The following is a 288,358-nucleotide window of genomic DNA, read 5'->3' on the forward strand; positions in this document are numbered from 1 at the left end:
GATTTTAAAAATTGCGGCTGTACTCACTTGAGGAAAGAAGAGAACGGGGAGATATGATTGAAACATATAAGTACATCACGGGACGCATCGAGTCAGAAGATGATATCTTCTGGCTCATGGGACCCTCGACCACCAGAGGGCATCCGCTGAAAATCAGGGGAGGGAAGTTTCATGGCGACTCCAGGAAGTACTTCTTCACCGAAAGAGTAGTGGATCATTGGAACAGACTCCCACTCCAGGTGATAAAGGCCAGCAGCGTGACGGATTTTAAGAGAAAATGGGATACTCACGTGGGATCTTTAAGGGAGTAAATTCAGGGGAGGGGATACTTGGAATGGGCAGACTTGGTGGGCTATAGCCCTTTTCTGCTGCTTTTTTCTATGTTTCTATGTTTCTAACTTGAAAATCCATGTTTCTGATTGATCATTGACCTGTGTATTGTCACACCTGCCCAGCTTCTGTTCACGGCAGCAAGCTGGAACACTGTGACTGTTCCTGTCCATACGTGTACCCTTTAACCAGGGTACCCTTCAGGCCTTCTTAGGCGTCTGCCTAAGGTATAATATCAGATTCCTTGACATTACCAAAAGAAAAAACAGGCAAGGGAAAAGAAACTCACACACCTCAAAATCCAGGATAGTAGAATAATCAAACAAAGGTTTTATTATGTTCACTGGTTGCATTGAACAAAAGAAAAGATGCTTCAGCTTAGCAGACCTCAAAACAAGCACTCAAAACTATGAGGCAAAACACAAGCTGTTCAAACAGAGCAAAACTTTCAAAGAAATCCAGTGTCCAGGTTTTTGGGTGTGTCTCATTTTAACCTATAGTTCCACAGCCTCTGGACTTTGTTAGCACATCTATAAACAGTCCTGTTCACCAGAGCAGTTTGGATTTAGTAACTTTCCCTGAGCTGCTTCAGCTCCAGCAGCTGTGTCATTTCACAGGCATGAAAAATTCAGAACAGAAACAAACTTTAACCAAAACTGTGCAACAAGAAACCTGGCCAGCTTGTCACCTGGTTTTCACAGCCTAACGTGGCTTATCACATACTGTAGCTCTGTAAAACATATTCTCTTCTTTAGCACAGAATTCACAGCTCAGCTTGGCTGCTAGCAGAGAGAACAAAAAAAATGCACAAACATTTGCTAGCTTTACAACTAAAGCTTTCAAGCAGTAATTAACAGTTCCTTATCAGCAGGGAGAGAACTACAACTCCCCTTTAAACTATCACTGGCATAACGGGTAGCTTCACTACTGTGGACACAGGCAATACACATCCCCTTACTGCTTATCAATGTCCATGGACACCTCCTCCGGTCCTACCAGACTCTCCTGGATTTCCATGGGTTCCCCTGGGGTTCCTTCCTCACTCCCTGGGTCAGCAGTAAGCTCTTCTGTGTCCAACATTTGTCAGTCTTGGTTCAGCTCCTCAGCATTCCGTTGAGGAGGAGAGGGTTCTCCACCGAGCACACCCTGAAGCCTCCTCGGCTCCTCCTCCCCCCTTTGACTCTCTCTCAGCTGCTCTGTTTTAACCCCCTCTAATTCGCCCCTCCCTGCTGCAGAGTGAGAAGGGAGAGAAAACTCTCTGCAGCTGTGCCTGTCTCAGTCACAGCTTTCTGTGCTGAGACTGGCCTTCTGGGAGCTGTAGTTTCTTAGCTCCTGGGATAGTCCAAGTGAAGTCAACTTTTCATATTCTGCAGGGCCAACCTGACCAGCTCTCCTGCCTCGGGGACTACCTACCTTCTTCACCACTGTGTCAAAGCTAGGGATAGCGCTATATTTGTCACAGTATCCTCTCATCCCGCTTACCTACTCAGCCCTCAGAGCATTACAATAGTTCTTCACCTGTACTGTACTATGCGCTAGCTATGTTCAGCCTTTAGATAACTCTGTAAACTGCATCGAACTTTCAGGTGTATAGCGGTATACAAATAAAATTTTATGTTATGTTTTATGTTATCAGCGTAAAGCTGATAGTGAAAACCATAGGAGGAAGTCAAAGCACCAAGGAAATAAGTATATATAGAGAAGAGGTACTAGATAGAGCTTTGAGGTACAGCAGCTGATAGAGAGGAAGCAGTGGAGAAGGATCCAACAGAGCACACATTAAAGGTATAGTGGGAGAGATAGGAAAAAAAACCTTCCCCCTCCCCCCTTTTATGAATTCTTATGAGCATCAGAGCTAATACCGCAGCGGCCAGCGATAAAAAAGCCTAACGTGGTTTCATAAAAGGAGACGTAAGAAATAACAGAATCCAAGTGAGGACAACGTGTCAAGGAGAGATAGTACAAATAAACAGATAGAGGAACCAGTTCAAAAAATACTTTCCACTTTCAACGGTGCTCAGAATCCAAGATGGAATGTAAGAACTCAGAGTGGGGGATTAACCCCTACCAGAACTCTTGTGGTATCTATCATTGCACCATGACTGCTGTGAAAAGTTGTTTTGAAACATTGAATACAACAAGTGATACTTTGTAACTTGCACACTTTCAATTTTCTTATAATGTATGAATGATTCAAAGGTTAAGTAACTTAGCTGAAGATTGCTGCTAGCGTTAGTTTGGTTAGGACCCAGCCAAACTAACGCTAGCAGCAATCTTCAGCTAAGTTACTTAACCTTTGAATCATTCATACATTATAAGAAAATTGAAAGTGTGCAAGTTACAAAGTATCACTTATTGTATTCAATGTTTCAAAACAACTTTTCACAGCAGTCATGGTGCAATGATAGATACCACAAGAGTTCTGGTAGGGGTTAATCCCCCACTCTGAGTTCTTACATTCCATCTTGGATTCTGAGCACCGTTGAAAGTGGAAAGTATTTTTTGAACTGGTTCCTCTATCTGTTTATTTGTGATTCCGTTTTTTGGAACTAGGCTTTTTTGACCTAACCCAGTCGTTTATATAAGGAGAGATAGTAATCAGAAGGGTTAAAAGGAGCAGATAGATCAAGAAGAATAAGGATTAAGCAAAGGCCCTTAGATCCTGTCTGTCTGTCCAAATTTAGATTGTAAGCTCTTCTGAGCAGGAACCGTCGGTTGCACGTTGAATGTATAGCGCTGCGTATGCTTTTCAGCATTATAGAAATGGCAAATAGTAGTAGTAGTAGCAGTAGATCTAGCCAAAAACAGATTGCTGGAGACTTTAGCAAGGGCTGTTTTGGTTTTTTTTTTTAAGAATGTAGAATCCAGATTGCAGTGGATCAAGAATATCTTGATATGAAAGATGAAATAATAACACTGAACAACATACTCAGTCATCTTGATTTTGTATTGCCTGCATACATCATGGCTAAAAATAGAATTCTTCTAGAAATAAACCCTTGAAATTCTGTGAGTGACAAAATGGGTATCTATGGGCTTGAATAGATTAGCTACTTGCTACAGGAGATGTATGATATATGGGCAAGCTATGGGAATTGGCACAAGACCTATGACTCTACTATTGATGGTGTTATGCAAATGTATCTTATTTTTTTTTCCACTCTTGCTGTAGTTCTGTGATGTGTGGCAGTCTGTTTCACCCTTCCATGTAATTGGAAAAGAAGGTTATTAAAAAACAACTAAATCCCTTTTCCCCTTTACTCTTTAGAAAACGACTGAATTTGTAAACACTACTAAGCCATTTTGTAACCCTGCAATTTCTAGACTGATCTGTTCATCACTGGAGTTTGTTAATTGAAGACAGATGTCACTTCTTTTCATTCAAGGTACGGTACTTATCAACAGTCAGTCCTTCATTTCAGCACTAACCTACATTGTTAGACTTTGCTTCCCACAAGCGCCATTCTTTCAGCATCACTTATTAAAATTGCTTCCCTGCTTTCTTCTTTGGAAGGAAAGGTCAAGAGCATTTGCTTTCTCTACCAAACAGAATATTGAAATTAAAGCAAGAGACATTAGAACGATCCCTGTATTAACATGTTACCTATTATGCTATCTTGTCTCATTTCTTATGACTTATTTTCTAGAGATATTCATTTCCTTTCATTCAGATTTGTTTTATATAGCACACTAGGTATATATTTCATTTATTATGCAAAGATAGCATGCATTCACATGCTGTAATTTTACTAACATAAAATAATCGACCACTTTTATAAAACTGTTGTAGCGATTCTCCTGCAGCAAATGCAGCAAAGTCCATAGGAATTAAATGGGCTTCGGAACATTTGCCGCAGGAGAATCACTACTGTGGGGTTGTAAAAAGTGGGAGAGATAAGCTACCAATGTGCTTTAATTTTTTTTTTAACTCATAAGTTTTTGTGTTTTTTTTTTAAATTAAAGATCACAACAAACAAAAACAACCAACATCATTTACAACATACATTACTGCAACCACGTGACATAAGAACATAAGAATTGCCACTGGTCCATAATTCCCTGCAGTTCGCTCACATGGTGGCCCTCAGGTCAAAGACCAGTGCCCTGAGACTAACCCTACCTGCGTACGTTCCGGTTCAGCAGGAACTTGTCTAACTTTGTTTTGAATCCCTGGAGGGTGTTTTCCCCTATAACAGCCTCCGGAAGAGCGTACCAGTTTTCTGCCACTCTCTGGGTGAAGACGAACTTCCTTACGTTTGTACGGAATCTACTCTTTTAACTACTCTTTTAACTACTCTTTAGGTTTTGGCCAGGTACTAGTGACCTGTATTGGCCACCAAGAGAATGGGCTACTGGGCTTGATGGACCATTGCTCTGACCCAATAAGGCTATTCTTATGTTCTTATGGTCAGTCACTCCTACCTGCATCATTCTCTCCCACTGCCAACTCCCTCCAGACTCTGTTCCTTTAATCTTGTTTTGCCAAATGCCTGGGATAGGCTCCCTGAATAGCTTCATCAAGCTTCGTCTCTGGCATTTTTCAAATCTAGGCTTTTTAGGCTGCTTTTAACTTTTAACCCTTTATTCACCTGTTCAATTTGTTTTAATCATTCTCCATTAAATAGCTTTCTAATCCCTTATTTGTCCTATCTGTATGTCTTGAATAGATTGTATGCTTGTACATGTTTTGTGTTGAGTGTTGCATACATCTAGTAGCAACCTGTCTTAAAATTGTCATTCAATCAATCAAATCCACGCACAAATATTGAAATTATTATCAAGGTGCCAAAACATTCAATTATAAATATAGCCAAAATATAAACTTATTTAAGGCTATGAAGCCACCTTGTGTATGATTTTCAAAAATATTTTTTAGAATTTTTTACCAATTTTTTCATAGAGCTTTCCGCTATTTATATTTCTATTTATGCTTTTCTTATAAAGATACTTTCTTATAAAGATAAATACTTAACTTAAAATATGGCTAAGTCTTCTTGGTTAGAGATGTCAGCACTAATAAGGGATGTCAAAGCCGACATGTTTCGCCTCGCTTGCTTTTTCAAGGCTCAATCCCTGTAAATCACCAACAAATTTTTTACCCGACCCTCAGTGGCACCACTCAGGACTCAAACTTCTCATTGATTTACAGGGATTGAGCCTTGAAAAAGCAAGCGAGGCGAAACATGTCGGCTTTGACATCCCTTATTAGTGCTGACATAAATAGAAATATAAATAGCGGAAAGCTCTATGAAAAAATGTCCCGATGACGAGCAGACACATAAAGCTCAGGACAATGAGAAGTTTGAGTCCTGAGTGGTGCCACTGAGGGTCGGGTAAAAAATTGGTAAAAAATTCTAAAAAATATTTTTGAAAATCATACACAAGGTGGCTTCATAGCCTTAAATAAGTTTATATTTTGGCTATATTTATAATTAAAATTGTCATTTGCATGTTTGGGGGGTCTCATGTTAATCCTCAAAGAGATATGTTATTTTGTGTTAAAAATAATATAAAACTTTTTTATTATTACTTATTTATAGATTTTCAATTTACATAATCAAGATTATACTTGTACAGAAAGCAAATTCAAGACATACAAAGTAATACAGTATAATTATAATTAAAGGAAAAAATATTAGCTTAAATCCAGCTCAAGTCCTCAAATGAGATCCATAATGTAAATAAGAGCAAGAATAAAGAAAATCCTATTTTAAATAAATTATGGTAGGTTAGCAGAGATATTTTTCACTGAGCACTCTCCAGTTGAGACATCGACAAAAATGTTGTCAGTTGGGGAGGGTCAAAGAAAACAAATTTATGTGATTTATAATATATTATACATTTACAAAGAAAAAAGGTAGCTCACAAAGCTAAAACACCAAGTTTCATTAACAAAAATTCTTTCCTATGTCTTTGTGTATCACATGCTAAGTCAGGAAACATATTACCTTTAAATCTCAAAAATTTATTTTTATTTTTGAAAATCATTTGTAGCAACCAAGTCTTATCTAAAGTAAGGGCAACTGTCAAAAGAAAAGTAGCAGGAACAGCTACTTCCTTATCAGAAACTTCTAATAAAGCTGAAACATTCAATGAGTCCTGGTTCACATTTTGTTGGTTATTTTGCACCTTACTTGGAAGGTAGTAAACTTGTGTGAAGGGAGGTAATGAAGCCTCAGGGACCTCCAATATTTCAATGAAGTACCGTTTCAACATTTCCCTAGGAGTTATTGAAGTAATCCTAGGGAAATTTTTCAATCTAAGATTATTATTTCTAGAAGCATTTTCAAGTGATTCAAGTTTTCGTCTAAGATTTGTATTATCTTTGATTAGCTTCTCTTGTATTTGTTTTGAAGATTATGGACTTCTTTTACGAAGGTGCGCTAGAGGTTTTAGCATGCACGCTCATGCTAATGCCTCCATAGAGCTTGCATTAGTACTTTTCATATAGCACGGTGTTAGCACGCTCTAATCTTCAGTGTGCGCTAAAACCGCTAGCACACTTTCGTAAAAGGAGCCCTATATCTCTTGCTGCAGATTTTCTACTACAATTTTAGAGTCGCCAGTCATTTGCTTTAAATTAGTAATGTCTTTATCATGTTGTTTTAATCTCCCTTCAATCTGTTGAAATTGGGGATTAATAGTCTTAGCTAAATTAGCCACGAGATCCCATAATGTAATGTAATGTAATGTAATTTATTTCTTATATACCGCTACATCCGTTAGGTTCTAAGCGGTTTGAAGAAAAAAAACATAAGATATCTAATGTTACTTTGCGGGGTTTTTGAAATTGAGAAAACTGTAAATGTAAATTACTTTGCTCACCCATTGGCAAGTCATCTTGTTGATGTTCCGGCCGGGTTAATCCAGTCCCTGATGTTGTCAATTCTTCCGAATCCATATTCGGACTCCCTTATAAGGATTGAGAGGCCGATCTCCAGCCTCCATTATGATCTCTCTAGCCTCTGAGGGAGGTTGTGTTCTGACTCCTGGAAGCTCCTCCACCCGCGGGGAGCTGGTAGTTTGCGGATGCGGGGGTGGTGCTCTCATGTTAGGACTGAGAGTTGTTTCCAGACCCTGGGAGTTCAGCTGCATCTCGCTTCTCTGCGGTGTCTCCAGCGGGGAAGTCGCTGACATTGCTGGTATGCCTTGTATGAACCGCATGAGTTCCTCTATATTCCCAAAAACGGTGGTCCCGGAGCGTCGTGATGCACTAGCGGCACTTCTCCCCCTCCTCTTCAGCATTATTCAACTGAAAATATCAGGTACGACAAAGAAAAGCAGATTTCTAGAGCAAACCCATAGGAGCATGTAACTCAGCACTCCTATCCAGCAGCCATCTTGAATCCTACCAGATCCAAAAAAATAATATAAAACTTTATTTATGAATCGCAGATACCTCACAGTTCTATGCAATTTAAAAAAGATAAAACTAGCACATTAATTGTTGAATTTACAATGAATTAAAACCAAACAATTTTTAAAACCATTTTTTTGTCTTATGTTCCTAATGAAACAAAGTTTATAGGATCATTTGTCTGTGTATGTGTGTATTTATATTCCCCTTCCAATAATATTTTAGCTTACTTTCATAGTAAAAGAAGGTTTATGAGTTTAAGTATGTCTCTATATAGGTGTGTGTATATATGTGTCATTCCTTTGACTGTAGCCAGCTATAATCACCCCCCCCTCCCCCGAATCCTTAGTTATCCCACTTTTAAAAGGAAAAGATTATTATTTTTAGCGTATCTATGTGTTTCCCTTTTCCTCAATAACTTTTTTTTTTCTTAAATTCCTATCCACATTAGGGCTCCCTTTTATCAAGCCATATTAGGGTCTTTTATCACTGGTCGCTGCAATAAAATCTCCGATGCTCATAGGAATTCTATGAACATCGAAACTTTTACCACAGCGGCCGGCGATTAAAAAAAAAATCATAATGCAGCTTGAAAAAATGGGCCTAGATTTTTAGGATTCTAAGATGATAGTGGTTTTCAAATGCATATATATATATAGACTGTATATAGGCCTGACTTCTAGAAATAACGCAGTAAGTTAGATGGCCCTAACTTAATTGCTTTAATTGGTTTTAATCAGTATGGTAATTGACCACACCATTCAAAACCAATTAAAACATCATTTTAAAAAACTAGGCGCCAGAATCGCATCTAAGCATTGTGCCTAATGGTCCCTTAGGTCAAAGTAGGTGTGGTTAGGGGTGTAGATGACCTTAGGCACCATTAGCTGCGATTCTCAGTCAAACTTAGGCACCAGTAATATGGGCCTTTAAAACCCTGGCCTATATTACCAGCACTTAACTTTTTCTGTAGCCGCGATTCTAATGGCACCTACATATAATTGATATGCAAACGGTGCTGTTTTTATAGCGGCTATCCAATGTAGGTGCCGTTTCCTGAATCTGGACCACAGTGGATATAAGTATGCATATACCTGCATCCTAGAAAACAAACTTGTTTAGTACCAGGTAAAAATTTGTGTTGTTTGTTGCACATTATCTGAATTACACGTCTGCATAAAATGAATATCAGCTAGCAAACCATTGAACAGCTCTCAGGTTTTCCTAGATCACCCTCTGTGTTGTCTGCTCTGCCGGCTGTGCACTAATAACTTTTCTGCTCTGTTCCTCTGGAGCTCCACTAACTGTACTTTAATCTTGCTTTTCCATATGGAGGAGAAAAAAAGAAAAAGGAGGTATTGATGTCCTTATATAAGACTCTGATGAGAACTCATTTCGAATATTGTATGCAGTTCTGGAGACAGCACTTTCAAAAAGATATAAAAAGGATGGAGTCAGTCCAGAGGAAGGCAAATAAAATGGTGTGTGGTCTTCATCATAAGGTGTATGGGGACAGACTTAAAAATCTCAATCTGTATACTTTGGAGGAAAGGCAAGAGAGAGGAGATATGATAGAGACATTTAAATGCCCACGTGGCATAAATGTGCATGAGTTTCTTTCATTTGAAAGGAATCTCTGGAATGAGAGGGCATAGGATGAAGTTAAGAGTTGATAGACTCAGGCGTAATCTAAGGAAATACTTTTTTACAGAAAGGGTGGCAGATGCGTGGAACAGACTCCCGGAATATGTGGTGGAGACAAAGACTGTGTCTGAATTCAAGAAAGCGTGGAATAGGCACATGGGATCTCTTAGAGGGAGGAAGAGATAATAGTTACTGCAGATGGGCAGACTGGATGGGCCATTTGGCCTTTATCTGCCATCATGTTTCTATGTTTCTATGCCCTCTTTCCTTCTATTCACTTAGCTAGTTTCTAATCCAGAGAACCATTGTTGACTCTACCCTAAAACTGCTAATGCTACTTATATACCAAGTCTTTGAAAACGTCAAACATTTTGCTAAAACCCAAGCATACTGAATCCAGAATTCATGTTTGTCACCCACCTAAACCAAAGAAAAATTATTTAACATGACCTCCAGCTCAATTAAATCACACTGGGTGGCTCAGAAGAAGATATTTAGTGGAACTTATCCAAGCAGTGTCACTGAATATTTCCTCTTACAGCTGTGGAGAAAAAGGGAGATGTCTGTATAGGTACACAGATTTCATGTAGAGGTAATAGGCAGACGTTCAAGTTCAATTTATTTAATATAACGCAAATATAAAACCAAGGGTAAATCTAAGCGGTTTACAATAAAAGTTTAAAAAAAGTAAATATAAAAATTAAAAGGGTAGGGAACATAACATACAATTAAACAATCAAGCCACTAGGAAAGAAGAGGAAAGAATGGCGTCAGTAGGTTACAATAAACAAAAAAGGTTGGGGAAAGCTAAGGAATGAACAATATCATAAATACTAAGGGCTCCTGTTCCAAAGGTACGCTAGCGTTTTTAGTGCACGCACCGGATTAGCGCACGCTATAGCATGCGCTAGCTGAAAAACTACCGCCCGCTCAAGAGGAGGCGGTAGCGGCTAGCGCGCGTGGCATTTTAGCGTGCACTATTCTGCGCGTTAAGGCCCTAACACACCTTTGTAAAAGGAGCTCTAAGTTTGTTCTGCCCACATTAGTTGAGGCAAAGCCAAAGATGGAACTTTAGGGAAAGGTTACCAGGAAAATTAAGAACAGAAAGCCAAAGAGAAGTAGTGTATCTTTAGCTGTGTCTTGAAATTCTCAAATCAAGTTTCAAGTTTATTCATATTGGTTGATTAAACACTTAACCAGAAGTACAAAGCGTTATACAAATAATAAAAATAAAATTTTAAGAAATCAAATGTACATAATTCATCACAGGACATACTTGGGTAACTGCTTTTTAAAGCCACAGGAAACAATAGGGAAGAGGGGGAGAACTACAATTTTAAAGAAAAAGTACATAGAAGGGAAGTACATAAGGGGGGTAAGAAGAAAAGGAGATAAAAAGGCAGAGAATTCAGAGAGTGGGAGTCATAACAGAAAATGAAGAATGGGGAGTGTGTGGCACAGTGGTTAGAGCTACAGCCTCAGCACCCTGAGGTTGTGGGTTCAAATCCCATGCTGCTTTTTGTGACCCTGGGCAAGTCACTTAATCCCCCATTGCCCCAGGTACATTAGGTAGAGTGTAAGCCTGCCAGTACAGAGAGGGAAAATGCTTGAGTACCTGAATGTAAACCACATAGAGGGGCATAATAAAAAAAAACCAAAAACGACTAAGTCACCTTTTGGCCTAGGCCCTAAACACTGAAAGTAGAAGCAGGGAAAATGTCCATTCTCAAAAAAAAAGTCCAAAATGAGGGAGGTTTTTTTGAGAATGGCCTACCTCTACATTCAACTGTTTAAACGCCCAGACCACCACTACATCTACACTTACAACACATTATCAACCAAAAAACAGCCTAAGTCCCAAACGCCAAAAACCAGACCTTTTAGGCAAAGGAGGGGCTAGTCCTTCACTTAGAAACTGGATTCTTTAACTGTTGTCTGACAAAATGAACACCAGTTACATAATCCACCCCCCCCCCCACCAGCAACAATTGCGGCAGGAGAGATGGCTCATCTCTCCTGCCGCGATGGCAATCACCCGAACTGCCGCGAACTGCAGCACTTCAGGGTGAGGATCGTGGCAAGAGAGATGAGGCATCTCCCCAGCTGCGATCCTCATCCCGAAGTGCCGCCAATCTCTCCTGCTAAGATGTGACCCCCCACCCCCACTAAAATAGAGGCAGGAGGGAGCCTAACATCTCCTGCCCCCGACACACCCCACCCCACCCCCGATTGGATATGGGCAGGAGGGAGCCCAACCCCTCCTGCCCCGGTGTCCCCCACCCCCCAATTGGATAAGGGCAGGAGGGAGCCCAACCGCTCCTGCCTCTGTGACTTCCCCACCCCACGAGCCAGGCAGGAGGGAGCCCAACCCGTCCTGCCCATGATGAAACCCTATGACAGTCCCCCGAGCCCCCTATCGGCCCCCTGAACCCTGCAACACCCCCCCAACCTGCGACCCCATGAAACCCCACCCACCACCCCCGATACCCCCTTACCTAAAATCAGTTGGACGGATGGACGGGTCCCAAGCCCATCCGCCCGGCAGACCCGCCATCTGCTGAATGGCAGGCCTTAGGGCCTTATTGGGTCAGACACCTAAGGCCCCACCCACAGGAGGGGCCTTAGGTGCCTGAGTCAAATGGAATTGGCCCAGTTGCCTTATGCCCCTCCTGTGGGCGGAGCCTTAGGTGCCTAAGGCCAACCCAGCCCATGTGCCTAAGGCCCCACCCATAGGAGGGGCCTAAGGCAACTGGTCAAATTCTGGTTGGCCCAGGCGCCTAAGGCCCCTCCTGTGGGTGGGGCCTTAGGTGCCTAAGGCCATTTTGATCATCCAAGTACCGATTTAGGCCACTTTTTAGACATAAGCACATAAGCATTGCCTCTTCTGGGTCAGACCAGGGGTCCATCGCGCCCAGCAGTCCGCTCCCACAGCGGCCCCCCAGGTCCGTGACCTGTAATTGGTCCTTACCTAAATTATTCATCCCCTATTCATTTAGTACCTGTATCTATACCCTTCAATCCCCTTCTCCTTCAGGAAGTCATCCAATCCTTTTTTGAAGCCCAATATTGTACTCTGCCCTATCACCTCCTCTGGGAGCGCATTCCAGGTGTCCACCACCCTCTGAGTGAAGAAGAACTTCCTAGCGTTCGTTTTGAATCTGTCTCCTTTCAATTTTTCTGAATGCCTTCTTGTTTTTGTTGGCCCGGTTAGCCTGAAGAATCTGTTCTTCTCCACCTTCTCTATGCCTTTCATGATTTTATAAGTCTCTATCATGTCTCTATCCCTCTAAGTCTCCGCTTCTCCAGGGTAAAGAGCCCCAGCTTCTCCAACCTTTCAGCATACGAAAGGTTTTCCATGCCCTTTATCATCCTTGTCACTCTTCTCTGGACCCTCTCGAGTATCGCCATATCCTTCTTAAGGTACGGCGACCAGTACTGGATGTGGGCGAACCATTGCTCGATACAATGGTAGAATAACCTCCTTCGTTCTGGGAGTGATACCCTTTTTGATTATGCCCAACATTCTGTTCGCTTTCTTTGAGGCTGCTGCACATTGCGCCGCTGGCTTCATTGTTCTATCCACCAATACCCCCTAGTCTTTTTCTAGGCTGCCTTCCCCCTGTACCCTCCCTCCCATCGTATAGCTGTACAATGGATTCCCCTTCCCCACATGCAAGACCTTACATGTTTCTACATTGAAGCTCATCTGCCATCTCTTTGCCCACTCACTCAGTCTGTTCAGGTCTCCTTGTTGTTTTGGGGTTTTTTTTTATGAGCCCCTTAGACTATAAATGGTATATAAGTATTATAAATAAAAAAAAATCAAGGAAGTGTTGGAGGAATGAGGGAGCGCTAATAACTAAGATCTCATGGAGTCTGGGTAACAGAAGATGGTAAATTGTGTTTGTTATGGAAGGGGATTTATAACATTTTTGCATCCATCTTGTTTTTGAAAGCTTTCTTTGCTTCATGTTCTTTGCTTAGTGCCTTTATTTAATAGCTGCATTCTTGTCCCTGAAGCTAAACCAGCAATTGGAAAGAATTTGAACACCATCAACCATGAGCAGGATGGAAAATAAGACTGTAATGACAAGTAAAAGGGATACGATGTGAAAACAAGATATCTTCTAAGGATCCCCACTGATACCATGCTTATTTTTATTCATTTAGTAACTTTAGTAATTGTTAAACACTTTAGCAGAAATGTTCACTGGAAAGACAGCTTTCAAAAATCTCATGATATTGATGCAATTTAGAGCAGGAAGTAATTATTTCAAGCATTTTGCATGTTTTTGTCTTCCCTGGAGATAGTATGGAATTTAATGAAGACTGAGCTTCCCAGTGCCTCAGGACACAGCAAGAGTTCTTATGCTAGGGTTTGTGACACTGCAAAATTGTTAATGACAATGTCTGCATAAACTCTACAAAGCTGAGAAATGAAATGAATTTTAATGAATAATTGTATATTTCTCTCTTTGATTATGAATATAGTCCCTCAGATTATTTGATAAGTATAATCTTATTGCAGACATCAGGAACTGAAAGTCACCTGTATAATATATTTTCCTTTTTAATGTTTCAGGGTCAATTCATCTGACTCTAAAATTAAGGAAGATTTCTTGCAGAAAATACTTGCTAAGTTTGTTGAATAAATATAATTATATTCTGTCTGTATCTCAGGGAAACAGAACCCTAGTCTTTTAGATTGGCCTCAGATCTGCATCAAGTGCTGAAATGAGACTTTTTTTTTACGTCAGATATCTGAGTGCCAGGAGGAGGTGCAAAAGTAGCATTATCAAACTGAATGGCGAAGAGAAGGGACATGTAGAAATTGATGAGGCTAAAGCAGAACTATTTAACAAATATTTCACAGATGAAGAACAGGAGAGGGACCAGAGAACCTCAAACAATTTTCAGAAGAGGTTCTTCCACTAAGGGCTCCTTTTATGAAGCCGCGCTAGCGGCTTTAGTGCACCGTGACTTTTTATCATGCGCTAACCCCCGTGCTAGCCGAAAAATTACCGACTGCTCAAGAGGAAGCCGTCAGTTTAACGCATGTTATTACGCACGTTAAACCACTAACGCAGCTTCGTAAAAGGAGCCCTAAATGTACGTTGTCCAAAAGGATTATTTGATTCTTTACCCTTCCTTTGGAAGGAGGAGGGTATAAAATATTTAGGTATTTGGATACAGAAAACGTTGGAAGAGACGATGAAAGTAAATGAAAAATCTATACTGCTGAAGGTTACAGAAATGTGAGAACAATGGAACCCTTTACATCTTTCATGGTGGGGGAGATTCCACACAGTTAAGATGATGATTTTGCCTGTGGTTTGCTACCAAATGGGTATGTTGCCAGTGTTTTTTCAGGTGTCCTTTTACAAGAAATTAAATAGTATTCTTACTAAATTTATTTGGCTGGGTAAAACTGCGAGAATTGCTTTAGTATCTTTACAAAAACCAATTGCGGAGGGGGGGGGTAAATTTTCCCAATTTTTATAGGTAACATCAAGCCTATATAATGTGTCAGGGTATGCTGAAAGGTTAGAAGGAAAAGTGTGCCTTTTTGCAGATGATACCAAGATTTGTAACAGAGTAGACACCAAAGAGGGAGTGGAAAATATGAAAAAGGATTTGTAAAAGTTAAAGGAATGGTCTAATGCCTGGCAACTAAAATTCAGTGCAAAGAAATGCAGAGTAATGCATTTGGGGATTAATAATCAGAAGGAACCGTATATGCTGGGAGGTGAGAAGCTGATATGCACGGATGGGGAGAGGGACCTTGGGGTGATAGTGTCCGAAGATTTAAAGGTGAAAAAACAGTGTGACAAGGTGGTGGCTGCTGCCAGAAGGAGCTGGGCTGTATAAAGAGAGGCGTAGCCAGTAGAAGGAAGAAGGTGTTGATGCCCCTGTACAGGTCATTGGTGAGGCCCCACTTAGAGTATTATGTTCAGTTTTGGAGACCGTATCTGGCAAAGGACATAAGAAGACTTGAAGCAGTCCAGAGAAGGGCGACAAAAATGATAGGTGGCTTGCGCCAGAAGACGTATGAAGAGAGACTTGAAGCCCTGAATATGTATACCCTAGAGGAAAGGAGGGACAGGGGAGATATGATTCAGACGTTCAAATACTTGAAGGGTATTAACGTAGAACAAAATCTTTTCCAGAGAAAGAAAAATGGTAAAATCAGAGGACATAATTTGAGGTTGAGGGGTGGCAAATTCAAGAGCAATGTTAGGAAATTCTACTTTACAGAGAGGGTGGTGGATGCCTGGAATGTGCTCCTGAGAGGGAAACAGTGACTGAGTTCAAAGAAGTGTGGGATGAACACAGAGGATCTAGAATCAGAAAATAATATTAAATATTGAACTAAGGCCAGTACTGGGCAGACTTGCACGGTCTGTGTCTGTATATGGCCGTTTGGGGGAGGATGGGCTGGAGAGGGCTTCAGTGGCTGGGAGGGTTTAGATGGGCCGGACTAGGTTTTAACAGAGATTTCGACAGTTAGAACCCAAGCACAGTACCGGGTAGAGCTTTGGATTCTTTCCCAGAAATAGCTAAGAAGAAAAAAATTTAAATTGAATCAGGTTGGGCAGACTGGATGGACCATTCGGGTCTTTATCTGCCGTCATCTGCAATGTTACTATTTTTATTGGATCCTCTCCAAGCTCATGGAAAATCTTCCAGACTGGTTATGTTTGGAATGGCAACTCCTGTCTCCACTGAGATTGTGTAATGTTTTGAGTTTCTAGATACCTAGATTGTATAAGGACAATAGAATTTTATTAGACACTTGGCAAACATTGAAAATTATTAATAATTTAACACCTATTTCTATTCATAAATCCACGTCAGTTCCTTTGGCTGAACTCCAAGATTCAAATTGGCGGATTTAAGGTCATCTGGAAGCATTGGATGAAGGTGGGCATACGAACTCTGGATGAAGTAGTATCAGAGGGAAAGCTGCTTGACTTTTCACAACTGCAACAAACATTTGGTATTGCTAAATCTCAAAATTATAAGTGGTTGCAGTTGAAGCATGCCATTCAGAAGGGGTTCCCTGATTGGCAAAATCTTAAAAATCAATATAGTTTGCCAGTCCTATGCTTCCAGACAGATTTCCTGGGACATCAGGTGCTCAGTGGTACAAATTAATATCTGAATTTTTGAATAAGAAACCAAAAACTGGTCTTCGTGACATTTGGAGCATTGAGATAAAACATCAAATTTCTGCGTCTCAATGGTCACGAATTTGGACTTGGAGGATGAGATGTACGGCGTCTGCATCTATGAGACAAACATAGTTTTTCTTGTTACATAGATCTTTTTGGACCCCTGTTCGTTTACAGAAATTGGATATTTCTAAGTCTAATAGATTTTGGCACTGTCATCTTGATGTAGGGACATTGGATCATCTACTGTTCTATTGCCCCTTGATACTTAGATTTTGGAGATCCAATTGGGGGTCAAGTGAATGAAATATTGGAAAATCCTGTGGCATTGATGTACGATACTGTGCTCTTTGGTAAGTTAATGAGGGCTAAAAGTCAAATATCTTCCCATAATAATAAACTTCTCTTTATTATGACAGGGTTTGCCATACAACTTATTTTGAGGAATTGGAAAAACTGGGATCGGTTAAATTATAATTTCTGGTGGGAATCTCTATGCCACACTTTTAAAATGGAACGTATGATGGCCACACAACAGGGACATTATAGGAAATTTATGGATGTTTGGGAGCCATTGACAAAATTCTATAAGGAGTGATTGTTTTCAACTGCCTATTTATCACTAATTTTCTGCTTGCAGCAGTACCATGGGATTTCTTGACATTTATCGCAGGCTATGGCAATCTATCGGCCACTTAGACCTCTGTGATCGGAGGGTGCAATACAATAGTCGTTGATGGATTTTTCAAAAGTGCACTATGAGAACACAAGATCTTCTGCTATTTCCATCATAGGAGTAAATCAGTGAAACAAATTAACTGGACCACAAAGAACTCTTCCTGATATTCAGAACTTCAAGAAAATGCTCAAGACTACACTTTTTGTAGAAGCATTCCAATGAATGATGATGCTGAGTTATTCCGTCTTTTGGATTGACATATAATTGAGCGCTGTGAATTAATTGTTCTCATTGAATGATCTGAAATGTTTGTTATTTGTATAAATTTTGGTTTTTTGTATGTTTTTATTTTATGTATGTTGCTATTTGTAAAACTGCCTAGAAATAGGCGGTTGAGAAATCTTTTAAATAAATACTAATACTAAGCTGTTAGAAACATAGAAATGTAGAAACATGATGGCAGATAAAGGCCAAATGGCCCATCCAGTCTGCCCATCTTCAGTAACCATTATCTCATCCTCTCTCAAAGAGATTCTACGTGCCTAACCCATACTTTCTTGAATTCAGATACAGTCTCTGTCTCCACTACCTCTTCCGGGAGACTGTTCCATGCATCTACCACTCTTTCTGTAAAAAAGTATTTCCATAGATTACGCCTGAGCCTCTCATCTCTTAACTTCATCCTAGGCCCTCTCATTCCAAAGCTTCCTATCAAATGAGACTCGACTCATGCACATTTATGCCACATATGTATTTAAACATCTCTATCATATCTCTCGTCTCTTGCCCTTCCTCCAAAGTTTACATATTGAGATCTTGAAGTCTGTCCTCATATGCCTTATGATGAAGACCACGCACCATTTTAGTAGCCTTCCTCTGGACCGACTCCATCCTTTTTATATCTTTTTGAAGGTGCGACCTCCAGAATTGTACACAATATTCTAAATGAGGTCTCACCAGAGTCTTATACAGGGACATCAATACCTCCCTTTTCTACTGGCTATACCTCATTTTTCCTACTGGCCATACCATTATTATTCTGTTGTTGTCAATAACAACAGCTTCAAAAAATAACTATTTAGTATCCAACTAATATTAAGTAACAGTTTCTAATCACATTACCACATTGTAATGAATAGCCAGCTGCATTATAATGATATTGTAGGATTATGAGCAGCCTCTAAATTTGTCCCAAACTACTTCAGATATTAACCATATGTTATCTTCATGAAGTAGAACATATTCAGACTTCTGGAGGCATGTTCTGATAAGGTTGAATTTTTACCATAGTCTTTTGGACCACCTTACTGGCCACACAGACATCCTAGCAATTCAGTGGGGCATCCTAGAAGGCACTTCAGTGAACTTCACATCCAAGGTCCTGAATAAACATTTTCACCATAGCCCCCTTCCCGCGGTCTACTATACCTAACTGTATATCTCCTCGATAGCCCTTATGCCTACAGATGTCACTTACTTTATATGTCTGCACAGTAAGATTTGGAGGGCTCACTCTTTCCACCACAAATGTATTAGGTAGAGTGGAATATGGGCCTAGGTCCCTTTTGCTGTCCACTGCACTGACTTCTAGGCTACTCCAGAGATCTGCTTGCTGCTCTGAGAGGAATGGCTATTACTTCTGAATCTGTCAGGTAGGCTAGTATGTACTCTTTCATTTACATCTTTGGGGGTTGGGAGGGGATCATTGACCACTGGGGGGGAATAAGGGGGGGCATGTCTTCATGCCTTCAGTAGTCATCTGATTAGTTTGGCCAGTTTTTGGCACTTATTCATTATTGAAACAGGTCTAGCTTCAAATGTCCAAGTTTTGACCTGGATGTTTTCTAACCCCTTGAGATTTAGACCCACTTCAGACAAACAGCATAGTAAACCATCTATAAAATGGGTTTCAAAAACGACAATTTGAACATTTAAGCAAATAAAACATCCAAATGTCACTTTATGCCTTTTTGGGGGGATGATTTTCTCTTTTGAAAATGAGTCCCAAAGTGTAGTGAAATGCCTTTCCCCGTGTTATTCTAGACCTTTCAACAAACCTTTTAAATGAACCTGTCATAAGATATCCTTATTTTCTACAGCGGCAGAGCTCTACAATTGCTGATTGCTCCTTTTGTTTTGCTACCAGCTCCTCTCTCATGCACTGCAAAAAATCTGGCCTGGTTTCACCACAGGAGCATGCACTTTGTCTTGAGAACCCCAATGTCATTGCATTTGCACAATCATCTGAATACAACAAGATGCAATGTGAGACAATAGGGAGTTACGCATGGTTCATATTGCACTGCCCCCATTCCTCTAACCATAGTTCTATAGCAACAAGTAGATTCCCTAGACAAGTTGCACTTACATTGTGGTTTGTCCTTGTAAATTGGTGTATGGGAGATGCATCAAATAATCTTTGACAATCCACCTATCTGAACATAAATCATAAATTAATAGAAGACAGGAATAAGCTCTATGGTAGCTCATTGCAACACTTTAACCAATATTTTGATGATTTACACTGGAGAATAGACAGCCATAAACCAGCATTGACAAGGGTTGATGATCGCTTGGCATGTTTGACATTCTAAGAGACATTCTGGATTTATTCAAACAAAGCAGCCTATAGAGTTTCAATGTAGCAATTGAATGGTTTGCTTTGCTGTGACTAGCTGTTTCTTTTCAATGTTTTGATGCACTGTTGATCGAATGATTGTATTTAAAAAAGACTGTGATCATGCCAAACTGAAAATAGCTTTCTTTACCCCTGACGCACTTCAAAATACAGTTCTTTGTCAGATGGTAGATATAAAATGAACTGAATAAGTACCTTGGCACAGAATTTGAGAAGTTGGACATGATTATGCTACACTTAAGTATGAAAAATTACATAGAATTTTGGAAAGTAATAGATTTAGGTTTCTAAAAATTGAAACAGGATGGCAAGACCAATGATTACATCACTTTGAGTCTGGTATTCACATATTTGGATCCTGTTCTAAAAGGGGAAAGTAGTGACTTACTTTACTTTATAAAATATCCTACCTGCCCTTCCAATTATCATCCTGTCTCCTTCTTTCCCTTCTTATCCTTCTCTCTCCTTCCCTTCTTATTTGAACATGCTGTTCGCCATCATTGTCTTGACTTTTTCTTCTCAAGCTATCCTTGACCCACTTCAATTGAATTTTTTGCCCTCTTCATTCTACAGAAACTGTCCTAATGAAAGTCTCCAATTACCTACTTCTGGCTAAATCCAAAGGTTTCTACTCCATCCTAATCCTTCTTGAACTATCTGCAACTTCTGACATGGTAAATCACCTTGTACTCATCGATACACTGTCCTCACTTTGATATCAGGGTTCTGTAATCTCATGGTTTTTGTGCTATCTTTCCCATCTATCTTTAATGCATGCTGTGATGGATCCTCCTCCACCATCTACCCACTGTCAGTCAGTGGTACCTCAAGGTTCAGTCCTATGATCATTTCTTTTTTCCATCTACATTTCTTCACTTGGTGCTCTAATCTCTTCCCATGGCTTTTATTATCATCTCTATTCTGACAACTCACAGATCTATCTCTTTACACCTGAAATCTCGATAGACATTCAGTTCTAGGTTTCAACCTGCTTGTCTGACATCATTACCTAGATGTCTCACCGCCATCTAAAATTAAATATGGCTAATACTGATCTCCTTATCTTTACACCTAAACCTGTCTCTCCTCTTCCTCTATTCTCTATTTCTGTGAGCAACACCCTCATCCTCCCTGTCTCATCAGCTCGCAACCTCGGGGTAATCTTTGACTCATCTCTCTCCTTCTCTTCACATATCCAACAGACTGCCAAACCTACTACTACTTGGGATCTAGCTAGGTACTTGGAACCTGGGATGGCCACAGTTGGAATCAGGATACTGGGCTTGATGGACCTTCGGTCTGTCCCAGTATGGCAATTCTTATGTTCTTATGTACTATTTATTATTTCTCTAGTGCTACCACATGCACGCAGTGCTGTACATTAAATATGCAAGAGATAGTCCCTGATCGAAAGAGCTTATAATCTAATTATGAAAGACAAACAACACAAAAAGTGGTGGCTCAACATAAGGTGTTCATGTAGGGAAGTAAAGAGGGATGAAGAGATATAGAAGATAGAGGACTATTGAGGGAATGATAAACAATATGGTACTGTACAGTTGGTAAGATTGATAAGGTGGACTTTCAGCCTGGATTTGAATACCCCCAAAGACGGAGCTTGACACACCAAGTCAGGCAGGTTGTTCCAGGCATACAGTGCTGCAAGGCTGAAGGGACATAGTCAGAAGTTGGCAGTGGAAGAGAGAGACTTGCTTGATGGGTGGAGTTTACAGGGTGGAATATAGAGAGAGATAAGAGAGGAGATATATTGAGGAGCCACAGAGTAAATGCAGTTGTAAATCAGTAAGAGGAGCTTGATCTATATGCAGAAGTGAACAGGGAACCAGTGAAGTGACTTGAGGAAGGGGGTAACATGAGCATAACGACCCTGGTGGAAAATGAGGTGTGCAGCAGAATTCTGAACAGACTGAAGAGGAGAAATATAATTTAGCAAACCTGTGAGAAGCACGTTGCAGTAATCCAGGCGAGAAGTGATGAGGGTATGGATGAGAGGAGACATAGGTCAAAATGGAATCAATTACAAAATTGTAGGAGTAAAATAGATGATAGAAGGAATAGTCTACTCTAAAATACATAAGGTAGGAAGGTAGTGAAGTAGCAGTGATGGACTAGAGTGTAACTTCTGCTACAGAATACATGAGAGCAATAAACTACTGTATGTCAATGTTTTTCAGAAGGAAATGATTTGGAGAAAAGGTAGGTTTTAAGAAGAACCTCAAACTTTTGAAAAGAAAGTTAAGCCACAAGGATAGTATATAAGAACATAAGAATAGCCTTACTAGGTCAGGCTAACAGGTCCAAGTAGCTTGATCTCACGGTGGGCAATCCAGGTCCTTAGTATCTAGTCAAAACCCAAGGAGTAGCAACATTCCATGCTACCAATCCAAGGCAATCAGTGGCTTCCCCCATGTCTTTCTCAAAAACAGACTATGGACTTTTCCTCCAGGAAATTGTCCAAACCCTTCTTAAAGCCAGCTACGCTATCCACTCTTACCACAACCTCTGGCAATGCATTCCAGAGCTTAACTATTCTCTGAGTGAAAAAAAATTTCCTCCTATTAGTTTTAAAAGTATTTCCTTGTAACTTCATCGAGTATCCCTTAGTCTTTGTAATTTTTGACCACTTGTACTCTACTCAGGATTTTGTAGACTTCAATCATATCTCCCCTCAGCCATCTCTTTCCAGTATTCCAGAATGAGGAAGCAACCACAGCAAAACAAAATGTCTAAGCAAAGTGTGATCAGATTTGAAGATGTGAATGCGCAATAAGTATATTTGTTGGGAATATCTGTTCCTGGTTCAAGACAGTGATTAACTTCTCTCCTTAATGCAATGCAGTTTAACAGTCTTTCTACACAAAGCATTCATTTTCAAGGCTTTCGGTATGTACTTCAGTTAAAGATCTGGATACTTATAAGATAATACAAGGCCATACCCCTCATAGACGTCAACTTATTTAACACAAAACTCCAATCTTTTCCACAGGAGACCTGCTTCACAAAAGATTGTTGGTATTCAACCAAAACACCTAAATAAGGGATGATGTCCACCACCATTAGTAAAGAAATCAATAAAATTGGGGCTCATATGCATATTAATTAATTAAAAGGATTGGATGGATTCCTGAAGGATATGAGGATTGAGGGATATAGAAAGGGGTAGATATCAGCATGAAAAGAGTATAGATAAAAGCAAGGGGGCTATAGGGCTAAATCATGATAACCTGACAGGTCATGGACCTGATGGGCCGTCGCGGGTGCGGACTGCTGGGCGCGATGGACCTTTGGTCTGACCCAGCGGAGGCAAATTCTTATGTTCTTATGTGATGTAAAGGTTTTTCAATAAATAGCCTACCTCAGTATTAGTTATATAAAGCAACTTAATACATCTGCTTTCATCCAGTAATTTCATATTCACAGTGTTTAGTTTTATTATATGTACATTTGAATAAGCGTTTTGCATCCTTCAGGTTTTCATTAATTGGCAACCCTGGTCTTCTCCAGGAAGGACAATATAGCTTTTCTGGTTCTTTCCCAGACTCCTGTGCTGCTCCTGTCAGCTGAAGATTGATGGGGAAGCTATCATCATGGGCTACTGTTATTTTACCACTAACCCTAATTATTAATAACTACAGTAGGTCATCGCACATGGCAAAAGACTGGTGAAGATTCATCAACTCCAGTGTTATAGATCACTTTTTTTGAAACATGCTGTGAGTGAATGTACTCAGGGAAAGGGGAAGACATCTTGATTGGTAATACTATCAGCAATACTTGGGGGTTGAGATATGGTTATAACCAAGACTCCAACATGTTTAATTGCCTATATGTGGTTGGTTTGGTGGAGACTTGCCAACCAATATTTAAGCAAGGGTTAGGCAGATTGGTTGGACCATGTGGATCTTTATCTGCTATCATTTACTATATGCTTTATTGCATAAAACGGGACCTATACTAAAATAGCTTGCTTTAGTGGTAAAATAATGTCTTTAACATAGTCCAAGTTGATAACTTTACCCCTTATCCAACAACAGTTTCCCTGCAAAGTTAGACAAATCTCCCCTAACAGCTTGCTAATGGCCTGTTAAATTGCCTTAAAAATCAATATATTTTAATTTGTTGCAACTACAAGAGGCTCTGGTCATATTCTTTCTGTTCTAGAGTCTTGATCCTAGGACCTAAGAATTACTCTAGGTGGTTTCTGTTAACAGGAAGTCAGTGCTTTTCTGTGATAGCCATTCTCCTGCCCAAACTCAATATTTTTGAGTCGCTTTGAATATCATTTGTATTATGCCAGATATTGGCTAGAATATCTGATGACTGTAGGCATTTGTGACAGAAGCTATTTGGCACAGTCCAAATAACTGAAGCATAAAGTATTTTGGATGACTCAGTTCCTGCATGTTTTCACTCTTCTGCCTTTCAACGACTGGCATCTATAATTCAGAAAACTGAAATGCAGTTTGCGCTCTGTAGATTCTGACAAGAGCCCCAGCTAGATGCAATGCTAAAGATAGACAGGACCACAGAAATAATCAATAGAAGATTTAAAAGCAGCCTTTTAAGGAAATGCTGTACATGATGAATACAAGATGTGATAATTTTGCTTACTTTGAATTCTTTCTGCTATGCTTTACTTCTTTACTACAGAAACATTTATTAACATGTGGTCTGATGTTCATGGAGGGTCATCTTACCTCACCCCAGCAAATATCCCCTTGACATCAATTAATTAATTAATTTAAAGAGTTTAGAGCCTCCATTATCTGTCATTCTAGGTGGGTAACAATAGAACAAATATATAAAAGATACATTAAGATAAAACATATAGCATAAAAAAAGAAAACCAAGATATGACACATACATTTTAAAGAGACAGAACAAAATAAAAGTAATAAACTGACTAATAGTAGCAGGACCGTTAATTAATAAAGAAAAAAACAAGGATAGATGTGCTTATTACTGTATAACTTCTGAAGAAAAAGCCTTTCAAAACAAGTAACCCACTGCATTCTGAAAAGGACCAAATTGCCAATCTTATGCAAGTCAACAGGAAGCGTATTCCAGAGCATTACATCTATTCTGATGTAATTAGGGAACATTTGGAATATCTGAACTATCTGAAAGCAAAACAAAAAATACAACTGTGGAAAAGATGTTCCCGATGTATGTGCTTATTCAGTTTAGCATATAAACAACATAATCCTCATAAATCCACATGAGAAATCAATCCAGTGGACCCTACATGGCCCGTGTTTCAGCTCTAAAAGCCACCTTCGGGGGTCTGGAGACAAATTGTTGCACAAATATGAAGCGTGAATGTGGCAGCGACCTTGCAGGAAAAATCACACAGGCAATCGTTGTTACCCTCATTTTTTGTGGTTAATTTTAAACCTTATTTACCATGGACCCCTGACGAAGGTGTGTTGTCCGAAACACGGCCCGTGTTGGGTCCCTTGGTTGGTAAAAAGGTTTTATATAACTGTATTTTAATTTTGGTCTAATAAATATTTGCCTGCATCTTTGTACATTATCTGCAGTTTTTGCTTGGTTTTCTTGGTTTGGTGGATTCACTGTAGTTTGTTGTATTTTTTTGTTCTTGTTACTCTTTGGTCATGCACCACAGCTCCAAGAGACAAGCCTGCTCCTTATATGCCAGAACACCATTTTCTTTTGGGATATCACTCAGCTTTCCATGTTCCTTCGCTTCCCCCGTCAATTTTTGAGAAGTTCAGTGCCGTTGCTCTTGAGGAAGGAGGTTTGCTGCCTCCGAAACAGAGCTCTGTTGAGCCTTACTATCTTTGCACGAACCATGGATTGTTCATCTACTATTATTTGCCGTTACTCTGCGAGATAAGTACACAGCTTTTCGATTTTAAAGTTTGTTCTCAATTTTTGAAAAAAGTGTATGCGGAGGGGGAGAACATTGTGGGAAGTTGACTCCCAAATTAAGAAAATAGTGTAGCAATTTTTATTGCACTAATAATATATTAGAGAGATCACAGTAACTTTTATTATTGCGTTTATTTTTGCACTTTTAACTTAAGAGCACGTTGTCACAAACGTCCGGGGATATAACACGCTTGTTGGGTTACACAGCTTACAACTCATTCTACAGGGCTTGTCCCGATAAACTGAGTTGTGTTTAACTGAGGACCTTGCACAAAATTAAATTTAATTAAGTTGTTTAAAGTTCATAATTGTCCCTTTTGATTTGGGTTTTGGTGCAGATCTCCCAATATATTTAGCGGTTCATGTAGAATTTTGTATTGAATCCAGACTAGTCTATTCTTCAACAAGTTTTTGGTTTTTATCCCTTTCCTTATATGCCACAGACAGATGCCAGCAAGGATGGAAAATTACCAGGGACAAGAGCTCGCAGGAATCAATTCTGAGGTTTGGAGACTTTGCCATCACACCCTCTCTCTTGACTTAGTGATTTTAACATGCCAGCTTTGGGAATCTGAATAGGCATTATTTCTCATGTCCTTGCATTTTGCACAGTGCAGGAAGAAATGCATTTCTGTTTCTCAAATCTTCATTCAGAGCCCGGCTTATTGAGGTTTCTAGTTCAGTTTTTGTCTGCTCGTTTCTTTTCGGATTTGGGGGTCATTTATTATACCTTTGGTGAAGTTCTTTTCCTGTTCTGCCTATGTGATCTAGGAAAAATTGGCACCGCAAAAAAATGTGCACTAAGGCCCAGATTCTCTATAGGATGCTGATATCGGTGGCTGCCTAAAAAGCGGTCACCAATCACGTGTCAGTCACATTATGGCACTCTATAGAGAATAGCACCTCCATAAAAGGTGCCAGAAATGTAGGCCAGGGTTTTCTGGGCCCACATTTCTGGTGCCTATCGTTGTTGAGAATTGCACCTATCTAGTCACCTTATGGTGCCACTTATGGCATTAGCCACTCCAATAGTGGCATTATGTGCTTTGAAGCACCTACATAAGCACGATTCTGGTACCTTTTATTTAGGTGCTGGTAGGTGCTTTAATTTTACCATTTCTTACCGTTTTAAACAATGTCTCTTGATTAAATTAGGAGCCAGTAGAGCGCCTAAATTTCGGCACTGTTTATATAATATCTCCCACAGCATTATGCTATACATGGTGCTTTAATTATTTATAGAATATGTTTAGCACCAGGATCTGTGGCAAAGTTTTAGGCATGGGCATTTACACCAACTGAAAGCTGGTATAATTCCCCATTTCTAACTTAGATAATGATGCTTGGTGGTCTAGTTGTGACTCGTGATTTGATCTCATTTGATTGCTTAAATCTATTTTGTTTGATGGAGTCCATCTCTATGACATAATGTTGGATATTTTTTAAGTTAATGTCAGAATATTTTGGAGTTGGGTGGCAGAATATTAAGCATGCAGCTGGTGTTGGGGGGGGGAGAAGAAAATCATGTGAATTTCTGTCTTTACTAATAAGAACATAAGAATTGCCATACCAGGACAGACTGAAGGTCCATCAAGTCCAGTATCCTATTTCGAACAGTGGCCAACTCAGATCCCAAGTAGTAAAACAGATTTTATGCTACCTATCCTAGGAATAAGTGGTGGATTTTCCCCAAGCCATCTCAATAATGGCCTATGGACTTCTTTTTTAGCAAATTATCCAAATCTTTTTTAAACCCCGCTAAGCTAACTGATTTCACCACAATCTCCAGCAATGAATTCCAGAGTTTAATTATAAGAACATAAGAATGGCAGAGATGAATTTGAACCTTCCAGGTGAATGAGAATAATTTGAATATAGATGGCATGAGATCGCTGATGATACCTTTGGGGACTGGTAGGAGTCATAATGATTGACTGAGGACCTGGGACCTGGTGGCATTACCACCAGAGTTTGGGAGGGCCTATATTTATGATTAGATTTTCTTTGGGGATGAAACCCCTACATAGCACTATAATACATAGCACTATGGGTATATTACTAGCTGAAACTCTCCTGCAAGAGTTTCTTGTACCACATGCTACAAATTTGATTTATTAAAAGTCAGCATGACCTGTGACTTGAGTTTGCAAAGGTCTGCAATGCCAGTAGGAACTTCTCCTTCCTGCTTGGCTGATGTAATAGGTGGGCAATCGTGGCAACATGTGCTTATTGTTTTTGATACAATAGTTCCTGGTCAATCGGACCCAGAGAAAACCCTCCAAAATGGAGTAAAAAGAACAGAGTTGTGGTTCTTCAAGTCATAACATGTGAAATAAACAGGACTGTTGTGATAATCTTTGGGCTCACTTTCTCATTGAAGAACTGTATATAAGGAGCCTTTTGGGGAGTGATATCTGGTAACAACTGGATTCATGCTATCTTAGGCTTCTACGGCTGGCATAGGTTTGACTGGTTGTCCAGGTCTTGCTTCATCTGGGTAGTTAGAACGGATGTTTCAGCCATCATACTGTGGCTTTCTTCAGGGTACACCCTGAAGAAAGCCACAGCATGATGGCTGAATCATCGGTTATATCTACCCAAATGCAGCAAGACCCAGTCAATTACAACAATAACAACTAGATGCAAGCTATCAGTGCCTCAGAGATCAGTTCGTATACCCTCTTAGCATCATGCAGGTCATTGCTAATATCCTGCATTCCCAGAGACAGAATCCTCAGCATGCCAGCCAGCCTGCACCTGCTGCTTGTTCATGTCCTGAAAGAAAGCTCAGTTTTTCTGCCAGGACCTCTACCAGCTCTCCTACTCTCCACTGGCCAGGTTGTAACTGTTTCAGTTCTTGTAGTACTGGGGATATATAGGTGGCCAGCAGTTGCGGGCATAGGGTACTAAGGGTGCATTTTCTCTAACTTGCCTGATAAGAATCCATTGCTTTTCGCTAGGTATTCTAGTAGCTGAAGATTTTTTTTTTTTTAAGTTCTTTATTCATTTTAAAACTGAAAAAAGTGGCAACAAGTATACATATAATAACAACACAGCACTTATGTTTGTACATAAATATATTACAAAATCACTTAATCCCACCCCACCCCTGCCTGGATGTGTGTAGGAATCAGAAACCATAAATAAAGAACAATCTATTGTCTAACATAAAACTCTAATGGACTCCAAATGGATTTAAATCTTTTACTAGTCCCCAATTGCTCTGATAACATCCTTTCATACCTGTAACCCACCAAAACACAAGGTTTAGTCTGTCCCAATTCTTCCAGTTTTTCAATATTAGCTGCATAGCCACTCCCATCATGACAAGAAAAAGTCTATTTTTATTTATATCGACTGGACTTGTGGAGGGGCATAATCAATAGGTCGTATAAAAGATCTGTGCATCAGCGGCGTAAGACGTCCAAGTAAATGTACCGATAATGGAAAGATGTCTAAGTCATTCGATTATCGGCACAAAAGACATCCAACATAAACACGTCCACATGCGGTATACAGAAGCACCTAAAATTACCGACTAAAATGTCAATCGTCCAAACAAGACGTACAACTATTTTTGCCTCTATCTGCTGGACGATTTGCTAGTAGTATAGTGCTCTTTATCTATTAGTTGTCCTGGCACATGTCCTACTGATGTCACACTGTCCCCAATAACGTCCTGCATGCCCATATATAAACCTCCACGTGGAAGTGCGACCTTGTGGGTGCAGTAGGCGTTGTGTGAGGAGTTAGGAGGGTTGTAGGAGTTAGTTGGTGGAGAGTTTAGTTATTTTGATTTCTGAGTGGGATTGAGTAATTGGAGAGTGATTCTGTGAGTGTGTGTGAGAGCAAATGAGAGAGAGTGTAAGGGTGACAGACAGGCGAGATAGTGTGAGTGATTGTGGGAGTGAGAGATCATGTAGTGAGGAAGGGTGTGCTAGGAAGAGTATGTGGCCACCAGGGTGAGTGTGTGAGAGGGTGTGTGAGTGTGTGTGTGTGAGCTTGTGTGAGTGGGTGGGGTGTGATGGTGGAAAGAAGGGAACCAAACTACTCCCTAGGGGAGACGGAGTCCCTGGTGGAGCTGTGCCTCCAGTATGAGGCCAGGGTGTTTGGCCACAATGGCAGAAGACCACCCCACAACGTTACGATGAGGGCCTGGTCAAGAATACGTGACATCCTGCATAGGTGAGAATCACCCAGTACCTATCACTATGTAGCCAGTGTGTCCTAGTCTCTAAACCTGTCACCTATTGCCCCCACCCCATCAAGGAATGTCTTGCTTATTGTGTATTCTATAAATACGTATATATATATATATATATATATATATATATATATATATATATCACAGATATAAAGGAAACATAGATATATAGATAAAGAAGGATAACAATATCTTGGCAGTCAGATGTTTCATCTCTGGATATGTCCCTACCTCATCAGAATATACATGACAGATGTGATGTGCTCAGTGCCCTCATAACCCTGCATATGTTTGAAAGGGGGATGCAAAGGACTGTCACCTGACCCCATTCTCCACCATATTCTTCTTGCAGACGTTATGATGTGTACCGTGACCTCGAGTCCCTGAGGCGCAGGTGGCACAGTGTCAACCGAGACAATCCAGGCCTCATCTGGCGCACCAGACACCGCCTCAGAGCTGGACATAAGTGGCAGCACCCCCTCCCCCCAACACAGTCAGTAGCACAGGTATGGCAGCTGCCTTGTAAGACATACCAGAAACCCTGAAACGTGTAGGTGATTATCAGATGCTAAAAAGCTATAATGGAAGAACGGGAGGTAATCTTCAGATCAATGACTATCTCTCCAGTTGACATCGGCGTTGGTAGCATACTGAGTGCTCATTCTCTGAACCCCTTATCTGCAATCAACTGCATTTTCAAGGAGGCATACCTGAACAAGGGAAATACGCCTCAGAAGCTGCCGGCCAGATGTTGGTCTGGAGCTCACCTTCACGCCTGCTGTTTCTGAGGCATCTATCCCTTGTTCAGGTATGCCTCCTTGAAAATGCAGTTGATTGCAGATAAGGGGTTCAGAGAGACACTATCCAATTCAAAGCATAATTTGTGATTCATAGTTGCACCTGTCACATTCTATCCTATATCATGTCATGTCTGGTACCTCTCTAAGCTCACCTCCTTGTGAATGTGGTCTTCCTTGGCAGCTGTTCTAGTATGAAACCTATTGCCACCCAAAATGTGGGTGATGAGACACTGGTCAGTCCACTGTGTCAACAAATACATCAAGCCCATTCAGTGTCACCTGCATATGCCTGCCACCTTTTGTTTAGATGTATACCAGTGTAACTGTACATAGAAAGTAGTTTACATATTTGTTCACACACTGGCCTGATCTGTGTCCCTACACCCACTTAGTCTCAATGGGTTGGGTGGGGGGTTGATACATAATTGTGTATGTAGTATGCAACCAATGCATGCTATGGTAACCATAACTTCATATTCTTACTGCACACAGGTAACGCACAGCTTGCTGCTGAGGGCCTAGCCCAGGAGGTGGTCCATGAAATGTGCCTACAGGCAGCCAGGGAAGCAGTGGCAGAGGCAGAGGTTGAACAGGAGGAGGAAGGGTACTCTGCATTGGAGGAAAGTCTGCCACCTGAGGATGTTGTGGAGGTGTCTAATGTGGAGGACGAGGCCCAGGTGGTAGAGGTGGAGGATGCAGCACAGGTGGTGGTAGAGGTGGAGGCACAGGTGGTGGCGGAGGTGGACCAGCAGCATGTGGTTGTGGAGCAGGGAGCATGGGAGGTCCCTGATCTATATGCGGACATAACCCCTCTTGAAGGGGATGAGGAGATGGTTATGGAGGCAGCAGCCCCGGCCCCCAAGCCATGATGTGCAGCCAGCGGCCCCAATAGTTTCCCCCCTCCTCCCCTTGAGGCATATGGAGAGCTGCTAAACATTGTAGGCCAAATGCGCAGTGAACTGCAGGAGGGGAGGCGCAAAACAATGCAGACCCTGCAGGAGATTGTCAGCCTTCTGCAGCAGCTGGTTGTCATATTTAAGGAGCCAGTATAGGGGGTGAAGGAGCTAAACTAAATGCCAAGCTGCTAATGGGCCATTGAGGCCCCAATGGTGTTACCAACAGTGTCCCTGACATCTCACAAGTAGCTGCCAGAAACCCAGTGACTGAAAGGACATCACATGGCCTCTCCTTCACATATTCAGGAGACTTTACCTACTGTATCTCATTGGGACATACTTGGATGTTAACCTACTTGATGTTACTGGCTGTCGTGTACAATGCTGTCACCATATTCTCTGCCAATGATTGCAAGTGTTGAGATGTGATGTACAGATGCAAACTGTACAGTGATGGTTAAGGTGTGCAATAGTTGCACTAAAGGTGTGTTCCAATCCCATGACTAGGGTAGGATGACATGCATATGGTGGGACAGTGTTAAATGCAATAAAGGGTACCCTCTCCATATCAGTGGAAAAGAGGTATCCTGTGAAATGAAAAGACCCTACCATCAGATGGAATGTGGTGAGGAGGCCATAAAGATTGACACTGTGAGAAAGTGGGAATGCTATAAGGTCACAAATAGCTTCTATAACCTATGGGCCAATGGATGATGATGTAACCAGGCCAGGGGTACGGGAGCACCATTGAGATTAGAAGCCACAACCTCTGGAGACAGAGGCAGCTGCAGCAGGACATTTGCTGACCCTTAGAAATGAACAAGTATGTGAGGCTCAGAACTGCTCGCTTACTTTGCACAGGTTGGAGCAGTTTTAGGCATGTTAGGGCAATTGGACAGGCATGTGCCATGTTGTTACCATAAGTATGATATAGTATTTTCTCATAATGAGTACATATTTGTATGGCTATTGTTCTATGACAGTCTTTTGTGACCAGGTGTTCTACCATTCATGTCTACCTCAGCAAAGGTGTATGCATTTATATTTGATTCTTGACTACAAAATAAATACCAGATATCTACCTCTAAACTGGATGTCATGTTTGATCCCTTGATGTCATGTCACTGACCTGCACCTAACAAAAGGGCAGGCAGGCAGGCAGGCAGCCAACTGAAAGTGGTAACGTGGCCATCTTGTAAGTAAGATCTGGTTGAGAACAGGTCCATGACACATGCAGGACCTGAGACAGAGGTTGTGTTAGTCACAGTGCAAGAAAAAGGGGAGAGATGTAGACATGTGGGCTTGTGAGTTCCATGATTTGCAATGGATGTAGCACCTGACTGTCTGAATAGGTCCTCCTCTTTCTAGAGGCCTCTGCTAACCCTAGACTGAAGGGACATATTATGATTGAGGACTCATGTAAAGGAGAGCTGGTGACTGCTGTGCAATGCTGCCTATCATATGCAATCAGTTAGATCCCATAAGAGCTACACATGTGCAAGGTGAGGCACTAGGAAGCAGACCAGTGTCAACTGAGAGGGTATTCCCCCCCCCCCCCCAATGAAACAAAAAAGCTGTAACAGCCGAGCCAACAACAAGGCCACACATACACATGATCAAGGGTGTGTAAGGAAAGAATCCCAGGGGAGGGGGAGGGGGGTAAGGTGAGGCAATCGTTGGAGGGAGGAGGTGGCATTGTGGGATAAGGAGTCACCCCCCCCCCATAGGCAGGGATGGAGGAAGGGGAGAGTGAAGAGGTGTGTTCCCCAGGAATGATGTGCAGGTGTTCCTCTGTAGCAAGTGTCTGTAGTATCTGCAATGCAATAGCCAGGTCCTGAAAAAGAGGAAGGAGGTTTTCAGTTGCTGGGACATCTTACAGCTGCATGTGCAATATTACAGGGTGTGTGTGTGTGAGAGAGAGGGATCTACACAGTACAAGAGCCCCATAACAACAGTGGATCACAGCAATTGGCCATGTACCCCTGTATGCTATTATCACAGAAGTTAATAGATGTGATAGGTACCAGGCAAAAAAAACGCAATGGTAGCATCATTCCATGCTGCCTATCCAGGAAACACAGTGATTTACCCTCATGACTGTGAACTGCCGACACAGTACTTTTCTTCCAGGAACCTCTCACAGTCTTTGCCCTTACCCTGTTATGGCCCCTATACAGAATGCTTCCCCCCGCCCTGTTCTTCTAAACGCTGTTTCAAAAAGGCTTTTCAGAGGGTAACCAGCAACCTAAGCCCCAGACATTTCTATAACCATTTTAAACATCACAGATGAAGCAGTAATAGTTGCTTACCTGAATACAGTAACAGGCTTGAAAAGGCAGACCATGTAATCTGTAAGAGCCAGCAAACAAGTTAGGAATGCATCAGTAGATAGGAAGGTGTCTAAGAACAGATAGGAGACTGAAGTTAGTGCTGATGTAGACATATCCAGCCCCCCTGGATTTAAACGTACCAATAAACCAACCCAAAATGTGGCTTAGACGGGAGAAAGTGGCCTAGACCTCTTTCTGATTTGTCCATAATCGACCAGATGGACGTATTACGTAAAGTCGTCCAGCGGACCACTTGTTGGATGTGCTTAATTGTCAATAAAAACATCTAACCTTATATTATCAAATGTGTGGGTACTTTGACACCATGGCTCCCAAACCAGTCAAACCTTTGTCCCGAAAGCCAAACTTCTCCCAGGCTGAGGCAGAAATGCTGGTGCAGGAGGTGCACACACACCACCTGCAGCTCTTCTCACCCCAAGGAGAAAGACTTGGGGCATACTCCAAGAGCAAAGTCTGGACGGGAATAGCTCAGCGCCTAAATGCAGTCCACCGTCATAACCGAGATGTGGAGGACTGCAAGAAAAAATGGAGAGCCATTAAAAGGGAGGTCCGAGCTAAGGTGGACAACCGGCCTCCAGATGCTGACATGGCAGACCTCAGCCCCATGGAGCAGCTGGTGCTCACCTTTGTGTCAGCTACCTCCACCTATGGTGGGGGCACACAGGACATATCAGCTGCCGCACTTGCACAGCCTTCTGGTATGTACTTTGTCTCTGCAACACACATGTAGCTTTCTTTCTTTCTTTCTCTCTCTCTCTCTGGCCGATCTCTGGAACCCGCAACTTAGACCATCACCCCATCCTCCTTTCTTTCTCTCTCTCTCTATCTCTCTGTGTTCTCTCACATTCACAAGAACACAGAAGCAGTCTCTGTAATTGTAATTGTAACTTTTATTAATCCTACTTTTCTGTAAGCCTATTTCTATAATATATTCTTTATGCAATTACCTCTGGCTGTGTTTCTTATTTGATTCTACTCCTGGTGAATCTTCTGTGAGGGAACTGAACCTGGGACCGGGCGTGTGTAAGGGCGCCTCTCACGTAACCCCTACCACCTCACCTTGTGGGGGACCTGACACTTCAAACTTTACATACTTGTCTTAATCCCCAGTCTCACAGCTATGTCCCATATTCTGAGAGACCTCTCTTTCATCCTCCTTCTCCTACTCCTCTAATGGGGCAGTGAGTACACCTGCTCTTCAAACCTTTACATAACACCTGTTTGGTACTGCTCCATGTGCTGGTGCCAGAGCATGGAATTAGATTTGTACACCCTTATACTGACAGTTTGGAACATTTGCTATGATCAGCAGGTGTGCTCACACAAGCTTTCATCCCCTTCATAATGTCACCAATACACCGCCCTATGGTAGCTGGGTATGTAGTCACACACCTTTGGGATGCATGTTACTGCCAACTCATCTCACCTAGACACAGGTAGCGCACCTGTGGTATGCTGTGACATCCATATGTGCTTTTCCCCTATGCAGATGCCAGATCTGAAGAGGATCAGCCCGGATGTAGTGCCATCGACACACAAACTGTCCAGGGACAGCAGGATGAGGCACATGTGCAGGCAGCTGTAACACTCAGCCAGCAGGAGCCTAACGAGTCCCAGGACACCCAAACACAAGAGCCTGCCAATGGAGATGAGGACCTGCTAATTCTCCCACCGTCTGAGCAGTTTGCCGATGTGGCTGCAGATACTGAGGAGGGCAGTGAGGGAGCACAGCTTGGCCGCTGGAGGGCACCCAGTCGCCAGCGTCGCCACCTACTTAGACTGGCCCAGAAGCTACTGGGGCACAATCTGAGCCTGGAGGAATATCGGCAGCAGAAACTCCAGCTGCTGAGACAGGGTGTGGAGGCAAAACAGCAGTCACTGGAGGCCCAACGGGAGTCCAATGAACTTCTGAGGCAGCTTTTGCATGCCAACACTGGCATCATTGCAAAGCTGGAAGGCCTCCACAGTGAGCTCAGAGCTAGAAACCGTACTCCCTTCACAAGCCAGCACACTAATCAGGTGCCTGCACCACCCTCCAGCACTGGCTCAGAGGCAACAGGACGCACAGCCACGGAGAAAAGAAACCACCCCCATATGTTGGGGCCTGTTCCACGCCTGTCTTCCTCCACTCAAGAAACATGGCCAACTTTTGTACAGCAGAACACTAACTCCAGCAGTGATAGTGTCAGCTCAGACACTGATGTGGCCCCAGTTGGTCCAGAAGCTTCATCTCTACCTAGAGGGGGAGCTGGGAGGGCTGTCAGAGGCTGTGGGAGACCACGTGGGGGAGCGAAGGGGAAGGGGAAGGGGAGGTAGGTAAGGGGCTTGTGTTGTTCATGTATTTGAGTGGGGGTGGGTTTGGTGAGGATGTGTGTATATAGGAATGGTGTTTTGCACAAAATGTGGGAAAATAAGGGTGTTTCTTTAAAAGAACCTATTGTCCGTGCTGTTTACCAGCTTCAGCTTATCTACACTGAAACTGACTATTGTCCGTGCTATTTACCAGCTTCAGTTTATCTACACTGAGGCTGACATTAGCCTGGGCTGTTTTTGCAGTACAGTTAAGTGGCACTGAACTGCTATACTGTCAGGTGGCTAGGGTACAGTGTCCATTTCACAGGAAGTGGGTCTGTATTAAACGGTGCCTGGTGTTGACCCCTTCCTGGAAGGCACTCTGCTCGGCTCTGTGCTGTGGGGGTGGGGGAAGCTCCTCATCATCGGCATCAGGTGGCTGCTGAAGTTGTTGCTGTAGGGGATCTGGCAGTGGCTGGCATTTGCGTACTGCAGGGTTATGCAACATGCAGCATGCCACGAAGATCTGAGCCACCTTCTCAGGCTTGTACAGCGGCTGGCCCCCCGATCGATCCAGGCATCGAAATTGGTTTTTTAACTGGCAAAATGTTTGCTCGATGATGCTCCTGGTGGCTCTGTGACGGTGATTGTATTCCTTCTCAGCTGCAGTGTGAGGGTGGACAATTGGGGTCATGAGCCACACTCGCTGAGGATACCCCCTGTCACCAATGATGAGTGGCGGTGATTTGCAAGTGCAGGAAGAAAGTGTTGGGATGGGGGGAACTGGGTAGCTGTGTCCCTGAGATGCTTACCAAGAAGCCAACCACCATTGAATTCCCCCTAGGTTGCTCTCCTGTGGAGGCCAGAATGCTGGAGGATGTAGGCGTCGTGTGTCAAGCCAGGGTATCTGGCACACACATCCAGGATCTCTCCCTGTGCTTTGCACACCACCTGCATGTTCATTGAGTGGAACGCCTTTCTATTTCTGTAACTGGTCTCATCTGTCCAAGGGGGTCTGAGGGCAATATGGGTGCAGTCTACCACCCCGATGACGGAGGGGAATTGTGCCACATTGTAGAATTGCCTCATACTGCTCTGTAGGGCCTGGGGAGTGGTGGGGAGGGAGATGTAGTCATGGGTGTGGGTTAGGAAGGCATGAAGAAATTGGATGAGGCAGTTTGAAATGGGCCCAGTGTTGGCTGCCAGAACAGACTGGAAGTTCCCAGTTGCCGGGAAAGTGAGGGCTGCTGTTATTTTTAAATGCACTGGGATTGGGTAATTACGCCGAGTGCAGGGGGTGCAATTGGAGGCAGAGATCCTGTATGGTGGCCTTGTCGAAGCAGGTTCGCTCCAGGCACTGCTGGTCTGTCAGCTCAAGGAAGCAGGAGCGAGGTCTAAAGATCCTCCTGCGGTGGGCTCGGTGATGGCGCCTCTCATTCTCTCGCTCCTCTTCCTGCAGAAGGATTTCCTCTGCAACCAACATATTGAGCCCTTCCATTGCCCACAGAGGTACAGGCCACTACCACCTGCCAAAGAAAGCAGAGCTCATTAGAGTCTAAAAAGGCCCCAGCCAGACAGTCACCCGACAACCCCCCTCCCCCAAGGAATTAAGCCAGGTGGTGAAAGAGACCACTCACTCCTGTGTAGCTCCTGCCACACGATAGAGACCACAGTGAATGAGTACATTGAAATAGATGGAAGAGAAAGAGCTGGTGATGCTGATAGGAGGTAAGTGGGATGAGAGAGGGGTTTTTGCAGAGGTCAATGAAACGTGGGGTGACAAACGGCAATGAGAAAATAAGTAGGGAGGTTCAGATAGAGATGGTCAGAGTGAGGGGGTACACACATGAAATTACACACCCTTCCATTACCTGTACAGAGGACAGCACATACTCAGGAACAGCTTAGACGTTGTGGAAGTAGGTCTAACTGGAAACGCTACTTAGAACGCACAGAGCAAACTGATTTAGCTTTGGTTATCATATTTGTATGTTTGGGGCCTAAACCCGCCCTCAGAACTCCCCCGGAATGCCCCCATGTTGTACGACTTATGTTAGACGTTTTACGGCGTAGGACGTGCAGCTGGCCGACTTTTGATTTTGGTCGCTTGTACGTTTTGCTGGGTAAAACGTCCAAACTCCGACTTATGCAACTTTTTTAGACGTCTTTGATTTTTGATTATGAACCCCTTCGGTTTTAACAATGTCCCATAAAGGACCACGTCGTATGATAGTGGTATGGGAACGCCTAGTACCATAGTAATTTTCCCCTTATAGATTTCCAAAAATTGAGTATTAAGGGACAATAGAACAACAGATGATCCAGTGTCCCTATTTCAAGATGACAGTGCCAGCATCTATTAGACTTTGAACTATCTAACTTTTGCAAACGAACAGGGGTACAAAAAATTATATACAACAGAAAAAAAACAAGTTTCTCTTATAGATGCTTACTGTGTACATCTCATCCTCGAAGTCCAAATCGGTGGCCATTGAGTAGCAGCAATCTATTGCTTTGTCTCAATGCTCCAAATGTCCCTTAGGCTTGTTTTTGGTTTCTTATTCAAATATTCCGATATTAATTTATACCACTTGGCGGCCTGATGCCCTAGGAAATCTGTCTGGAAACATAGACCCGGCAAGCTATACTGATTGTTTAAGTTAAGCCAATCAGGGAACCCTGTCTCCTACTCTCCACTGGCCAGGTTGTAACTGTTTCAGTTCTTGTGGTGCTGGGGATATATAGGTGGTCCAGCAGTTGTGGGCATAGAGTGCTAAGGTTGCATTTTCTCTAACTTGCCTGATAAGAATCCATTGCTTTTTGCTAGGTATTCTAGTAGCTGAAGATTTTTGCATTGTTCTCACCTGAATGACATTGGTGACATCATGAATCATAAGACATTTCTTATTGTATTCTTATTCTGGCATTCACCAGGCATGTGTTTCAAAACAATAGTCTATCAATGATGGATAGTATAGATAGATCACCATGAGAGTATAATTAGACAATTGTTTGGCCCCGTGAGCTTATGTCAACTTGGTAGTCAAAGGAAGTTATACAGTAGAATCCACTTACCACAACTGCTAGAATCCTTAAGAAATCTTGGTTTACCGGACTGATGTGCCTTTGTTTTTAGATATATGAGAGCTCTCTGGTTGTGTAAGTATGTCAAAGGACACTGTTCTCGGCAGCCATTATTAGTTAAGGGTGATTTATACAAGTAGGCTGTGTCAGGACGTTCCTATTCTGACTTCACAAATGGCAGCTTCCCAGAATGCTGAAATTCTCTAGTGTTCAATTAGTCGTAAAGCTTCTTTTCTTCCTCACTTGAGGAATATTTGTGAATCTGTATGGCAATGGTGGTGCTATCTTTTGGGTTTTTTTTTTTAACTTGAGAAATTTGTTGGTACAAAATCTTCTCTTCCCTAGTGTTATAATGTCTTTCTGACACATTGGGATTACTGACTAGAATATTAAGCTCCTCTCTTGAAGCAGCACAGTTTCATTTCAGGTTGATTTGTTTATTCCAAGGAAAAACTAAAAGAGTGATAGCTATTATCCCAATATGTGGAAACTCTGAGTCCATATCATATCCATGGCTTTAGCCCCAGTCATTAAAGTTGTGTATCTAAAAAAGTATTTTCATTTCCTATCATGCCTATCCTCTGCTGCTGCAGGGATGTTCGCATGATGGGATCTGTTCACAATCCTTAATTCAGAAGCAAGTCAGTTTTCTATAATAATTAAAAACTTCCAATAGTTTTTATCTCATTGCAGAGGATGGAAGCTAATTCCAAACTGGATTTTAAAAAGACTTTAAACTTACTTCGGACCAAGTAGGCTGGCCTCTCTCCTCTGTTTGGAGTTCTACTTAGCAGTCTAGTTACAGGAAATATTGGAGCTACAGGAAATATTGCTGGCTAGGACTAGCCTCACCAGTACTTTACTCCTCCTGGTTGAAGTTTTGTAGGTGTAAGGAGCTGTCCAGTAGAATGTTTTACCTACTGAGAGCAAGCACTACTGTATAACTCACAGTGCTGGTGATGTTCATTTAATAGGCTAAGGGGCTCATAATAAAAAAAAAAAAAAAAAATGTCTAAAAAGTGGCCTAAATGGCTACTTGGACGATCAAAAAGCCTGATCGTCCAAGTATCCATAATCAAAGCTGGTTTAGACGTATCTAAAACCAGCTTAGGCCTTTCCCCTACCTCTAAACGCACAGAGAGAAAGGAGACGTTTTTAGAGGAGGGGAAAGGGCGGGAGGTGGACCGACCTACACCTAGGCGTACAACACGTATAACCAAAACATTTGACTGGTTGCCTAGTCGGCACTTATACGTTTTGACTTAGACCAAGTCGAAACAGGTATAAGTGCCGAAAAAGGGGTCACTGAGCTGATGGCAGCTGGCGCGATCAGCTCAGCAGCCTAGCAACCTACCCACCCCCCACCGCAACCATCGGGGCAGGAGAGATGGGTCATCTCCCCTGCCGCAATAGCGATAAGTGCCACCAAACGCGGCACATGGGATCGCTAAAGCAGCAGGAGAGATGACCCATCTTTCCAGCAGCGATCCACCCCTCCAATTGGGCCAGGAGAGAGCCCAAGTCCTCCTGGCCCCGACGAGTATGATCGGGGCAAGAGGGAGCCCAAGCCCTCTTGCCCCTCAGCACCCCGACCTTCCCCGACTCGATGGGGCAGGAGGGAACCCAAGCCCACCTGCTCCGTGATCCCCAACCCCCCCCCCCCCCACCGGGCTGAATCCGTTGGGGCAAGGAGGGAGCCCAAGCCCTCCTGGCCCGGCGATCTCTCCCCTCCCCCTCACCACACAATCCGGCCAGGAGGAAGCCCAAGCCCTCCTGGCCTGTGACCCCCTCTAACCCCCACCCCCCACTAAAATATGGGCAGGAGGGATCCCAGGCCCATCTGCCCTCGATGCAACCCCCCCAACAACCGCCCCCCCCGAACCCTTGACTGTCCACTCCCCGCCAATCTCACGACCCCCACACCCCACTCCCCTTCCCCGTACCTCAAAAAATGTTGGCTGGATGGACGGGTGCCAAGCCCGCCCATCCGGCAGGCCAGCCAGCGCAGGAATGGGGCCGGATTGGCCCAGGCGGCTCAAACCCCAACCACAGGTGGGGCCTGAGGCGCCTGGGCCAACAAGAATAGGCCTGGGAGCCTTAGGCTCCCTATAAACTGGCATAAGGTTAACAGAGGGGCCATAAAAATGGTGGGCAGGTAATGGGAGGTAGGTCATTTGCCTAGTCACCACCTACCTATTTGTTTGATGTTATTATTCTTTTGCCTACTACAACTAAGGGCTCATTTTACTAAGGTGTGCTAGCGTTTTTAGCGCACGCTGGAAATTACCACACGCTACACCGCGCACTACGCTTCTAGAACTAACGCCAGCTCAATGCTGGCGTTAAGGTCTAGCGTGACTGGCAATGTAGCAGGCACTATTCCGCACGTTAAAGCCCTAATGCGGCTTAGTAAAAGGAGCCCCAAGTTCTTTTGGTTTTTTTTCTTCAGAATGTTGTCTTTTCAGTTGTGCTGCTTTTGTGCAGCATACCTACACATTAAAAACTTGCATTCATTCTGATTCAGCTGTCAGAGTCCCAGTCATGGCCTGGAAAACTACTTGTTCTGCACAGTCATGCTGATCGCTCAAACAAATAACTAGGATGAGCAACTCTTTCATTACAGAAACAACCTCTTTCATTACAGAAACAATCTATGTCAACGAAGGAGCATCTCCATCTCTAAATAGGTTGGACAGCCAACTTAGGTGCAGAGACCAAGAGGAATATTGTATGGAGTCCAATCTTTCTTGGTCTATTTAATTAGAGGTTCTAAATTATAATAAGGATTCTTTTAAACCAGAACCTCTTTTCCAGTTGTTTATTTTTTAAGTGATTTGATATACTGCTTGACCTGTCAAGATAACAATGGTGTACAAGAAAAAAAAAGTAATGAGTAAAAAAACAAAAGAAAAGAATGTCATTAAGTGACAGGAAACAACATATCAATCACACCAAAACACACAAGGTCAAATAATAATAATATTTTTTTAAAAACAACCCATAGTACATCTTCCTCGTTTTTCAAGTCTTCATTGTAGGTTCTGGTCTGGTTGTACTCTTTGAAGTGTATATTTATATCATTTTCATCACCTTTCAAGGTGCTCAGTTAAACTTGTAGAGGACCATAATCAAAAGAAACGTCTAAGTCTGATTTGGACATAGGTTGCTAGTCGCCCAAAATCAGCACCGGTAAAATGTGCACTCTCGAAAAGTATGTCTAAACTATTCTGGTTTTCAAAAATCGTCTATCTGTACAATCAGGTGTTTGATCATTGAGACCACCACTATGACTTTCTTTATACCACATTCTCGACCAAAAATTCGTCCAAGTCCCAAACGCACAAAACAAGAACTTTTGGAGTGGGAAGAGCCAGCGTTATGATGGACTGGCCACCAAGACATGGCAACAGGGCAGTAGAGCACATAAGCACTTCCTCAAACACAATCCTCTCACATAGCAGACCCTCCCATACATAATGTTTATTGAATTTGGATTACTCACAAAATTTTGGGCATGCTGAGTCTAAGCGATGTATGAATGAACTGGAGATAACATTCCAAAATATAAGCATCCTCAATCTCCAGTTCTCATACATAAATCGTCCCTTGCTCATGATCCTCTCTCTACAACAGTCCCCTGATCTCCAGTTCCCTTCTTATGATCCTCACCTTCCCCCCAAAAAATTTTCTCCCCACCTCAGGGGCTCATGGGGCACTACCCGGTAGTCTAATGGGTCCCATGAGTAAAAACAATCCCCAGTCATTCCTGTCCCTGCCATTGTCTTCCTTCAAAAGACACCCCTACAAAATCCTGAGTGGAGTAGAACGGGTACAAGTGGATCGATTTTTCACTCCATCAAAAATTACAAAGCTTCGAGTCACTCAATGAAGTTACAGGGAAATACTTTTAAAACCAATAGGAGGATATTTTTTTTCACTCAGAGAATAGTTAAGCTCTGGAATGCATTGCCAGAAGTTGTGGTAAGAGCAGATAGCATAGCTGGTTTTAAGAAAGGTTTGGACAAGTTCCTGGAGGAAAAGTCCATAGTCTGTTATTGAGAGAGACATGAGAGAAGCCACTGCTTGTCCTGAATCGATAGCATGGAATGTTGCTCCTCCTTGGGTTTTGGCCAGGTACTGGTGATCTGGATTGGCCACCATGAGAATGGGCTACTGGGCTTGATGGACCGTTGGTCTGACCCAGTGGGGCTATTCTTATGTTCTTATGTTCAATCTCACAGGATTACTGTTAGAGGTCAATTTTCCTTATAAGGCAATATGACCCCCCTAGTGGTAGTCAGTGAGATTACCAAGATGGTGTCATTGTAGGCTGTTTTGCAATTTGCAATATGCACCCATTTTTCACTGCAAGTCATGTTACAGCATTTATATAGTAATGAACTTCTTTGCATCCATCTGCATCTCATTGCTATGTACTATGGGATTATGTATTTAGTGCTGTATTAGGGCAACACACTCAAGTTCAAGTTTATTTGATAAATCGCCTATATAAAATATTCTAAGCGATGTACAATTTAAAAACAGCTTATGGGGGAACCAACAGTCTTAGGACATTTTTAAAAACAACAGTTTAAAACAACACAAGTAAAACAAAGAACTCTAGAAATTTAAAGATTTCTCTATACATGTGGTTGAGTGACAAACAAGAAGTAAAAGGGAAGAGGGGAATAAAGTTACAAATATCTCAGAGTAGAAAAAAAAAACATATAAGGGAAAAAACACAAGGGAGGGGGGAAGGAAAAAAAGGAAGAGGGGGAAAATGGAAAAAAAGGGGCCTTGGCATGAAGAATTAGTCAGTAAAAGCGTCATTAAATAAAAATGTTTTTAAAAGTTTTTTAAAAGAGATAAGATCTTTGTCTTTTCTAATAAAAAGTGGCAGCGCGTTCCAAGTTTGGGGAGCTAAAACAGAGAACATTTCATTCCTCCTTGTTCCCACTATTTTTAAAGATGGGACCGATAGTAGATCTTGATTAGAAGAGCGGAGAGATCGAGATGAATGATATGGGATAATCATTCTAGATATGAATTGTGGCTCGTTAAATAATAATACTTTGAAAACTAAAAATGCAATTTTGAAGGTAATTCAGTGATTAATGGGCAGCCAACGGGACTTGATTAATAATGGTGTTACGTGATCATATTTTTTTGCTTTATGAATGAGTTTTATGGCAGTATTTTGGATTATATGGAGTCTCTTCTTTTCTTTTTGGGGTACATTAAATAGCAAAGAATTACAGTAATCTAATTTTGAAATGATCATAGAATGAATAAGAATATTAACAGATTTAGGTTCTAAAAAAGATGAAATAGATCGTATCAAACGGAGTTTATAGAAACAGGATTTGACAATTTGGCTTATGTGATTATGAAAGGATAAGTTTGTATCAATGATTACGCCTAAGATTTTCAAAGTTGATACTAATTCAATTGGAGTGTTATCAAGTACAAATGAAGAAATTGGTGTGATGTCTTTTCTCCAAGTAAAAAACATAGTTTGTGTTTTCTGTATATTTAATGAAAGTTTATTGTGGCAAAGCCAGTTTTTTACTGTGTCCAGTTTGTTATTAATAGTTTTAATTTCTTCATCTTTTTCGGGGTCAAACGGGTGAAGAAGTTGGATGTCATCAGCATAGGAAAAATAAGTAAAGCCCAGCGATTGACAAATTGTAAGTGAAGGAGAGAGAAAGATATTGAATAGAAGAGGTGACAGAATAGAGCCCTGAGCTACAGCCCTTGAATTCACATTATTATGGTGCTAATAATGGGGGTTATGCAGCTTGATAACTTCCCCCCTAAGTGACTTGTCCAAGGTTACTAGGAGCCACAGTGGGATTTGAACTGGGCTCCTCTGCTTCTCAGCCTATTGCTATAACTATTAGGTTATTCCTGCACTCTGCAGAACAAATGCAACCAAATTCCACAGAGGAGACTAGGCACTTTGAATTTCTACTTGCTGAATGTTTTCCTATAAATAACAGTTTTTCTTCCAGTAGTTTATTGATTAATTCATAAATCATAAAACAAACACATCAATTCTTTGCAGATGGAAGCTCATAACTCAACTTTGTTCTCCTGCATTAGGCCATGTATATACCTCCTTGGGTGAATCTATATATATAAAATCGGAGGTATGTATGTGTGTATGTATGTATGTATGTATGTGTGTGTGTGTGTGTGTGTGTGCCGCGATCACGCAAAAACGGCTTGACCGATTTGAACGAAACTTGGTATGCAGATCCCTCACTACCTGGGATGATATGTTCTGGGGGTCTCGCGGCCCACCTGCACACGTGGGCGGAGCTACAAACAGAAAATCAGATTTCACCCATTCATGTCAATGGAGAAAATGTAAAAAGCTGCCATTCTCACAGTACTTCAAAAACGGCTTGACCGATTTGAACGAAACTTGGTATGCATATCCCTCACTACCTGGGGTGATATGTTCTGGGGGTCTCGCAGCCCACCTGCACACGTGGGCGGAGCTACAAACAGAAAATCACATTTCACCCATTCATGTCAATGGAAAAAATGTAAAAAGCTGCCATTCTCACAGTAATTCTAAAACGGCTTGACCGATTTGAACGAAACTTGGTATGCAGATCCCTCACTACCTGGGGTGATATGTTCTGAGGGGTCTCGTGGCCCACCTGCACACGTGGGCGGAGCTACAAACAGAAAATCAGATTTCACCCATTCATGTCAATGGAAAAAATGTAAAAAGCTGCCATTCTCACAGTAATTCAAAAACGGCTTGACCGATTTGAACGAAACTTGGTATGCAGATCCCTCACTACCTGGGGTGATATGTTCTGGGGGTCTCGCGGCCCACCTGCACACGTGGGCGGAGCTACAAACAGATAATCAGATTTCACCAATTCATGTCAATGGAAAAAATGTAAAAAGCTGCCATTCTCACAGTAATTCAAAAACGGCTTGACCGATTTGAACGATACTTGGTATGCAGATCCCTCACTACCTGGTGTGATAAGTTCTGGGGGTCTCGCGGCCCACCTGCACACGTGGGCCGAGCTACAAACAGAAAACCAGATTTCACCCATTCATGTCAATGGAAAAAATGTAAAAAGCTGCCATTCTCACAGTTATTCCAACTACCTGGGGTGATATGGTCTGGGGGTCTCGCGGCTCACCTGCACACGTGGGCGGAGCTACAAACAGAACATCTGATTTCACCCATTCATGTCAATGGAAAAAATGTAAAAAGCTGCCATTCTCACAGTATTTAAAAAACTGCTTGACCGATTTGAACGAAACTTGGTATGCAGATCCCTCACTACCTGGGGTGATATGTTCTGGGGGTCTCGCGGCCCACCTGCACACGTGGGCAGAGCTACAAACATAAAATCGGATTTCACCCATTCATGTCAATGGAAAAAATGTAAAAAGCTGCCATTCTCACAGTAATTCAAAAACGGCTTGACCGATTTGAACGATACTTGGTATGCAGATCCCTCACTACCTGGTGTGATAAGTTCTGGGGGTCTTGCGGCCCACCTGCACACGTGGGCCGAGCTACAAACAGAAAATCAGATTTCACCCATTCATGTCAATGGAAAAAATGTAAAAAGCTGCCATTCTCACAGTAATTCCAACTACCTGGGGTGATATGTTCTGGGGGTCTCGCGGCCCACCTCCACACATGGGCGGAGCTACAAACAGAACATCTGATTTCACCCATTCATGTCAATGGAAAAAATGTAAAAAGCTGTCATTCTCATAGTATTCAAAAAACTGCTTGACCGATTTGAACGAAACTTGGTATGCAGATCCCTCACTACCTGGGGTGATATGTTCTGGGGGTCTCGCGGCCCACCTGCACATGTGGGCAGAGCTACAAACATAAAATCGGATTTCACCCATTCATGTCAATGGAAAAAATGTAAAAAGCTGCAATTCTCACAGTAATTCAAAACCGACTTGACCGATTTGAACGTAACTTGGTATCCAGATCCCTCACTACCTGGGGTGATATGTTCTGGGGGTCTCGCGGCCCACCTGCACACGTGGGCGGAGCTACAAACAGAAAATCAGATTTCACCCATTCATGTCAATGGAAAAAATGTAAACAGCTACCATTCTCACAGTAATTCCAACTATAAAACACTTTCTATGACACTATAACCACTAGGGACATCGTTTCTATTCTACCACGGACACCATACATATAGAGTTTGTATGTTCTAACTGTGTTTGTAACTGTTGCCTTCATGCACCCCAGTTCATAATGTTATTACATTACATGAGTACTCACATTTCCTGAACTAAGAACACAGGTTCCATTCTGAACCGGGAACAAACTGCATGGAGTTTCTTTTCAACCTGAGTTTCCACATATTGAGTTGTTTAAATCAATACTGAAACTTTTGGATGCCACTTATTCCAACAGATCTTCCTTTTCAGTTTAAGATATTGCAAATTCCAGTGAGACTTGCATTCTCTATCACAATCAACAAATCACAGGGACAGACTATTACATACTGTGGAGTGGTTTTAAGATCCCCCTGTTTTTCCCATGGACAACTCTATGTTGCTTGATCAAGGGTGGGTTCACCCAAGAATTTATATGTTCTTGGCTCCTGGAGGTGAAACTAAAATTGTTGTTTATAATCAAGTTTTGTGTTAGTTGTATTGTATTCATTTTGTCAAATATTTCACATTATAATTTGATTATTGTACTTTTTATAAAGCTGTAAAAAAATAATTTCATTCACCACTATAAAGTATCTTTATTTCAATCCATTTACTGTGTTATTGCTATAATTAAATACCCGTGCAACGCCGGGGCATCAGCTAGTATCCTCATAAAGGTGATGAAATAGCACGATAAATAAATGCATCCAAAGAAAGCCTCATACTTATTTGTTAAAAAATTTTCTGTGCTTCATTCCAATGTTCTCCTACCTTACTGCACTGGATATTTTATTACACTACCTTCTGGACTCCCAACTTAGGCTCTTCCAGTGGGAGGACCTAAACCGTATTAGAACTCTGGATCTGTTGGGCATAATTGGGGGTCTTTTACTAAGACGTACTAGCCAGTTTAGTGCATGCTAAAAATTAGCGTGAGCTAAATGCTAATGCGTCCATAGAATATAATGAATGTGTTAGCATTTAGCGTATGCTAATTTGTAGCACATGCTAAATCGGCTACCGCACCTTAGTAAAAGGACCCCAATGTTAGTTGACCCATTTTCCCAATAGCCAACCTTCTTCCTTGCTATCATTTTGGACAATTATAGTACAGAATAACTAGGGTCTGTTATGAAAGATTTTTTTTTTTAACTAAATAAGGTGCAAGTTTAAATATTTATATCCTCTATGTTATCTGCTTCTATACAAAATCAATATGAAACACTATCTTTTTTTCTAAACAGGAAATTTATATTCAGTGAGAGACACCCATAACTATGGGTGATCAGATCTTAGGACCTCCTATCATCTTTATATTATTTCAGGTCTGCATCCTGATTCCAAATTTTTAATCACCTACACCTGTCCCACCCTACCTACCTCACCAATTTTGTATAATTCTTTTTTTTTTTTTCCTTACCTTGTATAATTCTATACAGAACTACAGCTGCAGTCTCTGGTTGCATATCCTTCTGTCTGTGCTCTTAACTATGTATCCAGGGCCACCTTATCCATTTGCTGTTTTTCTCTCCTTCACTTTCTGCCATACATCCGTCTTTAGCATTAACTTTTAACATTCAACTTTCTTCCATTTTTCTGCTTTCTTCTCAAAATCTACTTTTCCATGCCTTCCCTTCCCATCTATTCATGTGTACCATCTCTTCCCTCTTTCTTCTCCCCTACTCCCATCTATCCATAAGAAGCATTTCTTCTTATCTCTTCCCTGTCACACCCATCGCTGTGCACTATCTCCTCCTTCAGTCTCCCCTTCCCCTCCATCCCTATGCACCATCTCATCCCTCTCCCGTGGTCAGACATCTCTCTCTTCCCTCTTCCCCCCTCATATGGTCTGGCATCTTTCTCCTCTCCTTCCCATAGCCTGGAATCTCTCTTCTCGCCCATGGTCTGGCATCTAATGTGTTCCAATTTAGGAAAAGTGTAAAAACAATGCTGTTTGAGAGAGAATATATGTAAGCTTTTTGTTAATATCAAGCAGGCTTCTTTAAATGTTATTGTACGTGTGTTAAAAGGGTATAGATAGTAGCTGAGTGAGAATTTTATAGAAGTTTTATCTTATGTTTGTTTTGATAACTGTTTGTTATAATTTTATTATGTGTGTTTTTATTAATAATAATAACTTTATTTTTGTATACCGCAATACCACAGCAGTTCAGAGCGGTTTACAGAGGAAGAGACTGAACACAGACAGCGATGTTACAGAAAAGACTTTCAAGTTACATTAGCAAGTCGAGAGTAGTCAGGTATATCATGCTGAATTGTGGGATGCTGCAGGTTATAATGTTTTAAATAAATAAGTAAGGGATCCTTTTACTAAGGCAGGCTAGCCATTTTAAGCGTGCGCTAAACGCTAAAACGTCCATAGAATATAATGGATGCATTAGCGTTTAGCGCACGCTAAATAAGCTAATGCGCCTTAGTAAAAGGACCCCTAATTGTTTACTGAATATGGACTGTATATGTCAAATGCAAAAAAATGATCGATGCACTGGGTTGTTCACTGCAGCCCTAGACAATGCCCATGTACAAAACAAATCTTTCAACATATGTGCAAGATTAGCACTGAATGGATACCTCTCCTGTCAATAATTTTCATATACCAGTGGTACCTCGGTTTACGAGTGCACCAGTTTGCGAGTGTTTTGCAAGACGAGCAAAACATTTGCAAAATCGGTGCCTCGGAAACCGAGCATGGCTCGATTTACGAGCACCCCCACTGCAATCCGGCACCCCCCCTGCGACCGGCACCCCCCCTGCCTCGAACCGGCACCCCACCACCACGATCCGAACCCCTCCCCCGACATGATTGGGCACCCCCCCGACATGATCCAACACCCCCCCCCCGACACAATTTGGCACCCCCCACCGCTTCTTACCCTCATCTGGGCACTCTTGAAGATCGGCCCTCGTCTGCTGGGCCTTGAGCATCTGAGCATGCTCAAGGCCTGCGAGTTCAAGTTCCGATCTTCTAGAGTGCCCAGATGAGGGTAAGAAGCGGCGGGGGGGTGCCTAATTGTGTTGGGGGGGATGTCGGATCGTGTCGGGGGGGTGCCCAATTGTGTTGGGGGAGGGGGTCAGATCGTGTCGGGGGTGCCCAATTGTGTCGGGGGGGGGTTGGATCATGATGGGGGGTTGCCGGTTCAAGACAGGGGGGGTGCCGGATCACAGGGGGGGGCCTTCGATGGGAGCAATGCCGGTTCTCGGGGGGGGGAATGCATCAAAGCGAGTTTCCATTATTTCCTATGGGGAAACTCGCTTTGATAAACGAGCATTTTGGATTACGAGCATGCTCCTGGAATGGATTATACTCGTAATCCAAAGTACTACTGTATGTGTTTTCCGTAGAGGGGCTGCAGATTCTTTATTCAGCGGTTCTCATTAAATTTAGCATCATCTCCCACAAGCAGGAACAAGCAAATAAACAAAAGCACTATGTAACCTGCACTAAGAACAGGGATGTGGTTTTACCAAGTGAGAATTTTGCTTATTAATCTAGAGAAACATTAAGCATATGTTTCAGTCAGCCAGCAACCTTGAAGCCTTCCATCTCCCCAGACTAATGTGAGGATTAGATAAAAGGTACTGGATATTTAGACATAAAGATTGATTCTAAAGTTTTGATTAATATCACTAGTTGTAATGGTGTTTATGATACGATCAGAAGTCTGAGATTAGGTTACAGCTATAACAATAATTGTTTCTTTTTCCCACATCCATTTGTTTCGATAATGCATCCAGAGGATGTGCAAGATTTATAAGCTTATCATGAAAGCAAGTTCAAAATTTCCATTTAAGGCTTTTAAGCTCCGCCGTGAAATGGAAACAGAGATTTATTTATTTTTATTTTTTTTAAGTTACAAGGCAAAAGGATTCAGGAAAGATTTTTTTCCCATTATGTCAAGAGACATTTATCATGCTGATTTCTAGAAAGATTCCCCCAGTTTCCTAAATTGAAAATCTTTTTTGATTGCTTCTTGGCATTAATACTGCTCAAAAACTCAGGCAGAGCAACCAGATAACATAAACCTTTTAGAACTTTCAAATGGGTTTGTGCTTTTTTAAGTCCTATTATTACATAGTAATTAAAACAGTCAAATGTCATCGGTAGGGGGTGCCGAGCACCACTTCCTCCTTTTCTTTGTCCTCTGTATTACTGGCACCATATGTAATGTTGTTGACGGCTATTGTATTTTTTCCACTGGTGCTTCTGTTTGTATATATCTTTATTGTGTCATGCCTGTTTCTCTTGTTGACTCTTTAATAAAAATTATATTGAAAAAACAAACAAACAGTCAAATATAATTATTTTTCAGTCCTGATCTGGCTGCTTGGTGAAAAAAATCTTTGTTTTCTGTCTCAGCAGTGATGTGTTCTCTGTTCTGATGAGCAAATGTTTTAAAAGGCTGCTGAATTTTGAAGTCTGGGGATCATCATGCTCCCAGCCATCTGGCTTGCTTCTCTCAAAGATTATTCTAAGAGATACCTGTTATGGTGAGATCAGATTGCTATTCCCTCTGTAAACTGCAGCATTCATTAGTGCTTCTCTCCCTCTCCCTATTATGGATTAAGAGCTGGTTGAAAGGCAGAAAACAGGGGGCTCCTTTTACTAAGGTGCGCTAGCGTTTTTAGCGCGTGCTTAGCACGTGCTGCATTTCCGCACGGGCTAGACGCTAACGCCAGCATTGAGCTGGCATTAGTTCATGGCACGTAGCACGGGGATACCGCAGCTTAGTAAAAGGAGCCCAGAGAGTAGGTTTAAAATGGTCAATATTCTGAATGGAGAAGGGTAAATTATAATACATTTATCATACATTATAATACATTTATCTTAATTATACATTTTGGTGGAATTCGGTATGCCATATTTTTAAGATGGAACAAGCAATTGCAATACAGAAAGGGAACTATAATAATTTTATAAAGATCTGGGGGCCATTGGAACGATATTGTAAGGAGTAAACATCATTTTCCTTGGATGAATATATGTACACATTGGGGGGTAGGAGGGAGTTTTTCTGGAAATTTCACTATATTATGTGTTTATATTATATTTATGATATAATTGATTATAATATTTGAAAGAAGGTGGGTGGGACAGGATATAATTTTTATGTTTGTAGAATTATATGAGAATTACAAGTGTTATTGTTGTTACTAATGATATATTCCTGTACGCTTGCTGTAAGTTTTCAAAATGAATAAAGAATATTAAAAAAAAAAAAAAGAAGGGTAAATAGTGGTGTTCCCCAGGGGTCTGTGCTGGGACCACTGCTTTTTAACATATTTATCAATGATCTAGAGATGGCAACAACTAGTAAGATAATTAATCCCCCCCCCCTTTACAAAACCGCACAAGAGGTTTTTAGTGCCGGCCGATGTACTGAATGCTCTGCGCTACTCCAACGCTCATAGGAACTCTATGACCATCGGAGCAGCGCAGAGCATTCAGTACACCGTCTGGCGCTAAAAACCTCTTGTGCGGTTTTATAAAGTGGGGGGGGAGGCAAATTTGCTGATGTCAGAAAGCTGTTCAAAGTTGTTAAATCACAAGAGGACCGTAAAAAATTGCAAGAAGGCTTTGTGAGACTGAGAGACCGGGCGTCAAAATGGCAGATGACGTTTAATGTGAGCAAGTGCAAAGTGATGCAAGTGGGAAAGAGGAACCTGAACTTTAGCTACATGATGCTGGGTTCCATGGTAGGAGCCAGTGTCCAGGAAAAGGTTTGAATCATGTCCTAAAATAGAAAACCATAGGCCATTATTGAAATGACTTGGAGGAAATCCATTGCTTATTCCTAGGATAAGCAGCATAAAATATTTTTTGACTCCTTGGTATCTTACCAAGAAAAAGGATACTGGGCTTGATAGACTTTGGTCTGTCCGGGAATGGCAATATTTTTATGTTATGTTCTTAAAATAACAAAAAAGAACTGCCTTGCCTCCAGTCACTTCCTCTTGCTTTTTTGCCTTGGAGTCCCCAGCCCCTCTTTCTCTCTGCTTTCTTCTCTCTTCTTATGCCTTCCCCTACTCTCAGCCACCCTTCGTCTTGTGTTCTTCTCTTGCCCCCAAACAGCCATCTTCTTTTCTCAAAAAAAAAATCTGATATTGAAAGAATAGTATTGAGTAATAGTATATTACTAATGAATGTTTCAACAGAAGTCAAATATTAAGATGCTGTTGGAGTATGGCAATAATACCCACTGTTAGGGCTGAAAATGTATGTTTTATCCTATACATTTTTTATTTCATTTGTCTTCCATCATTTTATACATACACAGACCTTCTTTTCTCTTAAGAACAAACCAAGCAGGCAGAACTCTAGTAAGAAAATTCAGCACAGGTAGTGCTGGGGGCAATTTCTCTAAGTGGATTAGTTTTGCGCATACAAGGGTAGGAATAAACCTCACTGCTAAACCAGGGCATGTGGAGTATGAGTTCAATCTCTCAAATTTGTGAGCATGCTCACCATTGTGCTTGCATTGTGCCAAGGAGAGTTTCTTTCTGGAGTTCATAAGATGTAATCCATGGCAAAGCCATGGGTGGGCCTAGGACCACCTACATTAGGTTCGGGTTCACCCAAACTTCTTGTGCCTTTGTTATAGCGTATGGGAATCTTCAAGCCCCACCAGCTGCAAGAGTCTTCTGGCAGCAAGAACTTCTCCCTCTACCATTTGCATAAGTTGATAACACTCTAAAGCACTTTCATCATGCTGGCCTCCCCCACTGCTGCACACTCTCAGTTTCATGTATGTGTGAAAACTGAGCATACGCAGGAAGGGCAGGGCAGGTCAGAAGTGGGAGAGGGAGGAGTTCATTCTACCAGAGGTTCCTTGCAACTGGTGGAGCTTGGAGATCCCCACCAACTAAGGTATTTTTAAAGCTTTGAGTTGGCCTGTGGGGAAAGGATATAGAAACCACATGTGCCCGCCCAGTTTGCCCAATGGCTCCCCCCAAATCTGAGGTCTGGCTATGTCCCCTGATATAATACGTACAGGTAACTTATCTAGGGGTTCTTGGAAGATATTTTGATCAACCCTGTGGCTCCCAAAATGATGGGAAATAATTCTGTATCATTTTGCCATATTTTCTTGGTCTCAGACTGCATTTCTTGGTACTTGAGTATTTTCCCTCTCTCTTCACGATTCAAGAGTAATCATTGGGGCAGATACATCTCACTGGCCAACACTCATTTTGTTGCCTCAAATGTTAGACTTGTATATGGCTATATTTGACCTTCTGATTCAAAAAATGGTACCAGTTTCTCCTATCAGTTCTAGTTTTTGAGATACAGAACATGTGCCATATACCACTCTTCAAACGACCAAATAAACCTGAAACCTGAGTCCTGGGATAGGCAATCTATCAAGGTGGTCTTGAAATTCTTTTGGATCTGTATCTTTGTCACGTTTTCTTGGTCTCAGACTGCATTTCTTGGTACTTTAAGATCTTCCTCAATTTTTTTTCACTGTCTTTGCACACTATGCCGTGGGACAGGTTAGTCAGAGAAATGAACAGATAGGCCCAGGGACGTAAAAATACTTTTTCACATCATTGTATTATAATTTGGCCTCCCTAGAAAAGCAGACTATAAATGACAGTTAATTAAAAATTTCTCTGCCTACAGTATGCTTTGTGTAACTTAATTTTGTAGATAGTATTATGTTATATATACTTGTACTTCGCCTAGAAATTTATTGATAGGTGATTATATCACATTTTAATAAAACTTGAAACTTGATATGTTAATAACACAGGATATATAGAATGAATATGAAGAAATAATGAAATTGCAATCAATGGTATTATCTTGGAAACAAAGCTGGGGATAGGGTTTGGGGTGGGGTTGGGAGTAGAGTTTAGGCCCCTGCAATAGCAAACATTGGACTTTTCTTTTTTTTTTATCCAAGCTATGTGTCAGGTCAAAAGTGCGCTGGGACAAAGGCGCGCCCAGACAATTGAGGGCAGCGCGGAGGCGCACACTGCTCAAAATTACTGTTTTTAGGGCTCCGACGGGGGGGGCGTGGGGGGAGAACCCCCCCCCACTTTACTTAATAGACATCGCGCCGCGTTGTAGGGGCGTTGTGGGGGGGTGTGGGGGATTGTAACCCCCCACATTTTACTGAAAACTTTACTTTTTCCCTGTTTTTAGGGAAAAAGTTAAGTTTACAGTAAAATGTGGAGGGTTATAACCCCCAAACCCCCCATAACGCCGGCGCGATGTCTATTAAGTAAAGTGGGGGGTTCCCCAATAAAACCCCCCATCGGAGCCACTAAAAACAGTAATTTTGAGCGGCGCGCGCCTCCACGCTGCGCTCAATTGTCTGGGCGCGCCTTTGTCTTTCGCGCCGTTGTCTATGAACCATCATCTGGCAATGAGTTCTACAGCTTAGCTATTCTTTGAGTGAAAATTTTTTGCTCAGTGTGTGGCATCTAGGTACCTAAATTGTGGGGCCCAGTTATAGAAATGACCCATATATGTTAATTTTTTGTAAGTCTCTAGACATTTCCAAGCAAATCTGGAACTTGGCTGCCAAAATTTATATTCACAGTAGTCAATGAGATAGGGTTGCTCCATTGCTGTGTGCATAACATTACCTTTCCAATAGCCGCGACATTCAATTTTAATTGCTTTGCTTGACTTTTCAGATACTGCAGAGCATCAGTCATACTTGAATAACTGAAAGATTATCAGACATATCCACTTATGTGCTTTACATTCAGGACATGCTATCATTGATACATTATGGCCCTCCTGACTTTTGGCTTTTGACAAAGCAGCAGTTCTGTTTTTAATAGTGTGGAATCTAGGTTTTGGAATCAGCTTCTGGGGGAGCTGAAATCTGTCCTAAATTAACAGCTTTTTCATCATCACTTAAAAACTTGAGTTTGATATTCAATAGCACTTATCCAGGTAGCAAAACCAGATAGTACTGGCAGATACTGAATACTGCCACTGAATATTCAGATATGTTTTTGTTTGTGTTGTTTGGGAGGGGGGAGTCAACCCATGGAGGAGTATTTATTCAGATTTTTGGAGGTGAGAGGGGGGTCAATGACCACTGGGAGAGTGTGTGTGTGGGGGGGGTCATTACTTAATCCCTTCAGTGGTCATCTGGTCAGTATAGGTACCCTTATGGCACTTAGAAGCTTCTCAAACAGGTCTAGGTGAAAATGTCCAAGACAGCCAGGGAAAGGTTTGATTATAATTTGCAGGCCGTCCAAGTCTAAACCCAACCAAATCACACCCATTCCCCACCTCCCAACACAAAAAAAATCATCAGGGAGGAAAAAAAAAGTCCCCTGAAGCACCAGCGGTTACAGTCCTGAATCGTGAACCTTCCCCCCCTCCTCCCTCAAGCCCCAAAGAAGAAGTGGCAGCTGTTCTGTGCTGCAAAACCCCTCCCTCCCAGCTTCCTGCCCTGAAGCAACAGAAGCGGTGGCTGAACCCCCCTCCTACCTCTCTTCGTTACCCAAAGCAGCAACTAGTCAGCAGGAGGCAGCACTCAAAACAGGCTGCCCGCAGCCAGCCCTAACAGGGCTTTATAAGTGCTATAGTGATGCATCAGAGCAGCCTGTTTTGAGTGCTGCCTTCTGCTGACTGGCTGCCACTTCAGATAAGGAAGGAAAGGAGGGAGGGGGTTTCACAGCTCAGGATTGTCGCTGCTTCGGGGTGGCAGAGAGGGGGTTTGTGGCTCAGGACCACTGCTGCTTCAGTGTGGGAGAGAGGGAGGGAATTAAGATCTGGTGTTAGACACTCTTTAAACAGTATTCTACAGTAACTCTCAAGCATCCAGAAAAACAGTTATCCAGGATCCACTAATCACCATGGGTGCCAGATAACTGAGATTCTACTGTATTGTTATTTGTTTTCCAGCTGTATAGGTGCTACAATTCCACACCTTCTTAGCCTAGTCTTTATAGCTACCCTAGAGGAAAGGAGGGACAGGGGAGATATGGGGTTCAGAAGGGGATTCAGATGTTCAAATACTTGAAAGGTATTAACATAGAACAAAATCTTTTCCAGAGAAAGGAAAATGGTAAAACCAGAGGACATAATTTGAGGTTCAGGGGTGGTAGACTCAAGAGTAATGTAAGGAAATTCTTCTTTACAGAGAGGGAGGTTGATGCCTGGAATAAGCTCCCGAGGGAGGTGGTGGAGAGGAAAACAGTGACAGAGTTCAAAAAAGCATGGGATGAACACAGAGGATCTCGAATCAGAAAATAATGGTAAATATTGAAGAACTAAGGCAGATTTGCACAGTCTGTGTCCATATATGACCATTTGGTTGAGGATGGACTGGGGAAGGCTTCGATAGCTGAGATGGTTTAGATGGGTTGGAGTGAGCTTTGACCGGGCAGAGCTTTGGGTTATGGATCAGAAATAGCTAAGAAGAAGGAAAATTTAAATTAAAATTAGTAATTTAAAGAGAGGGTAAGGTTGGGCAGATTGGATGGACCATTCAGGTCTTTACCGGCCATCATCTACTATGTTACTATGTAAAAAGCAACAGTATTGTTAAAATCTTCAACCAGTTTTGGTACATTTGAATGCCTTATCTGTATTCCATCTTGTATAAATAAGGACACTGTATATCTAATTTGCATATAATATAGCAAATGTCTGATTTGATCTGTTAACACAAATCAGCTTCATACAGCATAAGTGCTGTCTGACCTTTTCAATGCTTCTCTAGTGTCGGGAGTGGTACCGGACGACTGGAGAAGGGTGGATGTGGTCCCTCTCCACAAAAGTGGAAGTAAGAAGTAGGGAACTACAGGCCTATATGCCTGACTTCTATGATAAGCAAATTAATGGATATGCTTTTAAAACAGTGAATCGTACAGTTTCTGGAATCCAGTAGATTACAGGACAAGAAGCAACATGGATTCACTAGAGGCAGGTCTTACTAGACAAATCTGATCAATTTCTTTGACTGGGTGACCAGAGAATTTGATAGAGGGAGAGTGCTAGATGTGGTGTATTTAGATTTTAGCAAAGCCCTTGGTAGTGTCCCATACAAACTTCTAATAAATAAACTGAGTGCCCTCAGGATGAGCCCCAAAGTGATGGACTGGGTCAGGAACTGGTTCAGTGGAAGATGACAGAGAGTAGTGGTCAATAGAGATCGCTCTGAGGAAAGGGAGTTTGCCAGTGGTGTGCCTCAAGGTTTGGTTCTTGGGCCTATTCTTTTTAACATCTGTGTAAGCGATATTGCTGAAGGGCTGACTGGTAAAATGTGCCTTTTTGAGGATGATACCAAAATCTGCAATAGAATAGGCACCCCTGATGGTGTGGATAGCATGAAAAAGGACCTAGGGCTCCTTTAACGAAGGTGTGCTAGAGGAGGTAGTAGCGGCTAGTGTGTGCTATTTCGCGCGTTAAGGCCCTAACACACCTTCGTTAAAGGAGCCCCTAGTGAAGCTTGAGAAATGGTCTGAAATTTGGCAGCTAAGATTTAATGCTAATAAATACAAGGTTATCAGAACAGTAGTGAATTTTGGCTCATTGGACACTCATCATCTTTGATCACGGGGTCTAAGTTGCCTACCTGCAGACAAGTCATGAAGTATTTTTTTGCATCTCCGCTATGATCAGGAAAATATCAAAAAGAGCATTTCAAATGAAGAAATTGCCTGTAGTGTTGCTTAGGCTTACCATATAGTTCCAGAAAAAGGAGGACAGAATGAGATTTTAAGGTTTTACTTCCACTGTCAATGTAATTTGGCAAATGGCCAGCATCAAGCAAAAGGCAGAACTGTACACTGGATGTTATGGCTCTCTGGCGTGAATAGAGTAGTCTTTCAAAAAAAATAAAGGACGTGAAAGTGATCCAGGAGGAAAAAGAGGAAACTTTATTATGAAATGGGACACACTTTTTTTTATTTTGGTACTCCACATGTCATTGAAACTAAAAGGAGTTCTTTACTGCTGTCAAGTGAAGACAAGAAAGCTGACTTAGACTTCTACCTTGACCAAAGAGGTAAAAGACAGGCAACCATGTCTGGATATGACAAGATATTTGCACGTGACCCTGTAGGCAGAAGGGAATGGACTTCCCTCCTGCCGATTTTGCAGCGGAAGATACGGGGTGTTCACTGATGTATGTGTATGTTTTTGGGGGGGGGGGGGTCCATGATGTCGAGTGATGTAGATCCTAAGGACTAAAACTTAGGTCTTTTTCAAAAATAAAAGTTAGACATCTGGCAGCTTTGAAAATTGACATTTTTTCTCCTGGGTTTTTGGATGTCCTGCCTATCAAAAATGCCCATCCTAGCCGTCACACATAGGCAATCTGTTAAACTATTATCCTCTAGAAGCATAGACTTACTGAAATGTTTATTTTTCAGATGGGCTGATCTCTATAGACATTCAAATTTAGGAAACTTTATTAGCATGACAATCTCCTTCTCTTTCTCACTCAGTGCTGCCTCCTGATGTGATGGGATTTATTGCAGAGACATCAGTACCTGATAGCCCCAAGAATGCTTATGCAAGTACTGTGGTATATACATCCAGCTTTCTTCAGGATGATTTATTCATTATATAGCTACTACTTTGTTAAGTTCTATGATTAGTTAAAGAAAAGAATTAATGTTTTAATTAAGGTATTGGAGTTTCCTATGCTGTAAGAAGCAATAAAATTGCATTAATAGCAAATAAAATAGTCCATCTACAAATAATGTGAGCTTGTTGGCTGTTGGTCACTCTGTTAGTCATGTACCAAATGACCTATTTAGAACATAACGTAAGAATTGCCATACTGGGAAAGACTGAAGGTCCATCAAGCCCAGTATCCTGTTTACAACATTGGTCAACCCAGGTCCCAAGTACCTGGCAGAAACCCAAAGCATAGGAACATTCCAGAGCTCAGATTGCGATGTCATAATGTCTCATTCCACTTATGCCTAAGAGCCAACCTCATCAGTGGTGTCACAATGGCTTGATTGTCATTTACTTGGCTCACATAAGAACATAGGAATTGCCACACTGAGACAGACCAAATGTCCATCAAGCCCAGTATCTCAACTACCTAGCTAGATCCCAAGTAGCAAAACAGATTTTATTCTGCTTATCCTAGGAATAAGCAGTGGATTTCCCCCAAGCCATCTAGTAACATTTGATACTGGATTCTAAACCCTTAGACTCTCCTTTTGATGGTCTGCCTAAAATTGATCCTTATAAATTACAATTAAAGGAGAAATTCAATAAACATGTGTTTCTCCTTTCACAGATTTCTCATGAGCATGAACATAATTACATGCGCAAACTGCCTTTTGGAACATTGTCCAGTCTCTCTGGAGACAGAAGTACGTGCACTGTATAACCAGCCACAATAAGTATGCATGCTATCCAATGGAATGGGTATTGAAAAATATATGCCGGTACTTGATGTGAACATAAGAAATGAAGCATTTCAGGGGCAGGGGAGATTGGGACAGAGAGGCTATGAATGCCTCTGCCTTTTTGTACATTATTTTTAGCGGGCCTTTCTGGTGGTAATAAATAATCTTGATACATTTTAAAATTGTGCTTCAGATAAATATCTAGCTGAATTAAAGCATGATATTAAAGTATGACATTAAAACATTTTTTAATCAACATCATAAAAATATTTGAAGAAAATGTTCCTGTAGTTTTATTGGACAAATGATTAAACCAATGGTTTGGAACCTGATAGTCGTTTCAAGCTTTAAAATAATCTACCTCTTTCTTTCTCTTTCCTACCCATTCCCCCTCACATGTAAATCTAGAAAATACAGGTATAGATAGAGGTTTAGATATATTCACATACCTATGTTTACATTAAATGGAGCAAAAGGGTGCACTCTTTCAAAAGAGGGCACACTCTCAAAGGAGTGTGCTCTATTTATGACATTGTTCCCCCCTCAAAAAAACAAAATAAAACAAAATAATGAATCTCAAACAAAACTGGAAACAAAGCAAACATTTTTTTTACTTACAAACCCCTATCTATTTACAATATTTAGATACAGGCATAGGTATTGGGCACCCTGATAGTTGGGGTGTTAGCAGCTTGTGGATTATAGAACTCCAGGTCCCAGCAAGCTGTGCCAGGGAGGAGGGCATTTTGGAAAGCCAGGAATGGTAGGTCTGAATAGGAAGGGGTAGGGATAGCACCCTTGAACTCTCTATAAATTACAGCTCTGAGGGTTACCTGCTACTCTCCCTTAGAATCCCTGTATGCAGCTTGGTTATAGGAGTGGGGGAAGGGAGAAAGTAGTCCCTGTGGAGCTAGCAGAAAAGTTGGTATGGAATATAGGGATTCCCTGAGGAGGCAGACTTCAGCGCTGGATCCTGTACTTATTCCAGTCCAGAGCCTCCAAGTATCCTTGATCTTAACTGGAACAGTATGAGTGTTTCAATGAGACAGCTGCAGAAGGAGAACAATTCAGCCACAGTGACAGGTCCTGAAAAGAACACATTCAGCTACAAAGAGACTCCTTGAAAGGCAGGTGGACTGGAAGCCTTTAGATTGTACAGCTATAAGAGTTTTTATTTTAAAAACAGCAGAGGAACTGGACAAGCTTTAAATAATTTACCCTAGAGAAATGATTGCTTAGGTGCTAGGAGGAGTACATAATGACAGAGGGAAAAAATGTGTCCCTGTCTCCACGCTGTACCCGCAGACTCAGTCCCTGCCCCGCCCCGCCCCGCCCCATCCCCGTGAGTTTGGTCTCCATCCCCGCCTCGTACTCACGAGCTCAGTCCCCACCCCGTTCCCACAAACCATCTGATCCCATCCACACAAGCCTCGAAGGTAATGGCGGAATAGAAATCTCTAATGTAATGTAATACTAAACACAGCTACAATACTACTTTTTCCTAAAGCAAAAAAAAAAAGAAGAAATAGAAAATTTTTTCTATCTTTGTAGTCTGGTTTCTGCTTTCATCATCTTCTAGTCATTCCCTTCCTTCCATCCACTGTCTGCCTTCTCTCTGCCTCTTCCTTATGGCATCTGCTCTATTTCTATGCCTCTACCAGAAACTGTCTCTCCCTTCTACCTCTCCCTCCACCCCCCAACCCCCATTGGTCTGGCATAAGGTTACCATATGGTTCCAGAAAAAGGAGGATGGATTGAGACATCTGGGTTTTACTTCCATTGGTTTCAATAGAAGCAAAGTCCAGATGTCTCTATCTGTCCTCCTTACAGTAGAAGTAAAACCCGGATGTCTCAATCCATCCTCCTTTTTCTGGAGCCATCTGGTAACCATAGTCTGGCACCCATCTTCTTCAGTCCGCTCCCTCCATAGTCTGGCATCTCTGTCTTCTTCCCTTCCATCTCTCCCTCCCTCCCCCAGGTGGCTTTTATTATCTCTTTCCTCCCTTCAGATCTTGTATCTGTCTCCTCCCCCTCTCCCCAAAGCTCTGGTATCTCTCTCTCCTCTCCCTTCCCTTCCTTTTCTGCTCTTCCTTCTCAATTTGTTTTATAATAATAATAATTTTATTTTTGTATACCACCATACCATATAGTTCTAGGTGGTTCACATATAGAAGAACTGTACAATCAGTGAATAAGATATAATTGACTTAAAAATACATTAAGATCAAATTAAAATAAACATTTTAAAATATCAGTATACAGTTTACCAATCAAAATTAAAACTTCAATTTACAAATTTACCAAACAGATCAGTTTTCAACAGCTTCCTGAAAGACATATAAGAATAAGCCTAAGAAATAATGGTACATAACCATGAATTCATTTTGCCTGCCTGGAATGCAAATAATTTGTCAAAAAATCTCTTATATCGGCAAGATTTTATGGTTGGCTAAACAAACAGGTAGAGGGGCATAATTTAAAAAATGTCTAAGTCCCCTTTTGGCCTAGGCCCTAAACACTGAAAGTAGAAGCAGGGTAAATGTCCATTCTCAAAAAAAACGTCCAAAAGAAGGTTTTTTTATAATGGCCTGCCTCTACGTTCAGCTGTTTAAACGCCCAGACCACCACAACGTCTACATTTACCACATATAATCAATGAAAAAAAAGCCTAAGTCCCAAACACCTAACACAAGAGCTTTTAGGTGAAGGAGGAGCCAGTCCTTCTCCTAAAAGCTGGATTCTGTAACCGGTGTCTGCCAAAAATCCACACACACCCCCCCAGCAACAATCGTGGCAGGAGAGATGGCTCATCTCCCCTGCTGTGATCCACATACCCCTCCCCAACATGACTGGGGCAGGAGGGAGCCCAAGCCCTCCTGCCCGAAGAACCGCCACCCTCCCCGACACAATTGGGGCAGGAGGGAGGTCAAGCCCTCCTGCCCCGGAGACCGGCACCCTCCCCAACACAATCAGGGCAGGAAGGAGCCCAAGCCCTCCTTTCCCGGTGAGCTGCAACCCCCCCTCCACCGACAACATCAGAGCCGGAGGGAGCCCAAGCCCTCCTGCCCCCGCGAAACCCCCTATCCCCCACCACCTCTAAGATACAAGAAGGAGGGCCCTCCTGCCTTCATTTCACCCCCCCACAATCACCCCCTGAACCCCCACTCAGCCCCCCCGTGAACCCCCCACCCTGCGACCCCCTCCCCCTACCATTAACACCCCCCCCCAGAACCTTAAAAAAGCCCGTCCGTCTGGCAGGCCCGCCATCCTCAGAATGGAGGGCCTTAGAGCCTGATTGGCCCAGGTGCCTCAAGCCCCACCCACAGGTGGGGCCTGAGGCACCTGGGCCAACCAGAATAGGCCCAGTTGCCTTACGCCCCTCCTGTGGGTGGGACCTTAGACACATGGGATGGGTTGGGATCCCTCCTGCCCTTATCTTATAGAAGATGGGGGTAGGGGTTTCCGCTGGGGCAGGAGGGCTCGGGCTCCCTCCTACCCCGATGTTGTCAGGGGGTTGTGGATAACTGGGGCAGGGGGGCTTGGGCTTCCTCCTGCCCCGATGTTGTCAGGGGGTCATGACTCGCCAAGGTAAGAGGGCTTGGACTCCCTCCTGCCTGATCCTATCGGGGGTGTGGATCACGGCAGGAGAGTTTGGCTATCTCTCCTGCCGCGATAGCGATCCTAAGTGCCGCGGTTGGTGGCACTTCGGGATTGTTATCAAGACAGGGGAGATGAGCCATCTCTCCTTCCACAATGGTTGCGGTGGAGGGTGGGCAGGTTGCCGGGGCCGCTGAGCTCATTGCGGCAGCCGCGATCAGCTCAGTGGCCCCTTTTTCGGCACTTATACCTGTTTTGACTTGGTCTAAAAGTCAAAACGTATAAGTGCCGACTAGGCAACCTGTGAAATGTTTTGGTAATACCTGCTGTACGACTATGTCTAGGTCAGCCCACCTCCCACCCACCTCGCTCTTTCCCCTCCTCTAAAAGCGCCTCTTTTCGCTTTATGCATTTAGAGGCAGGGGAAAGGCCTAAGCTGGTTTTAGTACCCTTAACCAGCTTTGGTTAAGGGTACTAAACCAGCAGTGGCCAAGTACCCTTAACCAGCTTTGGTTAAGGGTACTTGGCCACTTTGTAGATGTTTTTTTTTTTTTTTTTTTTTTAAATTATGAGTCCCATAGTGTCCTCGAGTGATCCTGTTTGGTTTATATCGTTCAAAACATGAAGACAGGTAAATAGGAGCCAGACCAAATAAGGTCTTAAAACAAATACAATCGAACTTGAACAATATTCTTGCCTCAAAAGGCAACCAATGCAACTGTTGGTAAAATGGAGTAATATGGTCATATTTTTTCAGGCTAAAAATCAAACGAACTGCTGTGTTCTGAATAAGTTTTAATCTCTTTAGAAGTTTTTTTTATGAGATTCCAAATATACTATATTGCAATAATCCAGAACAGACAGGATGGAAGATTGTACTAGTAACCTAAAAGATACACTGTCCAAAAAAAAATGTTATCTTTCGAAGTTTCCACAAAAATGAAAAACATTTTTTAGTCAATAGATTTGTGTGGTCATCCAAAGTTAGGTGATAATCCAAAATAATTCCTAAGATTTTAATAGAGGTGGATATTAAAAAAATTGGACCATTCAGGTAAAGTACCTTTTTGTTAATATTATCAGTTCTAGCCAAAAAAAATTTTGTTTTTTCAGGATTCTCTCCTCCCCACTTTCTTCTAGCGTCTGCTCCCTCTCTCTCCACTTTCAGAGTCTGTTCCCCTCTCTCACTCTCCCCTTCCAACCAGCATCTGCTCCCCTCTCTCTCCCCTCCCCACTTCCATCCAGCATCTGCTCCTTCCTCTCTCTCCACTTCTCTTCAGCATCTGCTTCCCTCTCTCTCCCCTCCTCACTTCCCTACAGAATATGTTACCCTTCCCCCTCTCCCTCCACTTCCCTTCAACGCCACTCAACCTTTTTCCCTCATTGGGCCACCTTTCTCCCTTCCCCTCACCTTTGCGGGCACTCTTCATAGTTTTCTCTTTCTGAGGTGTCCTGACATTGCGACATTCTCACCATATCCCGCGTGACTGCTCCAATGCTTCTCTTCTGATGTATTTCCTGTTTCTGCCTAGGCGGCTTACATCAGAGGAGAAGCTTTGGGGCATTCACAAGGGACTTGGTGAGAACGTTGCCACCTCCAGACACCTCAGAAATAGAAAACTATGAAAAGCGCCCGCAAAGGTGAGGGGAAGTGAGGGAGATGGCTAGGCGAAGAGAAGAGATGCCCATATGGGTTGTTGGGTTTTTTTGCCACAGCATGAGAAAGTGAGTGTCTCGTTTCACTGCTACATTTCTTCAGGGGCTGTTACTCTTCCGAATCACACCACCGCCTTTTTGAGCTTTTGAGGTATAATGTAATAGTAAGCTCTCCTCACAGGATTTCTTTGTGGTGTGAGGAAAGCGTACTATTACATTATACCTCAAAAGCTCAAAAAGGCGGTGGTGTGATTTGGAAGTGCAGAGACATCGATGCGATAATGTCATTCGCATATATGAAACTGAAAAGTTAGTGGAAACTGTGTTGAGTGTCCAAAATGAAAAAATCCTAAGATTAGCAAATACGGTGGAGCACTCAATAGTTACATATAATGTGAATTAAAACAGAGGAAAAAAGGACCTCTAAAAACCCCTGGACTAAAATCAAAAAGATCTTAACCAATTGGGGTTGGTTTTCATCACCTGTCCAAAACCCCTGTAAATATTGTTTAATTTTTAAATTCTTTTGTGAATTTTATTTTCCAAAATTCAATATGTGTTAATACTCGTGAATAAATATTCATAAATACATATCTCTCTGAATTCTTTGAGCATGATATAATCAACAGCTAAAGTTTGAAAATCTCCATAAACAATAAATATAGCCTTATATTGTCAAACACTTATCTTAGTGACCCAACGGAGGCCCAACCGTTTCGCTCCGAACGGGCTTCTTCAGGGGTAATGACAAGGCTTGTGGTTATACAATTGAAAATATTGCTCAAAATTTCTTAAACTGTGATGTAGCTGCGTATTTGATGCCCTGAAGAAGCCCATTCGGAGCGAAACGGTTTGGCTTCCGTTGGGTCACTAAGATAAGTGCTTGACAATATAAGGCTATATTTATTGTTTATGGAGATTTTCAAATTTTACCTGTTGATTATATCATGCTCAAAGAATTCAGAGAGATATGTATTTATGACTATTTATTCACGAGTATTAACACATATTGAATTTTGGAAAATCAAATTCACAAAAAAATTTAAAAATTAAACAATATTTACAGGGGTTTTGGACCGGTGATGAAAACTAACCCCAATTGGTTAAGACCTTTTTGATTTTAGTCCAGGGGTTTTTTGAGGTCCTTTTTTCCTCTGTTTTAATTCACATTATATGTAACTATTGAGTGCTCCACCGTATTTGCTAGTCATTCGCATATATGACATCATCGTGTTGACGTCCGCACATATGTGGAGGCCTTCCAGATGGAGCCCTGAGCCACCAGAGGTGGGGAGCTTGCAAAAGAATACGTGTGGAGAGGAGGAGATGTCAGGAAGAAGGAGAAGCACTTGCTGCAGCTGACTGCCTACAGTGTGCCACAAGAGACTCATCCTGTAGGCTGTCAGCCAGCGCTGGCACCTCTGCTCCCTGGTGTCTCGCGGAATACTTGAAATCTCAGGTGGCACATAGTTTACGATACACTGGTTTAGAGACTATGGTAGTTAGTGCCTCCTAAATAGGAAGTGGAAAGTGCTCCCATGTAATTTTTTTTTTTTAATGGCTATGTGATAATGCTAACATTAGCCCTCAGCCAGAAAAAGATATAGTTGAAAAATGCCCATTTTATGGTCATGCTAGAAATGGTCTTAGTGCATGGGAGAGTCCCATAGAGAATAGCATGGGGACAAATTTTCACCGTCCCTGTGGGATCTCTCTATCCCCGTCCCGTCCCCGCGAGTTCTGTCTCTGTCCTTGCCTCATTCCTGCAAGCTCTGTCCTCATCTGCACAAGCCTCGAACACTTTAAAATTATGTACAGTATTTGAGGCTTGCGTGGTTAAGGCAGAGCTTACAGGAATGGGACAGGGACAGAAGTCATGAGAACGGGATGTGGATATTGAGATCCTGTGGGGATCTCTCTAAGCCCCACATTAGGAGATACTAGACCCATTTACTAGAGCAGCTTAGTAAAAGGACCCCTATGTGATTGGTTGAAAACCACTAGGAGGCAGGAATTTAAAATTGGCTTGCCTAATTCTCAGCCTACTGCTTGAGCTATTAGGACTATGACTCCACCCCAGTGAGTTGAGTAGGTAACAGAAACATCTGGTTTTCCTTTTTAGAGCTAAATGTGAATGTGAACAATATCTGGGAAAGCAGAAAATCTGTAGGCATTTTCAGGCAGTATTATTGAACACATTTGAAGTTCACACTCTGCATGAATTTTCTACCTGACCACATCATAATCTTTAATCATAAATATGTAGAATATACAGTAGTAGCAGCGGTTTCTTGTTACTTACTGCCAAAGGAAGGCAGGACTCAATTTTATGTGTAGGCTGCTAATGAGCCTTTAGGTAATGGTCCTTCAAATAATCTTCTAAAGTCCTTTCCATAACCTTTGAATGCATGTTTAATAGGTGCTGTAACAAACCATTGCTTGCAAAATGTGTTGGAATATAGTATATATAAAAGGTGATGCACTGAGCCAAATTAGTTTTCACAATACTCTAATTAAAGCCAATGAAACTTGAATACCCTGCACAAGGCACTGGGTAGAAAAGAAATCACTTGGGTGCTTTTGCCCTGCATAGTAAAGAGTTTAATTTTCCATTGGTTTACAGAAACATGTTGTTTTACTGAAACACCTTTAAAAAAGAAAATAATTTTTCAAATTATTATGTTCAGAGATGGTGACTATCTATAACTGTTGGATGTAGAATCAAAATCTGCAGCCATGGTTCAAACTTCTATATCTTTAATGACTCTTAGCCACATATGTTTGCTATCTTGAATCATTAAAATGATCAAGCACTGAAGAAGGTTTCCTCTTTCCTGTTGAAGGCTGCTGCTTCTACTACTGGGTAGATAAATATTTTAGTAATCCAGAGTCAGGGTTGGACTAAGAGACAGGAAAAATAGGCAGGTGCCTAGAGCCCAAAAGTCTAGGAGTCTCCCATCAGATATGCTCAGGACTCAGGAGGCTAGGATTGCCACCTATCTGTATATTTCCAGGATTCCATAGATTTGTAAATTGACTATTTCAAAGTCAGGAAGTTGGCTAAAGTTTCTGGTTGTCTTTCAGAGTTTAACCATAGATGGCTCCAGTCATCTTGTCTTCCAGTACATAGACTATGTAAGGATCTAGCTAATAGGAAGGTTGCTCTGCCTTATATGGCAGACTGAACCTATGATGCGCATCCCAAGATGCGCTGGTAGGGTCAGATGCTGCCAGTATGGAATGTGGTGGTGAGGAGAAAAGTGAGGGTTCATAGACAACCCCGCGAAAGACAAAGGCGCGCGCCGACAACTGAGCGCAAGATGGAGGCACGCGCCGAAGAAAATTACAGTTTTTAGGGGCTCCAACGGGGGGTTTTGTTGGGGAGCCCCCCAGTTTACGTAATAGAGATCGCGCCGGCGTTGTGGGGACGTTGTGGGGGGTGTGGGGGGTTGTAACCCTCCACATTTTACTGTAAACTTAACTTTTTCCCTAAAAACAGGGAAAAAGTGAAGTTTTCAGTAGAATGTGGGGGGTTACAACCCCCCACACCCCCCACAACGCCCCCACAACGCGGCGCAATCTCTATTAAGTAAAGTGGGGGGTTCCCCCCCACGCCCCCCCCCCCCGTCGGAGCCCTAAAAACTGTTATTTTCTGCGGCGTGTGACTCTGCGCTGTGCTCAATTGTCTGCGCGCGCCTTTGTCCCGGCGCGCTTTTGACCTGACACCAAAGTGAGTGGGCATTGCTCCTGCCACTTCTTCAAGATATATAGCAGGAGTCTGGGGATCAAGGGGGGGGTCATGCAGTATAGGGGTCTACTGGATTATCAGATATATTTTTTGGAGTGTTAGGGGATTAGGAGTGTCCATTAGACTACCAGGGATTTTTAGTTAGTGTTGGGAGTGTATGGAGGCATCTCTGGTGGGTGGAGGGTCAGGGCAAGGAATGCCTTTCTGAGATGTGGGATCAGAAGATCTGAGAGGTTCTCAGGGGAGGAGGATTGGTGGATTATCTTGAAGGATTGGTGGGTTATCATGAGGGGTACTAGCCTAAATGGCCTCCAAACTTGTGCCCTATGCCCCAAACCAACCACTTCACTCGCAAGAAGAAAAGCAATTATGCATGCCCTCAAGACGCACCCTCCACCTTGAGAACGTCCGTATAAGATCCTATTCTCAGTAGCTACCATGCTTCTGAAACAAACTACCTACCCACATAAGGTCATTAGAAGGTCTACTGAATTTCAGGAAGGTAATTAAAGCTCACCTCTGACCCTCTATGGGAGTGTGCCAATCCAAATTACCCGGACCTCCTGACAAAGGGTTCCGACCCTCCATTGCCTCAAATCACAAACGATGATGTGCTTCATCCTATGTCTGGCCATGCTATGTTTTGTCATACAATAGTCTACCAAATCCTGTCATACCATTCGCCATTCTTGTCTTACTACACTACTGTATACTATATACCATATTTACCACACTATGTTTGCCATACTATGTCTGCCATGCTACGATTTCTCATGCTATGTTTACCACACAATGTTTGTCATTCCATGTCTTCCATGCTTTGTTTCATCATGCACGCTTGCCCTACCATTTTTGCCAAGTCGTGTCAAACTATATTAGCCATGCTTTATAATACTCTGCTTACCGTACTGTGTTTTGTCAAACTATATTCTTCATGCTATGTCTCACTATACCATGTTTTGTCATATTATGTTTTTACCATGCTTTGTTAACTGTTTTTTTTACCATCTCTGTCAGACAATGTTTACCATGCTATCTTCTATTTTACTATGTCTGAGAGTGTGGCACAGTGATTAGATCTGCAGCCTCGGAGCCCTGAGGTTGTGGGTTCAAGCCCACGCTGCTCCTTGTGACCCTGAATGGGTTGCCTGATCCCCCATTGCCCCAGGTACATACAGGTACATTAGAAAGATTGTGAGCATGCAGAGACAGTCAGGGAAAAATGTTTGAGTGCCTGAATAAATTCATGCAAAATGGTCCAAGCTCCCCTGAGAGAAAGGTATAGAAAATTGAATAAATAAAGGATGGGGATTTATCTCAGGGGTTCAAACAGACATTTCTGGGGTGAGAATTAGGGGATTTTTTTTTTTGGGGGGGGGTGATGGCATTGTGTGTGTGTTTTTCTAAAACAACTTCCTCCCTACCAGTGGATGAGCTCATCACTATTCATATGTTAACAGGAAGAGGGACACTTTATTATTCTTCTACAGAAAATGGCTTCATACTACCACCACGGTGTAGTTTCAAGTTTCAAGTTTTATTCAGTTTAATATACCGACCATCAACGTGTATCTGGCTGGTTTACAATGCTAAAAAAGGCTGTTTTCTTCGGCAGCACATAGCTTTTTAGCACAGCTGTAGTTTGGATGCCATTAATTTACTGCATCAAAGACCAAAACTTTAGAAGCCACCCCCGCAGTCTTAATTTTTCCCCCCTGCATCTCCCCACTCAAAGCAAAAAGATGATTTTATGCAATTTTATGGGCTTAAAGCATTGCAAATAAAGGCCCCTTTTTAATCAAGCTGTGTTAGGTTTTTTTAAATTTATTGGGGATTACTATAATCAAAGATGATGAGTGTCCAATGAGCCAAAATTCACTACTGCTCTGACAACCTTGTATTTCTTAGCATTAAATCTTAGCTGCCAAATTTCAGACCATTTCTCAAGCTTTACTAGGTCCTTTTTCATGCTATCCACACCATCAGGGGTGTCTACTCTATTGTAGATTTTAGTATCACCCGCTAAGAGGCACATTTTACCAGTCAGCCATTCAGCAATATCACTTACAAGGGTGTTAAAAGGAACAGGCCCAACAACCGAACCTTGAGGCACACCACTGGTAACCTCCCTTTCTTCAGAGCGATCTCCGTTGAATACTAAACTCTGTCACCTTCCACTCAACCAGTTCCTGACCCAGCCCATCACTTTGGGGCCCATATCAAGGGCACTCAGTTTATTTATTAGATTCCTGTTTGGAACACTGTCAAGGGCTTTGCTAAAATCTAAATACATCACATCTAGCGCTGACCCTCTATCCAATTCTCTGGTCACCCAGTCAAAGAAATTGATCAGATTTGTCTGACAAGACCTATCTCTAGTGAACGCATTTTGTCTTGGGTAGAGTGTGAGCCCACCGGGACAGATAGGAAAAAACCTGAATAATTTGTAATCCGCATAGAATTGTAGGGTATGCGGAATAAATAAAATAGATTCTAGAAACTGCACTATTCTCTGTATTAAAAGTGTTTCATTAATTTACTCACCACTAATGTCAGACTTAACTAGCGTGTAGTTCCCTACTTCTTCCTTAATATTGTACTAATACATTTTTCAGTGAGCTATCAGATGCCAAAACCTCCTTCTTCAGGTCAGATCAGTACAGTATACTGGTATTATGGTATCTTGTCCTGACCTGAGGAAGGGGGTTTTGGTCTCCAAAAGTTAGTAAAAAAAAAAAAAAAAAAAAGTATTAAAATTAATCCAATAAAAAAATTACCTTATTTCCATTTTCCCTACCCCCTTGTTATGCTGCTGGGGAACAGACTTCAAGATCTCAATATGTATACTTTGCAAGAAATGTGGGAGAGGAGAGATATGATAAGAGATGTTTAAATACTTCTGCATAAATGCACAAGAGGTGAGTCTTTTTTCAATTGAAAAGTGCATGGTATATGAAGGTAAAAAGGGACAGACTCGGTAATAGCCGTAGGAAATACGTCTTCATGGAAAGGGGGTGGTGAATTCATTGAATTGCCTCCAAGTGGAGGTGGTTGAGCAAATACTACATCTGAATTCAAGCAAGCTTGTGGCAAATGCATAGGATCTCTAAGGGAGAGAAAGGGATACTAGATGGCATGGATGGGCAGGCTGGATAAACCACATGGTCTCCATCTTTCATTCTTTTCTCTATTTCTGTGAAACTGAAGATCACATAGAAAGTGGAGAATTTGGAAAATGTTATCAGACTGACGGATCTAAGGTCTCCTTTTACATAGGTGCGCTAGCAGTTTTAGCGCGCCATGCGCGATGGGCCACTACCGCCTCCTTTTAAGCAGGCGGTAATTTTTCAGCTGGCGCACGCTAGAGGGCATGCTAGCTGAAAAATTACTGCCTGCTTAAAAAGAGGCAGTGGCGGCTAGCGCGTGCGGCATATTAGCGCACGCTATGCGCGAGCTAAAACCGCTAGCGCACCTTTGTAAAAGGAGCCCTAAGATTTACCAGTTTCTTGATATGTTGACTTATTTCCTATAGACAATACGTATCAATATGTGTCTGACCACGTGGTCCAAAAATGTATCAATGAATATTAGAATAAAACAATCGTGGAGTTATGCCCTGCCGAGATATTTTATCAATCAATGACTTCAGTGAATTAAATTAGTGCCTATAGAACTAAAGGGGTACAGAAGCCTCAGAATCTGGAGCAGCTAACCCAGCTGGGTTTCAAGAGTGAATTACCGTAATCACTTGCTTCCATTTCAATCATAGGCTAGATGTCCCCCTATTTTAAAACTATTAACACCATGCTGATAACTTTGAGAAATATGGTGTTTTGTGGGTTTTTTTTTAAATATTCTTTATTCATTTTCAAAATTACATTAAGTGTAAAATATATTCATTCACAGTAACAATAAATATATCACTTATAAACAATCATTGGTACTTTTATATAAATTTTATCCCTTCCCCTTTCCCATCCCTCCCATCCATATCTTCCATTATTATAACGAACTTAATTGGTTCCAGGAGCAAGTTTGTTATGCGAAAAGTTCGTTATGTGAAACGCGTTTTCCCATAACAATACATGTTAAAAAAAATAATTCGTTCTGTAGCATAAAATATGCTAAGATGACATAAAAAAAGATAAATTTTTTGTTATTATTTTTATTTAGATACATCTAAAAACATAATTGTTTTTTAAAACAACACATCACCTTTCACCTGCCTGTCCTTAATCCAAATTGCTAATAGCCTCTCCATTTCCTCGTGGATTGAAGACCTATGTTTTTCATGAAATAGTTTTGATACTCCTTTGGCTACTTTGGCTGATTTTATTGCATCCTTATTTGTCAAAATGGTGAAAATGGTGGTTTTGCTGAGGCCAAACTCTTTGACGAGGTCACACTGTTTTACCCCACATTCACTCCTTCTAATTATTTCCCGTTTAATTTCAACAGAAATCACCTTCCTGCTTTTTTTAGAAGCCATGATATACTGTATAAACAATAATTTTACAGTGAGAGAGGGCAGAGTCTCAGCGGCAAAAACTGGGACTTAACTGTTCATTTTTTTTTTTTTCTAGCATCGGGGAAGCGGCGAGAGTAGCTCCGCCCCCCCCAACGCATCAGCAGTAGGCGCCGGGCCCCTGCGAGCCGACGGTCCGCCACTGCACAGGGAGCCAGGCGGAGAGAGGGCAGTTAAGCGCAGTGCCTGCGCGGAAGGATGCAGCTCGGGCGACTTCGTTGTGTGAAACGAAGTTCGTTGTAGGAAGCAAGACATGAAGTTCGTTGTGCGCAGTGTTCGCTGTGCGAGGCGTTCGTTATGCGAGGCACCACTGTACTAGTCTTATAGCCCATTACATTAACGGGTGCTAGAATATATGTGTGTGTCTCTCTCTTTATTTCTTTCTCTCTCTCTCTCTCCTTAGCCGCTTTCTTTCTTTCTGTCTTTCTTTTTCCTTGGCTGTCCATCACCATCCCTTGCCTGCTCCCCCTGTCCATTCTCCCTTCCTTTTACCTCCCCTGTGTCCACCACCACCCCTTCACAGGTCTCCTTATACAGCAGCAGCCCTTCTCCCTTTATTTTACCTCCCCCCTGTCCAGCAGCACCTTCCTTCTCCCCCTGTCCAACATTAGGCCTCCGTTCCTTTTTCTTCACCACCACCCCCCCGTCCATCAGCACCTCTTTCCTTCTCCCCCTGTCCAGCAGTAGGCGTCCCTTCCTTTTTCTCTCCCCTCCACCTTCTTATCCCTATGATACACTTACCTTGCTCTGCCCGTGATCAAAGGCTCCCAACAGCTGCCCAGTTGCACCCATTGGAAAAGTTCCCTCTGCGGCATCCCGCACCCCTCCTGACGCGACTCCCGCTGTCCCGCACCTGCCCCTGTGTCTTTCTTCTTGTCTTTCTGTGTCCCTCCTTCCATCTGTCTGTCCAAAGCAGCATTTCCTCCCCCCACACCAGTTCCCTGTGCACCTGCCCCTGTGTCTTTCTTCTTGTCTTTCTGTGTCCCTTCCTCCCTCTGTCTGTCTGTCCAAAGCAGCATTCCCTCCCCCCACACCAGTTCCCTGTGCACCTGCCCCTGTCTTTCTTCTTGTCTTTCTGTCTTCCTTCCTCCCTCTGTCTGTCTGTGCAAAGCTGCATTCCCTCCCCCCACACCAGTTCCCTGTGCCTGCATTAGCGTTTCCTCTACCCTCTTTCCCTTCCCACAGTCGCAGGCCCGAGTCATTTGGCGCCCCCCCCCTCTTCCCTTACCGTGGGCCCGACTGGCGATTTAAGCAGCGTGTCAGCAGTCTTCACACGCTGCTTCGGGCCCTTCTACTGCCCTGATTTGCTCCGGACGTGCCAGAGTAAATCAGGGCATTAGAAGGGCTCGAAGTAGCATGTGAAGAGTGCTGACACGCTGCTTAAATCGCCAGTCGGGCCCACGATAAGGGAAGAGGGGGGGCGGCAAATGAGTCAGGTCCCAGACAGCAGTGCTCCACGTAGCTCTCGGCCAGAGGCGCAGTCACGCTAGCCTACTGCCGTAGGAGCGCATTTTGGTGCGGGCCAGGCTCTGGGAGAGCTCACGCAGACCTCCATCACGAAAAACAGCACTACCGGCCAAAGTTTATTTTTAAAGTTTAAAGCCGCTGCGGCGGCTCCTCCCACTATTGCTGTCTGCGTCGAAAGCCTTCTCCGACGCAAGTGTGGCTGATGAGAGGAGCCGCCGCAGCGGTGTTAAACTTTAAAATAAACCGGTCGGTAATGCTGTTTTTCCTTGATGGAGATGTGCGCGAGCAGGGAGGCGAGTTCCGTAGCGGGAGTAGGTGAGAGGGAGAATTAGAAGTGGATTGGCAGCCGCCAGAGCTCCTAACTTTGTTTCTTTAGGCAGCCCTGGTTGTTTCCTTTGATTCAATGTTCATTAGGGTTCGCCGGTCGCCGCACCGTGAGAGCCGGGTGAGAGCTGCTACCCTCGCTGTTTTTTTTTTGTTTGTTTGATTGTTTGTTTTTGTAGTTGAAAGCCGCCGCCGCAATTAGGGTTCGCCGGCCACCAGCACCGTGAGAGCCGGGTGAGAGCGGCGACCCCCTGCTGTGTATTTTTTTTTATTATTATTTTTTTTTAGTTGAAAGCCGCCACCGCAGCTCCTCTCTCTATCCTGGTGCAGTTCGAGAGAGGAGCCGTGGCGGCAGTTTGAGCATAAGCGCGATGGACGCAGAACCATGCACAGTGAGAGCCGGGGCCGCGCATGCGCACTCTCATGTTCGCGACAGATCAGGGAACACGTTTTTTTTAGTGCGCATGCACGGCCTAGCATTTTATTATATTAGATGTAATAAGAAAAATACCCCCCTCCCTATATCCTGAACTGATAATTAAAAGGGAAATAATTTTACTTAATCCTTACAATATTTTGTTAATGGTTTCCACACATCCTGAAATTTCTTAAAGTATCCCCTTTGTAAAGCAATAAATCTTTCCATTTTATAGATATGGCATAAAGAATTCCACCAAAAGTTATAATTTAATCTCTTCCAATCCTTCCATTTATATGTAATTTGCTGAATGGCAACCCCAGTCATTATTAGTAATAATTTATTGTTGTTAGCAGAAATCTGACTTTTTGCTCTCATTTCCATACCAAATATCACAGTATCATAAGATAATGCCACTGGGTTATCTAATAAATTATTAATTTGGTCCCAAATTGATTTCCAAAAATTCATAATATATGGGCAATGAAACAATAAATGATCTAAAGTTCCTACTTCTAGATGACAATGCCAGCATCTATTAGACAAAGAACTATCTAATTTTTGCAACCTAACAGGGGTCCATAACGCTGTATGTAACAGAAAAAACCAAGTTTGTCTCATAGATGCAGACACCGTACATTTCATCCTCCAAGACCAAATTCGTGGCCATTGAGATGCAGTAATTTCATGCTTATTCTCAATACTCCAAATATCTCTTAAACCAGTTTTTAATTTCTTTTTAGTAAATCCACTTAATATTTTATACCACTGGGCGGCCTGGTGACCCAAGAAGTCTGTCTGAAAACAAAGAAACTCCATACTATAATGATTATTAAGGTTTTTCCAATCAGGGAACCCCGCCTGAATGGCATGCTTCAGTTGCAACCATCTAAAATTTTCTGATTTATTAAGTCCAAACTTATGCTGCAACTGTGAAAATTCAAGCATAGCACCATTAGAAATAACATCATCCAATATATGTATTCCTGCTATCATCCAATGCTTCCAGACTAGCCTTTCTCCGCCAATTTGAATCTTGGAGTTTACCCATATAGATTGACTTGTAGATTTGTAAATTGGAATAGTTGTTAAATTGCTTACATACCGTAAAGTTTTCCAAGTATCGGCTAGTATTCTGTTGTCCTTACTGTAACTAGGCATTTTGATACTGAGCACATGGCACAGACGCAATGGAGACATGAGTTGCCATTCTATCCATAACCAGTCTGGGAGTTTTCCTATGAGTTCTGGGAGGATCCATTACATACCATGGCGCAAAATATAGGCTTGATGATACCTATAAAAATTTGGAAAATTTACCCCTCCCTCTGAAATTGATCTTTGTAAGGATACCAAAGCCACTCTAGGAGTTTTACCCAGCCAAATAAATTTTAACAGAATGCTATTTAATTTTTTATAAAAGGACCCTTGAAAATATACCGGTAACATACCCATCTGGTAACAAACCACAAGCAAGATCATCATCTTAATAGTTTGGACTCTCCCCTACCAAGAAAGGTGTAAAGGATTCCATTGCTCACACATTTCCGTAACCTTCTGCAACAACGATTTTTCATTTATTTTCATTGTTTCATCCAATGTATTTTTAATCCAAATGCCTAAATATTTTATTCCATCTTCCTTCCAAAGAAAAGGAAATGAATCAAACAAACCTTTTGTACAGTGTACATTAAGTGGAAGAATTTCTGATTTAGACCAATTTATCTTATAGCCCGAAAATTTCCCAAAATTCTCAATCATTTTAAGTAAACATGGAATGGTTGTCTCAGGATTCCTTAAATAGAGCAAAATATCATCCGCATAAGCCGAGATCTTATATTCTCGATCCTTATGAGGAATACCCTGAATCTCCTCCGCTTGCTGAATCGCTAATAACAAGGGTTCCAAAACAATATCAAAAAGCAAAGGAGATAAGGGACAACCTTGTCTAACCCCCCGTTGCAACCTAAATCCTTCTGAAAAATTATTATTAATATACAATTTAGCAACAGGGGAACTATACAATGCTTGAACCATTTGTATAAATCCTGGGCCAATACCAAACCATGCCAACGTTTGGTACATAAAGGTCCATTCAACACGATCAAAGGCCTTCTCTGCATCAAGAGATACAGAAAAAACTGGATCATTTAAGGTTTTTGACAAATTCAGCATATGACATGCAAGCCTAGTGTTGTTAGAAGAATGCCTTTGAGCAACGAATCCTGTTTGGTACAATCCAATAATAAAAGGGAGAGCTTTAGCCAAACGTATAGCCAAAATTTTAGCTAACAGTTTTCCATCAACATTAATTAAAGAAATAGGCCTGTAGTTTGAAACTACTGTAGGATCTTTATTTGGCTTAGGCAAAACTATGGTTAACGATTCTGCCATGGTACCTGTAATACAACCTTTATTTAATTGAGACTGAAATAAATTTAGCAAATATGGCAACAGGGTAATTTGGAATGATTTATAAAACTCAACTGTAAAACCATCACCACCTGGAGCGGATCCAGCTCTAAGGGACTTCAATGCTATCTGCAATTCATTTATCGAAATTGGTTTTTCTAACTTTTTTTTTATATGATCAGGAACCTTCGGTCCTTCAATTAAATTTAAAAATTCGACTCCTTCCTTTTCTTTATCTAAATAAGGCTCAGAAGAATATAGATCTTTATAAAACTTCAAAAATTGTTTTAAAATAGAATCAATTTGAGAATAAGAATTCCCTTTATCATCTTTAATTGCAATTATCTTAGTTTTCCTTTTTTTGCTTTCAAATAATTCGCCAATAATCTTCCCGACTTATTTGAATTTCCATAATACAATGCTTGTTGAGAAAATAGATCTTTTCTAATCAGTTTGGAAGAGATCTCATTATATTTTCCTTTCATTTTCAAGAGGTCTTGTAATGTTGAATATTCCCATTTATCTACCAATTTTGATTCTAATATCTTTATTTTTTGTTCCAAATTAGTAAATTGTTTTTTAATTTGTTTTTTAATATAAGCCGAAAATGAAATAATTTGACCTCTCATGGTTGCCTTAAAAACATCACCACCAAAATATATTCCAGTAAATGCTCACTACTATGGAGAAATACAGACAAGAGATAAGGGTATGTAGTTACATGGAGAAAAGACCTCAGTTTCCTCTTAGAGAGGTCACTATGACTGCCGTACTCAACTTAAAGCAGCATAGGAGAAAACATCCCTGGTCAAAAAACTCCACTACATAGTACTAACGAAAGAAAATAGTAGTTAGAATAAAAAAAAACTTATCTCTTAATGTCACAGTTCTCCAGGTGAGACAAGAATCCAGTTAGTTAACTTAGGATTATCACGTTGATCTTCATTCAAGCGTGAAAAATTTCTTTCTTAAGACTCCCGACAGGCCCTGTTTCGCTACAAGCTGCATCAGGGGAAGTCTATGTAATTTAACTACCGCTCTACAGATTCTCTAAAACATTATCTCTTGTCTGTATTTCTCCATAGTAGTGAGCATTTACTGGAATATATTTTGGTGGTGTTTCTTATTAATATTCCACTTGCTATTATATATATATTTTTTTGCCTTAAAAGCATCCCATAACGTTTTGTTTTTTTTTTTGGTATTTTTTTACTAATTGTATCCTGTAATTCGCTGACTGTTCAGTGACATCTTCACTATTTGTATTCTGCAATTCACTGATTGTCCAGCTCTCTACACTATAAACCGCCTAGAAGTCGCAAGATTGTGGCGGTATAGAAAAAATAAAGTTATTATTATTATTTATTTCAAAACTTTTTATATATTCTCTTTTCTATAAACTATTTTTTAATCCTTTATATATATATTTTTTAATTCTTTATTGATTTTTAATCAAAAACAGTGTCATATATATGAAAGAACAAAAGATATTCCACATATTACACTATTATCTATACAGGTAACACAAATATCATTCAATAATTTCATTTAAAATTCAAGCATCAATTTTTCATACTTGCAAACTCAACTTACTACTTAGGCGAATAAAGCCGTTACTATTTATATAAATTGTTGACCTTCAATTCAGAAAAGTCCATTCTGCTGTTTATTATCCCAACAGAGCATAAATGTAAAACCAGCAAACTCAAATTTTCGACAGTTAAATTACTCTGCCAGACATTGAGTACTACTAATCATTTCTATAACACAACTAGATATATGCAATGCTGTATACATTTACTAAGCCGCGATAGTGTTTTTAGCATGCGCCAAACCCATGCTATACGGCTAGAACTAACACCAGCTCGACGCTGGCGTTAGCGTCTAGCATGCACTAAAACCACTATCGCAGCTTAGTAAAAGGAGCCCTAAGTCTCATGCTGAGTTATGTGACTTGCCCAGGGTCACAAGGAAGTGCGGTAGGAACTGAACCCAGAATTGCAGTCTGCTGCATTACCCATTAGGATACTCCAAGTAGGTATGTGTTTGAAGTCTTAAAGATGATTCCTGAAGACAAGCTACAATTTTCAAGACTCTATTATTTATCTAAATTAAAGAAGAGTTCTGGCAAGGAGATTCAAAAATTGTCTTCCGAAAGCTCAAACATCTCAGTGGGGAGAAAAGAAGGCAAGACGATCCTTGAGATTGCTGATTTCACTATGGGATCTAAAAGATACTGGGAGCTGCAGCTTTGTTTCTAATTTTATGGTCGGAATATTCCCAGCTATATTGAGGGAGACAAAAAAAAGAGTAAAAGATCACTAGACAAGTGTCCAAATATTTATTAAATTTCTCAGTTAATGAATTTTTGAGGGACTAACACATTAGCTGCCTATTACCAGAGCCTCTGGGAGTTACTAGCTCTGATTATATATGATATTATTGTACTTTGGGGATTATTGTTAAAATATACAGATACTGCTATTGCTTTTCAAACCAGTTTTTGTTCTTTGTACTAGCTTGATCTGCATCCTGTATATCCAAGCCTGGTAAGATATAGAGAAATGGCTGTATTTGTGGGAAATAGTATTGCTTTTTTGTTAATTATATTTTATGATGTACTAGTGTTTAAGCCCGTTACATTAACGGGTGCTAGAAAGCAGCCCCCTTTCCCTCTCCCCCTCCAGTTCCTCCTCCTGTCTCTCTGTGGCCCCCTTCTGTCTCTCCTCCCCCAAGCAAAGCTGTCTGCCTCCCAGCACACCCCTCCCTCACAGCAGCCCCCTTTCCCTCTCCAGTTCCTCCCTGACTGTCTCTCTGTGGGCCCCCTTCTGTCTTCCCCCCCCCAAAGCAAAGTTGTCTGTCTCTTAGCTAACCCCTCCCCCACAGCAGCCCCCTTTCCCTCTCCCCCTCCAGTTCCTCCCTGACTGTCTCTCCGTGGCCCCCATTCTGTCTTCCCCACCAAGCAAAGCTGTTTGCCTCCCAGCATACCCCTCCCCCAAAGCAGCTCCCTTTCCCTCTCCCCCTCCAGTTCCTCCCTGACTGTCTCTCCTTGGCCCCCCTTATGTCTTCCCTCCCCCAAGCAAAGCTGTCTGGCTCTCAGCACACCCCTACCCTACAGCAGACCCCTTTCCCTCTCCCCCCTCCAGTTCCTCCCAGTCTCTCTGTGGCCCTCCTTCTGTCTCCCCCCCAAAGCAAAGCTGTCTGGCTCTCAGCACACCCCTACCCCAAAGCAGCCCCCTTTCCCTCTCCCCCTCCAGTTCCTCCATGACTGTGTCACCGTGGCCTCCTTCTGTCTCCCCTCCCCCAAGCAAAGCTGTCTGCCTTCCAACACACCCTCCCCCCAAAGCAGCCTCCTTTCCCTCTCCCTCTCCAGTTCCTCCCTGACTGTCTCTAGTCCCTCCCTGACTGTCTCTAGTCCCTTGCCGCCCTCCCCCCCATGTCCCAGCTCTCTGTGAGTGAAGGTGGCTGCCGCTGCCGGCCCAGCGCATGCAGCCGCAGCCCCGCCGTCATCTTGTCGTTCCAAGAATCGAGAGGCGGGAGGAGGAGAGGAGCGTGAGCGGAGCCGCAGCGCTCACAGGACCGAGCGCTCGAGAAGGAGACGGCTGGAGTTCGCAGAGGATCCTCCACCTCCTCTGGTGGTGAGTGACGGCGAGGGAGGAGTTGCTCCATGTTCTGGCCTGCCTCCGTGGCTCGAAAATCGAATTCGGCACGGAGGCACACCTCACAGCGCCAGGAATCACGGAGTTTTAAGAGCACATGCGCACTCTAGGGTTTTATTATTATAGATATTTATTAATATTGAGGGTAATTTTATAACAGATTATCTAGCCTGTGTATAAGTTATCCACAGAGAGATATTTGCAGGTATTAGCTTTGAACTTTTATACCTCTCCTTTGCCGCGTCCTGCCCTGGCAGAAACAGCAACTTGTGACAGAAAGGGTTGGACATGGAAGAGGAGAAGCTTCTGGGTTACCAGCAGGGAGCCTGTAAGAATCACTGCCACTGACCCGTTGAAGCCGGAAACCAAAGGCAGGGAGAAGCAGGGACCGTGGGAACCCAGCCTGATCCCCCGATGCTGGTCTTGAAAAAGTCCTCCACTGTTGGGTGGGTGAGCCTGAGCCCAAATTGGGTAGGCTAACACAAGAACATAAGAATAGCCTTACTGCATCAGGCCAATGGTCCATCAAGCCCAGTAGCCCGTTCTCACGGTGGCCAATTCAGGTCACTTGTACCTGGCCCAAACCCAAAGAGTAGCAACATTCCATGCTACCGATCCAGGGCAAGTAGTGACTTCCCCCATGTCTTTCTCAATAACAGACTATGGACTTTTCTACCAGGAAATTGTCCAAACCTTTCTTAAAACCAGCTATGCTATCCACTCTTACCACAACCTCTGTAAACTGCTGGGGGGTTGCCCAACACCCCACCAGCCCCTACCACTCCTGCAGTTTGCACATGCCTGCCATGGAGCCCCAGTGGAAGGCACTGCAGAGAAAGAGGGGCTAGAGGTCAGCGGAGATGGCGCTGACTGTGAAGAAATTAGGAAAGTGAGATCCTGGGCAACTTACAAGGAGCCAGAGAGGTGCTGCTGGGGAGTAGAGCAGCTGGTCCTCCCCTGACAGCAGCTGAGCATGTTTGCAGAGATGGAGGCTTGGATGTCTGGGTGCTGGATTTATGTGCTGTAGGCAATCTATTCTTAATCTGGGCTGTTATATTCCAAAAAATCTGAGCAGTTTTCAGATAACAAGCCAATGCATTCATTGGGACTTTCCATTTAAAAATTACTAAATCATAACATTCAGTAATCTTAATTTATCAGTTATTATTGGAAAAGATATGTTATTTTGAAAACATCTAAACACCTAACAAAATAAACATTTTAATTTGTGGATGTATAGCATTCCAAATAGAAGGCGCCTGGTAGGAAAAGAGCAATTTCATGATTTTTTATTTTTATTTTTTTAGAGCATTCCCTTAATGTCCCATCCCTAAAGATAATTGGTATTCGTACTCTCATTTTCTCAGTCACCGCCCCTTTAATTTGGAACTCTCTCCCTCTATATCTTACAGCTGAACAAAACTTGCAGAAATTTAAAAGCAGGGTGGGAGGGGGATTCTTTAGGTCATAAATTGATTTTTGAATATTCATAATTGGGATGGGTGAGAAGATATCATTATTCAGAATAAAGTAGGATATATATGTTTGTGTTGTACTGAATGATTATTGTTTGGGTGGATGGGTGGGTGGGGGAAAATGGATTATTATGAACATGAGAAAGATGAATGTGCTTTTATTGTATTACTATGCGTTGCATTAGTTGTATTGCACTGTTGTAGTTTTGGAAATTAATAAAGAATTACAAAAAAAAAAAAAAAAAAGAAATTTAAAAGCAGCCTAAAATGATTGCTTTTAAAGATGCCTATAACTGATTTTTTACATTCGTACTTACTTCTGCACTACTTAATTTTCCCCCCTTTCCTATTGTATTTTCCTTTTATGTATTCTTTCTAAGAAATTGTAGTTCTTCCCTTTTTACCAATGTTTTCAGGCCATAAGTATGTTTGTTTAGTTGGTGTATGTCTAATTATTTAAAATGTTTGTCTCCCAGCTCTTTTAAATTACTATGTACAACGCTTTGTACCTTTGGATAAGCGTTTAATCAAAATTTAAATAAACTATGAAACTAAGACCCTGTGGATATAAAATATAATAAACTATATGATCAAGATTAGAGGACTTTAATTAAATCAACTAGATGTACAGAGACTGGACCATGAAGAATTTGGAAGATTAAACTCGCCATTTTAAACAATATTTGAGCTTGGCATGAAAGCCCGTATAATTTTATTATTAAAGGTGTTGCTCTGTCAAATTTTCTCAGATTTCTGCAGATAACCTACCTATTCTCCACCTCCCTCTTCCTCTAAACCAGGATAAGCAACACCCACCAGCTGATCATCTCCAGGTCTCCTGTCTTGCAACAATGAAGCCTCCCTCAACAATACTCTGAGACTTTTCCCTATTGTAGGACTTCTTCCTTCCCTACTTCCATTGATGTAACTTTTCCCTATGTTGTTACATAGGTCTCCTCCTCAAGGTATTGCAACTGCTTCCCATCTCACAACAATGTAACCCTGCTCCATCTGAAAATCTAAATACACTATGGGCTAGATTCACTAAGCAAACCGACTGTGTACTGATCGGTTTGCGAGCCCTTTGAGACCCAATTTCCTTCCGACCCAATTCACTAACCTGTGTACCGATCCGATTCCGATCCATGCCATGCAAATGAGGGGAAATGGCATGCAAAGTAGGCAGGGACGCGATTCACTAAACCAAATCTGGGACACCGACTGGGCAGCCGATCAACAGAAGAAGCAACTGGTGGGGACCAGTCACTCACGACCTTCCCTGCTCTCTGCTGACTTCTCCTGCACTTTTCAGTCCAACTTCAGCCCCGACTCTTCTCAGCCTGTTCTGCCCTTTTCAGCCCAACTTCTCCTGCCCTTTTCATCCCTGACTCTCCTCGCCCTGTCCTGCCCTTTTCAGCCTGACTTCTGCCTTTTTCAGCCCAATTTCAGCCCCAACTCTCCTCTCACTGCCCTGACTCTCCTGCCCTTCCCCCGCAGTACAAGCGGGCTTGTGAAGTAGTCGTAAAAAAAACCCTGAAAAAAAGCAGCTTGCAGCTCCCTAAGCATGCATAGACCATCTACAGATGGTCTGCGCATGCTTCAGGATCGCTCACTAGCGATACGTGTGGTCGGTGGGGGGGCGTTCCTCCGATTTCCCCCATTTGCATGCTGAGCTTTGGTGAATTGGTCGACCTGCTGTGGATTGGCCACGGAGAGGCAGGTTAGTGAATCTAGCCCTATATCAACTGTCTCGCCTTTATTCACATGTTTATACACACCTTCAAAGAAATGAAGCAAATTGGTGAAGCATGAGTTCTCTTGGTTTGAACCCATGCTAACTCTATCTCATTAAAGTTATAAAAAGGAATAAACTATATAAACTTATTAACAAAGCCTAAATATATATGTTAGAGCATAACCAGAAAACAGGCTAATCAAATTATTTATTTATTTAATCTGTTTTCTAGCTCGTTGTCCCCAAAGAACTCAGAACAGGTTACAGGTTAAACATACATAATTTCAGTACAAGTTTATGAAACAAGTTGTTGGCATATATTGGTGTACATAGCCAATATATGTACATACGAGGATCAATTGAAAAGTTTCCAACCTAATCAAAAAACAACATTTTGGGGGAGAAAAGGAAATTTATTTTCAACATAATCTCCTTTTAGCACAATAAATTTGTTCCAACGTTTTTCTAGACCTTTCATGTCTTCAGTGAAATACAAAATGTCTAAACTGGAAAAATAGCTATTTACAGCATCTATTAGAGAATGACATGGTGACAAAATTCATCAACATTCCCATCCCTGCAGATAACCGCAGGAAACAATCCTGTGTCATTCTTAAGTGTCTGCCTCAACCTCAGTCCTTCTACAGCAGCATCCTTCAACGCAAGGCTTGAGGGTCAGTGGGTGCGTCTATTCATATTCTGATCCTTCCCTCTCTCTTTAAAGAATGATGTGGAGATGGTTTCCCGCGGTTATCCGTGGTGACGGGAACGGTGATGAATTTTGTCACCGTGTCATTCTCTAGCATCTATGACTGCAGAATCCAAAGAAAATTTCTTCCCAGACAGCCATTTTTTCAGATTCAGAAACAGAAAGAAGTTGCACGGAGCCAAATTCGGAGAGTACGGTGAATGGCGAATTAACTGAAACTGAAGCGGTTATTCACTTTAAAAGACTGACCCAACAAAACTAGTGGCTCCTTTTATGAAGCCGCGTTAGCGGCTTTATCGCACGCAACTTTTTAGCATGTGCTAACCCTCAAGCTAGCCGAAAAACTACCACCTGCTCAAGAGGAGGCAGTAGCGGCTGACATGGCAGGAAAATTAGCGCGTGCTATTACACGCATTAAACTGCTAATGTGGCTTCGTAAAAGGAGCCCTAGATGTCAGGCTGACTTGAAAATCTCGCCATAGAGATTTGTTGATGCCATCTGCCGGACAAATCTTGCTAATCATGCTCTTTCTTGATCAAGCTGGAAACTTTTCAATTGACCCTTGTAAATTAATTGATTAATGGCATAATTGGCACTGATAATTTGCACTCAGTACCTCTTAATTGATGCTAATTGGAGTTAATTCAATGCCACGCACACAGCTTGGTAGATATATTGCCCAGAATGTTATGCTTCAGATCAATTGCATGAATCTGGAAAGGAGTCGTGGTTAGGGGCAGATCATATACATTCTTTTAAGTTATGTGCAAGCTTTTAGTTTATGCGTTGATGTGCACGTAGCTTAGGTGCAGACATTTAGGGCTCCTATTATCAAGGTACGCTAGCGGGGTTAGCGCTTCGGACATTTCATCACGCGCTAACCTCCGCGGCAAGCCAAAAAACTAACGCCTCGTCAATGGAGGCATTGGCGACTAGCGCGGCAAGCGGTTTAACGTGCGGTATTCCGTGCGTTAAACCCCTACCGCACCTTGATAAAACGAGCCCTTAGTCCAGGGTTTCCTTTACCTAAATGAGTGTGCCTTAAAATTGTGACACATAACTGGTGCTAAGCATGATTCTACAAGTTGTGCATAATTTATATAGAATCACACTTAGCGCCAGACCAGTCAGTGCTAATTTTATAGGCTTGATATATAGAACCAGGCAGTGTGTGTATATTTTCTACTAGTTTTGTAAACACAGTTACTCAGTTCTGTTGATAATATGCTTTGAGGAGGAACCATAGAAATATAGATATATCCTAGCCAAAGGAAATTTAATCAAGATGAATGAAGGGAGTTGTTTCACAATGAAACAGTAAATCATCATAAGTTCGAGCTATGATCTAACTTGGGGCTCCTTTTACTAAGCTGCGATAGTGTTTTTATTGTGCGCAGAATTTTAGCGCACGCTAAACCCGCGCTATGCGGCTAGAACTAACGCCAGCTCAATGCTGGCGTTAGCGTCTAGCGCACATAGCAATTTAGCATGCGCTAAGCGCCCGCTAAAACCACTATCACAGCTTAGCAAAAGGAACCCTTAATTTCTAGGGTAGAAAGGAGAGTTCAATAAATCGCTGGTTTAAAATATGCATAATTTGGATCAGAGGCTACATCAAATTAGATAGTCACATTGTTTTTACAATGATCCAGACTTTGACCTACAATAACTAGGGGCAGAAGGGTCTCCCTCATGACAAGTCTCCTCTCTCCTTCATCCTTTTTCCTCCTTTTGCTTCTGTGCTGGTAGTATTCAAGGTGACTCATTCACAGGTTAAATGGATTTTAATGAATTACATTTAATAGCAATCCAAATGATTATGTTTTTTCATTATTATTATTATTCATTGGATCTTTTATGTGGAAAAACAACTCTTCAGCTAAAGAAAGGAAGAATATTGTTGACCTTTCATGTTTTTTAATTCTTGTTCATTATACTGTATCATCCATATTCTACTTTTTTTTCAGCTAGAAAGCCAAATATCTAACCACTGCCTCTGACATCTTTTGCAAAATCCAGGATTGTGCCATGAATAATTGTATAACAAGTGCATAGGTTGACAAATAAGAGCTAGATTTTGTATATGGGGCCAAAATATCAGCACAGAAAATAATGATTGCTAAGTGGTATTTTTAAGAGAATGTGCTGAGTTGGGTGGTTTGTAGAATAGCATTTGGTGCTGGGAGTGGCTTTAGGTCTCTGGCCAAATGGAGTCTTAGGCCACTCCAAGTGCATCCCAGAATGCACTGGGAAGGAGGCCTAAGACTCCAGTTGGCCCAAGTGCCTAAGGCCTCTCCTTTGGGAGGGGCCTTGGGCACCTAGGTCAATCAGAGTCTTAGGACCCTCCCCGGTGCATCCCAGAATGCACTGGCAAGGGGAACGCATTCCATTCTGAAGAGGCGGGCCTGCCAGCCAGAGAGAGTAGGCATCCCTCTGGCCGGCCTCAGTGAGTAAGGTACATGAGGGTCCAGGTGGGCTTTGGAGTGATGGGGGTTCAGGGTTTTGGGGGATGTGGGTTCATGGGGGCAAGCAGGAGGGCATGGGCATCCCTCCTGCTGGGGATGTTGGGGGCGTGCCATGTGGGTTACTGTATGTTGGAAGTACCATCAAGAAAATCAAGATCAGGCTTGGGGAGTATAAGAGCAGAATTCACATTAAGAACCTTAATGCACCCCTAGTGCCTCATTGTGTGGAACACGGCCATGACTTTTATGACCTTTCCTGGTTCGTGATCGAACAGATATCTCCCCAGTTTCAGGGGGATAGATTAGCCCGCATACAGTTGCGGGAGTAGTTTTGGATTTTTCATTTAAATACTGTACAGCCCGCAGGACTTAATAAATTAATCGAATGGAACACCATCATTTAGCCTTGTGGTGTTGTTTCCCATTGGACTGCTACTTCTGTTTCCAGTGACGTCCCTCGCTATCCTCTTAAGCTCTGGGCTGTTGTCCCGGTAGCCCCTCCTCTTGCCTCCTTCTCATTCCAGGGTGCCATTTGAATTTGGTGGCATCCTGAGTGCTGCGTCTACAGCGTCGGTTCCCGAAGAATGGTCTTTTAGTCCTGAAACCAACTTGGTCAAACCTGAACTTTCTACGAGGTTTTTATTGTTACAAGCAACCTCATGTACCAACTACGCTGTATCGCCTTGTCACACCCCTAGCCATAAAGCTCGGTTTGTGCCAGGCGGGGTTTTGGCTAAACCTAGCCCAGTCATCAGAAGGGCTAATCAATGTGATAAGCTAGAGGCAAAGAATAGGGAAAACTCTGTATTTCCCTTTAAAACTCAGTTGGCTGACCTCCAGGGAGTGGGAGACGATGAAGGGAATAGCCTGGAACAGCCACAGATCTCTTCCAACTCCCCTGCTAACTCTCAGCTGCAGGAACTGATTACAAGTCCTAAGAAAGTTAGGCAGAAGCAGCAGGCTGCCCCTCCCCCTCAGAGAACAGGGCGTGTCCGCCTCAATGCATTAGAGGCTGCTCTGAGGAAAAGGCAGGCAGTCTGCCCTGAGCCACCTCAGGAAGGAGGTGTTCAGGACGGTGCTCCTGAGCCTCACTGCTCTTCTGACATTGAGATGGTGGATTCAGCCACTGACCCTGTTGCTAACCAGCCAGCCGAACCAGAACTCATGGATTGCCTGGAATCAGCTAACATTCCTGAAGTTATCCCCATGGAAGAAAGTTAAGTTCCATGACTGTGTTTGCAAGCTCAGGTTAGTAGCTGTTCAGGCTTCTCCTCAGCAACTGTTTGTACTTAAGAGAAGAATGGGAGCAGTGCTGAACTCTTGTTTTGCTGCCTGAAAGTAAAAAACGTTTTTTGTTTGGAGCTTAAAGGAGCTGGACTGTATAAGTTTATATTTTGGGTTTTTTTGAATGCTGTGGGTGAGGAAGTAGTTAATGGGGAAGAATCCACTGGTCATCCTTGGTAGGGATTGCGGGGCCATTTGTGGCATTCTGTTATGACAGAGTTAAATTGTGGATTCGACTACTCCCCTCCCCCGCCAACTTCTTTTAAGTTGGCTGGGGCCAAGCCTGCCTTAACCTAGGCTTGGACACCACACTGGTGTTGTGCTAGGAAAGAAGTGAACTAGAGGTGGCTGCCTCTTTTCAAAGGCAGAACTTTGAAGATTGTTTGCTTCTACTTACCTTAATGCAGGTGTGAGCTGTAGGATACTGTTTTCAGCTCATTTTTTTTGTTCAGGTTGTACCTTTTTTGTTTAAGATTACACAGAAGACTGTTTCAGGGTCATTACCCAATAAACTGAGACTTGAGTTATTTTTGAAATTGACTCTTTGGAATTTTTCTTGCCCTTATATTGAACTTTGTAACCAGCAGGACTTCCAGCTTCTCCTGGAAGCACGTCGGGTGAAGGCTATTTTGAGCACTGACCAGAAACATACCTATCCACGGTTACCGGCAGTGCCACAGCCTACATCCAGCTAAGTGCTTGTTCCTTTCTGATATCTGGAGGACTTGCTTTGAGCCTCTCATTACTAGTGTGTTATTATTCAACCACCCTTTCGTTTGTGATTGTTTTTTCACATTTAATTATTATTTCATTGCACAATCACTGTAGCACACAGGAGCTTTCCCGTGATGGTGTGTGGGCCCAAGTGAGGCTTAGCCTCACCTATTGAGCCGCTAATCAGCACTGGAACGGTGACTCTCCACTCCTCATGCTAGGTTAGTCACACTGAGGAATCCTCCACACTTATTATAAATTTATTAAATTGGTAAATCGTTCGAGGTGGTGGTTAATGTGAGGCTCCTGCCTCGTCCCATTTGGCATCGCTGCTCTTTTTGAACCTTTTAAGCAGGAGGGATTTGGCATCCCTGCTGCTGGGGCTTGTTTGGGGGTTTGCAGCAGGACTTCTTCTACAAAGCTGCTCTACTAATTAGTGGTGCGCTCACTGTGAAGAAGCCCAATTCTATTCCCATTGGCTTTTCGCATTTAGAGCATCACTAATCAGTAGCACGGCTTTTTAAAAGGAACACTATGTATACTATTTTAAAATCACTAGCATTGTTTATATATCTTAAAATATTAAAATTAAATTCTTAAAAATCACAGAAGAATGAAATAATCCTTAAATTTCCAATATGTGATCTTTCCTGGAAGAATTTCTCTTTCTTTGTCTCCTCCCTCTCTTATTGAGGACTATGTTTAAAAAAGTATGGGTTACTTCTTTTTTGTTATATTATATTGATCCAATAGGAAAATGGACTTATCTTTGTATTACCTTTTTGAATTATTATGATCACTAATAGAAATATTGGATGTATTAATATCATGTTGCCTGTTAAACACAATTGTTGTTTATTTTAAAAATATCTAAATAAAGAATTTAAAAAAAAAAAAAAAAAGAATGAAATAATCCTTGGGAATAGTCCTTGGGATGAGGGGGTACTGAAGAGTTCTCATCCCAACCAAGAAGAGAATGATGTGGATATGGTTCAATCAATGATTTGAAACAATGTCAGAGACAGAGAAATTTGTTTCTTCAAATTGGCACTGAACAAAATAAGATGACACTCTTTTCAGCTGCAGTGGCAAAATAACGTTCAAAATTTAGGAAATTGGTTTGATGGCTGAGGACTTTTCAGCACCCCTTCGTACCGTTCCATCAAAACTGCCATTCTGTTTTGTTCTTTTATTATGGTTGATTTTGTATAGATGTCTAGACGTCAGCCTAGACTTGTAAAAGGATTTTCTTCTCGTATATGGGTTGGTTTCTTTCTCTTTCACATTCTGACAGCCTTGTCAAATCTGCACAGGTTTCTCACTTCTTTCAAAGATCTGATCTTTACATCTGAATATTTCCTCTGGCAAAACCGAGTTTATATTTCAAATAGATTCCAAACATTGACAAATAAAGGACTTATGGTCAGTTGCACTTTGAACTCCACTACAACCCCCTTGATTCTATATACGAAGGGGTGCTGAAAAGTTCTCAGCCCAACCAACCAACTTCCTAAATTCTGAGCATTATTTTGCCATTGTAGCTGAGAATAGTGTTATCTTATTTCATTAAATGTCAATTTGCAGAAGTGAAACTCTATGTTTTGACATTGTTTCAGATCATTGATTGAACCATTTCCATGTCATAGAAACATAGGGCTCCTTTTATCAAGCTGCGGTAGGCGGTTAATGCGCAGAATACTGCGCGTTTAACCGCCTGCCGTGCTAGTCGCTAACGCCTCCATTGATGAGGCGTTAGTTTTTTGGTGTGCTGCGGGGGTTAGCGCGTGATGAAATGTCCGACGCGCTAACCCCCGTAGCACACCTTGATAAAAGGAGCCCATAGAAACATGAGGCAGATAAAGGCCAAATGGCCCATCTAGTCTGTCCATCCGCAGTAACCATTATTTCTTTCTCTCTCTGAGAGATCCCACATGCCTATCCCAGGACCTTCTGAATTCAGACACAGTTTCTGTTGCCACACCTCTTCTGGGAGACTGTTCCATGCATCTACCACCCTTTCTGTAAAAAAAAGTATTTCCTTAGATTACTCCGGAGCCTATCACCTCTTTACTTCATCCTATGCCCTCTCATTGCAGAGTTTCCTTTCAAATTAAAGAGACTCGACTCATGCGCATTTAAATTACGTAGGTATTTAAACATCTCTATCATATCTCCCCTCTCCTGGATTTCTTCCAAAGTAGACAGATTGAGATCTTTAAATCTGTCCCCATAAGCCTTATGATGAAGACCATATACCATTTTAGTAGCCTTCCTCTGGACCGACTCCATCCTTTTTATATCTTTTTGAAGGTGCGGCCTCCAGAATTATACACAATATTCTAATTGAAGTATCACCAAAGTCTTATACAGGGGCATCAATACCTCCTTTTTTCTACTGGCCATACCTCTCCCTATTCAACCTAGCATCCTTCTAGCTTTCACCGTCACCTTTGCAACCTGTTGGCCACCTTAAGATCATCACACACAATCACACCCAAGTACTGCTCTTCTGTCATACACATAAGCTCTTCACTCTCTAATCTGTACTGTTCCCTCGGACTTTTGCAGCCCAAATGCATGCCCTTGCATTTCTTAGCATTAAATTTTAGCTGCCATATTTCAGACCATTCTTCAAGCTTTGCCAGGTATTTCTTCATGTTATTCACACTATCTGGTGTGTCTACTCTATTGCAGATTTTCGTATCAACCGCAAAGATGCAAATCTTACCTGACAACCCTTCAGCAATACCGTTTATAAAAATGTTAAAAAGAACAGGCCCAAGAACAGAACCTTGAGGCACACCAATGGTAACATCCCTTTCTTCAGAGCGATCTCCATTGATCACTACCCTCTGTTGCCTTCCACTCAACCAGTTCTTGACTCAGCCCATCACTTTGGGACCCATCCCGAGGGCACTCAGTTTATTTACTATGTCATTCTCTTCTTGGCTGAGTTGAGAAATTTTCAGCACCCCCTCGTATGGTGCCCAATTTCCACAACCAAATTTGGCCATGTGTCCAGGTTCTACAATCAGAACATGGAAAAAATGGTCATATCTGATACCACTTTCAAAAAAAGTGCTAGAAAAGACCTCAGATACCAAAGCAGTGTCCATCAACAATAAGCGTTCTAACTATTCCCCCCCCCCCACACACACACACCCCTTTTTAAAAAGCCACGTTAGCGTTTTTTATTGCCAGCTGCGGCAGTAGTAGTTCCAATGCTCATAGGAATTCTATGAGTGTCAGAGCTTTTCCCGACACGGCCGATGATAAAAAAGGTACGCTAATGCACCTTCATAAAAGGGGGGGCCTATATGGAATTGCCTCAGTAGTGGTTGAGCATAATCACAAGTTAAAAACCACCACTCCATAGACAAAGCACAAAAATACAAAAATATCTGTGGGCACGCTGTTAGCAAAAACGCACATTAGCACAAATCAACATGGAAAAACACATCTGAAAATATCCCAATGGGAACCCATTTCACCAACAGTGTCTTCAGGGGATTCACTAATCAACAATACCTGCTGTGCCTAGAGAAAACGGTGTGACAAATTAGAAAAACTAACCTGGTGCATGGAAAACTTGTAAACGGTACATGAAGATTTTATGAAAACATTATGCTAATGCATGAATGTGTTGTGGACAACATTAAACAACCTGCATTTGCATCACCAAAATGAGCAAATTGAGAAAAAAGCTCTTCAATGAGCTACTTAAGAAATCCCCAATTGTACCTATCCTTTTCTATAATGTTTTAGTATCACAAATAGACTCTCTAGGCCTGATTCTCAAAAATACACACCCCAATGGCAGGCGGCGGTAGGTGTCCTACACTCTATCCTCTCCGAGGAAGGATGCCCACATTGTAGGCTTCTGGAGCACGTCTACATAGTGACGATTAAGCACACCCAAGGGGGGGCATGGGCATGGCTTTGCCCAGAACTGGCCTTGGGCAAGCTTAAGCATCACAACGCATCTACTTAGATGCGAGACAGATGCCTTAAATGTAAGCCTGCAAAATGGTGCAAAATGAGCAGGACTGTACACACAATTCTCTTTTGGATGCCAATGCGTGATTGACACACAATCAGCGGCTGCTTCTTAGGCGGCCAGCGATGTCAGCATCCAATAGAGAATCAGGCCCTATGCGAATCCTTGGTGTCATTATAGATAGTTAGCTGATGAGGGGGGTGCTGAAAAGTTCTTACGACCAACCAACCAACTTCCTAAATTCTGAGCATTATTTTGCCAATTTGCCGAAACAAAATTCTGTGGCTTTGACATTGTTTCAGATCATTGCTTGAACCAAATCCACGCCATTCTCTTCTTGGTTGGGCTAAGAACTTTTCAGTACCCTCTCATAGCTTATTTTTAAGGGACAATGATGATTTTACATTTATTCTGTACAGGTTGGGGGTAAAGTTTTATATTCTACAATCTATATTGTATTTTGTAATGATTGTTTTATATTGTAACCCACTCTGCACAATTTGTTAAACTGAAAGGGGTGGGCTATAAAAACTGTGTATTAAATTAAACCCCTCTTTTATGAACACATAGCGTGGGTTTTAGCATCAGTAGCGGTGATAACTGCTCTGACGCTCATAAGAATTCTATAAGCATCGGAGCAGTTATCGCCGCTGCTGGCACTAAAACCCATGCTATGGACTCCTTTTACAAAGGGCCTTAATGTGTGGAATAGCGTGTGCTAGACCTTAACACCAGCACTGAGCTGGCGTTAGTTCTAGAAGCGTAGCATGGGTTTAGCGTGTGCTAAAATCCTGCATGCGCTAAAAACACTAGTGCACCTTAGCAAAAGGAGCCCTATGTGTTCATAAAAGAGGGGGTAAATTATTAAATGCCATAAGGATAGAATGGTATGAGCAGGGCAGGATTAACCAATAGGCCAAGTAGGCACGTGCCTAGGGCCCGAAATGGTCAGGGGGGCCCGATGAAGGAGGGCATCAATATTGTTTTTTCCAAATGGTGATGGGCCCCTCCAGCATCGATCGCCAACGCAGGCATCGATCGCCAACGCGGCTCCTCCCCCCCCCCCCCTCCCCATTGAGGAAAGTAAGACAAGCAAGCAACGTGGGTAAGAAAGGCAACGGGAACTTGCCCAAAGCTTCCCTCTGACACAGCTTCCTGGGCCCATGGTGGGGTGGGGCGGGGCAGGGGTCCCAGTGTACTTGGGTGCCTAGGGGCCCTCTTCAAATTAATCCTGCACTGGGTTTGAGTGAGAAATCAAAACTCAGCTGGAAAAGAAGTTCACAATACAGTAGCCACCCATGTCTACAGCTTAGTCTAGAGCAGTGTGTCTCAAATGTTTTTTAGCTCCGGTACACTAAACGAAGCAAATATTTTTCATGACACATTATAATTGAAATTATAAAATTGCAAAACCAACAAAAAATTTGAGTTATATTTTATTTAAAATTCTTTAAGCTATGTATGAGAATTGTAACAACGGTGAAACTAAAGTAGATAGAATAGAATTGCTAATTAATGTGATGGATGAGCTTGTTTTTGAGTGCAAATTAACTCAAAATGCAGCTCAACAGTCGTCCAACAAACACACATTTCATCAATTCAAACAGAAGTAAAACCTTGATTGCTTTGTTGCCCAAGTTAGGATAACTACTGCATAAAAAATAAAATTGCTTGGCCATTAGTTTTAAGGACCAATCACATCAAAGAATGATGCTTGTCTGGGAGGTTGTATCCTTACGCACACAGACACTCAACAGTTTTGGTCCTTCCTCTTATGCTCTCATCTCCACTTCCAGGGCAGCATACTGGTTCTTCCGTTCAAGGGTGGGTTGAGTCACAATCCCAATCTTGCAGGGTTCTGTAATCTGTCCAGCTGTCTTCCCTCAGCACAGCCTCTTCTTTCTCACTGCTGGAAATCTTTGACACCTCATGAACCATTTCATCGATGTACCTCTCATTCTCACAGATGCTTCTCAATCAGAGACATGAAACATGGACATGTTGGTGGAGGCGCTCCCAGAGTATTAATTCTAATAAGATAAGTGCAAAAATGATCTATTAAAATTAAATTATTACTATAAAGAATGTACATTAAGCACTATTTACATTAAAAATGGATCCGAATACGAGAGCAACTCGTGCGATGTTCGCATGAACAATGTATAAGGAAGAAGGAGCCTGCTGAGGATCTACTAAAAATTGATCTATATAAAAATATAGTATGGTTTATGGTTTGTTTGTTTATGACCCGCCTTTTTCAAGGCGAAGTACAACAGCACACACATAATAGTACTTCACAGACATTTCAGACATCTTGCAAAAAAAAACCCCTCCAAAACAATACACATCATATTCAGCATAAAATCAAAATAAAATACCACCCTGACAATAATAGCAATACCAATCACTTTTCCTATACCAAGAATCAATCTCAAACAACCTAATACAACTCAGATTTTCACCAACCAACATCTCATACTGTGTATTTCATACTGGGTTATTTGTTTATAGACTGCTTTATATTAACTATTCAGTTGAACCTAGCCATAACTTCAAGCCTAACTTAAGGCGCCATATATAGAATATGGGCCTCTGTGTCTAGAGTGTGAAGGCTAGAGGGCGCCGTGGAGTCTGTTCTTAGGTTCACTCAACTGACTGGACAACAATTCCTTGTACTGGAGCCAGCATCAGTATATCCACAATGACTATGCATGAGATTGATTTGTATAGACTGCCTCCATAGCATGCAAATCTCATTTGTGCCTATTCATTGTGGATATTCTGGAAACCTGTCTGGCAAAGGGGTATTCTAAGACTGACTTGGGAAACACTGGTTTATTGTAAATGCTGAAATTTAAAAAAAAAAGTTCTAACAAATAGTTTTATTTTTTTAAGAAGCATTTCTAAGACTGCACATCCAAAAATAGTTGACATATTTAATTAATCATGACATTATTTTTTATTTACTTAGTTGATTTATATTAAGAAGACCATCTTATAAGATGCAAATCATTGCTCAGGATAATGTAACAAAGCCCAAAGGTTTCATGATATCTACAGAAGCTAAGTATTATAAAAGAGTTGCTGATTTCTTTTATGACTATATACTAACAGAAGGTCAGCTTAAGAAAAAATTAAAAAATTTAAATTGAATGAGGTTGGGCAGACTGGATGGACCATTCGGGTCTTTATCTGCCGTCATCTACTATGTTACTATGTTACCTAAAATAACCGCTGAAAGCTGATGCTTTCATTCTTCAAAGAGCGGCACAATCATGAAGAAAATCAATATGCTTTTGCTCTATGACCAACTGAAAGTACATTACCCATAGCCCAAATCTTTTCATACCTGTATATACGCTTGTACGAGTGCACCTTTGATCTAACACTATGCCTTTCCACTATGACCAAAAGAAGAAAGCTCTTTTAACCTTGTGGGCAATGTTTAGGTGCTCTCTGTATTTTATCTTGTGAGAACTAAAAATGGGATGTCTAAGAGCATCACTAAGAAAGGCAAGAAGATACAGAATCAGAAACAAAGTGAATTGGTAAAGAACAGGCTTGCAATCTTCTTTACAGCACATCAGATAGCAATAAATTGTGAGTGCCGGCCGCCTTATGGATATGTCCTGGATTAAGCTGACCTCAAAAGATTACACACAGAGAAAAAGCTATGAAAAACCTGCTGAATGCCATGGAGATGATTGATAGATAATATCAAGGATACTGTTTTGAAGCAAGATCAAATGCGTAATTGCAGCAGTGATGGCAAGATCTTTTAACTTGTCCTTGTACCAGCTCTCAATACATGGAAGGTACTTTTCAATAACATTTCTGTGAGAAAAGCAGTCCTTCAATCACAGAGATAGGCTTTATTGCAATGGTGCATATGATCTGTACTGGATATATAGAGAAGCAGATTTTAGAAAAGATATGTAAAGGGGAATTCAAACATCCAAGTCAGGATGGGTGGAATTCCCCAGTTTTAAAAGAGACTCCTCCATACCCATGGGAGTAGCGATTTTAGAAAGCTAGACATGGTCCCTCTACAAAGGGCCTCAATCCCAGTCACATTTATCTGTCTATCTATCTATGGGGTAATATGTATTTATTTATTAACTGCCTTTATGAAGCGATTCACCTAAGGCAGTGTACATCAGGTAAAATTCAAGATAAAACTTAAGCCATGGTTGTAAGCAGCTTGTAAGAGGCTTATGGCGATGGACTGAACTAACCCCATTATTCAAATCTGGAGCATGCACAGCTTCTGGCACTGAATATCTATGTGTATTGACCTAGAAGCAGCAGTGTAGCAAGGGAAGAAAATGCCCGGGGCAGTGGTGCTTAGTATCGCCAAGCCGCATGCCCTCTTCACTCACACACACACCTCCCTCTGATGTCCTGTGACCAGGAAGTGACATCAGAAGAAGAGCTGAGGCTGGCACGAGCAGCAGCAAGGAAATGCTGCTTGCTGCTAGCAAATATTTTGAAGAGGTACCAGGGGGCAGAGAGGAGGAGAGGTGCCAGTGCCCCAACCAAGACAGTGCCAAAGACAGCACCCCACCCAAAAGAGTGTTCGGAGGTCCACATCCCTGCCTACCCTCACTACACAACTGCCTGGAAGTTTACCCGGTTAACTTGGCACATCAAGTTAGGACAGCCTTTTTGCTGTGCTAACTTTATTTGCTTTATGTAGCTAGTTAGTTGAAAACGAAAGAGTCAAGGGAATCATACTGAAAACGCGTTGACGTGATCACGTGTTAACGTGCTCTATGTGCGCGTGTTCTTCGTTCGCCAAGCGCCATCTAGGGGCACGCTGAATGCGCTGAATTGTCATTGCGCTCAGTTATCTTGCGCTAAATTGTCTCGCACGGAGATATACTTACGCGCAATTGTCTTTAGCGCAATTGTCTGTGAGCGCCATTGTCATTGTGCTGAGTTTATTGTGCGTTTTTGTCTGCGCGCGATTGTCTTGCGCGCTTTTGACCTGTCACCCTAAATATCACTGCAAACTGGCTAAGTTGTGACTCCACCTAAGCTTTGTCCTTGGATCACCCCTAGGCCAGCCTGTAATGAAATAACTGGTTATTGGAGATAGCCAGTGGCCCTACCCAGTTAATTATTGCTGTATATATTTGGTCGGCAAGCTTAGTGGGATTTAAAGGGGCAGGTCCCTCTCTTGTCTGATTAAACCCCTTTGAATTTAGGCATCATCTGTCAAGATAGATAGATAGATAGATATGGATACTGGATATTGTATATGTATATATCAGCATTTTGTTGACCTCTTCTGTCTTTACACCCGTGAAGGATTTTGAGAGTTAGACCTTGATCTCTGTCAGTGTGTGAGATCACAGATGACAGATGTGTGAGAGGTTTTGTGGGACCTGTGTTGTCGGAGTAGATAAAACTTAGTAAGAAATTTTAAGAAAGTTGAATTCACTGAGGTTTTGTAGTAATTTATGAGGGGGAGGGAGAGGAATCTACCTTTTAATACCCTTTCTCCTTGAGTAGACACATCAGGATGCCAGAAATATATATAAAGGGGGAGGGATGAAAGAGCTCACCCTGGTGGGGGCATCTGTCAGGCGAGCTCCCATGAATCCAGAGAACACTCCATGGGGTTGTTACATGAATATCAAGCTCTCTGTATAGAAAGAGATAGATCAATATACAGTATAGTCCAATTTTTACGTAGACACATTCAGGTGTTTTAATAGCATGCCAAACAGCCATTTAACCAAGATACTGCCAAAATCTGATCCTCATCCAAATTATCATTCAATTGAATGTGGCTGCATAAAGATGACACTGGATCTTATAGCCAAAGATTACCTCTCCTAAAGGTGTTATATAAAGACTAAACACAATTGGGAACAGTGTTGAATCCATATATTAAAAGCTAATATTCTTTAATAACATAACATCGTGCTTCATGACCGCGTAATCACAAGTTCTACGCAGTTTACAAAAGATTATAAATTAAAGGCAATGAGAATTAACAGTTCCCCAGCAACTGCAGCATATCCTTTCAATAGGAATCATCTAAGTAAACACAATATTGTACCCTTGAATGGTTCTTAGTCAGAAGAGTAAAAGGTCAAGGTTAAGTATATTCAATGCGGCAAGTCCTGAAGAAAAAAATGAGACCCCTGTTCTGTTTCCCTGCATATGATCTTCAAGGAGCAATTCTGAACTATTAAAAACACACACAAAAATATTTAAATAACATAAAAGAGGTTAGAATGCAGATTACAGAGACATTACAAGCTAAGGAACAGCTAGTCTCTGGATAGCAAATGTATGATAAGCCTCCGGAAGATCCTATTGGATCAGCACTTGGTTCCTAATTAAAGACACAGCCAGTGCTGGTGCAATGGGCTCCTCTAGGAGTGTGTCCAGCTTTCTACTGGCTTCCTCCCTACCTAGAGGCTTCAGGTATACGTTTATAGTAGAGAGTTGCGCGGGGACAGAAATCCCACCCGTCCCCACCCGTCCCCGCCAAAATCCCACCCATCCCCACCCGTCCCCGTGAGGAATCCCTCCGCCCCCACCCGTCCCCGTGAGGAATCCCTCCATCCCCACCCGTCCCCGCGAGGAATCCCCTCCGTCCCCACCCGTCCCCGCGAGGAATCCCCTCCGTCCCCACCCGTCCCCGCGAGGAATCCCCTCCGTCACCATCCTTCCCTATAAACTTCAGAAATAGTTATTTTATTTAATTATGCTACTGAATTAAAGGCTCTGGTAGAGACCCATTTACAAATAAGCAAAGAGACTATTAATTTGGAAATATTAATTGGGAAGAATACATACTTTGTAAATGGGTTTCTACCAGAACCTCTAATGTAAATATAAAATATAAATACTCAGCTGATGAGAACCCACAAACTGTCAGCTGAGTACTTCCTTTGCAGTTGGCCTGGGGTCCCTTTTGCCAAGCTTGGCAGGCAGCAGTAGCGTCCCTGAGTCACAGATGCTGGCACCTCAGTGGCTCATGGATGCTGCCAGCGACTGCTGCGCTTGGTGGAGGGGAGTTCTGACCATCTCTAGAGGAGGTCCTCTGCTGGCGGTGCTTGGGGATCCCCACCAGTCACAGCAAGGGCCAACAAGTACTTCAACACTGTAGAAATAAAACCAGAAATGCATTTCCTTTTCTTTTGAACACAAAACAAAGATATCTGCCATATACATTTCCCAAGGCAGATGACTCTATGCAATGTCACCTCGGTAACAAAATACAAAAATAGACAAATACACCCCCTCCCTTTTTACTAAACCACAATAGTAGGTTTTAGCACAGGGAGTTACGCTGAATGCCTCGCGCTGCTCTCAATGCTCATAGGCTCCCTGCGCTAAAAAACAATATTGCGGTTTAGTAAAAGGGAGCCATAGTGCAAAATATAGACAGCAGATATAAATTCTCAAAACAGACACATTTTGATCACTAAATTGAAAATAAAATCATTTTTCCTATCTTTGCTGTTTGGTGATTTCATGAGTCTCTGGTTGCACTTTCTTCTTCTGACTGTGCATCCAATCTTTCTTCCTTTCTTTCAGCCTCCTGTATGTTTCCTCTCCTCCAGACCTCATTCTCTCCCCCAACTTTTTCTTTCTGTCTCCCTGTTCCCCCTTCTTTCTGTCTCTCTGTCTGCCCCCTTTCTTTCTTTCTCAGTGCCCTCCCCCAAGCCACTCGGTTTGCTGCCACCGCCATCGGGGAATAGTCCCCAAGCCACCGCTGTCCCAAGCTTTCCCTGCAGAAGCGTCGCGCTGACCAGCATTCCGCTCCCTGACGTCAATTCTGACGTAGGAGAGGAAGTTCCGGGCCAACAAGGCATTTCTCCTCATTCCATCCAGCCTGAGCCCCATCTCTCCTTGATCCAGCATTTCCCTTCTGTGTCTGTCAGAATTACCATTCCACCTATTTTCCAGCATCACCCTTCTTTGTGTCCATCTCACCTATATCCCTATCTCACCACTTTTTCAGAATCTTCATTTGTCTCTGTCCTTGTCTTTACCCCATATTCACCATTTGCCCTTTCAATGTCTTTATCTCCCCCCCCACACACACACTTTTTCAGCATTACTTCTATGTCTCTATTTCACCTCCTCTTCATGTCCCCTCTGTATCTCTATCCTTATTCAGAAGGTCCTGCTTACCCTTTCTCTTCTTTGTGTCACTATCTCCATTTTCAGCTTTCCCCCCTTTTCCTTTGTTACTGCACCCTGTAGCCAGAATCTTTCCACCCTCTCTCCACTCCGGCCCAGCCCAGTATGAAATATTTCCTTTTGTTTCTCTCCCCTCTCTCTTCTCCTCCCTCACCCACGAGTCCTGCATCTGGCCCTCTCCCTTCTACCTGCACCTGGCAACACCCCCCTGCTCCGCGGCTCTCTTAAGCAACTCGTCAGCAGCGGTGATCAAGACAAGCTGCCGACATCGAGGCCTTCCCTCTACGAGTCCCACCTTTGTGGAAAAAGGAAGTTGAAACAAGCGGGACTCGCAGAGGGTAGGCCCCGACGCCAGAAGCTTGTGTTGATCGTTGCTGCTGAGTTGCCGAAGAGAGCCGCAGGTAGAAGGGAGAGGGAGATAGGAAGGCTGTAGAAGCTCCGGAGCATGACACCGAACCCGGCCAGGATGATTTCTTTTTCAGGCTGCTGCTGCCGCTGCCATCCCCCACCCGAAATGACAAAAAACAGCCTAATGCCCGCGTCGGGAAATAGCCATGCTGAGCAGTGAGCTCAGCACGTACACAGATGAAAGCCTTGCTTGCCGATTGGTCCGGCGGCACGGTGGGGCGGGGCCGCCGGACCAATCAGCAAGCAAGGCTTTCATCTGTGTACGTGCTGAGCTCACTGCTCAACATGGCTATTTCCCGACGCGACGCCAGACTTGTAAGCTGCATGCTTGCATCGCCAGAATTTAGGTAGGTTGTTTTCATCCCCGTGGGAGTCCCGTGGGCAAGGGGGCATCCCCGTGGGAGTCCCGTGGGTCAGGGGGGCATCCCCGTGGGAGTCCCGTGGGCCAGGGGGCGTCCCCGTGGGAGTCCCGTGGGCCAGGGGGGGAACCCGCGGGATCCCCGCGATCCCCGTTCCTGTGCAGACCTCTAGTTTATAGCCTCTGCTGCTAAGCCATGGGCTCAAGCACCATTGATCCTGACAGTAAAACAATATAGATATTATAGAGCCACCTTGAGAAGGATGGAGTCAATTTGCCAAACAAACTTATCTAAGTCTCATTTTAAAGTTCAACTACTATGGCTGATGATGGTGTCACGAATTTGAGACCAGCACTATTTCCTCAAAAATAGTTTGAGTGCTTTTGGATATTATTATGAAAATGGCAATGCAAACTTTACTAAATTGGTGTTCAGGAGATGGCATTGATTCTGCAAGGCCTTTCTGTTGGAATTAGTTCTCAGGAAATTCAGACTATACTGGAGAAAAACATAAAAGTGGAAGGTATAAAAATCCTGAGTAGGGTGGGGGACTCCACACAGTAAAAATTACTAGGCCTGTGTATATGCCCTCATGGCACAGACCCTAGGCCACTTCCAGGGGAGATTGTGACAGACACTGAGGCCACACCTGGAAAATTCTAGCAGTGAAAGAATCTAGTGGCCCCTCAGAAAAGGCAGAGGATAACACTCTATGAAGGGGTACTGAAAAGTTCTCAGCCCAACCTACCAACTTCCTAAATTTTGAATATTATTTTGCCACTGTAGCTGAAATAATAATAATTTACTTTCTTGTTATCTTATTTTGATAAGTGCCAATTTGTGGAAACGAAATTCTATGTTTTGACATTGTTTCAGATCATTGATTGAACCATATCCACATCATTCTTTTCTTCGGCTAAAAACTTTTCAGCACGCCCTTGTAGAGCAGGAACTCTCTGAATTCTTACATCAGCAAGGAAGAACAGTAGCTGAAATTAAACTTATGCTTAGTCATAGAGAAAATGTTTCTGCTGACACTGCTTCCATTATACTAGCAATAGGAAAGGTACTAGAAAATAATCAAAAGACTCAAAGAGAAAACCCTATCTATAAGAAGTTAAGAACTTTTTCAGGCAGATTTTCTGTGCCTGGAGGAGAAGATGATTATAAAAATTGGATGGAGCAAACTATCCAGATGGTGCAGGAGTGAGAGTGCTCAGCCATGGGGAAAAAAAGGCAAATAAGTGAAGGCCTAAGGGGCCTAGCTCGACAGATTTGGGGGGCTGTAAAAGCTGAAAACCTCCAAGCCTCAACTGAGAAGTGCCTAGAACAGGAATGCCCAACACGTCGATCATGATCTATCGGTCAATCGCAAAAGCAATGTAAGTCAATCGCAGAGCCCTGCCTTTCCAGTGTTGTCCCTAGCATCTTTTATCTGGGTGCTTCACCCAGATAATTTAGGTGAGCACCCGGCTATCTTCCTTGAATGGCACACTTCCCCCTCAGTGTCCTCCAGATTCCCCCTGATCTCACTGTCTCATCTTTAAATCTAATTACAGAAGCCTGCCATCAGCCTTCGCAGCACATTCCCTCTGCCATGGTCCCATCCTGATGGCAGAGGAGGAGCGGGACCGCAGCAGAGGGAATGTGCTGCAGAGGCCAATGCCTGCTAGGTTCACTCTGCAGTCTGCCATAATTAGCTTTAAAGGTTGGTCCTCGATAAGCGGCGGTCACAGTGCGAAAGATGACCTCTCTCACTGGGTGCGGGAAGCAGTGGAGGTAAGGCCCCGCCCGTTGGGGTAAGGTTGTGCCCGTCGCGAGAGCCCCAGCGGGATAGGGGTTGCCATAGAAATGCTGGATCTAGAGAGAGACAAAAGGACTTTGAGGAGGGGGGAAAGCAGACTTGAACCAAAAGAGAGGGGGAAGACAGGGCAGATGTTGGACTAGAGGGGTTATACCTCCCTTCTCAATCAGTTGTTTCCACCCCTCTGCATCTCATTGGCCAGACCTCTATGCAGAGAGGTGGAAACAACTGATTGAGAAGGGAGGGATATTTAAACCCTGAGGTTAGACGCCGTGGCCATCTTTTGCCTCTCATAGTTACTGTAGAGTCAGATGACACGCACGCTCTCGGAGAGTTATTAGCTTTTATGAATGAATGGGATAAAACCAGTTTTAAGTCGTGGGGGAGGTTGCTGTGAATGTCACCTAACATACTCCTTCCACTATTTCACAGGGAGACCCTTGATACAGCACTTCGGGTGTGAAACATGTCATGTCGGATCAGACTCCCAGGCGTTGGCTGAAAGAAGAACTAAGTACACAAAAAATTTTGTAGAGCACTTATTTATTAAGAAAAAAATAATATAAAAATATATAGCATGAAAATGATAAAAATATAAAGGTACAGCCAATGATGAAGTGCCACATAATTCTTCCCGCAAATAAGAAATTAACATAGCGGTGGAGTGGTGGGGCTGAGGCGTCCTTTATTTGCTAAGAGACACTTGTGATATATACAGGTCCCATAGCTGTAATTGTGAATGTAGAGGTAGTCCATTCTCAAAAAAAACCTCATTTTGGATGGGTTTTTTTTTTGAGAATGGACATTTTCCCTGCTGCTACTTTCAGCGTTTAGGGCCTTAGGCCAAAAAAGGACTTAGACTTTTTTAAATTATGCCCCTCCATGCTTTTTACTTATGTATACTACCTAGAAGCCTGATTAAGCGGTATATCAAATTTTTAATAAACTTGGAAACTTTAGCCCCCTTTTATTAAATCACGATAGTGTTTTTTAGTGCAGGGAGCCACACTGAATGCCCCATGCGGCTCCCGATGCTCAAAGTAACTCTATGAGCGTTGGGAGTCGTGCTAAAAAACACTATCGCGGTTTAATAAAAGGAGGCTTTAATCTCTGTAGTGTACAGCTGCTCCTTAATCCCTCCAACGGAAAGCTTCTCAATCAGATACCTTTCTTGTAACCTGGATGTGCCACGTAACAGGACTAAATAACAACATCCATTGTTTTAGGCGTAGATGTCCTTTCCTCTTCTAAAATCAGAGTCAGATGTCCATATTTTGGCTCTTTCCTAGCCTGACCCCAAACATACCCAGATCGGTTTTAGATATCCATGTTGAATATACATGCAATATGGATTCTCAATGCTGGTTTTCAGATGTCTAAAATGCAGAGATTCTAAAATAAGAGTCATATTGTAGCTAAGGGCTCCTTTTACAAAGCTGCAATAAAGATTTGTACCATGGGCCAATGAGGTAAATGCTCTCACGCTCATAGGAATTCCACGAGCGTCGGAGCATTTACCTGGCCGGCCTACGGTAGAAACCTCTACCATGGCTTTGTAAAAGGCAGCATAAATGGATAACAGAAAAAAATGTACATTGCACAACCAAAGATAACCAGAAGACCAAACAAGTAGCAAGGACAACAAAAAGCAACCATGCTCCATCACACATAAAGCAATAGCTAGAAAATCTTAAAAGGTCTGGGGGAAAAGCCAGGTTTTTAAATCTTCATATTCAAGGCACTCTAATATACCACAGGTATACTATCAGTGTTCTTGGAATTCATCTTGTTACTAAACTGATGCTTCTCCCTCAGATTTCTTTGTTAAATTTGGTCTTCTTTATGGATTTCCTTAAGCTACGAGTACGTATGTTCTACCTGTCATCTTTTGAAAAAAAAAAAAAAAAGATATCTTTTAGTTTTAATTAATGTATTTATCTTGAACAGGTTGGACTAATGAAGTGCTGTCTATAATGGGCAAAAGGGTGCTTCCTTGAAGTACCTTCAACTTGTACATATTACAGCTGTGAAATTACTGTATCTTTCTGACAGGTTTTACCATGCCTCCCCTTTGCTTTATTATCTCCATTTGTAGGTTTAAGTTTAAAATTATACTTCTCACGCATTCTGCACTTTATGCTAGCACTATTCAGTATTTAAACACCTTTTTTATTTTTTTTTTTTGCTATACTCGTATGTGAGGAACTGCTGAAAAGTTCTCAACCCAACCAAGAGGAGATTGATGTGGAGCTATGAAACTTACAAGTTAGTCCACACTTTTGACACTTCGTTTCAATGGCATAAAATGAAAAGTGTCAAGAAAAGTATGGAATAACTTGTAAGTTTCATGGTTCTACATCATTCTCTTCTTGATTGGGCTGAGAACATTTCAGCGGCCCCTCGTGTATGGCCTCTGGGTTTTGGAATTCACTTTCTACTGAATTCATTTTGGAGGGTAGTCATCTTAAATTTAAAGTGGGGATAACTGGAAAAAATGGGAGAGGCAGAATTACAGCTTTTGGTGGAATTCTTTGTGTCACATATTCAAAATGGAAAGGAAAATTGCCATGCAGCAGGGAAATTTAAAAAAAATTTCAGGTTATTTGGGAGCCATTAACAAGATACTGTAAAGATTGAAATTACTGCATAGAATAAATATTAATTTTTTCCCTTTTGTTCATACACGTCCAGAGTGGGGGGGGGAGGGGGGGAAATATGTTATGATTTCTTTTGCTTATGAATAACTGCTGGGGATATTTGATGAGAGTTCAAATTTGATGATTTATTAAGTGATGTTAAAGTATAAATGATTGTATTATTTGTTACACTTATTGTGAGCTTATTTTTAAAATAATTCTTTATGCATTTTATAACTTACATCAAGTACATCAACATTGGTATTAACATTTTAACATAGATATATCACTTGAAATTCTACAATTAATCTTATCAAATTAAATTTGTCCCCTTCCCTCCCACCCTTTTATATTTCATTAAAACATTTTCCAATAATAAATACCCCCTCCCCCTGCCCAATTTCCATTTGTACTAATCAGGGAAGAAAAATATATACTCATCTAATATAATAAAACGCTAGGCCGTGCATGCGCAGTTCCTAAGTGTGCGCCGCTTTTCCGTGAGCTGTAGCGACAGGTAGGAGTGCGCATGCACGGCTTAGGGTTCGGTTTTTCGCTCTGCCATGCTCTCTGCTGCTCCTTGCTGTTTTTCAGTCTGGCCTGCTCCCTGCCGTATTGTATTTTTTCGTTGAAAGATGCGGCGGTGACTCCTCTCACGGGATCATGAGAGGAGCCACCGCCGCGTCTTTCAACTAAAAAAATACAATATGGCAAGACGAGCAGGGAGCAGGCCAGACCAAAGCTCCAACTTTAACTGCCAGTCTGGCCTGCTCCCTGTTGAAAGACGCAGTGGTGGCTGCTCCATTATTGCCGTCGCCGCGATGTACGGACCCGCAGGTAGGAGCCGCATGCCCCTAAAGTACTCTCTCCCTTCGCCGCCGCCATTCGTTCTTTCAAAGACGCAGCAGTGGCTACTCTCACGATCCCCGCCTGCGTTGGACTTCCGACGCAGGTGGGGATCATGAGAGGAGCCAACGCCGCGTCTTTCAACTAAAAAAAAAAATACTCACTTTTAAAATCTTCAGGCGCGAGCGGCGGCTTGCCGCACACGCCCTGACCTCCAAACCCCCCCCCCCCCCCCCCCTGCCGGCATCTATTTTTCCTCCTCCTCCCTCTCGCATGCTCACAGCGTTTAAATGAAAAGCGCTGCGCTGTGCTGCCACTGGCCTCACCATCTCCTCTCCACTGCGGCCCGCCCTCTCACAACTTCATGTTTCCGCTAGGGTTGGCCGCACTGTAGAGAAGACACTGAGGCCAGCAACAGCGCGGTGCAGCGCTTTTCTGTGAGGCAAGTAAATTTATGTGGGGCATGTGTCCAGGGGGAGCAGAAAATGAATGCTGCTGGACGGGGGAGGGAAAAGGAAGGGAACAGGGGGAGCAGGCAATGGGTGGGTGCACAGGGAAGAGGTGGAATGCTGCTGCTACACAGGGAAAGGGGGAATGCTGCTGCACAGGGAAGGAGGGAATGCTGCTGCTGTACAGGGAAGTGTGGGTGAATGCTGCTGTACAGGGAAGGGGGGAATGCTGTTGCTGCTACACAGAAGGGGGAATGCTGCTGTTGCTGCACAGGGAAGTGGGGGAGGGGGAGAAAGGGAAAGGGGGCCAGGGAGCAATCTTGGTTTGCTTTGGGGGGAGACAAAAGGGGGCCATGGAGCGAGACAGAAAGATAGGCAGGCAGCACACGAGAATGAAAAACTGACACACAGAAAGACAGCAGGCAGGGAGAGAAACAGAAATAAAGAAACACAGACAGGAAAAGGGGGCCAGGAAGAGAAACAGACAGTGGGAGGAAGAGACACAGAAAGAAAGAAAGACAGATAGACATATTCTAGCACCCGTTAATGTAACGGGCTTAATGACTAGTTCTTTAATATTGGGAACCTGAAGGTTTAAGAGATAGCTGCAACTCTGCTCTTCCTGATCTTATGGCTTTAACTTTATTTGTGGCGTGCATTTGTAACTTTCACTATGGCATCCATCCATGCTCTCATCTTATTTTGTACTCATGTTAGTGGAGAGTGTGATATTTACTGTGGCCTTTACTGTGCTTCATCTGTTTCCTGTTTTTTTTATTTTTCTGTCATCTTTTATCTTTATCATTTTGTTTTCTCAATATACTTCTCCAATTGAGCTTTATAATTGTATTGTTTTATTCAAATGTTATATTTTATTTTATACTGCCTTTTTGGTTTGTTCTGATTTTGTTTTATTCTATGCCACTTTGATGTTGAATGAATTGTTGTTAATCAAGCATTAAACATTGCTATTGAGAGAGAAATTAAATCATCCTGTCTTGATTCATATACCTCAGGGGTGTCCAATGTCGGTCCTCGAGGGCCGCAATCCAGTCGGGTTTTCAGAATTTCCCCAATGAATATGCATTGAAAGCAGTGCATGCAAATAGATCTCATGTATATTCATTGGGGAAATCCTGAAAACCCGACTGGATTGCGGCCCTCGAGGACCGACATTGGACACCCCTGATATACCTGATCTATTTCTCTTTTTGTTATGACCTATTTTGTATGACACTTTGTTAGACATGCTAATATTTACAAGCATTTACTGCATTTCATGTCAGTTCTTAGGAGACGGAATATGTAATTCTTAGTCTTGCACATCTTTGATTTACTTTTAGGAGTGACTGATCTGACAAAACACATATAAAAGACATTATTTGATAAAGTAGTTCCAAGGAAGAAAATGTTTAGAGCATAGAATACTTAGATATGTTAACTAAACTTCCAGGTTTTGGTCAGAGCATTAGTATTGCATATAGAAAAGAGGATGCACAATTTGCTGTATGATGTTCTTGAAAGCCCCCTTGAACACTACATGAGAGGAATTTACTTTCCATCTTACCACTTGTAAAGATGTCAGTTTAGTATAAAAATGGTCAGCCATGGACAATGTATACTTTACCTATGCTGGCTGGTAATGTACTGTCTAGACAAGTGAAATTTCCAGTATTGTATGACCTGAAGGAGCAATCACCACCTAACAACAGTATCTATAATCAGCATCTGTTATATTTCTTTCAGTGCTTTACATGTATCATTATGATTTATCCTTCAATCATGCCTAAAGATTAACATATTTTCTCCTTACCTTTTATCTCCAGTGAGTAGCAGTCATGGAAACCATTTTTCCATCACCTGAAAATAAATTAAATGGGCTAATTGATAGTGTTTATAATCAATTCTCCTGAAGGACACCTATTTAATTTTGAAAAATGCTGAGAAAGTTCTCGCTCTAGCCACACTAGCCCTAGAAATATTACATCCCAGTTTTAATCATGAATTTCAGGACTGACACTCTCTGGCAATAAACCAAGGTCTGTATTACTAAGTTTTTAAATTAACAGATGTTCTACCTGAACAGAAAAATGATTTATATCTATTTTTTTTTTTTCATTCCCCCATCAGATTATGCCCCTTTCCTATACCTACCTAAGGAAAGGTTCAGAAATCAGAATATAGAAACTATATATTTACCATGTATTTCCTGGCATTGCTTAGAAAACTTATAACCTCTTTTGCGAATGCGTGGGTTTGAGCGCCGGCAGCAGCGGTAATTGTTCCGACGCTCATAGGAATTCTATGAGCGTCGGAGCTGTTACCGCCGCTGTTGGCACTATGCGTGCTAAACCCGTGCTATGCGTTCGTAAAAGAGGGAGTTACTTTCTAATAACTGACATAATAGGAAACGGGCACAGCCAAATAAACTTTGTAAAATGTCATGTTATTGTTTATTGGAAGCTTCAATACTGCTGCTAATGACTGGGGAATCAATTCAAAGTGGTTTGCATGAGCTTCAGTAGTGATGTTACAATGCGTGAGCTTCAGTAAAAGTGTTACAATACATGACCTAAATATATGTGAATCTTATCTATTTTACCATCTATATAGGTATACTATTATTATTTCTGTATTGTTATATACTCATCTTTCTTTGTGAGTTCACCCTTTCATGTTATGTTATGTTATGTTATGTTATGTTAATCAAGTTTCCTATTCCGCCTTTACCTATTTAGTTGAAGGTCAGATTACAATGGACAGAAGTTACAATGGACAAATATAAATTAGATCTGATTATTTAATTCAAAGCATTGGAATATGCATCGTTTTATATTGTAGAGTTAAGGGCAAACATAGCAGGACATTCTATACACAGAGCCAAGATTTCAGCATTGGAAAAAATTCAGTGCAGAGTCCTATTCTATATGAGAGGCCGCTGAAAAGTTTTCAGCCCAAACAACAACACACACCTCCTTTTACTAAGCCACGGTAGAAGTTTTGATCTCGGACCAGAGTGCTAAATGCTCCGACGCTCATACAATTCTTATGAGCACAAGAGCAGCGTCAGAGCATTTAGTGCCCCAGGCCGCGGTAGAAACCTCTACCGCAGCTTAGTAAAAGAGGGCCAAAGTTGAGGCAGTCTCCATCGAGGGTTATACAATTAGACAGTACACTTAGTCCAGTGATTTTTCACTTTTTTCATTCTGTTGGGAAAATACAGAATGTAAAAAGTGGAAAATCACTGGACTAAGTGTATAGCCCTTGATGGAGAATGCAACTTTTTTGGGTTGGGTTGAGAATTTTTCAATGACCCCTCATAAAATGGCAATCTGGGTTTATTAACTGATTCTATAAATGGCAACCTAGCTCGTAGGTGCCATTGAGCGTAATTGTCAGTCATCCACTAGGTGCTGTTTTTTTCCAACTCCATCTTTCCCACTCCACCTCCACCTTGTGAGCATGCTACTTACCGTACATTTGGCCAAGAAGAAAGCAAGAAGCCCTGTGTTAATACCTGCTACTTTAAATGGTAGTCTGTGAGATTTATTGTTGAAGAATCAAAAGAAAGTGAATGTATGCATTTCTCTAACAGTGTGTGTACAAGAAAGACAGGGGGAAAGGAAACTATGTATGTTTTTCTGAAAGATTGTGTATATTTCCCAAGGAGAGAATTTGTTCTATGAGAGAGAGAGAGAGAGAGAAATCTGAGTGAGGTCAGTGGCAAAGTAAGGGATCCAGGGAACGGCCTGCCCCAGGCGCTGGCACCTCTCCTCCCCTCTGTTTCCCGCGTACCTCTTTAAATGTTCACTGGTGCAAACAGCGTTTTCCACTTGCTGCTCGTGCCAGCCTCGTCTCCCTTCTCACATCACTTCCTGGTCGCAGGACCAGGATATAACATCAAAAGGGAGCCAAGGCTTGTGCGGCAGCAAGTGGAAAATGCTGTTTACACCAAAGAACATGTCAAGAGGTATTGAGGGGGGGGGAGCAGAGGGGGCACTCAAGCAGTGAGGAAGAAGGGAGGGATGCACAATGCAGCAATGCATGTCGCCACTGCCCCGGTCACCAACCTTCCTCACTACGCCACTTAACGAGGCCCCATTATTAAAGTGTGTAAGGTTTTGCACTTAGGCCCTGATTCTATTAAAAAAGTGCCCACCGTTAGGTGCCTAGATTGGTGCATCTAGCCAATCTGGGCACTTAACAATTTTTTTTAATTGGTTCAGTTGGCACTGTTAATTGAACAGTGCCATTGAAAACCAATTTAAAAAAAAAAAAAATATCAATTTTCAGGTAGGTGCTTATTGGCACCTACACACACCTACCCAAAAAGTAGGCCTGGTTAGGGGGTAGAGTTTGGACATAGGTTACCATAGACACCAGTAGGCGTTGATGTTAGGAGACTGTAAATTAGGCCATGAAAACTCTGGCCTAATATAATAGTGCCTAATATGATGATGCCTACTGGTGCCCTAAGTTGAGTTAGGTGCCGATAGGTGTGATTCTACAAATGGCACTTAGTGGTTATTGGCAACCGCACCAAGTGGTGCCCAGCCGCTAGGCTCCATTTATGGAATCAGGACCTTACTACATATTGGTTTTAAAAAGCAGCCCAGGGTGAACACAGAGGGTGTGCCCTGTATCTGCCCTGCATTACTCGTACCGCACTTACCGTATCACACAGGCACCGGGTGACGTGCATGCTAACTGCACTACTTGAAATGTGGTCCTGGCCCAATACAGTAAATATGATGAAATACTGCTGCAAAGACATCCTTCACTGGTCTGAACCCCTGGAAGTCCCCCACATTGATTCAGTTGCCCCCTGCAAGACCTCCTTACCTGCTTCAATTCCCCCCCAAATCCAAAAGACCCCCATACAATCTGATTCCCATCGCAAGACGACTACAAATTGATCTGATCCCCCTGAAAGACCCTCCATCCAAAATCAGTTCATAAGAGAGGAAGCCCTGCCCCCTTATAGACGCCCCTTCCCATTCCCTCCTCCCCCCCCCCCATTCCTTTGATCACCTTAGCACCTCCAGAACTTACAGGTGGTAATCTCTGATGGTCCCCCTCCACTCCTGTTCCATCTGGCTCTGAGTACAAAAAGTTACCGATGACCCCCTAGCTTAAATCTTAGGCTACTGCTACAATCAGTTTCTATATCAATGGCTGAGATCAGACACTTTAAGTGCAACTCTATAAAGTAGCAGAATAGTGCTTAGGTGGAATACTAGCATGCATATATTTACCTAGGGGGAATTTCTGTTTATATCCCCTAAAATGGAGTGCCAAAAAAGTCTGTGCTCATCTACAAATCCCATCCTGAGTTAAGCTTGGTTATAGAATATGCGTAGCACCCATTCACATGACTAAAATTTAGGTGCAGCCATTTATGCTAGCAAACGCCTGGCATAAGCGCCTGCACCTAAATTGCGCACAGTTCAGATGTATTTGTGTGTTTGTTTATTTCTTTATAATCCGCCTTTTCCAAAGCGGAGTACAAAACAACACACATAGTTAAAATCGACTTACTACAAAAGATCAACGTATAACTAAAAAAATTCACAAATTGTCATGACATAGAAGAACATTATTGTACATCAGCCTCTCTTCTCATCCAAAGCACAGCAATCCAGCTCTATCGTGCCTATAAAATCAGCTCCCATACTTCATCAGATAGAACAAATGACGTTTCAATAATTTTTAAAAAGCACCTACAATTTTCTGCTGCCTAATGTAACATAGAAGCTTATTTCACTCTCCCGACGCTGAGTAGAATACCCCTACTCTGACTGTCTGCAACCTAAGCTGCTTTCTTGTCGGTATCAATAAATCATGATGCGTAGAGGCGCGTAGCTTCGAAAGTGGAACTACACAGTTTGCTAAATACTTAGGGGCACAGATAAGTTAATAGCTGAAGTTTATACCTAATCCTGAATTCCATGTATTCTATAATAGTGTGCATAACTTTTACAAAAGTCCACAATATACCCATGCCCTTTCCCTGGCCAATTCTCCTTTTGAGATCCACACCGTAGAATTTATATGCACCACTTTAGAGAATACACTTAGAAGTTTGTGTGGATAAATTCAAATGTGTCAATTAGTGCCAGTAATTGCTTGTTAATTGGAAACTATTAATACAGATTAACGTGTTAGCTAATAAATCTCCCCTTTTATGAAGCTCCATTAGTGTTTATTATCGCCGGCCATGGCGGTAAAAGTTCCAATGCTCATAGGAATTCTATGAGCGCCAGTGCTTTGACCACCACAGCCAGCGATAAAAAACACTAACATGACTTCATAAAATGTAGGTAAGTATCACGCACAAATTGGAATACGCACAGATTTACATGCAGAACTTCAGCTGTGGTATATAGAATTTGGAGGCTATGCCCTATTCTGGAAATATATGGCTGTTTTGCAAAGCATGTACTTGAAAGGGGATGTATCATGAGTGGGATATAAGCATTTATTTTATTATTAGCCTTAGGGATCTGGCCAATCAGAGTCTTAGGCTACTCCCAGTTCACCGTGGGGAAGTGCAGGAAGGTCCCACGATGGCTGTATTTAAGTTTACAGTAGAGAGTTGCGCTGGGACAGAAATTCCACCCATCCCCGCCCGTCCCCACCAGGATCCTCTCTGTCCCCACTCATCCCTGCCAGAATCCTCTCCGTCCCCACCCGTCCCCGTCAGGATCCTCTCCGTTCCCACCCATCCCCGTAAGGAATTACCTCCATCCCCGCCTGTCCCCATAAAAAGCAGCAATTACTTCTGACAGGATCATCAATTCCACAGTTTCTTTTGTGTTTGTGCTGCTGTTTTCCTTGTGGAATCTCTTTGGTGGAACCCTTTTTTTGTTTTCTGTTCCGGTAATTAACTTATAAACCCCCTCTTTTACTAAGACCGACGTGTCCATTATATTATATGAAAGAACCCTGCTTCCAAAGCCTTCCATCCCCGTGGGAGTCCCGTTGGCTAGAAGGGGGTCCCCGTGGGAGTCCCGTGGGTTAGGGGGGATTCCCGCGGGACCCCTGCAGGACCTGTGGGATTCCCGCGATCCCCGTTCCCGTGCAGACCTCTAGTTTACAGCTGCTGCTGCTGGTTTGAGAAGCATACAGCAGCAGTGGGGAGGTAAGGGGGAAGGATACTTGATGACATTGGGTGGAGAGAGAGAAGGGAGCAGGATACTGGTATAGAAGGGTGGTGGAGGGAGAGAGGGGGGCAGATGCTGATGGAATTGGGGTGCAAGGAGAGGGGGAGAGAGAGACACAAGGGGGAAGGATACTAGATGGAATTGTGTTGGAAGGAGAAAGAGGGAGCTTTTTAATACACGGTAAATAGCATCTAACATTCTAAAATCACCTCCTAAACCACAAACACTAGAGAAGAAAGAGAGCAGTGTTAAGTCCTCAGTAAAACAGATATAGTGGATCAGACCCACAAATTTATGTTTTCATAATACTGCTTAAAATCAATACCATAACTCAGAGTGCAGCTAATAAAGTCTCTTATTTACACACTGTATTTATGTACTTAATAGGTTAGTGTTCTAAGAAATCTCTGTTTGAATCCTTATTAGCATCTATCTATTCATTACTGCTGGAGTTTATGGAATTTAAGATCGAGTTCAGCAAATCTAATCAACTAGGACTTAATTTTTTTTTCTTATTGTCAGAAACTGAGCAAGTTGGTCAAAATGATCGGCCCGATATTGAACTGCTGAGGTGGGCCTTTTTAAGGAAAATGGCAATGCTGGTAAAGTTTACTCCATGCAAATGCATTTTGTGTATGATTTCTGTGATTTAGCAGGGGATTCACTAGAGTTTTTCTGTTTAATTATGTAGCTCAAGGTGCATTTCATACCTTTTTTTTTTTTTTACAGTAATTATGAGAGGGTGTTGAAAATTTATCAGCCCAACCAACCAACTTTCTAAATTCTGAGTGTTATTTTGCCACTGTAGCTGAAAAGTGTGTTATCTTATTTTGTTCAGTACTAATTTGCACAAACAAAATTCTCTGTCTCTGACATTCTAGCAGATCATTGATTGAACCATATCTATGTCATTCTCTTCTTGGTTGGGCTGAGGACTTTTCAGCATCCCCCTTGTATGGAGTTTTTACACAAATGAATTTTATTGTAAACCACTTAGGTAGTTCTCTAATAGGTAATGTATCAAACATGAAATAAACTTGAAACTTGACTTGAGGGCAGGAGTGAAGAAAGGAGAATTGCTTACCAGCAATGGGTGTTCTCTGTATGAGGGGTCGCTGAAAAGTTCTTAGTCCAACCAATAAATCTAAGATAGTCTCCGTCGAGGGTTATACACAAGTCCAGTAATTTTCCACTTTTTTTTTTCGTTCCGTACTTTTATGATAGAAGGGGTTTGACAAGAGGGAATGTGTGCCTTCATTCTCCTGATGTCCACAGTGGAAACCTATTACAGACAGTTTTACTATTTTTATGGACAAGATAGGGATTGTTATCTACACTTGTACCCAATTGGGGAGAGAGAGGGAAAGAGGGAGAAGGAAGACCAGGCAAGGGGGGAGAGAAATGCTGCTGCTGCATCCAATTGGGGAGAGAGAGGGAAAGAGGAAGAAGGAAGAGAAATGCTGCTGTTGCACCCAATTGGAGGGAAAGAGGGAGAAGGAAGACCGGGGGGGGGGGGGGGAGAAATGCTGCTGCTGCATCCAATTGGGGAGAGAGAGGGAAAGAGGGAGAAGGAAGACCAGGCAAGGGGGGAGAGAAATGCTGCTGCTGCACCCAATTGGGGAAAGAAAGGGAAAGAGGGAGAAGGAAGACCAGGGAAGTGAGAGGAGAGGAACGAGAGATGCCAAGTCCATGGGAGGGAAAGGAGATACCAGACCATGGAGGGGGAGGGAGGGATGCCAGGGCATGGGGAAGGGAAGGAAACAGATGCCAGACCAGGGAGAAGGAAGGAAGGATGGAGGGAGAGAAAGGAAGGAGAGGAGATGCCAGATAATGGAGGGGGAGGGGGAGGGGGAGATGGAAGAAGAAAAAAACAGATGCAAGGGCATGGGGGGAGGGAATGGAAACTAAGGAGACAAATGCCAGACCAGAGGGAAAGGAAGGAGGAGGTGCCAGAGCATGGAGGGAGAAATAGAAGAGGAGAGAGATGCCAGGGCATGGGGGGAGGGAAGGAGATAGAGATGCCAGACCGTGGAGTGGGAAGGAAGGAAAGGAGAAGAGAGACATGCCAGAGCATAGGAGAGGGGGTGGAGACAGAAAAATGGAGAGGGGGTGAAGTTGAAATGAATCATGTACAAAGAAGAGAAGGGGCACAAGATATACAGTTTATTGAAGGGACATAGAAAGAGGGAAGATGCCTTATGGAAGAGAGAGTGGGCGGACACTGGATGGAAAGGGTAGAGAGGGCAGACAGTGGAAGGAAGGAGCAGAGAGAGGGTGGACAGTAGATGGGTTAGAGAGAGAGGGCAGAGGCTGGGTGGAAGGGCAAAGAGAGAGGGCAGATGTTGCATGGAATGGAGAGAGGACAAATGCTGCATAGAAAGAAGAGTGAAGAGAAGATGATTAAAGCAGAAATGACAAAAGGTAGAAATAAATGTTTTTTGTTGCTTTTTGTAGAATCAAGTAGTATTGTAAATGTATTGATTAAAATTTATAAATAGGAAATGGAAATAAGATCATTTGGGGGGACTAAATCCCTTTCCTCAGGTCATAGCAGCAGTATACTGTACTGTTCTTAAGAAAGATTTGGCCTCTGAAAGCTAATTGAAAAATGGATTAGTCCATTAAAATGGTATTTTCATATTTCTCATTATTTGTTTTATTTCTATTTGTTAATTTGTGGTGATTGTTTTGTATCAGTTTATTCAAATTTACTACTATTTACATCTACTGTCTTCATATTTTGCACATTATTAGGGGACACGTGTCACAGTTTCTGCGGTGTTGATTTCTATGCAGAGTCTTGCATCTTAGAGTTTCATTTTTATATATTAGCACTTTTAGTTTGTGGTCCCATATTTGCATAGGGTTTATCTTTGGTCTGGCAGAAATGAATGTTTAAAAGCATAAAGTGTGCTTTGTGTAGTTTAATTTTGTAGTTAACCATTATGTGTTATTAATAAGATTATATGGTATGTATATGAAAAATGAATGGAAAAAATTGTATTACAATTAGTACTATTATAGGGGCGGGTCTGGGAGTGGATATTGGGTGGATCAGGGCACATATCGGGCAGGGCCCCCAAACAAAAAAGCATTCTGCTGCCTATGTTTTTGAGACTCCAAAGCTGAGGGTTATTTCATTTGTAATCTTACTTGGGTGAGCAAGACAGGGCTGAAAGAGTGATGTAAAAGATATATTTTTTTTTAGTACAGATTGTCCAAAATTACTACTGTTAAGGGATTTCAAGTTCAATATATAATGTTTTGTGAAGGTATGAATGGAAGTAGACTTTAAGATTTGCTACTGTTGTGGATTTGGCATGGAGATGGTGAATATTTAAGCAACCTGGTAGAATTCAAACAGCTTTTTAATAGCATAATTCCAACACCGTCTGCCTGCTTGTCCTAGAATCTGAGGTCATTAAGAAATTAATGCTCTCTTGCCATTCAATATATGCAGGGACAGGGTTGTGGGGTTTGGTAAAACAAACAAACAAAAAGACTGATAAAATAGTCTGATTTGGTGAAATTCTGAAATTACTTTTGGCAATGAGTTCATAATACAAATTTGTCTTTGAAAATTTGAACTAGGGCTTTGAGTTCATTTATGCTCCTGGCAAAAGTAATTGCTATCAAAAATAAAATGTTCCAGGAAAGGGGTTGCAGGGAAGCTTGGGCCATAAATTCAGAGAGTTCATGAATTAAATGAGAATGTACTGTGTTCAAATCATAGGGTGGAAAAGGTTGTTTTATAGGTGATTTTAAGTGAAAAATTGCTCTCATGAATCTAGTCTAGTGGTGACTGATTGATTCTCTACAAGTTCAAGATTGACGAGATACAGTCCTACTGAATGAGTTTGAAAGGTGCAACAAATAATCCAGTAAGATTGGACAAAGGATTGGGATTGAGCAGAACAGCAGATGGAAAGACTTTTCCATTTTGAAATGTAATGCTTTCTCACAGTTTGCCTTCTGGAAGCTTGAGATATAAATTTTGTTACTGATGTTGAATGTAGAAAAAAAGTTTCTTTGTGGAAAGCTGAGATCATGCATCAAGGGGAGAGGGGGGGGTCATGTGGTTGACAGGATTGAGGTAGACAGTATACAAAAACAAGCATAGTAGCTACCAAGCACAGTCAGGAAAGCTGCAAAGCCTTCCTCGGTATAAACAGAGAGGGCAAGGTTCAGATTGTTGTCAATTCCCAAGTGAGAATTCACTTCCTGCCATGTTACTAGCCCTCCATTCAGGGAGAGGATGGTTTTTTGCTGGTCTGGAGACCTGGAATTGTCGGGAGCCAAAAACTACTAGTTTCATTAACTGTTTTGAGGGGGGGGGGGGGGTCTTATCCTCTACTGGCAAACCTTGAAGAAAACCAGGGAGGTTTTAGAAGAGAGGGTGAAGGAAGAGATAGAGAAGAGAGTGGAAATTGCAAGAGGGAAAGAATGTATTCCTTGCATTCCCCCTGCACACATAACCATGCAATCACAGTGACTGATTTACATGTAAACAAGGGTTCTTAAAAAGGTTTCCATACTTTCATATTTTCGCTAGAAATGGTTGGGATGTGAGAAGTGGTAAAAGGTGCCAAAAACCCTAGCTTCCGATGTCATTTCCAGTACCTCATCTGGTCCAATGGTTAAGTGTTCTCTCCCTTCCTCTGTACAACATCTTTCCTCTTGTCTCCTCACACCCTCAGTCTATCTCTCCCTTCTCTGCTACCTCCTCCCCATGGGTCTGGCATAACTCCCTCTCCTCTCTCTTTGCCCCATCCTCCATCCCATTGTAAACTTCACATGGGTTGCTAGCACTGGGTCTTCCCTCTGCCATGTTCTGCCAACAAGAAAGTATATCAAAGGAGGTGGGATGTGGCAGAGATAAGACCCAAGGGCTAGCATAAAATATCCTGTTTTTATACTACTGCTGTCCCCAACTCAATTCAAGTTTACTGCAGGTAGTGCGAGAGTAGGAGACAAGAGGGAGAGTTGGACCTATGGGAAAGGGGAGAAAGACCAGGCCAGCAGAAGGGGAGAAAGCAGGAGACACTGAGGGAAGAAGGGAGAGATGTCAGATCCACAAGAAGGGGAGAATCTACGCAGCAGGAGGGCACTGAAGCAAGTTGGCTCAGGGTGCCACAAGCTATTGAGCTAGCCTAGGTGTTATCTTCTTAAAGAGATGTAAACAATCTTCATCTATTGAATCCATTTTGAATGCCTGAATCTTGTATGTTATAGAGAAGCTTAAGCAGAATTAAAGTTCAAGTCTTGACCATATTAATACTTTACCAGTTTTTGGTGTAGTTGCTGATATGGACTTCTCATGGGGAAAAGTCTTTGACCATATAGTTCTTCCCCCCCCCAAAAAAAAAAAAAAAAAAAGGCAGCTTGTGAGATCACATAGTGCCCCATAGATCTTGTCATAGTTGAGAAAATAAACAAGAACTGAAAGAGCTTGGGGCAAGAATCCAATGCAAGAAAATTTGGATATTTATCTGTCATTGTTAATATGCCTACATATTAACTCTGGCTGCTATCAGCCTGCGCAGGTCATATGTTAATATACTGCTTAACTGTCCAACTTCCAATCAAGTTTCAAGTTTAATTAAAAATTTTGATTCAATCACAATATCAAAATTTCAAAGTGATTTACAGATAACAGAAGGGAGTCCATCTTATTTAAAATACATTGAAGACAAAAAAAATTACAAACTTACACGTGAGGAGAGAGGGAGGAACTACAATAAATATAGAAAAGAATGACGAAGAAGGTCAGAACTCCCCTGATGTGGCATTCAAGCTCCCCTCTCCCCCCAACTCATAATGGTTCATCCAGTCTGCCTGCAATCATTATTCATAATTAAATTAAAATGTCTTTTTTTGTTGTTATTATTTCTGGGCCATAGACCTTAGAAATCTACCCAGTAGTAACCTTAGTTTCTAACTACTGGAGTTGCTGATGAAGCTCACTCCAACCTATCCAAACCATCTCCTGTGAAAGATTCAGACCATGAAAGTTAGCCCATTCATATTCTAATTAGCGATCCTCTGTGTTCATCCCTCACTTTTTTTAAATTCCATCATAGTCTTCCTCTCCCTCAGGATGGCATTCCAGGCATCCATCACCATATGACCCTCTGACCACCACACAACTCTGACTAGAGAATGACACGGTGGCTATTACCAGTGGTAAACCACGGGTGACCGCAGGTAACCTGCTGAAATGGGGGGGGGGAAACAGTGTTCACCGCGGCTATGAAGACAAGGCCATTCACCACCCCTTGGAGCGGTGAATGGCCTTGCCTCCACAATTAAGGGAGGAAATGCGTGTGGTCACCGATCACGCTCCCTCCCTCCTTACTGATAGCCGCTGCTACCAACCAAGCATCTCCTTCCCTCCTTCCTGATCGCTGCCGCCTGACCACTGCTGCCCTATCACCGCTGTTGCCTGAGCATCTCCCTTTCTCCCTTCCTGTCCCTTACCTTCACGGCAAGGCAATTTCTAAATTTGCTTCCTATGAGCAGCCGGAGCGTTGAAATCAATGCCTTAAAGGTCATCTCTGACTCAACCGGAAGATGCATCAGAGACAACCTTTCCTGCAGCCACACGCGATTTCAACGCTCCAGCTGCTCGTAGGAAGCAAATTTAGAAATTGCCTGCCGCAAAGGTAAGGGGCAGGGAGGGAGAAAGGGAGGAAAGGTGGGGTGGAAAAGAACAGATGCTGAAAGGAACTGGGGAAGGTGGGGTAGAGAGGAACAGATGCTGAGCCTGAAGGGAACTGGAGAATGTGGGGTAGAGAGGAACAGACGTTGAGCCTGAAGGGAACTGGGGAAAGTGGGGTGGAGAGGAACAGACGTTGAAGGGAACTTGGGAAGGTGGAGTGGGGAGGAACAGACGCTGAAGGGAAATGGGGAAGAGAGAGTTGGGAGAAGATGCTGAAGGGAACTGGGGAAGGGAGAGATTCCAGACTATGGGGGGAGCGGAGGGAAGAAAATGGGTGCCAGACCAATTGGGGGAGGGGGTGGAGGGAGAGATGGAAGGGAGAGGCACATCAACAGAGCATATGGAAGAGACAGGCAGACAGTGGATGGAAGGAAATGAATGAGGAGAAGATGAGGAAAGCAGAAACCAGATAACAAAGGTAGAAAAAAAAATTATATTTATTTATTTTGCTTTAGGATAATGTAGTTGTGTAATGTAATGTAGGATAATGTAGTTGTGTTGATAAAAATTTATAAACAAAGCCCTGCTAGCTGAGCATCTCTTTCTCTAGTTCAGCAGCTAGAACTTTGATTTATAAGGAAGGAATAAGCTAAATATTGCAGTACTGAGGCTTGTATGGATGCTGTGGGGACGGGGATGGGGCAAGGACAGGGACGGTGATCATGGTGACGGGGCGGTGATGGGGACAAATTTTTTCCCCCGTGTCATTCTCTAACTCTGACTCTCTGATCCAAAAATCTCACATTCTTCAAGAGTGGTCCTGGGAAGCAGCAATGCTCCTCCCTGTCATCAGAGTCAACAAGAGCATCCAAAAAATACTGCCAAGCAAATAAAAGGGCATTGTTAAGACAGCAAGTAATATAAAAATAAGGTATGGCTGTTCAGTCTGTGTTTTAGCATTATTAGTGATTTAAGTTGAAAAGAGGATTCTTATTAGCATTAACAATACATGAATATGTACATTTGGTTTGAGTATGGATTCATTGCCTCTTTAGAAATTAATCATATGTGTTTTATTATCCATAGAATACTAAGTGGATAAATGTAATTAGAAATATTTATCATGCTATAAACCTCCTCATTCATTCTACTGTAAAAGAAAAAAAATAATAAAATGTAATTGTTATACTGTTTATTGAAACTCTTCATTTTGAGACTTTAAGGAGCAGGGTATCGATGTTTGGATTTGTCATATATTTGTGCCAGGCAAGTATGAGTGTTACTAAAGGAGTGACCTGAAGCCAGGGAAAGGAAAGAAACTACCATAATAGACCCAACACTTTCTAGCCTTTAAAAAGCATTCACAATATACTTCAGAGGTGATGATGCAGGCAAGGAAGAATTACAATGCGCTACTTGAGTATACTAGCTGAGGAGAAAGATTCAAACATAAAGGAATTACTGTGACACCCCCCCCCCCCCCTTTCCTCCAAAAAGAGCACTAGGGACTAAATTCTATATTTTGCGCCTATAAAATCAATGCTGAATCTCCCCTCCCCCCCCCCAAACACACCCCTAAGCACTATTCTATAAACAAGGCTTAAAATTAGACATAGTTTATAGAATTGCAGCTATGCCTGGGAGCCTTGGCTAAGCTTAGGCACAACCATTTGCACCAGTGGAAAAGTGTTGCAAATCCTTGTGCCTAAAATTAAAGGTGAGTGTCCCATATTCTAAAATTATTCATGTAACTTTGAGGAATACCCCGATCTGCCCATCACCCTCCCATATCAATTCCCCCTTTTAGGTGCCATGCATAAATTAAAACCAATTAATGCTAATAATTACTTGTCAAGCCAATTATCAGTGCTAACTGGCACGTTATTCAAATTGTACACACAAATCGGGCACACCTCTATATTTGTAAGCATAACTCAAAGAACAATTTATAGAATTCGGGGGGCGGATGAATATGTATAATGCAAGATTTATAAAAAGACATGAACAATTAAACCTATTAAATAAAAACTGAGCTTGAAGTAATTAACTTCTAGTGTAAACCTGGTCTTCCTTCTTTTATCTGTATTACATGCATATGTTCTTAATAACTGTGATGAATTTTACATTTCCTTCAATGGTTTAATAATAAAAAGCTTATTTAAAAAAAATATCTACCACAGTGGTGCAAAATGCAAAGAAAAATTTGCCACATGCAAGCAATTACTTGAGAAGGAAAAGACAAAAAAAAAAGAAAGGGCCCCTTTTATCAAGATGCGGTAGAACATTTTACCTTACTGACCCGCGCTAAAACAGAGCCATCACACTCGCATTACCCCTCTCCTAAAGTCACCTCATTGACTCTCCATCCGTTTCTGAATACAATTCAAACTCCTCTTGCTGAGTTACAAGTGCATTCACTCTGTAGCCCCTCAGAATCTTTCCTCACTTGTCTCCCCTTTTGCTCTCCCCATGAACTCCATTCATCAGGTAAGTCCCTCTTAATTGTGCCCTTCTCCTCCACTGTCAACTCCAGACTCAGTCCTTTCTTTCTTGCCATGATGTATGCCAGAGTCAATATGTCATGCTTCCCTTGATTTATCATCTGCATTCGACACTATTGATCACTGTCTCTTAATAAATAGACTGAAGTCAATCGGTTTAACTGACCAAGTTTTGCTCTGGTTCCAATCTTACTTCAATAACCGTTCATCAACTGTCTCGTTTAACGATTCAACATCAAAAAGTTATTCACTTCCTTATGGAATCCCACAAGGATCAATATTATCGCCTATCCTATTTAATATTTTCTTAGCTCCTTTGATGACATTATGTCAGTCCATAGGATTTACAGTATTCGCTTATGCAGATGATATACAACTATTACATCCAATTAATACCAAAAATCCGAATGAAATAGTAATAATAAACAACAAACTGGATCAAATTCAATATTGGCTTGAAAGTAATAAACTATCTTTAAACATTCAGAAAACTAACACTATGTTCTTTCCATGGAAAGAAGACGAAACACTTTCCTCTCTTATTTCCATTAAGGGTATTCCTTTGCAAATGGCCAAAAACATTAGGATCTTAGGAGTAATATTTGACAACAAATTATCTTTTCACGATCATATAAACCAAGTGGTCAAGTCAACTTTTTACAGACTCCGTCAGATTCGATCTATATCAAAATTTTTATGTACACAATCTCTGAATATCCTACTTCATTCTCTTGTAATTTCTAAACTTGATTATTGTAATTCCCTATTTATTGGTTTGCCACAAAAAGAGCTTAGACGATTACAGATAATACAAAACGCCTCCATTAAAATTATATATAATGCTAAAAAATTTGATCATGTGTCACCATTACTCAAGAAAGCACATTGGCTTCCGGTCGCACACCGTATCATATACAAACAATGTCTACTTACACATAAAACTTTAGAATTTAAAACTCCTGCCTTTATCTATAGAGTATTAATACCGTATACTTCCTCTAGATCTCTCAGATCACAGGATCAACATCTCTTAGCTATCCCCTCATTGAAAGTCATTAACACAAGACGTACCACAATCTTCTCTATAACAGCCCCTCAGTCCTGGAATAACCTTCCACTTTACTTAAGACAAGAAAAAAATTTAGGAAAATTTAAAGCTCAACTTAAAAGTTTTTTATTTACAGATGCATTTAATGATTAAGTCTGTTAATGACTAAACCTCTCTTCTTTGTCAATTTAATTCTCTGAATTTATTGTTTACCTTTCCCCTCCTAATGTATTTCCCTTGAATTTTTGAATATAATAACTGTATGTAACCATTGAATTAAATAACTTTCCTTATGTTTTAGTATTGTCAGTTAAATCCCATTTAAGTTTTTAATTTTTCTTTTTTGTTTTTGTTTTTATTGTAAATGATATATTAATTAATTTTTGAACAATTTGTACATCGCCTAGAAATGTGAATAGGCGATAAATCAAGACATTTAATAAACTTGGAAACTTGGACTTGGATCTCTAGCAGTATTCAAATCCAAGCTAAAAGCCCAATTTTTTGAAGCTGCTTTCAACTCTTATCTCCCACTCGTTGTCAGGTACCTATACCCATAATATCATTCCTTCAGCTAGAACCTCCCCAACCCTGAGATGTCCTGTCTGTCTATCCACATTAGATTGTAAGCTCTTCTGAGCATGGACCGTCTATTGAATGCCTTTTAGCACTACAGAAATGATAAACCGCCTTGAATTGTGCCGCAACTAAGGCGGTATATCAAGTTTAATAAACGATAAATGATAAATAGTAGTCGCAACTTAAATAATTGTTAATGTTGTAGAGAAAGCATGGACAGAGATGCTACAGTGGTCAATGGTCATCATGCAGAGAAAATCAGAGGAAATATAAGTCCATGTGAACGTAAGTGCAGCATGATTGAAACGTTCTCCCCAAATTTGAAAGATACGTCCTGAATAGTTCTCTGAATTTTTCTTTTCATGGCATGTTGGCACTTTAAAATTTCCAATCCAGAGAGAAAACTGAGCGCTCAAACACCTTAAGAGCAGGCAGGCTCCGAGTATGGAAGCCACACATCCCACTCAGACTTTTAAGGACAGCAAGGAACAGACAGATATTATTCTTTAAAAGTAAGAAATAAGATCCCACAAAACACCTGTTAAATACTAACCAAAAGTCTGGAGCGTGCTATGACAATTAACTAGTCAATTAATAACTTATTTTATTTATTCGATATATATCTTACTCTTCCAGATCTACCAAAGCATGGGTCTAGTGTACTCAAATCAGGCACTTGGCACCCAGGATTCACCCATGCTCATTTGCCAAGGCAATGAAGACAGGTAATCTTTCGAAGGTATTGTGTTTTATTAAAGCCACAGCAATGAACACTAAATACAAATTACAAATAAACATTTATAACCTCAGATCTTTTAACACGTTTTAACATTATTTTGCTCTTTTACATTAAGTTCTACTACCTTACTGAATCTCCTGCTCTTGCCTCACACTTTGTTATGTTCGGTTTTGCAACCCACATATACCAATCTACCCTTTTCATTCCTGTGTCAATGTTGACCTTCTTTGGGTAGCCGCCTAATCACCTACAGCTCTCATTCATTCGTGTCTTTCCCTTAATATATCCATTGTCCTTTGTCCTATCCTGTAAAAAGATGGTCCTGTCCAACTGCCAATAACTAACCATGTCATATGGCCTCCCCACTATCTAAGTCGGGAGACATCCAACCATTGGCCTTTCAAAGTCATGCAAACAATGACAGGTGTCAATATTCTCTTATAGTCATTGTCAAACATTCCACCAAACCATACTGCTATTGACTGACAAGGTGCTATGTACCCAACCCGGCAATCCACATAAAAACCTTAAGGACCTAGTCTGATGGGAACATTGGACCCAACATGGTCCGTGTTTCGACAGTAGAGTCTTCCTCAGGGGTCCCTGCTAGTCCTAGGATGAAAGATACGTGGAAATGGTTTTTGAAGCACATCATATGTGGCGTTTCTAAGCATCTGTACTTTTGGATTGTTTAGCCTTTCCACGTATCTTTCATCCTAGGACTAACAGGGACCCCTGAGGAACATTGTCTCTCCACAGTATTTTTTTGGTTTCTCTTGAACTTTTTCCAGGGTCAGTTTTTTTGCTCTTGTGTACCCAGCCCAAACAGAAATGTCACTGGTCGCGGCATCAGCACCTCACTTGCTGTGTAAAGTGTTGCACAATTGAAATGTTTCCCCCAAATCTGAAAGATATAACCTGAAACAATCCCTGAATTTTCTTTTGATGGCATTTTAAATTTCCAATGCAGAGAGAACACTGAGCACTCTAATACCTTTGGAGAAAAGCCAGGCAGGCTCAGAGTATGGAAGCCACACGTCCCACACAGACGTTTAAGGACAGCAAAGAACAGACAGATATTATTCTTTAAAAGTAAGAAACAAGATCCCACAAAACACCTGTTACACTAACAAAAAGTCTGGAGTGTGCTGTTATAATTATCTAGCCAATTAATAATTGGCTAGTTAATTATAATCAAAGCATGGGTCCAGTGTACTAAGTATTTTCCCCATAGACCCAAAGGGGCTGATTCACTAAGGGCTCCTTTTACGAAGCCGTGTTAGCGACTTTATTGCACGCACATTTAGAGCGCGCGCTAACCCCTGCGCTAGCCGAAAAACTACCGCCTGCTCAAGAGGAGGCGGTAGCGGCTAGCGCGGCCGGCAAATTAGCGCACGCTATTACACGCGTTAAACCACTATCGCGGCTTCGTAAAAGGAGCCCCTAAGGCTTTTCTCCCATTCTATATTAATGTGAGAAAGCTTTTAGGAAGCAGCTGCCTCATTACCCACCTTTCCGCAGAGATAATGGGTGCACTTTATCTGTGTCCTTTGCTTCATATTTCAAAGTAAAAATATCCGCACAAATTTCACTTTGAAAATTTCACTATGAAAAAGTACTCACATAGACTTGTATCTGCTTTTTCAGTTTTCACTTTTTTCAATGAAAATTATGTGCATAGTTTTGAAAATAAAAAGAAACCTTACCCAGTTGCCTTCTTGAATATAGTTTGTTAAAATTAATCAACTATCTCTATATCTTCAGCCAACTTAACTGGCAAGACAGGGACAGATGATAGCAGGGACTTAATGGCACGCGTGTTTAATACAGGATGGTCAATTTGGGAAAAGATTTCATTATTGACCAGGGAAATACTAAAAGAAAATGTTGTATAAATTAATGCATATATGTTACAGTGAAAATCTTTGTACTTTGCCTGCAAAACATGTTAAAGTGTTTTGCATTATTTTTCCTTCTAGTGTGGGATACCCTGCACATTACTTATTAAAAAAATATATTTTCAGGATGGGTGTGTCATGGGCAGAGAGTGGGAGTTCCCATATTATTTAGCTAGCATATTAGGATTCATGCGCACTAACAGGGAAATTCTATAACCAGCGGAGGTCTAAGGCCCCTCCTATGGAGGGAGTGGGCATCCTTCCTGATGCGGAACTTTGAGGTGGTGGGGTCAGGGGTTCCAGCAGGAGGCAGTAGGCATTGCGCCTGCCAATGGCGGGGGGAGTCCCCTGCCGCAGCACTCAGCTGAACGCAGCAGGGGTATTCCCCACCCCAATCAGCAGAGCCAGCAGGACTCCAAGAAGCCATGGCTTCAAGGATGCCTGCCAGCTCAGCAGATCGGGGATAACTTCCCCTGCCACAATCAGCTTATGGCTGCTGTGGGTTGGCTTTAGGATGCTGCAGTGGTATAGACAGGCAGCTGAAATGTAGGCTTGAGTTTTCTGGGCCTACATTTCAGCCACCTATCTTGGCTGCATCAGGCGCAGTTCTGTAATTGGCACTGTTGACTGATTGACACACGATCAGCAGCCAACTGTAAAGCAACCCCTAACATAGGCGCTAGTTACAGAATCCGGGCCTAAATGGATAACACAGGGTTAACATGCATAAATTCATACATATTCAGGGACGGATTAAAGGGTAGGCCCAGTAGGCACATGCCTATGGCCTGAAATTGTCAGGGGGTTCCCAGGGCTGGCATTAGGGGGGGGGGAGCAATCATCCAGGGTGCTCAGTGGTCTGAACTTTTCTTTATCTCCCTCTCTTCCCCTCACCTTCCTGATCTTCATTAAACAGCTAAATTTTCCTTTTCAGAGGGTTTGGAGTAATGGTACATTCTATATTGTAGGGTAGAAACAATACAGTCAACATTTTAGAGGTACATGATTAATAGTGCATATAAAGTACCATACTGCTGGGAGGGGAGATAACAGAGGGCATTTACAGTAAAAGGGGTAAAAGTAAAGAGGGTGAAGATAGGTGGGGCAGGGCTAGGCAGTGGGGTCCCACTGAACTGGTTGGCACAAGGCCTCACAACTGCTAAGACCAGCTGTGTAAGTAACAGTAGTAGTAGTAACACTGCCATCAAGGCATTCCCCTCTTGATGCATCAGAAGCCCCCTTCCTCCCTAAGGTGCCCTCTAAGGCTTGAGGAATATCCTCTTTCCAAGATATCTCCTTAGGATCGTAACTGCTCCTGAGGCATTCCTCCTGTACATCTAGAGCCAGATACTGAACCACGGGACACAGCCCAGCTGCTTCACGCAGTTAGCGGCAATCCCAGCTATTCAATGATGGGGCAGCCAGCATTGAATATCTGGGGCAAAAGTTGGTGGCATGCACTTAGCTGGCCAAGCCAATTTTCAACAACTGTCTGGTTTAAGATAGACCAGCTATCCCATCATCTTGATTTCACAGACGTTTGTGCATATTCCCATTTGAATCTGGCAAAGGAATCCATCATATAAGCTGCTTTGTGAGGATTTTCTTTCTGATTTAACACAATTCACCTTTCTGCAAGCCCTGTATATTCTATAAGTTGCAGTCAAACTGGATTCAGCTAAATAAACTCTTCCTTTCCTGTAGCCAGTCACTGGGCTGGCCGACGCACCCGATATTCATTGGAAGATAGCTGCTATCTCCAGCTGAATGTTGGTGGATAGCTGGCCAAACAGGACTTAGCCAGCTGGGAGCCGTTCCCGGCCAGCTAAGTCCCAATGAATATTAGGGGAACTAGAATCTATTTCCCATCAGGCATTTGTAGCATATCTGCTTTTCCCTAGGTATAATCTGCATTGAATGGAAAATACAAAAACATGCAGTATTTTGACCATGTGAGATGCACAAAATATTACCGCAAATGCAATCATGCCCATCTTCCTGCCACTGTATATTCCCCTATGCATTTTACAGTATCTCTCACTCTCATCGCCTCTTCTTCTTGCAAATAGGCATCTTTATCTCTGATGTGATGTAACTTCTATTACCATCTCTATATGGGCCTCTTGTTTATATATCACCTCAAACCTGCACCGGATAAGAGTGATACAGAAATCCTGATTAGATTAGATTGGATAAAAAATAGCTATATGTAAGCCAGCTCTACACAATGTTTCCAAGAAAGTGTGAAAAGAAATTGAGCCCAACCAGTTCATGCCATTTTCTGGTACTAAGCTTTTTCCAAATTAAATACTATCTTGTAAATACCATGCACTTAGCTCAAGCTGGCAGAATTCCTAATGAGTACGTTATTGTTCATTAGCTTGCCCAGTGCTCAGTTTACATAGGCAAGCATGATATATTGTATGCTAGCAAGGAAGCTATAAGTCCTGTTAGCAGTTCTTGAGACACTGTGGTTAAAAGAGAAAAGAAAAGACTGGCACACAGAGAGCTAGATAGATAAACAGATCACCATAGGCACAATGATAGATCTTATTTTTCATCTCCTTTTCTGGCAGTAAAGACAAAAAGGAATAGTTGATGCAGGCATAAATGCAAAGGGGTAAAAAAATTAAAAGGTTTTTGACTGAAGAATTAAAGGAATAGCGCTAAATTAAAGTTAGCATGAATTCAGCTCATTAATGCACCTTAAAATATTAACCACATAGAACATAAGAATAACCTTATTGGATTAGACCAATGGTCCATCAAGCCAAGTAGCCCGTTCTCACGGTGGCCAATCCAGATCCCTAGTACCTGGCCCAAAACCAAGAAGTAGCAACATTCAATGCTGCCAATCCAGAGCAAGCAGTGGCTTCCCCCATGTCTTTCTCAATAACAGACTATTGACTTTTCCTCAAGGAAATTGTCTAAACCTTTCTTAAAACCAGCTACTCTATCCACTCTTACCACAACCTCTGGCAGTGTGTTCCAGAGCTTAACTATTCTATGAATGAAAAACAATGTAACATGTTAAAAAGTTTTATAAAATAAAGAATTAAAAAAAATAAAAAGTTCCAAGACCACCCCCCCCCCAAAAAAAAAAGAGTCTGAAAATCTATTTTAAAAAGGCCAGATAAACCAAAAATGAACCTAAAAACGTTTGCCCTAACACGACCCTGATCATTTCAGTGCCTAAGGCTTTGTAATGCTTAATATATGTGAATGATGTGCCATAAGAAGATGAGATATTTTCTGGCAGTATTTTTATCTAATTATTAGACTTAAGTATTTGTAGATTTGTCATCTCGAGTCATAATCTAGTGCCCATGACGTAATATTTAACTGTGTGCCAGAAGAGACATAAAACAGGAAAGGAAGAGTTTAGCTAAATCCAGTTCGACTGCAACTACTAAAATATACAGGGCTTGCAGAAAGATGCATTGTGTTAAAAAAAAAAAAAAGACCCAGAAAGAAAATCCTCACTCAGCAGCTCATACAATGAATTCCTTTGTCAGGCTAAAGAGGAAATATGCACAAACTCCTATGAAATCAAGATGATGAGATGGCTTTGACACATTATATAAATGTACTTGTTTAAACTTTATTTCAATCCTCCTTATCTGCAGCTGTATGACTTCAATCTATTTGTTGGTAGAAATTCATATTCTCTTGCTCTGTCGTTCACGAACCTTCTCAAGGGCATCTCACCCTGTTTCACAGTGATACAGCGCACTTGTCACAGGATTCCAGCAGTCAGCAGCTCACACTGCCAGAAGAAAACCAATAAACTCAGGCAAACGGATAACAGTGGTGAATACTAGCAATCTGGTGACTGCACAGTCACAGAGATGTTATTTTGGGGTATAAATATACACTTTAGCATTTAAAATTGGATTTTAATGGAAGTACAGAGTGTAGACCGATGGTCTGCTCTTGGCTGTCAGACAGGAATTTTTCTGCCCCTTCAATGATTTTATAGCTATTCAATTTTGAAATTTCTTAACTAATTGAGCTAGAGAAAATAATGGACTGGTATAAATATACAGGGGAAAAATTCTGAATGAGAGATTTTGAATATAATGGCTAGCAAAGAGAACCAATTAGATCTACTTGGCCTATGTTCCTTTTCCAAATATGGGATTAGCATCTTGTAACATAAAAGAATAGCAATAATGAAAACAAAGGCCAGTTTGCCCCAACCAGTGTATCTAGTTGATCTTGTCCACACTGTTAAGAATATTTTTTGTTTCTTGGTCGTTAAATATGCTATTTGCAATATATTAGTTCCAAGCTTCCAAGTTTATTATATTCTTGATATACTGACCAATCAGTGACGTTTCTTGGTGGTTTATAATAAAATTAATAATAAAAGGGGTGAAACAAAAGTAGAACACTGTTTGCCACCCTCATCCTGGTAATCTACTATTACAATGATTGTTCTGAGAAGGGTCTTGTTGAGTAATCGTGATTATTGAATTTAATTATTCAAATCTGTGAAGGAGAGAGCCTTGGGACTTGACAGTTAATTTAGGTAGAAGAGGAGCAAAACAGAAGGTTGCCTAGAGTGGTTCCCAACCCTGCCTGGGGGAACCACCAGTCAAGTTGGGTTTTCAGGATATCCCTAATGAATATGCATGAGAGAGATTTGCATATAATGGAAGTGACAGGTATGCAAATCTCTCTCATGCACATTCATTAGGGATATCCTGAAAACCTGACTACCTGTTGTTCCTTCAGGACAAGGTTGGAAACCACTGGCCTAAATCATCTGATACCCTTGCACCTGATCTGTTATCTCCTCTGAAAGAATTAACCACTAAGTCCTACTATCTGTTCCCTAACTTTTTATTATATTTATTATATTTAGCCGTTTCCCAGTTCAAAGTAGGGTGTTGCCTTCTATTTTTTGCCATTAATGTATGAGAAAGACCCGTCTAAGTCTGTTGTAAGGCTACTTTTTAGCACAGCTTAGTAAAATAAGCGGGAGAAATCATACCTACTGTACGTTGTAGGTATGGACATTTAAGGGTTCCTTTTATCAAGCCGTGCTAGCGGGGTTAGCGCATGTGACTTTTAATCACTCGCTAACCCCCGCGCTGGCCAAAAAACTACCACCTGCTCTAGGCAGGCGTTAGCGGCTAGCTCGGCCGGCGGTTTAACAACGCTATTATGCGCGTTAAACCACTAGCGCCGCTTGATAAAAGGAACCCTAAATGTCCATGCTTAGATTATTTAAGTATTTAGATTAGCATGTTTTATAATCTAGCACAAAATAGGCTGCACAACTAAAACCCAAAAAGAGTGTTTGCCAATAATACAAAATATAATGCCCAAAACGTAATTGGCAAACACCTGGTGAGAAGCTGCCAAAATATTTATGCTCAATTAAATTCTAGAAAAGATATAAAGTTAATAAAATGGACATTAGTATGGCGCAGTGGTTGAAGCTACAGCGTCAGCACCCTGGGGTTGTGGGTTCAAATCCCCCTCTGCTCCTTGTGACCCTGGGCAAGTCACTTAATCCTCCATAGCCCCAGGTACATTAGATAGATTGTGAGCCCACCGGAACAGATAGGGAAAATGCTTGAGTACCTGATTGTAAACCGCTTAGATAACCTTGATAGGCGGTATATAAAATCCTAATAAACTTAAACTTAACTTAACCTTAAACTTAACTTAAACAACTCACAATATAGGAGTGAAATTTAGCCCCAGGCAGAATCTCATAGATGACAAGCACCAGATTAAAGGTCTAAATAGACCTGCCCCGCAAATCATTTTGTCCGATTTTTTAAAAATTAATTAACCAAAAAATCAATAAGCCTTAGGCACAAATTCAAACCAAGGGAGAAAAGGGGGTGAGAACATTATAAACTCCCAGAGTCAAAAAATCATTCAAAATCTACATTGAAAACATGAAAGTGCAATGTGCTCACTTAAAAAGAGTCATTGAAAAACTAGAACCATTAATGAAATGTACTTAGCTGGATCCCATCAAAAGTTTGTATCACCACTCGACAGAGCTCCATTTCGGTATCTTCGTCAGGAGCGGCGATTAAAGTGCTGGTGCGAAGAGACACAAAAGAAGCTAAATCTTTCCACAGCAACAGGAAACCATTAGCCCTGAAAGCGCAGTCCACCAGAGTTTAGCATAATCAAACCATTGCTGTGGGGAGAGTAGAAAATAATGGCGTCTAGGGAGTTTAAAATGTCCTGGAGCCCCACGAGAGTAGTATACACCATCAACGTGATGATCTAGGGCACAGTTCTTCAACCGCCGGTCCGCAAAAAAATCTTGCCAGTCCGCGAAGGATTCGGTCCCCGCCGCAACGAAAGGCCGGCGTCAGCTGACTTGCAACTTCCTGTTGCAGTCGCTGTGCCGGGACTCCTGCCTTCCACCGCTTTTGCCTCCTGCCTTGTCTCCGCACCTCCAGACCACCAGCAGCAGCTCTGTGTACTTTTAACTTCGGCACAAAGCTGCCCCTAAGCAGTAGTTTAGAGCGGTTTCATGAGGCAACCTCGGGGCCTTTGCTAGGCCGGCCCACATCGCATCATCGAAGCGGGCCAGCCTAGCAAAGGCCCCGAGGCTGCCTCATGAAACCGCGCTAAACTACTGCTTAGGGGCAGCTCTGTGCCGAAGTTAAAAGCACACAGAGCTGCCGCTGGTGGTCTGGACTCTTGGGCCGCTGAAGGAGGGCAAAGAGCAGCTGTCTTGGAGGTTTCCCTTCCTCTCGCCTTTGCAGGTCCCTTTTTTTTTCCTTCAAACGGCAACGGGCCCCAGCATCAACATCAATCAAGTAAGTTCCACTGTTCCTTGCAAGCGGTTCTGCTCAGCCAAAGCTTCCCCTCTGACATGAGCCACCCTCAGGGGAAAGAAAATGACCCGCAAAGGTGAGGGGAAGGGGGGGCAGATGATGGAAGTTGGGGGGGAGAGAGAGAGAGAAGGGGCAGATGATGGAATGGAGGAGATGAGAGAGAGAAGGGGACAGATGATGGAAGTGAGAAGAAGGGAGAGAGAGCAGAAGGCAGATGGATGTCAGTTGAGAGGGGAGAGCAGATGCTGAATGGAAGTGGGGAAAGAACACATACTGGATGGAAGGAGGAGATAAATAAAGGGGGAAGAAAATAGTAAGATAATGGAGGGGTGAGGGAAAGGGGTGACAAGCTATGGGTAGACACGATGAAAAGAGGGAAACAGGACTAAATATTAAGAAAGAATTTAATTTAGATGGAGGCAGAAAATAGAGAAGGAAGACCAGAGAAGAAAAGGGAAGAGAGAGCAGAGAACGATATCAGATCTGAGTGGAGGAAATGAGAAAAGAGAGATACTAAAAACCACAGGGGGGAGGGAAGGACAGAGATGCCAGACCATGAGGGGAACAGAAGGAAGATGATGGATGCCAGACCAAATTGGGGGGGGGGGGGCAGGAGGAGAGATGGCAGGGAAAGACAGACAGTGAATGGAAGGGGCAGATGCTGGACTGAAGAGACAGCGAAGGTTATCATGCCGATGTACTGGGCCATGGTACGCCTTCACCTGGAGAACTGCATCCAGCACTGGTCACCGTACATGAAGAAGGACACGGTACTACTCGAAAGGGTCCAGAGAAGAGCGACAAAAGTGGAGGAGTTGCCGTACAGCGAAAGATTAGAGAAACTGGGCCTCTTCTCCCTTGAGCAGAGGAGATTGAGAGGGGACATGATAGAAACATTCAAGGTACTGAAGGGAATAGACTTAGTAGCTAAGGACAGGTTGTTCACCCTCTGCAAGGCAGGGAAAACGAGAGGGCACTCTCTAAAGTTGAAAGGGGATAGATTCCGTACAAACGTAAGGAAGTTCTGTGGTAGAAAGCTGGAACGCTTCTCCAGAGGCTGTTATAGAGAAAACACCCTCCAAAGATTCAAGACAAAGTTAGACAAGTTCCTGCTGAACAAGAACGTGCGCTGGTAGGGCTAGTCTCAGTTAGGGTGCTGGTCTTAGACCAGAGGGCCGCCGCATGAGCGAACTGCTGGTCATGATGGACCTCTGGTCTGACCCAGCAGTGGCAATTCTTATGTTCTTATGTTCTTAGGGCAGACATTGGCTGGAAGAGAGTGAAAAGGCAATGAAAGCAGAAACCAGAGACGACAAAAGGTAGAAAAAAATAATTTTATTTCTATCTTGTGATTCAAATATATCAGATTTGAAATATGTATCTTGCTAGACATAACTGGGGAGTGCAAAGCCCAGGCAGTGCTTCTTTAGCTTCCAGCTGGCTTAGGGCTCTCTCTGACCAGGGGGCAGTTGCCCTAGTTCCACTCCCCTAACACCATTCCAGTCATGTGTGACTGTGGTATTCTGTTACATGATATTTGTGTAGCATTCTGTAATAAATTGGCTTATTCAGTTTTCTTGATAGTAGAGGGGATATATGTGAAGGGGAGGGGAGACAGAGGTTTTGTTGATCTTTGCCCTGTATTATTTGTATTTATAAAATGACAATTGTATAGAATATTGTTTCTTTTTATACTTTAATAAAATATGTTCAATATAAAATCATAACTATTTGAGGCTTGTGCGGATGGGATCAGATGGTTTGTGGGACCGACCTCGCGGGGACGGGGCGGCAATGGTTTTTTAAAAAAAATTTCAGTCTTAGTAGTTTGCCGGTCCACGAAATAATTATTTTATTTCCGCCGGTCCATAGGTGTAAAAAGGTTGAAGAACACTGAACTAGGGCACACTCGAAAACTATACTCATGCTTACCCAGACACCCTTGCACTAGAGGATCCTGAAAAGTTTTCAGCCCAACCAACCAGCTTCCTAAATTCTGAGCATTATTTTGCCACTGTAGCTGAAAAGTGTTATCTTTCATTAAGCAAATATATTAAAAGTATAACTATTCAATGATAGTGCTCAGTGAAAGCCATTTAGAACTTCAAGGCATGAAGAGCACGGGACTCTACCAGTTCTGCCTTAAATCCATCATAGCAATCCTCCCTTCCTACCACTATGACTTTTAAAGATTTCAAAAAAGCTAAAGCTGTAAATTTATATAAGTATATAAGTCGAGGAGTACTTATCTCAGCTGGTGTGCTTTGTTGTTAAGGAGCCCCGGCTTCTGCTTCAAGTCCAATCAAGTGCTCAGTGTTCAGTGTTCCCAACCATTCAACAATCTCCACACGAAAAAACAAAAAACAAAAAAATACAAAAAAGTCACAATCCAACCAATCCATAAGATAAGATAATCCTTCAACTTCCTCACTGAGCACTTGATTGGACTTGAAGCAGAAGCCGGGGCTCCTTAACAACAAAGCACACCAGCTGAGATAAGTACTCCTCTACTTATACACTTATATAAATTTACAGCTTTAGCCTTTTTGAAATCTTTAAAAGTCATACATTACATTACATTACATTAGGGACTTCTATTCCGCCTATACCTTGCAATTCAAGGCGGATTACAAAAGAGCTAACTGGACATTTCCAGTGAAGTTACAACAGTTTTGGTTTTGGTTTTTTTTTTGGTTACAAGGGAGGAGAGGTAGCTGGATTAATTCCGGAAGAACTTGCAAATTGGATATTAAATTGACTGTACGTTACTGTGTGATATAACAAATAGATTACAGTTAGAGTACAAATAAGATTACGTTACATTTCAGGGATCTGAATACTTGGTTGGTGTTTTGGGGAGGAAGAGATTATTTAAGTGGAGGTTTTGGGTGAGAATTTATCTAGGAGGAGGGGAAGGGTTGGGTTAAGATATCTGGATAAATTTTTTGAAAAGTAGGGTTTTGATTTCTTTTCGAAAAGTTTTGAAGTCGCCCGTTGCCGTCAAAAGGTTGGAGATGGAGTGGTTAAGTTTTGCTGCTTGCGTCGCCAGAAGGTTATCAAACATCTTTTTGCGTTGAGTGCCCTTGAGTGGAGGGAAGGCAAAAGGCTTCGGAGTTCTTCTTTGTCTTGAGGTGAGGATCTGGTTTAGGCGGTTGTTTAGATAGGGGGGCGGAGCCGTTTAATGCTTTGAATAATAGACAGTAGAATTTGAATCGAATTCGTGCTTGCATAGGTAGCCAGTGAGAGTCTAGGAAGGCAGTTGTAATATGATCATATTTTCTCAGGGAGTAGATCAGTCTGAGGGCAGTATTTTGTATAGTCTGAAGTTGTTTTATCATGTTGGCAGTACAAGGTAGATACAGGGAATTGCAATAGTCCAGTAGACCTAAGACTAGGGATTGGACAATTAGCCTGAATTGTGCTGGGTCGAAGAATTTTCTTATTAGTGGTAGGAATGGAGGGGTGCTATGATGGATTTAAGGCTGAACTGGTAGAGTCCCGTGCTCTTCATGCCTTGAAGTTCTAAATGGCTTTCACTGAGCACTATCATTGAATATTTATACTTTTAATATATTTTATTAAGATATTAGATTTTCTTTTTTGTAGAAGGTGTTAACTAGAACAGAAAATTTATATTTAGATATTTTAATTCCCAAGAATATTGAGTGTGTGGATCTTTCATTAAGCGCCAATTTGCAGAAACGAAATTCTATGTTTTGATATTGTTTCAGTTCACTGATTGAACCGTATCCACGTCATGTTCTTCTTGGTTGGGCTGAGAACTTTTCAGCACCTCCTCGTATGTCTACCTGGACAATCTATTTTTCTACATAGGGGTCCTATGCTCAATCAGACTTCACATATACCAAAAGGAAAATGATATTTTAAACTACTGGTTCACTACCAAAAAAAAAATCACTGTGTGTAAGGATTTGTACAATAAATAAATGCCCTTTAGGCTTTTACTGATTATACTAGAGGGATGTACAGATTTCAGGCTTTAACTGCCTCCAGTCAGAATGATTCATTGCTCTGCAATAGCTAAGCAGCAAGAGTTCTCCATGGAAAAGGATTATAGAGCAAAGAACAAATGAAGCCCAAGAAAAAAGGATATCTAGACACATGTTTTACCTTTCTGGCTTATACTCCACTATGAAATGTGGCAGTTGAAAAGCAATTGTACACTCTTTACTTTTTTTTAAAATCAATCTTTCCAAGATAAAATGATTAAAAGATTGAGATGCCTAAAACTTTATTTTATAACAGAGCACATCAGAGGACAGCGAAGAACTGGACTGGGACTAGTTTTCTGGAATACAGATATGTAGGAAAAGACAGCCTTGTTCCTCAGTGCCATGAAATAAAAGGTATCGTCAGACTTCACATTTGAACCTGCAATATAGCCGGAGAAGAGTAATTCAATCCTTGAGAATCCCTCGTAATGAATCTGACAATAGCAAAACAAGGAAAAAGTCTGGGCTAGTTGACTTTATATGGTGGGTTTTTTTGTTTTTTTTTGGGGGGGGGTTCTTTTCAAAGAGATAGCATGGGGGCTGCATGGAATGTCTTGCCATGGGTGATGGTGAAGGTGACAACTGTCATAGAATTGAAAGAAATATGGGGAAAGCACCAAGCACCAAATGAACGCAAAGAGGTCAGCATGTGGAGATTTTGGGTGTCTATGCTGTTGCTCAGGGATTGGATGTAGTGGAACTGATATGCTGCCATTTACATAAGTATTAGGTTTAAAGTTTTAAGTTTAATTCATATTTGATAAAATCGCTTTTTTTCATAGATTACAAAGCGATGAACAATAAAAATTAAAATAGGGGAGACAAACAATTTTTAAGGAATCACAGACATACATTCGATAAGAGGGAAATGCAGGGAGGAACTACAATGTGCTATAGGAAAGAGAACAAAGAAGGAATAAAACAATAAGAGATTTATTAGATCAGTGCTTGCCTGCTTCGAATGGAAATGTTAACTGAACTTCGAAGGCAAATTAATTAAAGGCGTCCCTATATAGGTAACTTTATAATTTTGATTTAAACTTTGAGGTTTTTTTCTTCTCTGACCAGAGCTGGTAGTAGGTTCCGGGTTGGGGAGCAGTGACAGAAAAAAGTGTGTTACATCTAGTATTTATAATTCGTAAGGATGGAATAGTAAGTAGGTTTTTTTCCACAGATCGTAATGAACAAAAAGGAATATACAGGATGATAACCCGGTCTAGAAATGTATTTATTTATTTAAAAATTTGTTTACCGCATACAAGTATGTGGTTTCCATACCACATACATAAGGGAATTCTTTTACAAAGGCATGCTAAGCATTTTAGCATGGATTTAGCATGCGCTAACTGCTAACACGTCCATAGGATAATAGCACACCTTTATAAAAGAGGGGGGAAATCTTTCCCTACGATTATCACATAGACATGTCTAAACAACATCATTAATCATCCCTGTTATAAACAGGGATAGAGTGCAAATTCAATCAATTCAGAAATACAAGCAAGCTTTAAATCATACATTGCTGTCCAAAAATTCTAAAAGGCGATTATCAACTGAAATATACCTTAGCATAAGAAGGCATTGGCAAATAATTGAATTCTAGGACTTTAAGGGCTCCTTTTACAAAGGTGCGCTAGGGTTTTTAGTGCACGTACAAAATTACCATGCACTATAGCGTGCGGTAGCCAAAAATCTACCGCCTCCTAAAAAGGAGGCGGTAGTGGCTAGCACACTTGGGAATTTAACACACGCTATTGCGTTAAGGCCCTAGAGCACCTTTGTAAAAGGAGCCCTAAGTGGTATACAACAAAACAATGGGATCATGCAGTCAAAAATTAATAGATTGATGACTACAAAAATTACTCAAGTGTAAAATCCACTCTCCCCACAGACAATCAGGTGGCCCTTCATCTATTAAGCATAATATTCCTGAAATAATACTCTTAGTCAATTTCTGAAAAGCAGGATAAGAGAGATCAGTTTGAAGCAAGTTGGGCAAATAGGTCTTATTTGTTATCATAATAATACTGATAAATACAACAGTTCTATCATAAAAATAGTGCAGATATCAACAAATCAACTCAAGTGTCAAAGTGAGGAGGAAAAAAGCCTCAGAAATCCACCACCTCTCAGTTAATTCAGATAGGTGGGCTACGGGGTGATCACTTGCATTAAAAAAAACCTCCTTCACTGAAGTCACAAAGGATGGCTTCATGCAATGCAAACAGACTTTAATCAATTTAAACAAGCTCAAAACACTTTAGTGCTTCTCTGTTGTAGGGAGTTCAGTCGTACCAACAGTGGCCAGCGTTTCGCATGTTCAGCTGCATCGAGGTGTGAAGACAAAAATCCACCATGTCTTACCAAGCATCGAAAACGATGTCTGCTCCCTTCACTGCTTGGCATAGCACTTCAGTATGTACTTGAAGCCCCTTTTACTAAAATGTATTAAGCAAATAATGCAGGAATTAGCTTGCTAGGAGTTAAAGCTGTGGCTTGACACCCCCTAATTCTATCAAAAGCACTGAAAATTTAATGTGCAAATTCTTTTCTTCTTTTCAATATCTTTTAAGAGACACACATAGAGGGGGGGTAGTGAAAATAATTTTTACATAATATGATTTAATATAATATATAATATGTAATATATGATAGAAAAGTAATAGAAGGGTGGGGGGTGGGAGAGGGAATAAAAATATATTTAAAATATGATGTATTAGATATAAAAGTGATATTGTGTATTCATAAATTGTATTTTAATATTTTGTACACTTTATGTAAAACTTGAAAATAAAAAATAATATGAAAAAAAATAATGTGCAAATTTGCAATTTAATTGAAAAACAAGCTAATTAGTGACAATAATTGACATTTTAATAAGCAATTATTGGCACTAATTAGTGCCAGTTGCAAGGTGATCCGGAAAATTATAGTCTGACGTCAGTGCCGGGCAAAATGGTAGAGACTATTATAAAGAACAAAATGACAGAACATATACACAAGCATGGCTTAATGACAGAAAGCCAACATGGATTTAGTCAAGGGAAATCTTGCCTCATCAATCTGCTACTACTATTAATTATTTCTATAATGCTACCAGACGCACGCAGCACTGTACAGAATCATAAAGAGTAAGAAAACAGTCCCTGCTCGAAAGAGCTTACAATCTAAACAGGCAAGACAGGCAATCTACTGCATTTCTTTCAAGGGGTTAATGAACATGTGGATAAAGGTGGACTGGTTGATATTGTGTATTTGGATTTTCAAAAGGCATTTGACAAAGTACCTCATGAAAGACTTCTGAGGAAATTAGAAAGGCATTGGATAGGAGGTAATGTCCTATTATGGATTAAGAACAGATTGAAAGACAGAAAACAGAGAGTGGGTTTAAATGGTCAACATTCTCAAAAGAGAAGGGTCAATAGTGGGGTTCCCTAGGGGTCTGTGCTTGGACCGCTGCTTTTTAACATATTTATCAATGACCTAGATATGCAAATAGCTAGTGAAATAATTAAATTTGCTGATGACATAAAGTTGTTAAGCTGCAAGAGGATTGTGAAAAATTGCAAGAGGACCTTGTGAGACTAGAAGACTGGGCATTAAAATGGCAGATGACATTTGAGCAAGTGCAAAGTGATACATGATTCTGGGTTCTGTGTTAGGAGTCACTACCCAGGAAAAGGATCTAGGTGTCATCGTTGAGGATACATTAAAACCCTCAGCTCCGTGTGTGGTGGCAGCTAAGAAAGCAAATAGAATTTTAGGAATGATCAGAAAAGGAATAGAAAACAAAGATGAAAATGTTGCAATGTCTTTGTATTGCTGTATGGTATGGCTGCACCTGAAATACTGTGTGCAATTCCAGTTGCCATATCTCAAAAAAGATATAGTGGAATTAGATATGGTACAGTGAAGAGCGACTAAAATGATAAAAGGGTTAGATGACTTCCCTATGAGGAAAGGTTAATGCAGCTAGGGCTCTGAAATGATATGATAGAGGTCTATACAATACTGAATGGAGTGGAATGGGTAGATGTGAATTGCTTGTTTACTATTTCCAAACTTACTAGGAGTAGGGGGCATAAAATAAAGCTACTAAGTAGTAGATTTAAAACAAATCAGAGAAAAATAGTGTGTGGTAATTATACCATTTTACTGTAATTTAGCAAAGTAGGTTCCCTTTTTATGCCTTTTTTTACCAACTTCTGGAACAGTTTTCCTCGTAGAGAATCCAGGATCTCCCTACAATAGGGGTACCCCAATCAACATCCGGCATGTTAAAATCACCTATTAGTAAAACTTCCCCTCTTTTAGATATATTCTGAATGTCTACTATTAAATCTCTGTTCACTTCTTCCATCTGTGAAGGAGGCCTGTATATCACACCAATCCTCTATAATAAAACCCTAAGCGCGCATGCGTGTGTTCCCTGACAGCGTGATGTGTCCCTCCGTGCCAAATTCCATTTACGAACACGGAGGCAGGGAACACGCCGGCGACTCCCCTCTCCCGCCCTCACTCACTGTAAGGCCCCAAAATTTGCCACTGCTGCTCTTCTTCAAAGCAGCCTGGGGAGGATCGCAGGCTGTCTGTAGCAAACCTCGCAGGCCGCTCTCCACCTCGGTAGCTAGTTCCCTCAGAGAGACAGACAGAAAGGAAGACAGACAGACAGACAGCATCCAAGGAGAGAGAGACAAAGAAAAAAAAGACAGACAGACAGCAGCCAAGGAGAGAGAGAAAAAGAAAGCAAGACAGACACACACATCTATTGTAGCACCCGTTAATGTAATGGGCTTAAAGACTAGTGTAAATATATTTACCATTCCCTGTTTCCAAATTGATCCACAGTGCCTCTTCCTGCAATTGTGTGGCTTTAATATGATCTTTAATATATAAAGGGTATGAAATGTTTGTCATGTACTGTATATGAAGATTGGTTTTATGTATGTTATGTTGTAACTTGCCTAGGTTTTAGGCAAGAAATAAATTTTAAAATAAATAAAATAATGCTACTCCCCCCCCCCTTTTCTTCCTGTCCTGTCTTTCCTGAACAGATTATAGCCCAGTAAAACTGCATCCCAGTCATGGTTCTCCGTGAACCACATCTCTGTGATCACCACTGTATCCAACTCATCTTCTTCCATCACAGCTTCTAGATCTAGAATCTTGTTTCCTATACTTCGTGCATTAGTATATACTGCTTTCCAGACATTGCCCCCTTTTCCCTAACCACTAAGCTACTCTTCAACTCCTTCACTTAGAGCTTAATACAGGACACCAGAGTGTGCCCCGCTGTAAGCCTGGGCCAGTGCTTGCCGTACCTTGTGAAAAAGACTCCACAGTGTGTAAATACAAGTGCTCAGGACATGGGTGGGTAAGTTATGTCTAAGTTATGACTGTCCCTGCTGAATTTAGGCACCCACACTTATGCCAGGTCTACTGTATGGCTGGTGTAACTACAGGTGCATATATTTTAGGCCCATCAATATCAGGTTACACTAATAGTTTATAACGGAACCTGGGCACCTAGATTCCATTATAGAATTGGCGCACACCTCACATTCTTAGAGTGCCTAAAAGAAGGCAGCTAGTTATAGGATTGTTCTTAGCATTCTAACTTCCTTGACAAACATGGAATGGGGCAGGGGTTGGATGGAAACTGGTAGTGGCTGTGCCTTCTACTTAACTTACAGTACAATACTGTGCTTTAACATTTAACAGAGCACAAAATTTGCAGCAGTTAATGCCACCTCAATAGGTGACATTCAGTGCACCTGCAATACAGTTAACACAGGGGGAAGTAGATTTGTCTCTGGCTCAGCTCTAAGTGAAGATGCCCACAGTAAATACAAAGATTTTGTAGTTACCGTACATTAATTTTGACCATTAGTGTGTGGTAACTATATCATTTTACTGTAATTTAGCAAAGTAGGTTCCCTTTTTATGCCTCTACTGTGCATTTACACAAAAAAAAATTGGGGGGGGGGGGGGAAATCACATAAATAAGCAATTCATATACTGAAAGTATATGCACTGCTCGTAAATTATGCAAGAATATGAAAATAGAATATATTGCCCTGTTATATCTTATCACAAACAAAATGAGGTACACATATTTTAATGTTTTTATACAGTATTAGCTGAACTATTAAATTTAAATTTAGATTATTGTGGTCATATGCTTTATATGTATTGTCCATAAAGGAAGTAGAGCAAATTACAGTATGTTAGAGTAACAATACTGATACTGCTGGTAAAATATTAATGTTCTCTAATTTGGTTCACATTTTAATATAAGCCTTTAAACCTCTTTGCTAAGTCTACATGATAAAACAAAATGTGTATATTATTCTATATCAGCATACCTGCCTTCTCCTATGTGGTAGAATTTTGTGGGATGGTGTGGCTCACTGGTAGAGCTGCTGCCTTTGCACCCAAAGGTTGTGCCCACCTTTTTGAATGCCAAAGCTACAAAAAAGGCAGTATACAAGTCCCTATTCCCATCTTGACATATATGGGAATACATGCAAGCATTCCATTTAGAGAATCGCATGCCGCTCAGCATGCTAACACATCTACCTAACACCTAAACTGTAGGCGTTCCAAAACCAGGTCTACTTTTGAGCGTGAGTTGGGCACTAGGTAGGCACAAGTTAGGTGGATGCGACTTAGGCATACTGGCGGCATCCGCATATTGGTGAATGGGGCTTCTATTTTTGGGGGGTATAGAGGACTCCAGTTTGATATTAAGGTCAAAAGATGTTTAATAATGCATTACTTAAGCAAAGCACGTGAAAAAAATATAGATGAGTACTGCATACTAAACCTCCTATTTGGGGGGGGGGGAATAGAACTCCTCTTTGATAATAATAGAAAAAGATGTTTAATAATGCATTACTCAAGCAAAACATATGAAATATATATAGCATACTAAACCTCATTCCCAAAAGGCTAAGAAAATAAGAAGAGAATCCTTACTCACAACTGCTGTGGTTCAGAGCAAGTGGACATGTCCGATACACAATCTTAGGATTGACCCCTTGAATTCACATGCTCGAAGAAGACACTCGCCAACAATGGACCCCTGGAGAAGACATTAAAGGTTAAAACACGGACTGTTTTGGGTCCTCTCCATTGTGGAATACCTTATTGTTTTAATAAAGCCTGCATCAGTACCATCAGACTCCATAGCTCTTTTGGCTTTTTGATGCACAATCTTGACATCATTGTGACATCATCAATATACAGTTTCTGCTTAGACATCAGAGCAGAAGTCTAGTTTGTATTTCTTCAATGATATCAAATGACCAAAACAAGGAGAACAACTGCAGAGACGATGTGCAAGGTATAAAAGGCTTATCTTTATTGAAAAAAATGTAATGTAGCATTCCAAACAAATAGTTCTCTTGTTTCGGAAACCACTCCTTCCTCAGGAGTCCAGGATGTGATGGTACAACAACGCAGAGAACCTTATAAAAACAAATAATCCTTGTGAGAATTATTAACCTAGAGCTCCTGTCCAGCTGCTACTCAAAAAACTTGCAGGTAACTTTCACTTTTGTTACCTGTGAGTCTGTGAAAGACTGCGAAAGACTTAGTCCACGATTCGTGAACCACAAATTCGCAGAGGTATACTGTATATATATTTAGGAATATTTGGGGCATGGGGATATGCATTGTGGGAGGGGGGAGTTGTGTATGTTTAAAGGGAGGGAGATATGAGGGCAAATCAAAAATTAAAGGCAATTGTTAAATTACGAAATAATTAGAACAGAGCTAGCAAAATGCAATATATGTACTCATACATTGCCTGTTGGACAGTTAGTCCATGCACAGTGCAGTGCTAGGCCTTTAGTCATGTAGCAGCCACGAGGTCAGAAACATGGACACTCCATTGCAAGATTGCACCATTGAAGAATAACATGCAGTAGTGTGCTTTCTTTGGGCAGAGGGAGTGAGACCTGAGGAATTGGATATTGGCTCAGTATGGATCTAGCACCATGAATCAATGAAAGGTTTATGAGTGGGTAAAAAGGTTTAAAGTAGGAAGAACAGGTGCAACCGATGAAGGTCCTTCTGATCACCCATCAATATCACGCACACAAGAGCACAATTACAGGGCGGATGCCTTGATTAGAGAAGACCAACGGATTAGCTCAATTGGCTACAGATTTGAATATCAGCGATACAGTAGATCTGCATTTGTCTCAATGCATGATGACTTGGGACAGGAAAGTCTGTGCACAATGGGTTTTCAAACAGCATACTGATCTGCATAAGTAACAGTGTATGGAGGTTGAAACCCATTTCCTGAAATGGTATGAAGAAGATCCGAGTATTCTGGAGAGAACTGTCACCAGTGACGAGACATGGATGTATCCCTGTGACTCAGAGAGCAAAAGACAAAACACATTGAAGTAAATGAAGTGGTGCTCACCTGGCTTCAAGAGCTAGTTGAATGATACACCAAATGCGTTGTCATGCATGGGGACTATGTGGAAAAATGATATGTTCAATTGATCACAGTTACTTCTGTTAAAGTCCTTAAATGTATTTTGCCTTTACTTTTTGATTTACCCTTTTATGTCTGTGTTGAGGGTATGGGTTTGTGTATGAGAAGAGCATATACTACTACTTATTATTATTTCTACTCGTATAGCGCTGGCAGACGCACGCAGCACAAAACATTAGCCATGTAAGAGACAATCCCTGCTTAACAGAGCTTACAATCTAATCAGACAAACAGGACAATTAGGGTGGGGAATTACAGAGGGATTGACAAAATAGACATATGTGCTTTACAGGTGGGTCAGAATTAGGAGTAGAGAATGACACGGTGGATGTTACCCTCGGCTAGCTGCGAGTAGCCGTGGGTAACCCGCCAAAATGATGGAGGGGGAAAGGTGTTCACCACAGGTACAGGAACAAGGCCATCCACCACCTTGTGGAGCGGTGAATGGCTTTGTCCCCGCAGTTAAGGGAGGGAACGCAGTCACCGATCGCACACGGGCTCCTCCCTCCTTCCTACCTACCCAAATCTATCTATCTCCCTCCTCCCTCCCTCTTACCTTCATGGCGCGTTGTAAGGTTTGAGACTTGTTGAACTTCTGGTTGCGTCAGAGGAGAAGCTTCCGCCCACACATGCCCGTGATTGCACGAACACTCCGGCTGCTTTCAACAAGTTACTCAAACCTTAAAACGCGCCGTGAAGGAAAGGGGGCGGGAGGGAAATGCAAGGACCGCGCAAGGGGTGCCGAAGGGCAGTGAGGTGGCGAGAGGGAAGGGTGGATGCTACAGGGACGTGGACAGGGCGGTGAAGGGGACGGTGGGGATGGGGAAGCTGCGGTGAAGGGGACGGCGGAGACAGGATAGTGAAGGGGACGGTGGTCCGGTGACGGGCTAGTGACGGGGACAGATTTTTTTTCCCCGTGTCATTCTCTAGTTAGGAGTTAAAAGCAGTATATTGTAGATATGTGGGTGTATGCACTGAGGGTTCTACATGTGTGCTTAGTGTGGAGGAGACGGAAGATTCTGAAGTGTGGGAGTGATAAAGAATATGTGGCGAATGAGATTGGATGTTTGGGTAGTGTTTGAATGCAGAAGGGTGTATGTGTGGAAAATAGAACATAAGAATTCTAAGGGAATAAAAAAGGAGAATAGATTATATGGATGGGTACATGGATAGGCCATATGATCTTTACCTGACTTCATTTTTCTATGTTTCTATGTTAGTCTTAACTCAGTGGGCATGTTTGTGCAATCAGAAGCAGATTCATGCAGCTAGACAAGGGGTAGAAACCACAAAGAGCAGTACTAAGTCTAATAGACTCTCAGCGCGGCCCACTCTGTCTATAGCACCAAATGTCTAGTACATAACATAATAATATAATAGGTGAAGGAGGGGTCCTCAGTGTGAAGGATAAGCAAGGTGAGAAAATTCTCCAGCGCCTCACACACACTGGTGAAGGTATAGTAAGGATAGTGAGAAACTCCAGATTGACTTGTGTCATTTAGAGAAATGGACGGAGAAATGGCAGATGAAGTTTAATGTGGAAAAGTGCAAAATAATGCATTTAGGCAGAAAGAACAAGGAACACGAGTATAGAATGTCAGGAGCAACTCTGGGTAAGAGCGAACAAGAAAAGGACCTGGGTGTACTAACAGGACCCTGAAACCGTCGGCACAATGCGCGGCAGCGGCAAAGAAAGCAATAGAATGTTAAGCATGATAAAGAAAGGAATCACGAGTAGATCGGAGAAAGTTATAATGCCACTTTATAGAGCAATGGCCAGACCATACTTGAAATACTGTGTCCAACATTGGTCTCCCAACCAAAAGAAGGATATAAAACTGCTGTAGAGGGTGCAGAGACGAGCAACGAAGCTAATAAAAGGTATGGAGAACTTGGAATACGAGGAACGACCTAAGAGACTGGGATTATTCTCCCTTGAGAAAAGGAGACTGTGAGGGGATATGATCGAGACTTTCAAAATACTGAAAGAAATCGACAAAATAGAGCAGGAAAAAAATTATTTATAATGTCCAATATAAGAGGACAAGAGGACATGGACTGAAGCTAAGGGGGGACAAGTCCAGGACAAATATCAGGAAGTTCTGCTTCACACAACGAGTGGTGCACACCTGGAATGCTCTCCCAGAGGAGGTTATTGCGGAATCCACCGTTCTAGGATTTAAAAGCAAACTAGATGCACATCTCCTTACGAGAGGCATAGAGGGATATGGGTGTCTAAAATTACGCCAGGTGTACACCTGGCTGGGCCTCCACGTGTGCGGATCGCCGGACTTGATGGACTGAAGGTCTGATCCAGAGATGGCAGTTCTTATGTTCTTATATGTTCTTATAACCTGCACACCATCACTGGACCCCCCTCCGGAGTGCTCAAATTAATCACACAAAAGAATGAAATAATTACATGATAAATTAATCACAACGCTATAGTGCTAAGATAAGGACAGAGTAGAGCGCTCTGAGAGTCCCCCAGCCGACTCCTAGGTGAAAAACTACAACTTAGCTTGATGACATGGTCCAGAGAGCTGAAATTAGTGGCGGGGCAAATGAGAACCACCGCCAATCAGGGGTAGGCAATTCTGGTCCTCAAGAGCCCCAGGCAGACCAGGTTTTCAGAGTATCCACAGTGAAAACTGTATATATGATGAAGATATACGGAAATGCTTTTAAAACCAATAGGAAGAAAATATTTTTCACTCAGAGAATAGTTAAGCTCGGGAATGCAATGCCAGAGTGGATAGCGCAGCTGGTTTTAAGATAGGTTTGGACAATTTCCTGGAGGAAAAGTCCATAGTCTGTTATTGAGAAAGACATGGGGGAAGCCACCGCTTGCCGTGGATTGGTAGCATGGAATGTTGCTACTCCTTGGTTTTTAGCCAGGTACTAGTGACCTGGATTGGCCACCGTGAGAACGGGCTACTGGGCTTGATGGACCATTGGTCTGAGCCAGTAAGGCTATTCTTATGTTCTTATGTTTTTGCATGCACTGCCTCCTTGAGATGCAAACCTATCTCATGCCTATTTCTTGTGGATATCCTGAAAAACTGACCTGCCTTTGGCTCTCAAGGACCAGAATTGCCTAACCCGGGGCTGGACAGATGATGAACTGATCCTCAACAATAGTTACTTTCTTGTTTTTAAGAAACATGCTTAAAAGTGATTGTAAAACAGCTGCATAAGACACTGTATTCTATCTTTCATCCAGACCATCAAATCATGAACCGAAATTTTTTTCTTTTGTAAATGCTGCACTGATGGTTTGTTGCTAATGGCACTACTGGGTGCTCAAATGCAAGCTGTTAAATATCTAATAGTTTCTCTAAAAGAAAACAAATTACAAGGACATATGGTTAGACATATTTCTAACAATGTTCTTGTCTATCCTACATGCTGTTTATTGTCATAGAATTCTACTGCTCCCATCATGCACACACAAATGACAAACAGAGCCACAGTGAGCCATTAATTGAGAATCCTGTCCTGTATTCTTGCAAAAATTAGAAGGTGTTACTTGCCACATCCAAGCATGAGGAAAAAGTATTGGTGGAATACACTAGCCCAGTGTTTCTCAACTTCTTCAAGCCTATATTGAGTTGTGGGTATTCCCCTTCAACCATTATGTGCCACTAAGTCCATGCGTCTTAGTATACATTCCCTCTGATTTTATATTTATTGTACGCTGCTTAGCAGCCCGATAAACAAACTATCAAATTTTAATAAAACTTGAAACTTGAAACTCAAGTACCCCCTAAGTATAATAAATATCAACCAAGTACCCCTGCCCAAGCTCCGCCCCAGACCCACCCAAGTTCCGCCCCAGACCTGCCCAAGCTCCACCCCAGACCATCCAAGCTCCACCCCAACCCCAACCCCATAATAATAACACTAATTCCAATGCAATTTCTTCCATTCATTCTTCATATATACACAATATGATCTTATTAATAATACATAATGGTAATCACAAAATTAAAAAACACAAAGCACACTGTAAGCAGAGAAAATGTTAATTATCATTTATATTTGGGGGTTTTTTTTTTTCAAAAAGTTCAAGACAGATGACTTTAAAATATGCAATGTCACCTCAAGAACAGCTCCAAAAAAACATAGACAACTATAGTGCAAAATATAGACAGTAGATATACATTCTCAAAACTGAGACATTTTGAACACTAAATTGAAAAATAAAATCATTTTCCCTACCTTTGTTGTCTGGTGATTTTATTAGTCTCTGGTTGCACTTCCTTCTGACTGTGCATTCAACATTTCTTTCTTTCTGCCTCCTGCATGCTTCCTCTCCTCTGGTCATCATTCCCTTCCCCAACCAACATCTCTCCTTGTCCCTCCCTGAGTCCAACTTTTCTTCTTGTCTCCTCCATTCCCATTGGCAAAATATCTCCCTCTCTCTCACTGTCCATCTATCTTTCTCTCATTCCCTCCTTTGCTGCAAAGGGAGTGGGGAAAGAGAGAGAGAGAGATCCATGATGCATCTCTCCCACCCCCTCTACTGCCACATCCAACATTTCTCCCTCTCTCATCCCCCGGATCATATACAGAATCTTTCATCACTGCCCACCAGCCCCATGCCCAACATTTCTCCTTCTATCACCCCTTTTGTAAAGACTTTAGCTTTTTCTGAAATACTGCCTGCATATGAAAAGGGAGAGCAAAGAGTAAAAAACACAGAGGACTTTAATAGATGGCTCAAAGCCTGGTGTCATCAAGAAGGCTTCAGGTACATAGGAGGATGGGGAAATACATGGAAGGACAAGAAGCTATATTGCACTGACGGGCTACATATTACTACAGCAGGAAAAAGAAACCTTGCAGAGAAATTTAGACAATATGTTTCAAGGCACTTAAACTAGAAGGTGGGGGTGGGGTGTGTATGAAGTACAATTATAGAGACCACCCCCGACAAAAGAAAAGATGTGATAGTAGTAAAGATTGCAACATAAACAATATCAGCAACTCATTTCTTAGTATTGTAACGGAAAGTGAAACGAAACAAAAATCTATAAGAAAAAGGAGATTACCACTGAAAAATAGCTGGAAAGCGATGACCACAAATGCTCGCAGTTTAAGTAACAAAGTTCATGATCTGCAAGCCCTGATGTTAGAGGCAGATCTAGATATTGTCGCTATCACAGAGATATGGTTCAGTGAATCACATGGATGGGATGCAAACATACCGTGATTTAATCTTTTTAGGAAGGACAGAGATGGTCAAAAAGGTGGAGAAGTAGCTCTCTATGTAAAGATCAATATCCAAGCGACCTAAATGCAAGGGACCTGGGGAGAGAGTAAGAAGCGATATTGATCGCTCTGAAAAGAGAAGATGTAACTTCTATTTATGTGGGTGTAGTCTACAGACCTCCGACTCAATCACAGCAAATTGATAAGGATCTGATTGTGGGTATCCAAAAGTTTGGAAGGAAAGAGGAGGTTCTGCTGTTGGGAGATTTCAACTTGCCGGATGCGGACTGGAATGTTCCGTCTGCGAATCAGAAAGAAGTAGGGAGATTGTGGATGCCTTTCAAGAGGCTCTGCTCAGACAAATGGTGACAGAACCCACGAGGGAAAAAGCGATATTGGATCTGGTCCTCACAAATGGAGAGAGTATCTCTAATGATCGAGTGGGTGCTCACCTGGGAAGTAGCGATCATCAAACGGTTTGGTTTGATATAACGGCTAAAGTGGAACGTGGCCGCATGATACTTAAAGTCCTAAATTTCAAACGTACAGACTTTAATGCAATGGGAGAGTACATGAAGAAAGAACTGTTAGGATGGAAGGACATAAGAGAAGTGGAAAGACAGTGGTCTAAGCTGAAAGGAGCGATAAAAATGGCTACGGACCTTTATGTGAAGAAAATCAATAAAAACAAGAGAAAAAGAAAGCCGATATGGTTCTCCAAACTAGTGGCAGAGAAAATAAAAGCGAAAGAGTTAGCGTTCGTGAAATATAAAAAAAAACCCAAGAAGAGGAGTGCAAAAAGGACTACAGTGTGAAACTGAAAGAAGCCAAGAGAGAGATACGTCTGGCGAAAGCACAGGCAGAACAAATGGTAAAAATGTAAAAAAGGGAGACAAAAATTTTTTCTGATATATTAGTGAAAGGAGGAAGATGAAAAATGGAATTGCTAAACTAAAAGATGTTGGGAACCGATATGTGGAGAGTGATGAGGAAAAAGCAAATCTGCTAAACAAATACTTCTGTTCTGTGTTCACAGAGGAAAATCCTGGAGAAGGACTGAGATTGTCTGGCAAAGTTACATGAGAAAATGGAGTGGATTCTGCGCCGTTCATGGAGGAGAGTGTTTATGAGCAACTTGAAAAACTGAAGGTGGACAAAGCAATGGGACCAGACGGGATCCATCCCAGGATACTATGGGAGCTCAGAGAGGTTCTGGCGAGTCCTATTAAAGACTTGTTCAACAAATCTCTGGAGACAGGAGTGGTTCCTGGGGATTGAAGGAGAGCAGATGTGGTCCCTATTCACAAAAGTGGTCACAGGGATGAAGCAGGAAATTACAGGTCGGTGAGCCTCATTTCAGTTATTGGAAAAATAATGGAAGTTTTGCTGAAAGAAAGGATAGTGTACTTCCTTGAATCTAATGGGTTACAGGATCTGAGGTAACATGGCTTTACAAAAGGTAAATCGTGCCAAACGAACCTGATTGGGTGACCAGAGAACTGGATCAAGGACATATGCTAGATGTAATTTACTTAGATTTCAGCAAAGCCTTTGATACAGTTCCTCATAGGAGACTGTTGAACAAACTTGAAGGGCTGAAGTTAGGACCCAAAGTGGTGAACTGGGTTAGAAACTGGCTGTCGGACAGACGCCAGAGGGTGGTGGATAATGGAAGTCGCTCGGAGGAAGGAAAGGTGAGTAGTGGAGTCCCTCAGGGTTCGGTGCTGGGGCCGATCCTGTTCAATATGTTTGTGAGTTACATTGCTGAAGGGTTAGAAGGAAAAGTGTGCCTTTTTGCAGATGATACATTACATTACATTACATTACGGATTTCTATTCCGCCTATACCTTGCAGTTCAAGGCGGATTACAAAAGATTTGACTGGACATTTCCAGTGATGATCACATTACAGAGGATTTTACTGGACATTTTCCAGTGAGGATACAATTTTTTTTTTTTTTTTTCTAGGGGATCTTACGGGTTGGATAGTAAACTGACAGTGCCTAGCTGTGTGATATTAGCAAATGGAATACAGTTAGAGTAGGCAAGATTACAATCTTTTTTAGGGGTCTGTTTACTTGAAGGGTGATTAGGTGTGATATTTGGGGGAGGATTATCTGGTGGTAGATGAATTCAGTGGAGGTAGGTGAATTATCTGGAGGTAAGTGAACTTAGCTGGAGGTAGGTGAAGTGGGTTTAAGGTTTTTGGATGAATTTTTTAAAAAGCAGGGTTTTGATTTCTTTACGGAATGTTCTGAAGTCGTCCGATGTTGTCAGCAGGTTGGAGATGGAATGGTTTGTACCAAGATTTGTAACAGAGTAGACACCGAAGAGGGAGTGGAAAATATGAAAAAGGATCTGCAAAAGTTAGAGGAATGGTCTAATGCCTGGCAACTAAAATTCAATGCAAAGAAATGCAGAGTAATGCATTTGGGGATTAATAATCGGAAGGAACCGTATATTCTGGGAGGTGAGAAGCTGATATGCACGGACGGGGAGAGGGACCTTGGGGTGATAGTGTCCGAAGAGTTAAAGGCGAAAAAACAGTGTGACAAGGCAGTGGCTGCTGCCAGAAGGATGCTGGGTTGTATAAAGAGAGGCGTAGCCAGTAGAAGGAAGAAGGTGTTGATGCCCCTGTACAGGTCATTGGTAAGGCCCCACTTGGAATATTGTGTTCAGTTTTGGAGACCGTATCTGGCGAAGGACATAAGAAGACTTGAAGCGGTCCAGAGGAGGGCAATGAAAATGATAGGGGGCTTGCACCAGAAGACGTATGAGGAGAGACTGGAAGCCCTGAATATGTATACCCTAGAGGAAAGGAGGGACAGGGGAGATATGATTCAGACGTTCAAATACTTGAAGGGTATTCACATAGAACAAAATATTTTCCAGAGGAAGGAAAATGGTAAAACCAGAGGACATAATTTGAGGTTGAGGGGTGGTAGATTCAAAGGCAATGTTAGGAAGTTCTACTTTACGGAGAGGGTGGTGGATGCCTGGAATGCACTCCCGAGAGAGGTGGTGGAGAGTAAAACTGTGACTGAGTTCAAAGAAGCATGGGATGAACACAGAGGATCTAGAATCAGAAAATAATATTAAATATTGAACTAAGGTCAGTACTGGGCAGACTTGCATGGTCTGTGTATGTATATGGCCATTTGGTGGAGGATGGGCTGGGGAAGGCTTCAATGGCTGGGAGGGTGTAGATGGGCTGGAGTAGGTTTTAATGGAGATTTCAGCACTAGGAACCCAAGCAGAGTACCGGGTAGAGCTTTGGATTCTTGCTCAGAAATAGCTAAGAAGAAAAAATTAAAAAAATGTAAATTGAAACAAATTGGATGGAGGAGAGACTCAGGGAAGCACTGGAACTGTGAGAAAGACTGTCAAGATGAGATAGTGGCTTAGCTTAGGTAAGCCAACTGCTTATGCTGAATATATGTGGACCTGCTCTGGGGTCTGGCTGGGCCCATAACATGATACCTGGCTACTGCTGCAACCTGGTTTTGGAGCAGGGCAGCCACTAGCCACGGAGAGTATCTTGGGCTCGGTAAACCACAAACATTTAAATACTTTTACCTTTGAACTACAATTATGCCTTTTAACTAAGAAACTACACTCTCCCCTCCATATTTGCAGGTTTAGGATTCACAGATTCAATTATTCAATAGTGTCTACCACCCCGCCTCCCTCCCACTTTCTGGACCCCTCCAGAACTTACCTCTAAAGGCCTGGTGATTTAGCGGTGAAGCAGGGCAAGAGCAATCTTATTTTTTTATTTATTCAATTTTCTATATCGTTCTCCCAGGGGAGTTCAGAACGGTTTACATACATTTATTCAGGTCCTCAAGAAGTTTTCAGGCGGGCTCATAATCTATCTAATGTACCTGTGGCAATCTTCCTACACTCCTGCTCCATGTAGATTTGGTATCAAAAATGGCTACCCCAAGTTCCTACATTGGTCTTGTGAGTTTTCCCATTCTCACCGAACCTACAATGTTGTTTATGTTTGCCTTCTAGAAACATGCTTTAGAACAAATTGGTCCAGCTAAAGAGGGCAGTTTGCTTCTGAGGAAGCCTTTTATTGAAATGGAGAAGCTCTGTTGAGCATAGTACCAATGGTTCAGGCTAACGCCAATTGAGTGAATCGAGCACCAAACACTGAGCATTATATGAATAGCCTAGCTTGAAATTTAAGGAAACAAGGATGTTTGCTACTGCTCAGTTCAAAGCTAAGTAAATTATTTATTATAACAGTATTGTATATAGCATAATACCAAAGAAAGTGAATTTTGAGCTTTAATTATAAAAAGACAGAGGAGATTTTAATGACTTGTGATAGCTCTAATATTGAAAACAGGGTTAGACTTGTCTATAGCTCTGTCTCTTAGAGCACTTGAAGTCTTTTCCTCCCCTGATTAAGATATTAAGCCAAGCATAAACCAGTACTTAGCCAATTTGCTTGTATTATAAGGTTATAAAGGCAATTTCATATAGCCTAACATTCAGCCACTTGAACTTATGCCAGTCACATTGCTGGTACAAGTGCAAGCTCTTAAGTATGGTAGGGGCATATATAACTTATAGTATTCTGTAAATTTTACCTGTAAGTGGGAGGTCTGCACATGGCTCACCAATGCTTTACCCCTATACATGCCCCCTTGCAAATATAAATTAAATGGATATTTTCAGAATAGCTCTTAGGCATCATATTAACATGCACACTATGTACATATATGGTAGTATTCAAAACATTTAGATAACATAACATAAGCAATGCCTCTGCTGGATCAGACCTGAGGTCCATCGCGCCCAGCAATCCGCTCACGCGGCGGCCCAACAGGTCCAGGACCTGTGTAGTAAACCTCTATCTATACCCTTCTATCCCCTTTTCCAGCAGAAAATTGTCCAATCCTTTCTTAAACCCCAAAACTGTACTCTGCCCTATAACGTCCTCTGGAAGCGCATTCCAGGTGTCCACCACACGTTGGGTAAAGAAGAACTTCCTAGCATTCGTTCTGAATCTGTCCCCTTTCAACTTTTCCGAATGCCCTCTTGTTTTTTTATTTTCTGAAAGTTTGAAGAATCTGTCCCTCTCTATGACCTTCATGATCTTGTAAGTCTCTCTCATATCCCCTCTAAGTCTCCTCTTCTCCAGGGAAAAGAGACCCAGCTTCTCTAATCTCTCAGCGTATGAGAGGCTTTCCATCCCTTTAATCAGTCGTGTTGCTCTCCTCTGAACTCTCTCGAGTAACGCCATATCCTTCTTAAGGTACGGTGACCAGTACTGGACGCAGTATTCAAGATGCGGACGCACCATTGCTCGGTACAGCGGCAGGATAACTTCTTTCATTCTGGTTGTAATACCCTTCTTGATTATACCTAGCATAACTTGTTTCTAGGCTAGAGAATTGCCCACAGCCCACACACTCACAATGGGGCTCATAATAAAAAAAAAAAAAAGTCTAAAAAGTGACCTAAATGGGTACTTTGATGATCAAAAAGCCTGATCGTCCAAGTACCCATAACCTAAGCTGGTACCTAAACCCAGCTTAGGCTTTCCCCTGCCTCTAAACGCATAGAGCGAAAAGAGGCGTTTTTAGAGGAGGAGAAATGGCAGTAGGGGGGTGGGAGGTGGGCCAACCTAGACATAGCCGTATAGCAAGTATAACCAAATGTTTAGGCAGATTGCCTAGTTGGCACTTATGCGTATTGCTGTTGGCTGCTTTATCAATAAAAATTATTTACAAAAAAAACAAGTATAAGTGCCGAAAAAGGGGCAGCTGAGATGATCGCAGCTGCCTGATCAGCTCAGCGGCCCCAGTAACCTGCATACCCCCCCCCCCAGCAATGATTGCGGCAGAAGAGATTGCTCATCTCTCCTGCCACGATAGCGATCGCTCACCCCCCCCCCTGAACCGTGGCACTTTGGGGTGAGGATTGCTGCAGAGGAGATGCCCTGCTGCGATCCTCACCCTGAAGTGATGTGGTTCGGGGGAGGTGGGCGATCGCTTTCATGGCAGGAAAGATAGCCAATCTCTCCTGCTGTGATTGCCCCCCCCCCCGACACGTTTGGGGCAAGAGGGAGCCCAAGCCCTTCTACCCGAACAACCCCCACCCTCCCTGACACGACCGTGGCAGGAGGGAGCCCAAGCCCTCCTGCCCGAACAACACCCACCCTCCCCAACATGATCGGGGCAGGAGGGAGCACAAGCCCTCCTGCCCAAACAACTCCCACCCTCCCCAACACTCTCAGGGCAAGAAGGAACCCACGCCCTACTGCCCTGATGACCCCCCCACCCCCTTTCACCACTAAAATATGGGCAGGAGGGATCCCAGTCCCTCCTGACCTGATGCAGCCCCCCCACATCTGGTCCCCCATACCCCCACACCCCCGATCGGCCCCCACAAACACCCCCCACATGCTGACCTGCGAAACCCCCTATGTACCTAAGGCCATGCCCACAGGAGGAGCCTAAGGCAACTGGGCCAATTCCAGTTGGCCCAGATGCCTAAGGCCCCTCCTGTGGGCAGGGCTTGAGGCACCTGGACCAATCAGGCCCTAAGGCCCACCATTCTGAGGATGGCGGGCCTACCAGCCAGCTGGGCTTGGGACTCGTCTGTCCAGCCAGCGTTCTTAAGGTACGGGGGGTCAGGAGGTCAGCGGGGGGTCTCGTGGTCAGCGAGTGGGAGGGTATTCTGAGGAGCCGATCGGGGTTGCGGCGGGCCGGGTGTGGGGGGCTGCATTGAGGCAGGAGGACCTGGGATTCCTCCTGCCCATATTTTAGTGGGGTAGGGGGGTCACCATAGCAGGAGGGCTTGGGCTCCCTCCTGCCCTGATCATGTCAGGGAGGGTGGGGGTTGTTCGGACAGGAGAGCTTAGGCTCCCTCCTGCCCTGATCGTGTCGGGTGAGGGTGATTGCGACAGGAGAGATTAGCTATCTCTCCTGCCACGATTCGAAGTGCCGTGGTTAGCGGCGCATCGGGATCATTATCGCGGCAGGGGAGATGAGCCATCTCTCCTGCCACAATCCTTGCTGGGGGGGTTGTGGGCTATGGATTCTGTAACTAGTGTTCTTTTTGACAGACACTGGTTACAGAATCCAGCTTTTAGGTGAAGGACTGGCTCTTCCTTCGCCTAAAAGGTCTGGTTTTGGGCGTTTGGGACTTGGGCTTTTTTGGGATTCATTATTCTGTTGTAAATGTAAACATAGTGGTGGTCTGGGCGTTTAAACAGCTGAACATAGAGTCAGGCCATTATTTTTAAAAAACCTCCTTTTGGACACTTTTTTGAGAATGGATATTTTCTTTGCTTCTACTTTCAGCGTTTAGGGCCTTGGCCAAAAGGGGACTTAGATGTGTGTTGGTTTTTTTTATTATGCCCCTCCACATGTTTTAAGCGGTACGTGCCAAGTACTTGTGACCTGGATTGGCCATTGTTGGAAATAGTATACCGGGCTTGATGCACCTTTAGTCTGTCTCAGTATAGCAACTTTTATGTTCTTACATAATGAGCTGAATGTTGGTAACAAAAGTACATCCATACTTCAGTGCATAGGACTCACTTTGTTGAACATTTCTGCTGTAATTGTCTAGTTAACTCTTGTATTTTGAGATGTCCGAACTTACTGCTTCTGCTGCAATCAACTGCAGCTATGCTTGGCTCTAAGAAATATTATTTCAACCTTCAGCAAGGATTAATATACATTCATGCAGTGATGTGATATATTGAGGATTACCACTCAGTAGTCATCATGAGTAAGTTTTTCACCTTGCAAGCAGTAGCAACTATTAAAAAAAAAAAAAAAATCAATGCACCTCACAAGGACTAGTTAATCACTCTTTCAAGTAGTAACTGATGAAATCAAAAATGAGAATCATAATGGCAAAGCTGAGTTCTATTTCTCTAGCTTTGAAAATCTGAGCACGTGTCTAAATTTCATTTTTGTGAATGATTTAAAGTTAATAGATGAGTTGCAGACAGTGATCTTTTGCAGTGTAGGGTGATTTAGAGCACTACTTTACCTCATGGTGAGTGAAGATTTTATTCTGGAGATATTCTCTAAACCACTGGCAAATATTCAGTGGTCTCCATTTGTTTTTATCAAAATGATTTGGGGGTTTTCACATAATTTGACTGTCATAGCAAGCATTCTCTAAAAATGATTTTGCATGTCAAAATTAGAAATCCATTTAATACAACCAAAGTTTGTTTTAAGTGAAAAGTACAAATGATGCATGTTATGTTATACTTTATTTTCACTTATTGGACTGACCAATCTCATTAAATCTATAACAAATAGGTTTATAGGGACCCACACTTAGCATTTCTAATATATTTCAATTCTTATTTATATTTCAAGAAAAAGCTCAAGGATATTTCTTTGTGCCCGGGGTGTTCATGAGTGCACCCACTGTCTAATTGTCTTGGATCGGTGTTTTTGTTAATTATTACTAACGGTTCATTGTCCATTGTTTCATTTACTGCTGTAAATGTCTGTTGTAATCTGCCTAGAACTTTGGATATTGCGGAATAGAAAAGTAGAAAATAAATAAATTGAAGTATTGTATAAAACATTCTTGAATTATATTACTGCAGTACATAAAATAAAAAAAATGTTGAAGAATTACAAAATGTTTGCAAATACAGCCCCGCCTTTACAAAGCCGTGGTAGCAATTTTAGCACCAGCCACGGCGGTAAGAACTCTGGCGCTCATAGAATTCCTATGAGCGTCGGGGTTCTTACTGCCGCGGCCAGCGCTAAAAATGCTAGCGCAGCTTTGTGAAGGAGGGTCACATAAGAATTGCCATACTGGGACCAAAGGTCCATCAAACCCAGTATCCTGTTTCCAACCGTGGCCAACCCAGATCCCAAGCAATAAAACGGATTTCATGCTACTTATTCTAAGAATAAGGAGTGAATTTCCCCAAGCCATTTCAATATTGGCCCTTTTAGGAATATATTCAACCCTTTGTAGACCCTGCTAAGCCAACTGATTTCACTACTTTGTCTGGCAACGAATTCCAGAGTTTAATTACACTTTGTGTGAAGAAATATTTTCTCCAGTTTGTTTTAAATCTACTCTTACTATCTTCATCACATACCCCCTAGTCCTAGTATTTTTGGAAAGAGTAACCAAGTAATTCACATCTACCCTTTCCACTTTACTCAGTATTTTATAGACCTCTATCATATCACCCCTGAGCTGTCTCTTCTCCAAGCTGAAAAGCCCTAGCCACTTTAGCCTTTCCTCACAGGGAAGTTGTCCCATCCCTTTTATCATTTTCGTTGCCCACAGACTATGTAGACCAGTCATAAAGGATATATTAATTTACTGCAGAGTGCCATTAGACAAGAATAATAATAATAATATCTACACAATTTATCATAAATAAGACATATGAGAATGGATCAGAGACTGGATCATGTTGTACTGACTACTTCTGACAGAACTTATTGCTAAACTAATAGTCTATGAATGTCTGTACTATACTAAAAAACCCTATGGATGGTACAATTGGTATAAAGGGATAGAAGGCTCCGCTGGTGCTGGGAGTGAGTGGTGGAAGACTGACTATGTTCCAGGGCTATGCATGGGATAATACGAAGGGCTACTGAAAAGTTCTCAGCCCAACCAACAAAGTTAGGGTAGTCTCCAACAAAAGCTATATACATAGTCCAGCGATTTTCCACTTTTTTTTTACCCATATTTTTCCAACAGGACGAAAAAAGTGGGAAATCACTGGACTAAGTGCATAGCCCTCAGTGGAGACTGCCCCAACGGAGAACTTTTCAGCGGCCCCTCGTATTTCAGTTTTGTTCATTTTTCAATCAGTCACCCTTGTGTGTTGTTTTTAACTTCCTTAATATTTATTTCCTTTGTTTCAATCAGATCCATTTAACTCAATGGGACAAGAATGATGCGGTAAGATTTCTAATGAGAATTAATTAAGAACGTTGTTGGCAGGGCGAAAGGCATTAACAGTGACATGTGGAGGGGCATTTTTGTGCTCAGTGCAGCTTTCATTAAGGGCCATTTTCAAGCCAAAAACGTCCAAGGGGAAAACACACAAAAACAAGCAATTGAGATGTCTGGGGAGCAGCGTTTTTAGTAGACTCGTTACACAGACATCCCAGCAGAGCAGTGGGGCAGCCTAGGGCCCAGGTATATATCAACATCACATTTCCAAGTTTCTTACATATTTGATATACCGTCTAGCAAAGAGTATCTAGACGGTTTACAATACTACATTTAAGAAAAAAGAAAAGGGGAGCATTCAAAGTAAAAATATCAATGACGACATAGACAAAGACAAATGGTAACAAGGGGCCCAGGGGTAAGGATAAGTAAAAATACATCGAGATAAAATCAAATAAAAGGGGTGGAGGTAACAATAGGAAGGGGAATGCGCTTCTTCAATGGCGTAGCGAGGGTGAGAGATACCCGGTGCGGTGGCACCCCTCCCCTGCCCTCTTCTCCATCCCCCACCCCATCTTCTCCTTCCCCATCTCCTCTTTCCGTGCGCGCACGCCCCTTCCCTTCTCCTGTGCCTCTTTAACGTTCCTGGCACAAGCACCAACCCTAACCTGCTGCTCGCACCAGCTTTGGCTCTTCCTCTGACATCACTTCCTATGCGTGGGCCCAGGAAGTGAAGTCAGAGGAAGAGCCAACGCTGGCACGAGCAGCAAGTTGGGGTGGGTGCTCGCGCCAGGAACGTTAAAGAGGTATGTGGGAAGTGAAGATACATGAGCGGTGGTGGGGGAGGCGGAGAGAAGTACTGACACTGGCACCCCCACCAAGATGGCACCCAGGGTAGACCACACACCCCCTTTTTACTAAGTCACTGATTGTAATGTAATCCTTCCAGGAATAATCAAAACATATACTGTACCTAAGTGAGCACCATTACAATGACCGTGTTTCTATGTTATGCCTGCAGGTAACAGTAACATAGTAAATGACAGCAAATAAAGACCTGATTGGTCCATCCAGTCTGCCCAAATAGGTACACACATTATAAATTCATCATTAAATTAAATTGTCTTTTTTCTTTGATATTTCTGGGCCATAGATCGTAAAAGTCTGCCTGGTCCTGTCCTTAGATTCCAACTTCCGGAGTGGCCGTCGAAACTCACTCCAATTTATCTAAACCATCTCAAATTGTCAAAGCCCTCCCCAGCCCATCCCAAACTGAATAGCCATATAAGCGACACAGACTGTTTAAGTCTGCCCAGTTCCAGTCCTGCTTCTTCAATTTATGCACTTCATTTTCTGATTAGAGATCCTCTGTGTTTATCCCACATATTTTTTAATTCCATGTCACTTATATATGGGTTCAGTAGATTCCGTATTTTTCGGATCATAAGACGCACTGGACCATAAGACATACCCACCTGTAAAGGAGGAAAAACCAAGAAAGAATAAATTTGGTTCAGAATTTTTATCTTCTTAGTTTTTTCTGCTCTACATATAGGTACGTCTGGTGGTCTGCTGCTGGGAAGCCCGTAACCCAAAGCAGCCTGCAGCCCAAAGCCTGAAACAGCCCGAAGAATCAGCCTGCAGCTCAAAGCCTCCCGCTGCCCAAAGAAGCAGCCTGCAGCCCGAAGCCGCCTGAAAAAACAGCCTGCGGCTAAGGCCTGTCCCCCCCCCCCCACACACACACACACACAAACACACACACACACTGGTACCTTTTTTAAGTAGCAGTGGTACAGCGTGGTCTCTTGCTGGATGGCTGCCTTTCTCTGCAGAGTGATGCACAACACAGGAGCACGACCTTTGCGCTTCCTGCCTGGTCCTGCGCTGCTCTGTGATTGGCTGCAGTAGGTAACTGATTGCAGCTAATCACAGAGTGGCGCAGGACCAGGCAGGAAGTGCAAATGCTGCGCTCCTGTGTTGTGCTTGGCTCTGCAAAGAGGCAGCCGTCCAGCAGGAGACCGTGCAGGACCACCGCCACCTAAAAAAGGTACCTGGGGGCGCGCGGTGTATTCGGTCCATAAGACGCACACCTTTCCTCTGAATATCTACTTATTGTATTTTGCTGAATGTCCAGCACTCTTGATTGTAAACCGCCTAGAAGTTGCAAGATTGTGGCTGTATAGAAGAATAAAGTTATTATTATTATTATTATTATTATTATTTACACCCCAAAAAATACAGCATTTTGTAGTTATTGGGAAGCTCATACTTTCCACAAGTGTACCAGTTAGAGAGTGATATAGGGCTAGATCCCCTTCTCTACAATCCACTGCTCCAACTACTAGGTTACTCAAAAGACCTGCTTGCTGTTCTAAGAGGAATGGCTATTATATCTGCATGTGTCATAGAGCCTGCTATGTACTATCACTTTCACCTATTAGAGGGGTAGGACCATTGGGAGATTAAAGGGGGGGGATTATGCCTTTATCACTCCAGTGGTCATCTGGTCAGTTTGTGTGGGCACCTTTTTTTGTATTATTATTTATTTATTGAAATTTTACATAATTCACAAGAATATTCCTCTTGTACAAGTAAAACAGAAAAGAAACAAATTAAATAAAGTCACAATTTCTACTATCAGGAAAATTTCATTCTTTCTTAGACCACTAACTCTGGAGGAAGAGGAGATGAATATATTGAAGAGATAACAAACATAAGTAATAATTGTATTCTTGAAAGGCTTAACAGTCTTTAACCCCCTCTTTTCTTCCTACTCTTAAACATTCCGGGCAGCAAGATTCTTTAAATCTAAAAAGGTGCGTAGCTGTTCTGGTGCATAGTAGACATATTTAACACCTTGGTATTTAATTAAATATTTGCATGGATATGCTAATAAGAATGTCGCTCCAAGGGTCAAAGTCTCTACTCTCATTGCTAAGAATAATTTTCTTCGCTCCTGCGTTGTTCTCGTGACGTCTGGAAAAATCCATACTTTCTTTCCTAGAAACATTTGTTGAGGATTTCGGAAATATAAAAGCATAATTGCATTCATATCTTGTTCGAAAACAAAAGATACGAACATTGTGGCTCTCTCTGTAGATTCGGAAAGTGTAGTTTCTAATAATTCAGTAACATTTATAGCGTCTATTGTCAAACGTTCCTCTACACCTGGGTCGGTTCCTTCAATTTTCTTTTTCGGCAAATAGTAAATTCTGTTAAGTGGAGGTATATGTTCAGGGGAAAACTTTAATATTTCAATTAAATACCTTTTCCACATATCTATAGGTGTAACCCCCAAGGCCTTCAGAAAGTTCAAAAGACGCAAATTCAATCTTCAGTTGTAATTTTCTATTTGTTCAATTTTTTTACTCAAAATTATTCTTTCCTTTATCAAATTATTGGTTATGGCTTGAATATTTACCACATTGTCCTTAACCTCTTTTATCTCCGTTGAAATTTCATCTTTAGTTTTCTCCAAGGATTTCCCCAAAGCGTCCACAGTACTTACAAGAGTTGTCAGATCACATGAAGATCTGGCTGCCTGGATGTTTAGTCTCTCGAGAGAATCCCAAATCTTCTCGAGGGTAATCGCCTCCGCTTTTGCTGTTCCAGAGCCAGTAACAGTGCTAGCTCTCACTTCCCCCTGCTCTCCTCCTACTCTCGCGATTCCGAGCCCCTGAAACGGGGTCTCCCCAGCGTTCACTTCCGCAGAGGAAGCCTCCATTTGGGCCGCAAGTTGAGCAGGGTGCGGGGGCGGAGCAGGCTCCGGAGGGGAGAGAGAAACCTCCTGCCCGAAATCCCCAGCCGCTCTTCCGGCCGGAGAGAGCCCGAGACTACCTCCTGGAGTTACGGGGCCAAACGAAGCTGCAGCGAAGTCGAGGATAGAGCGCTGAACGAGGGTAGATGTCCGGGCCACAGAGGGCTCGGCTCAGACGCTACCCTTCCGTTTAGAATGAGGCATCACGGCGTAAGTAAAGAAACTGTCCCGGACCGCTGGTGTGATCGCAAGCTTCACGCTGCCGCCATCTTAACTCCTCCCCCGTGTGGGCACCTTTTTGGCACTTAATTGTTATTTAAAAAGGTCTAGCCAAAAATCCTATTTTTTGCCCTGGACATTATCGCAGAAAAAATGTTCAAGCCTGTTCTAGTCTCACCCAAAATACACCTCCAACATACCCCATTAAGATTTAGACACACAGCATAGAAGTCTTAAAAGGCCTCAAACACTTGCCAACACTCGTAAGTTCATAGAGGCCCTTCTTTAGTTGTTCAGGGTATTTGTTTTCCCTCTACAGATTACGTTACATATTCTTAAGAATGTCTAAATTATAAAAATGCCAGCTCCTAGAATTTCAAACACAAAATCAACATGCTCAAAACATCAAAATTAACCAGCCACATACAGTAGATCGGTTCAGCTATTCCTCTCGAAAACCATCTGACTTTTTTGTGTTTAATATCTAGCCCAGGGGTGTCAAAGTCCCTCCTCAAGGGCCGCAATCCAATTGGATTTTCAGGATCTCCCAAATGAATATGCATGATATCTATTTGCATGCACTGCTTTCATTGTATGCTACTATATCTCATGCATATTCATTGGGGAAATCCTGAAAACTCGACTGGATTGCGGCCCTCGAGGAGGGACTTTGACACCCCTGATCTAGCCTGTGTGAGTCAGTGTTTTGGATTTTTTTTTTTTTTTTTTTCAAAGAACTAAAGAAATTTAAAGGTATCAACAGAATAAAGGTAAAAGTTGTATAAGCTAATAATAAATTCATGCGAAAGAAAATGGTCTGAATATTCTCACTTTTTAGTTGTTTACGTGTTTCTGTTCGTTAGAAGATCAATGGTGTCAGGCTAGAGTCAAGCATTTAGCTTAAACTTGAAACAATCGGTGCCTTTCCAGCTTCTGTATGTCTTAGAAAGATCTATTTTCAGAGATGAAGCTTCATAAAGTAATCAGTGGTGCTTGATGACCTTGCCTGTTCAATCTCTTGCTTATTGGAACTGGCTTTCTATTTAGCCTCTGGTTACACAAGCACTGACAGCTGCCTTGTCAAATTGTTTTAAGTTGTTATAGAATCAGCAGTGGAATAAAAAAAAAAAAAAAGGAGTGTTACTTTGTACAACAGCTGCAGCGGTGAAATCAGCTTTTGTAACCGATTCTTAGCAGCAGCGGGATGCATTGCTGTCCTCTTCCATGGACTATGAGATTTTATTTTCTGTTCATCTTTAATTGTTATGTTTTCAGTAATTTTATTACTCTCAGCCATTTGTTTAATCATTATTAATGCAAAATTGGTCAGTGTCTGCCTGTTTATGTTCCAAAAATTGCATCCCTACCTAAGCAACTTGGGCTTCAAAATTATTGTATTCATTTAACTCATTTCCTATCCCGTTCTCCCCAACAAGCTCAGAATGGGTTACAGGTTAACATATATAATATACAGTTAACGGGTTACAATTTGCTATAGTTACAGTACAAGTTTTTTTCAATCCAAGTTTATATCTTAACTCGACACATACTAGGGATCTAATACCAATATACATAATTTTTCCTAGGACAAGCAGGCAGCATATTCTCACATGTGGGTGACGTCGTCCACGGAACCCAGTATGGACAGTGAAAAGTGTAGTATCACTTTAAGCTTTGAAGAAGCTTCACAATTGTCTGTACCATGCATGTGTGAGTGCCTTCTTGCCTGATGTCAGCTCACGGTATCTCAGTTCTTCTTTCTCCGTGGAATGAAGACGTTCTAGTTGGACTTCGTCAAAGCGTTTTTTCTAGCCTTCTGGCATATTTTTTTGCTACCTTTGGTTTTTATTCTTAGTTTTTCTTGATAACCCAGCTCTCTGCCCTTCATACGGCATCCATCAAATTCTGTTTTTTTACAGAATTTTTTTCTTTTTGCCTCAATTCGGCCTAGTCCTGTTCTTTGCCTCAACAGCAACCATTGAGCCATTTGATTTTGCAACTGCTGTGGAAAGCTCATATATCAACCATAAATATATGCAGTCCCTTACAAGGTTTAAATCTGTCCTAAAAACATTTTTTAATTTGCATTTATAAAATACATTTCCCAATAATTTCAACAAGAAACAAATATCTATTTCATAATACAATAACCAACGGGAATGTTTCTTGAAAACAAACATCTTTTAAAAATAGTCCACATCAAGGGAGAAGAAATTCCAAGAAAAACAAAAATATTGTAATCAGCCTGCAAATGTCTTCTTCACATTTGCAGGCTCCAACAATATGTATGAACTCCCTAAACATTAACCTAGCCAAACTTAAATCTCATGCTCTTCTAAGAATTTTTCAAGGCATGTAGAATCAAAAAAAATATACTGCTTATTCAAAACAGTGACTAAACATTTACATGGGAAGCAAAGAAAAAAAGTTAGCTGTTAAAGCCACTGCCCTATTATGTGACACACCCAGAAAAACTTGAATAGTCGTCCCACAAAAAAGCTTAGACTTTTTCTTAAAATATGCTCTTGATATCACAGATTTATCCATTTTGTTCCAAAAGGTGACCAAAAGGTTGATGACTGAACTAATATAATAATAATAACTTTATTCTTCTATACTGCCATAGTCAGATGACTTCTAGGCGGTTCACATCGAAGAGGGCTGGACAATCAGCGAATTACAGAAAGTAAATGGTGAAGGTACAACATATTACACAAGGAATAGACAGAAGAAAAATATAAATTTAGTGAGGCTTCTGATTAGGCGATGAATCGGTCAAACAGTACAGTTTTAATTACTTTCCGAATGGTGCCGCAGGTCAGCCTGGCTCCACTGATGTAGTTACTCAGCCAGGACTGCTGTTTGCTTGCTTGGAACATGAAAGATCTGTCCAAAAAGGATTTGTATTTACAGCCGGTGATTCTTGAGTATGCAAATGTGTTACAGTTTCTGGTTAACCATGTGGGATTGTGTAGTACGAAATGTGTAGTACGAAGATAGTGTAGTACGAAATGTGTAGTACGAAGATAGGAAGACGCTAGTCCCCAAGCCTGCTTGAAACAAATACAAGCAAATTTGAACATTATTCGTGCCTCCATTGGCAACCAGTGTAATAGTCTTTAGAAGGGGCTAATGTGATCACTTTTCTTCAATCCGAATATCAAGCAAACTGCTGTGTTCTGTACTATTCTTAATTTTCATACTGTTTTCTTTGTGATACCCAGATAAACGATGTTGCAGTAGTCCAGTATTGATAGAACCAAAGCTTGCACCAGTAATCTAAAGGAAATAGAGTCAAAGTATTTTTTAATGGTCCTCAGTTTCTACAGTGTGCAAAAGCACTTCTTCACCATTATATTTGTGTGTTCTACCATAGTTAGGTGTGTGTCTAGTGTGATTCCCAGTATTTTTATAGTTTTAGCAATTGGGTATTCGTGACCATTTAGATGTAGCGATGTTCTGGTTATTTTGTGCTTTGGGCTTGCCAGGAAAACTTTTGTCTTTTCTGTATTTAGTTTCAGTTTGAAAATAAGAACATAAGAAATGCCTGCACCGGATCAGACCTGGGGTCCATCTAGTCCGGCGATCCGCACACGCGGAGGCTCAGCCAGGCACACCCTGGCGAATACAATGGTCACTCGTATCCCTCAATGTCTTCTGCAAGAAGATGTGCGTCCAATTTTCCCTTAAATCCTAGAATGGTGGTTTCCTCCACCATCTCTTTCGGGACAGAGTTCCAGGCGTTCACTACTCGCTGTGTGAAGCAGAAATTTCTGACGTTTGTCCTGGCCGTGTCCCCTCTCAGCTTCAGGCCATGACCTCTGGTCCGAGACTGGGTTACATTTGCCAATGTGAATAACGCTGTTTCTTGCTCACCATCCTTTCCCCCTGCTGGTGAGTGAGCTTGCTCCATTATGTCGATCCCTTTTAGCAATTTAAAAGTCTCTATCAGATTCCCTCTCAGTCTTCTCTTCTCAAGGGTGAATAGTCCCAGTTTTCTGAGGCGATCTTTGTAGCTCAAGTTCTCCATACCTTTTACTAGCTTCGTCGCTCTCCTCTGCACCCTCTCCAGTAGTGTTATATCCTTCTTCAGGTATGGAAACCAGTGTTGGACACAGTATTCCAGGTGTGGTCTGACCATTGCTCTATAAAGCGGCATTAAGACCTCCCTTGATCTACTCGTGATTCCTTTCTTTATCATGCCTAACATCCTGTTAGCTTTCTTTGCCGCTGCTGCACATTGAGCCGATGGCTTCAGGGTTCTATCTATCAGTGTCTTTTTCTTGTTCGCTCTTCTCCAATGTTATACCTAACAGTTTGTACCCATGCTCCTTGTTTTTACTGCCCAGGTACATCACTTTGCATTTTTCTACATTAAAACTCATCTGCCAATTTTCTTCCCATCTCTCAAGTTGCTTCAAATCTCTCTGGAGTTCTTCGCTGTCTTTTTGTGACCTGATTGCTCGGCATAGTTATGTGTCATCTGCAAACTTGATGATAACACTGGTCGTTTCTTCTTCCAGGTCATTTACGAAGATATTGAATAAGATAGGCCCAAGAACTGAGCTCTGAGGCACACCGCTAGTTACTTTCTTCCAGTCTGAGTACTTCCCATTTATGCCCACTCTCTGTCTTCTGTTTTCTAGCCATTTTCCTATCCATCTTAGTATATCCCCTTCTATTCCATGACTTTGTAGTTTCTTGAGAAGTCTCGCATGAGGTACTTTGTTGAGCGCTTTCTGGAAGTCCAAGTATATTATGTCAACCGGTTCTCCACTATCGACTTGTTTGTTCACTCCCTCGAAAAACTGAAGTAAGTTTGTCAAGCATGACTTCCCTTTCCTGAAGCCATGCTAACTACCTCTCAGCAGGTCATGGTTATCCAGGTGCTGTACAATGCTGTCTTTAATCAAAGCCTCAACCATTTTCCCAGGGACCGATGTGAGACTCACTGGTCTATAGTTTCCCGGTTCTCCCCTTGATCCTTTTTTGAAGATTGGCATTACGTTCGCTATCTTCCAGTCTTCTGGTATCCGTCCGGTTCTAACTGACAAGTTAGCGAGGGTTTGCAGTAGTTCTCCGATTTCCACCTTTAGTTCTTTTAATACTCTCGGGTGAATTCCGTCTGGGCCAGGGGATTTGTCACTTTTTAGTTTGTCAATCTGATAGTATACCTGGTCCAGGTCCACCTTCACTGTGGTGAGGCTCTCCTCTATTTCCCCCTTGAAAACTTTCACTGTTTCGGGTATTGATGTGGTGTCTTCCTTGGTAAAGACAGAAGCAAAGAAGGAATTTAATCTGTCCGCAATCTGTTTGACCTCTTTGATGTATCCTTTTCTTCCTTGGTCGTCCATTGTTCAATTTCGGTCATTATATGAGAGATGTGATCTAGAATTTCATTTGTTATGCTATTTAGAGGAATTAAGATAGAAATATCATCAGCATATATGTAATAGTTTAAGTTTAACTTTTGTAATAGATGTCCTAAGGATGAGATGTAGATGTTAAATAGTGTGGGCGATAGTGGGGAGCCCTGGGGTACCCCGAGGGGATTTTCCATGGGCTAGAGTAATTCCCTTCGCTGGCAACTTGGTATGATCTTTTTGTTAGGAAGTCATGGAACCAGTTCTTAACTTTTCCCATAATCCCCATTGTGTCTAGGCATAGTAGCATTATTTTGTGGTCTACTAGAACGAAAGCACTGCTAAGATCTAGTTGTAAGATCAGAGCACTTGTGCCTCTGCTGAAAAGACCATAAAGGTGATTAAGGATAGAGGCTACAACTGTCTCAGTGCTATAACCTTTTCTAAATCCTGATTGATGTTCACTAATAATGTTAAATTTGTCTAAATAGTTCACTAGTTCCAAGTTGACCAATCCTTCCTGTAGCTTAGTGAATAGGGGGATGCTCGCTATGGGCCTGTAATTGGATTTCAGGGCTATTGAGTTTTTCTGATTTTTGGAGATTGATGTGATCAGTATGTGTCCCATTTCCTCATTCAATATCTGTCTAGTAAGAGTAGTTGTTAACCAAGTGAATAGCTCCTTTTTAAAATCTGGTGGTGCAGCTTTCATGATCTTAGAGGAACATTCATCCAGTAAGCAGTTTACTTGGTGGTTTTATTGAACAATATTAAAAATTGGGGCCAATTTGGAAATTCGAAGTGGTCCCAGAACATGTCTGCTCTGGACTCCTGTCCATGGGGCCCAAAATGGAATTCTGTGTTGGTTTTGGGTGAAGGTATAGTTGCTCTTAGGTCAGCAATTTTATTTTTAAAGAAATTGGCTAGGGTTTGGGCAGATGGAATGCATTCGTCCTTTTTCAGGAATCGAGTAGTATCTGTTAATGTTTTTACCAGTTTAAGCAGCTCTTTACTATTTATTTTTGATATACCTATTTTCTGTGCGTAGTGTTTTGAGCGTTTTTCTTTGATCAGAGTTTTGTATTTTTTCATTTTTTGTTTCCAGTTTGTCTTGTCTTTTTCTTTTTTCCAGATTCTCTCCAGTTTTCTTAGTTCCTGTTTGCAAACTAGTAGTTCCGAATCAAACCACTCATTTAACACTCTTTCTTTCTTTTTGTAAGTTTGGTATGGTGCTAACTGGTCTAATACTTCCTTACTGAACTTTCCCCATCTAGTTGGGAAGTCCTGTATTTCCTCAGTTGTGGGATATAATTCGTAATGAGCCCAGAAATCAGTTGGGTTTACAATACCATGACTGGTAATTGTTTTTGTGTTTTTGCTTCTGTATTTTGGTTGGGATGGTTTCTTTTGCCAACATGGGTCGAAATTGCCAATATAATGTTCTGACCAAATGCATTTTTCCCTGGCCCCTGTTAATCTTTGGGTCGAGGGTTTCCTTTTGTGAAAAAGTAACTATGTCTAGTTGATACCCCTTCTCATGTGTTACCTCTGTGTCTGGCATTGAGAAATTGAGTGATGTTAAGAAGGTGTCGATTTCAATCATTTCTGGTCTTCCCACTTGCTCAAAGTGTATATTTATGTCACCCAATAGCAGGTTGTATGATCCTTTTAGGGTATTTACAGTAAGAAATTTGAAAAATTCCTCTCTGGTGTTCGTCCATTTCTTGGGAGGGATATAAAATAATGTTGCAAACAATTACTTTTCTAATTGGGCATTAGTGATCTTACAAGTTAGTATTTCCAGGTTTTCCGTGGTTTTAAAATCTATCTTAATGTCCGGCCAGAGTGTGCTCACACCTTCCAGCTGGCATTCCCCTTCCTGGGGAGGGGCCTAAGGCTCTGATTGGCTCAGATACTTAAGGCCTAACTTACTTTGGGGGGAGAGAGCAGGGGCAGGAGGGATCAGGCATCCCTTCTGCCCAGCTTACTTCATGGGTAGGGGTTTGGGGGTTCTGGCATAAGAGAGTGGGCATCTCTCCTGCCATCCAAGTTTGCGTGGGGGTTTTAGGGTTCCAGCAGGAGGGAGTAGGCATCCCTCCTGCCAGTCGACTTTACTGGGGGGGGGGGTCCTGCTGCAGCTGCTCATTTGATTATGACAGGGAGATTTCCTTGCGATCAGCTCAGCGACCTCGTCTATTTCAGATGTTTGTCACATCTCTAGGGAGATCCCTAGAGCCGCCTTAAACTTGCCCTTGGCCACTTCTGGATGAAACCATGCCCAAGTCCAGCCTTGGGCGAATTGAGGCATCACTGCACATCTCCCTAGACCCACAAAAACACCTACAGTGTAGGCCTGCCTGCCTCGGTAGGTGTTATCTAAAAAAGGTGTATCCCAATTGGCTGCCAGACAGTGGTAGGATGACTACCACTGCCTTCAATCAGGACGCTCATTTACACAATCAGCCCCTTAGTGCCCCGGGCCATGGTAGAAACCTCTACTGCAGCTTAGTAAAAGAGGGCCTTAAACATCAAGACTGAAGCAATTTTAAAACTTAATATGGTTTCATTAGAACAATGTATAGCTGTATGCTTCCATGTTTTTATCCCACATATACTTCTGTGGTAGGAATTTTGGCTTTTCTTCTTTATTACAGAATAAATCAGATCTCTCATGGCAAGTCCTCACTTTACCCAGGCCGGTGGCCAAGTAGAACATGCAATCCCACTTGGCAAACACAACCTAAAATAAACACACTAAAAGCCCTCAAGCCTATTAAAAATGTATTAACTGAAATAACACTTGACAAAACAGCTTAGTGGCAGTATCTGGAAAGAATATATACTCTTAACATTGGAAATGTTAATGAAATTTTAATTTTGCTGATTGAAGATGATCCTATTTTGAATACAAATTTCTCTTCCAAAAGACCTGTTTTCTAAACAGCATTAATGTGTATTTAACTGCTGCATTAATGTGTGAATGTGGGTTAATGGTAGCACATGCAGGAGCATTATCCCAAAAACTAGCATAACCCAAATTGTAGCTTAATGAGTCTCATTATGTGCAAGTTCATGCAGGTCGTCTCATTAATATTAAATTTAGTTATTACAAATCATTAAGCTACTCTATTTGCTTTAATTTCCGTAGTACAAAGTAAATCTTTGGAAGTAAATCTTTGGAATTTCAGCTTAGGAGGTTGTAGTTAAATTAATCACCATGACAAACTCAAGCCCATATCGGGATTACAATCGCTCTGCTCCACTCCCCTAATAAAGGGTAATACTCTTCTTGCAGAGTGGACAAGAGGAGAATCTGCTCAGGGATGTAAGAAATCAGCCCTGGTAGTTCTCTTGCTCATCCAAGAGGATATTTATCATCACAGTGAGCGTTATGCACTTGAGAGTGGGGATATGATTTTAATGCTGGAATTATTAAAGGTATGATGTCTAGAGGCCATCCAAAATTTGGTTTTGACTTTGACTTTGGTGCCAAAACCAGTCCAAAATCCATATCCATCTTTGTTTATGGCTGGAACCAAAATTTTATGCTGGGTCTCCTGGCCAGGGCCAGATTAACGGGTAGGCCCAGGAGGCACGTGCCTAGGGCCCAAACTTGTCAGGGAGGCTTGCTGAAGAAACAAACAGGGTTGGCATTAGGAGGGTGCAAACAAGGCAGTTGTCCTGAGCCCCAAGGCTCGGTGGGGGGCCCCGTGAGCCGGCATATCCTCCCCCTTCTATAATTTCCTGCTATTTCAGCCCCCTCCCTTTTATATATATCTTTTCCAATTCCAATCAGTACAGTCATGTGACCTCCTCCAGGGCTTGTTTGAAGCTAGCATGCCATTCGCGCCAATTTTACTTTCGCTTTCACAGCGTTTTGTACAACACAGTTTCACTGTTCAAGGTAAGAGATCTCTGGTTCTCCGTTATGGCCTTTTTCCAATACTTTTGGTAGTTCTTTCAGTACTTCCCTTTTCAGATCATCTTCTGTAACTGTTGTCCCTTTTCTATACAGCATCGCTTCAGCACAGGGACTGTTTTACTAGTCTCCAGCGTTCTGTTTCTCTGTCCTCTCTCCTGCTTTCTTTCCCCACAATCGCTGCTCTTTGCTTTAGCTCAGCACTTGTTTTGTTTAGCATTTTAATTCATTTCTTTGCATTTTGGCACTTCCAATGTGGTTTTTCCAGTCCTGTTTCTTCATTGCACACCACTTTTTATTTCAGCCTGACTTTAATTGTATGCAACATGCTTTCATAATGTAATTTTTTTTAGCATCATTTGTCCTTATTTATGTTTTGCTTTAGGCTGGTTTAGTTTTTGTATGACTTTGGTCTTTATGATTGTTCTTCATGATGATGATGGCTCTTCATGAGGCTTTTCAGTATGGTTCATTCTGCTTTTAATGCTGGATTCATGCATTTGGTTAAATATGTTTCTGCTGCCTTTTTATTTTTATTTTAATTGATTACATGCTTTCATATTTGGTTTAATATTGTTTTATATGCATTGGTTTATGATTTTAATATTCCTTTTTTAAATGCTACATATCGCTCCATGATATCCCCTGTTATTATATTTTCATTCAATGTTTTATTATTTTAAATGCTTTTTTAATGTATTGGTTTAAATATGTTTTATATGGATGAGGCTTGGGGATTCCCACCAGTTACAGCAAGGGAGATGTTCATTTTTGGGGGGAGGGGAGGGGCTAAGTTCAAAGTGGGAGGCCCAGCCTCCTCTCGTATTTAAGCCACCAATTGTGTTAATAGTACAAAATGAAGCACTTGCTGAGTTTCTGGAAGGGATAAACAGTGGATGGAAGGAAGAGAATGATATTTAATAAAAAGCATAAAACAAATAAGAAAACAGGTAAATAAATGGGGATGGGGCAGGGCCAGGGGGCCCTTGAAGAATTAATCCTGCCCTGCCCCTGGCTGTCCTTCGTCACCCCCCCTCTTCCCGGAACAGTAGAAGCCCTAATCCCTCTCTCCTCTCACCCCCCCCCCCAAAAAAAAAAAAAGAGAACATACCCTCTCCACTACCAAAATGGCTGCCATAAATTCTACCTACAGCCATCTGAGATTGGAGCCAGCACAAACAGGAGTGACTGCATTATTATATTAGATTATATTCAGGGCCAGTTTGAGAAATTAAGAAGGGGCCTCCCAATCCCCTTTCCTTCTTGTCCTCCTCACCCCCTCCCCCTCCAATATACATACACATACACTCCTGATTTTCCCACTATTAGAACTTTAGTTTAATTATTTTGTTGGGGGGAGGCAGCACCTATATCAACAGTAAAGGTACAGTAGGGTTATTTTTTAACACAACAGGGAAGGATGCTTCTACTGTGTCTCTGAAAAATGTAGTAACTTTCTCCAATTGAAAGCTATCATCGTAGGGTTCTTTTTATTAGGGTGCGCTAGCGTTTTTAGCATGCGCTAAAGATTAGCACACGCTAAATGAAAAATACTAATGTAAGCTCAATGGAGGCGTTTAGCACGTGTGATATTGTAGCACGCTAAAACGGCTAGCGCACCTTAGTAAAAGGAGCCCTTAGTTTCCATTTTTCTATTTCTATTTAATTTATAATGCACTGTTATTTATACACCCTCTATTTTTATATTTTCTACCGAATAGGACACACGTCACTGTTTCTCATTCTATGGTATTGCATTGTGTGCAGTGTCTGGTATCTTAAGGGTTTCATTTAATTTTTGTTTTCATATGTTGTATTTTTATATATTAATCTTTAGAGTGGAATTACACAGCTATGACACTGCTTTATCCTAAATGAAAACTAAAATAATTTTTTCTACATATGTGGTCATTTCATTCTTCTAATCGTACTGATTCCAGTTTCTGGTTTCTGCCTTCCTCTGTCTTCTCTTAACCCTGTCTTGCAAGGGTTTCCTGTTCATTTGTCATTTTTCTTTCTTTTCCTGGCTTCTTCTCTTCCTCCATCACATCCTTTCAATTTCATTCAATTATTTTTCTACCTCTCTATCCAGATTTCATTATTACTATTTAGTCTTCAGTTTCCTTCTTTTAACTACATCTACCTAAAGGTCTCCATCTCTGTCTCTCACCTTGGCCCTCTTATTCCCCTTCTTCATATTTATCAGACTTTCATTAACTGTGTCCTTTCCTCCTTCCATCCAGCATCTCTACCCCCTCTCTCTCGCTCTCCGTTCCAACCAGTGTGTCCTCCTTCTCTCTTTCTCCTTCCATCCACTGTTTCCCCCGCTCCACTTCCATTCAGTGTTGCCCCTTTTCCCCTTCCATCCAGAATCTCTTCTCTCTTTCACCCCTTCTCCACTACAGCCATCCAGAATCTCCTCTGTCTCTCTTTCTCTCTTACGTCCCCAAAATCTAACATCTTCTCTATTTCTTCCCCATCTAACATGCCCTTTTGTCTCTCATTTCCTATCATTCCCCTGTCATCTCCCAATACTCCTGTCCCACTCCCCCCCCCCATCATGCTACATGGTCCCATCTCTCTTCCCCTCATCCTACTATTGTCACATCCTCTCCCCTCTTCCTCCTGATCACTCATGGAAGCATAGTTTTATTTGCACACTGCCACAGCAGTAGGAAAGAGAAGAAAGCAAGTGAGTGATGGAGGAGGGAGGGAAGATCTCCTCATCAGGCAGTCGGGGGCACCTTGTAGATGTGAGGCCCAGGGTAATTGCTCTGTTTGCCTCCACTGACACTGGCCCTGATTACATTATATTGTTTCTTATATTCTGCAACCGTTCCCAATTAGCGATTCAATGTGGGTCACAATATTAAGAAGCTAGGCACACCAAGGAGTTAACCAAACAAAACTGCACTTTCAAATTTCCCAGCACAGCAGTTGATTATCTGCACGTGACATCCTACAGCTGAACACCAACCCCTTGTATTTATATCTGCAACATACAGGAGGAGTTATTTGGCTGCATTTGACATGATCAGCTACACGAAAAAGCCTTACCAAAGTTCTTTTAAAAAAATTTGTGGTCATTGTAACATTGGCAATACTTAGGGCTCCTTTTACGCACCGGATTAGCGCACGCTACCTGAAAAACTACCGCCTGCTCAAGAGGCGGCGGTAGCGGCTAGCACGTGCGGCAATTTAGCGCACGCTAATCCACGCGTTAAGGCCCTAACGTGCCTTTGTAAAAGGAGCCGTAAATGTATCTTCGGGTGCTATTGTGGTGCTTCATTAGTCAGCTGCCATTCAACTGCACACATTAATCCAAAGAAATCACCCACAATAGTTCCTTTTGCTTTAAGCATCCCCTAAACTTATACCCCCTTTTACTAAACCGCGATAGCAGTTATTAGCGCAGGGAGCTGCGCTGAATGATCTGCAGTGCTCACAATGCTCATAGGAACTGTATGAGCATCAGGAGCAGCACAGAACATTCAGCGCAGCTCCCTGCGCTAATAACCGCTATCACGGTTAAGTAAAAGGGGGTTAGTTAATGTAAGGCCACTTGAAGTTGGCAAAAATAACAAACCTATTTTTCTCTCCTTGAAAAATTGTGCCTCTCTGGTTTTCCTCAGTTGCACACAAGCTATTCCTATACAGAAAGGAAAACATTAAGCCTTGGATAATGAAAATTGAACTGAAAAGATTGAACATTACAAAATGGACCTGTAAGCATTTTACATTTCCCACTGCTCTCGATACCCTTGCAGAGTTCAGACAAACAGGTTCTGGTTCAGGAACACCTGAAGTATACATGTTTTGCATTCAATGGAACTGGATTTTGTAGCTGATGGTGGTGACATTTTAAAATATTTTAGCTTACACTGAGATTCTGTCAGACATGTTGCAGCCTTCTAAAATTGACCTTGTATGTCTCTTGCACATAATTGCTTCTGTCAATGAGAAACTTAAGAAGTGTCACAATGAGCTCTCCTGGAATGGATTATGGATAAAAATTGAAGCAATAAGAGGAAAACATTTCTAGGTTAAAACTAAATCAATTTTCTAAGTACTTATAGAAGACATCAACTGGGCTGATAAATAGCATACAGCATATAAGCACCTTGACCTTCTCAGGAACTGTGAAGGGGCATATTTGGGCACTGCAAGGTATCAGCTAGTCTGGTGCCACCCCAGGGGTTCATCAATAAAAAGAAGCAAAAGGCTTGGGGTTCAAATGACCAAGACACAAATATTACAGAGGGAAAATGTAAAATACATATCAACACGTGCTCTAAAATGAAAATCAAAGACAGAATTTTCCCATGATAAATGGCCCTTAATAGCACCTTAAGATGCCAGGTACATAGGTACATTTAGCTGTGATTCCTGTAGGATTCATGGAACTCTGTTGTCTTTGAAAAATAGCTCTAAAATAGGTACCTTACTACTCTATTTTAAGGTAGTTTTATAGACCTTTTTCATGTGAAATGCTAATTTAGACACAAAAGACCTCATAAAATTTCCTCACATGGAAAACTACATACGAGTATGGTGTAGAGCAGATGTGTTCAGAGGAGGTGTTTTGGCAGAGCATGGGCAGTGCCAGGATTCATATGTGTATTTTATAAAATATACACATACCATGTATAATGTACTATATACTTTACATACTAACATTTAAACCTCCTCCTAAGCATGTATAAATGTCAGCAACTTCATTCTAAGCAGTATACCCACAAGATTTGTACTAGTATTTTAGAAAAACACTTACCAGTCAGTTTTCAGTTTACGGCAGTCAGTGTTATTCTAAATTGTGACCACCATGAGAAGAATTAGCCCTAGATATTCAATGGCAGGTCATGTCTGATGCTAACATTGAATATCAGTAGCTAATTGAAAAAATGCTGGCCTCTGGAGCTTATGAGGTCCCTGGCTGAACATCTGCTGGGAACCTCATAATGATACAGCCATTCCCTTTCCCAGGTCCTGATTCCCATTCCTCACTCCCCTGGGGTGATTTCAGCTACCCACTCAACTCAAGACTTCTATATTTAATGCATAGTAAGTGTCAATGTTGAAAATTTCTCTATTTTTTAATGAGGAAAACTGGATTGTGATTTCAGCTACCCCAATATTGACTAGATAAATGTTATATCAGGGAGTGCTAGAGAGGTAAAATTCCTAGATGTAATCAATGACTGTTTCTTGGAGCAACTGATCCAGGAACTGACAAGAAGGGGGGAGGGGTGTTATTTTAGATCAATTTATTAGTGGAATGCAGGGCATAGTACCAGAGGTAAAGATGTTGGTGAAACAGTGATCATAACATGATCAAATCTGAACTAATATCTGGACTGAAATCACAAAGGAAATCTACTGTAGCAGCATTTAATTTGCAAAAGGGCAATTATGATAAAATGAGGAAAATGATTAAAAAGAAGATAAAAGGATCAGCCAAAAAGGTTAGGACTTTAAATCAGGCATAAACGTTGTTTAAAAATATCATGTTGGAAGTCTAGACCAGATGTATCCCACATATTCATAAAGTTGAAAAGAAGAATAAACGACAGACAGCATGGTTAAAAGATGAAGTGAAAGAGGCTATTAGAGCCAAAAGAACATCCTTCAAAGTATACAGTAAAAAATGGATCCATATGAGGAAAATATGAAGCAACATAAGCACTGACTAGTTAAATGAAAAGCATTGATTAACAAGCCTAATTGCCACAGAAGCAAAAATTCACAGTAAACTTTTTCAGGTATATCACAAGCAGAAAGCCTGTGATGGAGGACAAGGCCATAGCGGAGAGACTAAATGGATTCTTTGCTTCAGTCGTTATGGAAGAAGATTTAAGAGATTTACCTGAACCAGAAATGGTTTTCAAGGGTAATGATGTGAAGGTATATTAAATAGATTGTGAGCTTGGCAGTACAGACAGGGAAAAAATGTTTGAGTACTTGAATAAATTCATGTAAACTATTCTGAACTTCCCTTGGAAAGCAGTATAGAAAGCTGAGTAAATAAATAAGAAACAAAGAAATCTTGGTGAACCTGGAAGATGAACTGAGCCAAATTGACAAGTTAAAGAATGAATGAAACAAGACATACTAGCCTTTATGACAGCTTCAGATGTTATGGACAGTCCTATTAGAGCAGCAAGCAGATCTCTGGAGTAGCCTAGTGGTTGGTGCTATGTATTACAGAAATGGAGACCCAGGTCTGTATCCCACTCTAACTAGTACACTTGTGATGAAGAGTGTGAGCCCTCCAAAGCCTACTGTACTGACATATAGGTGACACCTGCAGGCATAAGGACTATTGGGATGGTATACAGTAAGCTTTTGGGTGAGTTTTGGAGGGCTCACCATACACTATAAGGGGATTATGGTGAGATGTGTACCTGTGCCCTTTCATGTGAAGTTCACTGGAGTGCCCCCCTAAAGTGTTCCAATGCGCTGCTGGGATGTCTGTGTGGACAGTCTGCTAAGAATGCTGGCCCCTCCTAGGTCCCAAAGGCTGGTCCTTGTGCATTTTTTCATTTGGAATTCTTTTTTGAAAATGGTTCAAAAAGATAGATGCACTGAGGACAAACACATCTAAGAAATGGCCATTATGGAAATGAAAAAAAAGGATAGACATTTTTCTGGTTTGAAATGGCCATTTTCTCTACTGAATATTTGGATGTTTTCCCCAAAACATCTAAGCTTGGATTTAGACATCATATTAAAAATGCCCCTCTATAGCTGTCCTGGCATCTTCTGTGGAAGTTCCAGAACCTTTTCGTCTCTAGCTTGTGCAAGCAACAAATAAAGGTCATAGATGTTAAATAAACACGTGCTATCATGCCTTCTGCCTCTCCCCACTGATTCTAGTCAACAACATAACCTTAATCTTACTAAAGTGTTACTAACATCTATTCCCATCTAATAACAGGTTATGCAGTTATCACATGAATTAGCATGCACTGTCATGCCAGTTCAGTAATGGTTATCACCAGAGGTATAGCCAGACCTCAGATTTTGAGTGGGCCATTGGATAGAGAATGACATGGGGACCAATTTTTCCTGTCCCCACAGGATCCCTCTATCTCCGTCTCATCCTTGCAAGCTCTGACCCTGTCTCTGCCCCATTTCTACAAGCTCTGTCTTTATCTGCACAAGCCTTGAACACTTTAAAATCATAAGTGTTTGAGGCTTGTGCAGTTAAAGCAGAGCTTGCAGGAAAGGGATAGGGACAACTCATGGGGATGGGACGTAGATTTTGAGATCCCACGGGATGGGGGCAAATTTGTCCCCATGTCATTCTCTACCACTGGGCAAACTGGATGGGCACATGTGGTCTTCATATTCCCTCACCCACCCCCCGTGGTCTGCTCAAAGCATTAAAACACCCTGAACTGGTGGATATCCCCAAGCCCCACAAGCTGCAAGGGTCCTTTGGTGGCAAGAATTCCTCCTTCTCCCATGGCTTTTCCATGCACTGCCATTGCCTCTGCCCTTCCTAAACATGCTCATTTTTCATGCATGAGCAAAACTGAGCATGCTCGGCAGGAGGAGGCCAGTGCTTGGACAGTGTCAAGGACTAAAGCAAATGGGAGAGGGAGGTAATTTTGCCACCAGAGCACCCTTGCAACTGCTGGGGTTTGAGGATCCCTACCAACCATAACAAGGGCATGAAAATTTTGGGTGGGTCTGAGCCTAAAGTGGGTGTCCCCAGGCCCACCTGGGTCCATCCATGGCTACACCACTACCACATGTTAATTCACATGCTAACTGCTTAACACACTTCAGTAAATGTATTTATTTATTGGGATTTATTAACCGCTTTTGTGGAGAGATTCACCCCAAGATGGTAAAATGGCCCCTTAGAGAACAAACTCTTTTGAAAATCTCTCCACACTGGATGTTAATAAATTTGAGTCTTTTTGGAACTGTAGATTCTCATTTTTGTCTCAATATTGAGCCTATTTATTTGGATCGAGGGTGGGCAAACATTTTCCTTGAGTGGGGCTGGTGGATTGCGCAAAGCCAGATAAATGTGAGAGGAGAGTTCTGTAATTTGGGGGGCACCATGCCACCTGGATTGCCGAGGTTCCAGGCCTGCCCTACAGCACTGCATGTTCCACACCTTCCAACAGAAAGTCATCAGATAGGGCAGGACACAAGACTCGAGTGCAGATATCAGCACTGAAGTAACAGTGGCGGTAGACCCAATGGACACAGAGAGGTAGCAGCTGCATCAGCAGTTGTGGTGGTGGTGGTGGCAGAAGCCCGGGGAAGAGAAGAAAAGGTCCTGAAGGCAGCAGCAATACGATTGGAAGGCCCAGGGGGCAGTAAAACACCAGCAATCCTAGCCTATGTTCCTGTCCTTGAGGACCTTAGCGTGGTTATGTTTTCAGAGTTGCTACATGCACTGCTTCCAATCTAGGGAAATAGATGTTATACATTTTTATTGTGGGAATCACACTGTTTATCTCTGTTTCAAACAGTTTTCATGGCTGCAGGAATAATCATGCTTTTTCTTTTAGATTTGGAATAATTTCATGTAATGTATTTGGATTCTCTCAGGTACCAGGCGGTGTGTGTTGAACAGACTGTAACCTCATTGATCAAAATTAACGTGAAATACTGATGAAATATTCTCATCCGCATTTGCTGAACAGAACAGAGAACTTAAAAGCTGCTACATAGGCATGTGACTCCTATCTATGTGATTCAGACCTAGATTGGCAATCTGGACAGCCTGGCAGGAAGTCAGAAGGCTGCTCTAATTACGGGCCAAATTGGATGGTTCAATTGGCCCATGAAAAGAGCATGTAGCCTGGATTTGAGCTAATGTGTTGTAAATGCCAGAGCTGATATTTCATTCCAGATCTATTGTCACTTGAGATTAGGAAATCTTTTGACACTGACAAGTGTAGAGTCAAGCAGAGTGTGCCCTTTTATAATCTAGTTCTTTTTTTCTCAGCAATTCCCCTATATTACTTTGGGTTCCGTTAATTTGTTGGCATTTTGTAGTGAAATACACATGCATGTAGGCATAGATTTTTATATCATCTGTAGGCATGCCAGAATAGTTTACCATATATCTGATCTTTTTAAATTGCTTTCTTCAGGACATTCATTGTTCCTTTGACCCCAGATCTCACCTCTTAATGTCTGTCATATAATCAGAATGTTTGTTTAAACTTACAACCCACAAAGACTTATTTAAACTTGCAGCTTATAAACTGGCAAAGGAGAGGTAGCCAATGAAGTTGGGCTTTTGCTTGGTTATTTCTCTTGTTTTATTGCATTTCATTCACTCCAAGCAGCCATAAACTTTGCGATGGATCTTTAAAACCTTTTTTTTTTACGTTTCAAAAAGTTAACATATCACAATACAGTAGATAAGGAAAAAAGCCTTATAGCAAGGAAATTACAACATCAAAGAAATCCAAAAACTAACTAGTCCACATCAAGAAGAGAAAGCTACCTGAAAATAAAATAAAATAAGAAATCTATTAAAGAAATAATAAAGATCCCTAGAACTAAATAGATACACAGGATCTCCATTATACAGGAGCACAAAGCATGATGGGACTAGTTCTCCCTATACAACTCAAGCATCAAGCTTGAGGAAATTTTTCAAAATGAATAACCAAACATTTGCATGGGAATCTTAAAAAGAAAATAGCTCCCTTTTCAAGAACCCTAGGTTTCAATGCTAGAAATTGTTTCTTCATTAGCTGAGTGGAACGGACCACATCTAGGAAGGCTTGTACCTTCTGACCACACAGTAAGACAGTACACACAAAATATAGGCAAACATCTGCACAACAACCAAGATATGATGTGGCCATGTTTTGCCCTCAGGCTTCGGCAGGGGTAAAAACTGTAACATAAAACAATTATAATAAAATCAAAGCTAAAAAATGAGCAATTAAAACAAAAAGAGCACTCTTCTGTCACCTAGATGATCTGGATAACTGGTATAATTTCGACATCCATCAATTGGACATAGATGTTTATTTCTTTTCTGAAATGGGGTGAGCCTGCCCCAATCCCACCCACAGCACACCCAGACTGTCATGTGGACTTTCTTTGGTTTTAGGCATTTATAACCCAGCTCTATAAAATCTAGATTTATATGTTCATGCAGTCCTTGTAATTCTTTTAGGAGGGTTTGAGGATCTATTTGTTTTTCCAGATTATATTTGACCATGCTAAATGATGTGATATTTTACTTGCATTCTACCTTAATCTTGTTATTGTATTATTTGTAGGTTGTATACCATTTTGATTGACTGTGTGGCAAAAAAATTAAATTCAAATTGTGGGGCCAATATTCAAAGCGATTTAGCCAGTTTCTGACCAATTGTGAGGGAGTGGGTGGTATAGTGGAGAGCACTCCCTCACTGATGTTGCAATCAAGCTGCCTTACAACAGGGGACACTAGCTCATGGATGCTAGAAGTAAGCCACCTTAAGATAGGTGGGACAAGCCTATTGAGGCATAGGGGTGATGTTCAGACCAGGCTGAAGTTAAATGCTCTGAGTCAGTGTGGAAAAAAGAGAGGCCCTGAGAAACAGGGGTGCAAATGTTGAATCATGATAATAAAGTATTTTCCTTGCAAGACCTGTGTGTTTGACGATATTTGTGACAGCTCAAGCCACACCCTTGGTCACATTACCACACTAGTTAAACTATAAGTTCACATAGAATTTTTCTTTTTTCAACCATCTTTATTTTCTCTTCTTTATTAATTTCCAGGTACTTTAGTTAGATTGTGAGCCTTCGGGACAGTAAGGGAATTTTTTAAGTACCTTCTTACTTCTCATTTATAATCTTAATGTATATTTTCTTCAAACCGCTTAGAACCTAACGGATGTAGCGGTATATAAGAAATAAATTACATTACATTACATTAAATCACATGGTAGAGGTAATCGCTAATTTCAGTGACACTTAATTGGCTAAGCGCCACTAACATTCACAGCACCTAATTCAAGTGTGTTCCAGGAGTGTTGGGAGTGCTGCCATTTAAGTCAATCTGCATCTTACATGGGTAATCTCTGCACTGTCTATACCATGCCCCTGGTATGCCTCATTTAAACATGTGGAAATTGTGGCCACCCCTGTAACCCAGAGCAGGGCTCAGTAGGAATACTGGTGACTACAAAACACAGTTCATTAGCGTGTGACCCGGCATGGAGTCACCCTGCAGGACTGGACTGGAGTTAACCAGAAAATCAAAACTCACAAATCAGGTTCATGAAAACATAATTCAGCTTTACTGATCTCCAAATTAAAGTTAAACAGTTCATCAGAAAAGATGCAAATGTCAGTAGGCCAAAACACCAGCAAAGCAAAATGCAAAAGGCAAAAACCAAAATAAAGTCACAAATGGCAACTGAGGGTTCAGCTCTCCTCAGTCAGCACAAGCCTACTCCCAAGTAGTTTGTGCAATATACAAAAACACAGTTCAGTGCACTAGTTCCAGCAATTCCACAGTGCTTAAAACTAAATAAAGCCTCTGGCAGGTTTATGGTAATGCCAGGAATAGGAGATAGCATTAGGTTTTGCAAATTAAAGCATACAGATAGCTTTTCAAAATTCCCTCCCAAGGTGGAAGCAAAACCTCTCCCCAATCTTCTCCAAGCTTTCTCACACTAAACCCAAAAATCAACAATTTAGAGAAAAGAAAAAGAAAAACAGCACACAAACAGTTCAACAGCACTCACACTCACTGTTTGTGGCAACAAGCCAAGTCCACCTGCATACTCTCAGGATAATTGCATTCCAAGCCAGCACAGGCTTCCTCAAAATCCATAGGTTCCTCACTGAGACCTGGCAAGTCCTTAGCTGGTTCAGCCTCAGTCCAATCCATGGGAACAGGACGGTTGTCCCTGTTTGGCTTAGGTGGATCTTTAGGGAGGCAAGACCCAAACTTCCTCCCTAACTGGCTTCCTTGTTTGAATGCCACTGCTGGCTTATCAACCCTAGGGGCGTGTCCTGATCTGGCAGTGTCAGCAGTAGACCAGGGCCTCTAGAACTCCCCTGGTGGTGGCTTATATTATCTTCCTCAACCTCATCCTGGAAGATCCTGGAATTTTCATGCCGGGTTTCTACTTTTTCCCTTGTTTTTTTTAGTTTATCCAGAATTCTAGCAGGGCTTGCCTCTGACTGGTCACAAAATATAGGCATAGTAGCACATCCAAGGATAAATTGTCAATATTTCGATGTGCAAATTATGAATAAGGCTTCTTAAATAAGCACTATAATGTAAAGAGGATGTTAATAAAATCAGCATCTCAGATCTGGTGGTTCCAAATATTTCATTGCACACGTATACCCATTATTGTCCAGCTAATCACTATTTGACCTCCCACACAACTTATGCTCCAGCTTTCTATAATAGCTTTCAAAACAAATTGCTAGTCTTTCCAAATTACTGTTTGACCTGGTCTCCTTTCCAGTCCCAAATTGGGTGAAATGACCTCTAGAATGTTAAAGGTCCTTTTACTAAACCATAGTACGCACTGTAGTATGTTTATTGAAGATTAAATGCCTTACCGTGGAGCATGTTCAGGCATCCATCTTAATTTTGGCATCGGTGTGCTCTAGCCATGTGCTAAAAAAATCAATTTTATTTTTTCGCTCTGGGGATGGGTCTAGGGACAGAGAGTAGATATATTCTGAGCTAATTGGTTAGCGCAACTATATTGCCATGTACTAATCAGTTAGCGTGTGAGCTCTTAGGGCTGGATTCTGCAGCTGGCGTCTCCAAAACCGGCGCTGGTCGCATGTACCAGCACTGGTTGCAGAATCACGGCCACATTTCCGGAAGCTATTTTACATGGGAATCGCATCCACAGGGGCTCCTACCAGTACCTACAGTCAATTCCAGCACAAGCTATGCCCACTTTGACCATAGACACCGGTGGGCACCTCTGTGGATGGGATATCAGTGGCTTGTTCTTTAAGAACCTACATTTTTTTAATTGATTTTAAATGATGCAGTCAATTACCACATCATTTATCACCAATTAGACCAATTAAGTTAGGCAGCGATAGGACGCCTACCACCACTTAACCTTTGGTGACCCTACTAGGATCCAGACCCTTCTGCCTACAAAGAGATGATGGCAGGGGCTCACAAAACTAATGGCCATGTACTAAGGGGAAAAACTCATAAATTCAGGCATTTTGCCCCTTTACTGAATCCAACCCTTAGGGCCAAAAGTCCCCTCTCTCTGTCTCTCAAGTTTCAAGAGCCTTTCTTAGCCAGGGAATTTCTTTTATTTATTGGTGTCTATCAACTGACTTTATGAGGAGATTCACCCAAGACAGTTGACATCATAGTTACAGTTTTGGTAAGAACATAACACAGTGAAGTGACCAAATATAAACATAAATACAATCGATGAGGAAAACCTGGAGATGGCAAATGGAAACCTAGTAAAAAGACTAACATGATACCGTATGAAAAATACAAAGCAACACTGCAGAACAAACATATAACAGAAATAAGAACAATAGGAAGCATGGAGGAACAATACTACTTGAAAGGGTCCAAAGAAGAACGACTAAAATGGTTAAGGGGCTGAAGGAGTTGTCATAGAATGAGAGATTAGAGAAACTGGGCCTCTTCTCCCTTGAAAAGAGGAGACTGAGAGGGGACATGATCGAAACATTTAAGATAATGAAGGGAATAGACTTAGTAGATAAAGACAGGTTGTTCACCCTCTCCAAGGTAGAGAGAACAAGAGGGCACTCTCTAAAGTTAAAAGGGGATAGATTTCGTACAAATGTAAGGAAGTTCTTCTTCACCCAGAGAATGTTAGAAAACTGGAACACTCTTCTGGAGGCTGTTATAGGGGAAAACACCCTCCAGGGATTCAAGACAAAGTTAGACAAGTTCCTGCTGAACCAGAACATATGCAGGTAAGGCTAATCTCAGTTAGGGCACTGGTCTTTGACCTAAGGGCCGCCGTGTGAGCGGACTGCTGGGCACGATGGACCACTGGTCTGACCCAGCAGCAATTATTATGTTCTTATGTAATGGCCTTAACACACAGGAATGACCTGCATAAGTAAGCGTTAAGGCCACTTTTTACTATAGTCTTAATTTGTAGCTTCAGATTTGGTCAGTACACAATATCAGTGGCTTTTATTAAAATACCTTTGGTTTCTAAATGGCTAGAATAAATATGATAAAAGTATGAGAGTACTTCTTAGAAACATAGAAACATAGAAAGATGACGGCAGAAAAGGGCTACAGCCCATCAAGTCTGCCCACTCTATTGACCCACCCCATTAAGTCTGAATGCTAATGACCTAGTTCCTTAACTCGACCCTCGTAGGGATCCCACGTGGATGTCCCATTTATTCTTAAAGTCGAGCACGCTGGTGGCCTTGATCACCTGCACCGGAAGTCTGTTCCAGTGATCTACCACCCTTTCTGTGAAGAAATACTTCCTGGTGTCACCACTAAATTTCCCTCCTCTGAGTTTGAGCGGGTGCCCCCTTGTGACCGAGGGTCCCTTGGGAAAGAATATATCGTTTTCCACCTCGACACGACCCGTGACGTACTTAAATGTCTCAATCATGTCACCCCTTTCCCTGCGCTCCTCTAGGGTATAGAGCTGCAGTTTGCCCAGTCTTTCTTCGTATGAGAGACCCTTGAGCCCCGCGACCATCCTAGTGGCCATCCTCTGGACCGACTCAGCTCGAAGCACATCTTTCCGGTAATGTGGCCTCCAGAATTGCACACAGTATTCCAAATGGGGTCTCACCATGGTTCTGTAGAGTGGCATTATGACTTCAGGTTTACGGCTGACGAAGCTTCTATTGATACATCCCATCATTTGCCTTGCCTTTGATGAGGCCTTCTCTACTTGTTTGGCAGCCTTCATGTCTGCACTGATGATTACCCCCAAGTCCCGTTCCTCTGAAGTCCTAGCTAGCGTTTCTCCATTCAAGGAGTATGTTCTGCATGGATTTCCTCTGCCGAGATGCATAACCTTACATTTTTTAGCGTTGAAGCCTAGCTGCCATGTCGAGGACCAGTTTTCTAACGTGATCAGATCTTGTGTCATACTATCCTGGAGGTTGCTTTCACTTACTATGTTACACAGTTTGGCATCGTCGGCAAACAGTGCTACTTTACCCTGAAGCCCCCGGGTCAAGTCCCCTATGAATATGTTGAAAAGGGATGGTCCCAGGACTGAGCCCTGCGGCACTCCGCTAGTCACCTCCGATGTCTCTAATTGCTTTAGTAGAATAACTTTACAATCTCTGAAAGATTATACCATTTTCTACACTCAGTTCTTTAGATAGTTTCTGTGTAGTAAATTAAAGTCCAGGAGTCCTAATTGTCCTTTTCCCCTCCAGTTCTATGGAAAAAAAATATATATCAACAAAGAAACACATTTTGCTTCTCTGAAAAGGTTAGCTTTCATTGGCTCTTGGCTCTCAGTTTTTAGCAGTATAAGGCAAACAGTGATAGCCGGATTCTCAAAAAGTTGCCGATAGGTGCCTAGATTGTGCCTGCTGGTGGCTAGCTTAAGGGTTTTAATTGGTTCTAAATGGTGCAATATGTAGTCACGACATTAAAGACCAATTAAAACCTAATCAAAACAAAAAATTAGGCGGCATTAGATGGCCTCCAGGCAAGGCAGGATTAATTCTTTGAGGGCCCCTAGGCACACAAGTACACTGGGCCCCCTGGTGGGCTGATTGCTCTGCGCTGTTCTGAGAACCATAGGAATTCTATGACTATCGGAGAAGTGCAGAGCATTCAGCATGCTGGCTTGTGCTACAAACCGAAGGAACAGTACAGTTTAGGGCAGGGGTGTCAAACTCAAATCACATAAGGGGCCGAAATCTAAAACACAGGCTAAGTCGTGGGCCGTATTTTTTATTAAGATAATTACCCCCTCCTTTGCTGATGCACAGCGTGGGCCCCAGCACCGGTGGCGGCTCCGATGTTCACAAGACTTCTGTGAGCGTCGGATCAATTGCTGCCACCGGCGCCAAAACCCATGCTGCGTGCCAGCAAAGGAGGGGGTTAGTCTGTGTACCTGGTTTCTCAATTTAATCTGGACAGTTCTATTAGGCCCACATGCAGAATTCATATGTTCACCTGTCCATCTTTAAAGGACTGAGCCAGTGTTCCCTCTAAGCGGGCGGGTGTTGTGAGCAAACTTTTTTCACTGTGAGCTAAAAATATCGGGCGCCAGCAAGTTATGAGCCAAATAAATATGTTGCTTTCTACCACAGAACTTCCTTACGTTTGTATGGAATCTATCCCCTTTCAACTTTAGAGAGTGCCCTCTCGTTCTCCCTGCCTTAGCTACTAAGTCTATTCCCTTCAGTACCTTGAATGTTTCTATCATGTCCCCTCTCAATCTCCTCTGCTCAAGGGAGAAGAGGCCCAGTTTCTCTAATCTTTCGCTGTACGGCAACTCCTCCAGCCCCTTAACCATTTTAGTTGCTCTTCTCTGGATCCTTTCGAGTAGTACCGTGTCCTTCTTAAAGTACCAGTGCTGGACGCAGTACTCCAGGTGAGGGCGTACCATGGCCCGGTACAGCAGCATGATAACCTTCTCTGTCTCTTCAGTCCAGCATCTGCCCCTTCCATTCACTGTCTGTCTTTCCCTGCCATCTCTCCTCCTGCCCCCCCCCCCACCCCCCAATTTGGTCTAGCATCCATCATCTTCCTTCTGTTCCCCTCATGGTCTGGCATCTCTATCCTTCCCTCCCCCCTGTGGTTTTTAGCATATCTCTCTTCTCATTTCCTCCACTCAGATCTGATCATTCTCTGCTCTCTCTTCCCTTTTCTTCTCTGGTCTTCCTTCTCTATTTTCTGCCTCCATCTAAATTAAATTCTTTCTTACTATTTAGTCCCGTTTCCCTCTTTTCACTGTGTCTACACACAGCTTGTCACCCCTTTCCCTCACCCCTCCATTATCTTACTATTTTCTTCCCCCTTTATTTATCTCCTCCTTCCATCCAGTATGTGTTCTTTCCCCACTTCCATTCAGCATCTGCTCTCCCTTCTCAACTGACATCCATCTGCCTTCTGCTCTCTCTCCCTTCTTCTCACTTCCATCATCTGTCCCCTTCTCTCTCTCTCTCATCTCCTCCATTCCATCATCTGCCCCTTCTCTCTCTCTCTCTCTCTCTCCCCCCCCCCCCCCAACTTCCATCATCTGCCCCCCTTCCCCTCACCTTTGTGGGTCACTTTCTTTCCCCTGAGGGTGGCTCATGTCACAGGGGAAGCTTTGGCCGAGCAGAACCGCTTGATTGACAGTGGAACTTACTTGATTGATGTCGATGCTGGGGCCCGTTGCCGTTTGAAGGAAAAAAAAAAAGGTGGAAAAAAGGAACCTGTAAAGGCGAGAGGAAGGGAAACCTCCAGGACAGCTGCTTTTTGCCCTCCTTCAGCGGCCCAAGAGTTCAGACCAGCAGCGGCAGCTCTGTATGCTTTTAACTTCGGCACAGAGCTGCCCCTAATCAATAGTTTAGCGCGGTTTCATGAGGCAGCCTCGGGGCCTTTGATAGCCGGCCCGCTTCGATGATGCGATGTGGGCCGGCCTAGCAAAGGCCCCGAGGCTGCCTTATGAAACCGCGCTAAACTATTGATTAGGGGCAGCTCTGTGCCGAAGTTAAAAGCATACACAGCTGCCGCTGCTGGTCTGGAGGTGCGGAGACAAGGCAGGAGGCAAACGCGGTGGAAGGCAGGAGTCCCGGCACAGCGACTGCAACAGGAAGTTGCAAGTCAGCTGACGCCGGCCTTTCGTTGCGGCGGGGACCGAATCCTTCGCGGACCGGCAAGATTTTGTTTGCGGACCGGCGGTTGAAGAACTGTGCTCTACACTGTGTGCGCTGTGACGAGAAACTTGTGCGCTGCGAGGTAATATTTTGTGCGCCAGCGCACCTCAGCCACTACAAAAGATTCCTGGACAGAACTCTTGCCTCACAGGCAGGTAAATGGAACGACTGGCTGAGTAACATTATCATGCATTCCTCATCCTACTTCAATTTTAGAAAATCAATAAAAACGAATTTGTTGAAGCGATTGTAACCTAAGAATCTTATAGTGTATCACTTCTCCCACCCTGTACATTATAACCACTTCGCTGATTGTCCAGCACCTCTTGTTGTAAACCGCCTCGAACTATCATGACTTTGGCGGTATATAAAAAATAAAATTATTATTATTATGGCTCCTTTTACTAAGGTGCGCTAGCGGTTTTAGCACGCGCTACAATACCACACGCACTAAATGCTAACACCTCCATAGAGCTTACATTAGTATTTTTCGTTTAGCGTATGGTTAGCGCGTGTTAATCTTTAGCACGCACTAAAAACGCTAGTGCACTTAGTAAAAGGAGCCCTTAGTAGAAGTATAGGGATACAACCTCTTCAACCCCCCCCCCCCCACCCCCCTGCCGGCTACAAAATAAATAAAAAAGACTTTTCCTCTCTTTTAGGTCCTAGTTCACGCTTGCTGTCTAACACCAGCTCTGGCAGGATACACATTTCAAATTTGACATATTGTAATCACAAAATAGAAAAAAAAACTTAATTTTTGTACCCTATGTTGTCTGGTTATTTTGCTTTTAGTCCCAATTTCTCTTTCTGATTTTGTCTATCTTCTAATTCTCTTTCCAGTGTCTCCGGTCCATTTATTTTCTCCTCTTCTCTCTTGCTCCAGTCCCTGTCTCCAACATATTGATTATCCCTTTCAACTTTTCTCCTTTTTCTTTTCTGGCTCTGTCCACTCAAATCTTGCCCTCTTTCTCCTTTTTAAATTTTCAGGTACCTATCAATTTTCCATCTTCTCTTATTCTGTAGCTCTCCCATTTCCCATCTCACTCCTTTCCCAGCCTCCTATTTCCTTCTATCTCTCCTCATCTCTCCTCTTGGTCCAACATTTTGCTCCCTCTTTTCTGTTGTTCTTCTTCCATCCCCCCTTGATGCTGAACAATGAGATGAAAGGGGGGAAAAAGAGATGCTACATCTCTCTCTCCCTTCCACCCCCAGGCCTAACATTTTTCCCTCATTTCCATCTACACATCCAACTTCTCTCCCTTTCTCTTCCCAACTGCCCCCATCCCATCTCTCCCCCTGTCTGCCTGCCTCCCTCCACACAGGTCCACCATTTCTCTCTTTATCTTCCCAATGGTTCTCCCTTCAAGTATCTTTATCCCTCTTCTAGGTCCAAACTCTCTCCCTTTATCTTGCTCTCCTTACAGCCCAGCATGCCTCTCCCTCCAGCGCCAGTCCCTCTCTCCTCACAGCCCGGCGTCTCTTTTGCTTATCATGTTTTACCAAATTTTATGTATATTTCACTGACTGTACAGTTCTTCTTGTCTGTTAACCGCCCGGAACCTCACGGATGTCACCGCCAAGCCAGGAATCTGCCAGCCTCAGCGATTCAGGAGTGTTGTGAGTGGCTCCTCCTCCTGCTTTTTGCCTGCCATGGTCTGTCTCCAATGACGCGCAACTTCCTGTTTCTGCCCGGGTGGACCGCAGCAGACAGAAGACAGGAGGGGGAGTCACGAACAACACTGCCAAATCGCTGCCAAAGCCAGCAGACTTTCCAGCATGATGGCGACATTGAACCGGCGCAGGAGGGAGGACATGCTGGGCTCTGAGAAGGGGAAGTTTGCGCGGGCCACATAAAAAGGCCAGGTGGGCCAGATTCGGTCCGCGGGCCTTGTGTTTGACACATGTGGTTTAGTGGGTGAAGAAACAGTGGTGCATATCCCCCAATACTGAACAAAATATAAAGATAGCAGATGTAAATTTGAAAAAAGAGAAATAACAAATCACTTTGCAAATAAAAATAAAACAAAAAATGGAAAATAAGATAATAAGTTTCAAGTTTATTAGGATTTTATATACCGCCTATCAAGGTTATCTAAGCGGTTTTACAATCAGGTACTCAAGCATTTTCCCTCTCTGTCCCGGTGGGCTCACAATCTAGCTAACGTACCTGGGGCTATGGAGGATTAAGTGACTTGCCCAGGGTCACAAGGAGCAGCACGGGGTTTACCATTTTATTGGACTAATGCATTTTTTAATTAGCTTTCAGAAGCCAATCCCTGTTACAGAATCCTGTCCTGACCTGAGGAAGGAGAATTTGGTCTCTGAAAGTTAGTAAAAAACGTATTAAAATTAGTTTAATAAAACGATCACCATATTTCCATTTTCTATTTATAAACATTTATCAACATAACTACAATACTACTTTATCCTATAGCAAAAAAAAAATAAAAAATAGAAATTTTTTTCTACCTTTGTCATCTTGATTTCCATATAGGCTCTCTATCAGCTGAATTATGTGTTTGGGTATTCCCATTTGCACTAGAGTTCTCCATAGTTTATTGTAGTCGATGAAGCAAAGGTATAGGGGGTTTTGGTATTCTTTGTTCTTTTCCAATATTCATCTAACATTGGACTAGGACTTGAGCACGAGTTGATGGCACCTAACAACCTTTGTCTCCCAATTTCTGCTTTCCTCATCTTGTCATTTTCTTCCTTCCATTCACTGTCTGCCCCTTCCAGAAACTGTCTGCCAACCTCCTTCCTTCTTTCCATTTCTCCTCCTGCCCTCTCCCTACCCCCTTTGTCTGGCAATCATCTTCTTCTCTCTGTTTCGCTCATGGTCTGACATCTCTCTCTTTCCATCTCTTCTTCCTTCCCCCTCTCTTCTCATTTCCTCCACTCAGATATGATATTTCTGTCTCCTTCCCCCTTTCTCCTATGCTCTGGCATCTCTCTCTTCTCTATTTTCTGCTTCTGTCTAAATTAAATTATCTCTTATTATTCAAGTCCTCAGTTTCCCTCTTTTCAATGTGTCTACCCACAGATTGCCACCCCTTTCCTTCACCCCTCCACTATCTCACTAACTCTCTCCTTCCCCACCCAACATATGCCCTTTTTCTTTATCCCCTCCTTTCATCCAGCATGTATTCTCTTTCTCCACTTCTATTCAGCATCTGCTCTCCCTTCTCAACTGACATCTGTGTGCTCTCTTCTCTCTATTCCTTCTCCCCACTTCCATCATCTGCCCCTTCTCTTCCTCCACCCCTATTCCATTGCGTTATACTGCCTCCTCACCTCCTCACTGCTGTTGCTGCTTTTCCACATGCTCCTGACACTGACAGCACAAGTTCTCCCCCACTTCCATCCTCTGCCCCTTCTCCCCACTTACATCATCTTCCCTGCCTCCTTCTCTCTTTCTCCTTTCCCCCCACTTCCATCATCTGCCCTACTGCCTTCTCTCTCCCACCACTTCCATCATCTGCCCTGCCCCTTCTCTCTCTCCCTTCTCCCCACTTCCATCATCTGCCCCCTTCTCACCACTTCTATCATCTACCCTGCCCTCTTCTCTCTGTCCCTTCTCCCCACTTCCATCATCTGCCCTGCCCCTTCTCTTTCTCCCTTCTCCACACTTCCATCATCTGCCCAACTGCTCCCTTCTCTCTCTCTCTCTCTCTCTCTCTCTCCCACTCTGCACTTCTCCCTCCCTTCCCCTCACCTAAACGGTGACAATGGGCCCCAGCATCAGCAGCAAGATCGGGGGCCCCCAGCATAGACAGCAAGATTGGGCCCCCCTGGCAAAGGCATCAAGATCGGGCCCCCCTGCTGGCATAGGCAACAAGATCGGGCCCCCCGCTGACATAGGCAACAAGATCGCCCCCCCCTTCCCCGCCAGCATAGACAGCAAGATCTGCAACAGCAACTGTAAGCAGTGCTCAGCCCAATGTTTCCCTCTGACACAAACCGCCCAGGCGGAAACAAGAAGCTAAGTCAGATGGAAGCTTTGGGCTTTGCACTGCTTGCAGTTGCCGATCTTGCTGCCTATGCCGGTGGGGGGGGGGCAATTTTGGTGTCTATCCTGGGGGGAGCCCGATCTTGCTTTCTATGCTGGGGGGGCGATCTTGCTGTTGGTCATCCGTTTGGAAAAAAATTGGAAAGATGACGGTGAATTGATCTGTTTGTCCTCCTTCAGCAGGGCCCCCTCACAATTTTGGGCCCTAGGCACGTGCCTACTGGGCCTATCCTTTAACCCGGCCCTGCCTCCAAGACCGGCACCTAAGTCCATGGTACCTAGCCTAATGATGTCAAAGCCTGGAGTGGGAGTGTTTAAGGGCGGTGCTGGCCTTCGTCATCCCTAGGCAATACTAACTGTGATTCTGCAATGACTCTAGGTACTGGAAATGTAGGCCTGTAATACCCTGGCCAACATTTCTGCCATCTAGGGTCCTTGCTAGGCACTGGTATCCCTGAATCTGAAAGCGGTACCTGGCCGTGATTGACACGTAGCAGGTACTCATTTTCTAGGCACCTGCTGTGGCAGGCACCGCTTACAGAATCGACCCCTGAACGCACAGTGCAGTAGAAAAAGTATATAATTTACCAATGTGTTTACTTTTTAATGCTATGAATCATATTGCATGACTAATAGATCAATGGATGGCCATTCTTTATCATCTCACATTAACTCCTACCCCCCCTTTACTAAACCACGATAGTGGTTATTAGCGCAGGGAGCCGTGCTGAATGCTCTGCGCTCCTCCCGATACTCATAGAACTCTATGAGCATCGAGAGCAGCGCGGAGCATTCAGCATGGCTCCCTGTGCTAATAACCATTATCATGATTTAGTAAAAGGGGGGAGGAGAGATTTTTAATTTATTAATTATAGAAGTTGTTGGGGGGGGTTTTTTCACAAATAATTGTGAGTGGCCTTTCTGTGAGTGAAGCAACCATCTCCCTATTATTTTATCTACAATCTTTTTTTTTTTTTAATTCACTGTCTATTTGGCATTCCAGTCACCTAGTTAAGTTTCATAGTGGTTGTACTCTGGGTGCATATTCCCGTTACTGAGGTATCCAGCTCTACTTATCTGATTCACTCCCTTGGTTTACTGCTAAAGCTTTTCACTCCAGCAAGCTCCCAAGGTCTTTGACTACTGATAGATTGTTTAGTCATACATAAAATTTTGCATGCACAGTAACTTTGGTTCTGACTGGCTGAGGCAGCAAAAAGATTAGAATTTTCCCAAATGAATTTTAAATGCCCACCATACTGTCTCTTGGAATATAAACCTGACTAAGCAAATTATAGGCTAATACAGGCCTGAAAAACAAAAGGTGATCCTAAGCAAAAGATGACAGTCACAGTGACACTTATTGATTAATTACTTCCCTTAATCTACTGTGTCTGGTCTCTCAATTGTGTGTAGGTTTCTTTTGGAAGGACAAAAGGGGGCATTTATGTCTCATGTGTGCCTGTAAAGCGATGCCCTTTTGGCATTAGACTCTGGTGACTATTACTAAGTTGTTTTATCTGTTTAAAGATGGAAATTACCCTGCTAGTAACAGGGGGCTGCTCTAACACATACCACAACATCTTTACAGCACCTGGTCATCCTTGAATTAAACTAGCATCAGGGATGGCACTCATGTAGAGTGACAGAATTGGGCAGTGGGTTATTGGCACAGCACCCACGAGGCAGGAGAGCAGCACTTTTAAAGCTGTTCTCAGTATCCAGGGTGCCTTCCAGTGCTCAAGCACTGTCGTGTCTAGGTTTGCCAACTGGCTGATTTTTAGTCAGTCTGGCCAATTTTTCAATGGCCAGGCCAGATCTCAGTAGTTCCCCTAAAACCAGCAATAGAAAAAGAATGCGTTTTTTGGTGTTGTTGTTTTTTTTTTTTTTTTGGGGGGGGGTTTGCATCTCTGACTTTGCAGTAGAGGTGTACACAGGGATGAGGGAAACAGGAAACCTGTGGGAATCCATGGGGATGTGGACAAAAAAAAAATCTTTATTACTGAGGGAAAGGGAGGGGATGGATGGAAAGGGAATGGGGTCTAAATTATGTCCCTGTGCAAACTTCAGCCTTGCAGCTTCAGAACCTACCCACCTGCCCTATCTGGTATCACCTCCCTCCTTCCCCCCTCCCAACCCAACGCAGCTGATCTCTACCACACGCCCACTACCTACCTTTACAAGAGTCAGTCTTCAGCCCTGCAGGCTAGCAGCAGCCATATAGAAAGGCTACCTGTGGCCTACACTAGGCTTTTCCCTCTGACTTGGCCGCCCCTTTCTGACATGGCTCCCTGCTTTAGAAGAGGCAGGCTGGGTCAGAAGGAAAGCCCCGGTGCAGGATGCAGGCAGCCTTTCTATATGTTTATTAAGGTATTTACATATTGGCCTTGGCTGCCACTGGTCTGCAGTGCTCAATACTGACTTTAAGATAGGCGGTGGGCAAGTGGAAGATTGGCTACGTTGGGCTCAGCAGGGGAGGTAGGAGATGCCGGACCATGTGGGCCTGTGGGCTGGGGAGGGGGAAAGTCCACTGCATTTGGTCTGGGATGGGAGGGAAGTGATGCTAGTCCATTTGGTTGTGTGGGTGGGAGGGAGGGAATTAAAAGAACTGGGGCATGGCCAGGATAGTAGGAAATAGGAAAAGATGCCCCTGAGGAGGAGGGAGAATTGAACCTGAGGTAGAGAGAGAGAGAGAGAGAGAGGGAGGAAAGAAGAGAGAGGGTTGGACCTGCAGCTGGAGGCTGGGTGTAGGAAGGGAGCAAGTTGGACCTGGAGGTAGAGGGAGGAAGCAAGAGAGAGGGAGAGAGTAGGACCTGAGGTTGGGGGAGTAGAGGGAGGAGGAGGGAAAGAGAGAGAGGGATAGAGTTGGAACTGGGGGTTAAATGCAGGTTGGGGATGGGGGTGGGAAGTAGAACTGTGAGGATGATGGGGGGATGGTACCAATATGATGGGAATGTGCAGGGACAGTACCAATAATGACACAGAAGGGATGGGGACAGAAAAGAATTGAAAAAGGACAGGTGGAAATGGGGATCAGAATATGTCTCCACACAACCTCTACTTTGTAGTGCCTCTCTCTTTCTCCGTGCTCCTGGGTTCACCCATTATCTCTCCCTCCCCTCTCCCTCCCCTTCAATTTTGAGTATGGAATTTTTTTTTTCTCTCTCTCTCTCTCTCTCTCTCTCTCTCTTCCTCCCTCTTTGTGAGCCCAGTGTTTTTCTCTCTCACCTTCTCCACTCCAGGTCCTCCAAAGTTGTCTCAATCACTGGCAGTAGCAGTGAGTAAAGCAGAATACCGCTGGCTGATCTTGGGACCTTTCCTCTGCTGCATCCCACCTCAATTTATAATCCACTTTTTTTTCCAGAACAGAGTATAATATAACATAAGTAATAAAAAAAAATATTCCAATCAGACCACAAAACTATAATAAAAACAAAACAAAATACCAATCAATCAAATAATCATACTACAAACAGTGCAGGCATGTTTACATAGCAGCCTATGACAAGAAGTGCTGTTTTAGCAAATTTTTAAATGCTGACAATTTCTTCTGCTTCCTAAGAGTGATCAGAAACTTATTCCATTCAATCGGTCCTGCAATGGAAAAAAAAAAAATCCTCTTCCATGTGTATTCAAGATGAGAAAGTAAAAAAAACAGGCTCCTCCAACATACATGTTGAACCCATGGGGAAGAAGGGAGAAATATTGAACTGGTGGAAACAACACTGTCTTTAATAGGAGAAGGTGATAGAGATCTACCAGACTTTGGAGGGGAGGGGTAGAGATAAAGATATGCTGACCTGAGGGAGGATGAGAGAGATGGTAAGTTGCTAGACCTGAGAGAAGGAGAGGGGGAGGAATATGGATAAATGCTGAACTTGCAGGAAGGGGGAGGGGACAAGAAAGAAAAGACAAAGACTAAATTGGAGAGGAGAAGAGAGGCAGGATATGCTGAATCTGGGGAGAGGGTAAAGGAGAGAAGAGATAAATAAGATAAGACCAAATAAAAGGGCAGAACAGAGGAGAAAAAATGTTAGACATAATGAGGGGGAGGGAGTCATGCTAGATCATAAGTGGGGGGAGGGGGCAGTGAAGAGAGAGGAAAAGATGCTGGGGCATAGAGCAGAGGACAATTGTCTTGTTTTTCTCCGTCAATGAGTTAGCAACCCTAGTTATTTCCCACCCTCTCTGAAAGGAAATTTGCATTTGCAATATTATCTCTGGCACTCATAGGGTTCTATGAGCATCTGAGCTTTTACCACCACAGCCAGTGACAAAAAAGCCTAACATGGCTTTATAAAAGGGAGGGGTTAATGCCAAATATTTTCCATTTTCTTTCTTCACCTATGCCCTCACCCAGTTCCACCCCTTCCCCAAAATAGAGCATTACCTACCCCACGTTGATTATAAATATACTGTGCTGCTTATCACTGTGTTTGTGCATTAGTTGTTAATGTGCAACAAATTTCACATTAACAATCTAATGCACTTTACTAAAAGGATCCCTTTGTATCTGTTCATCAAATACTCTGTTTGCAAGGACAGGAGTTTTACTCACAAGGTCAATGAAGATGCAGCAGTGCTACCCATTTTGGTACTGCTGGAATGCATGTCCAGTTGAGTGGTATGAGCTGAACTGAATAGCTAATCAGCCAGAGGGTAACTCAAGACTCTAATGGCTAGCATGGACCATTGAGTGGTCACCGCTTCTGTCATCTATGCTATAAAAGTTGTCTTACTGCAGAAGAGAATTTTCTGCATCAGGTTATGCAAATTCAGTAGGGGGTGGGGAAGCAATGATAGGCTTAGAATACCTAAGATAAGGAAAATCAGCATAGAAATGAGCTTTATACATGATTTCAACAATTGAACTTTGAAGAAATCTGGCTGTCTGTGACCTTTTTTTAATATTCCTTAATAGTACCTGCTAATTATCTAATTAGAAAAAATAGTGTGAACATTAAACAGCATAGTCAGTTCGAGTATAAAGTTCAAGTGCTCTGAAGCTCAGTTTAATCTGTCTTAACAGCTTTCGGAGCTGTGGAATTTTATTCCACTAGAATTATTTCAGCTTTGCTGCTGCAGGCCGTGTAAAAAACAAAAAAACAAAAACCCAGCTCTTGAAGACTTGATTTTCAAGAATATATTTAATATGTTTAGTGTAATAATTGTATAGTTATTAGTGCGTTCCATGCAGTATTTTATGATTTACCAATTCTATTGCACTATCAAAGTTTGAAAATCAATAAAGATTTAAACAACAACAACAAAATAATATATTTATATAATTATTGAGGTAGGAAATAGAAGCTTTTTGGACATGGGATGATTTTTACTAATGCTAGCGCAAACTTTTAATTTTTGTAACTTGCCTCAAGCTTTGTTTGGTGAGGCTTGTAATCAAATAAATTCTTGCGTTTGCAATCTTTAACCGAAGGAAACACAAACAGAGCATGTGATCTTCTATTATTCTTCTGTGGAAGAATATCAAATCTGTCAACCAGGTGTTGTTGGGGCAAGTCCAAAAGCTACTTTATAATACAAACATCTTAACTTAAAGATTATTCGAACCTCGACTGGAAGCCAGTGTTGTTTGATGTTGGTGTTGTTTGGTGTTGGTCAAACTTCCTCAGACGGTAAATCAATCTTACCACTGTATTCTGCACCAAGGTCAATCTAACTAGATTTTTCTTGGTGCTTTTCAAATAGACTATATTACAATAATCCAAAAGGCCCAAAAGTAATGATTGAACAAGAATTTTGAAAGCAGCAGTCTCAAGAGAGGGTCTAATAGTACGTAACTTCCATAAAGTGTAATATGTGTAATATCCTTTCTGGACTACTGTATCAATCTGATTCTTCATAGTTAAACCTTGGTCAAGAATGACTCCAAGTATTTTAAATGTAGGACTTAATGTATAAGATACTGAGTTAATCTTAATTGTTGGTTCAAAAATAATCTATTGAGATGTTGCAAAGAAAAATTTAGTTTTATCCTGATTTAGTTTAAGTTTAAATTCCCGCATCCATGTCTCCATTAAAAGTAGTACCGACTCAATAAATTGGATGCTGTTGGATAAAGCTCCACAGCATGGGATGACTATAGTGATGTCTGCATAACTGAAGAATTTTAAACCTAAATTACTCAATGAATGGCTCAATGAGGACAAATACACATTAAATAGTGTAGGAGAGAGTGGAGAACCCTGCGAGACTCCACAAGGATTTTTCCAAGTAGTAGAGAATGTATCGTTAAACCTAACCTCGTATAGTCTTGATTCGAGAAACCCTTTGAACCATGTAAGTACTTTGCCCTGAATACCCAAAGCATCTAATGATTCTAACAATTTAAAATGATCTACAAGGTCAAAAGCACTACTTAAATCAAATTTAAGTACTAAGCATTATTGCCCTTGCTTAAAAGACTATTCAAGTGATCAATTAAAGTAGCTAGCACTGTCTCTGTACTGAAATGAGATCTAAAACCTGACTGAGAGTCATGTAGTAAAGTAAAGATTCTGAGGTCATAATGTTTGGAGCTGGAACAACATGTAGGAGAAAAATAAAGAGGCAAAATGTCAGAATTTAATTTGAAAAGAAAAGGGGGGTATAAAGAAAATGTCCCGAAGGAGTGTTTATTTCAATGGGACTACAAAGAAATTAATGATTAGGAAATTAAACAAGCTGTAAAATCCCCTTTTACAAAAGCGTAGCGCGGTTTTTTGCACCATAGAAATTCTATGAGTGGCAGAGTTGTTTCCGCAGCTTAAAACCACACTATGCTTTTTGTAAAAGGGGGAAATAGTTAGGTAGCAATTAAGTTGATATCTCCATTTACCGTATTTTTCGCTCCATAAGATGCACCCCAGATATAGAGGAGAAAAACAAGAAAAAAACCATTCTGAACCAAATTGTGCACCCAGCCTCCCTCACTCCCACACCAGTTTGCCACACAAACTGCCAGGCTCTGCACCCAACCCCATACTCTTTTCCAGGCTCTGCACCTTGTCCCCCCTCCCTGCCAGGCTCTGCACCCTGTCCCCCCTTCCCTGCTAGACTCTGCACCCTATCCCCCTTCCCTGACCTGTAACCTACCACCCCCTTCACCTCTGGTGGTCTAGTGGTAGGCTGGGTCAGAAGGGATCCGTCCCATCCGACTAACAATTTTTTCCACCTCCCCCCCACGATACTACTTTTTAAAATATCCCCGCCGGCCCGCCCACCAGCCCTTCCTTTTAAAACACCCCCTGCCCCACAGTACCTTTTTAAGCACCTCTTAAGCCTGGTGGTCTAGCAGTGTATGGGCCGGCTTTCGTGTATGGGTCAGTTCTCATGAGTTCCGTGAGAACTGATGCAGTCATTCTGAAAGCAGGGCGGGCCCAAGCAGCAACGCAGACAGCACGGGCCTGCTGGCCCATACACCGCTGGACAACCAGGCTTAAGGGGCGCTTAAAAAGGTACTGCAGGGCAGGGATGATTTAAAAGGAAGGGCAGGCAGTTTTTAAAAAGGTACCGGGGGGGTGTAATCTTCGGTTCATAAGATGCATCCCCTTTTCCACCCCCTTGAGGGGGGTGGAAAAAGTGCGTCTTATGGACCGAAAAACACGGTAACTGCCTGGAGGGCAAGCAACAGAAGCCTATTCTATAAAGCAGTGTGCCACAAACATTTTGGAAGCCACGGTACACTAATTGCAGGGACACGGCTGGATGGCATCCGGAAATGTGTGGATGTCGCTGCGATGATGTCACGTACACGTGTGATGTCATCACATCGATGTCCATTCCTGTGCGGATGGCCTTCAGCCGCAGCCCTGCGCCTCCTATTACCGCCTGTGGGAAGGGGGGGTGGGGGGTTCTGGAGAAGGAGAGGCACTGGCTAACTACCTATAGGACGTGCTTCTCACCACAAGAGGCACATCCTGTAAGCAATCAGCCAGCGTCTCGCAGCACATCTGGAATCTGCCATAGCACAGCACATAGTTTGCTATACACTGCAAGAAAGGGACCTAGACACCTATTACAGAATGTAACTATGAGGGGGGATGCTGCAAAGTTCTCAGCTCAACCAAGAAGAGAATGACGTGGATATAGTTCAATCAATGATCTGAAACCATGTCAGAACGTCTCTTTTTTAATTTTTCTGCAAATTGGTACCTAGTGAAATAAGATGACACTCTTTTCAGCTACAGTTTAGGGGTACTTTTCAGTAGCCCCTCATAAAATTAAGGCACTCACTATTATGCCAGCCATAGGGCTTGTGTCAGTGGCGTACCAAGGGCAGGGCGGGGGAGGCAAACCGCCCCGGGTGCACGCCCTAGGGGGGTGCACAGCCGACTGGGTCCAGAACCTTCTGGGACCTGCACTTCAGCACGGCTGCTGGTCCACCCCCGCGGCCAAGAAAAAGGCTAAGAAGTTGGCGGGAGCAGTGAAAGCATCCTTTAAGGAACACCCACCCGATCTGGCTCTATCCCGCCCCCTTCGTGATGCCACAGACGGCGTTCTCAGCCATTGGTCGACCTTGCCTGGGTGTTGCGACCCCAGGCACCAGAACGCTGATCAAGAACAAAAGTGTTCTGGTGCCTGGGGTTGCAGCGCCCAGGCAAGGTCGACCAATGGCTGAGAATGCTGTCTGGTGCAGAGAGGAGGAGAATCACAGGCAGCAGCTGACTGCCTACAGGACGTGCCTCTCACCACAAGAGGCATGCCCTGGAGGCAGTTAGCCGGCGCTGGCACCTCTCCTCTCTCCCAGCGTCTCGCGGCACACCTGAAATCTTCTGCAGCAAACTGGTGTGCCACAGCAGACAGTTTGCGATACACTGCACTAAAGTATGCACATGCATGTGTAAATGCTAATATTCTAAACATTTGCTCATGCAGATATGAGCATCTAGGTTACAGAATTGCCCTTCGAGGTGTAATTCCACAACAGGAACTATTCTATAAAGAAAGGAAGCCCCTAGTTTTCTTTACAGAATACTAGCATAAAGGACAGAGAATGTGCATCAGTGGCATAGACATGGGGGGGGGATTTGGGGGTCTGGGCACCCCCCATTTTAGACTCAGGCCCCCTCCAGAACTCCAGCAGCCCAGATCTCCTGGCTGGCAGGGATGGCGAGCCCCGCCATCCAAATAAGTACAGTGCCACCACTCCTCGCTGTTTGATTCCTGCTGTGAGCATGCCGGGACTTCTCACACGGGTTCCGTAAGTTGCTGTTTTTTTCATTTAGCACTAACTTTAAAAATTTTTCAATGTAAACGTATAAGATATTGTAAACTAAAACTGCTGTTTTTTTAACGTTAAGGTACTGCTGAACACTATCCCCTGATGAAGCCTATTAGGGTGAAACGGAGGCCCCCATCGGGTTTCATTAAGCAGTGCTGTTCACTTGCAGTGGCGTTCATAAAGATAAGTGCTTTTTGAAATTATAGGCGCTATCTTTTACTGATGAAGTTTAATAACAGCCTAAACAAAATGGTATAAATATATATAAAAAGATTAAAACTATTTATTATAAAAAAAATTTAAAAGGAAAATTCAAAAAGAACTGGAGCTTGGGCTGATGATTGAGATATTGACCTGCAATAAAAACTAGCAGTCAACTGCCTGATTCTAGGTCTCTGAGGCCCACCTCCATTGTTAAAATTAGTACTTTTTGTGCAAAGAGATTTTCAGGGTGTTTTTGGTCTTGACTATACATTTGAACACCCTTTCGTCAATGCCATTTAAGTGCGTCCCAGCCCTTCATACTGGATTGCGGTGGATTGAGGCCCTTCTTGCTTCATGTTGGATTGAGGTGGCGTGCTGATGTGTGGGAAGGCATTGCTGGATCAAGGTGGAGTGCTGTATCGGAGGTGTGGGGGGGCATTACTGGACTGAGGTAGAATGCTGATAGGGGCATGTGTGGGGGGCATTGCCCCCTACCACCACATGCACTATGAGACATACTGGATTGGGTGGGGTGTAGGGGTCATTGCCCACCCACCACATGAGCCACGAGTGCTGATGGGGATATGCGTGAGTGCTGTTGGTGGGGTACTGGGGGCATTGCCCCCAACATATGTGCTATATGCTGGATCGGGGGGGGGGGCACGCAACACAAAACATGCTTGTGCCTGGGCTACACTGAACAGTCCCATGATAAAAACAGCGCTGAACAGTCCCACGATAAAAAGGCCGTGATGAATTGTCCTACACCCCTGTCCGGTTCATCCAAAAGTAAAGACTATAGATGCTGTAACACTTGCAATGTTGCCACCAAATGATAAATCTAGGCGCAAAATGATGGTGCGGCTGAGACTAGTAAGGTGAAGTGGAAGCAATTCCCATTTTTGTGGATGCTGAATCAGCCTTGGGAATCTTACAGCTCTATCTATATACTGTCAAGGGCAGCTAAGTGGCTTTGCACCACATGTTTAACTTTGACTTATTCGTAACTACGAAGGGCTGTCATAAACAAACATCTCTGTTGGGCTATTTTAATTAAAATGTAAGTGTTATTAAACTTCTTTGCCTTCTACATACAGTATATATTTTGTTGTTAACAAGAAACCAGGGATGAAAACAATAGTAGGCTCCATTAATGGACAGTTTGGAAATTAGGGACCTTGGATATAAGGAGTGATTTTTATCAGTCTCCAGAAGTCCCTTATCGTGTCTCGATTATTGTAATATTGTGCTTTTGGGTTTCCCCGCAACTTCTTTACAGGGATTGCAGGTTGCCCAAAATTCGGTAATAAGAACACTTTTTCAGCTGGTTAAAATTGGAGGACCGTATACGTTATAGATTGCTTGTGTTGGTTTATATGCGTGGCCAAGCACCTGTAAGCCTGATGAGCACTATCCAGTCCTATCCAGTCAATATTCAGTCACTATCCAGTCACTACGCTTTTTCCCCCTACAAACCTGAAGCAATCTTCAGGCAATTCCTACCCCTCTCACTTTCCCTCCCCCTTTCAAACCCTCTTACATTCCCTCCCCTACTACCCTTTTCTTCTGTAACATTCCCCTCATGCATTTGTAATTCGCTGAATGTTCAGCCTTCTTTCGATTTGAACCGCCTAGAAGTCGTCTGACTATGGCGGTATAGAAAAATAAAGTTATTATTATTATTATTATGTTCTGTTACCATCTATCTATCCATCCATTGCACAGACTTGCTGGCTCCCCCAGTTAGGTCTCCGAGATTGATCGTTACACGAGCAAGCACATTTTTGTGCATTGGCCCGCAGGAATGGAATCATGTGCCTATGTATATACGACAGCAGAGTAATCTTGGTGTTTTTAAGCAGTTGTTGAAGAGACACTTGTTTTGTAATATGAAATATGGGAATTGATGTTTTGTATAGGTATAAGCGCTGGTCGCTTGTCTGTTTATGTTTTAAATGTGTATGACTTGTACTGTGTATGTTTAAATTGCGAGCCGCTGTGTAAAAAGTGGGTTATAAATGAATAAAAAACAAACACAAAGTTCATCTGCATCAAAACTAGACTGCTTCTTATTGAATTACATCTAAATTACATTTGAAAACTCCTGCATGTCTGTTCAAGAACATGGTAAAAACGTATCTCATTAGGCTATCAGGGGTTGTGTATCTGTGTATCTCTGCCTTTGTATGGGTGTAGCTTTGTGCCTATGCATTCAGGTTCACACACAACAAGGCAGGCAGAAAGATGAAGCCTTCCCAATAGACTTCTGCTCCTATGTCACATTAATTGCCAAACCAATTTTTGTGTCAGGATTTTTTTTTTTTTTCAAAGGAATGAATGCTAAAAATGCAGATGATTTTAGTAAACATGCAGTCTGCTGCTACAGCTATGATTTAGCAGATGCTGTAACTTAAATGAAAAAGGATTCTCGTTATAGGCAACTCATATAGAGGTCAGTCTTCAGCAGCTTGCAGAGCTAGTCCCTTTATGTTATTTCTGAAAATGCTGTAGCACATTTAATCTATAAACCTGTTTATACACTGAAGAAACTTCATTATAATGCCTGTCATAATCGTTTCTCTGGGGCAGGCTAGTAAAAATGACAATGCTTCAATGACAAGACTTGCCACCTACTTATTCAAGATGACCAAACTAATTTTTCACTGAACACCTTATAATTCAGACTTCAAATGCGGCCTCTTTGATATGACAAGATGTATTCACAGAATCAGAAAGCCTCTACTTAAATAAGTTATAAAATAAATTTAAAAATTTATAAAAATAAAAAATACATTTTATAATACATAACTGCAGTTAGTGCTTTAAAACTCTCCTCCCTCTAGTGAAAGGAGGACTCCTGATGCTCTTCGTGTCAAGCTATATTGTAAAATATTGGTGATGATCTATAAGGCCTTAATAATAGTTATGCTCAGAACACCTTATACAATCCAATGGGAATTCTGATTCCACTTTCTCAAAACGAGTCAGTGGTGTTGGAATTCTTCATCATTCCCAATACATGGAAAGTACTCAATATGTTTTTTAGAGATATATGTTTTTAAATATTTTTTTCTCTTTTTTCTTTTTAAAGATTTTTTCCTACTTTCACATCAATATAACTTATTATAGCTTAAATAGCTTGTATATAGAAAAAGGTTTAAAAGTGCATCACTTAACTTAAATCCTTATCGGTTCCCCTTCCCGACGCGTTTCGGAATTCTTTTTCAAGGTCGGGGGAACTGAAAAGCAACACACACACCATAAGAAATCACACCCAAACAATCTCTAAAACATTTAAGCCTTCTAAGTATTCAACTCACCAAGAGATAAGGTTAATCCTCAACCATACATTTACTGCCACTGGCTATCAAGAAAGATGGCCGCGGCGTTCATTCAGAGCATTAAATAGTCCCACCCCCCTCATCATATTCAGTATCCTAGCAACCCAAACGAGCCAGAGAGAAAGTTCAAAACAAAAGGCCCCTAATCTTTGACATCAGCAATCTACTTGGGCCATCCAATCTGAGGCTTCATTTAACCCGGATGGAGCCATAGTTTGAAGTTGAAACATCCAGCGCAACTCCCGCAGATTTAAGGTACGCTCAATGTAGCCAGTGGCAGTAAATGTATGGTTGAGGATTAACCTTATCTCTTGGTGAGTTGAATACTTAGAAGACTTAAATGTTTTAGAGATTGTTTGGGTGTGATTTCTTATGGTGTGTGTGTTGCTTTCAGTTCCCCCGACCTTGAAAAAGAATTCCGAAACGCGTCGGGAAGGGGAACCGATAAGGATTTAAGTTAAGTGATGCACTTTTAAACCTTTTTCTATATACAAGCTATTTAAGCTATAATAAGTTATATTGATGTGAAAATAGGAAAAAATCTTAAAAAAGAGAAAAAAATCTTTAAAAACATATATCTCTAAAAAACATATTGAGTACTTTCCATGTATTGGGAATGATGAAGAATTCCAACACCACTGACTCGTTTTGAGAAAGTGGAATCAGAATTCCCATTGGATTGTATAAGGTGTTCTGAGCATAACTATTATTGAGGCTATCTTTTCATAACTGAAGTGAGTCATAATAGTTTGGTAGATGGCTATAAGGCCTTAAGCATTCAAAATTCAGGCTTAAGAACATGAGAATAGCCATACTAGTTTAGTATCCTGTTTCTGGCAGTGGCCAATAATCCAGGTCACAAGTACCTGGCAAAATCCAAAGTAGTATCAACATTCCATACTACCGATCCCAGGGCAAGCCATGACTTCTCCCATGTCTAGCTCAATAGCAGGGATCTGTACTGGGACCGGTGCTATTTAACATATTTATAAATGATCTGGAAATTGGAACAAGTGAGGTGATTAAATTTGCAGATGACACAAAGCTGTTCAAAGTTGATAAAATGCATGCAGATTGTGAAAAATTGCAGGCAGACCTTAGGAAATCAGAAGAATTGGGCGTCCAACAGGCAGATGAAATTTAATAATTTAATGTGGCCAAATGCAAAGTGATGCACATTGGGAAGAATAAAAAGTGTGCTATTTTGATCTTCTTGGATTTTCTTACTTTGAACCTCGTTTTTGTTGGCCATTAATATAAAAAATAGAAAGTGAGTGCTCAAATGTTTGAATGCTGACAAGAAACAACTTTGAGGGGACAATTCCAAGTTGATTTTGCAGCATTTTCAGCAAGCTGGTGCCAACTTTTTGGAATGACTAGTTACTGTTGATGAAATATTGGTTACACCACTATGATCACCACTATGATCACCACTACAAAACAGCAGTCCATGCAATGGCTGCACTCAGGTTCTCCAAGGCCAAAGAAATTCAGTACCCAAAAGTCAGCAGTAGTGTCATGGCCACAGTGTTTTGAGATCAGGAAGGTGTTGTAATGACTATCTTCCAAGAGACCGAACAGTTAATGCAAAATATTATTGTAACTTGCTGTGCCAATTAAAGGAGGCATTGAAAGAAAAAAGGAGGAGGAGGCAAGATGGCGATTTGAGCAGACGTAGGTCTGAGAGCTCCTCTTCCTAAGACAATTGTTTCTGTGCTAAATTGCTTTAAAAATTTTTCTTCGATGCCTAAAAGAAGGGGAAAACAGAGAGGTTTTCCTCCACCTTTATCTGGCTCTTCAACTCCACGACAGACTGCTATAACATCTTATACAGTCCCAACCTACTCACCGGGCGTATCTGCTGCTGTGACTGGGGTGGATCACAGCTTGGACGGCGAACTTTCGCTGAGCCCACGAGGACCGCACACGCCCCCAATGCCCGGCGAAACTTCGGATGAGCGGTCGCAGTTGGAGGACATGCCGAACACATCGAGCATGACGCGTACTGCACCCGAGGCTGACCCAGATGTGATTACAGCAGTGCCGATTCTGGGACAGGAATCGTTGCAACACGGGAGCGCTAAACCTGAGGGAACCAGCGGTGGGGAGGGTGAGGGAGCCCGGAGTTTGCTCTCTGGGGACTCAGCCTATGGAAACCTGGCAGTCATCCCCCCCCTCAAGCCGTTGGAGAAACCACAGGCAGTGACCCTTGACTCCATATGGTCTGCAATTGAAAACCTGCACTCGGTTTGTACCAATTTTCTCTCTATTACTTTAAACTCCTCTTCCAGGATAACCCTTTTGGAGACATCTGTTCAACAGCAGAAGATTGACTTTTCTAAATTAGAGAAACTAACAACTGAGAATAAAAATTTACTGTCTAAACAAATGATTGATAGAATGATGTTTCTTAGGAAGATAGAAAATTTGGAAAATCAGCAAAAAAATTTGAATCTAAGGATTCTTAACTTTCCTATAGCAAAATTTATGTCTTCTCAGGAACTCTTCAAGAACTTTATGATCACAGTTTTAAAAGTATCAGAATTGAATCTTCCCTCGATACAGAAAATTTACTATTTAAAGAATGTTCAAAAAGAAGTTTTAGAAGATGGAACTGAGCAATTAGATGTATCAGCAATATTGCAATCTTCTGAAATTGAATTACTAGGTCGGGCAACATTATTAGTTTCCTTTGTATTTTTACAAGATAAAGAAATGCTGTTGAAATTATACTTTAAGCTGAAACAAGTCACCTTTCTAGGTGAAAGGGTATACATATTTCCTGACGTCTCGAAATGGACACAATCCAGGAGGAAAGAATTTTTGCAATATCGTCCTAAAGTTATTTCAATGGGGGCAATTTTTCAGTTAAGATTTCCTTGTAAATGTTTTATTACCTATCAAGGGAATAAATATATATTTTTTGAGCCTGCCCAATTAGGTTTTTTCCTAGAGAGTAAAGGGATTTCATTGCAGCCAGAATGAATCAAGTGATTTAGTGCGGAATTTAGTTTAATAGTAGGTTAATATCTTAGTACTGCTATTTTCTTTATGTTTTTGTTAAGTGTATCCCTTCTCCCCAGGGGGTTTTCCTTTATGTCTTGCTTTCCTCCCCATTTGAGGACTATAATAAATGAGTATATTGCCTGTATATAGTTTTCAGTCTGTATTGACTAATGTATTTCAGTATTTCTCTGTACCATTTTTATTGGTTGTACAAAAATTATAAATATAAAATAAAAAAAAAAAAGGAGAGGGAAAACTCATACCCCATTCACACACCCTCCAATCAAAGAAGTTAAATGGAAAAAAATATACGACGGCCTCTTAGCCACTCAAGCAGCAAAACTAGACAATCAAATCTCCAATCTACTGATAACAACCCCAGACTACAAGACGTTCACAAAAGAAATCCCTGAAAAAGTCTTAACACCACGAATACCTTCCTTCCACCCATCTTCTTCCTGAACCCCCGAATCAACCTGATCTATTCTTTACTCTCTCTGGAAATAACCAGAGATCTTCTTTTGTAACCAATCTTCTAAAACTCTTTTGTAATCCGCCTTGAACCGCAAGGTAATGGCAGGATAGAAATCTCTAATGTAATGTGATGTAATAATTACCATCCCACTCCAGCTCGCCATTCAACCCTCGTGGTTCCACTGTATCCAGCATGAAGATATATCTCTGTTCTATCTCATTAAGTCTCCTATAATCTTAGTGGATCACTGGGTAGCATGTAACCATAAGATAGAGGAGATTAAATGGCGGGTCATAGAAAGAGTAGTTGGGAGGGATGGTGGGAAAGATTATAGGAGACTTAATGAGATAGAACAGAGATATATCTTTATGCTGGATACAGTGGAACCACGAGGGTTGAACGGCGAGCTGGAGTGGGCTTCATTGATTGGTTGACAATTGGGCCAATGAGAAACAGGTGGAGGTAATAAATTGGTGACAAAGGATAGGAGGAGTATTTAAACATCAGGGTAGAACGCCTCCGCCATTTTTCTCTTACAAACGGAATTTAGAGTCGGATGGCAGCAGCAACCTTGGTAAGATAATGTAGTATTATTTTGGGAGATAGTAAGTGATAAACACATGGAGGGGAGGGAGCAGTATTTGAACGAGAACATAACGGCTTCCTTTTCTTTAACATTCAGGGAGACCCTTAATAAAGCGTATCAACGCGAAACATGTCTGGTCTGACTCCCAGGTTTTGGCAGATGCAAAGATAAGTGCATATAAATTTTAAATGAGCTAACACAAAAGATATTTAAGGTTATTTATACATAAATTATTAAAAAATTTATATAAGTTATTCATATAGACGAACATATGAATGCAGAACAGCCAATGATGAATGGCACCACGTAATTCTTCCCGCAGTTAGAAAAGCTACAGCGGTGGAGTGGTGGGGCTGAGGCTTCCTCATTTATTTATTCATTTGCCAGGCGCCACTTACAGAATCAACCTCTGAATTCCTATCCTTCTAATTCTATAAGCATGGGTGGACATTTTTATGACTAATGACAAAATTGCACATTAAAGTTATAGAATAGCACTTAATTGTTTAAATGGGGGTAATTGGCTTTAACTGCCAATAATGACCCTTAAATGGCATTAGTTGGCACAAAACTTGGAGTTACACTTGTAAATGCACTTAGATGCTATTCTACAAACTAAGGCCTCGATTCTATATGTGTGGTACTAAGTGCAATTATATAAAAGTTAGGCACATTGCATAGAATCACACTTAGCGCTGCCTAAGCGGGGTTAGGCAAAACTAGGCATTGTAACATTTAGGTGCACCGTATAAATGCCAGGGTTTTCTTTGCCTAAATGCATTCACTTAAGTTAGGCACAATATATAGGACATTGCCACTCCCCCTGTTGGACACTCCTTCACATAACTACAGCCACACTAAAGCTGATACTTTGTCCCGGGGCGGAGGAAGAGAGGAGAGGAGGAAACAGGAAGCAGCCCATAGAAAACGTAAAAGGCAGGGCAAGGAAGAGAGAGAGGCGAAGGGGAAGTTTTACTAACAGGTGATTTTAATATGCTGGATGTTGATTGGAGTTTTCCTATTCTGGGGTCTTCTAGAAGTAGGGAAATCCTTGATTCTCGACAAGGAGAACTGTTACAGCAGTTGATAATGGAACCCATGCAGGATGGGGGTCATACTGGACTTAGTGCTTACAAACAGGGAAAGTGTTTCTGATGGTACAGTAAGTGATCATCTAGCTTCCAGTGATCTCTGCATGGTACGGTTTAATATTAAGATAGGAATAAAGAGGGCTCATTCAAAAGTAAAGGTTCTAGACTTTTAAAAAAACTAATTTTCTTTGGATGGGGGATTACATCAAGGAATTGTCTGGATGGGAACGTCTGGAAGGAGTCGAAATGCAGTGGACAAAACTGAAATGAGTTATTGTAAGGGCAACAAACCTTTTTGTGAGGCAAGAAGGTAAAAGTAAGAAGAAAAGAAGGCTGTTTTGGCTCTCAAAAAGAGTAGCTGAGAAGGTAAGGAATAAGAGGTTAGCTTTCATAAACTACAAAAGATCGCAGAAAGAGGAAGAATGGAAAAATATATCTGGAAAAGAGAGGCTAGACATGTAGTCAGGAAAGCAAAGATGCAAATGGAAGAAAAAATAGCTGACATGGTAAAACAGGGAGACATGACATTTTTTAGATATATCAGTGATAAGAAGATGTTGCAAAAGTGGCATTGTGAGACTCAAAGGTGAAGAGGAGAAATATGAAGAAGCTGATAAAGAAAAGACTGACTTGCTTAACAAATATTTCTGTTCTGTGTTCACGGCTGAAGCGCCAGGAGCGGGACCACAGAAGACAAACATGAATAGGGATGGAAGAGTGGTAGATCCTAATCAATTTTCAGAGGGTTGTGTTCGTGAGGAGCTAGCTAAATTAAAGGTAGACAAAGAGATGGGGATAGATGGTGTACATGCAAGGGTGCTGAAGGAACTTCAGAAAGTTCTGGTGGCTCCACTGACTGACTTTTTCAATGCTTCTCTAGAGTCGGGAGTGGCACTGGAGGACTGGAGAAGGTGGATGTAATCCCTCTTCACAAAATTAAAAGTAAAGAAGAAGTAGGGAATTACAGGCCAGTAAGTCTGATTTCTGTGGTAAGCAAATTAATAGAAATGATTTTCAAACAGAGAATGGTGAAGTTTCTGGAATCCAATGGATTACAGGACCAGAGGTAACATGGAGAGGTAGTTCTTGTCAGACAAATCTGATCAATTTCTTTGACTGGGTGACCAGTGAATTGGATAGAGGGAGTGTGCTAGATGTGTGTATTTTGATTTTAGCAAAGCCTTTGACAGTGCTCCACACAGACGTCTAATAAATAAACCGAGTGCCCTCGGGATGGGTCTCAAAGTGACAGGCTAGGTAAGGAATCGGTTGAGTGGAAGGCAACAGAGGGTAGTGATTAATGGAGATCGCTCTGAGGAAAGGGATGTTACTTACCAGTGGTATGCCTCAAGGTTCTGTTCTTGGGCCTGGGTTTTTTTTAACATTTTTATAAGTGATATTGCTGAAGGGCTGTCAAGTAAGATTTGCCTCTTTGTGGATGATACCAAAATCTGCAATAGAGTAGACACCTCAGATGGGGGTGAATAACATGAAGAAAGACATAGCAAAGCATGAAGAATGGTCTGAAATTTGGCAGCTAAAATTTAATGCTAAGAAAAGCAAGGTCATGCATTTGAGCTGCAAAAACCCGAAGGAACGGTACAGTTTAGGGGGTAAAGAACTTATGTGCATGACACAAGAGAGGGGCTTGGGTGTGATTGTATGTGATGATCTTAAGCTGATCAAACAGGTGGTGGTGAAAGCTAGAAGGATGCTAGGGCGCATAGGAAGAGGTATGGCCAGTAGGAAAAAGGAAATATAGATGCCCCTTTATAAGACTCTGGTGAGACCTCATTTAGAATATTGTGTACAATTCTGGAGGACACACCTTCAAATAGATATAAAAAGGATGGAATCAGTCCAGAGGAAGGCTACTAATATGGTGCATCATCTTCGTCATAAGGCATATGGGGACAGACTTAAAGATCTCAATCTGTATACTTTGGAGGAAAGGTGGGAGAGGGAAGATATGATAGAGACATTTAAATAATTATATGGCGCATATGCGCATGAGTCAAGTCTCTTTCATTTGAAAGGAAGCTCAGGAATAAGAGGGTATAGGATGAAGTTAAGAGGCTCAGGAGTAATCTAAGGAAATACTTTTATACAGAAAGGGTGGTAGATGTGTGGAACTATCTCCCAGAAGAGGTGGTATAGACAGAGACTATGTGTAAATTCAGGAAAGCGTGGGATAGGCCTGTGGAATCTCTTAGAGATAGGAAGAGATAATGATTACTGCAAATGGACAGACTGGATCAGCCATTTGGCCTTTAACTGCCATCATGTTTGTATGAAGGGAGGCCAGTGAAGTGGATCACTTGAAGCTATTAAAAGGCACTGAATTGGAAGTTTTCTTATATTTATCACTGTTTTCTGATCGGTGGAGCAACAGGCTTAGGATTTCTGGACTTGCCACTGTTCTCTGGGTGGCCAAAGCAGGAGAGAGTAGGCATCCCTCCTACTGATTTTTTTTAAAGTTGTTGGGGAGGGGAGCCATCATCAGGGGGAGGGGTCCAGCTGTGTGTGAAAGGGTTCGCGCGGCCGAGGCAGGAGGAAGTGCACATCCTTCCAGTCGGAAATCTTCTCAAAGGGGGGGTTCGGGTGGCCATGATCTTCATGGGAGGTTGGGAGCCTGGAGGGGTCAGGTGGCCACAATCTTCACGAGGAGGGGTTTCAGGAGTGTGGGGGTATAGATTTCCATGGCAGGAGGAATTGGGCATCCCTCCCGCCTCTCTTTTTTTTATGGCAGACCTGTCGGTAACACAGTTACACCTGTTGTTTTTATCAGGTCAGTATAACTATTCCTGTTTTTTGTACATCGCAAAGTGATGTTAGTGTATCGATCGGTGGGCTGGTTTTAATATTAATGACCTCATTTTAATACTAATGATGTCGTTTGCATAGTAAAGTCCGAGGCTGCATTAGATGTATGGAAAAGCGCTTAGTGAGCCATTGAGTACATCGGTTGGCAAAATAACATCATCACTAAACCGGTTCAACCAGTTTAGCAACAATCATTAGGTGCATGGTGACCTTAGTGCACCCAGGCCCAAGTGCCTAAATCATACAGCGCATAACTACAGAGGGGTTGTTAATATGGAAGGGGCATGGGTGGGTCAGGAGCATGTCAGGCATTTATGTGTTAAGTTTATAGAATACTATTAGTCGTGCGCTTAACAGTATTTAGGCGTGAGCATTTACACTTAAAAGTTAGACACTCAAATTCCAACACAGTATTCTATAACAGCTTCAGCACCCAACTTTACTGTAATAGGAAACTCAATTCATGCTCAATTTTTTCTTTTTTTTAAATTGCACCTAACGTTTCTCTCCTTTCTTGATTCTAGCCCTCTTTGTCTAGTACAGTGGATCTCAACCGTGTCCTGGAGGACCACCAGGCCAATCGGGTTTTCAGGCTAGCCCTAATGAATATGCATGAGAGAGATTTGCATATAATAGAAGTGACAGGCATGCAAATCTGCTCCATACATATTCATTAGGGCTAGCCTGAAAACCCGATTGGCCTAATGGTCCTCCAGGACAGAGTTGGGAACCACTGGTCTAGTATACACATTTGGGCCAGAGGTGCTAAAACCAGGTGTAACCTTGTATTTGCTAGACATGTAGGTTCCTAATATTTGCACTGTAACAGGCTACCCTGTATTTTTAGGAGGGTCAAGACACAAAAACCACACCACAGTGGCATAGAAATAAAACACTTTATTTCTGTACAGTTTGCCTTACACTTAATTCATACAAGAAGTTTGGCTTACCTCAGCCAAATGCTGAGTCTAGCTCAGACCTCTCCTTTCTCCTTGGACCTCTCTCTAACTGAGTCAAGCCTAGGCAGAAATACTCCTCCCTGAGACTCGCCCCTCAGACTCAGCACTGAGCCAAACATTGCAGGGCACTCTGGGACCTGTAGTCCTTCTCAAGTATATGGTGCCCTCTGCTGCCCAGTGGCATAACAGCAGTCCCAGAGAGAGGAATCCCTCACTCTGCCACATGCACCTACATCTAGAGGGCACATAAGTATACACTTAGATTAGGTTTGTATTTAAGTGGTGCACCTAATCTACATATGTACTCCAGTCTCATACCACAATGTCACTGGATGCCCATTTCAATACTGACCTCATATTATTTAAGACAAATTGTATGCCACCTTCCTATGAAATGAGTATTCAAAGTGGTTCACCAAAGCAATATAATCTGCCACTGCAATTATTCATATTGCTTATATGAACGAGAACAAACATACTACAGTGGATTAATAACATTAAGTGACTGACTTGTTTTAGTTTGTCAGTAGCATAATGCAACATTTTAATTTGATCAATTTATACTTGGGTTTGAAGAGACAAGTTATTTCAAACCTTCTAAGAAAGATCTTACCAGTGGAAAAAAGGAGCAGTGCCAAGAGAAATTAAGAAAATTGGTGGCATTTATACATGAACAGAAGAAATATGTTTTTGACTGAAAATAATGTCAGTTTACAGTATAAATCCCTACCCACTCAGTGCAGGACATTATTCTCTGAAGTACAAGCAGCTGCAGCTGCAGAGCTAGATACAAGGAGGTTGATTTTCATCTGTGGAAAAATAATGGCAGATAAGGTCTCCAAGTAACAACTTTCAGGCTGAGACTTTGGAAATTTCTTGATCTAAAGTTTAAAAGTCTATGGCACTTTGGTGCATTCCCTTATTGCAATTATTATTATATGTTGCAATCAAGTAGAAATGAGCAAGTTAAGCCAAGGAAGAGCCAGGTTTTTTAAAAAAAAGTTTGTGCCAGCATTAAGAGCCAAACACAAGATGAGCTGGAATTCTTTCCACAGGAAAAAATAGTATGCAATTTGGATAAAAAATAAAACAAATTCTTCCAACTATTCACTTACCACATTGCCAGAAGATGTGGTAAGAGCAGTTAGCATAACTGGTTTTAAGAAAGGTTTGGACAAGTTCCTGGAGGAAAAGTTCATAATTTGCTATTGAGACAGGCATGGGATAAGCCACTGCTTGCCTGGGTCGGCAGTAAGAAATGGTGTAGCTATTTGGGTTTTGGCCAGGTACTTGTGACCTGGATTGGCCACTGTGAAGACAGGATAGATGGACCACTGGTCTGACTCAGCTCTAATTTGCTTGCTACCACCATTTGTTTTTGCTCTCTTCTATATGATATAGGGTTAAAAACTGGCTCCATATTTTCAAGATAAATTGATCCAGTCCTGGTTTTATCCAGTTCTGGTTTTAACTAGTCACATGAATGTACTTGTAATACTGTTGCTGTGTGAACAGCTTGAGCAGGATGTTATTTATGTTACATTAATGTTGATATGAGCTGATCACATTGGTTTGTGAGAGAAATCTTTTAAATGTTTGACATTTTATTATCCATAGGAACCCCCTTTTCTTATTAAATTATTACATTGTGGGTTGGATATATTGTGAAGTGAGCCGGATATATTGTGAAGTGAGCCGTCTCATGTATTTGGGATTCCCTTGAGAAAAGCAGGTCATCTAAGGACAGGGGTAAAATTAGGACTGGATCAGTTTGTTGGCACTTTATATATTTTTCTCAACTCTTTTCACGCTCTTTCTAGGCAGGTTTCTGAAGCAATAGTGTGCATTGGGAAGATTCCGCCATCAGCATGCATACATATAAAATATTATTACTCACCTACAAAACAACACACACACCTGGATTTATAGACAGACTGCTTATTCCATACTGTCCAAGTAGAACACTATGATCTAGTAACCAGCATCTTCTGGAAATTCTATTTCCACGACACCTATTTTACAACACAACCAAAAAGAAGATTTTTTTTTTCCCGTAACAGCACCCACAACATAGAACTCTTTACCTCCACATCTCCGGGAAGAACTACCTTTAGAAAAAAATTATAAGCCAATCTAAAGACCTTTCTCTTTAAGGACGCCTACAACAAGTAGATATCAGACCTTAGGCAGAAGGAAGAGCGTTTCCCCCCTCCTCAAGTATTAACCATTTATGTCTTTCTCTCCTATCACAGATTGTACTTCTTCCCTTATCATTATGTTTCTGTATGTCATTAGCGTCTTTTGGTCTTAATGTCATCCCCTTGTTTTTAATAGCTATCATATTGTACACCGCTCAGGCAGTTTTTTAAGCGGTATATCAAATTTTAAATAAAGCTTGAAACTTGATAGGAATGGAGGAGGAGTCTGTTGCAATGATTCTCAACCCAGTCTCTGGGGCACACCCAGCCATTCACTAGTCATGCAAATTCATTACAGGTATCCTGAAAACCTGACTGGCTGGGCAGCAGCGTAGCAAGGGTTAGAGGCGCCTGGGACCCCACCCCCCTTTGCCACACACGCGCGCCCCCTTCTCATTCCGCCATACCTTTTTAACTTCTCCGATGCAAGCAGCATGCCCTTGTCGGTGTCGGCTCGCCCTTTGATCTCACTTCCTAGGTGCAGGACCCGAAAGTGACATCAGAGAGAGCGCCGATGCCGACATGGGCAGCAATGTTGCTCACACCAGAGAAGTTTAAAAAAAAAAAAAAAGTATGGTGAAAGGCAAGGAGCATGCACACGCAGCAGGGGGAGGAGCGGAGGGAAGAAAGGAGGCGGGTTGTCGGCGCCCCTAGCAAGATGGTGCCCCCTTACTATGCCACTGTAGCTGGGTATGACCTGAGGACTGTGGGATTCTACTGGTCTGATGGTTACAACTACAGGCTTAAATCCTACTGCTGCTCCTTCTGATTTGGGGCAAGTCACTTAATCACCCATTACCTCTGATACAAGATCAGATTATAAACTCTCCAGGAACAGAGAAATACCGGTTGTACCTGAATATAACTTACCTTGAACTACAACAGAAAAAGGCACAAACCAAATCCAAATAACCCCTCCCCCCCCTTCCTTTTACTAAGTCATGATAGAGGCTTCTACCTCGGCCCGCGACGCTAAATGCTCCAATGCTGCTCTGACGCTCATAGGAATTCTATGAGCGTCAGAGCATTTAGAACTCTGGGCCACGGTAGAAACTTCTATTGTGGCTTATTAATCCCCCCCTTTTACTAAAATGCAATAGATAATGAAGGGAATAGACTTAGTAGATAAAGACAGGTTGTTCACCCTCTCCAAGGTAGAATGAACGAGAGGGCATTCTCTAAAGTTAAAAGATAGAAAAATGGAACACTCTTCCGGGGGCTGTCATGGGGGAAAACACCCTCCAGGGATTCAAGACAAAGTTAGACAAATTCCTGCTGAACCAGAACGTACGCAGTGTGGCCGGGCCAGTCCCTGAGTAGGTGGGAAAGCCCGGCTCAGACCACAAGTAAGAATTTTGTACGCCTTTTATATGGTTAAGTGAAGGAAAACCCGGATACCGGATTTCTGGAAAACAGCATCAGGTTTATTAGTGTCCCAAATAAAAATAAGGAAAAAAAAAACATTCAAACTTGGCTTCTTAGATGCGCCCAGGCGCTTCCCGTACTCTCATACAGTTCAGTCCAGGAGAGTCATATGGGCCTTAACTCAGGGACTGGATAGCCCATTTTTACCACAATAATAAAAATTCCAAAACTCAAAATTGCCCCAGTAGTTCAGTACCTTCACTGCCCCCTATCCCCTTTGGGGTTTATCAGTTTCTCCTGACCACAGTTCCTTGCTTTACAGCTGAGAACGTCCTGTGCCAGCTTTCTCACATTTCAGTTACTTCACAGTCCCAGTATAAACAAACTTAACTTTGCTTCTGCTGTTCTCCCAAGGAACATCCACAGCCCTGCCTGCCAGGCTGTGAGGGCCACGCCTCCCATTTAGTTTGAGGTCTCCAGGCCCACCAGATGTGACCCTTATCTGCTTTATCTCCTGCTCCTGGGGAGTCTGAACACTGTGCTATTTACTGTAGCAATTTCACTCAATTAGGCAGGGCTGCCCCAGCCCTGCTTCAGTTCAGGTTTAAACGGAGCAGAAACTTTTCCCACAGGACAATACTGGACCCTCACACACTATACTCTTCCAGATCCCTGTCCTCACCAAACACTACCCCCAGGGTCACTGTACATTTCCCACTCACACTCTTGGGAACCCTGGCTTTCCATTTCCACATTCATTCCAGGCTTTACCTCCCATCCCCCTCTCTGCATGTCTGCCAAAACCTCTGCAGCATTTCCATGGGCATCATTTTCCAGCCCTTCTCCCTGGGGTTTAAGCTGCCAGTCACTGTACCTCCCGAGGGCTGTCCTGCCTCTCCTTATGAGCTGTCTTCCTGCACCACGGTCCTGCTGGGGGCTTAGGTAACTTGTGAGAGCTGGCAACTCCTTGATTCGTTTGGCTTCTGTAATCAGGGCCAGCTGTGTCCTCTTCCTTCCACTCTAACTCCCTTTGCCTTTGAGGCTTCTGTGCTTGCAAACTCCAGGGTCTGACTCCACCCCTTTGCAAATTGGTGACAGGTTTCTCTCTGACTTGGGGAAAGGAGTGATAGGGGAAATTAGTGGTTTCCAGAGCCCTCCCCATCTGGCTCTGGAGCTGTGCTGGCACCTGCCTTTTCTTGCATTCTTTTGGCTGAACCAGCTGTCCTGGCTCCATGCCGGGTTTTACAGAGCCCTGTGCTGCATTCTGGGGAGTTTTAGCAGTAGTTTTCACTGGGACAGGAGCTTCCCTGTCACAGCAGGTAAGGCTAGACTCAGGACACTGGCCTTTGACCTAGGGGCCACCGCGTGAGCGGACTGCTGAGCACGATGAACCACTGGTCTGACCCAGCAGCGGCAATTCTTATGTTCTTATTAGTGCAGGAAGCCACACTGAATGCTTCACATGGCTCCCAACGCTCATAGGAGCTCTATGAGCGTCAGGAGCCGCGCGGAGCATTCAACGCAGCTCCCTGTGCTAATAACTGTTATTGTGCTTTAGTAAAAGGTGGGGGGGGGGGAAAAGAGGGGGGACACATAGATGCACCCTTCATACAGTGCCTGTCACCTTAACAAGACAAATATTACCATGTCTTTTTTCACGCCCAACATGGAAGAAAGGGAAACATACAATTCTATATATTTTCAACTAGAACGTTCTTCTCAAACTATACATTTTTGTTTTCTCTTTGATGTGTTCTTCAAAAGTATTTTGAACTTTTTCAATCACAAACTTAACAGCAAAACCATGCTGGTACTTTTTTGTCTGCACAAACCAATCTGATATTCAGACATAATGCACCCACTCAGAGTGAAAGGTCACTTGGACACACAAAGTCAGAGGCGTGAAGAAAGTACAAGTTTTATTCACAGCATGCATGCTGGACCCCTGAGCTCCAAGCTGGCTCAGAAGTGCCGAAACCAGGAAGTTACAGAGATATTTATTCATTTTTCTGGCTATACAACTGAATTCTAGAAAAAGCTTTTCACGTGTTACTTTTCTTAACACTCATTGGTTCTAAGCTCACACTAGCAGGTCACTAGCAGGACACCTATCTAACTCTTACAGTTAAATGTACAGAAGGGCAGGGTACATCATGGCTCAAACTCTTATCTATTCAGCTTACAATGTGGTAAGGTAGGGACATACATTTTAGGCAGATGCAGTCAATAGATTATACACTGTTTTCAGCTATGTAGGCCAGAGCAATATTTTAAACAACAGTTAACTATTTCATGACCCTACATTCCCCCCTTTCAGGCTGGCGTACCTAAGGAGCCAAGCCTGACAAAATAAAGTTAGGGGTCAGGAAAGTCGGGGTCCCCAGTGGGTAAGGGACGATACTGGGAGAGGGCCAATGCAACAGTGGAACGTTTGACAACAGAGTCCATAGTTCAGTGGAGCAGCTTTATGGCTATGGGGACCATACAGGGCAGGCAGCAAAGGAGCAGAGAAGACAGGGCAGCAACCAGCAAGATGATCTTCAGTGCTGAACCAGAGGGCAACCAGGAGCTGAAGGTACCAGAGATCCAGTCTGCAGTAAGGTCACGCCAGGTCTGGTCAGGAACATGAGCCAGTTTGGTGATACGATCCACATCGTTCTCAATCACTTTACTCAAGTTCAAGGCAGCAGTTGGAGAGGTTGAATTTATCACAGGCACAGCAGCTAGTAAATAGTCCAAAGCTAGACGATTCTGATAAATAGCAGTGCGCATTTTAGCATTCGCTCTGACAATGGTACTCAAAGCTCGGGAGGTCTCATTGGTTATCAGTTCAAGTACAGCTTATAGACAAATAATGCAGTTCAGCATATAGATTGGGGTCCGATAGCCCCAGGTGTCATCCTCGGTCCATTTGGCAGGTCCATAAGCAGCAATGATCCGTTCTGCAGGCCAGTCATCACCCCATTCACCTATTTTAAGGGAATTGGTGGAAGTAGACCGCTTTTGGCGACCTCTGGTGTTGAATACAGGGGCTCCCAGGTGTTCACCATCGGCCAGCGGTAACAGGAAGAAGCTGGGACGGATCATGCAAAGCACACATGTACCAGTCCATTAAGCAGGCAACCAAGAGTAGGCAAACGGATCACAGAGCCAATATCAACTATCAGGAGCTGACCATAATTCATAGGAAGTTCCATTAAGCAGTGTCTGAAGGGCTGAAGACAGTGGGAAGCAACAATGGAGGTTCACAAGGCCCATCGTGAAGGTCGTGGACCTGACGTAAAATTGAGGGTCTGTGAAGTCAGGTTTAACATGTCCAGCTGCATTGCCTCCCATAGCCACTGTTCTCCCATACCAGTCCCTCCTCATACAAAATAATTGCTAATATTAAGAGTCTGACCTATAGTTTCAGCAAACTATATAAACAGATTTCTAGTGATTACAGGATATTAGTATCTACTTTCATAATTTCATAAAACTGGGGAAACACCACAGAGTGATAGACAGGAGCACATGAGTGGGATACAATTCGGACATATACATCAGTACCTGGGTCTCACCTTTTACCATCAATATACAATGCCATGCAGTCTCTGGCCTTCTGGACTTGGACATTGGCATTCCAGTTATATGGGTCAGTGATAGTGAAAACTGAAGGTACCTTTTAGGATAAGGCCCTCCGTTAGTAGTGCAGAGACTTGAGCCAGAGACTGAAGAGATTTTAAAAAAAAAGGCTTTTATTAAACAAGCATATATGCTGGACTTCTGGGCAGAACTGGCTGCATAAACAGAAGACCCTGAGGATCTCGGACACAAAAGTTATATAGGGTCCTAACCAGTTCAAACCAGTTCTAACCAAAAGGTAAGAACAGAGAGAAAAACAAAACCATAAATCCATCCTATAATCTATACATCAAGGCTAACTAACAGGCTAACATCCTGTTGCCTCCTTGCCGTGCCTGGCACTTAAGACAGATACATAGAACAGGCCTGTATGTATACGTGATTTCTCAGAGCAATAAAATGGAGTCACAAGTTGTTCTTTGTACTAATTATGACCCACTGATCTAAAATGGAGTTTTTTCATCTACACCGTGACCCAGCTATGTCAGCTAGCTAGGGATCCTTCATTCCCAACTTTTCTTCTGTAGGCTAGCTGACTAGCTGGGTTACGGGAGGTCAGGGCCATCTGTATCAGAGGTGGGGACTGGGTGATAGGAGGAAAGGGCCAGGACTAGAGCGGTGGTACTTTTGTCAATCGTAGTCCTAATAGTATGGTTAAGGGTTTTCAATAAACATGGTAACAGGCAAGGAAGAACACAAAATATGACAGAGAATACCAGGAAAATTATGGTGAGGGCTTTAAAGAGTCCCGGTTTGGAGGCCCAATCAGTCAGTGAGTTGAGTCCAAACATATCAGCAGAAAAACCCTTCCAAGTCTGGACAGGAACGTGAGCTAATCTGGTAATTTTATCTATGACCTCTTCAACCACAAATCCTTCATCATCCAGTTGTAGACAGCAGTTGGAGAGATTGAATTTGCCACATACCCCTCCTTCAGCGGCCAATAGATAGTCTAAGGCCAGTCGGTTCTGATAGATGGCGGTACGCATCATAGTGTTCGCTTTGGCCAGGGCTCCCAGGGCCCTAGCTGTTTCATTGGTGATAACTTCTAAAACCGCCTGCAGTCGTATGAGGTGGTTAAGCATGTAGATTGGAGTCCGGTACCCAAACATACCATCATCAGCCCATGTAGCAGGACCGTAGACAGCAATGATGCACTCCGGGGGCCAAGTGTCTTCCCATTTACCAATTTCCAGGCTTCTTTCAGAACGGGCCCGTTGATCGAATACTGGGACAGCCAGATGTTCTCCTTCGGATAACGGGAGGAGGAAGAAGGCTGGTTTGATAGTGCCCAGAACACAAGTGCCAGTCCAATTTGAGGGTAGAGTGGGGTATGCCGTTTTCCCACAGATCCAGTAGTATCCTTCTGGTGCAGCCCAAGGGGCAGAAGCAGGCAGGTTGAGGTAGACATTTAATGTGGTAGCATTGCCAGTAGTATTCCATCGTCTGGGTATTTTTAACTTAGGATCTCCGGTCCAATAAGTCCAACCGGGCTGAGAGGTGCTGTATGCAGTGTTTTGCCAGAATGGAGTTTTTCAGAGGCCAGCTGGGTGCCCCCGCAGACATAACAGTTTGTCAGATTTAAGGTGGCTCCTATGGCTTCAGCGAACTGTATGAAAAGGTTGCAGGTGGTGACAGAGGGCACAAAGTCTTGTTGGTCAAGTTTCATATGTTCATAAAAGTCTGGAAACACAATGCTGTGTTGTTCAGGGATTCGGTGTCTCTCAACGAGTTTGATGTGCAAGACAGTACCAGGGTCCGTGCCTTTACCATATATCTGTAGGCCCACAAGATAGCGAGCTTTCCGGAGGCTATCATCGAGGTTCCATTTAAACGGCTGTAGGATAGTGAAGTTAAGTGGATTACAGTTCTGGAGGCCACAGTCAGAGGTAGTCACCACTTTGGATAATATGGCTCGGGTGGTGGGCAGTCGGGTCATACCCCAAGTAGCCCAGGATACACATTTCCAGTAGTTACAGTAGTAGTGTTCGGAAGACCCTTCACAATGGGACGGCTTCTGTCCCGCCAGGCACATGTATTTATCATTGTGCATATATTCCCTCCTCCATGCTAGGGCACCACAACGTCCAAGGAAGGTGGGGTTTTGGTCCATGGCATGGCAAGCATCAAAGAGGACTGAGGCCGGGACATAGGGATTAGTGACCAGGGTTTGTTGAATCAGGGGGCCCTGATCCCAGACTGACCTGACCTCTATCCAAGTATCCCTATTAGTTGCTTTGGGGTCGAAACAGATCTGTGAATCTCCATTATTACATATAGAATATTCAACCTTGTTATATATACATACAGGGGTCACTAATTGACCTTTACACTCATAGTTAGTTTGAAATCTAATAACATTTTCCGTTTTGCCCCCATTGTCCACTAGTGCCACACAAGGGGCACACCCAGGCGTGGGAGGGGTAGGGGACATGGACAATGTTGGCAAGACGTAAATCACAAGCAGTAAATATACAACAGAGTTCATATTAAATATCTTGTCAGATCTCCGGATCAGACGTGCGTGATTACTCTTCCAGAGTGTGGGGCAGCCGCGTGATTTTCAGTTGAAGGTCAGTAGGCCCTTTTTCACAAATATACTCAGCAGCGGGCTTCACACGGCTGTAGTGAATCCAAGACTCGAATTTGACAGCTGTGGGGGAAGCAAGTAAGACAGTGAAAGGCCCTGTCCAAAGGGGTTTCAGCGGTTCTTTCTTCCATACTTTCAGCCACACTTGATCCCCAGGTTTGTAGAGGTGAACAGGGGTTGTAATTGGTAGCGGGGCTCTAGAAATGACCCAGTTCTGTAATTTCATAATGGTCTTTCCTAGCTGCTTTATCTCTGCGTCTGTGATAGCGTTCCCTATCTGTTCAAGAGACTCAGGGTCTGGGCTGACTATCGGCGGGGGTCGGCCATACATGAGCTCAAATGGGGACAACTGATTGCGTTTACCTGGGGTACAGCGGATGCGAAATAGAACAGAAGGGATCAGTTTGGGCCATGGCAGGCGGCTTTCTTCTGCCGCTTTGCCGAGGAGGGTTTTAATAGTTCTATTGATGCGTTCAACTTGGCCAGAGCTCTGGGGTGATAGGCCGCATATAATTTCCAGGTGATTTGCAGAGCCCGAGAGACAGCTTGTGTGACTTGTGATATGTAGGCGGGGCCATTATCGCTGCCAATCACTAGGGGCAGGCCATAGCGAGGGATGATGTCATGGAGTAAAACCTTTACTATTTCCCTACTTTTCTCTGTGCACACTGGGTAGGCCTCTGGCCACCCAGTGTGGGAATCAATGAAAACCAGGAGGTAACGGAACCCATGGGAGGGGGGCAAGTGGGTAAAATCAGTAGAAAGGACTTGCATGGGGTGTGAACCGATAGGCTGGTGACCAGGAACGGGGGATCTGACAGAAGAGGGGTTGTGTCGGAGGCAAATGACACAGCGGAGCAGAACATGGGAGATGAGTTGAGAGAGATTCGGGATATAGAAATTCTGTCGGAGAAGAGTGCGGAGAGCTGGGTTACCGGCATGAGAAAAATCGTGTGCACGTTGGACAACAGTGAGGGCCAGGAGTTGTGGAACATACAGGAGGGGGTGGATGTGTGGGAGGAGGGTATAGTAATCCATCCGGATGGGAGGGTGCAATGGCCAGGTTGCTGCGTGGCCCACTTGCGCTCGGGGTCAGTGTACTGGGGGAAAGGGAATGAAGGAAAGGTTGGGGGGAGGAAGGGATATCAGAAGAGGGGGTGTGGGCGGACCTTGGAGGGCCGCCTGGCGAGCCGAGCGGTCAGCCAAGGCATTACCGCGGCTGATGAAATCACGAAGGCGATGGTGGGCCCGGCAGTGCATGATAGAAACTTTGGAGGGTAGCAGAATAGCATCCAAAAGGTCCAGGATGAGTTGGTGGTGTTGGATAGGGGATCCAGAGGAGGTGAGGAAGGAACACTGGCGCCAGAGGGCAGCGTGGGCGTGAACAGCTAGAAAGGCAATTTAGATAGGAAAAAAACAAAAATGCAAAAAGGGAGAGAAAAATCTCCAAAAATGGCCAATGGTATGGTTGGTTTCCCTGGGGTACCCCACAAACCAAACAGATAGACAACACAAAGATTACAGGGCATAAACAAACATAGAAAACAGAAAAGGCATGGAACTTTTCTTCCAGCTGGCAAGGATTCAGAGCTGAACTTAGATCTGCAGAGAAATGCACAGTTATACAAAAACAAACGTCCATCATAGCACGAATCATAATTGTGTGCACACAGTGGCAAAGTAAAGTGCGATATAACACATGGCATAATAATCACATAATCATAAAAGGCATCTAAATGGTTACTGGAACGTCCGAAAGAGAAAACGTAAGAATGTTATCACTCTGGCTTGGTGCCCTGCCAATTACATTCATAAGGCAGACAGGGACGCAACTGCTAGGGTGTGCTTCAATCTTGAAAAATAAGCAAAACTTACTAGGTAAAGTAAGATACAGTGTACAATGTTAAATATAGAGGTATTCTGAAGTATGGCAATGTCAATTCAAAGGAAAAAAAAAGAAACATGTTAAATGTTAAGTGCAAGGTCATTTCAAGGTTACTGAAAGCAGAACATTGTCCTCCTTCTCTGGGTAGAAAAAGGCTCATTGTAACAGGTCCAGAACAGCTCTGTATGTATGACTGCGAAGACAAAGAAGAGACATTTTAACGTGACACCACCCCTGAGGTCACTTAGCCATGTTCCCTGCAGGCAGACCTGGAACCCTTGTCTGCCACCTGGGTCCCGCTACACTCTGAGGAGTGGGCACTGCTGCAGACTAGATGTAGCTACTTTACTCTGCACTGTCCTTACATAATAACTACCCCCTTCCTCTGGAGTTTGAGCTACCAAGTTTATTTGAAAGGTATTTCTGTTTCCAATTGTATTTAGAATCTGATTGATAATAACACTTTATACAAACATGCATGGGAAGAAAGAATTCATAAAGAACACCAGGATAAAGACACAATACGGGAAAGCAAGGGAGACTGTTAGCACAAAAGAAGTAATCTCAATCCATCCGTTATCAATAAAACTCATTCATAAAGGAAAAAAAAAAAAAAGTTGACCACATTACACCGCTATTGATTAAGTCCCATTGGTTACCTATTTCTAGCTTTCAATGAGCCTCAATTCATGTCTAGAATGATCATTCCTTATTATGCCCCTCGTTCTCTACGATCATCATCACAAGACTTATTAACTGTCCCTTCCTTAAAAATTGTGGGTACAAGAAGAAATGACATGTTTTCTGTTACAGCGCCACAAACGTGGAATGCACTGCCACTTTACATCAGAAAAGAAAAAGATCTTATCTCTTTTAAAAAAACTCTTAAAAACTTTGTTATTTAACTTTGTACTTGTGTCTTAAAATTGTTTGTCCTCTAAAATTTTTTTTTTTTTTTTTTGTTCAGCGCTTAGAATGTTTGTATAGGCGATTCATCAAATAATAATAAAACTTGAAACTTGAACTTGAATTATCAAGCCCATGTTTAGCAAATATTTCAATTTTCAGAAAAATATGGATACTTAACCTCTATCATTGTTAGTCTTGTACTTTAAATCCCCCAACACTGGGATACAAAGGCAGGGATGTGCCCAACACAAACCCCACATGTCTGACAAACGGTTGCTTTTTTTTTTTTTTTTTTTTCTTTTTTTATTACCAGCAGACACACTTTGACAACTGCGAGAACACATAAACTATCTGGCTCAACTTTCTTTAAATTACTCACTGTCTGTAACAAATCCACTGCACGCAACATATATCTAAAATCACAGTCCTTATTCTCGTTCATCAGTGCGAACTCACATTCTTAATTCTGTCTTGATCCACATGCATTTTACCCTGTTAAGCAACTTACACTATCCTGTCTGCAACTTTCGGCAAAACAATCATGCTGGCTTGCTTTACCAACCTTTCCCAGGTTTTCAACCTAAATGCTATTTCCATCTCCCCGGGTAATTTCTCAACATCACCAATTTCTCGTTCTCTGTGTCTTGTCAGGTGTCCCCAGAGCTTTTGTTTTATTAATTTGACAAGTATGACAAAAAGTTGATTAAATTCCAAATACTAAGCCTTTGACAACAATAAAAATAAGGATGAAGAAAACAATAAAAAAATCTTAGGGTCGCCATAATCGCCAGAAAAGGCAGTTGTAAAATATTTAAGCATGATCTGAAGGGGGTCGGTGGTGCTCTGACCCATATTATACAATCTATATATGCACCCAACAAAAGTTCCAATTTCCAGAAACCAGAATCCTATATACCTCTCTGTGCTTCACAACAGATTAAGAAGTTACTAGACAGAAGAGGTAGAGACAGGATAGAGAAGGAATCAACTTCTCACTTACCAAGACAGGTCCGGTACCGGCACAACAAAACCAGGAGCCAGAAATCTCCACCGATTCGTTCCTTCTCGAGGTGCAATCCGTTGTCTTCGACGAGAAACCGTTCCTGATCAACCATCAGGCTAATGCCGGCTATTACGGGTCTCGTAGGAGGCAAGGTTTGAAATCCTCCGAGGGAGACGATCGTACCAAACAGGCTCAAGTCTGTAGATCAAGTCCCTGTTCGGCTGCGCCAAATGAAGGTACCTTTTAGGATAAGGCCCTCCGTTAGTAGTGCAGAGACTTGAGCCAGAGACTGAAGAGATTTTAAAAAAAAAGGCTTTTATTAAACAAGCATATATGCTGGACTTCTGGGCAGAACTGGCTGCATAAACAGAAGACCCTGAGGATCTCGGACACAAAAGTTATATAGGGTCCTAACCAGTTCAAACCAGTTCTAACCAAAAGGTAAGAACAGAGAGAAAAACAAAACCATAAATCCATCCTATAATCTATACATCAAGGCTAACTAACAGGCTAACATCCTGTTGCCTCCTTGCCGTGCCTGGCACTTAAGACAGATACATAGAACAGGCCTGTATGTATACGTGATTTCTCAGAGCAATAAAATGGAGTCACAAGTTGTTCTTTGTACTAATTATGACCCACTGATCTAAAATGGAGTTTTTTCATCTACACCGTGACCCAGCTATGTCAGCTAGCTAGGGATCCTTCAAAAACCATGGGATTACAGTAGCCTGTAGTACACAAGGGGCCGGAGCTAGGACCTATAGTAAGGGAGGCAGACGGGGTATTCTTTCTCATAAAGGACAGGCTCCACCATTAGTGAAGGTTTCCTCATAGGGGCAGTTCTTAAAGGCATCAGGTTATACAGACCTATATACTTAGCACATTTGGTATAATAACGCTGTCAATCTAGGGAGCCACACAAAACTGAATTAGGGGTAGTACCATGACCTTGAGAAACATCAAATAGCACACATGTATCACAATACAAAGACACCGGGCGAGTGGGGTCTACAATAAGAGTCTAGTTGATAAGTGGACCCGCAACATCATCAATGCAGATTTCCGCCCACTTTTAAACTTCATCACCAGTAGGTTGGAAACAGAAAATACCCTCAAATGTTTGACACTTTCTGTACTTAACTCCTTCATGCAAACAAACATTAGGCAAAGGGGCTGCACTTGTTAAGTACAAAATACAGAAGAAAGAAACATAAGTGAGGGCAACACAAATATCATATCTATATATACTAACATAGGAAGCTCATTTTTCTTTCAGGCACAACTTAGAAAACTTCAAACAGTTATACTCAAGACACTTGCTAAAGGCAGTGGTGAACCACAGGCAGTCAATTAAACTCAAACACTTATAAATAATTATATTCAGAACACCTGCTAAGTACAGTGGTAAATATTCAGAACTTTTGAGGTCTTAGAAAGCTTCAGCTGAAGATCCGTGTTGTAGTGGAACCAAGTTTCATGTCCGGACACCTTGACAACTGTAAGAGAAGAAATTATTACAGTAAAAGGATCTATCCACCTAAGTTTCAGGGGGTCTGACTTCCAAGTTTTAGCCATACTGTATTTACAGAGACATACCCATGGACTTGTGTAGCTATCGATAGTGGGGCCCTTTCCAGGACCCATTTGTGGAGCTCTTAAAGGGCTTTAGCTAAAGACTGGACCTGACTCTGGAGGATATCTGATCCCAGAGTAGCAAAGGAACCAGGATCTGGGTTCACAATGGGTGGTGGCCGGCCAAACATGAGCTCAAATGGGGCTTAGATGGGATGCATCTAATCTGAAAAAGAACAGAAGGCAGCAGGACAGGCCAGGACAGATTAGTTTCTTCAATTCATTTTGTGAGAAGGGTCTTAAGAGTTCTGTTTATTCTTTCGACCTGACCAGAGCTCTCAGGATGGTAAGCAGCATATAATTTCTATTCAATTTGGAGGGCCTGAGCAATTTGTTGGACAACATCGGCAATGAAAGCAGGGCCATTGTCACTGCCTATAAAAACAAGGAGATCAAGGCACGGAATTATTCAGGAGGTGTTTGGTTACGTCTCTGGCGCGTTCAGTGCAAGTAAGCAAGGCTTTGACCCATCTAGTCAGGGTGTCTGTGAAGACTAGGAAGTGACTGAGGGAACGGGAAATGGGCATGTGGGTAAAATCTACAGACAGAACCTGCATCGGATATGTTCCAATAGGTTGGTATCCAAGAGGTGGCAGTCATCTGATTGGGAATTTTATTCTAGAACCGACAACACACTGTCGGACCATATTCCGGACTAGCTGATCAAGGTGATTGATAAAGAAATGTCTCTTGAGAGTCAATTTTCATAGCGGGTTCTCCAGAGTGTGCCAGATCATGGCATCTTTTGACAATCGTGAGGGCCAGGTGTTGAGGAATAACTATGAGGGTGTTGTGCTTGCGTTTGAAGTATCAGTGTGTGGGTCTGGATTGGCACTTGAATTGGCGCATTTTGTATCCACCCCCCTTTCAGGACAGACTGGCCCAAAATAATGCATGCCCAAGTCTGTTCCTGAGAAGCGTATTGGGGTGTAAGGGAATCCAGAAAAGGAATGATTGTATACAGAGGAGCCGAAAGAGGGGGCAGAGACTGGCAGCTCGGGCTGTGCGGTCGGCAAGGGCATTGCCACGAGAGACAAGGTCCATCACGCGTCTGTAAGCATGGCAGTGCATAACAGAAACACGTGAGGGTAGTTGTACGGCCTCAAGAAGGTCAAGAATGAGGGGAGCATGATGGATCAGGCGGCCGGAGGCTATAATGAAACCTCGATGTTTCCAGATGGCCCTATGGGAATGCAAGTTAAGGAAAGCATATTTGGAGTCAGTATATATATATTGCAAGACTGAGAGGCAGAGGGCATACAGCTCAGCTTCTTGGGCAGAAGGGCCAGAAGGCAGGGGCCTGAGTCAGAAGTTTTTGGAGGCAGCGAAAAGACCGCTCCTGAAGTTGGGTCCAGACAAAAGGGGCTGAGTCAGCGCCTTTGGTGGAATCATACAGAGGACGAGCAATAGTAGAGAAATCAGGGATCCAGATGGGACAGTATCCTGCAATACTGAGAAAGGTGCTCAGAGCCTTGCAGTTATCAGGGACAGGGAGACTACAGACAGCCTGGACCTCGGTGTAGGAAGGGACCTGGTACCCTTGGAGATTTGACAGCCAAGGTAGGTGACACGAGGAAGGCATACTTGAAATCAATGTAAATATGGCCACAGGAAAATTTAAAAGGCAGACCCACTATCTGAAAGACTCAGATAAATAATAATAATAACAGTTTATATACCGCAATACCGTGAAGAGCTATGTGGTTTACAAAAGATTAGAGAAGGTACAAAATAATTGAACTTAAGATGTGTACTAACACATAAGAATTGTTCTCAATCCCTATTCTATATCAGGTTCCTACCCCAAAGAGCTGACTTATAAAATTAAGCTAAATGCAGTTCTGGATCCACCCACTAAGCAGGGTAGTCTGACACAAGCGCTCTCTAAAGCAGCAATCCCTTCACTATCAGCTGACTGGCAAAAATATTTACTTCAATACAAAAGCATTCCTAAAAATTACATTGTTATACCTAAACTTACATTTTTTATATACAGAAATACAAAACAAAGATTGGAATATACAGTAAAACTTTGGATTGCAAATAACTTGGTTTACAAGTGTTCTATAAGACAAGCAATGATTAAATTTTAACTTGCTATACCAGCAACATCTTGCAATACACGTACATACAGTATAGAAGCATCACATTTTCACAACTGAGCCAATGGTTCCTCTCTATATGACGCTGCAGGAATGCAGTGACTATTCCAAACGAGCAAGGGCTTGCAATACAAGTATGTATATTTTTGTACACTAGTGCCCTGGAATACAAGCATACTTCTGGAACAAATTATGCTCCCAAACCAAAGTTTTACTGTACTCACAAGTTTAAACATTGTTCATTTTTATTTTTTTTTACAATCAACATGGGTCTCAGTAGAGACTTACTCCCCCTTCCTACAGAATTTCACAAAGGAGAGAGAGTTGCTTAAAGATCAAAGAGATCAAATTACAGATGTAGTCCTTTTCAGAACTTTTAAATTTAGACAAATAACTACTAAATTTGGACAAAGAACTTCTTTTTAGCATGGAATATAAGTTTCAGAAATCATATTTTTCGTTTATATGCATTTCTGAATATGCATATACATTTTATAACATAGTCAAAAACTTCAAATGCAAAACCACTTATCTGTTTCAGGAGAAACCACATTGGAAGTGCTACACACTTCATGGCCCTTATCAGCACAAAAGGAAAAGTACTCTCCTCTCATGCTGTGAACAACTGACAGTTTAAACTTCACTGATACATTTGAACAGACAGAAGTCATAAAGAACCCGGGATACTGCAGGACTTGGGAATCAGATGAAGGGAAGAATTTGGCAAGGTCTGAAGCAAGGGCAGTGCTGAATAGAGAGGGGCTAATTTTAAAGCCCTGGGGTAGACGGGTCCAGGTTACTTAGGAGGTTTGTCCAGTGGAAGGGTTTTCCCATTGGAATGCAAAAATTGGCTGACTGGAAGAGGAACTGACAGCAAACGAATGCATAAAAACCTGACGAGTTATGTCCTCTTCCAGGGAGCCAGAGGGGGCCAGCCCACACCAAATATCGGCCATTCTAACTGGCACAGACAAATAAGGGTTGATTTGTTAAGTATAATCAAAGACAAATTCCTTTTTTAAAATTAGCTAACATATCAAGGGATCCCCACAGGTAGACAGACATCCCCCCATTGTGCAATGGAGGACAAAAACACTTCCCTGAATTCCTGGCCCCGCCCGTCTCCGGACTAGGGAAACACAGTACTAACAGGTCCACACTCGCTTCGTCCTCAAGGACGTCTCAGACACTCTCAAACACACAAAACACAACAGATTTCAGTTCAGTTACTCAACCAGAAAATAACAGTTCCTAGAATCCCTTTCCCACAACTTTTCAGCGACAGATCACGTGGCTTACTAGGCAGGAGACGAGAGACAGGATAGGGATGATCAATCCCCACTTACCAGATAGTGGCCACTCCAGGTACAGATACAGATACAGATTCTTGTACTTTAAACTGAGACTAGATAAGTCAGTTGAAGCGGTCCAACGTCCTGAGGTCTGCCAACCCCCCAAAAGGAAGGCAGCCGGCTAAGCAGACATATCAGCCGTAGGACCAGAAACAAGTGACCAATCGAGTAACCAGTGGTCAAGAGACCTTCAAGTCCCTGTTCGGGCGCCAAATGAAAGGTCACTTGGACACACAAAGTCAGAGGCGTGAAGAAAGTACAAGTTTTATTCACAGCATGCATGCTGGACCCCTGAGCTCCAAGCTGGCTCAGAAGTGCCGAAACCAGGAAGTTACAGAGATATTTATTCATTTTTCTGGCTATACAACTGAATTCTAGAAAAAGCTTTTCACGTGTTACTTTTCTTAACACTCATTGGTTCTAAGCTCACACTAGCAGGTCACTAGCAGGACACCTATCTAACTCTTACAGTTAAATGTACAGAAGGGCAGGGTACATCATGGCTCAAACTCTTATCTATTCAGCTTACAATGTGGTAAGGTAGGGACATACATTTTAGGCAGATGCAATCAATAGATTATACACTGTTTTCAGCTATGTAGGCCAGAGCAATATTTTAAACAACAGTTAACTATTTCATGACCCTACAAGAGGGGAATTTTATGAAGTCATTTTTGCATATACTGTACAGTATATTGTCACTTGAGAGTGCAAGTGGCCTTTTATAAAATACAGACTGGTGTCAAAGTATGTGCTATGACATAATGGCATATACTTTGCCAAAAGGTTTGTACAGGAAGGAGTTTGAGCATAACATAACATAAACCTTTCGGTTCTATGTGGTTTACAAAAGGTGCTGGGGGGCTGGGATGGAATTTAAAGGTGCTGGGGGGTATGTAAAAGTGATGAGCAGAGCATTATCAGAGTTTACAACTATGCTCACAGATTATAAAATATACTAGCCTGCATGTATATGTGAATAATCTAGTTGCAGACATTTACACCAGCTTGAAAGCAGCTTGACTTTGTGTTATGTAGATACACCAAGTCCACATAAGAGAAAGAATTCTGGAAAGTTATGTTTTCATCTTCTTTTCCTTTTCCTCTTTCTTACTGTCTTTTTGGTGCAATGGTGTCCCTAACTTGGTTGCTACCCAGGGCGAAGTACCCCTCTCCTCCAGGAGTGTCAACCATCCTCGCTCCAGTATGAGGAGGCATTGAGTAGTTGCAGAGCCGCAGTCTACAGACGTGTGGCATGTGGCTGTCTCCTGCCCCAGAACAGGATGTTGATGTCAGGGGGGCAGGGGACTAGCAAATCCAACAGCCACACACTGTTCAGTGCACCTCATACTGTCTACTCATGGAGCGGACTGTACCCGCCATCTCACCCTTGATGGAACATTTAAGAGAAATAATTTATTTATATAGACGCTTAGGAAAAAGTTATTTAAATGAAACTCCTGTACTGCTGCAATAATACCACAAGCTTGACTAACACAAAGTATTCTTCACAGAAGTTCACAAAAATATACAGGAGCTTTTGCATGTGCAGTGTAATTTTATCTGGAGTGATGTCACTCAAGAAATCTACTGTAGTGGCATTTAATTTTTGAAAGGTTGACTATGATAAAATTAGGAAAAATGGTTAAAAAGAAGCTAAAAAGATCAAGGTTAAGACTTTAAATCAAGCATGAAAGTTGTTTAAAAGCACCATTATAGAAACCCAGACCAGATGTATCCCACATATTAACAAAGATGGAAAGAAGAGAAAATGAGAGCTGGCATGGTTAAAAGGTGAAGTGAAAGAGGCTATTAGAGCCAAAAGAACATCCTGCAAAGAATGGAAATGGGATCCAAATGAAGAAACTAAAAAGCGACATAAGCACTGGCAAGTTAGATGCAAAGCATTGATATAGAAAGCAAAAAAAGAATATGAAGAGAAACTTACCTAAGAGGCAAAAACTCATAGCAACAATTTTTTCAGATAAATCAGGAACAAAAAACCTGTGAGGGAATCTGTGGGACTGTTGGATGATCAAGGAGCAAAAGGGATACTTAGGGAAGATAAGCTATTATATTACTCGTTCCACTTGAAACACCGCAGGGCTTTAATGCACGGAATAGCATGCGCTGAATTGCCCTGCGCGCTAGACCTTAACACCAGCATTGAGCTGGTGTTAGTTCTAGAAGCGTAGCACAGGTTTAGCGCATGGTAATTACATGCGTGTGATAATTTCTTTTTTTATTTTTATTTATTCAATTTATAAATATACAATTGCAGTATATATATAAAAGGAAAAAAGAGAGATTAGATACAATTAAGCAAAAAACACAATAAAAAAAAAAAGTAAAATAAATTCCATATGGAATTAACGATCTCTTTAATAAAGCCCACAATTTGGGAGAAGCAATTCATATTCCATCATGGGATCTGATAGATAGCAAGGTAATATACAAAATAACAATATCAATAGCGCAGTGTTACATCTTCTACATTGTTTAAGGACTAAGTCCGCGTGGATGTACCCCCGCGTGTGCTAATTTCTTTAGCGCACCTTAGTAAAAGGAGCTCTATTGTAGCAACTGTTGATTCACCTTTCTGCTGTATCTTCAGAATGCCAGCGAAGTAGCTTAACTTCTTCTAGCTGGAGTCGTCATTGATCCGTGCAGTGAAGTGAACCAAATTTATTCCTTTTTATTGCTTTAAACTTTTTCTTGATTCTCATAAATTTTCTACACCCATGTGTTACTTTTTTCTTTATTCTAAATCTTCTTATGATTATTTTGTAATCAAGCTATAGTACTAGATTTGTACTTAGCTTTATTGTTGCAACTGCACCCCATCCAATGAACATCCGTTTCAATTTCCTTCTTCAGAACTGAGGTGAGTCTTAGATAGTATATGCTGCAACATCAAAAATAAGCCAATTACAAAACTGCTGAGTTAAAATTTTCACACTAAAGCTACAAAGCTTACCTTCCAACGCTGTTCCTTACATCTGACAGTTGCAAATTTTACTCTAAAAAATTGCCACGGCGTCCTCTAGCAATTAAAAAAAAATGTGGGCAACCAATGACATCATCCTGCACAGGGAAATCCTTGTAAGCAGGAAGATCTAAACTAAAGATGTCTCTACTTGTCCCATAGACACGCCTAGGGAAGATAAGGCCATAGTGGAGAGATGGAATGAATTTTTAGCTTCTGTCTTTTTGGAAGAAGATGTATGAGATCTACTTGAACTGAAAATGGTTTTCAAGGGCGATGATGTGGAGGAACTGAAAGAAATCTTGTTGAACCTGGAAAACATACAAGAGCCAAATTGACAAGTTAAAGAGTGATAAATCACCTGGACCAGAAGGTATACATCCCAGGATACTGAAAGAACTCAAACATGAAAATGCAGATCTCTTGTTAGTGATCTGTAAACTGTTGCTAAAAATGTCCATAGTACCTGAATATTAGAGGGTGGTCAATTTTAATCCAATTTTTTTAAAAGTGTTCCAAGAGCGATCTGGGAAATTACAGACCAGTAAGCCTGACTTCAGTGCTGGACAAAATATTGGAAACAATTATTAAAAATAAAATTATGAAACACGTAGACAAACATGGTTTAATAGAACAGAGTCAACATGGGTTCAGCCTCACCAATTTACTTGACTTCTTTGAAGGTATGAATAAAGGTGTGAATAAAGATGAGCCAGGTGATGTAGGGTATCTAGATTTTCAGAAAGTTGTTGACAAAGTTCCTCATGAGAGGCTCCTGAGAAAATTAAAAAGTCATGGATAGGAGGCAATGTTCTGTTGTGGATTAAGAATTTGTTATTGAACAGAAAACAGAGGATAGGGTTAAATGGCCATTTTTCTCAATGGAGGAGGATAAACAGGGATTTGTACTGGGATCTTTGCTATTTAATATATTTTAAAATGATCTGGAAATTGGAATGGCAAGTGAGATGATTAAATCTGCAGATGACATAAAACTATTCAAAGTTGTCAAAACACATGAGAACTGTAAAAAATTGCAGGAAGACCTCAGGAAATTGGAAGACTAGACATCCAAATGGCAAATGAAATTTAATGTGGACAAATGCAAAGTGATTCATATTGGGAAGAATAATCTAAATCAGTGGTTCCCAACCCTGTCCTAGAGGACCACCAGGCCAATTGGGTTTTCAGGATACTCCTAATGAATATGCATGGAGCAGATTTGCATGCCTGGCACTCCATTGTATGCAGATCTCTCTCAGGCGTATTCATTAGGGCTATCCTGAAAACCTGACTGGCCTGGTGGTCCTCCAGGACAGGGTTGGGAACCACTGATCTAAATCATAGTTAACTGATGCTAGAGTCCGCCTTAGGAGTATCATTGTAGACACTATGGGGGGGAGGGGTAAAATTCTAAAGTTGGCGACTAAACTTAGGCACCGGTAGGTGCCCTGTTGATGCCTAAGGTCATTGAAGAACATCATTAGAAAAGGCAAAAAAAGGTGAGGTTGAAGTGCATATTGGCACCTAAATAAAAGGCGCTGGGATCGCACCTACACAGGCGCTTTAGGCTGCCAACCGCCAAAGTAGGCATGGACAACACCGTAAGTGGTGTTAGCAGGTAGACTGAAGAAAAGAAGAGCCACAGTCAGCAGTCTACTGGCAGGAAGCCAACGTTCCTTCAGAAGAAATGTGTCAATAAATCATACTGTTAATTTTTCAACCTGACATTTTTGGGTGCAGTTCAATCAAATGATAGTACCTGTCTATGGCTGGTATAAGTTGGCATGTATGTATGTGTCAGGCTGTGTGCATAACTTATAGTATCCTATAAGTTATACATGTCAGTTGGCACCATGTCTATGGCCTACCCAAGCGCTATAGACACATGACCTCTTGTAGAATAGTGTGCAATGCATTTGGAAGTATAAGTGACTCTAATTGGTGCATCGACATGGGCAAGATGTATGTTACCGCACAGACCAAGTAATAAAATTGTCTTTATGGTCTTTATCTGACATCATTTTCTATGTTTCTGTGTTTTGGCTAAGATGATCACTTGATGGATTTCAAGAAGTCAATATCTTCGGCGACAGCCTTAAAAATGCTTTTGCCACCATAAAGTCAAAAGTCAAGGGTTTTCCATATACAGCATTAAAGGTTTGCTACATATGCTCCTCACTGAACCTGCTCCTTATATGCAGCTCTTTGGTATGGTAAGCACAAAGACAGATCGAATTTATTTTAATGATACATGACATGAAAGTGCTGTTGTACCAAATGAGATTGCACCTTCTTACCCTTCTTTAATTAACTCCAATTTTCTTAGTTCATATGTCACACTGAAATAAGAGAAGGCTGTTTTTCAGTGCCACCTGGTTTAAGAAGATCTCATTCTTTTTTCTTTTTTTTCTCTGTGTACTCAATTCCAAGTTGCAGCTATATATTTTTATAAAGACCCCAGTTTTTATTTCCAGCAAAAAAACACAACTTACCATAGAATTCCCTTCCCTGGGTGCTTCTAGTTATTCTTATTCTATCTTCGTGCAGATTGTTTTGATATTAGCTTAGTTTATAATGCAAACTACTGGACTGGGCATCCTTTGTGCATCTACCACAGAAAAGACAGGTATCATTGAAGCACTGTTACTAAGCTGCAGTAAAAAAGTGGCCTTAGCGCACCCTTATGTGGGTTTTCCCCCACATTAAGACCATTTTTAGTGCATCCATAACAATGGCTTCTTTGTATTTTTTTTTCTATTAATAGCCATGTACCAGTGTTAATTACGTCCAAAAGTGGAATTCAGAGAAAATATTGCTAAATCAATTCTTATAGGAAGACAATTTCTTCTCAATCGGTTACCCAACAATTTCAATTATATTATCAGATCAAGCATCCTTCTTATTAAGGGGGTTAGGACATCAGAATGGTTTTCTAGTACATACAAATCAGTTGGGACAGCTGTTCAGGTGAATGAAACCATAATTGAATCACTAGTCCACCTCCTCCTCCTCCTAAATGATTCTAATGTGCAAATTCAGTAATCTTAAAAAAATTCATAAATATTTGCTTTAATTTATACCAAAATTAATTTTCTAGGCCACTTATCTTAATGCTTTGTCCCAGCTGATTTGTATGTACAAGAAAAACCAGTCTGAGGTCCTAACCCCCTTAATAAGAAGGATGTTTGATCTGATAATATAATTGAAATTGTTGGGTAACTGAATGAGAAGAAATTTTCTTCCTGTAAGAATTGATTTAGCAATATTTTCTCTGGACGTAATTGACATTGTGAAGTGTGGAACTTAGATCAAAATATTTTTTGTTTGTTTGTCATGTACCAATGTTGCCATTAGCATGTGCCAATCAATTAGTGGCAGTAAATTACTAAATAGCATTCAATTCCTATACACTCACAAAGTTAGATCCAAATCTCAGAATCCAGCTCACTAGAATGCTATATTGATCCTCAGATGCACCACTCCACGTTCAAACTTTATCACAACGTTAAGCTTGATGTGCAAAATCTTCCCTGGATCACTCTCATCTAAGTATACATCTATATATTTTTTTATTTTTTATTTTATAGCATATTTATTTCAAAAATATTAAATACTTTAGAAAATCATTGTAAAATGAACTTAGCTTTTAATTTGTGGTCATTGTAGGGACTTCATCGCGAAACATGTCGGCCTAAATCAGGTAAAAATAAAACCCCTATAATCGTTGAAATTCTACCGCGCTAACTATATAAACCTGTTTACTAGGCTCCACATTTCTTTTACCCATAAGCATTTCATTTAGATATGAATCACGTGTGAACTACGTGGCCTGAAAGAAAAATCTATATGTGAAGCAAATATGATTCACGCAACGCATTGAAAAAATGTAGTCTGAATCGTATTTGATTCATACGGTGGTCAACGTGTTAACTTGGGTGCCTGCTGGCATTTACAAAGCTGGCGCCCTTTAGAGAATCCAGGGCAAAGTATGGGCTAATGCAGCTATTCTAACAAGTTAGCACAGAAAGGCCCACACTCTGCTCCCAAGACATGCCCTCTCCCCCCAAAATATATAATTGTGGTGCGCAGTATCAGCGCTGAAATTGGTGTCAACCTTTTAGGAAGTGTTGCCATTCTATTGAAAAGTTTGATACAGACATTTTTTTTGATACTATGTGATCTTTTCATTGTATTGATTTGTTGCCATTGTGAGTCAACAAAAGGATTAATTGTTGAAAGGATTGAGGCTAATTTTTAAATTGAGGGTGGAGTATACAGCATTAGAGCTGAGATCCCAGGATGGGGATCTGAAATAACATATGTTATAAGAGATCCTACGATCTGAGTATTATATGCACTATGATATGCCCACCTGTTTAGGTTATGGTTATTTTTGAAAATACATTGACTAATTTTGTGGGCAAGAATTTTTTGGACTGAGTTGAAATTTTGAAAATCATAAATAATTGACATCTGAATGGATGTATAAGATAAGTTAATTAGTTAGTATAGTGAATTTTGCCCTTATTAGTATATTGCCTGATTCTATAGTTAGGTGTCTATTTATACATTTTTCAAAATGTATACAAAAGAAAAAATAAACATAAAAGATACATTAGTACAGAAGAAGATGATATGTGACAAGTCCCAGGTGACTTGTAGCAAGTCCAGCATTTATCAGGTGTTTTCCATGAAAGTGTTCCAAGTTTAGAAGGAGTCCAATAAGCATTATGCAAAATAAAGTAAGAAGATTGCAATAAAGCTGCAAATAAAGAAGGGTGAATGGATTTAGTCCAAAATGTTTCCCACTCTGAAGAGGTTAATTGCACACCCAACTGTATATTCCAATAATGATCAATCCCAGATCGCTTTTTAGAAGCCTGAAGGATGTTATACATAATAGTCAAAACTTTTGTCAAAACTTCACTGGCTTCTGGTGATTTTGAGGATTCACTGTAAATGTACCTGCCTAATTTTCAAGATCCTACATGGCATTCTTCCTCCCCTAATCCCACTATCCTGGAATTCTTCGAGACCTGGCACTACCAGATCCGCCCACAAACTCAAACTATCTTTCCCCTCGTTAAAAGGCATCATCTATGTAGGTAAATTAGGAAAATCCCTTTTCTTCAAATTCACTGAGCTTTGGAATAACCTCCCTGCCCCGCTGTGGAACCTAGGCTCATTCCAATTATTCCGAAAGCATCTGAAAACCTGGCTTTCCTCCAAAACGTAAAGTTATCTGTTTAAAATGTAAAGCTAGCTATCCTCTTCATAACCTATAATTTCATATGATGTCCTTCTCTCATTTATTGAATTACCTGTAAACTGTGCCGAGCTCTATCTTGATGGAGATGATGCGGTATACAAACTTAAGGTTTAGTTTAGTTTAGTTTAATAGATGCTGATTTTGTTGATTATAAAGGAGAAACACAAATGGAGGTAATATGTGGATATGTAGAGTCCCCAGGGGAAATATGAATGTTAGTCCAAAACTGAGTTAACAGAGACCATGTTGATATTTGTGAAGGATGTAATTCATATTTGTCCCTGATAACTCAAAATGGAAATAGACAGTTTTTGTTGATGTCACACAGTAGAGAAAAAGACCATGAGGTACATAATAAAAATTTAAAAAAATGTCTAAAAACCCGCCTAAATTGATCAAAATGACAGATCGTCCAAGTACCGATAATTAAAAGTGCCACTAAAAACGAATTTAAAATGATTTTAAAACATTAATTAGTTGATAGGCGCCTAACTTGGTAGAGATAGAAACATAGAAACATAGAGTATGACAGCAGAAAAGGGCCGACGGCCCAACAAGTCTGCCCACTCGAATAACCCACCCCCCTAAGCACTTCCTCGAAGTGAACCCACATGTTTATCCCATTTATTCTTAAAATCGAGCACGTTGCTGGCCTCTACTACCTGGAGTGGAAGATTATTCCAATGATCAACCACCCTTTCGATGAAGAAATACTTCCTAATGTCCCCATGAAATCTCCCACCCTTGATTTTTAGCGGATGCCCTATTGTCGCCGTAGGTCCTGTAAGGAAAAAGATGTCTTTTTCCATCTCCATACGACCAGTAACATATTTAAACGTTTCTATCATGTCTCCCCTCTCTCTGCGTTCCTCGAGAGTATAGCTGCAACCTACTTAGCCGTTCTTCATATGGGAGATCCTTGAGTCCCGAGACCATCTTAATGGCCAATCTCTGAACCGACTCCATTCTCAACACATCCTTTCGATAATGTGGCCTCCAAAATTGAACACAGTATTCCAGATATGGTCTCACCATTGACCTGTAAAGCGGCATCACCACTTCAGGCTTACGGCTGACGAAACTTCTCCAAATGCAACCCAGCATCTCTCTAGCCTTGGATGAAGCTTTCTCCACTTGATTGGCAGCCTTCATATCTTCACTAATGATTACTCCCAGGTCCCATTCTGTAACAGTTCTAGTTAAGGTCTCACCATTCAGAGTGTAGGTTCTGCAAGGGTTTCCACTACCAAGGTGCATAACTTACACTTCTTGGCATTAAAGCTCAGCTGCCAAATAGTAGACCATTTCTCCAGTAAAAGTAGGTCCTGTGTCATACTGTCGGGTACGGTACCTCCGCCTACCACATTACATAATTTAGCGTCATCGGCAAATAATGCAATTTTACCCTGAAGTCCCTGAGGTAGATCCCGTTTGTAATAAGCGATCAATCAAATGCTAATAAAACTTGAAACTTGAAACTTGAAACTTGTATGAAGATATTAAATAGGATTGGACCCAGGACCGAGCCCTGCGGTACTCCACTGAACACGTCCAATGTTTCGGAGGAAGTGCCATTTACCACCACCCTTTGAAGTCTGCCACTGAGCCAGTCTTTAACCCATGCAGTTAATGTTTCTCCAAGTCCCAGCGAGCTCATCTTGTTCAATAACACTGCACAACAAAGTTTTTGCTTCCTGAACACTGCTGGGTGTTTCTTATAGAATTTTGGGTGCTGATCATGAATATTACATCAAAAATTACCCATCACGTACCATTTCAGAGAAATCTTCAATTTTGTCGTGATTTTTTCTTATATTTGGATGCAAACAATTTTTTCTCCCATAAGTGTCTTATCAACAACGGTTTGTGCCGCCTGGGTATGTCCATGCATAAAATCTAGCCAGGTTGGAAGCTGTTTTATGGAAGATGACATCCTGGGCATGTCTGGGCAGGTCTGAACGAGCTTGCGCTGTCTCACCATGCTATAATGGTGGCTTCCATACACCGATCCTGCTCATTTGGTTAATATAGATAGTCCGTGTGTGTATATAGTATCAGTATAGTAAAGTATAGTAGTATAGTAGCTGTAGCAATATAACAGTAAGTAAGCTTGATGCTATAGACGTTTTGGTGTCGGGCAATATGTCTCGTCGGTGTCGTAACAGCCGCGACACATTCTGCTATATCTGTGGGGAATATACACTTACGCCTCAGAGACGTTCGATGACTGCCCTTGTAAAGAAAGCCTATCATCTGTATTTTGGCTGCAAAATAGGTGATCAAGACAAGCAATGGGCGCCTCACATTTGCTGTGCGACATGTGCTGTTAGTCTGAGAGCCTGGCTCAGAGGTACTCGAAAGACGATGCCATTTGCTGTTCCGATGATATGGCGAGAACAGAAAGACCATGTGACGGACTGTTATTTCTGTTTGACTAATGTGTCTGGTTTCTCTGCCAAAAACAAGAAGTCAATTGAATATCCTAATCTGCCTTCAGCAATGAGACCCATGCCACATGATGACAGTCTTCCAGTTCCGAAACCACCAGAGGATTGGACCTTAGACGAACCAGATGAAGAAACTGCAGTGCAGGGTTCTAACAGTGACATTGACCCGGATTTTGAACCATCCTCATCAGGCGATCCACATCTGATAACACAGTCCGAATTGAACGATTTGGTCAGAGATTTGGGTCTGTCAAAAGCAAAAGCTGAGCTGCTAGGTTCGAGACTGCAGGAATGGTGTTTGCTATCACCAGGTACGAAAATTTCTGTGTTTCGAGACCGGCATCATGATATAACCAAATTTTTTGCACAAGTCGACAGTCTCTGTTTCTGTTGTGACATTGAAGGATTGTTCTCGGTCTTTGGTTGTGATCACAACCCGGAAGAGTGGCGTCTTTTCATTGATTCGTCAATGTTAAGCCTGAAAGCTGTTCTGTTGCACAATGGCAACGTTTATCCTTCAGTACCTGTTGGCTATGCAGCACATATGAAAGAAACATATGAGAATATGGAAATGTTACTAAAGTATGTCCAGTATACCAGGTATAACTGGAATATCTGTGGAGACCTCAAAGTCGTTGCTCTGTTACTAGGACTGCAGCTTGGCTATACAAAGTACTGCTGTTTCATCTGCGAATGGGACAGCCGAGACAGAGAGTCGCACTATTCTAGAAAGAACTGGCCACTCCGTAAAAAGTTAGTTCCAGGACAGAAAAATGTAGCACATGAATCGCTTGTTGACCCGACAAAGATATTTTTGCCTCCTCTTCACATTAAACTGGGACTCATGAAGAATTTTGTGAAAGCAATGAACAAGGAAGGGGAAGGTTTTCGTTATTTAAGACAGATGTTCCCAAGAATAACTGATGCCAAGATCAAAGAGGGTATTTTTGTTGGCCCCCAGATCAGACATGTTATGAGTGACAAGCGATTTGAAGATCTGTTAGTTGGGCCGGAAAAAATTGGCTGGAAAGCCTTGAAAGACGTTGTTGACAATTTTCTGGGCAATTACAGAGCCCCAAACTACATTCAGCTGGTAGACAAACTTCTCAAAGCATACAAGAGAATGAAGTGCAATATGTCACTCAAGATTCATTTCCTCCATTCACACTTGGACTTCTTCCCCGCAAATCTCGGTGCTGTGAGTGACGAGCACGGTGAAAGGTTTCATCAAGACATAGCTACGATGGAGAAACGATACCAGGGCAATTGGAATCCGTCAATGCTTGCCGACTATTGTTGGATGCTACAACGTGATGCACCAGACACTGAATATAAAAGAAACTCGGGAGCAAAACACTTTTAATTCTGTTTCATTTAGTCGCTTGTGCGAAACGTAAACTTGACTATATATTTTATTGTCAGTAAACATAAAAATGTCTATTTCTCATAGTTCTTACGTGATGCAGTAAAACCAAAACCATATTTGAGCATACCAAGTTGGTACCTGTCATAATCACCAAAAACTTTTCAGGAATCAAGACTTAACCAAAAAATTGTTGTGCAGTGTAATCTACGGTGTGGGACACTATCAAAAGCCTTACTGAAGTCCAGATACACTACATCCAGGGACTTTCCCTTATCCAGATTTTTTGTTACCCAGTCAAAGAAGCTGATTAGATTGGATTGGCAGGACCTTCCCTTTGTAAATCCATGCTGATGGGGATCCCTCAGCCTCTCATCGTCCAGAACCATATCTAATTTGTGTTTAATCAACGTTTCCATAAGTTTACACACTATTGATGTAAGACTTACCGGCCTGTAATTTGCAGTCTCTGACCTGCATCCCTTTTTGTGAAGTGGAATGATGTTAGCTGTTTTCCAGTCTAATGTAACTTTTCACGTACTTAGGGAAAAATTGAAGAGCGCAGCTAACGGTTCTGCCAGGACATCTCTCAATTCCCTAAGCACTCTGGGGTGCAATTTATCTGGTCCCATGGCTTTGTTCACTTTTAGCCTTGATAATTCTTGGTAGACGCTACTGGTAGTAAATTCAAAATTCCTGAATGGGTCTTCTGAGCTCTCCCTTGTTTGCAGCTGTGGACTGGATCCCGGCGCCTCACAGGTAAAGACTGAGCAGAAGTGAAGACTGTGTCTGAATTCAAGAAAGCCGGCACATGGGATCTCTTAGAGGGAGGAGGAGATAGTGGATCCTGCAGATGGGCAGACTGGATGGGCCATTTGACCTTTATCTGCCATCATGTTTCTCTGTGTCTACTAGAGAATAGCACAGGGACAAATTTCCCCGTCCCATCCCCGCAAGTTTTGTCACTGTCCCTGCCCCTGCCCCATTCCTGTTAAGCGCTGCCTTAACCACACAAGCCTCGATCTCTTATGATTTTAAAGTGTTCAAGGCTTGTGCAGATGAGGACGGAGCTTGCAGGAATGGGGCAGGGACAGGAAAAGAACTTGCCAGGACAGTACGGGAAAATGAGTTCCTTCAGGAAGGGGGAAAAATTTGTCCCCATGTCATTCTCTACACCTGGGGTGGGCAACTCCGGCCCTCAAGGGCCGGAATCCAGTTGGGTTTTCAGGATTTCCCCAACAACTATGCATTGAAAGCAGTGCATACAAATAGATCTCATGCATATTCGTTGGGGAAATCCTGAAACCCGACTGGATTCCGGCCCTCGAGGACAAGAGTTGCCCACCCCTGGTCTACACTGAAGCACCTATCAGCAAGTAGGCATGATTAGAGGGTGGATTTGGGGAGGAGTTTGGGCATGAATTGAGGTAGGCACCCTTAGGTACCTGCCTAAGGTGCCAGTACATTAGGCTAAGAAAACCCTGGCTTTAATATATCGGCACCTAAGTTATTCGCACCTACCAGCACCTAAGTCAATTTAGGTGCCCCTAGGCGTGATTCTATAAATGGTGCCCAACTTTGATTGACATGCAATAGGTGCAGTTTTCGTAAGCGCCAACCAAGTTATAGAATTTGGCCCTTATCCTTCCCCCTCTATTTTTACTAAACCACAATAATGGTTATTAGTGCATGCTCTGCGCTGCTCCCGACGCTCAGGAAATCTATGAGCTAATTACCGCTATTGCAGTTTAGTAAAAGGGGGAGGTTAATGCGCACACATTTGGCAATTATCTCAGGACGCCTAAGTCCATCCCATGGAATGCAATTTTAAGCTGCATTAGGCACTTATAAGCACCTAACACAGCTTAGTAAAAGGACCCTGTTCTCTACTGTGCCCCTTGTACAATAAGAAAGAACACTCAAGGCACTCAGGTCAATTAGGCGGCTGTTTAGATGAACTGGGCCAGTCACTTTATTTAAAGCACAATGGAAGGGCACATAAAAATCAGGGCACAATAAAAGATATTCATAAATATTTACTGTGCAGAATGGGAAGACTCAAATGTATTGTTTTAAAAACAGAGAAAATTATATCAGTCCCACGGCAAAACAAACAGGGAGCAGCTCCAGGCAAGAAAGGAAAATACAGCAATCAAAAATGTATAGTATACAGTCTCTCACTGGTTGCACCTGGGGTCTCTCACCATATTAGATGGCATTACTGGTCAGACTAAAGAAGTAGAAGTCATGGTCCTGCTAGGGACGAGCGATCATAACATGATCAACTTTAAACTCGACATTGGGAAGGGGAAACGTATCAAAACCTTAACCACGACCCTCAACTTTAAGAAAGGAATATATGATAGCATGAGAGCCATGGTAAAAAAACAGCTCAAGAAAAGGATGTACACAATTAAAACGGTAGATCAGGCATGGTCCCTTCTGAAAAATACTATCACGGAAGCACAAAATCTCTACATTCCGCAGATATCCAAAGGACAGAAAAATAAAAACAAAGAAGAACCAGAGGTGAAGGATGCCATAAGAGAAAAGAAGAACTCCTTTAAAAAATGGAAACGCGAAAGAACAACCGAAGCTTAGAACAGCCACAAAGACGATCAGAAGAAAAGTCACAAGGCGGTGAGGGATGCCAAAAAGGTCTATGAGGAGAAAATAGCACAATAGGAACTTCAAGCCCTTTTTTAGATACGTAAAAGGGAAAAAACTTGCAAAAGAGGCAGTGGGTCCGCTGGACGACCAGGGAAAAAAAGGATACATCAAAGAAGACAAACAAATTGCAGACAGACTAAACTCCTTCTTTGCGTCTGTCTTTACAAAGGAAGACATTACAATACCTGAAACAGTGAAAGTGTTCAAGGGAGAAATAGAGAACAGCCTCACCACAGTAGAAGTGGATTTGGACCAGATATACTACCAGAGTGACATACTTAAAAGTGACAAATCCCCTGGATCGGATGGAATTCACCTGAGAGTATTAAAGGAACTGAAGGTAGAAATCAGAGAACTACTGCAAAACCTTGCTAATCTGTCAATTAGAACTGGACAGATACCAGACGACTGGAAGATAGCGAATGTCACCCCAATTTTCAAAAAAGGATCAAGAGGAGAACCGGGCAACTACAGACCGGTGAGTCTTACGTCTGTCCCTGGAAAGATGGTTGAAGCACTGATTAAAGATAGCATAGTCCGGCACTTGGATACACACGATCTGATGAGAGCCAATCAACATGGCTTCAGGAAAGGGACGTTATGCTTGACGAATTTACTACAATTCTTTGAAACAGTAAACAAACAAATCGATAATGGGGAACCAGTGGACATAATATACTTGGACTTCCAGAAAGCGTTCAACAAAGTTCCACACGAAAGACTTCTCAGGAAATTACAAAGCCACGGAATAGAGGGAGACATACTAAGGTGGATAGGCAAATGGCTGGAAAACAGAATGCAGAGGGTGGGTATAAATGGGAAGCTCTCAGACTGGGAGAAAGTGACTAGCGGTATGTCCCAGGGCTTGATTCTTGGGCCCATCTTATTTAATATTTTCATCAACGACCTAGAAGAAGGAACGTCCAGTGAAATCATCAAGTTTGCAGACGACACAAAGTTATGTCGAGCAATCAGATCATAAAAGGACAGCGAGGAACTATAGAGAGATTTGAGCCAGTTGGAGAGATGGGCAGAAAAATGGCAAATGAAGTTTAACGTGGAAAAATGCAAGGTGATGCATTTGGGCAGAATGAACAAGGAGCATGAGTATAGCATGTCAGGTGCAACCCTGGGTAAGAGCAAACAAAAAAAGGACCTTAGGGTACTGATAGATAGGACCCTGAAACAGTCAGCATAATGTGCAGCTGTGCCAAAGAAAGCAAATAGAATGTTGGGCATGATAAAGAAGGGAATCATGAGTAGATCAGAGAGGGTCATAATGCCGCTTTATAGAGCAATGGTCAGACCACACTTGGAATACTGTGTCCAACACTGGTCTCCTTCCTAAAAAAGGATATAAAACTGCTGGAGAGGGTGCAAAGGCGAGCAACGAAGCTGGTAAAAGGTATGGAGAATTTGAACTACAAAGAACAACTTAGAAAACTGGGACTGTTCTCCCTTGAGAAGAGGAGACTGCGAGGGGATCTGATTGAGACTTTTAAAATAATAAAAGGAATCAACAAGATAGAGCAGAATAAAAAGTTATTTACGATGTCAAATGTGACTAGAACAAGAGGTCATGGACTGAAGCTGAAGGGGGACAAGCCTAGGACAAATGCCAGGAAGTTCTACTTCACACAGCGAGTGGTGGACACCTGGAACACTCTCCCGGTGGAGATTGCTGCGGAACCCACCATTCTAGGATTTAAGGGCAAGTTAGATGCACAATTGCACATCTCCTCGAAAGATACATGGAAGGATATGGGTGACTAAGTTTTCGCCAGGTTATACCTGGATGGGCCTCCATGTGAGGGGATCACCGGACTCGATGGACCTAAGGTCTGATTCAGAAATGGCAGTTCTTATGTTCTTATTTCTGTGGGTAAAGATGAGCTTCACCTTCAGAAATGAGCTTTGTGAAAATGACCTATCCCATAGGTGGGTAACATGTGATTTTCCAGCAGTAGGGGAGGCTTTTCTTGGATGGAATTTGAATGGGGTTTGGATACATACATATTTTTAAATATTCATTATTTTACTTTTTAAAAAAACCAAAAACAATGTAGCCACGGGGAAAAAAAGAGTTGCAGATATCTACAGGCATTTTTGTCTGTGGAGATTTTCAAAGTAAAAGAACACATGCAAAGTCAATGGATAAAAATATCTTCCAGACTTTAAAAATATGAGTAGTTTGTAGGTATGTGCACAGAAAAAAATATACCTATATATTTGGCTCATTTTTGGGCAATCAGGGGACTTCCCTCCTCCCCCCCCCCCATGATTTCTGCAATTTCATACAATTCATTTACCGTAATTTAAAAAAAGTTAATGTGCATTGTAACATTTTAATGAATGCAAACCAGTTATAACCATATTACTTCATAGATTAATGTGCATTAAATCAATTTTAAGGCAAGCTGAGAAACTGAATGCACACTAATGGATGTGTATCACTAGTAGTTTGAAAACTGCCCTCTTTAATTAAGATGCACTATCATTCAGCTCTGTATTTGAGTGAGCAAGGCTAAAGGTAGTCTTTTTGCTCTGAGCAGTCATTTTCACTCTGATTTCACAGCTCACTGGGTCATACTCAGATTTTTAGCAGCAGTCACCCAGGATGGTGCAACTGAAAATCTAGTCAGACTGCCTTAAGGCTCTTCAGACAGTGCTGTAGTGGGTGGGAGATGGAGTCTGGTCAGAGCCAGGCCTTACCTGGTTAGCAGGTATTCAGTTCCAACCAGGTAGCTAATTCAGACAAAATTAAACAAACAAAAATGCTGCCCTAACTCTATCTGGATGCTGGTCTGAATCTCCCTGGGACCCAGATAAGTGCTGATAGCCATGTTATGCCTAGATATTCAGTATCAGCCTTCATAATGTTTTAAAAACAGCCACGATGGCCACAGACAAAACATTGAGCTGTTAATTTCCTTGTATAGAAGCAGCAAGTGAGTTAAGATACATTTCTGACATCATGGTCATAGTAAAGAAAATTGTATGGTTTATATACTGTATGTACCTGGTGATAGCAGAATTAATTAAAAACAACTAGAAAAAAAAAACAAAAAAAAAAACAACCTCTACCACAATTCACAAACTAAAATAGAAATAAGATTATAAGTCAATCCAAGCAGGGAAATAACTCATGACCCTGAATACATTACTGGCCTGGAGCTAAAATTTAGAAACGGCGGCTATTAAATAAATCTAAAAATAGCCCAAATCTTAACATCAGAAGGCAACTTCTCTACATCTGTGGCCACTATTGCTGGCATTGTCTGCCCTTGAAGGCATCAGGGCAGCAGCTCAGTAACATAAAGGAATTCATTGTCTTTCCCCTCTTCACCCTAATGCAGGCAGTGTATATTAAGAAGTAGCATGGTTTTTGTCATTTAAAAAAAGGATGCATCATTAGCACTCACATAGAGCCAAGCTGACATCATCCAAGTTTCCAAGTTTATTTAATCTTTGATATACCATTTATCAAATACAGTATATACCTAAATGGTTAACATTTATCAATGTTATTTTAAAAAAGAAAGAAAATTAGAGGGGAGAACAATACAAACTGACTTACTGGAACCAAAAAGGAAGAGACGGGAACTGGTGAGTAAATAAATACATCGAGATTTAAAAAAAAAATCCCAATAAAAACCATAAGAGGGAGTAATGCGAGGGATGGAGATTTCAAAGGTCAGTCTACAGAGACTTCAATTAATACAGAACACTGCAGCTACACTTATTTTCGGTAAGAGTAAATTCAACCACGTAACCCTCTGCTCAAGGAATTACATTGGCTTCCAGTGTATCTCAGAATTCAATTTAAGTGCATTTGTACTGCATTTTAGATCCTATTTGGCATTTTCGCTACTTTGATTCCTTTAGACTGGAATGTTCATAGATCTCTTCTTGCCAGAAGTTCTCAAAAATTAAAACTTACATTTCCCTCTCTCAGTGGTAAAAACAACCTTTAAGAGATTTGGTCATTCTTTTGCTTTTAAATTAATCGAACTCTGCTTTACCGCTTACATTAAGAAGTTTAGGTTATTTTGCTTTATTCCGGAAAGTTCCGAAAAATTTTTTGTTTGCTAAACATTTTGGAAATTAACTATTTCAAGTTTATGTATTATATATTACATTATTATTAACCGAGTCGAGCTCCTCTTAGTTGATGACTCGGTCTATAAAACTAACGGCCTCTTTTACAAAGCCGCACTAGCGGCTGCGCTGCGCTAACAGCCCCAAAGCCCATAGAGATTTAAAGGGCTTCGGGGCTATTGCCGCGCGGCTTTCTAAAAGAGGCTGTAAGTTTTAGTTTAGTTTCGCTTCAAAAGCCCCAACTGAGAGAATGGCTAGAACCAATAAGGAAAGATATAAACCTAATCATGAGGTACTAGAGAATGAAAGGATGAATTAAAAAGTCAAAACAATAATAACAGAACAAATAGAATAACACAGCCGTCCAATCTAACAAACCAGAAACAAAATCCAAAGGAAAACAACCCAAGATGAGAAAATCAGTGGGAAAAAAAGTAGGGCTGATCAAGAGACTTTCAACAAGCTAGGAGAATGCACATGGTACAAATATACCCCCCCCCCATACACACACACACACACATACTTTTTACAGAACCACGGAAGTGGTTTTTAGCACAGGCCAGCGCGCTGAATGCTCTGCGCTGCTCCCGATGGTCATAGGAACTCTATGAGTGTTGGGAGCAGCGCGGAGCATTCAGCATGCCAGCCTGCACTAAAAACCGCTTCCGCAGTTTTGCAAAAGGGGGGATAGTTTATTGTATCGATTCTCAAGAACAAGTACAGGGGCCCAACATGGCACTGTGGTCCAAATTCTGTAACCGGCGCCTAATGTTAGGCTCCTATTTCGGGGGCACCCAACTTTGCCTATCTAAATTGATTAACAAGCTCAATTAAGCTTTTTAATCAGCAATAATTGAAACTTAGGCACCTATCAAGAAAGAGTGATTCTGCAATAAGGCGCCTCTAAAAATTTAGGCGGTCATCAAACAGATAAGCGCTATGCATGTTAGGCATGGGCATGGCTACTTGTTAGGCGCCTTCTTGCAGAATCGCTGCTCTTAAGTGTGCTTAAGCGCTCAGATAGGCGCCTAACTTGTAGTTGTGCCTAGAGCTGGCCTATTTATTGGGCGCCTCCAAAATTGGTGCTGCTCAGTATGATTCATTTTTTTACTTGAGTCACGCTGAACAGTGCCTAATGCGGCACCTAACTTTTGGGCGCTTCATATAGAATGTGCCCTTGTGTTTTGGCACAAATGTGCCTACCTCAGAGGTTAAATCACTCCATGAAGACAATAAATAGAAAAACAAATGTAATAAAAACAAATCATATAAAAATAGAACCAGTATTGCAAGATATAATCCTAATCATGAGGTAATGGAGAACGAATGGCTGAATAAATAAAGTCAAAACAATAACAGCAGAACAAATAGAACAATGCAGCCAACCAATCTAAAACACATAAACAGAGAGGAAAAAAAGTTGCACAGAAAAAAGGTCAATGGAAATAAAAAGAGAACACAAAAGGAAATGTAGAAAAGCAAAGAGAGAGTGCAAAGTGGATCACCCAAATAGATAAGAATCCATATGCAATGGCAGGGCGATTCAACATGCACATCAAGGGAAGAAGCACTGTCCGCATCAAGAGCAAAGGAAATGGAAGGAAAATAACAGGGGATTTCGAGACCGGAACACCGGCAGTCTATGAAATGAAATACTTGCATAATATGTTCTGCTATGTGAGCTCCCAAATAAGAGCAGATGAGTACAACACAGACACAATAACTGAGAGAAGAGACTAAAGAGATGACGTATGTGGACAAATGCAAAGTGATGCACTTTGGGAAGAATAATCCAAATCATAGTTACTAGATGCTAGGGTCCCCCTTGTGAGATGGCCCTCAAGAAAAAGATCTGGGTGTCATCCGTAGACAATATGCTGATACCTTCCACCCAAGGTGAGACAATGGCTAAGAAAGCAAGCAAGATGCTAGGAATTATTAGAAAAGGGATGGTAAACAAGACTACGAATGTTATAATGACTATGTATCGCTCAATAGTGCAACCTCACCTTGAGTACTGCATTCAGTTGTGGTCTCCTTATCTCAAAAAAGATATAGCGCCACTAGAAAAAGGTTTAAAGAAGAGTGACCAAGATGATAAAGGGGATGGAACTCCTCTCGTATGAGGAAAGACTAAAAAGGTTAGGGCTCTTCAGTTTGGAAAAGAGAGGGCTGAGGGAAGATATGATTAAAGTCTACAAAATCTTGAGTGGTGTAGAATAGGTACAAGTGGATCGATTTTTTTACTGCATCAAGATTTACAAAGACTAGGGGACACTTGATAAAATTACAGAGTAACACTTTTAAAACCAATAGGAGGAAATATTTTTTCACTTTAGAGAATAGTTAAGCTCTGGAATGCGTTGCCAGAGGATATGGTAAGAGCGGTTAATGTAGCTGGTTTTAGAAAACAGTTTGGACAAGTTCCTGGAGGAAAAGTCCATAGTCTGTTGTTGAGACAGATATGGGGGAAGCCACTGCTTGACCTGGATTGGTGGCATGGAATGCTGCTACTATTTGCGGTTTTGCCAGGTACTTGTGACTTGGATTGACCTCTGTGAAGATGGGATACTGGGCTAGATGGACCATTGGTCTGACCCAGTAAGGCTATTCTTATGTTCTTATACTGGTGTCATTACAAACATTGACCAAGTGGTTGAGTACTCTAACAAGCCCAAAGGGTATGACACACCACACACCAGTTCCTGGGGTAATGCAACAGAAAGCACAAGTGCACAAGACAACTTAGGAAAGATAGGGACCATGAACAAAGAGAAACTTGCAGCCAAACAAGTATGGATTCCTTATACTGACCCCGAGAGAAATGCAATGGTCGTGTTGTCCTCTATTCTGGAGATGTTGCAAAATGAAGGACAGGAAAACATGAAAGAAACAATGATACCAGATGTAGAACAGAAAACTAAAGATTCAAAGATAAGAAAATTGGAAGTGGACATATGCTCATCCTAGGCCATGGGGTTTATATCAAGGCCAGCAAATATACCAGAGGTAGAGAACGCCATATGACTGTAGGTGTTAAGGAGAAAATTTGGAAAAATGAGTACATTGACATCTTTTTATTACTCCAAAGGGAAGCATAGAGAACAGACAGTGCCAATTTCCATAGCAAGTACAATGAAGCAGAGAAACAAGGCAGAAGCTACAGTTAAGAAATTAGCAATTGCTCTGCCATTTAAATAACCATATGTCAAGAACAGTAGGTGGAAATAGTGGCGTACCTAGCATATGTGACACCCGGGGCCCATCATTTTTTGACACCCCCCCCCCCCATCTATATCAAAAATATGATTTTTAGTAACAATCCACATATCGCACAACAAGAGTGTACCTAGGAAAAGACAGCATTTTAAACACTGCAGTGAGCACTAGAACACCAACACATACATTGTAAAACTAAACAAGCCAGATCCCACACAGTCAATTGATCCTGTAGTCAATGCCAACTGAAAACTATGTCCTTTTCATGCACACAGAACAGAGATACACCCTCGCCCAATATGGAATAATCACAAACTAAAAATAGAAATATGCAGACAAAAGTTAAACTGTGTGATATCTCTATCTCCTTCCCTTCCCTCCCCCCATGCCATTGCATCTCTCCCTCCCCCTCCATGGTCTGGTATCTCCTTTCCTTTTTTCCTTTCCCTCCCTCCCATGGATTGGCATCTCTGGTTCCTCTCCCTTGTCTTCCTTCTCCCTCCTTTCCTCTCTCTCCCCAATTGGGTGCTGCTGCAGCAACATTTCTCTCCCTCTTCCCTGAGCAGCAGCAGCATTGCTCCCCCTTTTCCTGTGCAGCAGCATTTCTCCCCCCCTTACCTGTGCAGCATTTCTTCCCCCCCCCCTCTTCCCTGTGCAGCAGCAACATCTCTTCCCTGCCCAGCATGTCTGGCCAGTTCCCCTGCTCAAAGCCGCAGGCATCTACACCTCACATGATCCACAGCTCCATCGGAAGCCTTCTCTCTGATGTCATGACGTCAGAGGGAACGCTTCCGACGCAGCTGTGGATCGCGCAAGGAGCCAACACCCACAGCTTTGAGCAGGGGAGCCGACCAGTTGTGAAACAACCGCCAGAGGGAGCACAAGCTGGGACGGACACCACTGTTTACAGCAGGGGTGCCCACACTTTTTGGGCTTGCGAGCTACTTTTAAAATGACCAAGTCAAAATGATCTAGCAACAATACAATTTAAAAAAAACACAAAGCACACTGTACCCAGAGAAAATGCTAATTATCATTTATATTCAGGGGGGTTTTCAAAGAGGTCAAGGCAGATGACTCTATGCAATGTCACCTCAGTAACAACTATACAAAAATAGACAAATACCCCCGCCCTTTTTACTAAACCGCAATAGTGGTTTTTAGTGCAGGGAGCTGTGCTGAATGCCCCACGTTGCTCTTGACGCTCATAGGCTCCCTGCGCTAAAAACCACTATTGCGGTTTAGTAAAAGGGGGCCATAGTGCAAAATATAGACAACAGATTTAAATTCTCAAAACGGACACATTTTGATCACTAAATTGAAAATAAAATTATTTTTCCTACCTTTTTGTCTAGTGATTTCATGAGTCTCTGGTCCTTCTTCTATAAAACCAATATTTTTTTCTTTCTGCCTTTCTTTCTACCCCTGGCCCTTCCCCCCCTCTTTCTTTCTCTCTCTCCCTGGCCCCCCTCTTTATTGCTGCCTTTCTTTCTCTCCCCCCGGTCCCCCTCTTTATTTCTGCCTTTCTTTCTCTCTCCACCTGCCTGCCTGTCTTTCTTTCTTTCTCTCTCCCCCTAGCCCCCATAAAGCCATTGTGCCGATTTCTCCACTTCCCCAATTCTTTCCCTACCACCACCCCCAAGCCAGCAGCTGATTTCTCCCTGCTCCTTCCCCAAGCCATGCCTGGCACGTACAAGCGCCGGGCCCACAAGACTTCACCTCCGGCGTCAATTCTAACATTGGGAAGGAAGTTCCAGGCCAGCCAGGCAGCGATTGGCTAGCCCAGAACTTCCTCTCCGATGTTAGAATTGACGCCGGAGGTGAAGTCTTGTGGGCTTTGCACTTTTTCCCCACCCACCAGCCCGCCTCACCTTTTGCCTCCACCTACCACACAGTGGGCCGGCAAAGCAGAACTAATGAGAGGAGACTTAGGTCGCTCGCCCACCAGTGAGCCCGCATGATGGATTGAAGTCATATTGCAGGCTGGGTTAAGTTCGCCCTAGAGTTTGGAGATCGCCTCGCTGGAGTAACTCTGTGGGGGAGCCAGTGGTTAGACGTAACGCTGTTTCGGAAATGAAGGGAAGTGAAGTCTTGTGAGTTGGGGAAGCAGCAGGGAGAAACTGCTGCTGCTGGTTAAGGAAAGCAGCAGTGGCAGAATAGGGAGGGTGGCCGGCTGTGCACCCCCTTGGGGCGTACACCTGGGGCGGACCACACCCCCTCCCCTTGGTTCGCCACTAGGCGGAAAAGATGAAAAAATATCAGAATATGATTTGTGATGCATATAAAACACAATGGGGGGAAGTGCTTGGTTCAGACATGACCATTCATTCCTGAGGAACATGAGTATAAACTCTAGCCTGAGCTGGGGCTAAAAAGACATAGAAGGAAGGAAATAGACACAGTACAGATAGTAACTAATGCTGGTTTTTACAAAGCTATGATAGAGGTTTCTACCTGGGATGGCAAGGTAAATACTCCGGTGCTCATAGAATTCCTATGAGCTTCGGAGCATTTACCTCACTGACCTGTGGTAGAAACCTCTACCACAGCTTTGTAAAAGGAGCCCTAACTTACCAAAACCCAAATTTAGTGACCCTGAAGGTAATGGTAACAACCTACAGGCCAAAAAAAAAATAGCTAATCAACTGCAAGCAGTGATAGGGCACCTCAAATTTACATATTAGTAGCAGAGATCAGATGGATAGAGAGAGAGAGAGGCCACTACTTTATTAAAGTGATATATTTCATAAAGGATGGACAAAAATGTCTACACTGGTACTACAAGTTGAACATATGGTGTGAAAGGGCAGTCAACAATGGGGACCTGAAGTTATTTTCTAATGACTCATGAAGCCAGGGTTTCAGAGCATAGTGAAATGCTGAGGACATGGCATGAGCATTAATAAGCCTACATGTACTAGAATTCAAAAAACAACACAGTAACACACTAACATAGTAAATGAAGGCACGGTCCATCCAGTCTGCCCAACAAGATAACCATAGCCTCACCCACCACTCTATGTAGGCTCGTATAAATGCTGGTCGTGAAGTCGCTACCATGTTTAAATGCTGGTCATGAAGTCACTACCATGTCAATCATGATGGGAATGGTATCTGATGTATTGCTGACAGTATTCGACTTACCAGACAAGTTGCCTTCCACCTCCCTCCAAAGCTGCACTGTTTCACCACTCGCAGTATGTGACAATAAAATGATCTACAAACTGGAGTTGTCAAACCTTCACCTGTCTCTCACCACACTCAGGACATAGACTGTAGAAGTCTGTCTGACATCGGAGTCCGTTCCCCAATGCTGGATTTGGCCACTCTTCTCTTGCCACTCTTCTCTTGCAGAGCATTCTGTGCACCGGCTGGCGCTAAAATACTTTTGCACGGTTTTGTAAAACGGGGTGCATATTCAGTCACCACATATATTTCCTTTGACTTAGTTTATAAGGCTTGTGATGTGGTTTATGTCCTGATTTTTCCTTATATGTCTTTTCTGTTTTGGGGACAATGTTCCTCTATTGAATTGGTTTACATAGAGCACTGCTGCATTTTTTGACCAGAAAGTGGCCAAATCCAGCATGGGGTGGCCACATCTGGCACGATGGAATGAAGCCCAATGTAAGACAGACTTGGATGGTCAGTGTCCTGCTCGTGGTGAAAGACCAAGGAGAGTGGCCAAATCCAGAAAGTGGCCAAATCCAGCATGGGGTGGCCACATCTGGCACGATGGAATGAAGCCCAATGTAAGACAGACTTGGATGGTCAGTGTCCTGCTCGTGGTGAAAGACCAAGGAGAGTGGCCAAATCCAGCATGGAGGAAAGGAGCCCGATGATGGACAAATTTGTACATCATCGGGCTCCTTTCCTCCATGCTGGATTTGGCCACTCTCCTTGGTCTTTCACCACGAGCAGGACACTGACCATCCAAGTCTGTCTTACATTGGGCTTCATTCCATCGTGCCAGATGTGGCCACCCCATGCTGGATTTGGCCACTTTCTGGTCAAAAAATGCAGCAGTGCTCTATGTAAACCAATTCAATAGAGGAACATTGTCCCCAAAACAGAAAAGACATATAAGGAAAAATCAGGACATAAACCACATCACAAGCCTTATAAACTAAGTCAAAGGAAATATATGTGGTGACTGAATATGCACCCCGTTTTACAAAACCGTGCAAAAGTATTTTAGCGCCAGCCGGTGCACAGAATGCTCTGCACTGCTCCAACACTCATAGGAACGCTATGACTGTCGGAGCAGCACAGAACATTCAGCATGCTGACTGGAACTAAAAACCTCTTGTGCGGTTATATAAAAGGGGGGTGGGGATAAATTGTTAATTGACAATTTTATCCATGATATGATGCTTCTCTCTCACATGTAGGAGTAAATTCTAAATATGGCACTTACAAAATCGGTGATGAAAAAAGCACTTTTCTATAAACCACTCTTAAAGTTAGGAGTGGCTTATAGCAGGGGTAGGAAACTCCGGTCCTCGAGAGCCGTATTCCAGTCGGGTTTTCAGGATTTCCCCAATGAATATGCATTGAAAGCAGTGCATGCAAATAGATCTCATGCATATTGTCACAAGCCCGAGTCCAATGCCAGCCTTGTGCCAGGGAAGAATGATAAAAAACACCCCCTGAAACTAGTCCGGGCTAACCATGTTGTCCCTGTTAGGCAAGAACAAGAACAGGAAGCACAGGCTGTGTTTAAACCTAATGCAGAACACAGCCTGGTGAAATCTGGTAGGGCCCCTTTAAATCCTCCATTTTGTGGAAAGCTGGCTAAGCAGGGGAAAAGGCAACCACAGCTGAAAGAAGTTCAGCCCCGGAGTAGGGCTGGGCGTGGTACAGCAGCTTGGCAGCATTTAGAGAGCTGGCTGACCAAGAGGAAGGGAGACAGAGGAGAAGCTCTCAGGTGGAAGGAGCCTCCAAGTCTCCCTGAGACAAGGGACATTGAAATGTTGGACACAGAACCAGAAGATACAACCCTGGTAAATACAGAAGGTGAAGGTATGGATTGCAGCACTTTACCAGAGGTGGGACTATGTGAGGAAATGGAAACCAATTAGTTTGGAATTGCTTTTTGTGTTAGGTTTTTTTTTTTTTTTTTAATGTTTCCATTTCTATTGAGCATAAGGATTTTCCTGAAGTCTGCTACCTAATGAAATGTATGCTAGCCAAAGGTTTTCTTGTATGAGAAGTTTTTTTGCCTTGCTTATCAAGAGGGCTGCTGTTGGAAAAGAACTTCAGCAAGTTCCTTTCAGAAGGTGTGAATATCCTGGAAGCTTGGTACAGGATTTACACAGTACCATGTTGAATAGTTTGCAGGATACTTTTCTATTGGTAACAAGGAGCCCTTTGACAAATCTGTCAGGCTTTTGCTACTGCATTTAATGGGCATCGCTGCCCAGTGCAGTGTACTATACCTAGTTTGCCAATTTATTGAATAAGACTCTGGGAGAGTCAAGGACTATCAAGAGACTCTGTTACACCTGGGACATTGATAAAGAACTTTGAGACAGATATCCAGACCAGGCTGGTTACTATCATATTATGTTGTTCTACATGTTTTTGCCAAAGACCTTTGGAATACATTTTCTTTTGATGCATTTTTTCTGGACTTGTCAATTGAACAATAAATTTGATTTTTGTTATTTCATAACTTACCTGTGTGAGGCCATTCTGTTTATACATATAGGATAAGTTTATGCACAACAGGGACTTCCTCCATCTTGAGGAAGCACGCTGGGAAGAATATTGTAAGCATGGGCCGGTTACTGCAAGCCTTGAGGGCCGGCCACGCTACAATATTCATTGGGGAAATCCTGAAAACCCGACTGGAATACAGCTCTCGAGGACAGGAGTTCCCTACCCCTGGGCTTATAGAAAAGCACATATACCTAGGTTCCGTACCTAACTTTAGGAGTGGCCACTTGCAAAAACGAAACATGGTACGCATGTCAGCGTGGATGCCCTGATCCTATAACTAGGTGCATAACTTAAAGGAACACCCCAATCAGTTCTAATTAGTGCCAATAATTTCTTGTTGAAATGCTAATTATTGGCTCTAAACTGCTTGTTATTCAATTAAATTGTGTGGGCACATTACGGCCATGTCCAAATTTGCGTGCACAATTTTCAGCGTTTGTTGTATAATTAGGCAGATAATACTATATTAATATTTGAATATGTTTGGAAGGTTTGTGACGTGTTTCATATCCTGATCAAAGACAAACAGCACAATCAGTTAAACTAATGGTTTTAATATTCAGGTTAATATCAAAGAATCTGAAATTACAAGCATATGTCACAGCAAAACGCACATTGGGAAGACGAATGAAATAGCTGATGTAGGGGATGAGTTTATGAGTTTATTCATTTGTATCTCACTTTATACAAAGCAGATCACAGAGCAGGAGCGTAAACAGATCACTCCTCACTAGCAGGAACAATGTCACTCATGCTGTTCAACTTCTTCCTGCGACCATTGGGAGAAATTCATCAGAGAACAAGGATGGGAATGCTACATCTATGCAGATGACATCCAACTCGTCATCCCAGTGAAGAAACGGGACATGAAGATCGAGCAGAAGATCAAAAAAGGCCTAGAGAAAATCTTTGGTTGGTTCTAAATAAACAGACTAGTAGCCAACAGGGAAAAAACTGAACCACTTTTAATTAACAAATGGACAGGGGGAACCAGCCCAAGTTACCAGCTAACTCTGAAAGGCAACACCATAAAATCATCCACGGAAGAAGTGCGAAACCTAGGAGTATGGCTAGACCCAAACCTGGACATGAAAATACACATCCAATGCATCGCTACCTAACCCATCAAGCAATGACCAACGTAGTAATATCCCTGGTACGCTCAGTCTTCGACTACTGCAATGCAATCCTGCTGGGCATTCCAAAGTACATGATCAGATAGATTCAAATAGTACAAAACACAGCAGCTAGATTTCTGCAGGGAAAATCAAAGCAAATGTGTGTCATCCACCTACTGAAAGAGTTACACTCGCTCCCAATTGAAAGCAGGGTAAAATTCAAGATCATGTTGTTGACATACAAAATCATTCATGTCAGAATCGCAATACCTAGCAACTAGACTAAACAACCATACACCAGCACACGCCTTACGCCCTACAAAAGTACCAGTAACAGAATGTTCTCAGTGAAGTCACCAATGCGGTGGAACTCCCTACCGAAGGAATTAAAACTAGAAAAGGACACCAAAAAGTTCAAGAAAGGATTAAAGACGATACTCTTCACAGAACACTTTAGCAAATAAAGAAATATTTAGGGGGAATAGCAACATGGAGGAAACAGCAGACTATCCCCCACTTGAAACATGAAAGGGTAAACTCACAAATAATACAAAGAAAGATGAGTATATGACAATACAGAAACAATAATTATAGTATATGTATATACAGTAGATGGTATAAATAGGTAAGATTCACATATTCATGTATTGTAACACCTTTACTGAAGCTCATGCAAATCACTCAGAATTGACTCCCCAGTCATTAGGAGTGGTATAGAAGAAGCTTCCAATAAACTCTGTGACTGGAAGTCCAGGACAAATGTAAAATCAGCTTTTCTTCATTGTGATCATTTCTTTTTTTTCTTCCATGTGGGTTTCTTCATTTGCATTTCCTTTTTGAATTTTGTTTTCTTGTAAGCGCATTACAATTTTCAATAATATAAAAAAAAGGCTTTTAACATAGAATGTAATTATTTTTAGTCACTGAAACGATTGAATATCTTTTGCCTGTAAATTTTTCTTTAAAAAAAAAAACTTTGAGTAACTTGGCACCGTATCTTTTTGTAAGAGTCCAACATTTCTAGCAATTGTCAGCAGAAACACTAAAATTCTGCACAATAACCTCAAGTAGTGATCGTAACGGCGAGCTTCTCGTTCGGCTAGATGCCGGCCTTGGCTGAGTGCACCATTAACCATGAAGACTGATCATCATCTGATTTAGCTGCTCCTGGAATAAACCTGAAGCTTGCAGTCTCTTTCTGAGTTACTCTTTGAACACCTGCCAAGAAGCCCAGCAGCAAAGCTTTTCATAGTTTCTATTGCACCATGAATCATTTTTGTTTACTGGAACTCACATCATTTATAGGAATGCATGACAAGCCCGATCATCTACTGTATACAGCAAGAAAGCACATAACAACTGGGCTAGTAATCTGAAAATTACAAATTCTAGAATGCCAAAGAGAAGGGATGTTTATGTTCAGTGCACAATATCTAAATGCCATGCATGCTGGACACAAAAAAAATGGACTTAGAAATGTATACCTATTTCAAGAACTAAATATGGTATAAACATTAACGATGAGTAATCTCCCAACCTTGTACAGTAAAACCGTGATTTGCGAGCATAATTCGTTCCAAAAGCATGCTTGTAATCCAAAGCACTCGTATATCATAGCAAATTTCCCCATAGGAAACAATGGAAACTCAGATGATTCGTTCCACAACCCAAAAACTTTAGTACAAAATACACCGAAAACATGCTTGTAATCCAAAACACTCGTATATTAAAGCGAATTTCCCCGTAATAAATAATGCACACAGACGATTCGTTCCACAACCCAAAAACTTTAATACAAAATACTATACAGTACGTACTTGTATTGCATGACCTCACTCATTTGGAACAGTCACTACACTCTTGCAGAATCAGAGAGAGAAGAACCATTGGCTCAGTTGTGATGTGTGTATACTGTATGTACGGTACTTGTATTGCAAGATTTTGCTTGTTTAGAACAGTCACTACACTCTTGCAGCATCAGAGAGAGAAGAACCATTGGCTCAGTTGTGATGTGTGTATACTGTATGTACGGTACTTCTATTGCAAGACTTTGCTTGTATATCAAGTTAAAATTTAATAAAATGTTTTGCTTGTCTTGCAAAACACTTGCAAACCAAGTTACTTGCAATCCAAGGTTTTATTGCATTTCATACTGCCCACAAGAGAATGAAACGGTGCAACATTATTGACGTAGCCTTCGATGTCCTACATGCACAACTGATCTTGACTTTGTGCATATTTTATTGATTCTGTGTGCCCGATAGTGAGTTTACTTTCTAGTTTTTTTTCCAGTACAATGAGAATTTATGCGATAGCTGACAGAGAAGAAATAAAGTGAAGTGGCATCCTTTCTTAGTGACTCACATAATCTAGCAATTTGAGAACAGATGTTAGCGTGTGGGTGAGGAAGAGGTCAGGACAAGTAGGAAGCTTGGTGACCCCATGCGGCTTGCAGAAGGTCAGCTCTTCAACTTTCCCCTGTAATTGACACTAGACCCCCTTGAAAATTAAATGTTTCTCCTGAGCAGAGCACTAAATAACAGATCACATTTATTCTGGCAGCAGGGTTTGATTTAAAGCTATCCTGCAAACTTTACAGAGTTGAATGGAATTAAAACAACAACAACCAAAAAAAAAGTACCTATGTAGATGGCAGGAAGAAATACATGTCCCTTCAAATATTTCTGTTTTTTCATACGATATAAAGAAAAATTAGAAATCCACCTTCTCTAGCCATATTATAATACAGGTTTACAGTCAGGGCAGTTTCTGCACAACTCAGTGTTCCAGGTGAGGGTTGCATCTCCTTCCTGCTTGGGATTATTATTATTATTGTTATAGGGGAAAACACCCTCCAGGGATTCAAGACAAGGCTAGACAAGTTTCTGCTGAAACAGAATGTACGCAGGCGAGGTTGGTCTCGGTTAGGGCACTGGTCTTTGACCTGGGGGCCGCTGCGTGAGCGGACTGTTGGGCACGATGGACCACTTGTCTGACCCAGCAGCGGCAATTCATATGTTCTTATAACATTATCAACTAAAAATACGTAATAGGGATGTGCATTTATTAGCATGCATGTGGTTCAAAAACATGTGCATGCTAAATCAATTTAATGTGCATTAACCAGTATAGGAGTTGATCCATTGATCTTCCTATTGGTAGATTAATGATACTGTACAATAATGATTGTTAGTAGACTTGCTTTTCTGAAGTTGACTGTGAAAATCTTAAGGCTATTTATAGCTATTCTGCGTACTGTTTTAGATTCTTTAATTGGCGATTTTTAAATTTGATTGTATTTCTTTATCTTCTCATTTCTTTTAATTCTTTATTTTTTTTAGTGCTGCATTTGTAATTGCAATTAATCGCATAATTAAAGGTATGTTATTTATTTAGGGTTGTTGTTGTTGTTGTTTTACAATACAATCCCTTGTAATTCTGGGCAATGGAGGTTTAAATGACTTGCCCAGGGTCACCAGGAGCTGCAGTGGGAATAAAATAAACATTCCGTACCTTGAATTGAATGATTAATCATGATTGAAATTTTAATCAAAATGATGCCCTAGCACTGGGAGAAGATCATAATCCAGAGTGACAACATGTCTCCCTGAATCAGATATTCTACAATTTACAGGCATCAAAGCACAGATTGTTATAGGCAAATCTTGCTGTGTCATGATGACACAGACATTAATGAGAAAACCAATACTGCTGTTTCACCTGTCTTAATACTGATGTCTAAACTGAGGTTTTAACAGCCACACTTGCTCTTGTGCTTCACAACAGGTAGAATGTTCTCATGCATTTTCCTGAATGAACCTAAACATTTCCTAACCTTGAAACTAATCAGGGGGGCTCTTTTGCTAAACTGCAGTAAGTGCTAGTGCATGCTTACCGCAAGTTAAGAAGACTTACCGCACGTGTACTAGCATCCCTTTGTCAAAAAAGGAAGTTATGTCATAAAGAGGAGCCTGGCAGAGGGAAGGCCACGAGCATCGTTGAGCAAGCCTGTGTAAAGATCAACTAGCTCTGCAAGGTGTGTGCCAACGGCAGGGAGGGAGAGAAGCTGGCTGGAGCCACCAGAACCACGAGTGAGGGGGGGTGGACTGGAGCCACTGATCCCATGAGGGAGAGGGATGGGCTGGAGCCGCTGGACCCACAAGCGAGGGAGGGCTGGGCTGGATCCACCAGACCCACGAGGGGAGGGCCTGGAGCTGATGGACCCACAATGGTGGGATATCAGGGAGCTGTGGTGGGTGTGGTTCCTCACAAGAACAAAGCTTTATACTGCTCCATAGAGCGGTAAAAAGGTTTGTCCCCATGCCGGCGGTGAACAGATATAAATTTTACCTGTTCCTGCAGTTTTACTGCGGTTACCCACAGTTAGCTGCGGGAAATGGTCACCATGTCATTCTCTAGCGTGATTCTTTATAGAGCACCAGTATGACTGACACACGATCGGTGGCCACTTTTTTGGCAGCCACCGATATGAGCACCCTATAGAGAATCTGGGCCTTACTGATGCCTACATACAAAACACAGCCACGATCTGCTTCCTAACTATGCCTACTTTGTGGTAGGTACTTTGCAATAAGTGCCTACTGAGTTAGGTGCTCAACATCCAATTAAGTTTCAAGTTTATTTAAAAATTTGATTAATTGCCTAATCATATATTCAAGGCGATGTTCAGTGCTAAAATAATTTATAACAATGGATAAGGGTATAATGCAAATGCTACAAACATGACTTACGGGCCTAAAAGAACCACTGCAATTAATGTCAGTTACAAGGTGCTAATTGTCAATTAGTGCTAATTGTTTATTGAATAATTAAGTTAGGCACCAGCATTAGCTAGGTGCGCAAATGTAGGCACCTACATTTAGGTGTCCTTTATAGAATTTGAGGATTACTGCCTACAAAATAGGTGGCAGCAGGGTCTTTATAATAGCCATGCAGTAATGGCAAAATTAGTGCGCTACTATTAATACAAAAAATGGGAAAGTCGGCCTACTTCCAGCCACAGAAAAAGTGGCTTTAGCTTGTGACAAAGACCCGAAGTAAGGGTGTGCTAAGGCCACTTTTGTCCTGGCTTTAGTAAAAGTGAACAACAAAGGAGTCGTGAGGATGAGATATCAATAATTCAGCCACAGGTGTATAGTTCAAAGTTCACTTTTTTGATAGTAGCACTGACAGTGTTTCGGCATCTATGCCTTTGTCAAGAGTCTACTGACATCTCATTCTCACGACTTCTTTGTTGTGCCTTGATTGTCTCATCATTGAGACTTCCCTGGGCTCCATTTTTAGTAAAAGTGCCCCCAAAATATTTATTGTTTCTTCAGAAGGCAATATCTTCCTTTAACACATACAGTACACTTCTTCAGTGGCGTACCTAGGGTATGTGGCACCTGGGGCCCATCATTTTTTGACACCCCCCCATGTAAAAAAATATTTTTTGTAATGACCATGAAACGGAATAAATGGTCAGAATAGAAATAGGCAGTGAAAATTTTCTTATATTCCAAACATAACATAACATAAATTATGTCTGAATTGTCATGACATCAGAAGTACATATGGAGTAGTTGCAGGTGATACTTGGGACAGTTCTGATTGTGTTAGTTCGGTTTTATGTGTTTTTTGAATAGAAGGGTTTTTATTTCTTTTTGAAGGTTTTGCAGTCTGTGGTCGATGTCAATTGGTTGTAGAGTTGGGGGTCGAGTGTTGCAGCTCGAATGGCTAGGAGGTTGTCGAACAGTTTTTTTCTTTTGACGTTTTTGGTTGGAGGGTGTGTGAATGGTGCGTGAGTTCTCCTATGTCTGTTTGAAGTGGATTGAATTATTTAGCTGAAGAAATTAGTTACCCTCTCATCCCACACACATTAATTCTCTTCCATTTTTGTTCCCATTATAAAAAACACTGATAAGTTCCCAGAAAAAAAATACATTAAAATAAGAAGTGAAAACAAAGGCCCCTACAGATGAGAACATAACATATGAATAGCCTAACTGGGTCAGACCAATGGTCCATCATGCCCAGTAGCCCATTCTCATGGTAGCCAATCCAGGACACTAATACCTGGTCAAAACCCAAAGAGTAGCAACACTCCATGCTACCGATCCAGGGCAAGCAGACACTTCCCCCATGTCTTAATAACAGATTATGGACTTTTCCTCCAGGAATTTGTCCAAATCTTTCTTAAAACCAGCTACACTATCTGCTTTTACCATAACTTCTGGCCACTTCATTTTTAAGTTTAGATCTTTCCTTTCAAACTTCACATGGACTTAGCTGTGCAGGAAATGTGAATCTCCTCATACACCCACCATATAGTGCAAAAATGTGCAAAGGTCTGTTTTTTTCTTTCGATCACTACATAGCCTAATGCCACACAAGCAGCGCTGCTATAAACATATTCTGTAGGTCAATGCTAAAGATAACAAAGTTTCCTTCCTTGGACCAGAAGGAGATACTGATAAACCACTGGAAGAGATCCCAAACAACACCCAAAGACCCACTCAGTGTGTGAACCAGTTGAGTGGAGTGGACTAACTGGGGGGTGGAAATGGGCCCGGAGTTTGCTCAGCAAAATTTCCCAGACCACCTCTTCCTCTCAACACATTGACACGCTGCCACCACCACAATTGGAACACCTCACTGGGTAGGCCAGCTATGCTATAAACTTTATAAAACACATTATTATATTTTCTTATAAAGCACATATTTTAACTGAACTCTCTGACATCCTCAGCCTTTCCATTCACAAAAATAGAAGGAAGAAAAGTTCCCATTTCCTGCTGTCTCATGTCCCTGGCCTATACAATATTTTTTTTCTGCAGACCCTTCAAAAGTCTGACCAAATCCTTGTTTCACTTGCATTATAAAGTACTGAGGATGCCATCTCTCCCCAATCCCAGGTCCTAAAGTCTAAGACAGTAGCGCAAACTAATGCTGCCAGATTCAGAAAAAATATTTTGATTTGATTCAGCCTATTGAATTGGTTTTTCAATTCGATTTTCCTGCCCAGTTGGGTGATTTTTTTCAAAACTCGTGGTGGGTTTTATAGCTTTTTCGCCCCCTTTGGCTTCTCCTAACCACACTGGCGCTGTGATGTAAATAAAATAAAGAAACAAAAAGGACTTTTCCTCTCTCTGTTAAATCCTAGCTCACATTTGCAGTCCAACACCAGCTCTGGCAGGATACACATTTCAAATCTGACATATTATAATCACAAAACAGAAAATAAAATTAATTTTTCTACCTTTTGTTGTCTGGTTATATTTCAAATCTTGTTGGTCCAAGGCTCTGGTTTTCTTCTGATAACTTGCTTGCCAGGATCTCCTTCTTTCTTCTTTCTGCATGCTAACCATCCATCTGCCAACTCTGTCCTCCCTTTCCATTTCCCTTCCTTCCCCAGGAATTCTGGTATCTTTCCTTTTTTCATCTCCCTCCACAGATCCACCTTTTCTTAACTACCCTTTCATCCGGCATCTTTCCCTCCTTCCCCACCACCCCAGAGTCCACCATCTCTCCTTTTCTTTTCCCAATTACCCTCCTATCCAGTATCTCTATCCCTCCTCCACACCATCCCTTGTGTCCCATTTCTCTCCCTTTCTGTTCCTTCCCTCCCTAAATCCCATGGTCCATCATCTCTCTCCCTCTCCTCTATTTTCAGACCCATTATTTCTTCCCCCCCCCCCCCCAAAGTTTGGCATATGCACGTCTCTTTGAACACCCCTTTCCCTCCGTGTACTTCTAAACCAGGGTCCCTCCAAAGGCCTGTCCCCCCTTAAAGGTTTGCCTGTCCCCCCTTGAAGGCCTCTCCCACCCCCTTGTAGGCCTGCCCCCCCTTGAAGGCCTGTCCCCCCCCCTTGTAGGCCTGTCTCCCCCTTGAAGGCCTGCCTGCCTGCCTGTCCCCCCCTTGAAGGCCTGTGCCTCCCCTTGAAGGCCTGCACCCCCTTGAAGGTCTGCACCCCCCTCGAAGGTCTGCACCCCCCCCGAAGGCCTGCACCCACCCCTGAAGGCCTGCACCCCCCGAAGGCCTGTCCCCCCCTTGAAGGCCTGTCCCACCCCCTTGTAGGCCTGTCCCCCCCTTGAAGGCCTGCCTGCCTGTCCCCCCTTTGAAGGCCTGCACCACCTTGAAGGTCTGCACACCCCCCCGAAGGCCTGTCCCACCCCCTTGAAGGCCTGTCCCACCCCCTTGTAGGCCTGTCCCCCCCTTGTAGGCCTGTCCCCCCCCTTGAAGGCCTGCCTGCCTGTCCCCCCTTTGAAGGCCTGCACCACCTTGAAGGTCTGCACCCCCCCCGAAGGCCTGCACCCCCCTGAAGGCCTGTCCCCCCTTGAAGGCCTGCACCCCCTTGAAGGTCTGCACCCCCCCCCGAAGGCCTGCACCCCCTTGTAGGCCTTTCCCCCCCCTTGTAGGCCTGTCCCCCCCTTGAAGGCCTGCCTGCCTGTCTCCTCCTTGAAGGCCCGTGCCCCACCTTGAAGGCCTGCACCCCCTTGAAGGCCTGCACCCCCTTGAAGGTCTGCACCCCCCCGAAGGCCTGCACCCCCCTTGAAGGCCTGTCCCACCCACTTGTAGGCCTGTCCCACCCCCTTGTAGGCCTGTCCCCCCCCCTTGAAGGCCTGCCTGCCCCCCCCTTGAAGGCCTGCACCCCCTTGAAGGTCTGCACACCCCCCCGAAGGCCTGTTCCCCCCCTTGAAGGCCTGCCTGTCCCCCCTTGAAGGCCTGCCTGCCTGCCTGTCACCCCCCTCCCCCTTGAAAGCCTACCTGCTCGCCCGCCCCACCCCCTTGAAAGCCTGCCTGCCTGCCCGCCCGCCCCACCCTGAAGGCCTGATGCCCCGACCCACCCCGAAGGACCGCTCGCCCCCTTGGCCTCCCCGCACCACCTATGAAGCAGCCGCAGCAGGATCGCGACGTCAGCGATCCCTGCGCTGCTTAGGCACTGCTTCCTGCGCCGCAGTCCCGCCCCTCCTTTGACATCAGAGGAGGGGCGGGACCGCTGCGCAGGAAGCAGCACCCAAGCAGCTCAGGGATCGCTGACATCGCGATCCTGCTGCAGGCTGCTTCACAGGTGGTGCAGGAAGGTCAATGGGGTGAGCGGTCCTTCGGGGGTGGGGGGGACTGAACGGCAAGGCCCGGAGCACCCCCTTAGGGCTGGCACCTGGGGCGGACCGCCCCTCCCGCCCCTCCCTTGGTACGCCACTGCACTTCTCCCTCCGAATTTGCGGGCATAATACTCGCAAATTCAGTTATTTGTGATTTTTTTCCTCCTCCTCCTCCTGATGTTTTAAGTTTTAAAGGCTGCCCTGACCTCCCCAGACCTTACCTGGTGGTCTAACAGTGACGCAGGGCAAGAGCGATCTTCCTATGATCCTGCCCCGTGCAGAGCCGTGATCAAAAATGGCTGCCATTAGTTCCCATGGTCTCACAAGACTACAACGGGAAGTCACGACAGCCATTTATGATGATGATTCTGCATGGAGCAGGAGCGTAGGAAGATCGCTCCTAACCTGTGTCACTGTTAGACCACCAGGTAAGATCTGAGGAGGTCCGGGACGCAGGAGGGAGGCAGGAGGGAGGCGGGGGTGGGTCAGAGTTAGCCCAAAAAGTTATTCGTGAATTTTCCATATTTGTGGGCCAGCTCTGACCCTAACCCTCGTGAATTCAGAGGGAGAAGTGTAGGTCCTCTTTTGCAAAGCTGTGGTAGTTAATCCCATCACAGTAAATGTGATTAAGCCCATAGGAACTGAATGGACTGTGCCACATTTGCCAAGAGGAAATCGCTACAGTGGCTTTGTAAAAGGGGCCCATAAACTTACTAAAGCTTCCTGTTAGCTAGACCCATATCTCTGCTTGAAAGCTAACTGCTAAGTTAAACTTTCTTAAAGCACAAAATTTTAACCCTTTCCTTCAATGTTTACAATATTAACGCACAATAACATTTCTAGCGCATGTTTAAAATTCTTATTAAAATTAATATGCAAAATGAACCATAATAAATGTTCATAATCAGGAAAAAGTCAGACAATGATTGATAACAAAGGAAAACGTTTTCCATATACAAGTACATCTCTAGTTCACAGATTGACTTAAAAAAGCACAATGTTCTGTCCAATTTGATTTTCTAAAAGGTTTAATTCCTTGCAAATCCTTGTGACAGACCAATGGACAGTGCAGTCTTTGCTCATTCTTTCATTTCTAGTCACTTTTCCCTTCATAAGAACATAAGAATAGCCTTACTAGGTAAGAGCGATGGTCCATCAAGACCAGTAGCCCATTCTCACGGCAGCCAATCCAGGTTACTAGTACCTGACTAAAACTCAAAAAGTAGCAACATTCCATGCTACCGATCCAGGGCAAGCAGTGGCTTCCCCCATGTCTTTCTCAATAACAGACTATGGACTTTTCCTCCAGGAAATTATCCAAACCTTTCTTAAAACCAGCTATGTCTTTGTAATTTTTGACGGAGTGAAAAATCGATCCATGTGCACCTTTTCTACTCCACTCAGAGATTTGTAGACTTCAATCATATCTCCCCTCAGCCGTCTCTTTTCCAAGCTGAAGAGCCATAACCTTTTTAGTTCCTCATATGAGAGGAGTTCCATCCCCTTTATCATCTTGGTCGCTCTTCTTTGAACCTTTTCTAGAGCCACTATATCTTTCTTGAGACAAGGAGACCAGAATTGAACACAATACTCCAGGTGAGGTTGTTCTGGAAACCAGCAAAGTTTGCCATTACTTTTACCATTGCCACCACTCGGTACCAGTGCCACTTTCTCACGCTACAAAATCATCTGGCTCCATTTACCATGAGGCCTCCTTTTGCAGTTCACAGTACATAGGGGTGATTTACAGATCTGCTTTCATTTTTTTAAAAAAGCTCCTAGTTATTTTTACCCATATGCTTTGCACCAGTTCTCAAAGAGAAAGTATAATTATCCTGGGAAAATGTAGCCAAATAGGTAGAGCAGGTGCTTTTTCTGCCAGCACTATTCCCTTAAAATCAATGTCCATAGATTTTGAAGTGTAATCTCCGTATATTCTTTTTCTCTCACCTTATGTGCTCCTGCAGAAATGTTTATTCTGTGACCATGCTGAGTACATATGAGGGTAAATTCTATATATTTATTTAGTCACTTATTTAGCCCATCCTTCCAAAGGAGCCCAGAACAGGTTACAAGAGTACATTCATATTATGAGCAGGACATACTTTAGTGAGAGATACAGGGTGTCAGGTCAAAAGCGCGCCGGGACAAAGGCGCGCCCACACAATTGAGCGCAGCGCGGAGGCGCGCGCTGCTCTAAATTACTGTTTTTAGGGCTCCGACAGGGGGCATGGGGGGGAACCCCCCCACTTTACTTAATAGACATTGCGCCACGTTGTGGGGGCATTGTGGGAAGTGTGGGGGGTTGTAACCCCCCACATTTTACTGAAAACTTCACTTTTTCTCTGTTTTTAGGGAAAAAGTTAAGTTTACAGTAAAATGTGGAGGGTTACAATCCCCCAAACCCCCCATAACGCCGATGCGATGTCTATTAAGTAAAGTGGCGGGGTTCCCACCCCTACGCCCCCGTCGGAGCCCTAAAAAAAGTAATTTAGAGCGGCACGCGCCTCCGCGCTGCGCTCAATTGTCTGGGCGCGCCTTTGTCTTTCGCACCGTTGTCTATGAACCGAAATACAGAGTTTACAGCATTTACAGTATAGACAAAGGGTCTTAGATTTCAGCATTTACAGTGTGGACATAACATACACACTTAAAATACAGATTTCGGGCTTCTTTTACTAAGGTGCGCTACTGTTTTTTAGCACATGCAGCAGATTAGCGCACGCTAACACTGCGCTACGCGGCTAGAACTAACACCAGTTCAATGCTGGCATTAGTGTCTAGCGCGTGCGGCATTGCAGCGCGCGCTATTCCGTGCGTTAATGCCCTAACGCAGCTTAGTAAAAGGAGCCCTTAGTGGACATGGAGGTAAAATAGCTTTCTTAGCAGGGGGGTGCATCTTTGAATGTTTGAGAATGTGGTACTAATTATGGTTATATTAGCGGTGGCAAGTGAGTTTTAGTGGCACCTAAAAACTCAGTTCCGAAAAGTGCTATTCTATAAACTGTGCTTAAAGTTAAGCATAGTTTATAGAATAGCACTTGTGCACCTAACTTTAGGCTTGGCCTTTTGCGCCAGTGAAAATGTGGTGCAAATGCCCATGCCTAAAGTTCAACACAGATGCCTTTATAGCAAAAAAATTATACAATAGGCAACAATGACATATGCATAGGATAGCATGTAAATACTATAGACACAGTGAAAAAGACGGGTCCTTTTACTAAGGTGCGCTAGTGCGTCTTAGCTCATGCTAAATTTTAGCACGCGCTAAATGCTATTGCGTCCATTATATCCTATGGATGCATTGCCATGCATTAGCACTTAGCACGCATTAATATTTAGCAAAAGATATGTAAGTGCACCATACCACAATGCCTAAATACACCTGTGTCCAATTTTGGAGGCCACATAATCAAAAGGATGTGAAGAGGATGGAGTCGATACAGAGAATGGCCACTAGGATGGTCTCAGGACTTAAAGACATCCCATATGAAGAACGCCTGATCAGACTGCGCTTATATTCTCTCAAGGAGCGCAGAAAAAGGGGGGGACATGATAGAAACATTTAAATACATCATGGGTCACATCAAAGTGGAGGAGGAAATCTTTTTTCTAAAGGGTCCCACGGTGACAAGAGGGCATCCACTAAAACTTAAGGGAGGAAGATTTCATAGTGACCCCAGGAAATACTTCCTCACCGAACGGGTGATTGATCGATGGAATGATCTTCCCCACCAGGTGGTCGAGGCCAGTAGCGTGCTCGACTTCAAGAGTCGATGGGACAAACAGGTGGGAATACTACAGAGTTATGCTCAAATGATAGATACTCCAGGGAAGAAGGGTTCTTGAGTAGGCAGACTAGTTGGGAGGGAGGGTTCTTGAGTGGACAGACTTGTTGGGCCGTTGGCCCTTTTCTGCCGTCATATTCTATGTTTCTATGTTTCTAAACCAAAGGAGTGCTACACTGAAAACCATCACAGAAACACTCTGACTCTATATTATAACACCTTTGCAGAAGCCCATGAATTATAACATCTGTGCAGAAGCTCATGTGTTGTAACACCTTTGCAAAAGCTCACATAAACCACTCTAAATTGACTTACCCAGTCATTAGTAATGGTATAGAAGCTTTCAATAAACAATAACTGCATGTGTAACTTAAAGGAGCAACCCCCCTTCCCCCCCCCCCCCCATTTGCTCATGGCTTGCCAATGATCTGTCCATTTCCACGCCCCCTTTTTTGATTCATAAGTAAAATTTATGTATGGATACTGTGTCTAAATTTATGCACATAACTTGTAATTGATTCTAATTAGCACTAATAATTGCTTGTTAGAATGCCAATTATCATTGCTAATTAGCTTGTTAACAATTAAATTGCGTGTGAAAATCAGGTATATCCCCAAATTTGCACATGCAATTTTCAGCGCTTTTTATAGAATTAAGGAGATGGGGATGATCTTCATGCATACTTGTATTTGACTAAAGGCTTGACAAATTCCTTCCAATTTATTCCCTTAAATAGGCTTTTAAAATGTAAACCTTTCTAACTTAGTTGACAAAAGAATTGGGGGGGAAACCCTACCACCCAAAAAATTATTGAAAACAACCACCGATGTAGAGTGAAAAGAATACAAAAATGTTTATAAATATATTAATTGTAGCCTGTACTTGATTACTGTTGACTTTAATTGCGTAACAAAAGGAGGAAAAAGAGACCACAGATGCCTCTCTCTGTAATAGAGGATTATGGTAAGTTTCTTTACAAAACAAGGGGGGGGCCTTCAATTATGGGTCAAAATAAAGCTCCTTTAACAAAAGACTACTTGTTTAAACTCATTTTAAATGCTATTTAAAATCAATGGCACTTGTCTGAGAGTAGTGATCCCTAAGGGTAGAGCAAATCTGACACTTCACACCAAATTACAACATGCAAGATTTCTGATTATTATATGAGGATCCTCTTTTGAAGCTACCTGTGAAATGGGTTCCCATAGGGATCACTACTCTCAGGTAAGTGCCATTGATTCTAAATAGCATTCAAAATGATTTTAGACAAGTAGAGTTGTGTTAAATGAGAGTTTTTTTGACCCATGATTGAAGCCACTCCCATGGTTTTTTTTTAAAGAGGCTTGGTCCTCTAACTATTACAGAGAGGGGCATCTGATAACTTTTTTAAATCCTGATTTTGAGTGAATTGATCTTACCCACACTTTATAAAATGTACTTTGTTTGCCTCCTTGATAGCTTTTTCAAGGACTCTGTAGTCTAATCCCCAGTGCAGTTTCAGACTTTTAAGTGGCATTTATGAGAAAACTACCAATGACACCTGTCTTAATAACTCAATGGATCATTTGTTTTGTGGAAGAAAGCAGATTCGCCCTCACTTCCTCAAAGTCTGATGGCTTCTCTGGGATTAGACTGCAGTATAAAGGTTAATAACTTGAATAAATCACACCCACTGCAACAGAGGACCACGCGTTCATGCAAGACTTTTGCAGGTTCTTATGGGAATATGAGCCAAAGAGCCAGCAATACCTGCAGATGACATGCAATTCATATGCTTCTAGTTCTGAATGAATCTGCTTCTGTATAATGGGACGTGGCTTTAACCAGATACTGTTAACTCTCAACAGGACCATTTTGGCTGCTTATGAATATTTATAAGCTCATTATAGGCTGATCATAATTGTTACAGTAGTGAATTCATTTTATTCCAATTAAAAACTTTCATTGTTTTTTTCAGCTTCAAATATTGAATTTAAAAACTTTTTTGACTCTCTTAACTGTAGATCGGAATGTCATTCATAAAGGTTTCTTATTTCTGTACTAATAATGTACTGGGTCTTTTACTAAACTGCAGGAAGAAATGGGCTTAGCCTTAGCGTGCACTTCTGCTAGTCTTTCCTATATGCTGTGGTAATGTTAGCATAAGCTAATGTGCATGTGCTAACTGGTTACTACTTCCGTTCCCACTCTCCACCCATTCCCCACCCATGCCCCACACCCTTTCCCCTAAATAAATACCACACACTTAGCACATACAGATGGTAAAACTAATGCAGAACACCTTAGCGTATCCTGCACTATACGAGGGGGGGGGGGAGGGAGTGCTGAAAAGTTCTCAGGTCAACCAACCAACTTCCTAAATTCTGAGCATTATTTTGCAGAAAAGAAATTCTATGTTTTGGCATTGTTTCAGATCATTGGTTGAACCATATCCACATCATTCTCGTCTTGGTTGGACGCATGACCGCAAATGATTTCTGTATTGTTTTGTTTATTTGTGGTTGTATGGTACAACTTCTGTTTATCATCACTCCCAGAAGTCTTAGGGTGGGTTGAATGGGGTATGTGATTGAGTTTATTACTAAGTTTGTTATGGTTGGGGTTTTGTTTGTTTCAAGAAGAATAAATTTTGTTTTGTCTGGGTTCAGTTTTAGTTTGTGTTCTTTCATCCATGTAGCCACCGTTTCTAGTGTTGACTCCTTAAGTTAACGTTATACAATCAGCCCTAGTAAATTTTAAAAGAGGCCAATTTATGAGAATAACTCTCAAGTTAGGAGCATAAATCCCTCAAATTTCAAGCCCTATGTTTATAAAATGTATGCTCCTGGAATATGCAGTACATAAACTTCCATTTCTCCTTGTATTTTAGAACAGGCTCTACATTAGTAGATTCTGTTCTATATTAGTAGAATCTGAGATGTTCCAACCTGGATATCTCAATGCTGATTTGTACGTGCTTTCTACAATGCTGATCTAAATACATCAAATATAATGCAAAATCACTTTCATATTCAATGGTATTTCTTGAGAATCATATCAACTTATAAAGAAAACAGTGATCAGAGACACGGAGGTGAAAACAAGGGACAAACCCCAAAACTATCACCTCACCACCTAATCATCGAATATTCAATATATTTAGGTGATATTACAAAGTCTTCGTGCTGCTGTCTACCAACAGGTTGTCACTTTCTCATACAATCATTAATCAAAAGTTGTTCACAAAATATTCAGAAGGCAAACTTATCTTGAATACCAGGTTCTGACGTAGTCCGTTTCGATCCTGCATCAGTGTACCAAAATCTGAATTTCAAAGCGTTATTTCAAGGGTGAAAATGTCTCAAAAATTTTTATTCATTTATATTCATTTAATGCTGTATTCGGAAAGTTTCCTCCTTTCACTGGAGCTGTTAATTCCGGTGAAGGGAGGAAATTTTACGGTTACAGCTTTAAATGAATCCCCCTGATCTACTTATTTGACTGGATCTAAATACATCAGCAGTTGCATGGAAATCCGGTTTTGAGATTATACTACTGTGGTTTCTGATAAGGAAATGTGAAATATGAGTTGTTCATAAGTGTAAGGCTTTGTCTGTTAGAAGCATCTGGGAATTATTTTTGGCCTCTTCTACTAGCAATAACTTTGGAAAAGAGCTAGATGCAAGATCCTGTAATACAATCAACTCAGGAGCATGGAAAGTCCAGGTGCATCTTGAGACCAAACTGTCAGAGGGCTGAGAGAATCCTTTAAAGCCTTGTGTATAGCCATAAGGTCCTGTGAGCTCATGCATTATCCATGTGTTACTGTGGCCTCAAAAGCCCAACAAGCATTGAGAAGGCAATAAGATTGCACAGATGTTCTTTCAGGCACAAGGCAAAAATGAAAATCTACCAACTAGTCTGAGTAACTATCCTTTCCATATATTCCTTGAACAGAAGAGAATTTCTACTCTTAACCGGCTAAGTGCTGATTCCACCCCTGAAACGCCCCCAAAATAGCTAGTTTTCAATTAGGCACTAACCAGACATTTTATTTATTTATTTAAAAAATTTCTATACTATTTAAAACTAAGTGACTCTAACCAGTAAAGTGCTACTGAAGACTGGTTATCCCCAAATCTAGACAAGTCAGGAACATTCCCAAAATTTCAGTCCAGTGTTATAGAATTCCAGTATTATACACCCAGCCTGTGCGCCAGGATTTACACCTGGTTTCAGCAGGCGTAAATCCTCACACCCAAAGTTGATATGGGAATTCTTTATGGAATAGCGCTTAGCATGGACTTTTCCCGGTGCCTAAAATTGATCACCATTTACTGAATCTGGCCCTAAGACCTGAATTCTATAAACATCACCATGATCGGCAGCCATCCACAAAGCAGCACCAATCATGTGTCAATGACACAACGGCACCATTTATAGAATTGCAGCCATGTCACAGATAGGTGCCGGAAATGTAGGCCAGGGTTTACAAGACCTACACTTCCAGCACTTGTCTGTGATGAAAATCACAACTAAGAAGGCTCCTATCAACACCTAAAGGTACTTCCAGCATTGACCACGCTAACTTTACCCTTAGGCGCTGGTAGGTGCCTCCATAGCTGTGGTTCTGTCGCCATTTATGGAGACACCATCTTTTTTTAAATGATATATTTTGAATATTATTTCACATTTTACTTACTAGATTAGTTCACATGGGTTGCTGCAAAGCCACACTATTTACCAAATGACCAGGTCATTGGGCCATCCTTCACGTATTAAGTTGTTACTCCCACTACCATGAAATATGTACCCAGTGTTACGAAGCATATGCAGCACAATACAAATACAAAGGAAAGACAGTCCCTTCTCAGTGAAGATTACAGACTTATTGACAGGTGGACATTGAGAACAGGTGATTGAGGACAGATGGGCAGGAAGGAAGAAGCATGGATTCTGAATTGTAGTCAGATGCCACGGTGGTATTTCCTCTCTCCATTTTCTTCTCCTTCACCAAATACCAGATGGCTGGGCTGCCATGGATTCTGCAGTGGAATCTGTCATCAAATTTGTTGTTGGAGCAACTTCTGTAATTTAAAAACTGAGAAGCTGCCAGACCATCTGCTCCCATCTCCTGACCTTACATATGCTGTGCTTTCCATCCGGCTACTGGACTCTGAAGCTGAAGCAAATCATGATTTTCTACTTTAGTTATTAATGAGAATCTTTTGACTTTTTCTAGTCCTATGCATATGTTCCCCTTCTGTTCTTTGATTCCTTTAATATGTTTGATCAATAATGTATAATTATATTTAATTCATGTTTTTCTTCTGAGAATTAGAGCAGCAAAGCATTCATGCTGTATCTCCTCTCTGTACTAGCAGTATTATGAAAATGTATTTTTTAGTATACATCTAGTCTCGTCACATGAATAAAAAAGGTTTCACTCCTTATAATGTCATATGACTTTCAATGTCATTAGTGGGATGTTCCATTCTAGGTGTTGGAGCTACTGAGATAATACTACTAATAATCATTTCTATTGTATAAGAACATAATAACAGCCATACTGGGTCAGACCAATAGTATATCTAACATGACGGCAGATAAAGACCTGAACGGTCCATCCATCCATAAGTTATATCCATTAAAAAATACATGATTAGATGATTAGATTAACTTGTCCCTTCTTTGATATTTCTGGGCCGTAGGCTGTAAAGTCTGGTATTGTCATAGGTTCCAAATGCTGAAGATGCCGTCCAAGCTCACTCCAGCCTGTCCAATCATCCTTTTGTTTGCAGGATATCTACCTTAAAGTCTGGCCAGTAGCATCCTCATGTTCCATATTAGTGGAGTTCTCATTGATGCCCACCTCAGCCCATACTACACCGAAACACCATATATGGAACACAGACCGTGCAGGTCTGTCCAGTACCGACCTTAGTTCTTTAATTTATATCCTTCATTTTCTAATTAGAGATCCTCTATTTTTATCCCATGCTTTTTTTAATTCCATCATTGTTTTCCTCTCCACAACTTCCCTCAGGAGGGCATTCCAGGCATCTACCATCCTCTCCATGAAGAAGAATTTCCTAACATTGCTCCTAAGTCTTCTTCCACATAACCTCAAATTATGTCCTCTTCCAGTCTCATCTCATACTTCTTTTGGTTCAAACCCCTTACCATTTTTATCGCCTTCCTCTGGACCTCTTCAAGTCTTTTTTTATCCTTTGCCAGATATGGCCTCCAAAGTGGTCAATCCAGGTAACAGTACCTGGCAGAAACCCAAATAGTAACAATAGTCCATGCTACTGATCCAGGGCAAGCAGT

At 42.1% G+C, this 288,358-nt stretch overlaps 1 long non-coding RNA gene across 6 annotated transcripts; it reads right to left on the minus strand.

Moving 5' to 3' along the window:
- Positions 1 to 96,703: 96,703 nt before the first annotated feature.
- On the minus strand, positions 96,704 to 226,247 carry LOC117355427. 6 transcript variants are annotated; one of them, XR_004538360.1, is made up of 6 exons: positions 226,036 to 226,247; positions 223,496 to 223,610; positions 148,138 to 148,243; positions 111,559 to 111,605; positions 100,645 to 100,724; positions 97,065 to 97,107 (listed from the first exon to the last, which is right to left on the minus strand). It is a non-coding gene; the product is annotated as an uncharacterized LOC117355427 (long non-coding RNA). The 6 variants fall into 6 exon arrangements; XR_004538357.1 differs by lacking the exon at positions 100,645 to 100,724 and having other exon boundaries at positions 96,704 to 97,107; positions 148,142 to 148,243; XR_004538356.1 differs by lacking the exon at positions 100,645 to 100,724 and having other exon boundaries at positions 97,058 to 97,107.
- Between the last annotated feature and the right edge of the window lie 62,111 nt (positions 226,248 to 288,358).

Source organism: Geotrypetes seraphini, chromosome 2 (assembly GCF_902459505.1).
Source record: "Geotrypetes seraphini chromosome 2, aGeoSer1.1, whole genome shotgun sequence".
NCBI lineage: Eukaryota > Metazoa > Chordata > Amphibia > Gymnophiona > Dermophiidae > Geotrypetes > Geotrypetes seraphini.